Source organism: Acartia tonsa, chromosome 11 (assembly GCF_053477335.1).
Source record: "Acartia tonsa isolate MP-2025a chromosome 11, ASM5347733v1, whole genome shotgun sequence".
NCBI lineage: Eukaryota > Metazoa > Arthropoda > Copepoda > Calanoida > Acartiidae > Acartia > Acartia tonsa.
The window spans coordinates 23,755,797-24,044,154 of NC_137270.1; the positions used below are offsets into that span (position 1 = coordinate 23,755,797).

The 288,358-nt window shown below is 33.0% G+C and overlaps 18 protein-coding genes across 40 annotated transcripts; 7 read left to right on the forward strand and 11 right to left on the reverse strand.

Annotated features, from left to right (window-relative positions):
- Positions 1 to 1,173: 1,173 nt before the first annotated feature.
- LOC145331606 (uncharacterized) lies at positions 1,174 to 8,618 on the reverse strand. Its single transcript, XM_080176367.1, has 6 exons — positions 8,536 to 8,618; positions 7,579 to 7,721; positions 6,079 to 6,199; positions 5,225 to 5,303; positions 4,076 to 4,549; positions 1,174 to 3,616 (listed from the first exon to the last, which is right to left on the reverse strand). The coding sequence occupies exons 2-6, from the start codon at positions 7,710 to 7,712 to the stop codon at positions 2,559 to 2,561; spliced, it is 1,866 nt and encodes a 621-aa protein (XP_080032493.1). The 5' UTR covers positions 7,713 to 7,721; positions 8,536 to 8,618; the 3' UTR covers positions 1,174 to 2,558.
- On the reverse strand, positions 8,609 to 29,318 carry LOC145331602 (uncharacterized). 6 transcript variants are annotated; one of them, XM_080176358.1, is made up of 8 exons: positions 24,642 to 24,719; positions 15,305 to 15,447; positions 14,403 to 14,526; positions 12,502 to 12,790; positions 11,899 to 12,074; positions 11,297 to 11,417; positions 10,505 to 10,798; positions 8,609 to 10,046 (listed from the first exon to the last, which is right to left on the reverse strand). In XM_080176358.1, the coding sequence occupies exons 1-8, from the start codon at positions 24,645 to 24,647 to the stop codon at positions 9,247 to 9,249; spliced, it is 1,953 nt and encodes a 650-aa protein (XP_080032484.1). In that variant the 5' UTR covers positions 24,648 to 24,719; the 3' UTR covers positions 8,609 to 9,246. The 6 variants fall into 6 exon arrangements, with proteins under 6 accessions (XP_080032484.1, XP_080032480.1, XP_080032479.1 ...); XM_080176354.1 differs by lacking the exons at positions 8,609 to 10,046; positions 10,505 to 10,798; positions 11,297 to 11,417; ... (3 more) ...; positions 15,305 to 15,447; positions 24,642 to 24,719 and adding exons at positions 15,909 to 18,707; positions 18,799 to 18,898; positions 19,108 to 19,228; positions 19,496 to 19,623; positions 29,215 to 29,269; XM_080176353.1 differs by lacking the exons at positions 8,609 to 10,046; positions 10,505 to 10,798; positions 11,297 to 11,417; ... (3 more) ...; positions 15,305 to 15,447; positions 24,642 to 24,719 and adding exons at positions 15,909 to 18,707; positions 18,799 to 18,898; positions 19,108 to 19,228; positions 19,496 to 19,623; positions 20,234 to 21,818.
- LOC145331609 (uncharacterized) lies at positions 29,267 to 35,276 on the reverse strand. Its single transcript, XM_080176375.1, has 5 exons — positions 35,216 to 35,276; positions 34,653 to 34,771; positions 33,819 to 33,939; positions 33,480 to 33,579; positions 29,267 to 33,390 (listed from the first exon to the last, which is right to left on the reverse strand). The coding sequence occupies exons 2-5, from the start codon at positions 34,760 to 34,762 to the stop codon at positions 32,417 to 32,419; spliced, it is 1,305 nt and encodes a 434-aa protein (XP_080032501.1). The 5' UTR covers positions 34,763 to 34,771; positions 35,216 to 35,276; the 3' UTR covers positions 29,267 to 32,416.
- On the reverse strand, positions 35,271 to 175,834 carry LOC145331603 (uncharacterized). 4 transcript variants are annotated; one of them, XM_080176361.1, is made up of 7 exons: positions 175,809 to 175,834; positions 47,788 to 47,842; positions 43,169 to 43,296; positions 42,550 to 42,670; positions 41,028 to 41,127; positions 38,212 to 40,907; positions 35,271 to 37,069 (listed from the first exon to the last, which is right to left on the reverse strand). In XM_080176361.1, the coding sequence occupies exons 3-6, from the start codon at positions 43,285 to 43,287 to the stop codon at positions 38,233 to 38,235; spliced, it is 3,015 nt and encodes a 1,004-aa protein (XP_080032487.1). In that variant the 5' UTR covers positions 43,288 to 43,296; positions 47,788 to 47,842; positions 175,809 to 175,834; the 3' UTR covers positions 35,271 to 37,069; positions 38,212 to 38,232. The 4 variants fall into 4 exon arrangements, with proteins under 4 accessions (XP_080032487.1, XP_080032486.1, XP_080032485.1 ...); XM_080176360.1 differs by having other exon boundaries at positions 38,205 to 40,907; XM_080176359.1 differs by having other exon boundaries at positions 35,271 to 40,907.
- On the reverse strand, positions 49,040 to 53,774 carry LOC145331605 (uncharacterized). The gene is made up of 5 exons (XM_080176366.1): positions 53,713 to 53,774; positions 53,139 to 53,257; positions 52,303 to 52,423; positions 51,963 to 52,062; positions 49,040 to 51,873 (listed from the first exon to the last, which is right to left on the reverse strand). Exons 2-5 carry the CDS (start codon positions 53,246 to 53,248, stop codon positions 50,090 to 50,092), a joined length of 2,115 nt encoding a protein of 704 aa, XP_080032492.1. The 5' UTR covers positions 53,249 to 53,257; positions 53,713 to 53,774; the 3' UTR covers positions 49,040 to 50,089.
- Positions 53,777 to 69,822, reverse strand: LOC145331201 (uncharacterized). Its single transcript, XM_080175821.1, has 8 exons — positions 69,674 to 69,822; positions 69,217 to 69,340; positions 68,336 to 68,414; positions 66,385 to 67,862; positions 62,137 to 62,255; positions 61,729 to 61,849; positions 61,422 to 61,521; positions 53,777 to 59,299 (listed from the first exon to the last, which is right to left on the reverse strand). Exons 1-8 carry the CDS (start codon positions 69,787 to 69,789, stop codon positions 57,138 to 57,140), a joined length of 4,299 nt encoding a protein of 1,432 aa, XP_080031947.1. The 5' UTR covers positions 69,790 to 69,822; the 3' UTR covers positions 53,777 to 57,137.
- Positions 70,331 to 74,088, reverse strand: LOC145331604 (uncharacterized). 2 transcript variants are annotated; one of them, XM_080176364.1, is made up of 5 exons: positions 73,929 to 74,088; positions 73,466 to 73,596; positions 73,017 to 73,140; positions 72,613 to 72,691; positions 70,331 to 72,347 (listed from the first exon to the last, which is right to left on the reverse strand). In XM_080176364.1, exons 2-5 carry the CDS (start codon positions 73,585 to 73,587, stop codon positions 70,336 to 70,338), a joined length of 2,337 nt encoding a protein of 778 aa, XP_080032490.1. In that variant the 5' UTR covers positions 73,588 to 73,596; positions 73,929 to 74,088; the 3' UTR covers positions 70,331 to 70,335. The 2 variants fall into 2 exon arrangements, with proteins under 2 accessions (XP_080032490.1, XP_080032491.1); XM_080176365.1 differs by having other exon boundaries at positions 74,060 to 74,079.
- LOC145331708 (uncharacterized) lies at positions 77,127 to 79,520 on the forward strand. Its single transcript, XM_080176520.1, has 3 exons — positions 77,127 to 78,549; positions 78,820 to 79,136; positions 79,395 to 79,520. Exons 1-3 carry the CDS (start codon positions 77,632 to 77,634, stop codon positions 79,447 to 79,449), a joined length of 1,290 nt encoding a protein of 429 aa, XP_080032646.1. The 5' UTR covers positions 77,127 to 77,631; the 3' UTR covers positions 79,450 to 79,520.
- LOC145331709 (uncharacterized) lies at positions 79,190 to 81,955 on the forward strand. Its single transcript, XM_080176521.1, has 2 exons — positions 79,190 to 80,275; positions 81,249 to 81,955. Exons 1-2 carry the CDS (start codon positions 79,879 to 79,881, stop codon positions 81,332 to 81,334), a joined length of 483 nt encoding a protein of 160 aa, XP_080032647.1. The 5' UTR covers positions 79,190 to 79,878; the 3' UTR covers positions 81,335 to 81,955.
- On the reverse strand, positions 87,445 to 175,840 carry slmb (beta-transducin repeat containing E3 ubiquitin protein ligase slmb). Of its 12 annotated transcripts, none has more exons than XR_013883802.1 (20): positions 175,808 to 175,840; positions 105,953 to 106,024; positions 105,583 to 105,747; positions 103,589 to 103,680; positions 101,564 to 101,659; positions 100,987 to 101,050; positions 100,456 to 100,558; positions 98,310 to 98,482; positions 97,881 to 97,970; positions 97,497 to 97,590; positions 96,970 to 97,117; positions 96,331 to 96,432; positions 95,103 to 95,190; positions 94,439 to 94,521; positions 93,371 to 93,478; positions 92,887 to 92,950; positions 90,668 to 90,744; positions 90,131 to 90,220; positions 88,735 to 89,518; positions 87,445 to 87,831 (listed from the first exon to the last, which is right to left on the reverse strand). XR_013883802.1 is itself a non-coding variant. In XM_080176368.1 (19 exons), exons 3-19 carry the CDS (start codon positions 105,739 to 105,741, stop codon positions 89,467 to 89,469), a joined length of 1,683 nt encoding a protein of 560 aa, XP_080032494.1. In that variant the 5' UTR covers positions 105,742 to 105,747; positions 105,953 to 106,024; positions 175,808 to 175,840; the 3' UTR covers positions 87,445 to 89,466. The 12 variants fall into 12 exon arrangements, 6 of the variants coding, with proteins under 6 accessions (XP_080032494.1, XP_080032495.1, XP_080032496.1 ...); XR_013883798.1 differs by having other exon boundaries at positions 87,445 to 88,067; XR_013883801.1 differs by having other exon boundaries at positions 87,445 to 87,599; positions 87,720 to 89,518.
- On the forward strand, positions 152,824 to 157,653 carry Rab6 (RAS oncogene family member Rab6). Its single transcript, XM_080177565.1, has 8 exons — positions 152,824 to 153,017; positions 153,329 to 153,362; positions 153,866 to 153,963; positions 155,599 to 155,680; positions 156,067 to 156,189; positions 156,683 to 156,751; positions 157,039 to 157,116; positions 157,543 to 157,653. Exons 1-8 carry the CDS (start codon positions 152,923 to 152,925, stop codon positions 157,588 to 157,590), a joined length of 627 nt encoding a protein of 208 aa, XP_080033691.1. The 5' UTR covers positions 152,824 to 152,922; the 3' UTR covers positions 157,591 to 157,653.
- Positions 160,516 to 170,444, forward strand: Sbds (SBDS ribosome maturation factor). The gene is made up of 8 exons (XM_080177564.1): positions 160,516 to 160,619; positions 161,881 to 161,965; positions 162,780 to 162,853; positions 163,237 to 163,288; positions 167,773 to 167,904; positions 168,325 to 168,465; positions 169,292 to 169,392; positions 170,279 to 170,444. Exons 1-8 carry the CDS (start codon positions 160,546 to 160,548, stop codon positions 170,376 to 170,378), a joined length of 759 nt encoding a protein of 252 aa, XP_080033690.1. The 5' UTR covers positions 160,516 to 160,545; the 3' UTR covers positions 170,379 to 170,444.
- On the forward strand, positions 175,263 to 207,899 carry LOC145331202 (uncharacterized). Its single transcript, XM_080175822.1, has 21 exons — positions 175,263 to 175,275; positions 176,434 to 176,445; positions 176,800 to 176,875; positions 177,230 to 177,333; positions 177,617 to 177,811; positions 178,100 to 179,528; positions 180,664 to 180,801; positions 181,932 to 182,051; positions 182,455 to 182,539; positions 182,890 to 183,166; positions 184,116 to 184,241; positions 184,740 to 184,875; positions 185,907 to 185,999; positions 186,692 to 186,776; positions 190,337 to 190,399; positions 191,479 to 191,544; positions 192,377 to 192,481; positions 192,863 to 192,944; positions 193,350 to 193,414; positions 206,063 to 206,151; positions 206,492 to 207,899. Exons 1-21 carry the CDS (start codon positions 175,263 to 175,265, stop codon positions 206,529 to 206,531), a joined length of 3,399 nt encoding a protein of 1,132 aa, XP_080031948.1. The 3' UTR covers positions 206,532 to 207,899.
- On the reverse strand, positions 186,896 to 189,134 carry LOC145332383 (uncharacterized). The gene is made up of 4 exons (XM_080177382.1): positions 188,211 to 189,134; positions 187,758 to 187,930; positions 187,284 to 187,380; positions 186,896 to 187,011 (listed from the first exon to the last, which is right to left on the reverse strand). The coding sequence occupies exons 1-4, from the start codon at positions 188,977 to 188,979 to the stop codon at positions 186,896 to 186,898; spliced, it is 1,155 nt and encodes a 384-aa protein (XP_080033508.1). The 5' UTR covers positions 188,980 to 189,134.
- Positions 194,076 to 197,143, reverse strand: LOC145332545 (uncharacterized). Its single transcript, XM_080177546.1, has 2 exons — positions 194,476 to 197,143; positions 194,076 to 194,330 (listed from the first exon to the last, which is right to left on the reverse strand). Exon 1 carries the CDS (start codon positions 196,896 to 196,898, stop codon positions 195,612 to 195,614), a length of 1,287 nt encoding a protein of 428 aa, XP_080033672.1. The 5' UTR covers positions 196,899 to 197,143; the 3' UTR covers positions 194,076 to 194,330; positions 194,476 to 195,611.
- Positions 196,763 to 206,026, reverse strand: LOC145332546 (uncharacterized). Its single transcript, XM_080177547.1, has 3 exons — positions 205,825 to 206,026; positions 205,520 to 205,679; positions 196,763 to 196,899 (listed from the first exon to the last, which is right to left on the reverse strand). The coding sequence occupies exons 1-2, from the start codon at positions 206,001 to 206,003 to the stop codon at positions 205,544 to 205,546; spliced, it is 315 nt and encodes a 104-aa protein (XP_080033673.1). The 5' UTR covers positions 206,004 to 206,026; the 3' UTR covers positions 196,763 to 196,899; positions 205,520 to 205,543.
- On the forward strand, positions 207,890 to 222,823 carry Mettl4 (Methyltransferase like 4). Its single transcript, XM_080177491.1, has 12 exons — positions 207,890 to 207,989; positions 211,952 to 212,026; positions 212,555 to 212,652; positions 213,126 to 213,201; positions 218,140 to 218,195; positions 218,594 to 218,713; positions 218,996 to 219,111; positions 219,654 to 219,717; positions 220,114 to 220,178; positions 220,724 to 220,804; positions 221,144 to 221,189; positions 221,524 to 222,823. Exons 1-12 carry the CDS (start codon positions 207,909 to 207,911, stop codon positions 221,636 to 221,638), a joined length of 993 nt encoding a protein of 330 aa, XP_080033617.1. The 5' UTR covers positions 207,890 to 207,908; the 3' UTR covers positions 221,639 to 222,823.
- Positions 222,824 to 222,829: 6 nt separating this feature from the next.
- LOC145332489 (uncharacterized) lies at positions 222,830 to 240,463 on the forward strand. 3 transcript variants are annotated; one of them, XR_013884187.1, is made up of 25 exons: positions 222,830 to 222,968; positions 223,269 to 223,375; positions 223,919 to 224,013; positions 224,342 to 224,441; positions 224,902 to 224,986; positions 225,494 to 225,601; positions 226,102 to 226,214; positions 226,332 to 226,447; positions 227,109 to 227,181; positions 227,542 to 227,651; positions 228,460 to 228,536; positions 228,973 to 229,079; positions 229,409 to 229,512; positions 230,099 to 230,202; positions 230,749 to 230,821; positions 231,730 to 231,916; positions 232,990 to 233,194; positions 233,612 to 233,878; positions 234,319 to 234,552; positions 235,243 to 235,312; positions 235,684 to 235,901; positions 236,875 to 237,014; positions 238,739 to 238,800; positions 239,427 to 239,795; positions 240,320 to 240,463. XR_013884187.1 is itself a non-coding variant. In XM_080177490.1 (24 exons), the coding sequence occupies exons 1-24, from the start codon at positions 222,830 to 222,832 to the stop codon at positions 239,617 to 239,619; spliced, it is 3,087 nt and encodes a 1,028-aa protein (XP_080033616.1). In that variant the 3' UTR covers positions 239,620 to 240,279. The 3 variants fall into 3 exon arrangements, 1 of the variants encoding a protein (XP_080033616.1); XR_013884188.1 differs by having other exon boundaries at positions 240,371 to 240,463; XM_080177490.1 differs by lacking the exon at positions 240,320 to 240,463 and having other exon boundaries at positions 239,427 to 240,279.
- Positions 240,464 to 288,358: the final 47,895 nt, after the last annotated feature.

Genomic DNA, 288,358 nt, shown 5'->3' on the forward strand with positions numbered 1-288,358 from the left:
GAAATAAAATTATTAAAATTGTACATTTTCCACTTGTTGATCCTATAAAATAAAGTAGTACGGATTATTGTATTAAAGCTTAGGAGCGAAGCAACTAGTTATCATTATAATATGATACTTACTATTTTTTTCAAACTTAGGAATATAAAGTCAAATGAAAACCTCCAGTTCATGGGAGTGCATTTATTGAGTCCTGTTGGAATATGCCTCATGAAGAAGGGAGTATCAACAAGAAAAAACAGACGTTTTAAACCAAATATCAAGGTAATTTCACTACAGAGATAAACATGTTTTTATAAGGCTGTACAAACAATATGTGAGACCACATCTAGAGTTTTCTTCATCTGTCTGGAACCCCTGGAACCTTACAGACATTAAAAACATCGAAGCTGTCCAAATCAAAGCAGTTAAAATGGTCTCTGGTCTGAAATCACAAGATTACCATGAACGTTTAAAAGAGCTTGATTTATGGACTCTTGAAAAAAGGAGAAATTTTGCTGATCTTGTCCAGTGCTACAAAATTCTTCATAACATTGGAAATGTTAAATGTGGACTTGAAACTGTAAATGTTTCTCAAAACAGAGTCACAACAAGACAAACCTCTGATATTCTTAACCTAAAGAAAGGAAGGGCTAATTCTGACATCAGACTAAACTTCTTTTCCTTCAGAATTGTCGACCCATGGAATAGTTTACCAAGTGATATCAAACATGCCACATCAGTGGCCAGCTTTAGATCAAAACTGAAAAAATATATGAATTAGCAAAAGATAAAAAAATTATCAGTACCAACATCTTCAACTCGCTACACCAGTAGAAAATGAAGATTAACAAGTATCAAGTAAGTATCAAGTATTAGCTAAAACACTAATCCGGATGACATCTTCTAGTTACAAAGAAGTTTCACAGCTAAAATTACATAATAGTTATATTTCGCTTCGTATTATAGACAGCCTTCCGAGGATATTAAAATAAAAAACATCCCAAAACCAGTCTAGTAAGCCCAAAAGAGCTAAATTTTGGCTGAGAACCGGTTAAAATCTAGCGGATATTAATTGGTTTCGAAGCCATACAGGAAAAGATATTACCTAACAAAGCATGTATATTTTCCAAAAACTTTTCATCTCTTTTTAGCAAATTTCAGCATTTTTATATAATACTTAAAGTATCTGAAATATACCAAATAAACAACAAATTTTACAATATTAAAAATAACTAAATGAAAAACTATTATGTATCTGATATTTGTAGGTAAAAGTTTCAAAAATACTAAAGACAATAATAAATATAAAAGACTAACTAATTTACATAAAGTAAACTGAAATAATTTTTGTCTCATCAACATTAATAATATTTACATAAATAATAGCTACCTAGGTAACTATTAAAATAAGTGATTCATAAAAAGGGATAGTCCAATTAAGTTCATTTGAATTGTTTAAACACTTAGATGAGTGCTTCTTACATTGTTCAATTAGATTGAATCAAGAAATTTTTTTTTTTAAACAAAAAAGTCTATTCAATGTGTTAAAGTTACCAATTAAAAAAAGGAATGTTGGCATACATAACAAGAATACAGTAGAATACTTTTTATATAACATTAATTTTATATTGCAAAATATAATTCATAATAGTGCAATGCTAAATTTAATTGCTCATTATCATTAGAGTAGGTATAATTTTCAATGTTTGATATTTTTAAAACTACACAGTGTAAAATTGAATTCTATAAATCTAAGAAAAATGAAGAAACCTAATAACTGTAAACCAAAAAGCCAACGTACCTTCTAATACATAATAAAAGATATAATAATGTTGAGAAAAGTTTCTAAAATACAAATACAATAATATCATGATTTAAATACAGATATATCATAGGTGCTAATATTTCATTTGAATTACATTAGTCATTAAAGTTGAAAATTATAGTTTATGAAAATAATTTACCTCAAGTGAAAATAAAATTAAAATAACATTGTTGTCATTATTATTAGAGCTATGTACAATACAAGCATTATAGAATATCTCAAAAGAAATATTATTTTTAGCTTAACATACTAATAAAAAATATTCTTTAACTACCTAGGTATTTTTTATAAGAAAAAAAGTTTTGTAGCAAAATTTTTCATGAGTGAATTGCGAGAAATTATGTTTATTGTTGATCTACTTAAAGGCAATATACATAGGTACCTAGCGGATACAACCCTAAAGGTCTCTAGGGATACTTCAGGGAATGGGGGTTGAGGGATTAGACCCTTTTTTAGGTTTTTTAGGTTTTTTAGGGGGGGGGGGAGGAGGGGAAAGTGGCAATTTTTTCTAGGGGCTATTTCTCTTGGGATAGTCGAGATTCCCTCTCCAAATAACTATAAACCTTCCCTGGACCTATAACAAGTTTCACTTTAAAGAGGAACCTTATCGGTTTAATAGTTAAAGAGATCTTTTGCTACAGACAAAAAAGCTTACTACTTTATACAATAACATGATGAAGGATGAGTTGTTGTAGGTAAGTGAGTGGAATGTAGATAATCTTTTCTTTTTAAGATTTTAAAAATAAACTTTCTAATTCATAGGTTCACTGTCTTCATCAATCTTTGGTGTTTTTATCATATTCAAATGTGAACACGTTTTCTTGTGTTTTGTTAGTTCAGAGCTTGAGTAGAAGGATTTTTCACACAACTCACAAGAGAATGGTTTCTCGCCGGTGTGAGTTCTTTTGTGTATTGTCAAGTCAGATCTTTGTTTGTAGGAATTGCCGCAAGTTTCACATGAAAATGGCCTCTCCCCAGTGTGGCTTCGCATGTGGTTTATCATAACCTGTTTCATTCTAAATCTTTTGCTGCATATCTCACATGCATATGGCTTTTCGCCGGTGTGGATCATCTCATGCAATTTCAATTTGCCACTAGATTTAAACCCAATACCACAAATAAGACACAAGTAGGGTCTCTTGTCGCTGTGCACCATCGTTATGTGCTCTTTTAATATTCCAGTTGTTGCGAATTTCTTACCACATACCTCGCAAGGCAATATCTTTTCCAGAATTGGTTTCTCTTTGTGTGTTTGCCTGTGCTTCCATATAACCTTTCTTTGATCAAACTCTTTGCCGCAGATATCACAAGAAGGTCTCATTTGATGGAACTCATAATTATGCGCATCAAATTCTGTGTACCTGCCAAATATCAAGCCACAAACAGTACAAGGCAGCTCTTTTCCTTTCTTTCTTCCGTTACATTTCGGTTTGTGAGCACTTATAACTCTGCGGTTCTTAAACGACTTGCCGCAGCCGTTACATTGTGGCGTCATCTGGTGAACCTCCCAATTATGATCGTCAAAATCTTTGTATGTAAAGAAAAATGTACCACAAATGTTGCAAGGAATTTCCCTCTTATTTCCTTTGCACTTCTTTTTGTGTGTAGACAAATCTCTTCTATTCTTAAAAGATTTCCCACATTTATCACATTGTGGACTTATATTATGTTCTTCCCACTTATGGCTGTCCAGATCTTTGTATGTGTTGAAAATTGCGCCGCAAACGTTGCAAGGACATTCTCTTGTTGTAGGAGTTTCAGATGTTTCTTTCTCCTCTTTCTTCACAGGACTTACTTCTCCAAAAACGTCTAAAATAATTATAAATTTCCATTTTACTTTGTGATTTGTTAATACTTATAATTGTAAGCTTATTAGTACTTATCTTTGAACATAAATTGCCGGTAAATTGCATTTATTGTACCTTGTAAAAATCAAGGTATACTTATTCATAAAGTGGATTGAATTTTGACTTGAATAACTTTTTTTACCCTCCTCCCTTTATTAACATTGCTTTATTATAAAATTTTAATGTTATTTATAAAAAAATAATTAAAGAGATTAGAAGGATAAAAAAAACTAGCTCTTTAGTTTATGTACTTAAAACAAAATTTATTTGCGTCAAATGGTTCTCATGCTTTTACCCCTAATCTTACTTATAAGTTCCAGTCCCAGTAGCAATCTTCTATTAGACAACTAGCAGAAAAATTGTTCTTATGAGCGTATTTTGAAGATTAGATAAACAACAAGACTGTATTAAATTTTTTTACCTGGCACAACTGTTAAATACTCCTCCAGGTCTCCAGCTTCATGATCAGTTTTAATCTTTGCTTCTTCAATTGTCTCATCATGAGCATCATTATCATCCATTTCATCATCATTGCTTTCATTAAATCTCTTACCAACAGCAGCCTCATTATTTTCCTTAAATATCTTTTTAGCCGCCTCATTCATAGCATCAACCTCTTCTCTTGTATATCCTTCCAGCTTTACATTCGCTTTCACCCTGGGATCTTTCTCCTTCTTAACCTCATGACTTCTCTTTTTGTGTATCCAAATGTCTCGTCTATTCTTGTATGACTTGCCACATAAATCACAAGAAGGTGTTTTCTGATGGATTTCCCAATTGTGAATATCAAACTTGGTAAACTTATCAAAGCCAATCCCGCAAATGGTGCAAATAATCTCCTTTGCATTGTTCTTGTTCTTGGTGTTTTTCTTCTTGGGCTTTGGTTTGTCAGCGCCTAGAAATTTAATATGAAAACTTATTTATTTATCATGCACTGTTAAATTACTAAAGCTGACTTTCAATTGGTCTTTTTAAAAAATCAGCCAATAGCATCGGAAATATAAAAGTAGCAGAAAGAAATTTAATTGCAGACGAAAAAAGTCCCCGACACTGAAACCAGGTAGTTGCTGGGTTATAAATCTATACTTATACATTTAATATAAATAAATAGAAGTTTGTAAAAAACATGGCAGTTCAGAAATGGAGGTTGCTTTTCCTCAAAAAAAAATTCTTTGCCACAGAACCCCAATACCTTGTTTTGCTTTTAAATCAATTGAAAATGATAAAATTAACAAAAAAGGGAACTGGGGTGCTTTCTATTTACATTCACTTGAAAGTTCAGACAATCCTATGGGGCCTATAAACCTTCAAGGTCCTAATCCTGATGTAAACTAACCTTAATTATGGAAAACACTAATGCGAATAATTATACCAAAAACTATCCCCCCCCCTTTTTATATTTAAAAATAAGGGGGGGGGGGATATTGTGGACGCTTGGCACATTGAAAGAAACCAACACTATCTACCTAGGGTACTACTTGTTAAGAAAACATATAAATCTAAAGTTTACGGAATGAATATTTTTATGAATATTCTTAGTGTATATTAATCTAAATTATTGTTTAGGTACCTTGCTGCAGTATGAACTGATGAAAATTGGTGGTAGAGAATGAAAACAGATCTATAATTTTCACCAAGGGATCAACAATCTGAAAATTATTTCATAAGTCAAATTGGTAAATAGTATTTTTTATTAAGTAAAGCTTAGATAGCATTATTTTGAAATGTCTAACTTACAAGTACAAAAGGAAAGAAATAAAGAAATATTCTTAAGATATCAAGAAAGCCAAACATATGAACGAACAAATAAACACAGTGAGGTACAGAGAAAATGCTTGAAGGTCTAGGAAACTCTTTAAAGAATTTCAAAATCACATGATAACTTTTATACTAGCTGAGTAAGAGAAAGCACTGAAAAAAAATTTCAGAACACTATCTCATATTGATTGATTAATTCATTATAGTTTCACAGTGCTTGGACCTTAGTCGTCATGGTGTAGAAGGGTGAAACATTTTTTTATACCCACAAAGGGCTAGCTTAAGTTCCACGTTCCTTCTATCCTCATTCTTACCACTCCTTCGACCCAAATAAAGTCACAGTAATGATATAAACACGGTCAGACAGACAGATGGGCAAATTTTAATGAGTGAGGGGACATTGGGCTGTTAATTACACTAGTCCCCAAAGTTTTACATTAACGTTTTCTTATTCGTTGGATCATAACTTTGGGGACTTTTATCGAATTTTGATTGGTTGGTTAATAAAGTTGAGTGTACAAATGTTTCAACCACTAATTGTAATCTAAGGTGTAATTTTGTGAATCATCATCATGTAAATCAATTTATCATTCATTGTCTTATCCCGTTGGATCCATAGACAAATTTAGTTAATGAGTTACTCTGCTTTAAATAATGTAAACCTACCTTGTCGAACCAGCCTCTTTTTTCCAAATCAAAACTTGCATTACTGAAATATAGAGCCTGGATAAGTTGAGCCACTTCTTCTGTCACATCTTTAGCAAGCTCAAGCTTCTGGGTCAACTCACTAGAATAAGAATTTAAAATTATAATTGTGTACTTTATTATATCTAATAGCGGCTCCGCCACTACCTTCTAGAGGGGCTCTGTATTCAACGGGGTAGTAAAAAAGGACATAAAAAATTCTTGACTATCTAAAGACTTAAATCCAAAAATAAAACAGACTAAAACTATTCCGGGATCTAAGTGAAGCTTACCTAATAAAATAGAGAACCCATAAGGTTAATTATATCTTAGGACATAAAACTTTTTACCATATTAGTAAAGTTGCTTCACCAAGCCTCTATAGTAGTTCAGAAAAATATCATAAAACAACCCTAAGCTTCCCTGAAAAGAACAACCTATTCGGATCAGGAATTTCCAAGATCTTAATCTTCAGACAAAATAATGTTACTACTTTACATTATATGATAGAGATGTCTTGCATCCTACAAAATGTCATTATGTTACTGCCCTTCTCTAATATTTGTTATCATTAAAATTAATAAATAATAATTTTTCAAACATGTATTATAAAATTTTTCATTCTTAAATTTAAACTTAAAATGTTAGGTAGTTTTTAGAATTAAAATACTAAAAGAAATTTTTTTTTTTGCAAAAACAAATAAATAATTTGTCATAAAAAAATTCAAGAGTAATAATGATAAAAGTAAATAAAAGATACGGACATCTAGTGGCTAAATTCTGTACTACATAATAAGAATGTTTATATCTTACCTTCCATTAGATCTAGAGGGTTAAAAATAATGATGAAGAATTACCGACTATAACAATTTAAGAGTTGTACCACCACCATCCCAAGAGATATTACCTCAAGATAAAATTACCTTAGTCCCCCCCCCCCCATAAAAAGTATTAGGTACTAAACTTTAGGGGCGTATACGAAAATAGACCTACCAAGGATTATTCAATACTCATGCAAAATTTCAGATCAAAATTCGAATTCTAAGTGCCATTTGCTCACTGATTACGTAATGGTTGCATTAACCCCCCTCCCTTCTTTAGCTATTATCATTTTCCGTTGCTTAAACCCGATACTTTGCATGAAACTCTTTAATTCTACAAACCAAATAAAAACGTTTATGATGCACTTTGACAATCTTGGGGTAAAAAGGCAGGGAGGAAAAGGACATTGAGCTGTTTATTACCCTAGTCCTCAAAGTTTTTAATAACTTTTTCTTATTTTTTGGCTTAACAATTTTAGAGACCTTTCTTGAATTTTGATTAGTTGGGTCATCAAGTTGATGTTGTCCTAATATTTCAACCACCAATTGCAATCTACAGAAGGGGAAATTTGTAAATCATCATTGGGGGTGTGGATCAATTTATTGACCATTGTCTTATCCCTGGTAAAAGTTCAAAATCCATTGTTGATCATGATCATACCTGAAATTGGACTGTGGTGGATCATTCAAGTAATCAGTGAAAAACTCATCCTCATTATCCAACTCAGAAGCTTCTACTTTGATTTGATTCTGAGACTCTTCAATGAACTCGGTCTTCACAAATTCAGAAGCCATCTTTCAAATCTTAACAAAAAATACAAGATATATGAGAGTGGAAAATCTATAGATAGGGTATGTCTAAATCCTAACACTGGTTTTAGTTAAGCAGTAATAGATACAGGGTTGGCATATCGGGCGGGCGGTTTTGGGCCGCACTTTATAGGTTCTTTTGGGTAGATTTGGGGACACCCCGTTTTGGGGGGTGAAAAAAAGGGGAGGAGGTGAAAAAAGAGGGGAAAGGGCGGGCCTATTTTTTGGGTGATATTAACTATTATAACCGCTGAACCAATATGGTTCTCCTTTCCAGCAGGGCTTTATAGGTCCAGAGATGGTTTTAGACTATTTTATTTCTAATAATAAGTCTAGGTATGGTTTTAAGCTATTGTATAACCTTTTTATATGCTATTTACGACATTTGCCCAAAGGGGTGCCCAAAACCCCTTTTGGGCACTTAAAACCCTTTTGGGCAATCGGGCGTTTCGATATGCCAACCCTGAATAGGAACCAAAATTCTTTTGTTAATAATAAATTCGCGGTTTTTTCGTCAACTTATTTAAAAAAAAGAGGGGGTTCAGTGCTCAATAGCCACTTTGAGGGAAAGATGCTATGAATTTTATTAAACTTTAAGGGGTAGGCCGGAAACTAGTAATAAACTGCGACGTAACCGTAGCTGCCGCCATTTTTCGATAGAAGATTAAGTAAAAATTGGTGCAATTCTACAATGATGTTGGTACAACATCAAAGCAACTGCAAAGCATAATCCTAGTGCATTAAATCTTTATTTTGGCTAATTTTCTATATGTTGGTTTGTGAACTTGATTATGAAAAAAAAACTTACTTTTCTGAACTATACTGAAGAAATGGCCGTTTGTTCTTTACATTTTATAATATATAGATATCAACTTCAATAATCTGAAAACTTACAAATTATACATAGCACAAGTAGGAAAAACAATTTATAACAATTTACAAGATTTTCAACTGACATTCTAGACACCTTTCAAATATGCTTTTGCGTCATGTAACAAGGTTGTATTTAAATAGAGAACAAAAATTACCACACTACCATAGATTAAAAAAGGATTTTAAAAGGCTATACTTGAAGTTTGTATGAAAAAAACTTGACAAAACCAAAATAGATAAAAGAAAAGTCAGAAAAAAGAAAGGTACAGACAAAATACCAGGGGTGAATATTCTGCAAGTCAATAAAAGTCTTCTTATTTTCTGATTAAATACATTACAAAAAAAATATGGCTCAATTTACTTTTTATTTTTTCCCCTACTGAGGTGGAGGAAAAAAAATATAAATAAGTAGGTAGGGGGTGGAAAAAAATGAAAAAAATAAAAAGTAAATTGAGCCATATTTGTAATGTATTTAATCAGAAAATAGAAGACTTTTATAAACCGAATGCATTTATTTCTCATATTTTCCCTTTTCTTCTCTTTTGGGAAAAAAGTGTGGGGGGGGGGGGGGGGGTAAAGATTTTCTAGCAGGGGAAAAAGGAATCTCATGCAGAATATACACCCTTGAAAAATACTTTAATATAAATTATTCATTGAGCTCCTCTTTATCAATCTTTGGTGTTTTTATCATTTTTAAATGGCCAGGTCTTCTTTTGTGCCGGGACAGTTGAGAACTTGAATAGAAAGTTTTCTGACACAATTCACATGAATATGGTTTATCTCCTGTGTGCTTCCTTTTGTGTATAGTCAGATCACCCTTGTTTTTATACGTATTGCCGCATACATCACATGAATGTGGCCTCTCATCAGCATTAAGTTTAGTTGATTTGTCCTCTGTGTGCAGTTTCATGTGTTTATTCAGGTAAACTTGCAGTTTAAAATGTTTACCACAAACCTCGCATGGAAATGGATTCTCTGGGTTGTGGGTCAATTCGTGCTTTCTCAAAATACTGAGATTGTAGAATTCTCTGCCACAACTATTACACAAGTATGGATTCTCCTTGGTATGAGATAATTCATGGTTGACCAGCCCCTGCTTGGAAGTATATATTTTCTCGCAGACTTTACAAGAAAATATTATTTCCTCATCAGGCTTGGGATGCTTTATTCTGATATGCTTCCGCAGAGATGGCCTTTCAGTAAAAGCTTTACCACATTCTTGACACTGGAACGGCTTGAGGCCGGCATGTATTTTTCTGTGCGTCTTCATTCTGCTCGTATTTTTGAACAATTTCCCACAAATATCGCAAGATGGTCGTATTTGATGAAAGCCCCAGTTGTGCATGTCCCAAGTTGTATAGGATTCAAACTCCAGCTGACAAATATTACATAACAGTGTCTTCTTATTTGCTTTCTCCAGATTTGGTTCTTTTTTGTCTGATTCATCTGAAAGAAAATTATTTAGATACAGCATAAAAGAACAACAGTTTTGTCAATGAGAGGGACAACAATAATTTTAAAACCCGTCAATAAACTAAGAATCACAATAAATTAACACAGTTTTAGAGCCATTGGGATAAAAAAAAACTACTAGAATAAAGTAAGTGTCTGTCTGTCTGTCTGTAACGAAGGATCTCGCTAACAGCTGAACCGATATAGTTCTCCTTTACAGGGTATCTTCTCATAGGTCCTGGGAAGGCTTATATCTATTTTAAGGGAGGGTACCACCAACCTCCCAAGAGAAATCGTGAAAAATACGAAAAATTTTGAAATATCCCTGCAGGGCGGTGCCAGTATCGTAAAACATGAATAAAAAAACATTTCAAGACCCACTAGAGGCCTCTAGAGGCGTAGCCGCTAGTTGATATATAAAGTTGTATACATGCTAAAATTTAAAAAGTTACCTAAATAATTGTTTTCATGACTATCTTGAATGTGTTTAACCAGAGTATTTCTTCTTATGAAAGATTTCCCACATTCCTTGCATTTATATGGCCGCAATTGAAAGTGCAACTTTTTGTGTTTCAACATATTTCTTCTCAACTTGAAAAACTTTCCACAGACGTCACAAGATGGTTGCAATTGGTGAATTTCTAGATTGTGGTCATCATAAGTTGCATAGGAGACAAACTGAATCTGACAAATATTACAGGACAGCATTTTGTTTTCTCCGTCCATAATGACATCCCTGTTATCACCTAAAATATGAAAGTTAATTAAAAAATAAAATTAATAGGGTGTATTTTCGTTAATTACCCACTAACCCCTATGCCAAATGAGTTATTATAATTGGGTTAGTTTTTTACCTATTTTGTGAGAAAGTAAATCAATCGCACACATGGAAATAAAGAAAAATTAATAGAACTCCATTTTCATAGAAGACAAAATGTTTTCGAAAAATCAGAAGCCTATCTGGTATAGTAGCAAAAATAAATAACTTCTTCTAAACTTATTAAGGACGGATAGATAATGACATATTTAGGGACGTGGTAAGCTACAGAGTAGTTTTAATGCCAGGGGTGTATATTCTGCACAAGATTTACCCCATCCCCCCCCCCCCTCAATTTTTTTGCCAAGGAATAATGTTTTTCAGCACTATTTATTTTTATTTTTACCCCTTTCACAAATTTTGATACCACTCCTCACCTTTAGGAGGAAATCCCATGCAGAATATACACCCCTGAATTGTCATTTACCTCCTTTTCCATGCTTAACACGAATATGCTTCCTCAGGATTGATTTTTCAGAGAAAGCTTTTCCACATTCTTCACATTTGAACTGTTTGACATTGTGCAACTTTTTGTGGCTCCACATAATTTTCCTAGTCATTTCATAGGTTGGCAATCCAAAATTTGTACAATTTTTGGACAATTTTTGAACTCAGAATTCGAATCCGCAATTTAAATAACGGATTCGGATTGTTAATTTTTGTGACTTTTGTAGTACTTAAATTTTTTTATTTAGAATCTGTCAGACAAAAACCAAAAAAGTATTTTATTGTTTCTTAACAAGTAAAACGGTGGGTAGCATCCCAAGTTTTTTTTTTATATTTTATTTTTACAGTACAGCTAACTTTTCATGCTTAGTTTAGGTTAGGTGAGGTTAAGGGTTAGAAAATATCAGCTGTAAAGGTTAGAATTATTTTAATTATAAAAGACCTTTTAAATATAGCTGCAATCCGGAATCCGAAAATCCGCAAAAAAAAAGAATCTACAATCCACGGATTAATCCGCTTTATTTTTTGGCGGATTTTTGTAAGAATCCGAATCCGACCCAAAATTTCGGCGGATTGTCAACCCTTCCTAGTCATATAAAACTTGCCGCAGATATCGCAAGTGGGTCGGATCTTGTGAACATTCCAGTTGTGAGAATCATATTTGCTAAAGTATTCAAACTCTATATCACAAATTTCGCACACAAGATCTTTCTTGCGGATTTTCTTGTTATTTTCTTTATTGTCAGCTGTGTCATCATCTGTAACAATATTTTTAAGTTGAAATTTTTACTGAAGAAGTTTAATGTATGTGCTTGCTCAGAAATATCTCGCAAACTGCAAGACCTATTTTCCCAAAAATGTTAAAAAGCTGTGTAGAGGGGTTTTATTTTCGAACAAACATAGAACATATGTGGGATTGCAACACAGTAAAAATCAAAATCTATAGAAAAATTATGAAAACTAAAATGTGTAAGTGAATCATCAAGACTAGACATAAAAACGGCATAACAATATAGATATAAATACCCTTGTATTATAGTTATAAACCTTTCCGGGACCTATGAGAAGTAACCCTACCCTGTTAAGGTGAACTCGATTGGTTCAGCAGTTAACGAGATCAATCGGTACAAACAAACAAACAGACAGACATCGTTCTAGTTTGCATTATAGATAAAAACAAATTACCTAAATTATCTTGTTCTTGTTTCAATGCCTTGTCTTTTTTAGTAACATTCTTATTATTATTTTCTTTTTTTATTTTTATAACTTTCTTTGGTCTTGAATATTCTTCTTCGTAGAAATTGGAATCATCATCATAAATATTTTCTTCTTGTTTCTCTGTGTCAGAAAGTTCTTCTTTGTTAACAAGCTTGCAAATATATCCATCCTCATTTTCTTGAATTTTTAACACATGTTGCAGGGAATTAATTGAAGTTGAGAAGAGGTCAATTATTTTCACTAATGGGTCAATTACCTAAATAATATAAATATTACATGAAAACAAAATTGCAAAAATTTTGTAGAAAATTGACTATAAACTAAACCCTGAACCACTTCATTATGCAATCTACATTTTCCTAGATATTTTGTCTATGGTAGTCCATAAGTGTACAGCTTTACAGTACATTGTTTCTATTTGTTAACGCACCACGTATGATAAAAGAAAAAGATTCTTTTTAAAGTAAAATGCTTACATATCAATCAAAATAAATTTTTTGATTTTTTAATGATCCACTTCATTATGCAAATCAAAAGAAAATCAATTGGAAAACGTTTGTTTTGCACTTTTTCCACTTTTAAAAATAGATTCTGATAAAATAACAATTTTTTAAGGGATTTATGCATTATTTTTAATGAAAAACAGTTTAAGGTAGATTTTAATGATTTTTCTATTTAAGAAATAATTGAAAAAAAAGAAATTCTATCCCTATCACTTTAGAAGATAGCTGCTGACCCCCAGTCTTGATTTTGAGGTTTATGGCCTTCAAGATGCTCTTACTAGTGGTGATGGTGAGCTAAATGTTATCAAAGTGCATGCCCATGATGCAAACTTATATATTGAACTATGATCCAATTTTTGTAGTCATAGCAGCCTCCAGCCAAGCAATATTAAAAAAAGAAAAAAATTGCAATTTTAATTACTAAAATTCATAAAGTAAATAATGTAGTTATTAAGATAATGGTTATATTTCATGTCGAGAGGCTCCATTGGAGGCTGCTATGACTACAAAAAATAGTACATAGGTTAATAGACAAGTTGTTGTAATGGTAATGTACTTAGATAACATTTAGCTCACCATCACCACCAGTAAGAGCATCTTAAAGGCCATCATCTTCAAAATCAAGATTTTAAAATGGATTTTTTAACACATCAAAAAACATTTTTGAATACATTTCAGGGTAATTTTTATCTTTAACATGTATTTAGGTTCATCCATAAGACTGGGGGTCAGCAGTTTTCCTCTAAAGTGATAGGGATAGCATTTCTTTTTTTCAATTATTTCTTATTTAGAAAAATTATTAAAATCTACCTTAAGCTGTTTTTCATTAAAAATAATGCATAAATCCCTTTAAAAATAGTTATTTTATCAGAATCAATTTTTAAAAGTGGAGAAAAGTGCAAAACAAACGTTTTCCCATTGATTTTCTTTTGATTTGCATAATGAAGTGGATCATTAAAAAATAAAAAAATTTAGATTTTGATTAATATATACCTAAGGATTTTACTTTAAAAAGAATATTTTTCTTTTATCATACGTGTTGCTTTAACAAATAGAAACAATGTACTGTTATACTGTACACTTATGGACTACCATAGACAAAATATCCAGGAAAATGTAGATTACATAATGAAGTGGTTCAGGGTTTATTATTGTAAAAGTATGTTTCAGAAAACAGAGAGGAGGGGATGGGTAATTTCACAAGAAACCAAAGTTTTTATATCACATAGTATATTTTTATTAAAATTTGATGGTTGGTTAATTTAATCTAAAGAAGTTTATCATTATTGGATATGTAAATCTATTTATCGGCCATTGTAATATCCCTTAAGATCCCAGAATTTTTCAAATAAGAAAAAAACTTACATTATCAAGGTGATGACTGGAGATTTTCTTCTCCAAATTATGTTTGTCAGTGAAGAGAAGCTGGCAGATTTGCACTGCTTCCTCAGTCAAGTCCTTTGCTAGTTCTATCTTCACAGATAACTCACTAAAATAAGAATATAATAATGGATATTTATAGCATCGTATTACAAACAGCTTTCCGCGATAACAAAAATGTAACATTATCAGATTAAAACCAGTTTTTAGCCCCGAGATGCCGAAGGCACGTACCATAAAAACTGGTTTTAATCTTAAGATTGTACATTTCTATACTCGTAGAAAACTGGATATAAAACGATGCTATACATAATCTTTCAGTATTTCACCGGATATTAAATTAATCGAAGCGATACTGGAAAAGCTTTTTCTGTAAGAAAAATCTAAAAATTATTACTCACTATAATTGCTAATGAGTTAAAAGACAAACTTCAATAGAATTAGATTAATGTAGAACAACTGCCATATACAAAACGAGGTAAGTTAGTAAAAGTGTAATATTCAGCTAGAAATATAATACCGATATATGTTTACTTTGCATTCTGGTGCTGTCCCTAAAAGTATCTAGCATGCTCAAACCCTCCCCCTTATTTAAAAAAAAAAATTTAAAAACGTGGAATTTTTTTTTTTATGCCTAACCCCTACGTTGGTCTCTAACCCTACTTGGCATATACCTGCGGGGCTACCCTGAACTCAATATAACCAAACCTGATATTAAGTAAATCACAAACAAACGAAAAATTATTAACCTCTTTGTTTTTAATTAAAATTATGCCATAGGCGTGGTGGGGGGGGGGGCGGGGGGTGTTGTTATTTCCTGTGTTATGAATCCAATCCCTCCAAATGAAACAAGATTATGAAGCACAAACCGTAAAAAATACTTTAACCTGTAATCCAACTGTTTATGAGCATCACTGTTACCAATAATATTGTGTTTAACATCTTTAATTTCTAAATCTTGGTCATCAGTAAATTCTGTCTTGAACAATATCTCAGCATTCAGAAAATCTGTGGCCGCCATCTTTGTCGACTGTAAAAAAATTACATTTAACAAGTTTTGGAACTTGGAGTAGTGAACCTTCTAATGTTTTTTTTTAGAATATGATAAATATCGGTTAGCTATTAAGAGAATTGAAATAAAAATAAACTTTTTCTTTGCGTATTTTTAAAAACGTCCAAAAATGTCAAATTTGTTTCGGTTTCATATAAAAGATTGCAAGCATTAGTTGCAAGAAAATCTGTAAAAGAATTTTGTATTAAAAAACCAATCACTTCACTTTATTCAATATAAACTCTACAATTTCGGTAAAGAATTTATAAAATAACCCAATTAATACTTAAAAAATGACAATGAAAAACAATATTGTATTTTGAATCTCACTCACCTCTCTAGAGTAACAGAGCACGAGACCTAGCCCCTGTGAAGACTTTGTCAAATCGTCTCACTTAAAGAAAATGATTTTCATAATTGTTACATCTTTTAATTCATACTTTCTGAAAATTGGTTAAGTGTATTAATGAAAAAATATTTTAAGCTTTATAGTTAATCAAGGCCATCAATATTCATTTCAAATAACATACTCAAATGTGTAGGTGTTTTGTTATGCTTTGATAATTCACTATTTGAATAGAATGCTTTCTGACATAAATCACAAGAATAAGGTCTCTCTCCAGTATGAATTCTTTGGTGAATTCTTAAATCACAATCTTGATTGAACGCTTTGCCGCATATATCACATGAATATGGTTTCTCACCAGTGTGTATCCTAATATGTTTGTCTAGGTTTTCTTTAGATTTAAATTTTTTTTCACATAATTCACAAGAATATGGTCTTTCATCCGTGTGACTCCTGGAATGTGATTTTAACAATCGTGGTGTAAAAAAACCCCTTCCACATATGTTGCACAAAAATGACTTTTCCCTTTTTATATGTGTCAATTTGTGCTGCTCAAAACCTTGTTTAGTAATCATATTTTTCCCACATATTTCACATGAATATTTTTCCTCATTCTCTCGCCTTTCATGCATAAGTCTTCTGTGATTCACTAGATTCGTCTTTCTGGCGAAAACTTCCCCACAGTCATGGCATTGAAATGGTTTAAGTTGTAGATGAATTTCTTTGTTGTGTTTTCTTTTATAGTCTCTATTCTTAAAAGTCTTGCCACAAATATCACATGACAGTTTTAATTGGTGAACATCTAAGTTATGTTTATCAAGATTCTTGAATGAGGTAAAATTTATATTACATTTGTCACAAGAAAACTTCTTATTTTTATTTTTATTATGTAACAATTTGTGCTTTTCAATATGTTCTCTAAATATAAATTGTTGACCACAAATATCACAAGAAGGTCTTATCTGGTGAGCTTCCCAATTGTGTTCATCCAATTTTTTAGAGCTTGGGAACTCCTCCTTACAAATATTGCAATTACAACATTTAGATGAGAGTCTACAATCATTTTCATGAACTTTCCAATTGTGGGAAAAAAATTCTATGAAAGAATTGAAAGAAACCTCTTCTAAGGCAGCCTCATCACATATTTTGCATCTGAATAGCTTCCATCCAATATGTCCATTATAATTTTGGTGTTGAATCACGGCATGTCTTTTCTTAAATGACTTGCCACATAAATCACAAAAAGGTCTCTTCTGGTGAATTTCCCAATTGTGATTATCATAAGTTCTGAAAGTTTTGAACTTTACTTTACAAATAATGCATTTTTTTGCCAAATTTTTATACTCAGATTCAATGTTTTGTTCCTTCTTAATACAATCTTCATCTATATCTAAATTGTCTTCAAATTTGCATTCATTAACATCATTTGAATCTGAATCATATGTAGCTGTTTCAGGGATCTGATTGCTATTGCTAAGTTTGCGATCAAAATCATCAGTCCAATTGTTAGATTCATTTTCAACTGATTTGATATTGTTACAATCATTTTTATGAACATCCCAATTGTGGGAACAAAATTCTATGTAAGAATTGAAAGAAACTTTTTCCAAGGAGGACTCATCACATATTTCACATTCAAATGGCTTCCATCCAATAGGTATCTTCTTATGTCCCTTTAACTTTTGGTGTTCTAACACACCATTTCTAAACGTATAGGACTTGCCACATAAATCACAAAAAGGTCTCTTTTGGTGAATTTCCCAATTGTGATTGTCATAATCTTTGAAAGATTTGAACTTTAATTTACAAATGAAGCAATTTTTTGTCAAATTTTCAAAGTCGTTTTCACTGGCTTGTTCATTTTTAACATAATCTTCATCAATATTTAGATTATGTTTATAATTGCTGTCAATAAAATCACCTTCAAAGTCATTTAATTCTGATTCAATTGTATCTTTTTCAAAGACCTGATTGCTGTTGATAGCTTTGCAATTAAAATCATCAGTACAATTAAGAGGTTTATTTTTAATTGATTTGCTATTGGTACAATCATTTTGGTGAACTTCCCAGTTGTGAAAACAAAATTCTATGAAAGAATTAAAAGAAACATTTTCCAAAGAGGACTCATCACATACTTCACATTTAAATGGCTTCCATTTAAGAGGTATCTTCTTATGTCCCTTTAGATCTTGGTGATTAAACACACCTTTTCTAAAGGTATAGGACTTGCCACATAAATCACAAAAAGGTCTCTTTTGATGAATTTCCCAATTGTGTTGATCATAATATTTGAAAGATTTAAACTCTACTTTACAAATGATGCATTTTTTTGCCAAGTTTTTGTAGTCAGATTCAGTGACTTGTTCATCAATATCTGGATTGTCATCAATTTGGTGAACATCCCAATTGTGGGAACAAAATTCTATGAAAGTATTGAAAGAAACCTTTTCCAAGGAGGACTCATCACAGATTTCGCATTTAAATGGCTTCCATCCAATAGGTATCTTCTTATGACCCTTTAAATCTTGGTGATTAGACAAACCATTTCTAAACTTAAATGACTTGCCACATAAATCACAAAAAGGTCTCTTCTGATGTATTTCCCAATTGTGATTATCATAATCTTTGAAAGATTTAAACTCTACTTTACAAATGATACAATTTTTTGCCAAGGTTTTATAATCACTTTCACTGGCTTGTTCAAAATTGCTGTCAACTAAATCATTGTATTCATTAGAATCTGATTCAAATGAATCTTTTACAAAAACCTCAGAACTGTTATATCTGCAATTAAAATCACCAGTCCAATTGAGTGATTCATTTTTAATTGATTTGATATTATAAAGTAATACTTGACAATTTTTACTTTCTGCTTTTGTTTCAGTATCAACACCTAAAAAATAGATGTAATTAATAGTTAATAGTTTTGTTGACCAAGATTCTATTATAATGATTAATAAATGGAATTAATAAATATTTCATACCTTCATGGATGATATGATTTTTTTGAGACTTCATAAAGCTTTGATAATTGTTTATAGAAGAGGAAAATAAATCCAGAATTTGTACCAAAGGTTCAACAATCTAAATAACAAATTAATATCAAGTTATTGTTATATGAATTGAAATAATTTAACAAAAGACAAAATCTCAGACACAGAAGATTTTAGAATTTTAAAATTAGAAAAAATAGAAATTTCTAATGCTTTGACACTTTTCAGCTAAGGATTTTGTGTTTTATGTTTTAATTGAAAGTAATAATTTTGGGAAAAGAGAACAAAAAAAATACTTTCATTTTCAAACCATTGGTCTCCATTTTCTACTTTCCCATTATTTTCCAAGAACATGGTTTGACAAACTTGAACAGCTTCTTTGGTAATACTTTTGGCTTGGTCAAGTTTTTCCATCAACTCACTAAATTAAATAACTTTAAAAGGGGTAATGAGTAAGATATTCAGAAAAAAATTCATATAAAAGGACTGGCACTTGAATTTTCTTAATTGCTATTAAAACCACAAGAATAAACTGCCAGGAAATTGTCTGTATGAAGTTAATGTAGTCATATAAGTCAGGAAAGGAAATAACTGGGAGGGATGTAATAATATCTAAAAATACCTATTTGTAAGAAAAAGAATGCTAAATAAAAGAGCAGCAGGAAGTTCATAAAGTAAATATCTTAACCTGTAATCAATGTCTTTATGTTCATCAGTATTGCCACTAATTTTGTGTTTAATATCTTCTATTTCTAAATCTTGATCATCAGTGTACTCAGTCTTGAAATATATCTCTGTAGCCGCCATCTTGCTTTCCTAGAATAAATTTGTAAATATAAAAATAAAAAATATTATCATTTACAAAAAAAAGACTTTTATGTTACAATGTTGCAGTGCTGAAACAAAAAACCTATAATTTTTTTTTCCATATTCCCATTGACTGTTTCTGAATAAAGGAAAATACATTTTTTTTTAATCACCCTTTTTGAAAATAACAGTAAAATATTGTCCTTCAGCAAGTGACTGTCAGGCACAAAGATATGTCCTATATATGATTTAGCTTCTTAAATAAAAAGGAAAATCATATGATAGGGGTGTATATTCTGCAAAATTGACCCTGCAAAATTTGGGGGGGGGGGGGGAGCAAAACAACTAAAAAATGTTGTTGGGGGAAAAAATAATAAATGAAGAGAATTGAAAACATTTTTTCCCATTTTTCTCCCCTCCTTGGTGAAAAAAATAAAATAATGTGTGTGAGGGGGATACTATAAATAAGATAAAGAGTTCTGAAATTATTTTTCCATTATTTCCCCTTCCTTGCTTGAAAAAAACCAGGAGAGGAAAAAAAATTTCTCATGTGCAAAATATGCACCCCAGTAAGTTTGATAAAAATAATTGTAAAAGTAAAATTCTTCAATCAACATACTTAGGTATTTATTATTTCTTCATGAAATGTAACATAGGGTAAATCAACTTAATTTTCTGAAAAAAATATAAAAAAATATTTGAACAATTAAAAACTTGAAAAAAAGAAGGGGGAGGGGTAAGTTTATTGTAAGGTAGACATTTTGCATTCCAAAAGGCCTTAAAAATTACAAAGGAGCATTTAAAAAGATTAATTTGTGAAAAAAGTAAAAACATAAAAATAGCACAATGACAATTATTCTTGAAGACGTATAAGACCAAGATCATGAAAAGCAAGCATTATAAAAACATCAACAATAAGTGTGTTATATAATTAAATGTATTGATGCGTTAAAACATGATTTTTTTTCAATTTAATGATCTAAATATCCGTTTTAATTTGGTTATATATGATTTTAAAGCTATCTAAAGTGTTTCTAATTGTTTTTGATACTTCTATTACATGATCTACATAGTACTCATCATAACCTTATTATCTAGCAACGTTTTGGTTTCCTTTTTTATAAAATTTAAGTGCTAGTAAACACATAATTATAATGTTCATTTTAGGTGTTGATTGTCATAACAAAAATAAAATATACATTTATAAATATACAGGGTGTTTAAAAAAACTGCGTTTTCCGGTTTTGGGAAACAGCCAGTAAGAGTATGAAAAAAATAATTAAATGTCCATATTCTCTATAAAAATATGCATTTAGCTTATAAAAGTGTTTTTTAGTATCTCTTAAAACAACACCGCTTTTTAAATCCCCAAAGAATTCAAATAGTGTGTGCGTTACTGTATTCTGGGAATTTTATGATATAACTTTGAATTAAAATCTTCTTTTTACTTGAAAACAATATTATAGCATGCATAACAAAATATTCTAATAGTTACATTTATTATTTAATTTAAAATACATTTTTTTAAAAACAAAAATCAATTTTCTTATTGATTGAATTTTGATTCTTAGTATTAAAAACTCTCATGTTCGTTCATCTCCCCTCCCCCTGTAATCTCTTAATTTTGATTGACAGATCATAACAGATTAACTCATAAAACTTAATTAAAGAAAGAGCACTTTTAGCGTCAATTTCAAACCAAGATAACTTGCTTATTTATTAAGATATTAAAATGAAATAAAAAGTGACTTGTTTTATATATCAATGCACACAGTGTTAAAAGAGATCTTTTATGAAAAATGACTTTTCAAGAGAGAAATGGAAAAAACAATACACTGAATTTCCTAAAAAGCTGTTTTCATGGACCAAAGAAGGAAAATATGTAATAAATCTCAAATGGGGACATTGATTTAACCTTTTACTACTTTAATTTTGTACTTTTCAACCAATATGTTACAAAATAAATAAGTTAATTACATCTAATAGTTATCACAGTTTTAGCATCAGGCATTTTTACCCTACATGTACTTATCAGTAACGCCACATTTTAATAGATATAAAAAAACACCTTAAGAAAATGTAAAGTACATTCGTACAGAGAATATGGACACATAATTATTTTTTTCGTACTCCTTCGGGTTGTTTCCTAAAACCAGAAAACGCAGTTTTTTTTTAAACACTGTGTACAAAGATAATATATTTAAAGATCTAGAGTTCATCAAGGCCATCAATATCAATCATAGATATCATATTCAAATGTTCAGATGTTTTGTTATGCTTAGTCAATTCACTATTTGAATAGAATGCTTTCTGACATAATTCACAAGAATATGGTTTCTCTCCTGTGTGTATTCTTTTGTGAACTATTAAATCCCCCACCTGCCTAAATGTTTTGCTGCAAACATCACATGAATATGGTCTTTCACCTGTGTGTATTATCATGTGCCTTTTCAGATCACATTTAACTTTAAAACTTATACCACAGATTGAACAAGGATATGGTCTTTCATCTGTGTGGTACCTTAAATGTTTTTTTAACAAATATTGTGTAAAAAAACTCTTTCCACATATGTTGCACAAAATTGACTTCTCCCTCATTATATGTGTCAATTTATGTTGCTTAAGAATCCCTTTAGTAGAAAGTCCTTTACCACATATTTCACATGAATATCTTTTCTCCTTCTCTTGACCTGCATGCTTTATTCTCCTGTGATACACTAGAGCATGCTTACTTTTGAAAAATTCCCCACAGTCATGGCATTGAATGGGATCATGTTCTGGATGTATTTCTTTGTTGTTTTTATTTTTGATATAATCATTTTTATGAACATCCCAATTGTGGGAACAAAATTCTATGTAAGAATTAAAAGAAACCTTTTCCAAGGCAGCCTCATCACATATTTCGCATTCAAATGGCTTCCATCCAATAGGTATCTTCTTATGTCCCTTTAACTTTTGATGTTCTAACATTCCACCTCTATAATTAAATGACTTACCACACAAATCACAAAAAGGTCTCCTCTGGTGAATTTCTAGATTGTGATTATCATAATCTTTGAAATGATTAAACTCTACTTTACAAATGATACATTTTTTTGCTAAGTTTTTATAATCACCTTCACGGGATTGTTTATTGTCAACGCAACCTTTACCAATTTCTGGATTATCTTCAAAAATACTGTCATTAAAATCACCAACATTGATATTGATACAATCATTTTTATGAACATCCCAATTGTGGGAACAAAATTCTATGTAAGAATTAAAAGAAATCTTTTCCAATGCAGACTCATCACATCTTTTGCATTTAACTGGCTTCCATCCATTAGGTACCTCCTTATGTCCCTTTAACCTTTGATGTTCTAACAAACCATCTCTATACTTAAATGACTTGCCACATAAATCACAAAAAGGTCTCTTCTGATGAATTTCCCAATTGTGTTGATCATAATCTGTGAAAAATTTAAACTTAACTTTACAAATGATGCATTTTTTTGTTAAGTTTTTATTGTCTGATTCAGTGTTTTGTTCATTGTTAACATAATCATTATCAGATTCACTGGTTTGTTTATTGTCAACATAATCTTCATCAATATCTGAATTATCTTCAAAATTGCAGTCATTAATATCATTGTAATCATTTGAATCTGATTCATATGTAGCTGTTTCAGGGATCTGATTGCTGTTGATAAGTTTGCAACTATAATCATCAGTCCAATTGAGAGATTCATCTTTAATTGATTTGATATTATGAAGTAATACTTGACATTCTTTACTTGATGTTTTTGTCAAATTTTCAAAGTCACATTCACTGGCTTGTTCAATGTCAACACAACCTTTAGCAATTTCTGGATTATCTTCAAAATTGCTGTCATTAAAATCACCATCATAGTCATTTAATTCTAATTTATTTGTATCTTTATCAAAGACCTCATTGCTGTTGATAGCTTTGAAGTTAAAATTATCAGTACAATTGAGAGAATTAATTTTTAAACAATCATTTTGGTGAACATCCCATTTGTGGGAAAAAAATTCTTCGAAAGAATTGAAAGAAACATTTTCACATATTTCGCATTTAAATGGCTTCCATCCAATAGGTATCTTCTTATGTCCCTTCAACCTTTGATGTTCTAACAATCCGCCTCTATACTTGAAAGACTTGCCACATATCTCACAAAAAGGCCTCTTCTGATGAATTTCCCAATTATGATTATCATAATCTTTGAAAGTTTCAAACTTAACTTTACAAATGATACAATTTTTTGCCAGGTTTTTATAATCACATTCACTGGCTTGTTCATCAATTTCTGGATTAAAATCATCAATCCAATTGAGAGATTTGTTTTTGATACAATCCTTTTTATGAACATCCCAATTGTGGGAACAAAATTCTATGAAAGAATTGAAAGAAATCTTTTCCAAGGCAGACTCATCACATCTTTTGCATTTAACTGGCTTCCATCCATTAGGTATCTCCTTATGTCCCTTTAACCTTTGGTGTTCTAACATTCCGCCTCTATACCTAAAAGACTTGCCACATATCAAACAAAAAGGTCTCCTCTGATGAATTTCCCAATTGTGATTATCATAATCTTTGAAAGTTTCAAACTCTACTTTACAAATGATGCATTTTTTTGCCAAGTTTTTATATAAGTCATATTCAGTGTTTTGTTCATTGTCAACATGATATTCAACAATATCTGAATTGTCTTCAAAATTGCAGTCATTAACATAATTGTAATCATTGGAATCTGATTCATATGTAGCTGTTTCAGGGATCTGATTGCTGTTGATAAGCTTGCAATTAAAATCATCAGTCAAATTGAGAGATTTATCTTTAATTGAATTGATATTCTGAAGTAATTCTTGACAATCTTTACTTGATGTTTTTGTTTCAGTATCAAAACCTAAAATTAAAGGAAAAATCAATAGTTTTGTAAACCAAGAAAAATATGCAAACAAAAAAAATAAGTAGGTAAAAAAAACTTGATAAAGATTGATAAATGAAAATATCAAATATTTCATACCGTCATGGATGATATGATTTTCTTGAGACTTCAAAAAACTTCGATATTTGTTCATAGAAGAGGAAAATAAATCCAGAATTTGTACCAAAGGTTCAACAATCTTAATTAAACAAAGTTTTTATCAGATTATATTACAAATCTATTTTGAATTCAAACAAGAAAATTTATACTTATGCCCTCCAACCCCCTTTCCCTCATCTCATTGTAGAGGTGCATATTCTGCATGGAATCCCCGGTTAAAGGGGGGGGGGGGGGGGGGCGGCTATAAAAATATGTAAGGGTTAAAAAATCAATAAAGAATAATGGAAACATTTTTCTATTTTCCCCTCCTTGGGAGAAAAGACTAGGGGGGGGGGGGGGTTGTAATGCAATAATTTGCAGTCAAAGAAAAAAATAATATATTGTGCAGAATATACACCCCTTTTATATATTAATAAGTTTTGTAACACAGTTGAAGATTTAGTTAGTACAAAAAGTGTCCTATCTTTTTGATTTTAATTTAAAATAGCTAGTCGGTGTTTTTAGTAAGTAGTAGGTAGATGTAAATTTGCCTATAGATTTTAGATATGCAATCGTTTTTATGTAAACCTCTTATTTTTGAAGTAATTTAAGTTTTTTAAAAAATTAAGTAGGTTTTAAGGTACTAAAACGCTACAAAAAAAAGAAGAAAATTGCCATTATGAACAAGAATAGTAAGATCTTTAATTTGACACCTTACTTTTAGAATTCTGTTGAGTAATTATTGAAGAAATCCATTTTTTTAACCCAGGAGAATAAAAACTTTGAACTTAAATATATCATAACACAGGCCTAAGAAATAGTTGTTTATATATACCTTCAGAATGAGAAAAATATTACGAATCCATTCTAAGCAAAATTGAAATAAAAAGTTTACAAAATAAAAAAATAAACTACAATAAAAAAATTATATGAAAATAACTCCCCCCCCCCCCCCATTCCCTTTCACCATCTTAAATCCTTTTTTTTTGAGAGTAAAAATGTGAATGGGGGTAAAGTGTTGCCTGTATTATATAATATGTTTGGCCATTTTTCTAACATTTTTTTTTACTTTTTTTCAATTTTGCTTACAATGGATTTGTAATATTTTTCTGATTCTAAAGGTATATACGAACCAATATTTTTTATGCCTGTTTTAGGATATATTTAAGTTCAAAGTTTTGATTAAACCGAGGTTCAAAAGAATCGTTTTTTTCAATAATTACCCGACAGAATTCAAAAAGTAAGGTGTCAAATTAAAGATCTTACTTTTTTTGTTTGTAATGGCAATTTTCTTCTTTTTTGGTTGCGTTTTAGTAACTTAAAACCCACTTATTTTTTCTTATAAAAAAAAACTTAAATTACTTCAAAAATAAGAGGTCTACAAAAACCGATTGCATATCTAAATTCTATGGGCCATTTTACATCTACTACTTACTAAAAACACCGACTAGCTATTTCAAATAGGTAAAAATCAAAAAAGTTAAGACACCTTCTTTAAGAACATACTTACATTTTCAAACCATTGGTCTCCAATATCTACTTCCCTTGCATTTTCCAAAAATATGTTTTGACAAACTTGAACAGCTTCTTTGGTAATACTTTTGGCTTGGACAAGTTTTTGTGTCAATTCCCTGAAATTAAAATTTTTTATTAAAAAACAAATCTGAAACCAATATCTACTTCTTTTAAAATCTTCTCAAAGGGAGGGGGGGGGGGAAAGTGACACCTTTTGAAACCAAAACTAAAAGTCAAAGGAACTCAACTAAAAAAAGAGTTACAGGTCTGACATTTTGCATGGCAGTTGCTTTATAGGGGTACAATATGGAACTGTGAAGAAACGGCGTCGCAACCGCCGAAAACCACCGAGAAAAGGCAAAAAAAAATTCGGCGGGAAACGGCGGTTTTCGGCGGTTGCGCCGCCGTTTCTTCACAGTTCCATATTTTACCCCTATAAAGCAACTGCCATGCAAAATCTCAGACCTGTAACTCTTTTTTTAGTTGAGTTCCTTTGTTGACTTTAAGTTTTGGTTTCAAAAAGTGTCACTTTCGCCCCCCCCCCTTATAATTAAAAATAGATTAATGGCTCGTATAGATCATTACACTCTGAGTCCTTAAACTGTTTATAAAAAAAAATCTCTGGAAGTGGCCAGGAAAGAGGAGAATTCAGAGGCAAGGACGTCCAAGCTTTATTTTGTTTTGTTGGGAAAATCTCATGGGGGAGATGATTCCTATTTAGGGGGAATAAATATACCTTTCACCCCCCCCCCCCCCCCATCTTTAGACGTCTCTGAGCAGAGTGACAAAAAAGACCTTAGGGAATCAAGAAAAGGGTAATGGCAGTTTTTTTATTTGAAATAAAGAAGTGAAGGTTTTTCTAAAAAATATATTTACGTATGAGAAAATAATTTAAAACACTGTCAAATAATGAGAAATAGGGGGCTAAACAAGTCAAATGCTGACAGCCTAGAGTCTAATTAATTCTTTAACCTGTAATCAATGTGTTTATGTTCATCAGTATTGCCAATAATTCTGCCTTTAACATCTTCTATTTCTAAATCTTGATCATCAGTGTACTCTGTTTTGAAATATGTCTCTGTAGCCGCCATGTTGCTTTCCTAGAATAAATATGTAAATGTTAATTAGATATTATATTAATGAGGGGGGAGGGGGGGTAATGCAACCATCTCATAAATGGCACTTAAAATTCGAATTTCGATCTGAAATTTTCCATGAGTAATCCTTGTTACGTGTATTTTCCCTAAATCGAACAAAAGTTGGAAAAGTAACGGCTAACGGCTGGTGGCTCAGCCTTTTAGCCATTTTTTGTTGTTGATATTTTCATGGCAAATTCGTCACGAAACCTATCTCCACATAATACTCTTTCCCGCTCAAAAACGTTTTCAAACGTTTTAGCCGGCTGCTGGTACTAGAAATGTACAAAATGGTTTTTCGTATCATTTCACTTGATTTAAAGCAAAAATATGTTTCAAAAAGTTGATTCCTACGTTAGGGGGGGGGGGGGGGGGTTTAATGCAACCATCTCGTAATCAATGTATAAATGGCACTTAGAATTTGAATTTAGATCTGAAATTTTGCATGAGTAATCCTTAGTGGTCTATTTTCCCTAAATCGAAAAAAAGTTGGAAAAGTAACGGCTAACGGCTGGCGGCTCAGCCGTTTTGTCATTTTTTTGCTTTTTCCTATGCAAATTCATCACGAAACCTATCTCCATATAATACTCTTTAATGCTCCAAAATGTTTTCAAACGATTCTAGCCGCTAATTGCTGGTACTAGAAATCTAAAAAAATGTTTTTTGTATCATTTCACATGATTTAAAGCAAAAATATGTTTTAAAATGTTGATTTCTACGTAATTTACGTCAGATTTGCCCTAAAAATAGCTAAACGGCTGAGCCGTTAGCCGTTACTTTTTCAACTTTTTGTTCGATTTAGGGAAAATAGACCAACCAAGGATTACTCATGCAAAATTTCAGATCTATATTCGAATTCTAAGTGCCATTTATACATTGATTACGAATGGTTTCATTAACCCCCCCCCCCCCCCCCTTTATAATAGATTTGCCCTAAAATAGCCGAAAACCGGCTAAACAGCTGAGCCTTTAGCCTTTACTTTTCCAACTTTTTGTTCAATTTAGGGAAAATAGACCTACCAAGGATTACTCATGCAAAATTTCAGATCGAAATTCGAATTCTAAGTGCCATTTACTTATTGATTACGAGATAGTTGCATTAACCCCCCCCCCCCCCCCATTATTATTTACAAAACAAGGACTTTTATGTATCAATGTTGCAGTGCTGAAACAAAGAGGTAACAATTTAATTAAAGAAAAATTAGAAGATATACCGGGCGATTAAAAAAAATGCGTTTTCCGATTTTCTGACAAAATCAGAAGTAATAAAGAAAAATAAACAATAATATTTCATTGTTCTCTGTGAAAAAATAAATGGAATTCATAAAATATATACTTTTATTATCTCTAAAAATGAGGCCGCAATGATAGATATATTATATAGTATCAAAATGCTCTATGTGAAAGAAGTCGTGCAAAAAAAATTAAGATAACCCTTTTATTTTGTAAAGAACAAGGACCTATGACAGATTTTTTTTCATATTCCTATTGATTGTTTCTGAAAAAAGGAAAATACAGTTTTTATTGAATCACCCTGTATAAAAAATAAAGTAAAATAATGTTCTTCAGTTCAGCAAGTGACTGTCAGACATGTCCTATATATGCTTCACATTCTCAAATAAAAAGGTAAATCATATGTCAGGGGTGTATATTCTGCAAAATTGACCCTGCAAAAATGGGGGGGGGGGGGGGGAGCAAAACAACTAAAAAATGTTGTTTGGGGAAAAAAAATGAAGAGAAATGAAAACATTTTTTCCATTTTTCTCCCCTCCTTGGTGAAAAAACTAAATTATTGTGTGTGAGGGTGGATAATTATTAATTAAAATAAAGAGTTCTGAAAGGGGAAAAAAATTGTGCAAAATATGCACCCCTGTATGTTTGATAAAAATAATTGTGAAAGTAAAATTCTTCAATCAACATACCTAGGTTTTTATTATTTCTTCAAGAAATGTAACATATGGTAAATCATCTTAATTTTCTGAAAAAAATATAAATTTAAAAAAATATTTGAACAATTAAAAACTTGAAAAAAAAGGAGGGGGAGGGGTGAGATTATTGTGAGACTATTTTTGAGACTATTTTGACAGACATTTTGCAGGTCCAAAAGGCCTTAAAAATTATGAAATAGCATTGTAAAGATTAAAGAAGTAGTAGGTTGCGCTAAAAATCTGTAAAGGTTGTGAGTTTTAAGTTAAAAATAGTAGTAGAACAATAAAAATTTATGTTAACTTTAAAAAAAAATTTGTATATATTTCTTTTTAATAAGAAATACACATATTTAGTGAATATTATCGTTCTACTTCTATTTTTAAGCCATAAAACTAACACCTTTACGGAATTTTAGCACAACCTACCTCCACCTTTGTGAAAAAAGTAAAAACATAAAAATAGCATAATGACAATTATCCTTAAAAGGAAGGTACATATGACAGAGATCAGGAAAAGCAGGTATCAAGTGCTAGTAAACATATTATTATAATGTTCGTTTTAGGTGTTAATTGCAAAAACAAAAATAAAATATACTTCAGGGGTGTATATTTTCAAAATTGACCCTGCTCAGGGGGGGTGGGATAAAAAAAAAAGTGGTTGGAGGGAAAAAAATGTAAAAATTACGAAAACATTTTTTCCATACCCCCCCCCCCCCCCTCCTCGGTGTAAAAAAAAATAAAAAATGTGTGGTAGGAGGGATAAAATAAATAAAATATAGAGTTCTTTAAATATTTTTCCATTTTCCCTCCTACTTGGTGAGAAAAAACTACGGGGGAGAAAAAAACAAAAAAATTTTGTAGCCGGGGAAAAAAAATAATCTTGTGCAGAATATACACCCCTGATATACTTATATAAATATACAAAGATAAAATAATTAAAGATCTAGAGTTCATCAAGCCCATCAATATCAATCATAGATATCATATTCAAGTGTTCAGATGTTTTGTTATGCTTAGTCAATTCACTATTTGAATAGAATGCTTTCTGACATAATTCACAAGAATATGGTTTCTCTCCTGTGTGTATTCTTTTGTGTACTGTTAAATCTCCCACCTGCCTAAATGTTTTGCTGCAAACATCAAATGAATATGGTCTTTCACCTGTGTGTATTAACTTGTGCCTCTTCAGATCTGATTTATTTTTAAAAAATGTACCACAGATTACACAAGGATAAGGTTTGTCATCTGTGTGGCTCTTTGAATGTGATTTTAAATTTTTTGGTGTAAAAAATCCCTTTCCACATATGTTGCACAAAAATGACTTTTCCCTTTTTATATGTGTCAATTTATGCTGCTCAAGAATAGTTTTACCAGAAAGATCTTTCCCACATATTTCACATGAATATTTTTTCATACTTTCTCGTCTTTCATGCTTTAATCAATATCCATTTTAAATAACATACTCAAATGTGTAGATGTTTTGTTATGCTTAGATAATTCACTATTTGAATAGAATGCTTTCTGACATAAATCACAAGAATAAGGTCTCTCCCCAGTATGAATTCTTTGGTGAATTCGTAAATCACAATCTTGATTGAACGCTTTGCCGCATATATCACATGAATATGGTTTCTCACCAGTGTGTATCCTAATATGTTTGTCTAGGTTTTTTTTAGATTTAAAATTTTTTTCACATAATTCACAAGAATATGGTCTTTCATCAGTATGACTCCTGGAATGTGATTTTAACAATAGTGGTGTAAAAAAACCCTTTCCACATATGTTGCACAAAAATGACTTTTCCCTTTTTATATGTGTCAATTTGTGCTGCTCAAAACCTTGTTTAGTAATCATATTTTTCCCACATATTTCACATGAATATTTTTCCTCATTCTCTCGCCTTTCATGCATAAGTCTTCTGTGATTCACTAGAGTATTCTTCATGGTGAAAAATTTCCCACAGTCATGGCATTGATAGGGATCATGTTCTGAATGTAATTCTCTGTTGTGTTTATCTTTATAGCTTCTAGATGAAAAAGTCTTGCAACAAATATCACAAGAAGGTTTTAATTGGTGAACATCTAAGTTATGTTTATCAAGATTCTTGAATGAGGTAAAATTGACATTACATTTGTCACAAGAAAATTTCTTATATTTACTTTTATTATGTAACAATTTGTGCTTTTTAATATGCTTTCCATTTTTAAATTTCTGACCACAAATATCACAAGAAGGTCTTATCTGGTGAGCTTCCCATTTGTGTTCATCCAATTTTTTAGCACTTGGGAACTCCTTCTTACAAATATTGCAATTCAAACATTTAGTTGAGAGTCTACAATCATTTTGGTGAACTTTCCAATTGTGGGAAAAAAATTCTATGAAAGAATTGAAAGAAACCTTTTCCAAGACAGCCTCATCACATATTTCACATTTAAATGGCTTCCATCCAATAGGTATCTTCCTATGTCCCATAAACTTTTGATGTTGAAACACGGCTTGTCTTTTCTTAAATGACTTGCCACATAAATCACAAAAAGGTCTCTTCTGGTGAATTTCCCAATTGTGTTCATCATAAATTCTGAAAGATTTGAACTTTATTTTACAAATTAAGCATTTTTTTGCCAAGTTTTTATAGTCAGATTCACTGGCTTGCTCATTGTCAACATAATCATTATCAGATTCACTGGCTTGTTCATTGTCAACATAAGCATTATCAGATTCACTGGCTTGTTCATTGTCAACATAATCATTATCAGATTCACTGGCTTGCTCATTGTCAACATAATCATTATCAGATTCACTGGCTTGTTCATTGTCAACATAATCTTCTTCAATTTCTGAATTGTATTCAAAATTGCTGTCATCTAAATCATTACAATCATTTGAATCTGAATCATATGTAGCTGTTTCAGGGATCTGGTTGCAATTGTTAAGTTTGCAGTCAAAATCATCAGTCCAATTGTTAGATTCATTTTCAACTGATTTGATATTGTTACAATCATTTTTATGAACATCCCAATTGATATTATGAAGTGATACTTGACATTCTTTCCTTGATGTTTTTGTCAAATTTTCAAAGTCACATTCACTGGCTTGTTCATTGTCAACACAATCTTTATTAATTTCTTCATTAAAATCACCTTCATTGTCATTTGATTCTGATTTATTTGTATCTTTTTCAAAGACATGATTGCTGTTAATAGCTTTGTAATTTATTTAGAGATTTATTTTTGAAACAATCATTTTTATGAACATCCCAATTGTGAAAACAAAATTCTATGAAAGAATTGAAAGTAACCTTTTCCAAGGAGGACTCGTCACATATTTTGCATTTAAATGGCTTCCATCCAATAGGTATCTTCTTATGTCCCTTTAACTTTTGGTGTTGTAACACACCATTTCTTAACTTAAATGACTTGCCACATACACCACAAAAAGGTCTCTTCTGATGAATTTCCCAATTGTGATTATCATAATCTTTGAAAGATTTAAAATCTTCTTTGCAAATAATGCATTTTTTTGCCAAGTCAGATTCAGTGACTTGTTCATCAATTTCATTATTGTCATCAATTTGGTGAACATTCCAATTGTGGGAAAAAAATTCTATGAAAGAATTGAAAGAAACCTTTTCCAAGGAAGCCTCATCACATATTTCGCATTTAAATGGCTTCCATCCAATAGGTATCTTCCTATGTCCCATAAACTTTTGATGTTGAAACACGGCTTGTCTTTTCTTAAATGACTTGCCACATAAATCACAAAAAGGTCTCTTCTGGTGAATTTCCCAATTGTGTTCATCATAAATTCTGAAAGATTTGCATTCTTTTGCCAAGTTTTTATAGTCAGATTCACTGGCTTGCTCATTGTCAACATAATCATTATCAGATTCACTGGCTTGTTCATTGTCAACATAAGCATTATCAGATTCACTGGCTTGCTCATTGTCAACATAATCTTCATCAATTTCTGAATTGTATTCAAAATTGCTGTCATCCAAATCATTGCAATCATTTGAATCTGATTCAACTGAATCTTTTACAAAGACCCCAGACCTGTTAAATTTGCAACTATAATCATCAGTCCAATTAAGATATTCAATTTTAATTGATTTGATATTATGAAGTAATACTTGACAATTTTTACTTGCTGCTTTTGTTTCAGTTTCAACACCTAAAAATATAAATGTAGTTAACAGTTTTGCTTAAAGACAAAGAATTTATAATAATGATTGATAAATGGTAATTTTGAATATTTCATACCTTCATAGATAATATGTTTTTCTTGAGACTCCAAGAAACTTTGATAATTGTTGATAGAAGAGGAAAATAAATCCAGAATTTGTACCAAAGGTTCAACAATCTTAATAACAAAATAATATCAAGTTATAGTTAAGAGCTGCCTTGAATTGAACAATCCATATTAAGACAAAATCTCAGACACAGAAGATTTTCAGAAACATTTTTGTTGAGTGAAATTCAAATTAAAAAAACTTAATTTTTATATATCAGTGCTGTAACTCTTTTCAGCTAAGCATTTTTTTTAAATTTTTTTTTATAAAAGTAACAATTGTTGATAAAAATGAGCCAAATATTACTTACATTTTCAAACCATTGGTCTCCATTTTCTACTTCCCCTTTATTTTCAAAAAACATGGTTTGACAAATTTGAACAGCTTCTTTAGTAATACTTTTGGCTTGGTCAAGTTTTTCCATTAACTCACTGAAATTCAAAATTTATACCTGAAAGAATTACAAAATCCTTTCAAAATTTATTTAAAAATAGGCCTCAATAACCTTTCTATGAGTGCTCAAACTGTAAAAGACTAATGGCACATAATAAATTAGGCCATTGTCAGAAATATCTTTGAGAAAGAGAAGATTATGTTAAATGTTTATTTGGACTAAGACAGTCCGGAAAAATACAGCAAATAAAAAGGCTGACACTTGAATTTTCTTCAGTCAATAACAATTCAAAGCCATGGTAACCAACAGAATAAACTGACAGGAAATTTTTAGCATAAAGTTATATTATACTAGCGGCTTTGCCCCTAGCCTCTAGGGCCTTTGCCTTAAGAGGTGGTCAAAAGAAATTTTTGGCGAAATTCGTAAAAGGACCAAGGAAATCTTCAGCCAAAAAAACGGGGGGATTTTTGTTTTTGGGGAAGTTGAGGGTGTCCCACCCCCCAAGAAAATAGCCTAAAACCACCACAGGACCAGTAGGAATATTCCCTGAAGAGTAGAATCCGATCGGTTCAGTGGTTACCGAGATCTTAAGGGACGGACAAACAGACATCATTCTACTTTATATTATAAATAAAAGTTGTTATATTAGTCAGAAGAAAATGGGCCAGGGAGTGAGTACTAATCCTAGTCTGTAAGGAAAGAAAGCAAAATGAAGAAGCAAAAGGAAGTTCAGAAAATAAATATCTTAACCTGTAATCAATGTGTTTAGTATTGCCACTATTTTTGTGTTTGACACCTTCTATTTCTAAATCTTGATCATCAGTGTACTCAGTCTTGAAATATATCTCTGTAGCCGCCATCTTGCTTTCCTAGAATAAATATAGAAATGTTAATTAGATAGGTAAAAATAATTATTATTTAAAAAAAACAAGGATTTTAATGTATGGTGCAGTGCTGAAACAAAAATCTAACATTTTGATTGCAGGAAAATTCCAAGATATATAGGGTGATACAAATAAAACTGCGTTTTCCGATTTTCTATTACAAGCAGATAAAAGTAAGATAACTCTTTCATTTTGTAGAGAACAAGGACCTATAATCTATTTTTTCCCATATTCCCATTGATTGTTTCTGAAAATACAGTTTTTATTGAATCACACTCTATAAAAAATAACAGTAAAATATTGTCCTTTGGCAAGTGACCGTCAGGCACAAAGACATTTCCTATTTATGATTCAGATTCTTAAATAAAAAGGAAAATCATATGTTCAAAAAAAAAATTAAGAAAAAAATTCACCAATCAACATACCCACCTAGTTTTTTAAAAACTTCTTCATGGATTGTAACGTATGGTAAATCAAATTCTGAAAAAAAATGTAAATTGAAAAAAATAATATGAACAAAATTAGAAAAAAAAGAACGGGAGGAGGGGGGAGGTGACTATGGTCTTGAAAGGGGACTATGCACGAACGCGAGCAAGTGATTCTAAGCACCTTTCAGCAGTGATTCTAAATATTTTTGTGAATATACTAGGGTTATAACTTATGTTTGGTATAGTTATACTAAATAAAAAAAATGAGCTTCACCACGGTTTTCTTTGAATAAAACATTGAAATGTTACCTAAACATTTTTGATAAAATATCATCAAATGTTTTGTTGAGTTTAAAGTTTTAAATAAAATATCACGCCAAAACATAATCAAATGCAATGTAAATTACAAAAGTACACTAATAAAACTGTTTACATTAATACAAACTACCATCCCTTTCCATAAATTAACATTTTTCATTAAAAAAGTTTACTTTTGTGTCACAGCAGTTTGAACTCAACAAAATATTTGATGATATATAGCCCAAAAACGTCTAATATTTTGAAGTTTTTTTTTATAAAACCACGAAGAAACTTATTTTTTAAAATTGTTATAACGATATAATACATAAACATAGTATATTCACCAAAAAACATTTAGAATCACTGCTGGAAGGTGCTTAGAATCACTTGCTCTCGTTCGTACATACTTCTCTTTAATCAACAGAAAGCTGAAACAGGAATTATAAAGTAAATTAAAATGTGATTGCTATAGAAATACTATTGATAGACAATCCTTTTGCAGGTCCAAAAGGCCATATAAATTACGAGAAAGCATTTTAAAAGAGGGGGGGGGGGGCGTAATGACATCTGAACTTAAACAATAAGAAAAATGGTCCAAATATTGAGCTAGATTCTTGTAACTTGGTACATAAGCCAAGTGCAATAGGTACTACATCTTTTTAATTTTAGGTTAGGTAAGAAAACCCTGCGGAAATGGGATTTTTTTGCCTTTTTGGTCTATTTTGGACTATTTTGATGTAAAAACTTACTTTTATTGTTTTTCGTAAGTTTTTTCCTTGAATACACTATATCTATTCATAAACACATTATTCAAGATGATTCATAAAGTTGGGGACCGAAACTCAAAAAACTGATATTTTGGTATATAACAACACAAACTTTAGAAAAAATGCACTTAACCCCTGAAAGCACCCCCCAAGACCAATAAAGGTCGGTTCCCGACTTGCTGAATCGTCTTAAATAATGCCCTTGGGAATAGACACAGTGTATTCAAGAAAAAACCTAAAAAAAAAAACAATTAAAGGTAAGTTTCTATACCAAAATAGACCAAAAAATGCCCAAAAACCCCATTTCCGCCGGGTTTTTCTTGCCTAACCTAACCTAAAAATAAAAAATGTCATTATGCCCCCCTCCCCTTAATTTGTGAAAAAAGTAAAAACATAAAAATAGCACAATGACAATTATTCTTGAAGATGTATATGAGCAAGATCATGAAAAGCAAGCATTATAAAAATACCAACAATAAGTGTGTTATCTAATTCACTTCTACATATTAACATTAAACATATATATACTAATGCGTCAAAATATGAATTTTTTTCAATTTTATGTTCTAAATAACCATTTTAATTTGGTTATAAATGATTTTAAAGCAGTCTAAAGTGTTACTAATTGTTTTTGATACTTCTATTACATGATCTATATAGTACTCATCATAACCTTATTATCTAGCAACGTTTTGGTTTCCTTTTTTATAAAATTTAAGTGCTAGTAAACACATAATTATAATGTTCATTTTAGGTGTTGATTGTCATAACAAAAATAAAATATACATCTATAAATATACAGGGTGTTTAAAAAAACTGCGTTTTTCGGTTTTGGGAAACTTATAAAAGTGTTTTTTAGTATCTCTTAAAACAACACCGCTTTTTAAATCCCCAAAGAATTCAAATAGTGTGTGCGTTACTGTATTCTTGGAATTTTATGATATAACTTTCAATTAAAATCTTCTTTTTACTTGAAAACAATATTATAGCATGCACAACAAAATATTCTAATAGTTACATTTATTATTTAATTTAAAATACATTTTTTTAAAAACAAAAATCAATTTTCTTATTGATTGAATTTTGATTCTTATTATTAAAAACTCTCATGTTCGTTCATCTCCCCTCCCCCTGAAATCTCTTAATTTTGATTGACAGGTCATAACAGATTAACTCATAAAACTTAATTAAAGAAAGAGCACTTTTAGCGTCAATTTCAAACCAAGATAACTGGCTTATTTATTAAGATATTAAAATGAAATAAAATGTGACTTGTTTTATATATCAATGCACACAGTGTTAAAAGAGATCTTTTATGAAAAATGACTTTGCAAGAGAGAAATGGAAAAAACAATACTCTGAATTTCCTAAAAAGCTGTTTTCATGGGCCAAAGAAAGAAAATATGTAATAAATCTCAAATTGGGACATTGATTTAACCTTTAACTACTTTAATATTGTACTTTTAAACCAATATGTTACAAAATAAATAAGTTAATTATATCTAATAGTTATAACAGTTTTAGCATCAGGCATTTTTACCCTACATGTACTTGTACTTGTCAGTACAAGGGACGTCCAAGGTTTTTATTTTTTTTTCGGGGGGGGGGGAATTTTTTTAAGGGGGGGTAATTCGCTTTTTTGAGGGGGGGGTAAAATGGCGCGCGACGCCCCCTGAAATCTGTTGGCAGGGCCCTCAAAATTTACCCCCAGGATTAAATTTTTTTTTTTTGGGGGGGGGGGGAATCGCCACTTTACCCACCCCCCTTGGACGTCTATGATCAGTACAGCCACATAGATATATCAAAAAACACCTTAAGTAAATGTTATGTACATTTGTACAGAGAATATGGAAATAAAAATATTTTTGTTTACTCCTTCAGGTTGTTTCCCAAAACAGGAAAACGCAGTGTTTTTTGAAACACCGTGTACAAAGATAAAATATACAAAGATCTAGAGTTCATCAAGGCCATCAATATCAATTTTAGATATCATATTCAAGTGTTCAGATGTTTTGTTATGCTTAGTCAATTCACTATTTGAATAGAATGCTTTCTGACATAATTCACAAGAATATGGTTTCTCTCCTGTGTGTATTCTTTTGTGAACTATTAAATCCCCTACCTGCCTAAATGTTTTGCTGCAAACATCACATGAATATGGTCTTTCACCTGTGTGTATTATCATGTGCCTTTTCAGATCACATTTAACTTTAAAACTTATACCACAGATTGAACAAGGATATGGTCTTTCATCTGTGTGGTACCTTAAATGTTTTTTTAACAAATATTGTGTAAAAAAACGCTTTCCACATATGTTGCACAAAATTGACTTCTCCCTATTTATATGTGTCAATTTATGTTGCTTAAGAATCCCTTTAGTAGAAAGTCCTTTACCACATATTTCACATGAATATCTTTTCTCCTTCTTTTGACCTGCATGCTTTATTCTCCTGTGATACACTAGAGAAAGCTTACTTTTGAAAAATTCCCCACAGTCATGGCATTGAATTGGATCATGTTCTGAATGTATTTCTTTGTTGTTTTTATTTTTGATATAATCATTTTTATGAACATCCCAATTGTGGGAACAAAATTCTATGTAAGAATTAAAAGTAACATTTTCCATGGCAGCCTCATCACATATTTCGCATTTAAATGGCTTCCATCCAAAAGGTATCTTCTTATGTCCCTTTAACTTTTGATGTTCTAACATTCCACCTCTATAATTAAATGACTTACCACACAAATCACAAAAAGGTCTCCTCTGGTGAATTTCTAGATTGTGATTATCATAATCTTTGAAATGATTAAACTCTACTTTACAAATGATACATTTTTTTGCTAAGTTTTTATAATCACCTTCACGGGCTTGTTTATTGTCAACGCAACCTTTACCAATTTCTGGATTATCTTCAAAAATACTGTCATTAAAATCACCAACATTGATATTGATACAATCATTTTTATGAACATCCCAATTGTGGGAACAAAATTCTATGTAAGAATTAAAAGAAATCTTTTCCAATGCAGACTCATCACATCTTTTGCATTTAAATGGCTTCCATCCATTAGGTACCTCCTTATGTCCCTTTAACCTTTGATGTTCTAACAAACCATCTCTATACTTAAATGACTTGCCACATAAATCACAAAAAGGTCTCTTCTGATGAATTTCCCAATTGTGTTGATCATAATCTGTGAAAAATTTAAACTTAACTTTACAAATGATGCATTTTTTTGTTAAGTTTTTATTGTCTGATTCAGTGTTTTGTTCATTGTTAACATAATCATTATCAGATTCACTGGTTTGTTTATTGTCAACATAATCTTCATCAATATCTGAATTATCTTCAAAATTGCAGTCATTAATATCATTGTAATCATTTGAATCTGATTCATATGTAGCTGTTTCAGGGATCTGGTTGCTGTTGATAAGCTTGCAACTATAATCATCAGTCCAATTGAGAGATTCATCTTTAATTGATTTGATATTATCATGTAATACTTGACATTCTTTACTTGATGTTTTTGTCAAATTTTCAAAGTCACATTCACTGGCTTGTTCAATGTCAACACAACCTTTAGCAATTTCTGGATTATCTTCAAAATTGCTGTCATTAAAATCACCATCATTGTCATTTAATTCTAATTTATTTGTATCTTTATCAAAGACCTCATTGCTGTTGATAGCTTTGAACTTGAAATTATCAGTACAATTGAGAGAATTAATTTTTAAACAATCATTTTGGTGAACATCCCAATTGTGGGAAAAAAATTCTTCGAAAGAATTGAAAGAAACATTTTCACATATTTCGCATTTAAATGGCTTCCATCCAATAGGTTTCTTCGTATGTCCCTTCAACCTTTGATGTTCTAACAATCCGCCTCTATACTTGAAAGACTTGCCACATATCTCACAAAAAGGCCTCTTCTGATGAATTTCCCAATTATGATTATAAACTTTACAAATGATACAATTTTTTGCCAGGTTTTTATAATCACATTCACTGGCTTGTTCATCAATTTCTGGATTAAAATCATCAATCCAATTGAGAGATTTGTTTTTGATACAATCCTTTTTATGAACATCCCAATTGTGGGAACAAAATTCTATGAAAGAATTGAAAGAAATCTTTTCCAAGGCAGACTCATCACATCTTTTGCATTTAACTGGCTTCCATCCATTAGGTATCTCCTTATGTCCCTTTAACCTTTGGTGTTCTAACATTCCGCCTCTATACCTAAAAGACTTGCCACATATCAAACAAAAAGGTCTCCTCTGATGAATTTCCCAATTGTGATTATCATAATCTTTGAAAGTTTCAAACTCTACTTTACAAATGATGCATTTTTTTGCCAAGTTTTTATATAAGTCATATTCAGTGTTTTGTTCATTGTCAACATGATATTCAACAATATCTGAATTGTCTTCAAAATTGCAGTCATTAACATAATTGTAATCATTGGAATCTGATTCATATGTAGCTGTTTCAGGGATCTGATTGCTGTTGATAAGCTTGCAATTAAAATCATCAGTCAAATTGAGAGATTTATCTTTAATTGAATTGATATTCTGAAGTAATTCTTGACAATCTTTACTTGATGTTTTTGTTTCAGTATCAAAACCTAAAATTAAAGGAAAAATCAATAGTTTTGTAAACCAAGAAAAATATGCAAACAAAAAAAATAAGTAGGTAAAAAAAATTTGATAAAGATTGATAAATGAAAATATCAAATATTTCATACCTTCATGGATGATATGATTTTCTTGAGACTTCAAAAAACTTCGATATTTGTTGATAGAAGAGGAAAATAAATCCAGAATTTGTACCAAAGGTTCAACAATCTTTATTAAACAAAGTTTTTATCAGATTATATTACAAATCTATTTTGAATTCAAACAAAAAAATTTATACTTATGCCCTCCAACCCCCTATCCCTCATCTCATTGTAGAGGTGCATATTCTGCATGGAATCCCCGGTTAAAGGGGGGGGCGGCTATAAAAATATGTAAGGGTTAAAAAATCAATAAATAAAGAATAATGGAAACATTTTTCTATTTTCCCCTCCTTGGGAGAAAAGACTAGGGGGGGGGGGGGGGGGGGGGTTGTAATACAATAATTTGCAGTCAAAGAAAAAAATAATATATTGTGCAGAATATACACCCCTTTTATATATTAATAAGTTTTGTAACACAGTTGAAGATTTAGTTAGTACAAAAAGTGTCCTATCTTTTTGATTTTTATTTAAAATAGCTAGTCGATGTTTTTAGTAAGTAGTAGGTAGATGTAAATTTGCCTATAGATTTTAGATATGCAATCGTTTTTATGTAAACCTCTTATTTTTGAAGTAATTTAAGTTTTTTTAAAAATTAAGTAGGTTTTAAGGCACTAAAACGCTACAAAAAAAAGAAGAAAATTGCCATTATGAACAAGAATAGTAAGATCTTTAATTTGACACCTTACTTTTAGAATTCTGTTGAGTAATTATTGAAGAAATCCATTTTTTAACCCAGGAGAATAAAAACTTTGAACTTAAATATATCATAACACAGGCCTAAGAAATAGTTGTTTATATATACCTTCAGAATGAGAAAAATATTACGAATCCATTCTAAGCAAAATTGAAATAAAAAGTTTACAAAATAAAAAAATAAACTACAATAAAAGAAATTATATGAAAATAACTTCCCCCCCCCCCCCCCCCCCAATTCCCTTTCACCATCTTAAATCCTTTTTTTTGAGAGTAAAAATGGGAATGGGGGTAAAGTGTTGCCTGTATACCTAATATAATATGTTTGGCTATTTTTCTAAAATTTTTTTTTACTTTTTTTCAATTTTGCTTACAATGGATTTGTAATATTTTTCTGATTCTAAAGGTATATACGAACCAATATTTTTTATGCCTGTTTTAGGATATATTTAAGTTCACAGTTTTGATTAAACCGATGTTCAAAAGAATCGATTTTTTCAATAATTACCCGACAGAATTCAAAAAGTAAGGTGTCAAATTAAAGATCTTACTTTTTTTGTTTGTAATGGCAATTTTCTTCTTTTTTGGTTGCGTTTTAGTAACTTAAAACCCACTTATTTTTTCTTATAAAAAAAAACTTAAATTACTTCAAAAATAAGAGGTCTACAAAAAACCGATTGCATATCTAAATTCTATGGGCCATTTTACATCTACTACTTACTAAAAACACCGACTAGCTATTTCAAATAGGTAAAAATCAAAAAAGTTAAGACACCTTCTTTAAGAACATACTTACATTTTCAAACCATTGGTCTCCAATATCTACTTCCCTTGCATTTTCCAAAAATATGTTTTGACAAACTTGAACAGCTTCATTGGTAATACTTTTGGCTTGGACAAGTCTTTGTGTCAATTCCCTGAAATTAAAATTTTTTATTAAAAAATAAATCTGAAACCAATATCTACTTCTTTTAAAATCTTCTCAAATTATAATTAAAAATAGATTAATGGCTCGTATAGATCATTACACTTTGAGTCCTTAAACTGTTTATAAAAAAAAATCTCTGGAAGTGGTCAGGAAAGAGGAGAATTCAGAGGCAAGGACGTCCAAGCTTTATTTTGTTTTGTTGGGAAAATCTCATGGGGGAGATGATTCCTATTTAATTACGGGGAATAAATATACCTTTCAACCCCCCCCCCCCCCCATCAGTCGTCTCTGAGCAGAGTGACAAAAAAGACCTTAGGGAATCAAGAAAAGGGTAATGGCAGTTTTTTATTTGAAATAAAGAAGGGAAGGTTTTTTTAAATAAATATTTACGTATGAGAAAATAATTTAAAACACTGTCAAATAGTGAGAAATAGGAGGCTAAACAAGTCAAATGCTGACAGCCAAGAAGTCTAATCAATTCTATAACCTGTAATCAATGTGTTTATGTTCATCAGTATTGCCAATAATTCTGCCTTTAACATCTTCTATTTCTAAATCTTGATCATCAGTGTCCTCTGTTTTGAAATATATCTCTGTAGCCGCCATGTTGCTTTCCTAGAATAAATATGTAAATGTTAATTAGATATTATATTAATGAGGGGGGGGGGGGGGGGGGGTAATGCAACCATCTCATAATCAATGAGTAAATGGCACTTAAAATTCGAATTTCGATCTGAAATTTTCCATGAGTAATCCTTGGTAGGTGTATTTTCCCTAAATCGAACAAAAGTTGGAAAAGTAACGGCTAACGGCTGGTGGATCAGCCTTTTAGCCATTTTTTGTTGTTGATATTTTCATGGCAAATTCGTCACGAAACCTATCTCCACATGATACTCTTTGATTCCTACGTAAGGGGGGTTTTTTAATGCAACCATCTCGTAATCAATGTACTTAGAATTTGAATTTAGATCTGAAATTTTGCATGAGTAGATTTCCTAGATTTCCTCGTACGGGCGGGATTACAGTCCAGGACCTTTTCGACTTGGTGTACTGTCTAGGTCCTGGTCCAGCAATCCAGGAGAACTAAGGATGACTGTCACGCACCCTTTTCTGTCCAAACACCCAAGGATATTAGGCTAAGTAACATCCAACAGACAACCAACTCTCTGTGATGCACGACCTTTGTCTGAGAAGTCCCAACTGTGCATGGTAACGAGTTGCGCCTGTTTTGGGCCAAGGCATTCCCCCTACTCTAACTATTTATGTCGCACATCTGACATAGCAGCAGTAGGAACCATTTTTAACGTCTTTAGTTATGACGCGGTGTCGGCCCGAGATTCGAACCTATCACCTTCCCGACGACGGGCGGATGCGCTACGTGTTGAGCCACGGTCGTGGGTTTTTGCATGAGTAATCCTTAGTGGTCTATTTTCCCTAAATCGAAAAAAAAGTTAGAAAAGTAAAGGCTAACGGCTAGCGGCCGTTTTGTCATTTTTTTGCTTTTTCCTATGCAAATTCATCACGAAACCTATCTCCATATAATACTCTTTAATGCTCCAAAATGTTTTCAAACGATTCTAGCCGCTAGTTGCTGGTACTAGAAATCTAAAAAAATGTTTTTTGTATGTAACATTTCACATGATTTAAAGCAAAAATATATTTTAAAATGATGATTTCTACGTAATTTACGTCAGATTTGCCCTAAAAATAGCTAAACGGCTGAGCCGTTAGCCGTTACTTTTTCAACTTATTGTTCGATTTAGGGAAAATAGACCTACCAAGGATTACTCATGCAAAATTTCAGATCTAAATTCGAATTCTAAGTGCCATTTATACATTGATTACGAATGGTTTCATTAAACCCCCCCCCCCTTATAATAGATTTGCCCTAAAATAGCCGAAAACCGGTTAAACAGCTGAGCCTTTAGCCTTTACTTTTCCAACTTTTTGTTCGATTTAGGGAAAATAGACCTACCAAGGATTACTCATGCAAAATTTCAGATCGAAATTCGAATTCTAAGTGCCATTTACTTATTGATTACGAGGTAGTTGCATTACCCCCCCCCCCCCCCTAGATATACCACACTTTTCTGGGATCTTGCCAGATCAAGTATCAACTGTGGGGAATACCAAAGGATGACTCCATGCAAAATTTGAGCCGGATCCGTCCAAAACCGGCCGGGATTTTTATAAAAAACCGGTTTTTTTTTGAGGGGAAGGAGTCATCCAATCAATATAACTCTGAAATACTTTTCATTTGCAAATTAAATTGGCTACATTTCATGTGAAGTAAATTTTTTTGTGCGTCCAACCGTTTTTGTTCCAGTTGAAATTTAAAAAATATTACTTTTTAATTATAATTATTTTTTTCTTGTAATTTTAAAACTAATTAAACATTAATTGTTAGTACATCATAATTTTGATGATTAATTGCACATTTCAATCACTGATATTTACTACTTAATAATTTTTAATTTATCTTTTAATTATCTGATTAATCTCTAATGATTATTACTTTGTAAATCTGAATACTTATTATTCATCTCTAGCAATTATTTATAAACTAAAAAGTAATAAAAATTACTATAATATTACTATTTATTAGGTTAGGTAGTTCAATTGATAATCAAATAAAGTAATTTAGAAATGGTGATAGTTACTACAATATAAAAAAAAATCATAACAATATGAATAAGTATTGATCAATTAGTAATAGGATATTTTATATGATTAATAATGATAAAATCATAAATAATAAGTAATAAAAAGATAATGATAATTAATATGAGTTATTATTGATAGATTTAAAATAGGTTATGTAATATAATTTATTTATTGATTTGTAATAGGTTATATTATATGATAATTAATACTTATAATACTATAACTGAATAATAATAATAAGATAATCATAATTATTTTGCATAAATATGGTAAGATAATATAATTCATAATTAAAGTGTTATAATCAATAATGAGATAATTTGGAGCCTGCGTCTTAAGAAATTATTTCACCCAAACTTGTTTCTTGTGGGGGGGAAATACATTTCATGGGGTTGGTGTAATTAGTAATTGTTTTCCTTTTTTTAAAATTTCAACTGGAACAAAAACGGTTAGACGCACAAAAAATTTACTTCACATGAAATGTAGCCAATTTAATTTGCAAAATAAAAGTATTTCAGAGCTATCTTGATTGGATGACTCCTTCCCCTCAAAAATGGTCGTTGAAACCTCGTGAACGGCAAAATCGCCGAAAATTGCGATTTCGGCGACGAATAATGGCCAAATGGTCCGCCAGAGGTGAATGATACATAAGTAAAGAAATGTCCGCCTCAAAAAGTTGAACATTAATGAAGAAGTGTCCTAAGTCGCTAAATCGGCTTCGTCATCCCCTAAAGGGGCAAAAAACCAAGATTTTTGAAAAATCGTGCCTTTGGCGGCGCGTATCGGCCAAACGGTTCACCCGTGGCAGATAATGCGTATGTAAAGAAATGTCCGCCCCAAAAAGTTGTACAAACTTGCTTTTGTGTGTCAATCCCAAAAAACAACTCCCTGCATGAGTTTTGGCCAAAAAAACGAAAATCGCTACTTTTTACGGTTGATAACTATCAAATCCGGCTTTTAGTCGGCCACCTGTTAAAAGCTTTATGGCCAGCCGTACGGCCTTAATGATATATCCCTGGAACTGCCAGGGTATGTGGAATTTTGGTTCAGAAAAACATTTAGACCTTCTCATTGCAATTTTATTGTATATGGCGTGTCTTAAAGACCATAGTCAACCTAAATTCTAATGTATGTATAAATCCGTCAAATTTTTAAGATTTACCAACATTTTTCAAATTGACACAAGATTGTCAATTTTCAACCTTTTTTCACATTTTAAGTTGCTAAAATTATCTTCATTACCTAAGGTTTTTGGTTTTTGAAAAATTATTAATGCAAAATGTAATTTAAAGCATTTTTTTTTAAATTTTAGATGAAATTTTGATTTTTAAATTTTTTTTTTTGGGCCGGAAATGGCCGGAAACCGGCCAAAAGACCGGATTTTAACCATTTTTTTAACTCTAGGGGTCATATCCAGTGTTGAGGAATTCAGATCAGACCTTAAAGCAAAAATCATCATTGGGGCGTACCCAGGAGGGGGCTTGATTTACAGATACCCCCTAAAAACCGGAAAAAACCGTTTTTTTATAAAAATCCCGGCCGGTTTTGGCCGGATCCGGCTCAAATTTTGCATGGAGTCATCCTTTGGTATTCCCCACAGTTGATACTTGATCTGGCAAGATCCCAGAAAAGTGTGGTATATCTACCCCCCCCCCCCCCATTATTATTTACAAAACAAGGACTTTTATGAATCAATGTTGCAGTGCTGAAACAAAGAGGTTCAATTTAATTAAAGAAAAATTAGAAGATATACCGGGCGATTAAAAAAAATGCGTTTTCTGATTTTCTGACAAAAACAGAAGTAATAAAGAAAAATAAACAATAATATTTCATTGTTCTCTGTGAAAAAATAAATGGAATTCATAAAATATATTTTTATCATCTCTTAAAATGATAGGTTTATAGTATCAAAATGCTCAATGTGAAAGAAGTAGTGCAAGAAAAATTAAGATAACCCTTTCATTTTGTAGAGAACAAGGACCTATGACAGATTTTTTTTCATATTCGTATTGATTGTTTCTGAAAAAAAGGAAAATACAGTTTTTATTGAATCACCCTGTATAAAAAATAAAGTAAAATAATGTTCTTCAGTTCAGCAGGTGACTGTCAGACATGTCCTATTTATGCTTCAGATTTTCAAATAAAAAGGTAAATCATATGTCAGGGGTGTATATTCTGCAAAATTGACCCTGCAAAATTGGGGGGGGGGGGGGGGAGCAAAACAACTAAAAAATGTTGTTAGGGGAAAAAAAAATGAAGAGAAATGAAAGCTTTTTTTCCAAATTCTCCCCTCCTTGGTGAAAAAACTAAATTAATGTGTGTGAGGGTGGATAATATAATTAAAATAAAGAGTTCTGAAAGGGGAAAAAAATTGTGCAAAATATGCACCCCTGTAAGTTTAATAAAAATAATTGTGAAAGTAAAATTCTTCAATCAACATACCTAGGTGTTTATTATTTCTTCAAGAAATGTAACATATGGTAAATCATCTTAATTTTCTGAAAAAAATATAAATTTAAAAAAATATTTGAACAATTAAAAACTTGAAAAAAAAGAAGGGGGAGGGGTGAGATTATTGTGAGACTATTTTTGAGACTATTTTGACAGACATTTTGCAGGTCCAAAAGGCCTTAAAAATTATGAAATAGCATTGTAAAAGATTAAAGGAGTAGTAGGTTGCGCTAAAGTTTTAAGTTTTAAGCTAAAAATAGTAGTAGAACAATAAAAATTTATGTTAACTTTAAAAAAAAATTTGTATATATTTCTTTTTAATAAGAAATACACATATTTAGTGAATATTATCGTTCTACTTCTATTTTTAAGCCATAAAACTAACACCTTTACGGAATTTTAGCACAACCTACCTCCACCTTTGTGAAAAAAGTAAAAACATAAAAATAGCATAATGACAATTATCCTTAAAAGGAAGGTACATATGACAGAGATCAGGAAAAGCAGGTATCAAGTGCTAGTAAACATATTATTATAATGTTCGTTTTAGGTGTTAATTGCAAAAACAAAAATAAAATATACTTCAGGGGTGTATATTTTCAAAATTGACCCTGCTCAGGGGGAAAAATGTAAAAATTACGAAAACATTTTATCCATACCCCCCCCCCCTCCTCGGTGTAAAAAAAATAAAAAATGTGTGGTAGGAGGGATAAAATAAATAAAATATAGAGTTCTTTAAATATTTTTCCATTTTCCCTCCTACTTGGTGAGAAAAAACTACGGGGGAGAAAAAAACAAAAAAATTTTGTAGCCGGGGAAAAAAAATAATCTTGTGCAGAATATACACCCCTGATATACTTATATAAATATACAAAGATAAAATAATTAAAGATCTAGAGTTCATCCAGGCCCTCAATGTCAATCTTAGATATCATATTCAAGTGTTCAGATGTTTTGTTATGCTTAGTCAATTCGCTATTTGAATAGAATGCTTTCTGACATAATTCACAAGAATATGGTTTCTCTCCTGTGTGTATTCTTTTATGTACTGTTAAATCTCCCACCTGCCTAAATGTTTTGCTGCAAACATCACATGAATATGGTCTTTCACCTGTGTGTATTAACTTGTGCCTCTTCAGATCTGATTTATTTTTAAAAAATGTACCACAGATTACACAAGGATAAGGTTTGTCATCTGTGTGGCTCTTTGAATGTGATTTTAAATTTTTTGGTGTAAAAAATCCCTTTCCACATATGTTGCACAAAAATGACTTTTCCCTTTTTATATGTGTCAATTTATGCTGCTCAAGAATAGTTTTACCAGAAAGATCTTTCACACATATTTCACATGAATATTTTTTCGTACTTTCTCGTCTTTCATGCTTTAATCAATATCCATTTCAAATAACATACTCAAATGTGTAGATGTTTTGTTATGCTTAGATAATTCACTATTTGAATAGAATGCTTTCTGACATAAATCACAAGAATAAGGTCTCTCCCCAGTATGAATTCTTTGGTGAATTCGTAAATCACAATCTTGATTGAACGCTTTGCCGCATATATCACATGAATATGGTTTCTCACCAGTGTGTATCCTAATATGTTTGTCTAGGTTTTTTTTAGATTTAAAATTTTTTTCACATAATTCACAAGAATATGGTCTTTCATCAGTATGACTCCTGGAATGTGATTTTAACAATAGTGGTGTAAAAAAACCCTTTCCACATATGTTGCACAAAAATGACTTTTCCCTTTTTATATGTGTCAATTTGTGCTGCTCAAAACCTTGTTTAGTAATCATATTTTTCCCACATATTTCACATGAATATTTTTCCTCATTCTCTCGCCTTTCATGCATAAGTCTTCTGTGCTTCACTAGAGAATTCTTCATGGTGAAAAATTTCCCACAGTCATGGCATTGATAGGGATCATGTTCTGAATGTAATTCTCTGTTGTGTTTATCTTTATAGCTTCTAGATGAAAAAGTCTTGCAACAAATATCACAAGAAGGTTTTAATTGGTGAACATCTAAGTTATGTTTATCAAGATTCTTGAATGAGGTAAAATTGACATTACATTTGTCACAAGAAAATTTCTTATATTTACTTTTATTATGTAACAATTTGTGCTTTTTAATATGCTTTCCATTTTTAAATTTCTGACCACAAATATCACAAGAAGGTCTTATCTGGTGGGCTTCCCATTTGTGTTCATCCAATTTTTTAGAACTTGGGAACTCCTTCTTACAAATATTGCAATTACAACATTTAGTTGAGAGTCTACAATCATTTTAGTGAACTTTCCAATTGTGGGAAAAAAATTCTATGAAAGAATTGAAAGAAACCTTTTCCAAGACAGCCTCATCACATATTTCACATTTAAATGGCTTCCATCCAATAGGTATCTTCCTATGTCCCATAAACTTTTGATGTTGAAACACGGCTTGTCTTTTCTTAAATGACTTGCCACATAAATCACAAAAAGGTCTCTTCTGGTGAATTTCCCAATTGTGTTCATCATAAATTCTGAAAGATTTGAACTTTATTTTACAAATTAAGCATTCTTTTGCCAAGTTTTTATAGTCAGATTTACTGGCTTGCTCATTGTCAACATAATCATTATCAGATTCACCGGCTTGTTCATTGTCAACATAATCATTATCAGATTCACTGGCTTGTTCATTGTCAACATAATCTTCTTCAATTTCTGAATTGTATTCAAAATTGCTGTCATCTAAATCATTACAATCATTTGAATCTGAATCATATGTAGCTGTTTCAGGGATCTGGTTGCAATTGTTAAGTTTGCAGTCAAAATCATCAGTCCAATTGTTAGATTCATTTTCAACTGATTTGATATTGTTACAATCATTTTTATGAACATCCCAATTGATATTATGAAGTGATACTTGACATTCTTTCCTTGATGTTTTTGTCAAATTTTCAAAGTCACATTCACTGGCTTGTTCATTGTCAACACAATCTTTATTAATTTCTTCATTAAAATCACCTTCATTGTCATTTGATTCTGATTTATTTGTATCTTTTTCAAAGACATGATTGCTGTTGATAGCTTTGTAATTAAGATCATCAGTACAATTGAGAGATTTATTTTTGAAACAATCATTTTTATGAACATCCCAATTGTGAAAACAAAATTCTATGAAAGAATTGAAAGTAACCTTTTCCAAGGAGGACTCGTCACATATTTCACATTTAAATGGCTTCCATCCAATAGGTATTTTCTTATGTCCCTTTAACTTTTGGTGTTGTAACACACCATTTCTTAACTTAAATGACTTGCCACATACACCACAAAAAGGTCTCTTCTGATGAATTTCCCAATTGTGATTATCATAATCTTTGAAAGATTTAAAATCTTCTTTGCAAATAATGCATTTTTTTGCCAAGTCAGATTCAGTGACTTGTTCATCAATTTCATTATTGTCATCAATTTGGTGAACATTCCAATTGTGGGAAAAAAATTCTATGAAAGAATTGAAAGAAACCTTTTCCAAGGAAGCCTCATCACATATTTCGCATTTAAATGGCTTCCATCCAATAGGTATCTTCCTATGTCCCATAAACTTTTGATGTTGAAACACGGCTTGTCTTTTCTTAAATGACTTGCCACATAAATCACAAAAAGGTCTCTTCTGGTGAATTTCCCAATTGTGTTCATCATAAATTCTGAAAGATTTGAACTTTATTTTACAAATTAAGCATTTTTTTGCCAAGTTTTTATAGTCAGATTCACTGGCTTGCTCATTGTCAACATAATCATTATCAGATTCACTGGCTTGTTCATTGTCAACATAAGCATTATCAGATTCACTGGCTTGCTCATTGTCAACATAATCTTCATCAATTTCTGAATTGTATTCAAAATTGCTGTCATCCAAATCATTGCAATCATTTGAATCTGATTCAACTGAATCTTTTACAAAGACCCCAGACCTGTTAAATTTGCAACTATAATCATCAGTCCAATTAAGATATTCAATTTTAATTGATTTGATATTATGAAGTAATACTTGACAATTTTTACTTGCTGCTTTTGTTTCAGTTTCAACACCTAAAAATATAAATGTAGTTAACAGTTTTGCTTAAAGACAAAGAATTTATAATAATGATTAATAAATGGTAATTTTGAATATTTCATACCTTCATGGATAATATGTTTTTCTTGAGACTCCAAGAAACTTTGATAATTGTTGATAGAAGAGGAAAATAAATCCAGAATTTGTACCAAAGGTTCAACAATCTTAATAACAAAATAATATCAAGTTATAGTTAAGAGCTGCCTTGAATTGAACAATCCATATTAAGACAAAATCTCAGACACAGAAGATTTTCAGAAACATTTTTGTTGAGTGAAATTCAAATTAAAAAAACTTAATTTTTATATATCAGTGCTGTAACTCTTTTCAGCTAAGCATTTTTTTAAAATTTTTTTTTTGTAAAAGTAACAATTGTTGATAAAAATGAGCCAAATATTACTTACATTTTCAAACCATTGGTCTCCATTTTCTACTTCCCCTTTATTTTCAAAAAACATGGTTTGACAAATTTGAACAGCTTCTTTAGTAATACTTTTGGCTTGGTCAAGTTTTTCCATCAACTCACTGAAATTCAAAATTTATACCTGAAAGAATTACAAAATCCTTTCAAAATTTATTTAAAAATAGGCCTCAATAACCTTTCTATGTGTGCTCAAACTGTAAAAGACTAATGGCACATAATAAATTAGGCCATTGTCAGAAATATCTTTGAGAAAGAGAAGATTATGTTAAATGTTTATTTGGACTAAGACAGTCCGGAAAAATACAGCAAATAAAAAGGCTGACACTTGAATTTTCTTCAGTCAATAACAATTCAAAGCCATGGTAACCAACAGAATAAACTGACAGGAAATTTTTAGCATAAAGTTATATTATACTAGCGGCTTTGCCCCTAGCCTCTAGGGCCTTTGCCTTAAGAGGTGGTCAAAAGAAATTTTTGGCGAAATTCGTAAAAGGACCAAGGAAATCTTCAGCCAAAAAAACGGGGGTATTTTTTTGTTTTTGGGGAAGTTGAGGGTGTCCCACCCCCCAAGAAAATAGCCTAAAACCACCACAGGACCAGTAGGAATATTCCCTGAAGAGTAGAATCCGATCGGTTCAGTGGTTACCGAGATCTTAAGGGACGGACAAACAGACATCATTCTACTTTATATTATAAATAAAAGTTGTTATATTAGTCAGAAGAAAATGGGCCAGGGAGTGAGTACTAATCCTAGTCTGTAAGGAAAGAAAGCAAAATGAAGAAGCAAAAGGAAGTTCAGAAAATAAATATCTTAACCTGTAATCAATGTGTTCAGTATTGCCACTATTTTTGTGTTTGACACCTTCTATTTCTAAATCTTGATCATTAGTGTACTCAGTCTTGAAATATATCTCTGTAGCCGCCATCTTGCTTTCCTAGAATAAATATGTAAATGTTAACTAGATATAAATAATTATTTAAAAAAACAAGGATTTTTATGTAACAATGTTGTAGTGCTGAAACTAAAAACTAATATTTTCATTGCAGGAAAATTCGAAGATATACAGGGTGATACAAATAAAACTGCGTTTTCCGATTTTCTAATACAAACAGATACAACAAAGATAACTCTTTCATTTTGTAGAGAACAAGGACCTATAATTTTTTTTTTCCCCCATATTCCCATTGATCGTTTCTGAATAAAGGAAAATACAGTTTTTAATGAATCGCCCTCTATAAAAAATAACAGTAAAATATTGTCCTTCGGCGAATGACTGTCAGGTACAAAGACATTTCCTATTTATGATTCAGCTTCTTAAATAAAAAGGAAAATCATAGGTATGTTTAAAAAATAAATTTAAAGGTAAAATTCACCAATCAACATACCTACCTAGTTTTTTTTAAAAATATCTTCATGGACTGTAACGTATGGCAAATCAAAGTAAATTTTCTGAAAAAAAATATAAATTGAAAAAAATAATATGAACAAAACTAGAAAAAAAAGAACGGGAGGAGGGGGGAGGTGACTATGGTAGAGGTCTTGAAAGGGGACTATGCACGAACGCGAGCAAGTGATTCTAAGCACCTTTCAGCAGTAATTCTAAATATTTTTGTGAATATACTAGGGTTATAACTTATGTTTGGTATAGTTATACTAAATAAAAAAAATGAGCTTCACCACGGTTTTCTTTGAATAAAACATTGAAATGTTAAACATTTTTGATGAAAGATCATCAAATGTTTTGTTGAGTTTAAAGTTTCAAATAAAATAACACGCCAAAACATAATCAAATGCTGTAAATTACGAAAGTACACTAATAAAAAAGTTTACAATATTCAATTTACCATCCCTTTCTATAAATTAACATTTTTCATTAAAAAAGTTTACTTTTGTGTCACAGCAGTTTGAACTCAACAAAATATTTGATGATATATAGCCCCAAAACGTCTAATATTTTGAAGTCTTTTCTTATAAAACCACGAAGAAACTTATTTTTTTAAATTGTTATAACGATATAAAACATAAACATAGTAATTCACAAAAAAAAACATTTAGGATCACTGCTGGAAGGTGCTTAGAATCACTTGCTCTCGTTCGTACATACTTCTCTTTAATCAACAGAAAGCTGAAACAGGAATTATAAAGTAAATTAAAATGTGATTGCTATAGAAATACTATTGATAGACAATCCTTTTGCAGGTCCAAAAGGCCATATAAATTACGAGAAAGCATTTTAAAAGAGGGGGGGGGGGGCGTAATGACATCTGAACTTAAACAATAAGAAAAATGGTCCAAATATTGAGCTAGATTCTTGTAACTTGGTACATAAGCCAAGTGCAATAGGTACTACATCTTTTTAATTTTAGGTTAGGTAAGAAAACCCTGCGGAAATGGGATTTTTAGGCCTTTTTGGTCTATTTTGGACTATTTTGATGTAGAAACTTACTTTAATTGCTTTTCGTAAGTTTTTTTCCTTGAATACACTATATCTATTCATAAAGACATTATTCAAGATGATTCATAAAGTTGGGGACCGAAACTCAAAAAACTGATATTTTGGTATATAACAACACAAACTTTAGAAAAAATGCACTTAACCCCTGAAAGCACCCCCCAAGACCAACAAAGGTCGGTCCCCGACTTGCTGAATCATCTTAAATAATGCCCCTGGGAATAGACACAGTGTATTCAAGAAAAAACCTAAAAAAAAAACAATTAAAGGTAAGTTTCTATACCAAAATAGACCAAAAAAGGCCCAAAAACCCCATTTCCGCAGGGTTTTTCTTACCTAACCTAACCTAAAAATAAAAAATGTCATTATGCCCCCCTCCCTTTAATTTGTGAAAAAAGTAAAAACATAAAAATAGCACAATGACAATTATTTTTGAAGATGTATATGAGCAAGATCATGAAAAGCAAGCATTATAAAAATACCAACAATAAGTGTGTTATCTAATTCACTTCTACATATTAACATTAAACATATATATACTAATGCGTCAAAATATGAATTTTTTTCAATTTTATGTTCTAAATATCCATTTTAATTTGGTTATAAATGATTTTAAAGCAGTCTAAAGTGTTACTAATTGTTTATGATACTTCTATTACATGATCTACATAGTTTACATTACAACCTCGTTATTGAACAACATTTTGGTTTCTGTGTTTCTGTAGCTAATTCAAAACTTAACTGTGATTTAGAAGGGGTTAATATAAGCAGCATTTAAAAGCATTTTTTTAGTTTAGCATCTTATTTGATTTTTATGAAAAAAATTTAAAAGATTTTCTCGTATTCCTTCGAATCCGGTTGATAGGAACCGGTTCTCATCCATACGAAAAACTATGTCTATCATCGTATTATATCCAGCTTTCTACGAATAAAGAAATGTACAATCACAAGATTAAAACCAGTTTTTTTAGCCCGTGCCTTCGGCAACTCGGGGCTAAAAAAACTAGTTTTAATCTTATAATTGTACATTCTATATCCGCGGAAAGCGGTTTATAATACGATGAAAGAAATAACTATTATTACTATTTCTCTTTAATTGTTTTGTAAGTAAAATAATGGGAAAATTTAAGATTATAACTTTTAAACAAAAAATCAAGAAAACTTCTGTTGTAGATACCATTGGGTAAAATATGGGCTTTCTTTTGAAATTGAAATAATGTGATAACATTAAAATCTTGCAAAAGAGATAGTTTTTTTAGTGATTCTTTATTCCACTAAAAAAATATTTTATCTACTTAAAGAATTGTAACTAGCCAATCACAAATCACCAAAATATAACAAATAGGGAAGCTTATAATCAAAAGTTTAGAAAAACAGAGTGTTCATACAATATATACAATAGATACTACAATAAAATAATAATACTTACATAACATGTAAAGAACGAAAAATTATGAACAAATATGCTTCAGTCAGATTATAAACTACAAAACAATGCAGTTGAAAATACATTATTGTTTCTTGTGTTTAAAAAATATCTGTTACATTGCATTAACATTTTCTTACTTTTTTTTCAAGTTAACCCTTTAAAGCCAAAAATTATGTTTGGATAAAAATGATTTTTTGCATATAAAATCAACATAATAATAAATGAAACGAAATATATATTAAAAGGGGTTTAAAAGAAAATTGAAAAGCTTAATTTTTAACATCTATAAATGTAAAAAACAATATGATTACTGTTTTAATCATGAAGAAATCTCAAATATTATGTGAAACCTATTTTCTAAAAATATTTTTGGTTTCAATATTTTTCTATAAAACATTTCCCTGTTATGCCAAAAGTTACTATAGAAGCATATAACTGTAGACGTTTATATTGTGTATAGAATCTATAAAGAATTTTTTTTTCTTCCTGAAAGTGAGAAAATTATGTTTTAAAAAACGTCTATCAGTACCATAAGTCTATAACCAAAGTAAAAATATTAAAAATCAATCTCATATATATCTTATTAAGATTAAGATAACTGAATAGAAATTGCCCTGATAAATAGCAGTTATATTGCTGTACAGTTTCTATAACCTCGATTTTTAATTTTTATTGTAAATCAAGAAAAATTTTTGTTACACAACGCTTCTTAAAGCAACCATATTTTTTAATGACTAAAAAGAAAATCTATTAATTTTTCTATAAAAAAAAAACATAGAGGATTGCAAAAATATAAGTGGACATGTATTAAGCTAAAGCTTCTACAATCTACATGTATGCTACAAGATCGGTAGTAGCTTCCCATAACTTTAATTGCTATAACAAAACTAAAATATACATCTATAAATATACAAAGATAAAATATTCAAAGATCTAAAGTTCCTCAAGGGTTTTAATATCAATCTTAGATATCATATTCAAGTGTTCAGATGTTTTTTTATGCTTATTCAAATCGTTACTTGAATAGAATGCTTTCTGACATAATTCACAAGAAAATGGTTTCTCTCCTGTGTGTTTTCTTTTGTGAATTGTTAAATCTCCCACCTGCCTAAATGTTTTGCTGCAAACATCACATGAATATGGTCTTTCACCTGTGTGTATTATCATGTGCCTTTTTAGATCATATTTAACTTTAAAACTTATACCACAGTTTACACAAGAAAATGGTCTTTCATCCGTGTGGTACATTGAATGTTTCTTTAAATTATGTGGTGTAAAAAAACTCTTTCCACATATGTTGCACAAAAATGACTTCTCCCTACTCATATGGTTCAGTTTGTGCTGCTCAAAACCTGTTTTAGTGATCAAATTTTTCCCGCATATTTCACATGAATATTTGTTCTCAATCTTTTGCTTTTCATGCTTTATTCTCCTGTGATACACTAGAGCATGCTTACTTTTGAAAAATTCCCCACAGTCATGGCATTGAATGGGATCACGTTCTGGATTATGTAACAATTTGTGCTTTTTCATTTGTTTTCCTGTCTTAAATTTCTTACCACAAATATCACAACAAGGTCTTATCTGGTGAGCTTCCCAGTTGTGTACATCCAATTTTTTAGAACTTGAGAACTCCTCATTACATATATTGCAATTCAAACATTTAGTTGAGAGTCTACAATCATTTTGGTGAACTTTCCAATTATGGAAACAAAATTCTATGAAAGAATTGTAAGAAACCTTTTCCAAAGAGGACTCATCACATTTTTCGCATTTAAATGGCTTCCAACCAAAAGGTATCTTCTTATGTCCCTTTAACCTTTGATGTGATACAGCAACTTTTCTATTCTTAAATGACTTGCCACATAAACCACAAAAAGGTCTCTTCTTGTGAACTTCCCTGTTGTGTTGATCATAATCTTTGTAAATATTGAACTTAATATTACAAATGAAGCATTTTTTGGCCAAATTTCCAAAGTCACCTTCAATGGCCGGTTCATTTTTAACAAAATCTTCATCAATATTTAGATTATGATTAAAATTGCTGTCATTAAAATCACCTTCATAGTCATTTGATTCTGATTCCTTTGTATCTTTTTCAAAGACCTGATTGCTCTTGATAGCTTTGCAATCAAAATCATCAGTACTATTAAAAGAAGATTCATTTTCATCTGATTTGAGAGATTCATTTTTGAAACAATCATTTTTATGAACATTCCAATTGTGGGAACAAAATTCTATGTAAGAATTGAAAGAAACCTTTTCCAAGGCAGACTCATCACATATTCCGCATATAAATGGATTCCATCCATTAGGTATCTTCTTATGTCCCTCTAAATCTTGGTGATTATACACATGATTTCTAAACTTAAAAGACTTGCCACATAAATCACAAAAAGGTCTCTTTTGGTGATTTACCCAATTGTGTTGATCATATTCTTTGAAAGATTTAAACTTTTTTTTACAAATGATGCATTTTTTTGCCAAGTTTTTGTACTCAGATTCAGTGTTTTGTTCATTGTTAACACAATCTTCATCAAAATCTGGATTGTCATCATTTTTATGAACTTCCAAGTTATGGAGACAAAATTCTATAAAAGAAATAAAAGTAACATTTTCCAAGGCAGCCTCATCACATCTTTTGCATTTAAATAGCTTCCATCCAATAGGTATCTTCTTATGTCCCTTCAACTTTTGATGTTCTATCACTCCGCGTCTATACTTAAAAGATTTGCCACATAAATCACAAAAAGGTGTCTTCTGGTGAATTTCCCAATTGTGTTGATCATAATCTTTGAAAGAATTAAACTCAACTTTACAAATAATGCATTTTTTTGCCAAGTTTTTATAGAGAGAATCAGTGTTTTGTTCATTGTCAACATGATCTTCATCAATATATTCAAACTTGCATTCATTAACATCATTGTAATCATTTGGATCTAATTCATATGTAGCTGTTTCAGGGATCTGATTGCTGTTGATAAGTTTGCAATTATAATCATCAGTCCAATTAAGAGATTCATTTTTAAGTGATTTGATATTATCATGTAATACTTGACATTCTTTACTTGTTGTTTTTGTTTCAGTATCAAAACCTAAAAATAAAGTAAAAATGAATAGGTAGTTTTGCAAACCAAGAAAAATATGCAAACAAAATAATAATTAAAGAAAAGGGATAGTTGCACAAAGTGCATTTAAAAAAAATAGTGAACTGTAAGTTTTTTCTATTTTAAATAACGTAGTAATGCATAATATAAAGTTACTGTTTGAAATTAAGAGATTTGACCAGGAATTTTCCTCCAAAAATAAGTTTTTATTTTTATTTTTATTTTCAACTTCATTACATGTTATATATGGCGAAAACTTTTTTATCAAAAAAAAACTTTAGATAGCATTTACTAGTTAATAGAACAAAAACACATAACAAAGAATGACCAGTACTTAGAGTAGTGAACTTTTATAAGTCTTAGTAGAATAAATTATATGATTATGTGTTAAAGAATTTTAAACTTGAACTGACCGAACTTTTTATTTGACAATCTCTTAAAAAGTTAAAGTGATTTGCCACATAAATTACAGGAGAATGGTCTACTTTTTTTCCCTAATATGTATACCCAAAACACCAGTATTAGAGAATGATTTGCCGCATATTTCAGAAGAGTTATTTAAAAAATTAAACAGGGGTTACTTAAAAATCTTCTCCCAATTTACAAGGTGTTTCAAATAAATCTGCGTTTTCCGGTTTTGGGAAACAACCAGTAGGAGTATGAAAGAAATAATTATATATTCTTAATATCTATAAAAATATGGATCAATTTTATAAAAGGTGTTTTTTAATATCTCTTGAAACAATAGCGCTTTTTAGAGCTTAAAGAATTCAAAATGTATATGTGTTGCTTTATTCTTGTAGAATTTAGGGCTATAACGTCCAATTAAATATTTCTCTTTACTTTGAAACGACATTATAGCATGCTCAACCAAATATTCTAATAATTACATTTAAAATCTAATTCAATAATGCTTTTTAAAGAATAAATAACCAATTTTATTTTTGCTTTAATTACGATTCAATTATGATCATTAAATTATGCTCTCATAACCGTTCCTCCTACTCCTCCCCTTTTAATCTCTTAATCCCTTTTGATTTTACATTTGTGACATATTAACCAAATTAATATAATATAAATAAAAGCACTTTTAACGACATTTTCAAACAAAGATAGCTTGCTTATTTTTTAAGATATTGAAATGAATTAAAAAGTGACTTGTTTTATTTATCAATGCGCATGGAATTAAAAGAGATTTTTTTTTATAAAAAGTGCCTTTGCAATAGAGAAATAAAAACTAAATTCCGAGAAAACCAAAAAGCTCTGTGCATGTAGCCAAAAAAAAGAAAATATGTAAAAAATCTCAAATGCGGACATTGATTTAACCTTTTATTACTTTAATATTGAACTTTTTAGCCTATATGTTGCAAAAAAGATAAGTTAATTGAATCTCATTGTTGTTACAGATTTAGGATCAGGCATTTTTAACCTACATGTACCTATCAGTACAGCCACATTTTTAGAGATATCGAAAACCACCTTAAGTAAATGTTATGTGCATTTTTACAGAGAATATGGACCTATAATTATTTTTTCATGCTCCTTCTGGTTGATTCCCAAAACTTGAAAACGCATTTTTTTTCTGAAACACGTTGTATATATATACCTCTATATATATTGTATGGTTAGTTGATATTTCCGCGTGAGATAATGTGTATAGTATATCGTAAGTAAACCGGACGGTTTCCTTTATTTTTAAAAAGTTTCTATATAAAACCTGTTATATGAAGAACCGGACGTTATTTTTTATGTTTTTTAATTAACTTGCTCCAAGGAGAACCCCTGTTAAATTTTTCTATAAATCTTGTGAAATATGCGGCATATGTTTTGGGTATACATTGATATTAGGAAAAAAATTGACCATTCTCAATCTCATGTAATTTATGTGGCAAATCACTTTAAGTTCTTTAGATATTGTCAAATAAAAAAAGTTCGGTCAGGTCAATGTTAAAAATTCTTTAACACATAATCATATCTATCCAATGCCTAATATATTTTTCTAAGACATATCAAAGTTCACTACTCTAAGTACCTTAACTCTTTAAATACACTTCGTGCAACTATCCATTTGTTAAAGATTGATAAATGGAAAATATTGAATATTTCATACCTTCTTGGATGATATGTTTTTCTTGAGACTTCAAAAAACTTCGATATTTGTTCATAGAAGAGGAAAATAAATCCAGAATTTGTACCAAAGGTTCAACAATCTTAATTAAACAAAGTTATAAATATCAGGTTATATTACAAATTTAAGAGGGGGAAAAATATGTGGGAAGGTTACAAAAAGAATTTAAATTTTAATTTGCAGTCGGGGAAAAAAATAATATTGTACAGAATATACACCCATGTCACATAGTAATCAATTTTGTGACACAGTTGCAGATTTAGTTATTAATTTTTTTTTTAAACCTTACATTTTCGCACCATTGATCTCCATTTTCTACTTCCCCTCCATTTTCACGAAATATGTTTTGACAAACTTGAACAGCTTCTTTGGTAATACTTTTGGCTTGGACAAGTTTTTGTGTCAACTCACTGAAATTAAAAATTTTCATTAAAAAACAAATCTGAAACTAAAATTCAGATATTGCCAAAACTTCTGAGAATTTATTAAAAATAGGTTGATGGCTTTTTGCGAAATAACCTATCCTCTCACTCCTAAGACATTGCCTAAAATCACTGTTTACGCAAAAGTGTCAGAACTTCCCACCGGCCCCATATTCACAAATGAAGGTAGTGAGTTGAAACAAGTCAAATGCAGAGAGCCAAGAAGTCTAAGGTTATTGTAATCTTATCTAATGAAACAAAATAAATATCTTAACCTGTAATCAATGTGTTCAGTATTGCCACTAATTTTGTGTTTAACATCTTCTATTTCTAAATCTTGATCATCAGTGTACTCTGTCTTGAAATATATCTCAGTAGCCGCCATCTTGGTTTCCTAGAATAAATATGTACAGGGCGACCACTCCAAAACAAAAAAAATATAGTATTTTTATAGTATATTTTTTAATCCATATAGTATATATAGTATATTTTTTTAATCTCATATAGTATGATATAGTATCGGACTTAGAATAATTAAGTAATACATAGTATATACATCATCAATAATAACTCAAAGCATAGCTGTTATCAAAGCAATTTCACATATAAAGGGCTTACTCTGTGATTATTAGGCTAGGTATTAATGTGAGACTATAGGTTATTTAGGATAAAAGTTTACTTTTGGTTAGTATTTCACATATATTTAATCATTTTTTGGATAGGTCTCAGGTTCAGTTGCTGCAGGCTATCTGAAAGGTGGTTTCTGGACAAGTAAAAAATTTAAATTTCTGTTTGAAGAGTTAGAGATCAACTTATAAAACAAAATATGCATCTTTTTAAAATGTTATTAACATAAATGAAGAAAATTTTTAAATAGACCTCCAAGTTCTGGTCTTGCAGGCCTCCAGGTCCACTTTGGACAGGTTAGATATTTTTTTATTTGAAGAGTTAGAGGCCAACTGATAAAACAGAATATGCATCTTTTTGAATGCTATTAACATATCTGAAGAAAAAATTTAAATTGGCTTCTAAGTTCTGGTCCTGTAGGCCTCCATGTCCACTCTGGACAGGTAAAAAATTCTTATTTGAAGAGTTAGAGGTCAACTTATAAATAAGAATATGCAGCTTTTTGGATTAACATAAAGGGTGTTAAAAAAAAACCGATCGCTTCACTCTTTTTGATATAAACCCTACAGTTTTGGTCAAAAACTAACAAAAAATGACCCAAATCATGTCCAAGCCATGACAATTAGAAAACATTATTGATTTTGATTTCTACTTACCTCTCCTGAGCACTACAGCTCAAGTCCTAGCACTTGTGGAGAATTTTTCCTTACATGGAGATTAAAAATCAACAAATCGTCTTAAATACTATAAATTGTGTAGATAGACCCCATTATGTTCAGAGTTTATGATGGAGCATGTAAAGACCTTTCTATTGACACCTTAACCAGGTTTCTAACTCAATCCTAGCCAATTTGGCATAAAAAAGACAGACCCTTCAAACATTGAGACATGAAAGGTCTCTCTAGTCCTTGATGTTTGGCAGATTTTTCTTTTTGGTGCCAAAATGGCTAAGGTTGTGTTAGAAACCTGGTTAAGGTGTTTATAGAAAGATCTTGAAGATCTTGACATGCCCCATCAAAAATTCTAAACATTATGGGGTCTATCTACAAGATTTTAAGTACTTAAGGCGGTTTGTTCTTTTTTTTTTAAAGACAGAGCCTTCATGTCTCAAAGTGTGATGGTTCTGTCTAATTGATGCCAAATTGACAAGGATTGAGCTAGAAATCTGGTTAAGGCGTCTATAGAAAGGTCTTTATATGCCTCATCAAAAACTCTGAACATTATGGGGTCTATCTACAAGATTTCAAGTACTTTAGACAATTAATTCTTTTTTTAAAAAGACAAAACTGTAAAAATTTGTAATAAAATATGCACTCTCCATGTAAGGAAAAATTTTCCACAAGGGCTAGGATTCGAGCTGTAGTGCTCAGGAAAGGTGAGTATCAATCAAAGTTCAATAGTGTTTTCTCATTGTCATTGCTTGGACATGAATTGGGTCATTTTTTGTTAGTTTTTGACCAAAATTGTAGGGTTTATATTGAAAAGAGTGAAGCGATCGGTTTTTTTTTTAACACCCTTTATCATAACTGAAGAAAAAAAAATTAAATCGACCTCTATGTTCTGGTCCTGCAGACTCTGGACAGGTAAAAATCAAACTTCCCTCAATTGAACAGTTAATGGTATATTTGTTAACAAAATGAGCTTATATTTGGATGTTCTTTATATATTTGAAGGAAAAAATAAAATTGGCCTTCAGGTTTAGGAGCTGCAGGCCTCCAGGTGGACTCTGTACACGAATAAAATAAAAATTTTAAATTTAAGGAGTTAGAGGTTTATTAAACAACATAAGCATCTTTATAGATGCTATTTATATGTTTAAAGAAAAAATGACAATCGACCTCCAGGTTTTGATGCTGCAGGCCTCCAGGTGGACTCTTGACAGGTAAAAATCAAAATTTCTTATTTATGTAGTTAGAGGTTAGTTTATAAAACACCTTCTTTTTAGATGTTATTTACATATCTAAAGAAAAAATACAATTTACCTCCAGGTTCAGGTGCTGCAGGCCTCCATGTAGACTGACTCTGTCCAGAGAAAACCTGGAGGCCTGAACTTGAACTCTTCAAATAAGAAATTTGAGTCTTTTGCCTGTTCTGAATGAACCTGAACTTGGATCCCGATATGTTAATATTATCCAAGTAAATGCATATTCTGTTAAATAAATAGACCTCTAACCAGGGTGTCGGAGCCGTATAATTTTGATGCGGCTCCGGCGAGCCGTATTTGGAAATACGGCTCCGGCTCCTACCTTAAAATTAGTATATCAATTTTTTTTCATTATTGAATTTGATAAAATAAAATAAATAATATAAAATATTTTGCTACTATTTGATTAAAGCTATATAAAAGTAGAAGGATGTGTGTCTATTTGTTAAGTAACAATAGTTTTTCAGTTTATTATATGCCTTTATTATCACCTCTTGTTAGGGCGGTGCGCGAAACGCTCCTAGAAAATTTTACACCCCCTTTAAACAAAAATATTGGTGTCTTTTAGTTAAGGAAGTATACACAAAAAAATGAAAAACTTTACTGAACATCATGTGATATATATTTATATGCTCAGGGGCGTCCAAGCTTAATCATTTGAGGGGGGGGGGTAAAAAAATTTAAGGGGGGAAAATTTGGTTTTGGAGGGATAAAATGGCGCGCGAAGCGCGCCGCAATTTTTTTTACCCCCCTTATTGGTCATAATTGGCAATTTCGTAATATGGTAAGATTAATGGAAGCTTCATCATATCAAAGTAGCTTTTGATAGGTTAGGTTAGGTAAGATAAAGGTTAATGATTGCCCCGCAGGGGCTAGAAATAGGAGAAAACCTACTGTGAAAATAAGACAAAACACTAAAGAGGTGTTGTCACAAAATCCGTTTTTTGTTATAAAAATATAATATTATATAGTATATATAGTAAATTTTGGTCAAATAAAGGTAATAATATATAGTATATATAGTAAATTTTTGTCATATAGTATGATATAGTATCCAAATTCATCCTATATAGTATATATAGTATGCAGTGGTCGCCCTGTATGTAAATAACAATAAATTATACACAGTAAGATCATATATTCATGATGGTATTGTGGAGTGCTGAAAAAAAGTCAAAATTTTAAAACAAGAAAATGAAATGAGAATGAAAGTAATTGAAAATTGAAGACTGAAAACATGGAAAAATTAATTTATATATTTTGCAACTGGGAAAAAAAAAGAATCTTATTCAGATAATACATCTCTGATCAAACATTAGTTCAAAATGATGCAATATGTAAATTATCCACATACCTATCAGGATCTTCTTGCTGAAAGTTAACTTATTTTCATCTTCAGTGCATTCAATTTCATTATATTTTCTGAAAAAGATATTAATTTAAAATTAAATAAATAATAAAATGAGATAAAGCATTGATCGAAAACAAGGTTTGAAAATGTGATTATGGTAGAAATCTCAAAATGCAGCTATTTTTTGCTTAAAAAACACCAATTATAGGTGATCTTGTTTATTTCAGTATATGTATATTGTATAACCATTAAAGGTATTGTTGCTTCAAAACATAATGTTTTAATATATAAAAACCATTTTTAAGTTTTAATTGCCAAAAAGAAAGGATACATATATTAGGTATTAAAGATATTTAAAGTTCACCAAGGCTATCAATATTAATCTTATATTTCATAAACAAATGTGTAGATATACTTTTGTTAGTGGTGTCTTATAGGTTTATACCAGACAATAATTTAGTTAAAGCGAAGATTTGTTGTTTTAGAGTGGAACAATATAAAAATACTTTATAAAAAACTAAATACAACATTTTTTGCCCAATTTGAAAAAATGTTACTAATACCCTTTTTTTGGTTATTATGAACTAAAATTAACTACAACACAGGTAACAATCATCAAGTCATTTTTTTACTATCCTCGTCAACTTTTGGCGTCTTCATCATGTTTAAATGAGACGAAGTTTTGTTATGCTTAGATAGTTCAGAGCTAGAATAAAAAGATTTTCGGCACAGCTCACATGAATATGGTTTTTCACCCGTATGAGTTCTCTTGTGTACAGTTAAATCACATCTCTGCCGGAATGAGCTTCCACAATCTTCACATGAAAATGGTTTCTCACCTGTATGACTTCTCATGTGATTATTCAATATCACCTTTAGTCTAAATTGTTTGTTGCATACATCACAAGAATATGGCTTTTCTCCTGTGTGTATTGTTTCATGTGATTTTAATTTAGCAATAGTTCCAAAGGCCTTGCCACAATTGTTGCACAAGAATGATTTCTCCCCAGTGTGGACAAGTTGGTGTTCTTTAAGGTTTCCGGAATTTTGAAACTTTTTCCCGCAAATCTCACATGGAAATGACTTTTCTATTTTTCTTTCTTTGTGTACCCTGTTATGAGACCAAAGATCCTTTCTTGATTTAAAAACTTTATGGCATATATTACAAGATGGTTTTATTTGGTGCACTTCTATATTATGAACATCATAATTTTTGTAAGAATAAAAAACCTGTTGACAAATTTCACAGATTAAGTTCACTCGTGAGTTTCCTTTGTTGTGCAACTTTTTATGTGTTTCCATGACATATCTATCTGTAAAGGATTTATCGCAGACCTCACAAGTTGGTTTTAATTGATGAACTTCAAAGTTGTGCTTATCAAACTCTGTATAGGTATAAAAATTAATATCGCAAGAGTCACAGAAAAGTATTTTTGGAACTGCATTTTTTTCATGTACACATTTCATGTGGGATTTCAGGGAGAATTTGCATGCAAAATCTCGACCACAATTTTCACATTTGTAAGGCTTTTTACCAGAATGTTTCTTTTTATGTCGACCTATATCATTTCTGTTGTTAAAAGACTTGCCACATAAATCACAAGAAGGTTTAATTTCGTGGATTTTTAAGTTATGTGCATCAAACTTAATATAAGTATCAAAATTAATATTGCATTTGTTACAGGCGATTTGTTTAATCTTCCCTTGATTATGTGACTGTTTGTGTCTTCCCATATCTCCTCTGTTCTTAAAAGTCCTGCCACAAATACCACAAGATGGTTTAATCTGGTGAATTTCCAAATTATGTTGGTCAAACTCTGTATACTTCAAAAAATACTTTTTACAAGATTTACAATTAAGTTTTTTCTTTAGTCTTGATCTCTTTTTATCACTGTCATTTTTGGGATAATTCTTAATTCTTCCATTTTCTGTTGTCCTTGAACTTGTCATGTCATTATCTTCCAAATCAGAAGCACCAGCGTCAAAAAAATCTTCTAAATTATCATTTTTCTCGAAATCTTCTATGCCGTGAATAGATTCGTCTTTTATAGTTGTCATATCTTCATATTTTAAAATTTCTTCACTTATCAAACACTTTTCTAAAGAAAATGAAAATAATAATTGATAAAGTACTTGCGGCTACAACCCTAGCCTTTAAGGGATCTTTATTTAAAAGAGTAAAAAGGGGACTGAAATATAACTTAAAACAACCATAGGTTTAAAATAAACATAGCATAAAACCATCTTTAGACCTTTGTGAAGCTTCCCTGTGTACAATCACTTCAGAAGGTATCGAAATCTTAAGCTTCAGATAAAAAAAGCTTGCTACTTTAATAGGAGGATAGGATTAGTTCAAGTTGTGATGAATTTATACTATTTGTTATTTCTTGGGTATAACAAGAAAAATTGTGTCTAAGCTGATATTTTCTGATAAACTGATCATTTCTTTACTTTTTAGGTATGCCGTTATATTAAGGTTGCAAATTCATAATTCAGTTTCATGGGCGGATTAACATACACATACAAGTTTAAGAGTAACTACCTAGGTAGGTTTTTAAATATTATCATTTTCCTTGCAGTTTTAAGAGTTCGTGGAAGGAATTGATTGAAGAAGAAAACAAGTCAATGATTTTCAACAACGGTTCAGTTACCTAGAAAATAGAGCAGGGGTGTATATTCTACAAATTTGACCCTGCTGAGGGGGGGGGGGGGGAGGGTGAAAAAAAAATATTGGGTTGGGGGGAAAAAATGTAAAAATTTAGAGAACGGAAAGCCTTTTTCCATTTTTCTTCCCTCTTTGGTGAAAAAAATAAAAGAATATGTGGCAGGGGGGATAATATAAATAAAATAAAGAGTTTTGAAATATTTTTCCATTTTATCCCCTTCCTTGCTGGAAAAAAAACTAAGAGGGGGAAAAAATAAAAAATTTTGCAGCAGGGGAAAAAATTAATCTTATGCTGAATACACACCCCTGAAATAGAGAAATATTAATTTGGTTCGGTTCAGTTTATTATTGTCATATACAGAATAAAAACAAGTACGAGTTCATCTGATTGCATCAAAAGTCTAATTAAAATAATTCCCTAAATAAAAAGAATGAAATCATCCAATAGAAGCCAAGCATAGATATATAAAACTATTGGGGAAAAATCAGGAAAAAACGAATTATAAAGTAATTTAAAAACAAAGATTTTTCCCTAAGAAATTTCAGAATCCGAAATATAAATCTTTACCAAAATGTTCAGCTGCATATCTTAAATAGAAGTCAAAATAATCAAGTTCTCACTGAAAAAAAAACACTTTGACCCTGAAAGCGCTTCTGACAAACCGAAGTTCTAACAATGCTTAGACTTGATGCGCAACTAGAGAGCATCGCTTTTATGGGTGTTGCCATCCTTGATGTTAACATTAATTTAGATTTTAGACCGTAGAAAAAAAAGAAATTTTACTTACATTATCAATCCATTTTTCTACACTTTCAACTTCCCAACAATCTTTGTCATTAAATATAACTTGACAAATTTGAACCGCGTCGGAGGTCATATCTTTGGCTAATTCCAGCTTTTGGGTCAACTCACTAAAATTTAATGCTTTTTAATAATATTTAACTAGTTATATTTATGCTTCAACTGTGAAAAAAAAATTAATAATAATAATGTATAGGCTAAATATGCGTAAATTATTTGTAGATTTTATAACATTTATTTAAAATGTGTTGGGATTTTATGAACCAAGAACAAGAACTCATATCCACATACAAATTTAGCTTTAAGAAGTAGTGAAATTATAGATAGGTTCAAGTGTCTTGTGATGCTGTAGATAAATGGACATTCAAATTCATGATGTGGTCGCCAGTAAAAAGTGGGTATTTAAACATATTATTCATAAATCTTAAATATATCAAAAGCACCTAAAATTTTCTTGATTGTCCTGTTTTGTATCAACAACCTCAACTTTTACTTCATTCTGTTCAAATTCCTCAATAAATTCAGTCTTTAGAAATCCACTGATTTCATCAGTGCTCATTTTATTTTCTGAAAATGTTAAAGTATTAATTATACCTACCTACAATTCTTAATGGATATATTATGCTTAGATTACATTAGGGCCGCGGGATATAGATTCTGCACAAGATTCATTTTTTCTTCTGCTGCAAAATATTTTAGTTTTTTTCCTCCCCAAGGAAGGGGGAAAAATTTGAAAATGTTTACAGTACTCTTATTTTTATCTATTTTCTAGTTTTTTTCCCCTAGGATGGGGAAAATAATGGGAAAAAAGTTTCGGATATCTTTTTTTTTCTTCCCCCCATCTCACACATCATTATTCACCCAGCCTTAACAGGCGATCTCGTGCAGAATATACACCCCTGCATTAAGGTTAAATGGACTGGCTTGATTGTTTGACTAGATAAGTAAAAGAAAAAAACTAGAATAAAGATATTATTATAGATCGAAAGCCCCAGCAGTTATAGACCATAATTTCTTAATTCAGCCGCTCTTATCATTGGTGGCTTTATTGACTAATTTTAATTCATATAAATTGGAGTCCATGTGAAAAAAGCAAACGAATTTTTTATTCCATAACATCACTTCCTGCATCCACCTTAGGAGTTTTAATCATATTCAAATGTGAAGAAGTTTTAATGTGCTTTGTTAGTTCAGAACTAGAATAGAAAGCTTTTTGGCACAGATCACATGAGTATGGCTTCTCGCCTGTATGTATTCTTTTATGAATTGTCAAATCACATCTTTGTTTAAAAGAGCTTCCACAGTCTTCACAAGAAAATGGTTTCTCTCCTGTGTGCATTCTCATGTGATTGTTTAAAATTTCTTTCAGTCTAAAACGTTTATTGCATAATTCACATGCATAAGGCTTTTCTCCGGTGTGAATTCTTTCATGTTGCTTTAGTTGGAATGCTGATCTAAATCCTTGTCCACAATTGTTACACAAAAACGGCCGCTCGTCAGTGTGTACCATGTGATGAACCTTTAGATGGGACATATTAAAAAATTTCTTCCCGCAGACTTCACACGGAAATGATTTCTCATTTTTCTTTTCTTTCTTGTGTTCTTTTCTTGAGTGACTCCATAATTCCTTTCTACTTTTAAAAAGTTGTTTACAAATATCACATGGTATTTCTATTTGATGAACTTCCCAATTATGTGCATCCAATTCTTTGTACGTAATAAATTTTATCTGACAATTGATACAAGTTTTTGACAAATCAACTGGTTCAATAGTTTTATTTTGTAAATTTTTTTCTTGTGATGGTTTCTCTGGTGATTCTTCTTCACTGTGTAATTCTTTGTGTTTATTTAAATTCATTCTTGTCTTGAAAACATTACCACAAATCTCACATGATGGTTTAATTTTATGAACTTCTAAGTTATGATCATCAAAATCTTTATAAGTTATAAAAACCATTTGACATAAATCACAAGGAATTTGCTTTTGGGCCTGTCCATTTACATGTAACTTTTTGTGTTTTGTTATAATCTTTCTAGTTGAAAAAAACTTGCCACATATCTCACATGAAGGTTTAGTTTGGTGTACATCCCAATTGTGTGCATCAAAGTCTTTGAAAGTGTCAAAAAACATGTGACAAGTGATACAAGGTATATTTTTTGGCTTTCTTGATCTTGAGTTCATTATAGTAGCACTTTCCCTACGTTTTATCTCCCCAACAATTTCTTTATTTTCTATTTTCTCATCTCTATGAAATCCATTTTTCTCAATGCTTATATTATCAGAATCAAAATAATCTAAGTTTGTATTTTCGGATATCTCTTTGCCATGAATCTTTTCTTGGTGTCTTTTCAAATAAAACATTTCATAAAAAGCCCTTCCACAATCTTGACATTTCAATATCTTTTTGACCCCAGTATGTTTTCTTCTATGTCTTCTAATATCACTCCTGTGGGAAAAAACTTTTCCACAAATTTCACAAGAGGGATTAAGCTGATGAATTTTTAGATTATGTGTGTCGAATGATGTGTAGGAGTTGAAATATATTTGACAGATATCACAGGAAAGGGACTTTTCTTGTTTGTGTTCCTGCTTGTGATTCCATAGTTCAATTCTTTGTTTGAAAACTTTCCCACAAATATCACAAGATGGTTGAATTTGATGAACTTCCAGATTGTGTTTGTCAAAAGTTTCAAAGTTCTCATAACCTGTTTGACAAATTTTACAATAAAGTTGTTGTAATAACTTTCCTGTCTTATGTAACTTTTTGTGCTTAATAATACTTATTCTCATCTTAAAAACTTTGCCACATATATTACAAAAAGGTTTCATTTTATGAAATTCCCAATTGTGAGAATCAAACTCCTTGTAAGTATCAAAAATTATGTCGCAGGGTTTACATGGAAGATTTTTAGGTGTCCTTGGTGCTGAATTTATATTTTCACCATAATCTTCTTGGTCAGAATAATTGTCAAAACTATCTTCACTATTTGCAACATCCAACTTTGAATCTAAGTCATTCAAGTATACAGATTCATCTTTTATAGATTTATTATTTTCTCTAGATTTACTTTCGGTGTCTTCACTTTTGAGATTTTCTGCCGTAATTGAACATTTTTCTATTTTTCAAAAGATAACTTTAGCTGAACTCAAATATTTCTAAAATCACACCCACACATTAATAAAGATCTTTACGCAAATTAGATTATATAATTTAAAAATATTTATTACCCTAGATAAAATATCATAAGTTTGCTTTTTTAGAATTGTATTTCCTTTTTCTTAAATCTAAAATATTGTTACTTCGTCTGCACTACTTATGAACATAATTGTCCTTCATTTTACAAAGAAGGACAAATAGATAGTAGCTATGTTATCTTTTTCCTTCAAGTTTGAAATAATTTTGGAAAGAGTTTATTGAAGAGGAAAACAGTTCAATTATTTGTACTAATGGATCAACAACCTTAAAAAATACAATAAAAAATTAAGAATAATACTTAAATAATTCAAATAATAAAGCTTAGGCTTGTTCTTACTTTAATTTTATGGTAAAGGATATAGGTATAAACTATAAATACTATATATTAGAAATCCTAAACTCAAATAAAAGTTAAAATTTATTCGATGAGGATTTAATAAAAATTGCTTATCCTACTTTAAACAAAACAATAAATAAACTATTGTTAAAAGTTTTACATCTATAAATACTCGATCCTAATAGCTAAATTGATATGAAATAACTCACAATTTAAATTCTTCCACATTAGCATATGATCTTTAATACTTACATTATGAAACCATTGTTCTTTACTGTCTAATTTCCCCTCTTGGCTATCCAAACACATTAATTGACAAATTTGAACAGCTTCTTTGGTCAAGTCTTGGGCAAGCTCAAGCTTCTCAGTCAATCCACTAAAGAAAAAGAGGTGGTTTCCCTTAAAGATATCAAACACTAGACTGAATTAAAGAAGATGGGGGGGTTGCCTTTCTTTCTTAATAAATTGAAATTACCTGACCTAAAGTAATAAACAAAAACGAAAACTTATTAATCTACTTCAAAACTAAAGGGTTGGTCTGTGCTCAACAAGGCACTTGAGGGAAAACACCTAATAAAGGTATCTAATTGTTTCACGTATAGTGAAAAAATACAAGGATTATTGTAAATTGGATCTTAGGGGTTAATAAATTGGACGATAAATTGATGATAATAACTGAAGTATTATAACCTTTTGACTACCTGAAATTTTCAATTGCTTCGACTTTCACTTCACTTTGATCGAAATCTTTGAAGGAAAAGTCCTCCTCATGTTCCTCATTTAACTCTGTCTTCAATATTACACTTGCTGATTCAGAACTCATTATTCTGCACTAATATAAAAAAATTAAAGTTTCTTTAGCGTTTTACCTCAGAGTGTCACTTTAGCAAAGGAACCCTTAACATTAACTTTGATATAAATAATGTGGAAAAGTTGCATTTTTGGTGAATTTTTATTTTTTACTTATTATAGAGCATATTTAAGCATATATAACATCCATCTGCTTTTAACTTACTAACTTCTACGTATCTTTGGTGTTTATGAGCCGATTTTTAAACTTTTAGTGAGTAGTAATAGTATCAAAATTAGATTTCCGTCGATTTAAGGCACAGGAAAAAGAACTTATTAGAACATCTTTTTGGGATTATCTAGCTATTCATCTATCTGCGATTTTCGTAGTTTCTTTCAAAAATTCATGTAATATTGCTCTTTCCCATATTCTTTTTTTTGTCTTTTGTTTTAAAAATTCAATGATTTCTTTCTTGTGGACAGAGCCTGGCTTTATTACATCATACCTCATTCTCTAAGTTGACTTACCATTGTAATTTCTGAAATTTTATTTACACAAAAAATATATTTTTATTATTGGATTAAGAAATCTTTACAGCAAAACATAATTTCCTAAACAAAATTTATAAATCATATATGTATATGTGGACTAAACTGTGGATAACAAAAAAAGTTTGCGGTAAATTAAAAATGTACAAAAATATGACTTTTCTATATCAATTTCCATAAAAAAATATAAAAATTTCACTTTTATTGGTAAATATATGTTTGTAAACAACCTAGGCGAGGATGCCGCAAATTCTTCTTCATAAAAATTAAATGCTATAAATTTTCCCTAAAAGAAACCATTTTTTCATAATCTTTACTTTTAAAAATAGTCATAACACTTTTTGAATTAAAATGAAAATAAAAATGACGTGTTTTTAGAAATAAAACTTTTAGAATAACTAAGCAAATTACAAAAATATGTTTATAAAAGAGTGGGGAAAATTGACAGAGAAGTAAATATCCAACATAAAGACGACATTTCTAAAAATCTTGGTATTTGTTGTGCAATATGGTGGAATTTCAAAAAATACATTAAACGTGTCTCTAGGAGCATTTTGGCAAGCGGCCCAGGTCGTTCGGAATAAAACGTGGAAAGACAAGGATAAAAAGTTAATATGAGAAGTCTAAAGTGACACAGTTTGAGAGATCTTAAGCGAATTATGTGAAAAAATTCGCTCGTAGTATTAAATAAAAAGTAAAAGGGCTGATGTAGAAAGCCTGGAGAGTTAGCAGACAGAAAAAATTAAATTAACCTTAGTTGTCAGCTACGGCCGTTAGATGGCGGTAGAGAGACGTAGTATAGAGGGAGTACCTCTTGCGGCGTATTCGTGCATTATAAATGATATACAGGCTATATGAAGCGGCAGGGGCCGACAATGATGTACAGGCACGTTTATATACTCTTAACTGAGTGGTAGTAGAGGAGGACTCTACGTATGGCGGTACAGGCCAGATAAGTTTCTCAATTGCGGTAGGCAGATTGTGAGACGGAACGGTACAAGTTTAGATTAAAACCACGAGGGGTGGTTGTTGTCAAGCTGAGCGCGAAAGCAAGTAGTCATACACACACACACGCACACACACACTTACACTCGGACTACAGGGGCCGAGAGAAAGCTCGCTGTTTTACTTCATTCTTTATCTGACCATTGAACGAACAACATCTAAATACAAAAGTGAAAGAATAAAGAATAAAGGATAGTTGAAACATAGATTTATGCTACAAAGTCGCTTGTGATATTAATCGTTTAAGTTTTTTCTAAAAATTTATTTTTTGTAGCATTAGTTTCGCAATCCTTTATGAAACGATAATATTAATTGTATATGTAAAGTGAATTAATCTTTTTAAATGAGAAAGTAGATTTAAGTTTCGAGAATGGTTTTTTATAAGGATAAAATATTTCAGTTTAGATAGTGGTATGTAAATCAGAATTACCTAAGATTCAAAATTAAGCACGTTTTCGTAAAAAATCGACAAACGAACGTTTCAATTGTACGAATAAGCGTTCAACTGTGAATTTTTATCGAAAATTTTCTATCGAAAATGTGCTTATTTAAGATTGATGAACGAAAATTTGTTAAACGATTTCGAATGAAGCACATAAGACAAAGAACTTATTCTGTTCCTATAAATCCTTTAAATTTACCATTCTCGAAACTTCTGGGTTACTTTAGATGGAACAGATTTACTCGTTCCGAGTCTTTCCGCGTTTTATTTCGATCGAGCTTCGGACAATATGACAAAATTGAGTAGGTACACGTTCCAAACGGATTTTTCTGGAATTCAAGCTATGAAATAATAATGTGAGGTTTTCATTGAAGTATTAAAACGAAAAAGAAAATTGGTATTTGTTGTGCAATATGGTGGAATTTCAAAAAATACATTAAACGTGTCTCTAGGAGCATTTTGGCAAGCGGCCCAGGTCGTTCGGAATAAAACGTGGAAAGACAAGGATAAAAAGTTAATATGAGAAGTCTAAAGTGACACAGTTTGAGAGATCTTAAGCGAATTATGTGAAAAAATTCGCTCGTAGTATTAAATAAAAAGTAAAAGGGCTGATGTAGAAAGCCTGGAGAGTTAGCAGACAGAAAAAATTAAATTAACCTTAGTTGTCAGCTACGGCCGTTAGATGGCGGTAGAGAGACGTAGTATAGAGGGAGTACCTCTTGCGGCGTATTCGTGCATTATAAATGATATACAGGCTATATGAAGCGGCAGGGGCCGACAATGATGTACAGGCACGTTTATATACTCTTAACTGAGTGGTAGTAGAGGAGGACTCTACGTATGGCGGTACAGGCCAGATAAGTTTCTCAATTGCGGTAGGCAGATTGTGAGACGGAACGGTACAAGTTTAGATTAAAACCACGAGGGGTGGTTGTTGTCAAGCTGAGCGCGAAAGCAAGTAGTCATACACACACACACGCACACACACACTTACACTCGGACTACAGGGGCCGAGAGAAAGCTCGCTGTTTTACTTCATTCTTTATCTGACCATTGAACGAACAACATCTAAATACAAAAGTGAAAGAATAAAGAATAAAGGATAGTTGAAACATAGATTTATGCTACAAAGTCGCTTGTGATATTAATCGTTTAAGTTTTTTCTAAAAATTTATTTTTCCCTCCCTCCCACTCCCTTAAATTTTTTCATCAGTATGTTTTAATTTTATAGCATTTTCTTTATATATTTTTCCTTTTCATAAATCGTCGGTTTTTTACGCACGTGGTTTGTGATAGGGCAATAATAGATAGTTTTATGATTCAAATTTCAAATTTTATGTTATAAGACTTAATCTAAAAATTTTTACAGGGGTCAATTTTAATGCCGATTCGATTTATTTCCTTTAAACAATAGTTTTTTATTCATAATGCTTTGTTTATTTTTATATGATTTCATTCTAGATTTTTTGACTTATATTATATATAATTTTTCAGATTTTTTATCATAAGCCTTTGTTTCTATCTCGTACGGCACATATTCACGCATAAGATGGCCGACGGTGAGGATGAGATGCAGCTGCCACATTTGGGTGACATAGCCCAAGAATTGCCGGCATTTGAGGACGAAAACGGTTTCGAACCTGTATCTCCAGGTATTATTTTAATTAACAGATTATTGGCTATTAAGTATAGAGTTTTTCTTGTAATCACGTATCTTGATATAGACCTATGGTTATATACGTTACATCAATGCTTGTTTTTAAAAAAAAAAAAAAAAATTCATTCGACTCGTGCATACACTTGTTTAAGACACAGTAATATATAAATTTACTTTAGCTGAATTGCAAATCTGTCGACTACATTCATGGTTTTTTCATTTCGGACATGTTTTGTTTAGTTTTAACCGTTCGAAATAGCTTTTTTGCAATGTATAAATGAAAATCGATAATGGAAATAGTTTTTTAATTTTTAGCAGCGGACGTAGATGATGATCCTGCCGTAGATAGTGACGAAAGTGTCCATGATCAAGAGGATCAGATTGACGCTGCTCATGCGCAGTTCCATGAATCACAACCAGCTCCTATGATGGATGAAATTGCGGAGGCGGATCGAATGAATGATGGAAACGGAAGAGATCCAGCGGAATTGTTGGCCATGCTAGGTGATGATGCACCAATGGGTGCCAGACCGTTTCGTGCTTCCACACCTCTCATTCCAGCACCTCAATCGTACATTCAGCAAGAAAGGGCCAGATATGGTCAACATGATCATGTTAATAGAGTAGCACAGCATCACCCTCAGCATTTACCACAGTGTCGGCCTGGCCCAGTTCATTATCCATCTCAGAATCAGGCAATGAATTTTAGTAATGTTAACATAAATGCGGCACCATACATGGCAGGAGGCGCGGCAGCTAGGCCACAACCGCAGCAAAACGGCGAACGCATACGCCATAGGTCGGAGGAACTACCCAGAGTGCCGACAAAATCAGCTCAGTCTGTCATGCCTCCACGCGGTACATGTCATGACCGAGGATCAGCGGCTGACAGGCCATTGTCTGTCGATAATTCGGGTCAGGTACCAAACAGTGCTCTTATCGACGTGATTCGCATGCTAGTCAGCGACAGAAATCAGAAAAACCAGCAGAGCACCAGTGCTTCCCAACCATCGACCAGCAATGGTGTTGGCGGTGTCCAGCAACAGCAAGTTCAACAGCAGCAGAGGGCTGGCATGCAAGCGCCTCAAGCAGCCAATTTTCAACAGGCTACGCCGTTTCCCCAAGGTTGGCAGATGGTCGCGTTACCAAGCAGAAGACTTGTCGCAGGCGTGCCTACAAAAACGAAGCCGCCCGGTTTTTGCCTAGTACATTATGCTGTTACGCAACAAACCAGACTGGGAAAAATAACTGAGGTCAATGCGCAGAATTGCCGTGACTCCAGTTATTTGAGGTTGATGCAGAAGACTGGCCTCGATCTATTGTCTGTTCAGAATTATATCGAGGTAACATTATTACAACTATTCGACAAAGAGTATCGTTCACAGTCCTAGTCTTCTCTCCTTTTTTACAGTTTTTTCGAATAATTTTTTAATTTCACAAGTTATGTGGCAGTGGGACTTGTGGTTATCTTTAATACTATAGATCTTAATAAGCACTAGAGCAGTTTATCTAAACAATGTAATATTTGAGGTTGTTGTGGTATACCACCATATTTGATTTAAGTACCGTTTAAGTGTTATAAGAATTTGTTACGATTTTAAACTATAATTTAGGATGCAGTTCGCGAGCTTTACAATTTGTATTTGCCCCCTGAGGCCCACGCCACCGTCCATCGCAGTATGGAGTTCTCGCTTATGGCCATCGAGCTGCTCAAGTTCATGAGTCTTTACATGAGCTTGACGTTTACAAACAGCCCCTCGGTGGTTGTCAAGTTTGCCTGCAACGATAATCGTGAAGTTCTGCAGGGTGAGAGGCTCACCAGATTAAATACTTTGCGCAAGGAGCATGAAGAAAGTGAGAAGCGCAGACGGGACAGAGAGCGAGAGGCCAGGCCATCTGCGAAACGCTTCACTGGCACGTGCCACAATTGGTAAGCGTTTAAATTTTTTAACATATTTTTTCTTTTTTGCTGCCAGTTTGAATGAGTTTGTAATGATAATTGGATCTCGATTTTGCGCGGGCAATCAATGGATATGCCAATAGATAATCAAAGAAGTTTTTCTTTTCGAAAAATACATAGTTTAGTTTTTTAAAAAAAATATATATATATTCGCAATTTAACTTACTATTTAGCACAGGGTTTTTTAGTTGTTAAACTCAGCCGGTTTAATGATAATTATATTTTCAGCCAGAAACAAGGCCATAGAGCCTCCCAGTGCACAGCTCCTAAGAAGAAGGATTGAAGCGAGGCTTCGAGTTCCCCGGCCATAGCGGTACTTCCATCTACCAAAGCCGAGGAGCTCCTCATTGACGATGTTATCGCTCCACTCGATAACGATAATTTACCTGACACAAAAACTATTGACTTTAACTCCAATGGTAACATTGAAATCGACGACAATACTTCTGTTAAAATTGTTACCAGTGACTTAGTCGTAAATTCTTTAAGTGACATATCTGACCAAGAATTTGCGGCTTTTATTGACAAAGAAATTGACCGGTTGCAAGACCTGGGTTTCGGTCCAGTTGCAGGAGGGATCCATGATCCAAAGGCCCAGTTATTTTATAAACAGATTTTAAACGCCAGTGATTCCGTTTTAGAATTATTAAGAAACGGTTATAAACCGGACATAGTTACTCCTCTTCCTGAGGCGACAGACCTTAGGAACAACATGAGCGCGTTGCAAAACATTCAATTCGTTCAGGCAAAGACAGACAAATGGGTTAAGGAGAACATTGTTAGGAAAGTCGATTATAAACCATATTTTGTCAACCCTTTGACGGTGGCGTCAAAGTTGGATAGTGAGGGTAACGTGAAATTACGTCAGTGTTTAGATTTGTCACGTACACTGAACGACTGTTTAAGAAAAGTTTCTATGAAAATGGAGGATATTTCCATGGTTCTTCCCAGAGTCACGCCCGGCTGCTGGATGTCCGTGTTGGACATCTCAGCGATGTATTGCCATTTGGCATTACATCCAGAGTTCCGTGGTTTATTCGGCTTCGCGGTTGTCAACGCCTCTGGCACGCGGGAGTTCTATGAGTTTTTAACACTGCCATTCGGCACAGGTTAGTTTTTGTTTTATTTCCTAATTCAATCAATGGCATTATTTCGATGCGCAAGCGTTAAAACGCCTAAGGATAGCGATGTTTGTTGTCCTAATCAGTACAATATGAAATGTATTTGACAACCTTATGCATACCAAAAACCAAAAAACGAGTGTATAGTTTTTGTTTTTTACGTTTTGGTAGTGTTTTTCTTAAGAAATGATCGAGCGTCGAATTTAAATTGTACATATTTTTTTTTTTTAAAAATTTGATCCATAAGAATGCAATATTTTTTGTCAGGACCAGCCACATACATAATGAATTCTCTGATAGTCCCCATACGAAGATTCTGCCACGCTCGAGGCATAGACTTGTCAACATTTGTTGATGACTCGTTCAATTCAGCCTTGTCTAAAATTAAAGGATTGGCTAGCCTTAAGTTCATAAAATTTGTGTTCGAAAGCACAGGCTGGACATTAAATTTATCGAAATGTGTCGGGCCTACTACTTCTTTGTGTTACCTGGGCTTTAATTTAGACTCAATTTCTATGAGAATCAGTGCCCCCCTAATGAAGATAATAATTCTCACAAATGACATTAACGCTGCCATTTCAAAGGCTGACAAGGTTGGCGTAATATACGCCAAAGAATTGGCGCATATCCTTGGCGTATGTTGTCACCTTCTCCATTCTCATGGGAGTATAATGAGAGTGGTGACTAGAGCATGCCAGCAGACACTCGGATTGACTGTTCAGGAGCATGGATGGTCCGGGTCTTTAGCTATAAACGATAGAATGTTACAAGAATTCGAAATGTTGAAGGTTTATCTAATAAGGTGTGTACATTCGAGTTTTTAGTTTTCGAAACATTTTTAAGATTTTTTATGTCTTATTTTTCCCCTGGCATTTTACGAATGTTTTGTTTAATTTCGGTTGCATTTTGACGTTTAGTTAAATATGAATATACACTTAAATATTCTTTGTTTTTATTTCAGTTTCAACGGACAACCTGTCAACAAGTGTAATGTTGTCATCAACATTATCCAACCTGCGAAGCAGGCAGTTTTGCTGGAAGCTGTAGATCCTTTAGACATCTCACAGATAGAATCCATCATGGTCTCTGATTCAAGCGAATCCAGAGCTTATGTATTTGAAGCGGAGCAACTTCGTTTCATTAAAGAGTTTCCATTTGAATACGACGAAATGCAGCAGTCTAGTACACTGCGAGAGTTGTTGGCAGTTGTGAAAATGTTTGAACAGGAATCATTTCTCCAGCAAAACAGACACAAAACAGTGGTTTGGTGTACGGACAATCGCGGTTTAGTTAGTATTTTGAACCGCGGCTCTAGAGTAGAAATTCTGCAGCGTCATGTGATAAATATCAAGTTAGTCCAGCTACAATTTGACATTATCCTTTTGCCAGTATGGCAAAGGAGGAGCACGTTGTTGCTAAAAATCGCTGACGAGGGATCTAAAGTAAGTAACACCGACGAGTGGTCGGTAGCCCTCGAGGATTATAATCTAATATGTGAAAAATTTATGGTTATGCCGGAAATCGATCTCATGGCCAGCGCGGCCAATACAAAATGTTCGGCGTTTTATTCAAAGTTGCCGGATAAAACGGCATTAGGCACTGACTTTTTTATACAAGAATTGGATAATAGGCGTGTCATGTACATATGTCCTCCAGTTAAAGTTATAGTCCCAGCATTACATAAGATCTTGAGTATACCGTCCGCCACTATCGTTTTTGTTATTCCCTTTTGGCAGTCTGCCTGTTTTTGGTCGCAGTTTATTGAAGCTGGAAAATTTAAGTCTTTCATAAAAAGAATTTTTGTGTTTAAGACCTTTTTTACATCAGAAGCAGCAGATTGTATGTTTAAAGGGAATTGTAATTTTTCTATGATAGCTTTATTAATTAAGACCTGAGTTGTGTATTTTCAGCTAATAGAAATGTTTCATTTATTGGGCCACGATATTTCCTTGAAAAAATTTGAGTAAATATACAGATAAGACTGTATTAGATCATAAGGGGAGGTTAAATTCTATTTTCGCCATGACGGAAAGATGTAGTAGGACTCAAAGATATTTTTCATTCGTACCCAATAAAATGATATCATTTCCTTGCAGATACAATTATTTTAATTTATGTATTAATCTGATTTGTAAATCTAGAATTCTGTAATAACCATACAAGTCCAAAAAAGCGCAGGAACATGAAAAGCATTTTTTATTTTATTTTAGACACATTATTCTAAATTCAGCTAGTTTGTTTGAGCAAATTAGATTATGTATACCTATTAGAGAAATCCTGCTTGTTTTGGACTTTTTGGTTTGTTATAAATATTTTTATATCCATCCCTATCTTGTTAACGTTCGGTCTTTCCATGAAAGTGCAATCTGAAAATTATTCTAGTCTGTGATACGCTCTGAAAATTTAATATATATTTGTGGCTGTTTCAAGAAATGGGTTTACAATTTCAATATTTGGCCTTTTTTAATTGATTCCGAATGGATTCATATTTGTGTATATTGATGTTTTACAAATTAAACTAGTCTTTCGGAGATTTGTTATTTGATTTCTCATATTTGTATACCCATTTCAGACTTTTTATTAGAGGGATCTGCGGCAATCAGTTTAAAATGGGTCGCGCCGGATTTGATCCAGCTTATCGGGCCAGAGGGCAACAGAGACCTATGAGAGGCAAGTATTTTGTTCATATGATACAAAATCGGGTAGCAAGACAGGAATCAAATGTTTTTTCGGCTTTAGGATTGATAGCTTTTAATCTCAGATCTATGATACAACAAACAAAAAATTTTTTGTTAACATACAATGATCGGTTTCGACGCAGGTTTTTTCTTTGCATTCAATTGGATAAATAACTTTTTCCATAAGAGGTGTTTAACGTGTAAGAAGTTCGTTTTTTACTTACATCTATAGTTAATTTAATCTATATTTTTAGTCGGAGAGGGTCTTCCTGCTCGGATTTCACAAAGGCCAGCTCTGAGAATCATGAGGGCAGCGCGAGGCCTGAACTTATCGCCGACAAAGAGTCGAGATGCCAAACTATACACGTCGTCCCGCGCCCAGTCTACCACGAGTGTACATTCACAGGTAGTGGAGGTGTTTCTCGCCTACCTGCGCAAGAGGAATCTACCGGCAACCACGTTTCGGGAAAGGGTGTTGCAGGACTTCATCCATTATCTTGAGGATATAAGGAAGCCTTACTCTTTTCTCAAACAAGTTTGTGGAAGTTTGAAGGCATGGTCATATATAATAGATCAGCCGGTTTCGGAGTTTTCACAACGTGTGTCGCGGCTGTTGGAAGGAGCAGTGAGAAGAGCAGCAACGGAACGCGCCCCCGTCAGAAAAGCCACGCCCATTCCTAAGGGTGTTCTCACAGCAATCATGCGCAAGATAGTTTACGACTATGACTCCATCTGGGACATTCCTCTGCCTTTTTTCCGAGCGACGGTGGCAATAATTTTGCAGTTCCACACATTTACTCGCCTCGCCGATCTTGATCAAGTAAGGGCTTGTCATATAAGCCAAGATCAAATAGGCGGGGTGGAAGTTCTGCGAGTGATCTATCCAAAGAGGAAGAATGATCAAGAGCATGAAGGATGTACAAACCTGTTGGCTTCAGAGGGCGGAGATTTGTGTCCCGTGGTACTGATTAAGAAGTATTACCGCAGATGTGGATTCCAGTTTATGGGAGAAGGGATCCTGGATGAAAATTTCTTGTTCTGTAGAACTTCTACCATGTGGCTGCCAGGTGGTAGACAAATTGTGGCTGACGGCAGGTATCAACTTTCGCCACAGACTCTTTTGAACGATATTACGCAATTGTGCCGTCAAGTAGGATATTTCGGCCCTGTGGGCAGAAAATCCTGCAAAATGTCTGGGGTTTCCGCAGCGTGCGAAGCCGGCTTGTCGGACGAGGCGTTGAGGGATAAGGGGAAGTGGCGGTCGATTGAAATGTCCCGTATGTACCGACAGATGACGGAGCCATATCAAATGGCTTTGTCGCGGTGCATTACAATGCAGGACGACCCACAAATAACGGATTTTGCGCGGAACTCCGGTCAACCAATTTATCGCGGGGCGCAAAACTCTAGGTCGGCTTCCCATCCCCAAGTCTCGCGGCGTCCGTCCCCAAGCAGGCATGAGGACATTATAACACAGCGGCCCCAAGACATGCCTACGTCGGCAGCACAAAGATTATTCCCATGCCAGCCGGTGATAAACGGCCACACAAATAGAGCTGGGCTTTTTCACAATATTGTGATAAATTCTCCGTTCACAGGAGGACAGCGAACGGCGAGATTCGTCGACGACGGAATCGTCAACACACGTTTCACAAGAAACACCGACGCTTTTCGTTCTTGGTTTTAGCCAAATTAATGATTTTTTCATTGAGTTTTTAATTATTATTTTATGTAAATATTCGACCTTATAGGTTAAGTCCTTTGTGTTTTATCATGACTTTTCAAGGGTAGAATAGTAAGTTTTATTTAAAAAAAAAAAAAAAAAATTTTGGCGGCAAATAAGGATATAATTCCGTTTTGAATGATATTTTCGACCCATTCGGATCACGACATGTATCGACGGATATTTTCGTCGACAAGTTGTCGGTTTTTTCTATTTTAAATTAATGATATTACCATGAAAGAAACAAAGGACCTTAGCCATTGAAAATTCATACTGTGTTAAATCTAGTACCTGTTTTATCAGTTATGTCAGAAATCTGGAAACTTATTATATTCAAATCATGTACATTTTGGATCCTTGTTAATAATCTATATCTTAATGATAATAGGTTTTTACGAAAATTTCTTGTGATATAACGTTCAATCCAGTATAAAAGCATTATTTTCAATCAGTAAGCGTTTTTTAAACAAGTTTTTATACCAGTGCAAAAACAATACAGTCATCACAGCCTTTTTATATATGTCATAGTCATCCCAATACTTGTAATAACTTATTATGTTCGAGAAAATTAATATAAGTGAAACACAAGAATGAGTTAGTCATTTATTTTATGAAAATTTTTCATAGTAAAATTTATAGATTTTTTCGAGAAATAATTCGATGTTTTTCATGACCAGTTTTCCGCGGTTTCGGTATCAATTTCAGCAATATTTTGGAAAGTACATTCTGGAAGTGAAGTGCTGTCTTAGACTAGCTACTTCAGCAGCAACCTTGATATGTTTCTCGTTCGCAAACGACTGTGGTGTGATCCGTTCACACATCCAATGACACATCCTAAAAATTCATGTTATAACGGCAGTTTTTTAAATCATTACATTTATATTTCATCGGATTAATTAAGATATTACTTCCTCCCCGGCCGTTATAGTTTTCTGTTCAGATAATTTATTTATCTCTTTTTCCCTGTAACTAAACGTGGTCTTTAGAAGATAATTATATGGTTGAATAGTTAAGCCGTGTTTGCCCGTGTGGCTTGACTGTTTGTTCGCCACACCTAGTTGAGGAAACTAGTTTTACCTGCCAAGTAGGGAGTTACATATATACTGCTCACTAGTACACAGTTAAAATGTCATTCACCGCTAACGAGGAGTTATACAATGCCTTGCAAAGTCGTTTGGATCTTATAAAGGAGGAAATGATCAGTAGGGCTACAAATACTGACAATATCGAGTTAAAGAGGGCACTGACCAGGTGCTTATACCACCATGGTTGGGTGGAGGGTAACCTGCGTCACTGTCGCCCCGTTGCTGAAAGGCCAGCTGCCGCACAGGCTGCCGAGCTGTCCACCATGCTTCAAGATATCAATCGACATGAGGAGGATTATCGTGCCATCTAGACGTGGCACTACGCGAATTATTAACTAGTATCAAAAAATATTTGATTACATTCCTAGTTTAATAAAGTTGTGAACCAGCCTACCTAAATAAATTGTTTATTTCTGTATTCAGAGTAGTTGAATGTGTGTCTGAAGATCTTAAAATTATAATGTTTGTAGCCGTGTGTGATTTTCTAAAGAGTATTTTTTCATTTCAATTCGGAGATTTGTTCACATAGGCAAATAAAATATATTAGTTTTTGTCAATTGGTTTTACACCAAGCAAGGTGATGATGTTTGGTTATTCAAGATCATAATAATTCGACGTCCGCATATAAGTTGCGTTTTTTCGTATGATTGTTAAAATCCATGAAAAACAAGACATCTTGGAGGTTGGTGGTTTCGTTTGAACACTCTGTTGTGAAGGTTACGATACGATTCAGCCATTTTTTCCGAAGTTTTAAAGTTAGCAAATTTTGCGAATTTCTAGAATCAGAATGGAAAAGACAATATAGAATATAAGAATTCGTCCGGTATGTAAATCAGAATTACCTAAGATTCAAAATTAAGCACGTTTTCGTAAAAAATCGACAAACGAACGTTTCAATTGTACGAATAAGCGTTCAACTGTGAATTTTTATCGAAAATTTTCTATCGAAAATGTGCTTATTTAAGATTGATGAACGAAAATTTGTTAAACGATTTCGAATGAAGCACATAAGACAAAGAACTTATTCTGTTCCTATAAATCCTTTAAATTTACCATTCTCGAAACTTCTGGGTTACTTTAGATGGAACAGATTTACTCGTTCCGAGTCTTTCCGCGTTTTATTTCGATCGAGCTTCGGACAATATGACAAAATTGAGTAGGTACACGTTCCAAACGGATTTTTCTGGAATTCAAGCTATGAAATAATAATGTGAGGTTTTCATTGAAGTATTAAAACGAAAAAGAAAACTGTAATATTATAAGAACGTAGATTCATAGAATACGTGGATATTATGAAAAGGGACAAAATTGACGTCAATTTAGCGTGCTAACATGGAACTCGTTTATTAGTCAGTTCGTTCATCCATTAGGAGAGGAGAATAGAAAGATAATTATTTTAGCCAGGTGTCTCACTTTCTTGGAGAGCATGAGCATCTGGTGTAAGAAGATAAATCCATTAAATTTGCATTACCCAATAAAGTAAATTTGGAAAAGATTTTCTTCCAATCTTCTATATTTGTTTATGTTTGATGATAAAACTCCTGTTGTGATTCGCTTTAAAGAATGTTTTTATCCTTGATGAAACTATTGTCGCATCTAAATTCATAAGCAGACATAAAACCTGCTTCAGTTGAAGAGGAGCGAAGCTACTTTCCAAATAAGACATTCAACTGACATTTCAAATATATTTCAATGAAATCTAAAGTTGTCAAGCACAATTGAAATTTAACTATTAAACAAAAATAAATTTTTATAATTCCACAGAGAACCGAGGTTTAAGGACTATATTATACTTTTATATGGTTTAATTTCTTATTTAACTTAAACTTTTACAATTTACATGTTACAACTAAAAGAACACTTTATTTTTGAAAATATTTTTAAAAATCTTATACTTAATTTAAACTTTCAAAAAATTAGTGTTACTTTTAGATAAAATCACAAACCAAGTCGTAATTTTACACAATTTGGCAATATAAGCAAAGTTAAGTCTTTCAAATAAGTCTATAGCTATTATGAGAGAGAAAAAGAACACATAAAACACAAGAATATTAATTACTGAGAATGAAAATGAATTTAATAGTTAAATCGTATCAAACGATTAGTTGCCAAAAAAAAAATAAAGAAATTAGTCGTCAAAACCAAATAAGTTAATTAAGTATTAATGAAATAAAAAATCAGGATGAATCATTTTAAATAATATATCTACAATAATCACTCGAACCTTTGACAATCTATTTAATTGGAAAAAAATTCCATTACGGTTTCGAAACCGTACTGAAAAACAGGTATAGCTTCAAATTACAGATGATTTTCCACGGATATTAAAAAAAATTTAATAGTTATTTCTCGCATCGGATATAGAATGTACAATTATAAGATTAAAACCAGTTTTTTTTAGCCCCGAGGTGCCGAAGGCACAAGCTAAAAAAACTGTCTTTAATCTTATGATTGTACATTTTCATGTTTGTAGAAAGCTGGATATAATACAATGCTAGACATAGTTTTTTCGTATGGATGAGAACCGGTTCTTGTCCACCGGATTCGAATGAATACGAGAAAATCATTACCAGTTTTGTTAAAAAGGGCCATCTGTCCCTTTCAATATAACAAAACTGATTTTAGTCTTATAAATTTTATTTTAATATCCACGGAAAGCTGTCTATACTACGATGCAAAAAGTAACTACTAAATGGGTCGTTTTAAGTCAATGTTTGATCAGGAATAAGACAATGAACGTGAAATTAATCTTCTCCTTAATCATTGGTATATGAAAGTTATAGTTAAGAATTAGAAGTAGATTAATCTGAATGCCATTGTTCTTACATAAATTACTTACATTTAATGTTCTACAACATTAACCTATGAAAATCTTTCTAATAAAAAAAACGAAAAGAATGAATTTTTCTATTATATTTCTTTTTATGAAAATATATTTTTTTTGCAGAAAATACTATTTACCCAATTTTACATCTAATACTATCATTTTCAATATTAAGATAGACATAAGGATTTTATATCAAATTAGTCAATTAAAAGATGCAGTTATATTACATTTGCATTTAAATAACTACATACATGAAAAAAATAGTTACATATTACATCACAAATTATTACAATTTACTAATAAATTAGAAGATTTTTACTAAAACATTCTCTACACAGAACTCAAACATTAAGACATCTTGAGCGATTTAGAAAAGAAATCTTTTTAATTATTAATTTGGACAGTTTGGTATTTTATTTAAGCTTTTCATTCTTTTCTCATTTTTAATTTAAATTACAAATGGTTAGGACGACATAAACAAACGATGATGATGAGAAATGAATATCAATAGTTTGGCGCGTTTTTTAGCTTCGCGCGCTTTTATATTCCACATTACGCGGCACTGTCGTACATATTATGCGCACTGGGAGGGAGGGCTAATGCCGCACTATATTTAAATCACTGTAGGCGCATTTTTTTTCTGGCTTTTGAATCACTGTGCGATACAAATGAAGATTTTTTAACTATTATATTTTATCTTATTATACACAAGCTTTTATACGCAGCATTCCATATTCTAATCAATCACTTTTCTGCGCTAGTTTCAATATTCATCAAGTTTTTCAGATTCGTGTCACATATCAAAATATTTGGGGATCATAGACGGTTGAAGAAAAAAAAATGGAAAAAATTGTGATTTTTTGTCACTAGAAGTTGCTGACATAGGTGTAGGTTCTTGATCCTGAGGGGCTCTTAAGTCTGAAACACGGGAAGTCGCCTTCAATTAGCATTAGTCTGTTCTTTGGTTAGCTCTTAAATATTAAATCTTTCTTATAAAATAAAAGAGAAACAAAATGAAAGTAAATAAAGGAAAAAAATCTAAACTTTTTGAACTTAAGAAAATAAGTAAAAATGTTATTAGAGGGAAATTTCATTTTAATACAAAAGGGGTAGTTGCACAAAATGCATTTAAACTTAAATTTAGTGAACTGCACATTTTTTTCTGTTCAATAGTTTAAACTAAATCTGTAGGACATATATTTGAGAGACTTTAAATTTTCTACCAGGTAGTTTTAAAAATATAAAGACTTGAAAATCATGTTTTTTGGAAATACGCAACTTATACGACTGTCCTGTTTTCCCCAAAAAAATGTGAGATAATAAACTTATTGTCAACCGTTTTATTTTAAAGAAGATAAGTTACAACCTAGTTAAATCCTATTACCTAAGTAACTAAAAATATAATGAAAAAAAGATTTATAAAAATAGGTAAAATTAACTTATTTTCTTAATTATTTTTAATTTTATTAAATAAATACCTAATAACTAATAATAAACAAAATAAAAAAATATCAGCTAAAGAAAGACTACCTTTCGGGCGGGGAGCAGTTTAAGAAATCCCAAATAAGAATTGTGTCGTCGTGCGATGACGATACAATCTGGAACTCGTCAAATTGTAACCTAAATAAGAAAGTTCACATTAAAGGAGTTTTGAGACTTTCAAGTGAGTTAAATGGTGCGACATTAAAAGCGCCAAGATTCTACGCAGCAAGACACAAAATGCGAAAATTAAAATAAATCAAAATATGGCTTAAACACATTTTCATGTATAAATCTCTTGATTTTGTAAAAGTCGTAAAAATATTGACGATCTTTAAATTTGATTAGTTATTTATCGTTTTCACGGATATTAAAATTAAAAACCATTAGAATAAATAAAACCAGTGATGATTGCCCAGAGGGGCTGATGGCCCGGACTAACAAAGCTGGTATAAATTTTATGATTTTTTATTTTAATATTTGTGGAAAATTGTCTATATTTCGATGCTATAATGCTTTTTGGCTGAGAAACGGTACTAATCTACGGGATATTTATCGGTTTCAAGGCGATACTGGAAAAGTTCATACCTGAAAACTCTGCCTGAATGTTCCACCAATGTCCTAGTACACAAGGTGCCTGCAGGGATGCGGGGATCAAGGGCAGCCTACAAAAAAATAAAATCAATATTCCCGTCATTTTCTATGAAAACTATTTAAGGTTCATTTGTTTCTAAATTAAAACACGCTTCAACTAAGGCATTTAATTTTTTTCCACCATCTGGTATGCAAGGCTATGTTAAACTCAGCATTGCTTTTAGGACAGGACTTAAATCAAATATTTTAGCAATAAATTGATTTATTTTTAGATGCCTGGATGCTCACGTAGGCCGACTCAAGAAGCAAAATTTTTTGGCGCGCTATTCTAACCCATTCTATTCATAAATATAAGACTATTGATACCTTTAAAAGTGTTCTCAGACTATTTTTTCAGCAATATGTCAAAATCGACTTTTTTGAATTTTTTACCATTTTAGCAAAAAATCGGCGAATTTCTAAAAACAGTAACAAATGCTAAAATTGTTGAAAAAAATGTATTCATTATACTAAACACATAATGCATTTATAATATAAAGGCATTTAGGCATTTTTGAGCTCCTCTTTGTTCATAAGTTGGGTTATTTTCTTGCGGTTGTTCCTTGCAACTAACATAAGGTTTTGTTTCATATCCTCTTGACTTGAAACCACTAACAAAATCCTGAATCAACCTTATGTTTCTTTCGCTGCAGTCATTTACACATGTTAAACCTTTTATGAAATCCACAAATGAGAGGAATGACCTCACTGTCAGGTCAGCAGGCCAGATTTAAACATATACCTGATTGACCTCGGCTACCTGGAGCAACAGCCAGCTCTCACCTGACACCAAATCCACCAGCTCTGTTGATGGTCCAACCTCTGGCATCTTAGGTTTACCTTTGCAAAAGTTAGCTGGAATTTCAAATGTCAACAGTTTTTTTAACATTTGCTGTTTGACGTCATCAGAAACATCACCATGTCCATCTCCAAGAGCTCAGAAATGTACATTTTTCTCGCACTCCTTTGGTCAATCAAAAATTCAATGTTTTCAGCCTTTGCTTCTACTGTCTTACAACTGTTGCCTTGTATTTGTTTTTCAATGTTACCTTGAGCTATATCAAAAAGCTTTGCTGTTTCATCAATATAGTTTTCAGTCAAAGCATCAAATGTGATTTCATGTTTTTGAAGTTTAACTTATTTAACCTTTGAACTTTGCAATATTTTTGTTGGATTTTCTCTATCTTGTCTCTAATAGCAGTAGCACTTATCATATTATTGGTGAAGCCAGCAATGTGCCAAACATCAACAACGGCAGCTGTAGCACATCTCTTGCCTTTTAATCCATCACAAACATCTTTTTCAGTACAAATAAGATCTCTAGAACCTCTATTCTGAGGGCAAGCAATAAAGAATTTGTGTGGCCTAGATAGATAAAGTACAAGTTTTATACATATTTTAAGTAACAAATTGAGCTGCTCTTACTAAATAATTATTTTCAATATATATTTCAGGGCTTGGCAGTCTTGCCTTAGCGGCACTTAAGCCTCAATTTTAAACATACTTGTGTGGAAAAAAAAGATTTGGAAAGATGGATTGTCTATTTAGGAAAATGTTTAGACATCTTGCTAAATTTTAAGTTATTATATGACAATTTCACTAAGGTTTAAACGCAGCTGACGCACGGCTGCCGAGCCCTGATATATCTTTCTTTATTTTTCAATAATTCATATAATATTTTAATTATAAATCATACAGAACCATTTAAAATTTGTTTCAATGCTTTATACCAGCAATAGAAGTCATAACAGAAGGGTATCCTAGAAAAAGCAGTTTTTCTCGTATTTTCGAAAAATCTTGAGTTTGACATATTGCTGAAAAAAAGCTACTAGAACACTTTTTTTGGTATCAATAGTCATTATATCATAAAAGTAATGGGTTAAAATAGCGCGCCCATTAAATTTCCAAAAAAGTGGTAATTTTGAGTCGGTGTAAATTGCTCAGGGATCTTAAGGGATAAGACAATGGGTTATAAATTGATTTACAATACATCCTATTCCCTAATGATGATTGACGATAAAGAAAATACCCCTGTAGATAAAATTAATTGGTCGAAAAGATTGGAACCAACCAATCAAAATTCAATAAGCGCACACTACGTATAAGATAAATGGTTAAAAAAAGTTTTGGCCCCACGTCCCCTAATAGGCCTAAATTGGCAATGTTTACAATACCTGCAAGTCCCAGACTTTAATTTTTCCATCATATGCTCCTGATACTATTCTCTTGGAATCAAATCTAAAATAGGCAAAATATTTAATTGGTTTTAAATAAGTTATAGTTCCTATCAATTAATGATTCTTTTAAATATTTTGTAAAAAAAGTGGCTATTATCATTAAACAAACAAACAGGGTATTTCAAAGATTTTATCTACATTTTACATTCCTTTCTATTAATATATTTTGGAAAACTTTCTAAAAGTCTTGAAGAGGCAGTATGATATTTTAAACCAAAATTACAGCATAATGTTAATTGGGAAACTGTGGCATCTCAATAAGATGCACATTAGTAATATTGAAAATTTAAAGTATCCGCGATAAACGGGAAATGCGCCAACCCTCCTCCAAAAATCATTGATATTGAATATTTTGCGCAACATCAGGCATTTCGCCCCCCCCCCCCCCACCCTCCCAAATAAATGATGATATTGATCATACCTGATGCATCTGACAAGTTCTTCATGTCCCTCCAGAACACGGATACACTGGCCTCCTTCAATATCCCAGATACGGATAGTGTTGTCAGAGCTACCAGATACTACTAGCCTAGATAGATAGATAGTCAGTTGTACACTAGCCTAGATAGATAGATAGTCAGTTGTACACTAGTCTAGATAGATAGATAGTCAGGTATACACTAGTCTAGATAGATAGATAGTCAGGTATACACTAGCCTCCTTCAATATCCCAGATACGGATAGTGTTGTCAGAGCTACCAGATACTACTAGCCTAGATAGATATATTATTATAGTCAGTTGTACACTAGTCTAGATAGATAGATAGTCAGGTATACACTAGCCTAGATAGATAGATAGATAGTCAGGTATACACTAGCCTAGATAGACAGATAGTCAGGTATAAAATACACAAGCCTAGATATATAGAAGATAGTCACTGTATAATAGAAATGGAAAGAAAAGTAGAAATACTAGTATCGCTTCCAAATCGATTAATATCCGCTGGATTAGAACCAGTTCTCAGCTATACTGAAAAATTATGTCTTGCATAGTATTGCAGGCAATTTTCGACGAATATTAATATAAAAATCATAAAATTTAAAACAGTTTTGTTAGACCGTGCCGTCGACCCCTCGAGGTTAACAAAACTGGTTTTCATTTTAATATCCGCGGTAAGCTGTCTAAAATACAATGCGATAAACTACTATTAGGATGAGAATCAATATAAAAACAGATACTTGGGCAAAAAGGTTCCTACCTTAACAACTTTTACTCCCAAATACACAATAATACACTTACTTAAATTAATAATGTAAATAAAAATTAGAAAGATTATCTATACAAGTCTTGTTTTCAATTAAATAATATAAAAATGTTGTTTTGTATTTACATTCCAACCATTTCTCATGTTAATCGCCAAGAACGTCCAAGATTTTTTTTGAGGGAAGTAAAATGATGGGTTTCAAAGGTTTGAGGGGGTAAACACCCCTTTACCCTCACACTTGGGCGTCTATGTTAACAGCTTTAAATCCTTATTAGTATACTTACTTGTTTTGGTATTGTAGACAGGCAATTCCACGTTTATGTCCATTTAGTGTTCGCACAAACTCACAAGAATTTGTTGACCAAACCTGAAAAAGAAAACAAAATGAATTACATAATGAAAAAAAAATACTTTTTAAGACAACTTAAATTAAAATCCGAGGAAGAAACATTTGATAAGGGAAAGGAAAGGGTAGTACAACTTACCAATTGAAATATTTTTAACCTTTAAATCTACTGCTTTTTCTATAGATTAATGTCCCTAAAATCTTAACACAACTTGTAAAAATAGCATCTACTGCTGCTTTGGCAGATACATGTCAATTATAGTATTTTGACAATAGTAGGGGGAATGCCTTGACGCCCCATTAGTACAACAGGTAGGCTTTTCCGACTCAAAGGATTGGGGTAGACTGTAGGAAATTGAGTAAATAAATATACTCATGTTTGAACTAAATCTGGTATAGAAACATCAAAATAACCGAAAATTTACAAGAAACATTTAGAACTAGAAAATCACAAAACCTAGCTTGTCACTAAGATTTAAAAAATCAAGTTTGTCTAAAACGGTAGAATTTGTCGGGGAAAAAATATCAAACAGACTTCAGTTTTTTAAAAGTTTAAAATTAAAAACAAAATATAGATTACAAAGAATTAACAAGAAATGTACCTTGATAGTTCTATCTCCACTGGCGGAGACAATATATTTGTCATCAAAATCTACAACATTCACAGCTGCTCTGTGACCAACTAACACTCTGTACAACAACAATATTCATTCGTCATTTAATAAAGTGGAAAATGCCAGGGATCAAAAGGAAAAAGACAATGGCCGAGGAATTGATGTACATCCCCAAAATAAATACACAAAATTACCCCTTCTGTATTTTACAATTATTTTACATTTAATGGTTGAAACGTTTGGAAACTCAACTTAATAAAGCATCAAAATTCATTAAAATTCCCCAAAGTTGTTACGAAAACGAATAAGAAAACGTTATCATAAAACTGTGGGGTCTAGTGTTATAAAGCATGTTGTCCACTTTCCCTCTCGAGAAAATGCGGTTCCCTTAATTTACAATCATTTTGTCCACCGAAAAATATCTACTACCAAAGAAAACCAGAATATATAAGTTTTTCTCCCATTGATTATAGAGTCAAATATTAGTAAAAGAAATTTTAAAGTGAAAAAAAAGATATCGAAATTTAAATCCCCACCTGAACAAAACCCTGACTAGTAAAAATGTCAGACTCAGGGACGTCCAAGACTTTTATTTTGATGGGTGTAAAATGAGGGGCTTCCAAAGTTTTAGGAGGGTAAAATATTTTTATAGGGTTTCAAAGATTAAGAGGAGTAAACAATCCTTTACCCCCACCATTTGAAGTCTATTGTCAGGCGACCTACATAAAGTATTACAAAAAGGGGGGGGGGGGGGGCGAAAGTGACACTTTTTGAAACCAAAACTAAAAGTAAAAGGAACTCAACTAAAAAAAGAGTTACAGGTCTGTCATTTTGCATGGCAGTTGCTTTATAGGGGTACAATATGGAACTGTGAAGAAACGGCGGCGCAACCGCCGAAAACCGCCGAGAAAAGGCAAAAAAAAATTTAGCGGGAAACGGCGGTTTTCGGCTGTTGCGCCGCCGTTTCTTCACAATTCCATATTTTACCCCTATAAAGCAACTGCCATGCAAAATCTCAGACCTGTAACTCTTTTTTTAGTTGAGTTCCTTAGTTGACTTTTAGTTTTGGTTTCAAAAAGTGTCACTTTCGCCCCCCCCCCTTCAATGAATCAATTTTTAAAATTTGCTAGGTAGTGGAAAATGAATTAAAAGTAGCTCTAAATGATCTTTTTATACTAATACAATATAATGGTATAATGATGAATGAATAGTTTTCCTGCGAAGATTAATTTCTGTTGGACTGACCATGTCCCAGACAGCTATACTCCTGTCCTTGGAACAGGTCACCATCATGCCATTGAATGCCCGGAATTTAAAGCTGAAAATAAAAACAAAATTAGTATTTTAATCAAACGAAAAGGCATCTTTTCAATGCTAAATTAGTTTTCATTTCTTCGTCCGATATTTAAATAAAATGAAAGCAATCAAGGGTTTTCATAAGTCTAATTAAGAAAAACAAATTACCCTTTCGGAAATTTTATTAAAGCTAATAGTTAAAAATTTTAAAACAAGTACTCAAAGTCTGAAGGCAATACGATAATAGCATGTTTGTAAAACCTTAGGTACCAGTATAATTAAGAGATCAATGATCCTTCAATCCCTGTTTCAAAACTACAGTCAATATTTAAAGGGATAAGACAATGACCGATAAATTAATGTACATCCCAAATAATAATACACAAAATTGCGTCTTCTATAGATTAAAATTAGTGGTTGAAACGATTGGACACTCAGCTTAATGAACCAACCAATCAAACATTAACAAAAGTCCCTAAAAGTTGCTAACAGCCATTGTTCCCTCCCTTCCTTTCTAGTTATACAGATGGAAGTTTTTTGGGGTTGGAAGATTGCGTACCTGAGATGAAGAACTGCTTCACAGTGATGAATGAGTGTATTAACCATCTCTCCTGACTCCACATCCCATACTCGTACTGTACTATCACTAGACCCACTGATGATCACCTTCTCGTCGTACTGTAAACACAATACGGAACCTGTGTGACCTGAACGAAATAAATCAATTTCAATGTTATACACAAATATTTAAAGAAAACTTCGATTGAAACAATATATAAAAATATTTAATTTACTAAAGCCATTAAAAATATACAAACTAACGTTATTCTACTAAATTTAGATAGTATTAAAAACATTTTTTTTAGATGGAAAGATCTTTAGGTATAAATTGAGGTCCAACCCTAATGACTTTACAACTAACTAGTGTAACTAACACCTTCTGAAGATTAATACTATTGGTTAAAAGATTGAATACTGTATGTTTGAACCTACAAGTAAAGATTTAATAATAGTATTCAAAGTTGTTAAGGCAGTGGATGGGACATCGTGCTTTTAAAACTTTGGGTACCAGTGTAATTTGGGTACCTGTAAGAACTTTCTGATGTTGTTGCAATGTTTGCCTGTCCCACATCTTAATTGTGTTGTCTCGCAACCCAGATACGATCTTGTGGTCATCGTACTAAAACATTTTAAAATTAGGATCACATTTTCTGTTCTAGTATGGCTTCGAAACAGATTAAAATTCGCTGAATTATAGAACGGTTGAACCAAAATGTTCTTTACAGTGTACCTTCTCATAGGTCCTGGGAAGGTTTATAAATATCTAAAATAACCTCAATATTTTTTTAACTTTTTCTTTTTTAAACTAAAAATAAAAGTGGGTTTTGGGGTCAACTTCACATTCCTCACATCACTAGAGGCCTCTAGAGGCTAGGCGTAGCCGCTAGTTAATAATATTCTGCTACTAACCTGTAAGCAATAAACTCCTTTACTATTTTCACTCCTACAGTTTATCCTCTGTAGATTGTGCTTCCCACCTCTCCAATTATCTTCAATATTCTGAATTACAACAAGAATTATGTTTCATTAAAATCTCTGCATTTGCTGTAAAATGTAAAAATTTATAAAAAAGATTTAGACATATAAATCAATAAACCAAAAAAAACCTATTAAACTAGATTTTAAATGTAAGATACTAAATTAGTCCAAACTATTTCGCCTATCAAATTTTTAACTGTTTTTTAGCAAGTTGAATAGGTATTAGTTTTCAGCAAATACAGGGCTAGGTAACTGCAGGTCTATATGGGATAGACATAGAAAAAAATGCCCCCCCACCCCTTTTACATATAAATGTAGAAAACTTTTGGCAGATTTTATCACCTTCCATACTAGTATTACCTCAATATCTTTAATAATAGATGGATAGAGCATCCTGTAGAAAGAATGGTCTCTGTGTGATTCTCCAGGTTTAGGTTTAAACAGAAACTGGATCCATTCCCGCCGTTCTGCCAGGCCCCGCCACAGGCTGTCAGTGTTCACCTTGCGTTCTATCAGCTTTTTCCATAACATACCTAGAGAAAATGAACATCAAATAAAAATATTGAACTTTTATAGTTATCAATTCACAAAAAAACAAAAGTTAATAAACTAAAAATCCACACCTTCCCAAAATTTTTGATTGACTATGACTAAATTTTAAGGAAAAGATAGGGGCATGGATTAATTTATGATCAATTGTCCTATGCGCATGTAAATGAGTTGCACCTGTTTTTTGCACATTAACAATAACAATATGTAAATATAAGAAGTCCATTATTGCAGAAGTACGATATTTTATTAAGTTTAAACAAATATATTTAATTTTGTATTAGTACATAAAATGGAGAAAAAAGTTAATTTAAACTATCAATCTTATATAACCTTAAAACAAGGATTACAACATCCATAAAAGCGGGGCTTTAAAATTAGACGATAAAACAAAATTCAGAGGTTTAAACAAAATTCTATAAAAAGTTGAAAATTGGGTAAATACGGTATACTCTTTAAGGGCAAACTTAAATTTTTAGGATTATTTGTTATAGAGATGATTCGCTTAAATATTGTACCTTCTTGTCCTAGGAATCATTGTTCCAAAAATAAGATTTAATTTTTTATCAAAAAAGTTTAATATCTACATGATTTTAATCTAATTAGGACTTACTGATAAAGATTACAGAGTTGCTACGATTTGTAAGTTGAACCTAACTTTACCAGGAATCATCATGCAAAGTTTGAAATTGATAAGACAATTCTAACATGATAAGTTAACGATAAGAGAAATCCGGTACGCACGGATGAAATTGCAAAACTAATTGTGGAAAAGCTTCGCCTACAAAAATGCGTAAAAGAGTATATATGTGTACTTGTAATTAATGCAAGGAAAAACAAGACGAAAAAAATAAAGGCTTGCCAAATTTTTTAGCAACGTAGCTTTTCTACATTTAGGTTGCGTTCTTTCAATTTCAAACTAGCCAGATGATTCCTTTAACAATACGTTATAACTTTGAAAGCATAGCAACAATTAAAGAAAGTCAGTTAAACATGGTTATCTTTCTGGCGGTTACTAAGACGATACGGCATGTGATAACTATGATGTCTTAACTATGATGTCTCAATTTAACAATATTGATCTATTTCTTGAGTTAGTTGATACACATTTTCGTGTTTTTTTTTTCTGGGTGTTGTCATACTTGTTTCTCTCAGCATATATATGCAATACAAGTGTTGCACATCGTGTTTTAGTACTTTTTATAAACAAACTAAGGACGTAATTAAAAGAACAATGTGTGTTTAAGAATACAAAGAAAATTAGATTAAAACTATTTTAGTTATTGACAACCTAATTAAAGATTCATTTAAAGGCAAAATTTTGTTGAATATTTTAGTAGGCAGCAAAGTTGAAACAAACCACACTTTTGTAAGAGTTAAAAGAACAGTAAACAGTCATACAGATATAAAAAAAATATATTGTTATCGTGTGAACAAAAATTGGGCAAATGTACCGAAAATACCGAAGCCTCTCGTGTAGTGTAGCTACAATATATTTGGATTATAATAGGTATTATTGGATTTCAACCCAGGTCCCAAACCTGATTAAGCCCAAGATCCAAGCCCCTGCAAAGGTAGCAAAAAATATATTTCAAGGTTACAAGGATAACTTATATAAGTTTTGAAATGATAGGACAATTCTAACAAGTCTAAATTAAGACCTTATTCATAGAAAATCTTTGAATTATAATGTTTTTTTCTCGCTTCGTATTATAAACAGCTTTCCGCGGATGTAGAATGTACAATTATAAGATTAAAACCAGTTTTTTAGCCTCGAGATGCTGAAGGAACAGGCTAACAAACTGGTTTTAACCTTATGATTGCACATTTTTATATTCGTAAAAAACTGGGTATAATACGATGATAGACATCATTTTTTCGTATGGATGAGAACCGGTTCTAATCCACTGGACATTAATCGGTTTTGAATGAATATGAGAAACATATTTCAAATTACCTTCAGAAATAACTCTGTTCCATTCTTTACTGACAAGTTCAGCTGCACACAGGGAGCGAGCGTCAAGGAAAGACAAAATGTTCTCTGCTACGTGATCAAGACCCTGCAAAATATACCACAATTAAAATATTCATAACACATATTATATTTTACAATTGTAAGAATGTTTTATTTTACTTCATAGAGACATCTAGGGTAATTTAGGGAAAAGAAGGGGAGAGTCAACCTTCAACTTTACATCACAGCTTTAGGTATGTAGTTTTTTTTAGAGGGTATTATTTTTTTCTATCCCTAAAATAGTTATAAACCTTCCCAGGAGCTATGAAAAGCTTCACTGTAAAGGAGAACCATATCGGTCCAGTGATTAGTCAGATCCTAATCTACAGACATACACAGAAAGAAACACACACAGAGATATAGACATCCTGTTACTTTTATATATGAGGAGAATGATTCTTTGTATCTTTACTTTGTGAAAGAGTAACTCTTTGCATTATTATTAATTCAAACTCTTTGTACGTTTTATCTTACCTTATTAGGCAGTAAGGAAATAAAGTCTCTTTGTAACATTGGTTTCAAGAAGGCGTTCACAGCTCTGAAATTAACAGAAAAATTTAATAATTTTAAAAATTTGATTTAGAAAATTCATACGGGAAATAATGTCCAAACATGATTAAGAAATAGCACTTTTTGTCAATATTTTTTGGTGTCTTCGCGAAAAACACATCTTCAGAAAATCTTAAATAGCAGCCAAAAATTATAATTTCCCCATAGTATCTTTAGCGTAACGGACAGACAAAAATTTAGAGTAACTGCAATACAAAAAATGGTTTGACATAAAATGGCTGCGTTATCCAAAGGGGCAGAATAGTTGTTTATCGCATCATATTAGACAGGTTTCCACGGATATTAAAATGGAAAATTATTGGACTAAAACCAGTTTCGTTGGTCCCCAGGATCCGAAGGCCCGGTCATACGTAACTGGCATTAATCTTATGATTTTTATTTCAATATTCGTGGGTATGTAATACGATAGTATGCACGATTTTTTCAGTAAGCCTGAGAACTGGTTCTAATCCAGCGGATATTAATCAGTTGAAAGCTTTACCCGTGTTGATGATGATGCATGGTGAGTATGAGTTCTTTGACAAAGTTTATTTGTTCCTGCTCCGTCCAACCTGAGAAATTATCCAGGCACACGTCCCTGAAAAAAAATACATATTTGTATAAATCAGCGTTGTGTAGCCGAAGCTGGGAGCCGCCATATTTTGCTGGAGCAGTTTTATCGTTAAAAAACGCCTCCGGCGCCAGGTTAGCTAAAATAAGAGATTTTTATCAATTATAATTTGGTAACTCTGTTTTGTCGTGTGCAAATGCCCCTTTTAAGTTTTTCCAGTCCATTTGTATCAAAAATTGAACGTTTAAAACCTTCAAAAGTCAAAATTAGACTTGCCAAAAAAAATATGTTGAGTTTTACTTGATTTTAGATCGGAGCCGGAGCTAAATCCGCACCAAATTCATACGGCTCCGTAACGCTGAAACTTAAAATGGATATAGAATCATGGAGGGTGGGACAATGGTATGTTTATTAACCAGTCCTCAAAATTTTATAATAACATTCTATTATTCTTTGGCTTATCAACTTTGTGGACTTGTATTGAATTTTGATTGGTTGGTTGATTGGGGTGAGTGTCCTAACATTCCAGCCGCGAATTTTAAGGTACAGAAGGGCTAATTTTGTGTATCATCATTGGGGATGTTGTCAATGAATTTAATCTTTTATCCCTTTTGATCACTGATATAGAATACATGGATATATTTACAGGAAAAAATTTGTCGTCAATTTAGGTTGCTAATATTGACCTCATTTATTGGTCAGTTAGTTCATCCAGTAGGAGAGGAGGGCATGGGGTGAATCAGAATAGGTTGGATTAGGGTTATCGTTTTTTAGCCAGCTGTGAGTAATACTTTAATAGAGTACATGAAAATCTGGTGCAACATCCAAGAATCTTTAGTTCCCAAACAGGATGATGATAACCTGAAGGGCGAACCCAAACGCAATTTTTAGCTCCTTTTGGACGTAAACACCCTAAGCTTCCAAGCCGCCGAAATAACTAGGTTTTAAAAAGTGTCCTGATTATAAAATAAACACAAGGAAAAAGCTTTTTGTAACAAAAAACTTTTTAGATTTAAGTAAACCAAACTTGTAAAAGAAAACTGTACAGAAACTTAATATTTGGTGATTTCCCACATAGCACAGGTTAAGCACCGATACAGCCACCCTTATTTTTTAAATAAAATGAAAATAAGGGGGAGAGGGGAACTTTTTTTAACCCCTATGCCTAGCTATTGTGGATTTCCCTGCGTGGTTACCCCTAAATTATTATGTTATTTTCAAATAAGAAGGAAGGGATGGGTTGTAAGACAGTGCTCAAGAGGGTACTTTGTGTGATAGTGCCTAATATCTCTTTGGAACATTAAACCAACCAAACAACCGACAGTTAAAACACCTCCCTACTTAGTTTTAACCAGTTTATAACAAGGACAATTAATTCAATTTGTAGCGAATCTTATCATGTCTGTCTCTCCGTCTGAAGCTTAAGATCTTGGTATCCACTAAACCGATTGGTCTCTACTCTTCAGGGAATATCGTTACTCGTCATGTGGTGGTTTTAAGCTATTTTCTTGGGGGATGGGACAACATTCTCTAGAAAAAGTAAAAATATCCAAATAAACTCCCATATTAATTTTAGTACCTAACCCTCCAATTTTTTTAATGCATGAAAATTTGAGTGATTTTTTTTGCAAAATTCAGACAAGAAAAAGCACATTAATTAACATGAGTAAGTGAGTGCAAAAAAAGTATTCCAGGCTTGCAGCATAAATATCATATTTCATAAATAAACAAACCTTTATGTGCTGTGTGCATATGTAAGTTTAAATGTTATTCATTCATGTTTTTATTAAGAGGAAAATACGATTTTCACGCTGGTCATTAATAATGGAACTTTTTGGGCTCTATCAAGCTAGATTTCATTTTTATACTTAAATGTTCTTGCCTTACCTTTCTTTAAGATTCTTAGGACTTTGATTTACTTGGATAGATAGATAGAAAGATAGCTAGATGCCTTACCTTTCTTTGAGATACTTAGGACTTGGCTCGAAGGTGTCTCTTTCCATTTCTGTTGAGGTGTTTAAACTTGTCTTCTCTAATTTCAAAAAATCCTAAAAAAATTAAAATTATTAAAGCAAAATTAAACCTAGGGATCTAAAGGGATAAGACAATGGTCGATAAATTGATACACTCTTTATCATACAAAATTATCCGATTACTATTATTGGTTGAAACGTTTGGAAACTGAACATAATAAACCAACCAATCAGAATTAAATTAAAGTCCCCAAAGTTGCTAAACCAACGAATAAGAAAACGCTATTATAAAACTTAGGGAACGAGTATAATAAGCAGCCTTAAATCCCTCACAGTGCATCTTGAAATCCTTCCCCCCCCCCCTAGAGAAATATGAGTTCATTCCCTATGCCTAATTTCTGTATAAATCAATAAGGTACTGTTTGTGAAAAAGCGCTGCCTTTTCCTAACAGGTTATTTACCTGTATTGACTTAGTAGGACTGTGTAGCTGTGTGGGGGACCTAGTGATGGTATCCTGGGGGGACTCTGTAGTTACCTGTATTGACTTAATAGGACTATTTAGCTGTGTGTGGGACCTAGTGATGGTGTCCTGGGGGGGACTCTGTATTTACCTGTATTGACTTAGTAGGACTGTATAGCTGTGTGGGGGACCTAGTGATGGTATCCTGGGGGGACTCTGTAGTTACCTGTATTGACTTAATAGGACTATTTAGCTGTGTGTGGGACCTAGTGATGGTGTCCTGGGGGGGACTCTGTAGTTACCTGTATTGACTTAGTAGGACTGTATAGCTGTGTGGGGGACCTAGTGATGGTATCCTGGGGGGGACTCTGTAGTTACCTGTATTGACTTAGTAGGACTGTATAGCTGTGTGGGGGACCTAGTGATGGTATCCTGGGGGGACTCTGTAGTTACCTGTATTGACTTAATAGGACTGTATAGCTGTGTGGGGGACCTAGTGATGGTATCCTGCGGGGGACTCTGTAGTTACCTGTATTGACTTAATAGGACTGTATAGCTGTGTGGGGGACCTAGTGATGGTATCCTGCGGGGGACTCTGTAGTTACCTGTATTGACTTAATAGGACTGTATAGCTGTGTGGGGGACCTAGTGATGGTATCCTGCGGGGGACTCTGTAGTTACCTGTATTGACTTAGTAGGACTGTATAGCTGTGTGGGGGACCTAGTGATGGTGTCCTGGGGGGGACTCTGTAGTTACCTGTATTGACTTAGTAGGACTGTATAGCTGTGTGGGGGACCTAGTGATGGTATCCTGGGGGGACTCTGTAGTTACCTGTATTGACTTAATAGGACTGTATAGCTGTGTGGGGGACCTAGTGATGGTATCCTGCGGGGGACTCTGTAGTTACCTGTATTGACTTAATAGGACTGTATAGCTGTGTGGGGGACCTAGTGATGGTATCCTGCGGGGGACTCTGTAGTTACCTGTATTGACTTAGTAGGACTGTATAGCTGTGTGGGGGACCTAGTGATGGTGTCCTGGGGGGGACTCTGTAGTTACCTGTATTGACTTAGTAGGACTGTATAGCTGTGTGGGGGACCTAGTGATGGTGTCCTGCGGGGGACTCTGTAGTTACCTGTATTGACTTAGTAGGACTGTATAGCTGTGTGGGGGACCTAGTGATGGTGTCCTGCGGGGGACTCTGTAGTTACCTGTATTGACTTAGTAGGACTGTATAGCTGTGTGGGGGACCTAGTGATGGTTTCCTGGGGGGGACTCTGTAGTTACCTGTATTGACTTAGTAGGACTGTATAGCTGTGTGGGGGACCTAGTGATGGTTTCCTGGGGGGGACTCTGTAGTTACCTGTATTGACTTAATAGGACTGTATAGCTGTGTGGGGGACCTAGTGATGGTGTCCTGGGGGGGACTCTGTAGTTGCCTGTATTGACTTAGTAGGACTGTATAGCTGTGTGGGGGACCTAGTGATGGTGTCCTGCGGGGGACTCTGTAGTTACCTGTATTGACTTAGTAGGACTGTATAGCTGTGTGGGGGACCTAGTGATGGTGTCCTGCGGAGACTCTGCCTGCATTTCCTCAGATGAGTCTGGTGGTGACTGCTGGACAGGTAGACCTGCCACTACCACACTGTCGTGGGATACGTCCATATCATCCATTTTTAACTAACAACACACAAATACATTTAGGTTTCTGATGGGATCTTTAGGCTTAATGAACCAACCAATCAAAATTCAAAAAGAACACTTATAATTCACTAGGTATTAAGTTGTGAATTTAAACTGGGAGAAAAATTGCAGGAGAAATAGTACTTTTTAAAAATATCCTCTGTTAAAAAAAATAGTTGAATTTTTTGGCTGCAGTTGTAACCTGTGTGTATGTGTGTGTTATTTGCGTAGGCAGGACACAATATGTGTGTCAAACCCACAAAAGAAAAACAATATCTGAAAAAAAGAAAATATAAATTAATGATTGTTTAATTATTGATATAAAAAAAATGTGTGAAGTAATGGAATTAAAACCATCTTAGTCAAAATTATCAATGTGATTTAGAAATACACTTTCCAGTATGGCTTCACAACCGATTAATATCCGCTGGACTAGAACTGGTTTTCACAGCAGACCATTTTTCACAAATATTTAAAAAAATCATAAAACTAGTAACCGTTAACAGTTTCATTAGCCCGGGCATTCGGCACCTCAGGGATAAGATTTCAACTGGCTATATTATTGTTCATAATATATAAAATTTTTACCAAAAACATTTAAATAATCACTACTTTAATTCTTTGCATGTTCTATTATAAATGTATCCCTTTAAATTATATCACTGAAAAAACATAAATACAATACAATAACACAATAAATAATATTCTATCAATAAACTTTCAAGCAATCCTAATGCATATAAAATTTTCTGGGAAAACCAAAAGTTAAAAACATTAATATAAACTTTCAATATTTAATTTTTGCATTAAGATAAGTATCATAAATAGTATTTTTTGGTTGTTATAATATCAACTTATTGACTTTTGTTTTAGAATATAAATATTGATTGGTTAATTAAGAAAATCACTTCACTTGTTAATAAAGTAAATTCATATCTTGATGAAAGTTAACTGTAAAGAAAAACAAAAGTGAACATAAAATAACTTCCTCTCCTCCTTACCCTCACCCCTTCAAGACTCCATACATAGTGAACTGTCATGTTTACACTTTGTAATAAAAAAGAACAATAGCTAAACTTAACAATCAAAGGCCATCAAACCCAGGGTGGGGGGGGGGGGGGGGGGGGTCATTGGAATTTTTATTACATTAGTTCCTAATGTTTTATAATTACGTTTTCTTCGTTGGTTTATCAACTTTTTAAGTATTTTGATTGATTGTTTCATAAAGTTGAGTGTTCAAACATTAATTGTAATCTACACAAGGGGCAATGTTGTGTATCATCATTGGGGATGTACAACAATTTATCGGCCATTGTCTTATCCCTCTAGATCCCTGATCAAACCTGGAATTAATCTTAAATTATATTGTAATGTGTAAAATAATTCCTCCTTTGTTAGGTGAATCATAGTTATAAGCATTCTCTAATGCTTATCAACTAATAAAATATTACAACTATTAGAAAGAAAATATTAGTAAGGATTGCAGGGATCTAAAGGGAGAGGACAATGGCCGATAAATTGATGTTCATCCCCAATGATGATGCATAAAATTCTGTAGAATACAAATAGTGGTAGAAACGTTTGAACACTCAACTTAATGACTCACCCAATCAAAATTAAAGTCCTGAAAATTGTTAAGACAACGTATAAGAGAACGTTGTTATAAAACGTTGGGAACTAGTGTAATAAACAGCCCAATGTCTCCTACAAGTCTGAATGATTTAAGAAAAGTTAGCAGAATAACAGTTAAAAATTAGCTATTTCAAAATTTTAAGTTGCAATGAGAGAGCACAGCTAACTTCCTCTTTTTCCACTATGAGTTTATAGTTTGATCGATTTATTAGCTTAGGATTCTCTTATTCTATGCGTCATGGAGTAAAAACCAGTGTTCATTTAAAACAGAAATACTTGCAGGGTGGGAGGGGGCATTGAATTGTAAATCGAACTGGTACCCAAAGTTTTACTCAAAATATTAGTCGGTTTCAACCTAGTTTAAAACATCATTTGTAATGTGCATTGTTTACTCATAAAATTGATTTATTTAAAATTCACACATCCTGAAATATAATTTTGCTAAAATACATTTTATTCTAGAATAAAAAAAAACATAAAAAACTGCAACTTATCACCTGTTAAATAAAAATATAATAAAACCATTTAAAAATGAGACGTAACTTTTGATTCTTGGAAAAAATGTAAGGGTTTTAATCATCTTTTAATGCTTCATAATAATTTCACAAAATTATTTAACATATCTATCCTAAACACATTACAACTTTATTAAAACTTATTCCTGGGATAAAAAGTATTTCACCAATCCAAACCCATAATTTTCATCTGATCCGGGTAAGTTATTTATCGCATTGTATTATAGACAGCTTTCCGCGGATAATAAAATGAAATATTAAAGGTTAATCCCAGTTTTGATTGCTATGATAGGACGAAGGTCGGGTCCAACAAAACTAGTATTATATTTAGAATTTTTATTTTATTATTAGTAGAAAATTTTCTGTAATACGAAACATGACTTAAGAAGGACTCAAAACCGGGTTTGAAGCCTTTCTGGAAATAACTTTGAAGCCTAGCCATATATCACAAAAAGACAATTTTCAAGTCTTGATATTTTCAAAACTACGTGGTAGAAAATTGAAATTCTTTTTAATATATGTCATATAAATATAGTTAAACCCATTAACTAGCAAAAAATATGCGGTTCACTAAATTAAGTTCAAATGCATTTCGTGAAACTACCCCTTTAGAATTTTTTTTTAGTAGAAAATTTTCTGTAACACGATACAGGATTTTTCAGAATGAATCAACCCGTTCTAATCCAGAGAATATTAATCGATTTGGAAGCTATACTGGAAAGAACCTTGAAAACTTTCTCTCCTATCTCTTTATCTCTGACTCAAGTCAGATTAATGTGAATTGATCTCATCTTATTAAAACAATTAAGATCTTGAATTTCATGTTATTTGATAGCAGTAGCTGCACAGCTTCAACAATGGATTTATTAGTAAATGGATGTTACGTCAGAATATCATGTAAAACTTGTAGCTGCCAAAAAATAATGATCCACCCTCTTTACCCTATCCACTACTCTCTTACTGGATGAACAAACTAACCAATAAGTTATATTCATGTTAGTAACCTAAATTGACGACATTTTTCCCCCTGTCATAACATTCACGTATATTCTATATCCATTGCTTCAACTAAAATGACATGAATTGATAAAATATTTGCATGAAATCGCAAATATTTGCAACCCTAAGGTTTGAATAATCCTGAGAAAAATATTTAAACAAGCTAGGTAACTAAAACTTCATAGGTTTTATATATCCTATTAAGTTGTTCTGTAACTTACCTAAGATTTCGGTAGTTAATGATCCAATTGAACCTACATTTTAGGAAAGCTTCATAAGTGTCAGGGAAAGCATTAGGTTGCTTTTTACTAATTGAATCTTGAGATGGTTTAATGCTATTTTCTACCCCGAATGCCTTACAAGAAGAAAAATTAAGGTATCTAATATTTTTTACTTACAAATTAACAAAAAATTTAGATCATATTTAATTTCACTTATAATTAAATTAAGCTTTTCCTTAAAATTAGTTTTAATTGTCTAATTTACCTAATGAAGAAAATTCTATAAATAAACAACTATTCATGAACTAAGAATTATCTATTTTTAAAACTACAAAAACTTGTATTAAAAGGTTTGTGCGAATTCAAATCAACAAATGTTTTCTTTAGCAAAAAGTATGTTATATTTTAAAACTTTGCCTTGAAAGATCTGAAATATTGGTTCCTACAATGTAATGGGCAAAACAAAATAAAATTATCCCACGTGGGATTCCAAACAACAACTGAACTGAAGCCCTAATGGGTGAGGGGATAACGTAACTAATTCAAGCGTGCCTAATGTAGATTATAACTAATATGCTGAGGGAAAAAATATTTAATATTTAGACGTCCAAAGGTGGAAGTAAAGAAATATTTACACAACTCAACATCTTAAAAAAATATATTGGATTTATCCACTCTAACCTTTAAAACCTCTCAAAATAAAAAACTTAGACGTCCCTTATTGAATACATAATCCTGAATTATTTCATTTGTACTTGCATGGTCAGCTGTTATGTGTGCCCACTCGCTTTGATAAGGTTGCAAGTTAGCGGTGCGTGGTGTTAACTCAACAGCATCCAGAGAGATGGACATATTTTATATTGAACTGTTGGGCACGCTCCTAGAGACCAGTAGGAGAATTTAAATGATATTGGTTAATGGACCTCTCAATTTTGGGTGATTTTTCTCCAGGGGCGATTTTTATTTATAAATTGAAAGAAACATGTGGTTTTCCTGTAAATGTTTTTTGTTGCTAAGGTTAGGCTCAAAAAGGATCTCGAGTCCCGCAAAAGTACCCCGTAAGGATAGGGCCTGTATAGTGATTGAAATTTGAAGATAAGTAAAGAAAAGTTTCAGAAAGTTATTCTGAAAAGAGGCTAAGGGGATAATACAATGGCTGATAAACTGAAGTACATCTTCAATGATGATAAACAAATTTCCATTTCTGTAGATAACAATTAGGGGTTGAAACGTTTGGACACTCAACCTAATAAACCAAACAATCAAAGTTCAATAAAAGTCCCCAAAGTTATTGAGCCAATTAACAAGCAAACGTTCTACAACTTATGAGCCTTGTGTCACTTCCTTCCTACTTTTTTTTTAGATATAACAAGAACATTTTAGAAGTTGACTTAATTTTATAGAATATTTATTCATGTTCTTGAATAACAACAAAAAATCCACAATCTTAGAATCTAAATTTGATAATTTCATGACTAGTTTTTACAACTTTGCAGTGATTCATTCTCAACTGATAAATATCTAATATTAATTACTTGTTGTAATTTGATCTTTATTAGAAAAAAAATGCTGTAGTTACTGATACAGGTACAATACTAAATCAAATTGACAAATCTTTAAAGATTTAGGTATATGTTGTTTTGTCCTAATAAAAAAATATTTGAATTTGAGATTGTATGTATAGATTTTAAAATTATTTTACATTTTAGGTAGGTAAGCTTCATATTGATTATGAACAATAAGCTAAAAAAATTTATTTAGATTATTTTTTTGTGAAATTAAAAAATCAGCTATTACTAATAGATTAGCCTTGAATAATATTAAACCTAGGATTTGTGATTATCTTATTAAAATGATTCCCAAAAACAATTGAATTACTTTTGTTTGCTTATTTGTAGCACCACAATTTGATTGCACAATCGGAAAGAATTTAGCAGATATTATTTTTTTTATATAATTTCCGTCATCATAACAGCTGAGAGTCTACTACAGTTAGCACTCAAGGGAAAGGGAAATATAATGGAGAAAAAATATTAGGTATTTTTTTGGGAGGTTTGATATGTGACAAGATAGAGCTCAAATAACTTATATGTTTTTGATGTCATTGAACATTCACAATAGAACTGAAAGATGATTGCCTTTTACCCTTTTAAGACAACTATCGAAGTAGACATAATTAAAACATTTATTTTCTGTGCCTTATTGAACAATGAAAAATATACTATTCTTATAACTATTATGGGGGAGGTTGCCACAATTGACAAAATCCCCAACCCCCCCAAAAAATAATATTTTAAATTTCCTTTTTAATCTAAGATAAAAATTCAACCCCCCTTCCCAACTCAAGTGCCTCTAGAGGCCTCCAAGGGCGTGATCGCTAATAACTGATAATAGTAAAATAATATTAAGAAACTGATAGGTTCCAAATAGGTTTTCGTTGGTTTCAATATCCCTATTAATACATTAAATTGTGGTATTAGTCATCCAATGTTTTTCAGTAGGTACGTAATAACAAGTATTATTACATTATAATATTCCAGGAAGGGGTATATTTCAAATAGTTATGCAACCTTACTTACTTGGCTTTGTTGCAAAAATGAATTATAATTGCAACAATGCCATGTTATGCTTGGTCACTTGGAGTTCAAGCATTCCTGTGAGAAAAAAATATGCAAGTTTTCAGAATAAAAATCCAGGAAATCCTACCATATTAAGTAGTAATGTTTTTTGTCTGATACTTAATATCTCGATGAATACTGAACAGATTGGGTTCTCTATTTTAGGTAAGCTTCAAATAGTACCTATGATGGTTTAATTAAAGCTATTTTATTTTCAGAGTGAAGCTTTGTGCTGGTTCTGAGCTATTTATCTAATCCGGTTTCTGCCCCTTTGAATACAAAGTCCCTGCTAGTTAAAATCAAAGAACTACTAAATTTATCACAGAGATTTAAAAGGGTTTATCATAATAATAATTTAAACACCCTATAAATGATTTTTCCGAGGGTGCAAAAATGGATAAATATCTATTAGTTGCATTGTAAAACCATTATGGTCAAACATTGCTGAAAGCAATAGAGACTTCTTTTGTTGAGGTAAGAAGATAATGTCTATCAATCTAAGCAAAAAAACATCAATTTTACAGTTTTTATCTTTCATAGAAAAATAGAATAAAAAGAGAATAATCATGTCCATGAGTAGCGTCTCGACTCACAAGCCAGCAAAATTTGATAAATGCAGGTATTGCCCAGGGAAATGATATTCTCACAAACTACAAAGGAAAATTTCCCAACAACCCCCTTCCCCTTTTCCTCCCCTTCTTTTCCACCCCTCTTCACTTACATGACAAAATATACCACCAGATACCCCATAAGGTTTCGTGATTTTTTGTAGAATTGTTGGTTAGACTGGCTACCCCTGGGTTTTGCCAAAAAACACTAACACTTCTTAATATACAACAATAAATTAAGAAGAATGAATTAAAAAAAAGGAACATGGGACTTGACTAGTGATAGGGTAATGGACAATAAATAATCTTCCCAAAAAATCTTAAAGTGACTTGTAAATGTTAAGGAAAGTTTAATGAGGGTAGAAGAATCTAACTTTGATTTCTCAACCGTGTTTCCTGATTATAATACCTAGTGGATATAGAATGTACGTAGATAAGACGGGAAAAATTGTCTTCAATTTAGGTTGCTTATATGGATATCACTTATTGGTCAGTTTGTTCATCCATTAGGAGAGAGAATGGGATAAAAGGGAGTAGATGGGGGTCATTATTTTAGCCAGCTACAAGTTTCATTTGATTACAATCTGGTGCAAGATCCAAGTAAAAATAAATTCGTTATTATAACTTAAACTATGTAGTAATCATTATGTAAATATTGGTTCTTAAATAAAACCATTAACAGAGTTACTAATGTAAATTTTCCAATAATTCTATGAATAACAATAATGTTGCATAATACACAATAAGAAAACAAAACAATATTTCAGTAAACCATTATTAGTGACAAACTAAATGATATTTTAGTTCATAAGTAGCGCAGCAATAAGATATTCAGGGGCGTCCAATCTTTTGAATTTTTGGAGGGTAAAATGATGGGTTTGCGGGGGGGGGGGGGTATAATCTAATCTATTAAAGTTTTAAACAGAAGGAACTTTTTTAATTCTATATAATTTTTCTGCCTAATTGTGTAACTTATTATAAGTAAAAAGATTACGCAAAACGTAAAACAAAAGTAAAAAACTCTTTGATCTAAGAATGACTTTAACCAAAATTCTTTATGTTAATATTTAAAAAATGTTAAGATCAGATTCTTAAACTTTAATTAGAATCTAAATTCAGCCAAAAGACCAGGGAGGGAGGGTAGACTGTTAATTACACAAGTCTCCAATATTTTAAATTTGGGTTTCATCATTGAGGATGTAAATCAAATTACTGGTCATTGTCTTATCCCTTTAGATCCCTGCAAAAGACAGTAATTAAAAAATATAAGTACAGAGTAGCTGTGCTATAAAAAATTGTAAGAAAACAGTACATAGTTAGCCAATGGTTGCTAATAAGAAATCCTTACTTCATAGTGTTAACCAAATGTATACAATATTTCAATATAGCAAAAATAATACTATTTTTATTCAACAGAAGAATAATATTTTATTTAAAGCTCATTAAAGCCAGCGATGTGACATTGGGCTCTTTATTCCACAAGTCCCCTAAGTTTTGTACTAACTAACGTTTTCTTAATCATTGCTTCAACAACTTTGAGGACTAATATTGAATTTTGATTGCTTGGTTCAAAAGGTTGAGTGACTGAATATTTCAACCATTGGTGTTAATCTTCAGAAAGAGTAATTTTGTGTATAATCACTGGGGAAATGCATCAATTTATACTCTTAAATTCCTGCATTAACGATGTCCTGGTATCAAGTAATGAGCCATTTATTTTGCTGTTAGATTTTTTGCAACTTTGTATGTTCGCTCCCTTACTCTTTTTATCAGTGAAGCGTGAACCTTTTCCTTCAAAATCACAGGTAATTGGCAAAGCAAGACACCATAATTACACCAGGGATAAATATCACATTATTTTGATGCAAACTTGGCACTAATTTTTGGCAGGTTTTAGTCCATATTCCATTAAAGGGGAAGTAGCAGACTTCTATCTTCCAAGGACATTCAAGCTTTTTAATATTTTTGGAGGTAAAATGAGTTTCCAGAATTTAATATTCCTTTGATTATAGAATTGTAAGCTAATAATCTTAAAATGTAGAGTTCTTATTATAATATCAACTTACCTACGTTTTCTCTTTAAAGCACAAAAATTAAGTCAGTCAAGTGAAAAAAAAATGGTGATCCCACAAAACAACCATATTATCATTATTTTTTATGTTTGTTCAATAAGATGATTTATTTTATCATCCAAAAAGTATAAAATTGATAAGTAAATTAGCTTTATAGCTTTAACAATACTATTACAATATTCAAAAGCTTCAATTTATCTAATGGCACAAATTCTGGTTACATAATCATAAAAATTGTTTACTGCTGTTACAAAACAATAAAATTTTTCAACCAAATAAAAAGAATGTTTTTACTTGTGTAAAAATTTCTTATCTTACTAAGTACACAGTAAGATGCTCAAGGCTGTAACAGAAAAGTGTTTATTTAAAGCACCAAAAAAATCAATCTGTAGGTAAAAGGTTTGATAAGGTTATCGATTATTTGGACTATTAGTGCTACTTTAAAAAAGTAAATATTAGATTTTTCGATGATTGACCTGAGCAACTTTTGCTTTTTTAAGCTCTAATTTTAAGCTTAATTACAGCATAGAAGAGAATCAATGGAGGGGTGGATTTTGAGCTGTTTATTACAATAATCCCCAAAGTTTATAATAACGTTTTTTTATTGGTTTGCTTAAAAACTTAGGGGACTTATTAAAATTTTATTGGTTGATTCATTAAGTTGAAACCTTGAAGAAGTGTTATCTAAAGAAGGGATAATTTTGTGTTTCACCATTGGAGATGTATATCCATTTTTCGGCCATTGTCTTATCCCTTTATATCAATGGGAGAGAATAGAACTATATACTATTTGCCTCTGTATTACAAGCGCAGCAACAGCAAGATATTAACAGATACGTCCATATTTAATAATAGTATTAAAAGAAAAAAATATTGGCCAACTAGTCAAATACAATATAAGATTTTCAATACAATAGGTATTATTTGATTGTTATACATCCATAATGATACACAAAATTACCCCTTCTTTTTGTTAAAATTAGTAGTTAAACCGTTTGAACACTCAACTGAATAAAAGTTCCCCAAAATTTCCCCTCTATCTGTTTAAAACGCTTTTGCTGCACTTCTTATGTCTATAACTGTCCTCGTTATCAAAAAGATTGACTACATTGTAGGGCCACCCTATTTATGGAATAATATATGTCATACACCCCTTCCAACAATAAAAAGGAAATCGCACTTGGGAGGGGGTTAAGTACGATTGTACGATTTCTAATGACAGGATCTATATAAGTTCTAATATGTATATAAAATTGTCAAGGCTACTCTATATCGGTGACACGTACGTCCGTCTATATATCCTATAATATAAAGCAGTAAGGTTTTCTTGTCTGTGGCTCAAGATTTCGATAATTACTAGATCTATTAAGTTATCTATTTTATGGAAGCTTCTTAAAGGTCACTGGAAAGTTTTAGGCTATTTAATTCTTATATCTAATCTCTGTTTGGTTTTAGGCTTTTTTCCTACTTTCCTTACTCCTTTAAATACAGAGCTCCAAGCCGCTAGTATGTAACATATATTACTAGATTATCTATTCTTTTCTTGAAAACTTATAAAAATATGTTGCTTAAGATTAAATGAGCTAATACAAGGATTTAATTTTTGATACTAAATTGTTTCTGTTTATTCTTATTGTTTAATTTTGTCGTTTTAACTTTAAATTGTTATTGTTTTCCTCCTTTGGACAGATATGTTATTGTTAACAATAGCTCGTAATTAAATTGTTATATAATAAATATAAAACAGATTAAATAACTTCTCAAATTTCCAATTTTAGATTAATTATCAAAATAACAGTTATAAAATATTGTCTGAAGTAGATTATATAAAATATTCATTTAATTATAAAATATTTTTAATTGATAATTAAAAGGTTTTATAATAATCTATGAAATAAAGAGAAAAATTAAAAGATTCATTCAAATAAAAACTTTAGAATTGATTAGGTATGAATAAAAGATTGTTTGAAATAACATAAAATTGAATTTTTAAACTGTAAGTTTTATATTTTATAAGGATTTTAATTTAAATGTCTAGAATATCTAACGAAAACCTGCTTTAGTAAATTTTTGTAGAATAAAACATTGTTTTTTTAAACCAAGAAAAGATTATCTGTTAAATATTTTAATTAATTGGAAATGAAAAAAAACCTTTTTCAACGTGTAGGCGACAAAAAAGGTTACCTTACCCTTATTTGACTAATTAGAAATTTCCAATTAGAATTAGATTGCTAAAATTAAGCTTTAAAAAGAATTTTTATTCACATTTTAACTAAGATTTAATTTAATTAGAAAAATAAAAAAATCTACTAAAATTTTGTATGCAGTAGCGCAACTTCTCTGTAACTAGCACACACATAAACAGAAACTCTAGTAACAGCATAGCAATTAAACTCTCTCACACTATCTTGTGTATTTATGATAATTTCATTAACATTAAACTCAATTATTTTTAAAATATTTCTATTAGCTAAAACACTGTTCCAATATTGCTCTATAAAATCACTTTTTTTTAACATAACTAGATTTTTTTCAACACTAGTTAAGACAAATCACCACTTTAATGCTTTGTCTGGCACTGAATAATATGGTAGAGCACCACACACTGTTGTACTATGTCACACAGTGTGTGTGTGTGAGTCTATACCATGAAAGCCTAGAGCTGGCTTTAGTGAGTGAGTAAGCGTTCGAGTTGGTTTAAAATCAGCTGTTTTAACACACACACACAGAGAGAAAAGGTGTATATGCAAGCACGCTCCCCTATATTGCTATCCAGGGAGGAGGGTAACTTTAATCTTCTCATATACTTTCCCTCAACCAACATTTGCCAGTTCTCAAGAGACAGGATGTTACACATTATAATTTTTTGGAAGATTTACTATTCGTATATTGACCTAGCCCTGAATCCCTGAATGCTACCACTATACTAAGCTGCAACCAATATACGTACGTAGCGCGCCTTGTACCACAACTAGAAAGGGCGAAACAGAAAAAAGTTATAAAAGGGCAATGGACTGAACCCCTTTTCGGGGGAAGGGTTGAGGGGGGATTTAGGGTAGATGCCCTCTAAATCAGCTGATTATGGTGTTTGTACTAAAAGTTGCTAAAAAAATTTCTGCAAGCTGATGTATGGTATTAAGAACTATATTTGGGCTCTAAAAAAGGCACATATAAACCAAAACGTCATAGGTAGCATTCTAAAAAAAAGTGAGATTTTAGCAAATTTTTGTTGGTTTTTAAGAACATATTTGGCTCAAGTACAAAGAAGATACTTGGTTGTTCATGTAAAGGAGCAAAAATAAGAATAATCTTAAGAAGTCTGTTTATAAAAGAAAGGGGTTGAAGATTATAATCTTTCATTTATTTCTACCCATCTATCTCTTTAAATAAACCTTTAAACTTATTTCAATAGGAAATTAATTTTACCAGTTTTATGTGAACTTCCAACCATTTCAAAATATTCAAAGTACTTAAACTTATACGTTATATTAGTTACTAAGTGTATTTATTTACATATATATTTGCATGATTATGCTAGACAAGTACAGTTAGATCAATACGAAGCGCAGCATTAGTTAGATTATCAAATATTAAATACTTAATCCTTTAAAAAAAAGATTGCTTTCATGTGAGGACAGAAAAAAATCCAAAAATATTAAAAATAATCTAATTCGAAGAAAAAAGGTCGACAAACAACCACACAAATAAGACAAACTTTTTGAAACTATTGACTTATTGAGCCATGCAGTAAATTTTAGGGCATAATATGTATTGACGTACGGACATCTTGAGTAGTAAGCTGTAGCTACGCTTCTAATAAAATAGAACCTTAAAAGTAGCATTTAAATGACCTTTCTAACTCTTAATCCAGTTTTAAGTGTAAATAATTTAAATAAACTGTTAGTACACTGACAAATAAGGATTTGGTTTGTAATCAAAGAAGGTTTAAATCAAGTTGTAAACAATAAAAGTTGGCAAAACTACACCCTTTTACCAAATTCAAAATTTTAAATAATGAATATTAAAGATATTTTTACAATAAAATGAGGAAAATATATAATATATAATTCAAAGACTAGATTTTTATGAACTTTAAATACTTGAATCAAAAAGGAAAATAATAATAAGATTTTTATAAACTTTAAGTACTTGAATCAAAAAGAAATATAACATAATATACAAGACAAAAAGTGATTTTTTTTAGCTACAAGTATTGAAATTACCAAAGACACATAATATTTAAAAATAAATATAGTGGAAGGGTTGATTGATTGATCCTCAATTGTCTTAACCCTATATCCATAAAAAATATATCTTCGATCTATTATTTAGCATAATATACACCCCTAACTTTTAGAATCAGGGATCTAAATGGACAAGACAAAGGCCAATAAATTGATGTACATTACCAATGATGTCACACAAAATTACCCATCTTTAGATTACAATTAGTATTTGAAACGTTTGAACAACCCACTTAATGAATCAACCAATCAAAATTAAAAGCCCTCATAGTTGTAAAGCAACTAATAAGGAAACGTTATTATAAACTTTTGGGGACTAGTGTAATAATCAGTCCATTGTCCCCTCTCTCTCTGAAAATATTCATCCCTAACCTTTAGAAAACAGGATTATTCATTAAACAAAAGTAAAACTTTGGAGAAAAGAAAGGAGATTGACAGAAAGTATATTAAAAAGAAAGAAATATAAAAGGTTGTTTTTAAAACGAGCTAAAAATTATAGTAGCAAAATCATAACAAGTGATTTTTTTGTGGTGGCATTTCTTTCTAGCTGTGATTTCTCTTCGAAGGGTAGTGGTAACCTCCTAGAAAATAGTTATAAACCATCCCAGGACACAAGAGAAGCTACATTGTAAAGAAAAACCATATTGGTTGAGCAGTAAGTGAGATCCTTAAATACAGATAGACAGACGGACATCCTGTTACTTCATTATATACATATAAATAAATTTTAAAAACCTTAAAAATTGTCTTAGCAGATTTTCAAAACTGATTTTCGAAGATTTTTAAAATGAAATACTTCAACTGTTTGAAATGCACAAGAGAAAAAGGTTAATGACACTAGTTGATGCTTATGATAAAGTTAACATCTAAATGGTGTAAGCAACAGAATAACTGTTAAATTGCAGCTTGAATTGACTGATTATATGCTGTGACAAAACCATGATTAAGCAAGAAAACCAGCTTAAAAATAAAGGTTTTTCTATATACAGTTATATACGCGACATCTTTATATAAAATGGATAAACCACATATAAACTCTACACACACACACACACATACACACACACACACACACACACACACACACACAATGTGGTTTATATTTATCTTTAAATATTCAAGTTTTATTGTTTATATGTTTTGTCCGTCTGTCATTAAAAAACTAGTCTAAAAAGGCTAAAAAATGCTTTTAAAGAGATTTATAGGTACCTATAAGCTATAAACGTTAAAAAGAATTGTTTTTTAAAGCATTTCACAGTTTTCTATAATCTATATCTTTGTCGTGGCAATAAAAATATAAGGATTTCCAATATAAAAAATAAATGGGCCTAAAAATAATGTATCTATAAATACTAGCAGCCGCATAGCATCTAGGGTCTAGGAAAATAGCTTATAGCCATCCCAAGGCTTCAATCTGAAAATGAAATTTCTGTTAAGTAGTTATTGAGATCTTAAGCTTCAGACAAAAATACTTATTACTTTACACGATGGGATATTAAATGTCATATATTTAAGATAAGTCTAATCTAAAAACTAAAAAAGAAATCAATATATTGAGACCTTTAGAAGACAAAGAGATTACGAAAACAATGGAACAAAAAAGATTACTAAAAGGCGGACCCTTCATTTTTAAATAAAGAGAAAAATTTATAATGATATATTTAATTAGGTTCTGATATAATGTTTTTGTTTGAATTAGCCGGATACATTTCATTATTTTAATATAAAAAAGAAATAAGGGAGAGGTCATTTTCTAGTAAATCCCGTAAAGGTGTGTGTTATAAGGCCTAAAAATAGTAGTAGAACGATAAGGTGCTCTAGATATATGTATTCCCTATTGAATAGAACAATAGGGAAATTTTTTTTTTTTTTTGATAACCGTACCTGGATTATCTAAAAAAAATACGAAATTTCTATCAAACGCTTTGTTTGGCTCAAACTGACAAAAATAAAAAATAAATATAATTATAATAATAATGTTTTCTATAGGTACAAGGTAAAGGTTAAGAACAATCTATACCATTAAACAAAGGAAGAAGTCATTCTTTACAGGTTGATTTATTATAATTATATTTTTTTTTATTTGTGTCAGTTTGAGCCAAACAAAGCGTTTGATAGAAATTTCAGATATTCCAGGTACGGTTATCAAAAAAAAAAAAAAAAAATTTCTTCCCTATTGTTCTATTCAATAGGAAATACAAATATATAGAGCACCTTATCGTTCTACTACTATTTTTAGGCCTTATAACACACACCTTTACGGGATTTACTAGAAAATGACCTCTCCCTTTATATTATTTCTTTTAGTTATCGGAAGCCTACAGAAGGGGGTAGTGTAGAGGGTTTTGGCGATGTTAAACAATTGGGGGGTGTCACTGTCACCCCCCTGAAAAAAAACCTTTCTTATTGTCTGTATTACACCCCACCTCTTTAGTTTACGGGGGATTACAAAACCCTGTGCACACCACTGGTTAGCAAATTTAGACACTTAAGACGACCAAAGGGCTCCTAACATATGTTTTATCTTTAAGAATTATGACATTACAAAATGTTCCTAATTAAGAAGTTAAGGGGGGGGGGAAGTTCTGACACATTTGCGTAAACGGTGAGTATAGGCTTTATCTTTGGACTGAGAGGATAGGTTATTAGGGATAAAATCATTCTTATATGATGAATTTCCCCCAGATTTAAGATTTTTTGGATAGGCCTCCAGGTGGTCTCTGTACAGGTAAAAATTAAAAAAAAACATTTTTTTTTAAGTTACAGGTCAACTTATAAAACAAAATATGCATCTTTTTTAATATTATTCACATAATTGAAGAAAAAATATGCATCATATTTTGTTTTATAAGTTGATTTTTAACTTAAAATATTTTTTTTTTTAATTTTTACCTGTACAGAGACCACCTGGAGGCCTGGAGCTCCGGAACCTGGAGGCCTATCCAAAAAATCTTAAATCTGGGGGAAATTCATCATATAAGAATGATTTTATCCCTAATAACCTATCCTCTCAGTCCAAAGATAAACCTATACTCACCGTTTACGCAAATTTGTCAGAACTTCCCCCCCTCTTAGTTAGGATTAATTAACAAGGACAATTTCATCTAGAAGAAGCACAGCTTCAATCTGTCAATTGTAGTTTGAAAGAACAATAATCAGAAATACAGTAAAAAAAATCGTACAAATAAGCAAGTTTACTTGAGTCATTGTTTAGACATATATCCAACAATGAGAACAAAATAGAGAATATCAAAACATTAGTGACCACTTTACTAATATGGACCTCATTATTTAGTTAGCTCGTTTATCAAGTAGGAGGCGAGGGGATAGGGTAAAGGGAGTATATGGAGGGTATCATCATTTTAGCCAGCTTAGAGTATCACTTTATTTGAGTACATGAAAATCTGGTGAAACATCCAAGAAAAAGTATATCGATTCTATTATGGGAGTAGCTGCGCTTTTTATTACACAATTTATAATGAAATTGTGGTAACTTCTATAACGCTTAATTAAGATAACATATAATACTAAGAGATGGATGGATTTTGAAACTTAGAAATTTTAACTTATTGTAACTTACAAGCGGCTACGCCCCCCTAGAGGCCTGGGGGGGGAACTTGAGGAGGGGAGAGTCGATTTTTTTTTTTGGGGGGGGGGGTGCCCCCCATTCTTCATTTTAGTTTAAACAATTTTAAAAAAAACTTTTTTTTTTTGGGGGGGGGGGTTAATTTTTTTTCTAGGGGCGATTTATCTTAGGAGGGTGGTGGTACCCTCCCCAAAAATAGTTATAAACCTTCCCGGGACCTATGACAGACATTCTGTTACTTTAGTATAAGGATTATTTAACTTATTAAGCTACTTTACTTAAATCCTTTTATGGGATATACATATTAAGATTAGGTTAGATTTGAAATTAAAAGTAATATTTAGGAAAAAGTTAATATTCTTATAATAAAGTAACAGGATCATTGTGTGTTACGAAGGATCTCGCTTTCCACTGAACCAATATGGTTCTCCTTAACAGGATAGCTTCTCATAGGTCCTGGGAAGGTTTATAACTATTTTGGGGGAGGAAACAACCAATGTCTTAAGAGAAATCGCCCCTAGGAAAAAATAACCCCCATAATTTTTTTTTTTTTTAACTTTAAACTTTTTAAAACTAATGCGTTGGTATTAAAAATTGGGTTGTTAAAAGTTAAAAGTTCCTTTAAAAGTGTCAACATTACTTTATAAAAACTTTTAATTCAAAAAACTTTTTTTTTAATAAAAAAATTAAAAGTGTATAGTAATAAATAAAATACTTCAAATCTAAAGAATGAATGCTGTGTTTTTTTTAACCTAGAGTAAAATTACTTCAATTACTAAAATCACGCGAAGCCAAGAGTTAGAAAATTGTCAAAATTAAACAAGAACATCTTTCTACAATATACCTAAGCAAAAATTGATAAATCATGTTATTGCCTAGGTGTTCTACAAAGACTTTGTTGACTCATAGAAAATTATTTAGCTGAGCTCATTGGCTGGTTTTAGGCTATTTTATTTCTAATTTTCAGTCTTTATGCATCCCTTGTATGAATAAAAAGCCCTAGATTCTAGAAGTGAAGCCACTACGATTGCAAAATAAGCTTACTAGCATTATTTTATAACGAAACTGTTATCTATAATACAAAATAGCTTGATGTCTCTCCGTCTGAAGCTTAAGATCTTGGTAACCAAAGAACCGATTGGATTCTACTCTTCAGGGAATATATCTACTTAAAACCACCACAGGACCAGTACTGTTCCTGTGGTGGTCTTAAGCTAGGGGCGAAGCCACTAGTACTTTCTATAGTAAAATCTTTACAATAGTTATCAATCTTAAATTAGATGAACAACAAAACTGTTGATATACGGACTGGCCAGCATTATGAAGTAGTTTTGCTACTAGAAAAATGTCCTCATGTCATCACATATGAAACTGCACTAAGAAAAGTAAAAGTAGGACAACTATATTTACTAGGTATCTCTCTTTCTACTTCAAACTTGGGAAAATAAACAATATCCCTTTTAATGTCCAGTTTAAAAATTAATCTTAGGATTCTTTTTTATTGATTATAGAGCACAGAAGGGAAATATCTTAGCCAAAAACAGGCCTAAATTTTAACAATGCATAGTTAAGACTTACAGACAAAGGACTTTCAATGAAAGGAATGGTTGTCTGAAATATTTTGGATGTACTTAGGACCTTATTTTAATAGAGGTCTATAAATGGTACGCTAATCAAGTGAGGGGATATTGCCAGAAAATATTTGAAAACATAAATAACTCTTAAGTCAGGGGTAATTGAAAAATAAAAAAAAATAAAAAAAATAAAATAATCGATATTCATTGCATCGTATTATAGATAGCTTTCCTTGGATTCTAAAATGGCCCTTCAGAGCTAAAAAAAACTGGCTTTAATCTTATAAATTTCTTTAAATATTCGTATAAAATTTTCGGTACGACGATGCTATACATGATTTTTTAGTATGGCGAAAAATCGGTTCTAATCAGTTTCAAAGCCAATAATAATAATTTGTATGTCCTTTAAACTCTGAACTATCTACACGTTAAAACAATAAAAAATTACATGAATATAATTATAGCTGAACACGGCAATATCGAAAAATACTCGAGGCGAAAAAATCAATGTTTTCTCTTCGTTTTTTTTACGATCCTTTGTATTTTTTATATGAATGGCTGAACAATTTTTGTGTGTTTCTAGATGAATATTTTTAAAATCTTTATTTACTTGTCCTATTTAGTTCCCAAAGTTTTAATAACTTATACTTATTTGTTGGAATAACAACTTTGGGGACTTTTCACGAATTTTTCATTAAGTTGGGTTTTAAAATGTTTTAACGGCTAATTTTATTCTACAATAAGGGTGATTATGTGTACCATCATTGGGGATGTACATAAATTTATCGGCCATTGTCTTAAACCTTTAGATCCCTGTGAAAAAGAACTTTTTAACATCAGTTTGAAAACTCAATTTTACAAATCTATCAAACGGTATTAGCTTGTACTTTTTTTTGTTTCGATTTGATTATTATGGAACGTAATTTAATACAAAATTTATAATGTGTTTTTCAGTAATTAACCTATTTTCATGGATATATATTATATTAATATTTAAATATTGTTTTCAAAATGTCATTGATACATCAGATTTAGTTATACAAGTGCAGCTGTTATTATTTATAATTTGCAGGGATCTTAAGGGATAAGACATTGTCGATAAATTGATGAACATCACCAATGATTATTCACAAAAATAGTGGTTGAAACGTAAGGACACTTAACTTTATGAACCAACCAATTGAATGGTCAAATCAAAAGTCCCCAAAGTGGTTAAGCCAACGTATAAAAAAACGTAATTGTAAAACTTTGGGGACTAGTGTAATAAACCGCCTAAAGTCCCCGTCCTCTCGGGTAATTTGTCAGTTTGCCGCTAACTTATCCTTCAGTAGGTACTTCATTCTTTTCCAGTAAGGCTTTGAAACCGATCAATGTCCGCTGCATTAAAACATGTTCTTAGTCCGGACCTTCGCCCCCTCGGGTGTAATAAAACTTTTTTTAATCTTATGATTTTTCATTATAATATCCGTGAAAAGCTGTTTATAATACGATGCGATAAATAAATTCTTGTTATTTATCTATATACTCTTCTAACAAGGATGACATCATCCATAAAAGCAGAACTCTGAAACTGTAGGACAAACGAACATTAACAATTGTTAATCAGAACATAAATGTATAAAAGTCGAAATAAAACTGTTAAGAAACAGAATAAATACAGGTAATGTCAAGGACATACTTACATTTTTAGGACTGGGTTATAGAGGAATCACACTGCAATGTTTGAAATCGATAGGACAATTCTAACATGCCTAGATTACCGAAAAAAGCTATCCGACCCTAATTATAGAAAAGCAACGCCTTTAAAAATGCATATAGCAATAATTTACGATAAAAGCAATGTTGTACCAGCTAAATGAAGCGTTCAAAAAATGACAAGAACTAATATGTCAAAAAGAGGCATGGCTTTAAAAATCTGGAGGATTTTTGTGTGTCCATTAAGATCAAAAGAATGAAGAGATAAGACAGTTTTAGGCCAGTTTGGTATTAGATATGAGCAGAATTTGGGCAATTTTTTTCGATAGTACAGTATCTAGGTACACTTATATAGAAAAGCATTGCTGCTAGCAATTTGACCCATATAAAGATATATTGTTGTAAGAAAAAATAAAATACTTTCACTATAAACATATGGAAAATGTCAAAAACTAAAAGAAAATCTGGGAAAAGATAAAGATCGTCGAAATATACATTATTAGATTGTATCTAATGACAATTTAGCTTGCCTACATATTTTCTGCTAGTCATTTTAATGTTCTAATATATTAATAATGGTTTAGTTATTTCTCGCATCGTATTATAACAGCTTTCCGCAGATATAGAATGTACAATTAAAACTGGTTTTAATCTTATGATTGTACATTTTTAATTTTTTTATTAACAGAAAGCTGGATATAATACGATGCTAGACATAGTTTTTTCGTATGGATGAGAACCGGAGTAAAATTAAAGATTAAGAAAACTTTTAAATATACTAAAACCTATCCTTGGAAGAAGAACTTTTCCTTTCCTTTGAATTTGACATGTTTGATTTATCATTGTCAGTGATTGATTGACACTTCATCTTGGTAGCGTTTTCATTTAATGAAAGGGAAAGTAGGAAAAATTATGAAGTAGAAAATTAATAATTTTATCTCATTTACAAGTTTTCAATTATTTGTAGTTAACATACTTTTTTCCCCAGTTATCCTTATATAAAAAAAGAGGGTGTCTAAATGTCTCTGTGTAACTTAAGATCTCACTAACCGCTAGACCGATTTATTTTTCTTCTTTATTCTGAAGCTTTTGATAGCTTCTAATCTAGGGTCAGATCCACTAGATGATAGTGGCGCTGCAACTACTTTATGATTAAGGAAACTTAAAAATAAGTTCATTTTTTTAAAGGTCTCATTTTTGTCAATATCTAATTAAATTACAGAGTAATTCAATGCCAATTAAGATCCTAGAACGGCTTATCAATAAATCTGAGCATCTTTCTTGCAATGAAAAAAATACATAAGCACAGCAAGGACAATTATATCCAAATACAACCTATCTAAAATAAGACCAATAAGAGAGTATAAGTTCAAATGCTGAATCTATTTCATCTTTCTATTTCATTATCTATTTTTGAGGAATCTTATCCAAGAAAAAAAACTTTATTTTTAATTTGTCTGAACTTTGCATTAATCATAATATGCAGAAAATGAGACAAAAACAAAATAAGGAGTCACACAGAAAACTAGTATTAACAACAAGCCAATAAAAAAGGGAGATTCCTACAATAAAGCTACAAATTTCTTAGAATAGATTTTTGAGGATTACGTTTACGAAGGATTTAAAGGGATAAGACAATGGCCGATAAATTGATGTACATCAACAATGATGATACACAAAATTTCACCTTCTGTAGATTACTAGTGGTTCAAGAAAACATTATTAAAAACTTTGGAGACTAGTGTAATAAACAACCCAATTCCCCCCCCCCCCTCCCAAACGTTTTCGTTTGAATCAGTTAGAATAAGTTTACTAACTGACAAACCCCAATCATAGTTTATTATTTTATTTACATTTTATGGACATTCTTTTCTTATGTGATTTTATTGACTTTAATGTTGTGTAGTTTGAGCACTTTAAATTTTCAAGTTCATTAAGGCACACAAGACTATCAAGGATTATGTACTATAAGATTAGTTTTTATTCATGTATAGGTAAGAAACGAATCTTGTAACTGCTTTAAAATTGGCTATCAACAATTTTTAAGAATCGATAATATTTAAGTAGCAATTAAGATATGCAAATTTAGAAATAATCTCATAAGACAAAAAAATTAAACAAACTTTTTACGGTGCCAACGTCTAACGTACAACAAAATTTGTAACAGACAGCATAAATTGTTCCTACTGCTGCAATATCAGACAAGTGACATTAATATTAAAACGGGGGGGGGGGGGATTGTTTTTGTCTTAAGACCAAAGAATCTTTATTGCTATTTAATAATACAGACAACTTTGTAACACTATATGAAAACTGTCCTATTCTATTAAAATGCTTGAGACAATTTTTGTTCAAAGGCCTAAGTGGGGTGTGCGTTAAAACCTGTTTATTTGGAAATCTTAAGGTTTTGTGTAGTGTGTATAGTCGTGTCTATAAATACTTATAATGCATATTTTATAACGGAAAAAAATCATTATATAAAAACACTTCTCTATCTTTCTAATATAAAATCTTTAACATTAAAAAAGAAAGGGAAGGAGAAAGCAGAGAGAGGGGACATTTGGCTGTTTATTATATAGTCCCCAAAGTTCTATAATAACGATTTCTTATTCGTTGGCTCAACAACTTCGGGGACTTTAATTGAATTTTGATTGGTTGGTTCATTAAGGTGAGTGTCGTCCGTCCAAACGCCTAACCAATCATTGTAATCCAAAAAAGGGGTTATTTTGTATATTATCATTGGGGATGTATATCAATGTCTTATCCCTTTAGATCCCTGAGGAGAAACAGTTTTTAAATTGATTGTCAATAATAGGATGAAAAGCAGAAACATATAATTATCAAATAATATATTCTCACAAAATAAAATCAACCTTTACAATTTTCTACATTTTACCCCTGCTATTACAGCATGGCTTAATTCGAAACCGAGAAATATACGCTGGATTATAACCTATTCTGAGCCATACTGAAACATTACGTATAGCATCGTATTGTAGACAATTTTCCACGAACATTTAAATGAAAAATCAAAATATCAATAAAAATTTTGTTAGAAGGCCCATCGGGGATAACAAAACTGGTTTTAATGTTTTTATTTTACACTTTGATATCTGTGGAAAGCTGTCTAGAATACGATGCGTTAAATAACAATCAACAATCTTCTTGCAATAACATTGTAAATGAGGGGGTTCAAAAGAAATTTTAGTGGATTTTTTTGTCAATAAATCGTAAAGCACAAACGCAGGGTGTTTGCTATTAGTTGAAGTACAAGTTTTATTAAAATCAAATGATTTTCAAATTAGTCTCCTTTCCCTATAAGCTTAAGCTATCCAAAAACAAGATATCTAAACTTTGGGCATGGGGATTGGGGGAGGGGTTTAATTCATCTATAATTAAAGTATTATTGGTTTCAAGGTTTACGATAGGGCTCTCACAAACCTTAATTTGCAAAAGCTAAAACACATCAAAAATGAATGAAGATTATTATAAATTTATAATTGATTAAAGGATTTTCCCCCTACAAATAAGTTTTTTTACTTCTACTAGTGATTTTTAGAAAGCATGTCTCTAGTCCAAGCTATTATTAGTTAAGTCTGAAACATATTATTATTATTATACGACTCTTGACAATTTCAAGGGCGAAAGGTTATTGAAAAGAGCATAGCTACTATTTAGGGTATGTTTGTAGTTAGTGTTTGATAAACCTAGATCATTTGTTGGACTAAAACTTTGAGTACTTTAGTAAAATCCTAATTCCTTCAAAATTAGCAGTGTCCAAACTTGTTCACCAATAATTCTATTCTACAAAAGGGGTAATTTAGTTTAATCATTACAGGGTAGGTACATCAATTTTTTGTTCATTATACTATCTCTGTCAAACCCTAGTCAGGACATACACAATAGGCTGTTCCAAAGATCTTATTGTACAGGAAATTAAGAGTATTTAAATATCAAGTAAAATAATTAATTTTAAACTAGGCCTATCTTCCTTATTTACCAAATAGCTTTTGTTGCGTAAACTATTTGTATTTATAACAAGAATAATTTTGTTCATATTTAGCGCAGCAATGATAAGCTAAACAATTTATTCAGCTATTGCTCAAAAAATCACTGCATATGTCAAGGTTGTCGTTTGCTAGCTTATCCTAATATATAAAGTAGTAAGCTTTTTTGTATGTAGCGAAGGATCTCACCAACCGCTGATCCAATATTACAATTTACAGTGAAGCTTCTAAAAGGTCCAAGGAAGGTTTTTAACTATTTTGAGGGAGAGTATCTCAACCCTCCCAATAAAAAAGGAACCCCCTTCAATAAAAAATATTTTACTTTTCTTTTTTAAACTAAAAGTGCCCCTAGAGGCTTCTAGGGCCGTGGCCGCTAGTAAACTTATAAAGGATTGACATAGCCTAATTTTAAAGTAGCTACGGATCATATTTAACAATAGCAATTATAGCATTTGTAAGAAATTAACATGAATACATACGTACAATAACAAATTCCTCCATAATATCTGAATTTTCATTATAATGTAAATCACTTCATTATAAACATTGTTTTATTCTGAAAATAAAATTAATATTAAAAATATTTTTTAAATACAAGAACGATTCCATTAAAATTAGGTCAAAATCCAAAAAAGGTAAAATCCCAAAACTCTTTTACTTATTAAAAGATAAAAGTTAGCATCAATTAACGTAAGGGTATGTGTTTCAAGACTTTAAACAGAATTGTTTTGGTAGTTTCTTGAAATTATTATTATACACCAAACGTACTTAGCAACAAGTAACATAAATATTCAAGATATTTGATGACCCTTATTGGTACCCCCCCCCCCTAACCCTTCAAAACCACATTTCACATTATTTGTTGCTGTCAATTAAAACCACCAAAAATTTTTTATCTGAAAATAAAATGGAGAATTTAATGGGTTCAGTAGTCATTGAGATCTTAAGCTTCAGACAATGGTTATAGAGAAATCGTTAAAAGTATTCTTCTATTTATGTATTGTTAGTGTCTCTCTGTGTGTGTGTGTGTGTGTATGTGTGTGTGTGTAATGTGTATGTAGGTGTGTGTGTTTGTGTGTAAGTGTATTTATGTTTGTGTGTGTGTATTTGTTAGTTTACTTGTAATTCGTATGTCATGAATCCTAACTTTAAATCTAAATTCCAACGACAACTATAACACAAGTATGACAACACATAAGCAGGCCAACCCTTACTAAAAATACTATTACACAATTTTATTTGAAGTCTTTCGACCTGCCATTGAAATATATTCTTCAGCTATTGAAGGTCATCTTTAAAGTAAAGATTTCTAGCAAAACTGCAAATATACATAAAATCTTTAAAAATCGAAGTATTCTGAGCAAATAATTTTGTACAATAAAGGGGGGGGGGGGGGGCGAAAGTGACACTTTTTGAAACCAAAACTAAAAGTCAAAGGAACTCAACTAAAAAAAGAGTTACAGGTCTGACATTTTGCATGGCAGTTGCTTTATAGGGGTACAATATGGAACTGTGAAGAAACGGCGGCGCAACCGCCGAAAACCGCCGAGAAAAGGCAACAAAAATTACGGCGGGAAACGGCGGTTGCGCCGCCGTTTCTTCACAGTTCCATATTGTACCCCTATAAAGCAACTGCTATGCAAAATCTCAGACCTGTAACCCTTTTTTTAGTTGAGTTCCTTTGTTGACTCTTAGTTTTGGTTTCAAAAAGTGTCACTTTCGCCCCCCCCCCTTTTAACTGGTAGAAAATTTGCATTAAAATAGTTTTATGTTCAGTTGAAACTGCTGGAATTTTCTTGTACCCAATATAACCCAACCTAACCTGACCTAAAATAAAAACAAAACAAAAAATTACCCCTCCCCCCCCTTACTTTAATATTTACTTTACTATTATTATTTTTTTTAAATGGGGTTCTATGCTCGGTTAAGCAATTAAAGGTAAGCCTACAAAGGTTTAAAAATGTTGCTATTTTAGTGAAAACTAAAATTGGTGTAAAGTATAAAAACTAAGTACATTTGTAGTCTTACAAGATAAGGGTGAGGTAAGGGAAGAATAACAATGCTTTCAACCAGGGAAAGGACATTGGAAGATTAATAAATATTTTACAAAAATACATTTTTTTTGGAAGCTTGTTTATATCTGATCCAAGTATTTTTTTAAAAGGGATGAATATATAAGGGAGACAAGGATCTAAAGTGATAAGACAATAACTGATAATTTGAAATACATCCACAATTTGATACACAAAATTACCCCTTCTGTAGATTAAAGGTAGTGGTTGAAACGTTTAAACACTCAACTTAATGAACAACCAATTAAATTTCACTGAAGTCCCAAAAGTTTTGAAGCCAACGAATAAGAAAACGTAATGAAGAGAGGACTAATGTAATAAACAGCCCTTTGTCCCCTCTCTCTTTAAGGGAGGACATTTGAACAATTGGGTTGTAATAAAAGGGAAGTGGGTTGGACAATTATTCATTTTATTTTTAAATCAAACCAAGTCATTTACCCTCCCTAATTATACCACTCACGATTAACTTCATAGGGTGGTAGGTTTGTAGGGATAGGTCAATTAACGATATCTTCTCACCAATAGAGAAAATATAATACGATATATCAATCAAAATAAATCTAAAATTCGTGAAATTCTTCCATTGGTAGTCAGTATATGCTTGGACACTAATTGAATTATGATTGGTTGGTTCATCAAGTCGAGTGTCAAAATGTTTTTAACATTAATTGTAATCTACAGAAGAGATAATTTTGTGTATCATCATTGGAATGTACATCCATTTATCTGCCATTGTCTCATCCCTATAGATCCCTTGCTCGTATTCCTTATTTCTTGATCCTTGCTTTAGACTTTTAAGGGCATACTTAGAATTTCAATAGTGTTGGGGACAGGGGTCATTTAGTTGTAAGGATCAATAGACGATAAATTTAATTTTGCTTTTGGATGCATGAGAAGAAAGGGTGGTATATTAATTTGAGCGCCATAAAATCTCCCTCCCAGGGTCATCTAAGAACCAATCTTAGTGTAATGATTTGTCAATAATTAACCATTTATCATCAAAATATGCTATAAAATAATGAAAAATATTAATAATTTTTTATTGTTCATGGGTTTTATAATAACTAGCTTTTAAATAAATACAGTTAGACTAAGACCTATAAAGTGTTCTTTCGATAAAGCAATAAAAATCATCAAAAAAGATTTGGAAAATCTTCGAAACAAAAGTTTATAACAAGAATCAGATAAGCAAAGAACATCATTTTAAACAAGGACATATATAACCTAATTCTATAGCAGCTGCGCTACTTATAAACCATAGATTGGCTATAAATTCAAATTAGCGCCAATGTATGTGCACCGATTAAGGGTGGGAGTATAAGAAACCACTATTTATGGATATTAATTGTTATCGTTAAACCGATCAAATTACACAAGAAATATTACTAATAAAATATTATTCTCAATAATACTTCAGTTTTATTTTTATGTAAAAGCTGCGCCCTTAGCATTTAGGCTCTTCAGATTTGAAATTAAAGGAAGGTGAAAGAAAAATAGCTCAAAACTGACAAACTTTAAGAAATAAATTAGCCTAAAAATATGATATGTGAAGTTTTTCTAAAATGGATATCTTAATCTGTTAAGTTGGTACCTAGATTTTAACGAACAAACAAAAAATCTGACTGTATTCTAAAATAGGATATGTTTAAAACTTATTAAACTTTTTGTTAATTTTATAAGCCTACCTAGTCTTTTTGTCTAAAAAGATTCATATTTGCTTCGCTTATGAAAAAAGCGTAATTTCAGAAAACAATGATAAAATAAAAAAAAACTGTTATCTAGTCCTAAATTTTTTACTTAATTTGGTAAACAAATATTTCTTTTAAGAATAATATTGCTAAAATTCAAACACCTACACCCCCCCCCCCCCACTCCTTCCTAAGATGTACCTAATTGTAACAGGAATCATCTTTGTCATTGATAAGACCTTTCTAATTTTCTCAAATATGTGTATGTGTGTGAGTGGGGGGGGGGGGAGGGTATGGATAGTTCACTGGCATTATCATATATTTTGTGAGTGATTTCCTTAACAAAACTGAAAACATTTCCTTAGAAACATGTAAGAAATTAGTCAATAATTTGATAACATTTTTAAAATATAGGAAAAACGATTAAAAATATATCTATTATAAATTTTCGTTAAGTATATCCAATAAAGTAGTACAGGAAAAAGAAAAAAAGGAACAATTAAATGCAATACAGCAATATTATAAAAATCTTGTAAAATATAGGAAATCATCTAATTTTAAGCATACAATTCTTGTCTGAGATAAAACTTGAAAACATTATTTTAACATCAACAAATATTTTAGATGTTTACCTATGTAACTAAAAATATTTTCATATCCTATAGGTACATTAATCAAACTTATGTAACGTATAAAATATTCAATACAGCTATGACATAGAAACTAATACCTACATAGAAAAGCTAGGAATTTAATTTTAAGATTTACAGAATTATAACGAGCCAGCTAGGTTGAGCTCGAGTCTTGTTTTTTGTCCAAAAAAACAGTTATAAAAAATCTTAAGGACCATTATACAATGGTCGTGTACTAAAATTTTTTATTTAAATACTATTTCTCTTTCAATGTGTAGCAACGACTCTAAATTATTCTATGGGATTAATTCGTATCTCCGTAATATTAGCCTAAGACCAAGTTATAAAAGCGGCTTATTTGTTGTATATTTTAGATTATGAAATAAACAAAAAATAAGGATGACAACATTCATTAAAACAAAGCTCTAAAATTGAAAAGAACAAACGAAGAATGTCAAAACTTAATGAGCAGAGTATTAATTTGTAAGTCCAAACAAAATTAAATAAAAAAAGAAGCAATGCTGCTCTATACATCCGAGAGGGAGGGGACTGTTACACTAGTCCCTTAAAGTTTTCTAATAACGTTTTCTTATTCGTTTGCTTAACAACTTAGGGACTTAAGTGAAGTTTGAATCATAGGGGATGTACATCAATTCATCGGACATCATCTTATTCCTTTAGATCCCTAGTTTCTTTAAAAACATCTTATGAATCTTGGTATCTTGTTATTGCTGTGCTAAATTGAACATAATTGTCCTTGTTTAAATATATAAAATCCTTTCTGAATACGAACACATAATTTTTGTTTTTCCCTAATGGTCCCATAATTATGGACGCAGGGATAGAGGGGACATTGAGCTGTTTATTAGTCCCCAAAGTTTTATAATAAAGTTTTCTTATTAGTTGGCTTCATAACCTTGGGGACTTTAAATAAATTCTAATTGGCTAGTTTATTTAGATGAGTACCCAAACGTTTCAACCACTAATCTAATTTTGTGTATCATTATTGAAGAGGTACATTAATTTATCGGCCATTATCTTTAAATCCCTTTAGATCCCTGTTAAGGAGGACGTCTATATGACATATTACACATGTAGACATTATAGTAGACAATGACAAAAAATTGCCCTAGGACTTGTAGGAAGGTTTTTTTCATTTACAGAGAAAATATGTTAATTTTTCAATAATTTCCATCCTATTTCAATATTTCTTTTTAAAATTCTAAAATCATTAAACGAAACCCTTTTTTTTATCATACATTGACTAATAAAATAATTTTGTTATTAGTTGGATCTTACACCAGATTATCATTTACACTAATAAAATGAAACTTGAAGATTGCTAAAATTACTACCCCCCTCCTCATCCCCTTTCCTACTACTAAATGAACGAACTGGCCAATAAATGATGTCCATCATAGCAACCTAGATTGACGACAATTTTCCCCCTGCCATAATATCCAAGTATATTCTACACCCATTGCTGATAGCCATTTTATGTATATATTAGAGGCAATACTTTAACGTCCATTGTCAAATCCTCAAATCCCAAGCGGAGTTTATGTCAAAATGGTTGATACCAAAATGATTTGAATGACAAGATATTAATTTTCTTGCATCCGTTTCCCCTTACATATCATACCTTTATTTAAAGGGAGGCTACACTACTTTGTTTTACGAATTCAAAATAGCCTAAATCCACCCCAAAAATTTAAAGTCATCTTTCATTTAAAGGGAGGCTACGCTACTTTGTTTTCCGAATTTGAAAATAGCCTAAACCCATTCCAGATGGCAGTTGGCTCTTCTAAAAAAGAAAAAAAAATCAGTAAAAGGGAATAAATGTCATAAACCCTTTGAAAATAAAAAAGTCTAAAACCATCCTAATATACATTTTAAAAAATTCAAAAGCACGTATCAAAAGCTTCCACTAACAAAATTCTTTTTTATACTGTTAATATACCTAAGAAAACTCGGTATAATAAAATATCCTAATACCAAAGATAGGATAATTAATGATGAATACTTCTCCTAGTTATTACTAAGGTGAAAACGGGATAGAAGGCACATTTTTTCTCTTTAATAGGTAGGTATCAGATAAATATATTCATATTTTTATTGTATAAAGCAAAAGAAAACGTAAATACAACTTTCATTGAATTATGAATATCTAATAATTTTTATATTGGTCCGATTCATATTAACAAGAAAAAAAATATGTAAAATGTATTCATAAATGAATAAATAACAAGTATAAGGGGGGGTTTAATACAACCATCTCGTAATCAATATATAAATGGCACTTAGAATTCGAATTTCGATTAAAAATTTTGCATGAGTAATCCTTGGTAGGTCTATTTTCTCTAAATCGAACATAAAGATGGAAAAGTAACGGCTAACGGCTGGCAGCTTAGACGTTTAGCCATTTTTGACTTTTTTTCTATGGAAATAAATCACGAAACCTATCTCCACATAATACTTTTTGCTGCTCCAAAACGTTTTCAAACGATTCTAGCCGGTAGTTGCTGGTACTAGAAATCTAAAAAAAATATTTTTTGTATCATTTCACATGATTTAAAGCAAAAATATGTTTTGCAATGTTGATTTCTGCGTAATTTATGACAGATTTGCCCTAAAAATAGCCAAAAAACGGCTAAACGGCTGAGCCGTTAGCCATTACTTCTTCAACTTTTTGTTCGATTAAGGGAAAATAGACCTACCAAGGATTACTCATGCAAAATTTCAGATCGGAATTCGAATTCTAAGTGCCATTTATACATTGATTACGCGATGGTTACATTAACCCCCCCCCCCTTGTGTAAATAAGCATCGTGTGGCTATAAAGAGAATCATTTTATACATAGATCTAAAGGGATAAGACAATGGCCGATAAATTGATGTACATCCCCAATGATGATATACAAAATCACCCCTTCTTTAGAATAAAATTTATGGTTGAAACGTTTGGACATAAACTTAATGAACCAAAATTCAATCAGTCCCTAAAGATGTTTAGCCAACGAATAAAGCGCTATTACAAAACATTGGGAACTAGTAAAATGACATCCAAATGTACCCTCTCTCCATAATTTAATTTCATGCATAAAATCAATGTTAATGATAAAACGCATTTCGGATGGACCTTATTTTAAGAGTAGCTGCGCTACTTAAAATATTGTGTATATCTGAAAAAACAAAAAAAATTGAGGAATATTTGAATTAATTAAAATGGTTGAAGGTTTGCAAGTCAATGTTTAAAAAAAGTAAAGTCAGGTTCTAGCATATTTTTATCCAATAATGTGACACAACTAATATAGAACCATTAAAGTTATACTTCATGTGATTTATTTACAAACATGGTATTGAAAATTTTGTTTAAATCTTTATTGGTTAATTCAAACCTACAATTTCAATATACAGATGGGGTAATTTTGTTTATCTTTATTGAGGATAAATTACATATATTGTCAAATGTCTCATCTTATTGCTGTAACATTCCGACAAAGGCTGTGCAATGAAAGGGTTCGTTTGTTACACTATGATAAACTACTATGGACACATAATGAATATTGCTCCCCTTAGTTAGCTGCCATTGGGTCTGTAGTGTCATTGAAAGTAGCTAAGGTTTTACTAGGTAATACTTTTGGTAAAACTGGTAAAAATAGGACTATAAATCCAGTTTTAAAGTGAAGAAGTATTGCATCAATCTTACTCCGTCATGGTACATTTTTACCAGGGATCTAAAGGGATAAGACAATGGCCGGTAAGTTGATTTAAATCACCATTTATGATACACAGAATTACCCCTACTGTAGATTACAATTAGTAGTTGAAAGACACTCAACCTAAAAACCAACCAATGAAAACTCACTAAAGTTGTTAAGCCAACGAATGAGAAGACGTTGTTATAAAACTTTGGGGACTAGTGTGATCATCAGCCCAATGTCTCCTCCCTCCCTGATTTTTGGCAGGACAATGAGTAATCAACACATATATCCATTAGAAAAAAATTAAGATTGGGTGACAATATAAATTATTTTTCAATAACCTATCTTTGATCTTCATTTTAATTATAAAAATTACCAATCCCTGTAAGTCCCTGAAATGTTACCCTAAAACATGCGCAAAATCACCGGAATTGGATTTGTCAATTTCCGTGATAGAATTGCCCTTTACCCCCCACAAACCCCTTCTTATACCATTGTGAACATCAAAAACATCAAAAATATACTAATATAATATTTTTATTAAAATTGACAGAAACATACTTTGGTAAAATGTTTAGAAAATCATCTGCTTATTTTGTTATGGGCATTACCTAGGGTACATATAAAATATCTTTTATTTAGAGTAAGTTATGCTGTTATGTTTTAACACTTAATTCTAACCCTTTCCTAAACCACGTTTTTAGAATTCCTTCAACGATCCTTCTGAACCACTTTAAAACCATGACTTAAGCAAATCTAAAGTGTAATAAAATAAAAATATATGAAGCAAATAACAGATAGATAATCATAAAAAAATGAAAGACATACGATATGTCACCTTTTTTTGTTTAGATTTCATTTTTTGTCGATAGCATATTGTTATAGAATAATTAAGTTTTTTTATGATCTACAAGAGTAAGCCAATTGACTTTAAACTAATCTTTACAAATTCATATTTTTGGATATATAGGTAACAGTAAGAAATAAATATTCTGGATACAACCTTTTAACTAGCCAGGGAGGGTACCCCAATATTTCCCAAAGACAGAATTTTGGGAGTAAGAATCACGGGGTGTCTGGATTATTTTATTGTCAATTGTCATATCCCTGTATCATACATATATATTTGCAGTAAAAGTTGTTATATACCATAAACTGTACTATATCCAAGATCAATACATTTGAACAGAAAATCAAAATCATGGTAGAAAAAGTCTGCCAATCTTTTCTTAGGCTAAATACCATAAAATTAAGATAACAAACCTCTTTGTAATTTTTAATATCAAAATGTCAATTATATTAATTTTCTGTTTGAACGCATGTCTCTTGTCATTGGATAATATTTTACCCCTTTCTCGTGATAAGAACCCAATATTTCCTGACACTCCCAAACTTTTGTGGTTGTAAACAAACCCCTCACCCCCCCCCCCCCAACAAATCCAAGAATGCATATTATTCTTTTAAATGGGGCGTTTTAAGACAAACGACAGCCCAAGGCATAGACTTGTAAACCTAACCTAAACTTTATTATATTATTCGCAGGAAAATTATGCACTTGTTTTCATTTATTTCAGTTGGAATCATTGATTTATTAATGCATAGGATCAAAAACATTTGAATGGCCGTTTGACACTATAAATATGCAAAACATCCCGCCCTTTAATTACTAGGTCTTTATCTGGAACCCTTGCTTTGCCTGGAATGTTTTACCGATTTTGAAGCTAAAATTTCCATGTCCTAGGGAATCATGTGCAAAAAATGTCCCCCTATCTTTGCAAATCTTTACAGCACATACAATTCAGGATTTATGGGATGGTTAATAGAGGGCGAAAAAAAATTGACAAATTCATTAAGATTAGAAATCGTTTAATATACATTGTTTCATGATTATACAAAAAGCGTTGTTTTGAAGAAGAAAAATCCTCTAATTTTTTTAAACATTAAGTCCATTTTTTTATATTGCAACAACTGCATTTTTTCATGATTTTCCAATAACAACCACTTTTGCAAATTATTTTGTTTCAAGCTTAATTTACTTTCTATTGGCTTGGCAACTTTATAACATTGGTAAATTAGAAGAGGGGCTATAATTAGTCATGACGGTACCAGGTTTGATATACTCTAAAATACTACCAAACTACTAGTGTGTACCAAACTAATCAATGAACCGATATGGTTCTCCTTACAGGGTAGCTTCTCATAGGTCAAGGATTGTTTATAACTATTTTGGGGGAGGGTACCACCACCTTCCCAAGAGAAATCACTCTTAATTTTTTATTTTCTTTTTAAAACTACAATTGAAAGTAAGGGATTGACTTCTCACCCCCCCCCCCCCCCAAGGGCCCCTAGAGGCCTCTAGGGGCGTTAGCCGCTAGTATATATAGAAATCATTGTTTAAGTTCATCATTAATGTTGAAACTAAATACTTACCTATCAAATGTACTCAATGTAATGTAAAGAAGAATATGTAATAATTTCTTAGAATATTTACTTAAAACTTTTCAACCCATCAGTTTTGCAGTTAAAAAGGAAACACTAAAAAAAAATCAATAATTCATGAACAAGTTATATGAAAATTGACATTTTTAATTCATAGATTTTCTTTTCAGATAACTAATGGCAATCAATAATATACCTAACAAAATAAAAAAATAATATAAAAAGAAAAAAAAGTGTTTATTCTTTAAGAGTGGAATAAGATGATATGTGTCAACCCACTGCACCCATCATATCTATCTATCTATCTATCTATTGACACGGTTTCTATATTCATTTATATTATAGTATTTCAGTAGGATCTTGACTATGGCCAATCTGTTATGGTATGATCCTTCCCTAAGAAATTGACTTTAGCAACTATAATCCATCACTGAAGTCTGCTGCATAATATCATGTTGTGGTTATGTGCTATCAAAACAAAGAAAAAAATAATTAGCGAGCTCCACTAATAATCGTATAGTTAATTATTCCATTATTTTAGCCATTATCATTACATTAGAAGGATAGGACAATGGGCAAAAAAACAAAGTATATTGGTATTACAGAAAGTTTGAATTATATTTGTTTCATCATCTCATAAAGTTTATTTGCTGCTTTGAATGGAACATTTAGGTTGTGGCATATTTTAATTGAATATTATTACATACAATCTTTTGTGTATAAGTTTTTGGTAATCTTTAACTGCTTTTGTGGAGCGAAGCTGTACTATAATTTAAATTTCCATCCAGGGTTACCTTTTCTTAAAAGAATGTATGATTTTCTTTGCTTCTGTAAAAGATAGCTGTCTTAGATTAACCATAGATATGACTATAATGTTAGATCTTTCGTCTGAAGGTAAAGCTATAAATTTGGGCCGTAAGTTACTAAATAGATTCTTTTTTTTTCAGAGAGAGGGTGGTATAAGAGCAGTAAATATTCATTGAAAGAGCTAGGCTAAAATCTGTTCAACAAAGATTTCCTGAAAATTTATGTCTAGCAGTTTTATGATCTTAAGGAATAAAAAAAATAATTGAATTATAAAACAATGGCCAATAAATTAATGTACATTCCCAATGATAATATACAAAGTTACCCCTTCTTAGACTACAATCAGTGATTGAAACTTTTAAGGACACTCAACCTAATAAACCAACCAATCAACATTTAATAAAGGCTCCAAAGTGGTTAAGCCATCTAATAAGAAAACATTTTTATAAAGCTTTGGGACAAGCCAAAGAAACAGCCCAATGTCCCCTCCCTCCCTGAGTATAAATACATGTATTTGAGAGATTGTTTGAAGAAAATTAAAAGAACAAGTTTGCATCAAATGATGATTCTACTCAGACAAAGATAAATGAATTAGGTTAACGAAGTGTCTGGGAGTTAAATAGGAAAGGGACAAGGCTACTTAATAAATAGTAACATATTATATTGTCCATCTTATGACCTAACCAAATAGATAATTTTAACATAATAGTGAATGATCTCATTACCAGGGATTTAAGGGATAAGACAATGGATGAAAATTTATGTAAATTCTCAATGATGACACACAAAATTACCACTGTAGATTACAATTAGTGATTGAAACGTTTGGTCACTCCACTTTATGAACCAAACAATCAAAAAAAATTAAAAAGAGCCTAATGTTGTTAAGCTAACGAATAAGAAAACATTGTAAGACTCTGGAGACTAGTGAAAAAACAAACCATTGTCCCCTCCCTCCCTGTTTTAGTGTCCTCTTCTTATTATTAACTTCAAAACTATTTTTCTGTTTGTTTAGATATCAGGTTAATTGTCTTAGCTCCGTGATTTAAGGCGCAGTGGTTAATTAGATTTAACATAGACAACAAATTAGAGGGTTAGATACTACAAGAGAAAAGACATAAGAAGATCGCCTAAAAATTTGAGGTGTATTTTATATAAACAAAACATATCAAGGGGAGATTTCTATGAGAATACTTGAAGGCAGCTTTTAATATTCCGAAGTTTTATACAAAATGATATAAAAATACATAACATATAAATCTAATCTATACTGTAACTAATCTGTAAATAACCTAGAATAAAGTTATATGATCTGGTTTATTTTGTATTCTATTTACCCATCCCTTTATACAGTAAAGTTGAGAAATAAACAACAACAATGTGTAACTCAAGGGCGTGTGAATTAAAAAATCAAATACAAGTTTAATCAATACAAACAACTTAATAAATGATTTGTTAAAAAAATTATCCATTTAGACGTCCAAGCGTGGGGTTAAAACGAGTGTTTCCTTTACACTGAAACTTTTAAACCCCTAATTTTAATCTTCTTTAAATTATCTATAATACAAAGATCTCGGTAACCACTGAACCGATCGGATTCTTCTTTAAAGGGAATATACCTACTGGTCCTGTGGTGGGTTTAGGTTATTTTCTTGGGGTGTGGGACACCACCAACCCCCCCGAAAAATAAAAAATCCTCCCAATTTTTTTTAGGCAGTTAATTTAAAATGTGGTGGCAGCACCAGAGGAACTTATCTTTTTTTTATTACCTCTTGGGGAACAGCCCCTAGAGGCTAGGGACGAAGCCGTTCATAAAAAAATATATCAGATTACCCTCCTCATACCTTAGAAGCTAAGCCCCTGATTTTACCCCACATAAAAAAAAGCTTGGACGTCCCTGGTATTTTAGATATACAAATTATGATTTAGAACAAACTTTTTTTCCAGAACATAATCCCTGGATAGAAATAAATTATTCTGATTTCAAACACTTCTGCAGACAATTAATTAGCTTGAGCTAATTAGGCAAGGGAAGGGCATGCAAAAGAAAAAGAAAATAAGGAAAAAGGATTTTATATAATAAGCTTTATTGCATCTGTATAACTAACGAAGGAGCCACGCAGTTACTGGAAAGAAGTTTTTTTCAAGAATAAGGGGGGCAAAAAGTACATTTTAGAAAAAGCAAGCCTCGACTATAAAGAAAAAAGGGTTTCAGTGTTTTTTTTTTAAGTAAAACCTAATAAAGTAGAATATTTTGGTCTACAAAGTTTTCAGATAAGCTTTGTATTAGGTTTGATTTGGCCAATTTTTGACCTCAAAAGCCAGACTACGACCTCCATACCCTTATAAAAAGCATTTCCTTTTTTTAAATATATTTTTTGTTTTGGTTATCAATTAAACTCCAAGTTTTACATCATATATTATTTAACAATTTAACATAAAGAATTTGATAAAATGGTAATTTGATCCAATTTTAGTTATAAAAAGAATAACCATAGAAACAGAGTCTTTTATATAAAAAAAAAATCAATAAAACTGTTTGTTAAATAAATATGTATGTATGTCTGTACATATGAATCAAAATTTTTGTGTTTGATTTCTAATAAAACTGCAAAAAAAAGTTGGGATGGGACATACCCAATTTGTAAGTACCTATGACACGATTTTTTAATTATAATGATGTAAAATATGACCTATTTGTCAAGAAATTTGCAAGAAGCTTTTTTGAAGTAAATAAATATTCTGACGAGTCTAAATTATTATTGCTATCTTGTGATTTATGTCTTTTTGCTAGATCGTATTGACGACGGCAAGTTCTTTGAGGTATTCAAGGAATCCCATTTCCATTTATTATTCATTGCTTGTGATTGGCTTAATATTAAAAAAAGACCCGTATAAGAAACACTTTTAAATGGCTCGAATCAGATTTTTTATCAAGTAATAGGAAGACTATCTATTAGGCTTCTTAAAGATTACATAAAGAAAATCATTTTTGGGCGGTTGCTACCTCAACCCTTCAAAGAGATATAGACCACTAAAAATTTCCCCATTCAATATTTTTTTTCAATTTTATTGCCAGGAAGATTAAAGGGGGTTGACAGGATAAACTTAGACTGACGATTTCTAAGATGATTGGGCAATATTTAACACCAAGGGCATTGCCTAATATTTTAGTTCACTCAAAGAACTCTTTTCTTGTTCTTAAACTAAATTCGTGACTTTAAATTAAAAGCCTTATTCAAAGTAGACAAAAAATCCATTTCTGCAAAAGTTCAACGTTTTAAGCAATTTGCATTTAGTGTTTAAGGGCAAGTATACTATTCAAATGAATTATAAGAATAACGTGACAAAGATTACATTTCAATAAAAAGCGATAAGATAATGGGCGATAAAATGTAAAATGTACATCCCCAATGATGACACACAAAATTACCCCTTCTGTAGATTAAAATTAGTGGTTGAAACGTTTGAACACTAACTTAATAAACCAATCAATCAAAATTCACTAATTTCCTCAAGATTGTTAAGCAAACGCATAAGAAAACGTTATTATAAAACTTTGGGGACTAGTGTAATAAACAGCCCATAGTTTTCACCTCTCTTTCTGAAAAAAAAGATACTTTTATTAATACAATCTATTACTTTATATGCCAAGTTCCTGTGTTTTCTTTTAATATACTAGGAATATAGAAATATTGAAAATATTTATAATTAGACCTTTAATAAACCAATAAATCTATATAATGGGAACAGGGAGACTTATTAATACTTTTGAACTTTTTTTCTTATTTAACTAATCAAAAATGATACTTCCTGCGACAAAATGCATTGTTTTTCTGTAGTTGTTAACATTATTTAAATGAAACAATATTTTTATGTAACTTATAGGTATGTTTTATTTGAAAGAGTTACTTTTTAAGAAGCAATATTCCTATAACAAAAATTTTTATCAATAGATAAAACATATATAAACCAATTCTTTGGCATAGCAAGGCAGTCAATGACATTTTAAACCTAGCAAAGCGAATGTAAAGGTGATAGAAAAATTAAATAAAATCACAATGCTATTGATTAGAACAAAAATTTTGTTAGTTTGTTAAAGCTTTGTAATATGCTTGGGTTCATTAATAGACAAATATAAAGCAGCTTATACAAACATAGAAATTAATTCCAAAAAAGTAACGAAACTTACAGGTGTTTTTCAGCTGTCGTTGGGAGGGGGAGGGGGGGACACATAGTAAAATTGACCACCTCTCCATCTGCCACCCTAATATAATTTTAGATTTATTTTTCTTGTTGGTTATACCTATTCCTGAACATAAAGTCTTTGCAAAAATAGGACATTTTAAATACAATCAAATAGATTAAAAAATTTCAAAAAAATTACATGTTATTGATACTAAAACATAAATCCAAGAGATATCCTACTGAGGCGATTAATAACTTTCACTTCCGCCATGGGAGAAAAGTGATTAATAAAAATATATAAAAGTGAAATCTGTATTAAGTGTGTGTGTGAGCTATTAATATTAAACTAAAACCTTGGATGACTGTGTGAATGTCAGTGAATTATCTTTTAAATGGTGTTTCTAAATTATAAACTTAAAATAAAATATAGCAATAATTCCACCAAGCCATTTATAACAGGAATAAGGTATATCCAACAAGCGAAATAAATCTAAAATAATACTGAAGGGGGCAGATAAAAAGGTCATCTTTACTACGATGTGTTAACTCCCAAAATCACGATACCTATACGAATATTTGATTCGAATTATTTTAGTTGTTGGTTACAGCTGCATTTATAAAATATCTTTTATTAAAGCGTCTAACTATTTTTATTGCCAAGTTTATTTACTTAAAGTTAAATATCCCTTAAACTGACATGGCTTTAATTAACCAATGTTAACCAAGAAACATTTGATTAATAATATATTAATGCATGGGTTAGAGTAATATTTAGGTACTATAATTTGAATATTTCTTAATTTGAAATATTTGACAATGAACTAAATGTTAAATTGACCAGAGGTGGATTCTTTTTTAAAAATTTGCTCGCTCTTCGCTGAGAATTGTTTTTGTGAAAAATCCTAAAAAATCACATAAAAAATCAATCTACAATAATCAAATAAAATCTTATGTTCTGTGATTTTATTAACTTTGTAGATTTTTAATGCGACTTCGGAGGATTTTTCACAAAAACAATTCTCAGCGAAGAGCGAGCAATTTTTTTTAAAGAATCCATCTAAGAGTTATTAAACATGGAAAAATCTTCCAAAAATGTATTTCCAATGTATGAACACCTGGCTAAAGGCGGAAGATGTGAGAATTCATTTTAATCCTTGGAAAGGTGCTGTTATGTGCAACTTTAGTTTCACAGGGATTAGTTATTAGATAAAAAAAAACTTCTCATCTAAAACAGTATCATATATCAAAGTCGAAGAGTAACAAAAGCTTTAAAATGAAAAGTCCAATTTATCTTCTTTTCACCTATACCTGGAGCCCTAATACAACATAGACTTTTAAAAAGGTAAGGTCATTCACTTAACTTTACAAAAACGGATTCAAATGTCTTTCAATCGAAGATATAGGGATAGAACCATAGGAGTAAATTAATGTTTAACCCATTATTCAAGTGTAAACTTAATGTTTCTCTACAGGAACAAAAATAATCTTCAATTTGATGGGTAAAATATTTTTCTCTTTATCTGTAGCAAAAGATTTCTAAAACATCTTCACAGTAAATTGGCTTTTATATTTAGGGAAGTAAGAAGACATCCACTGACAACAGACAACCATGTCATTGGTTTGCATACAAGAATTTAATTTATGCCTCTGTGTGTGTGTGTGTGTGTATGTTCATGTGGGTTTGCTTGCATTAGGCGCGGTATCTATAAAGTCTATTATCACTCTTTTGAACTCCCCCCCCCCCCCCTCCCAACAAATATATGGAACTGAACAAATTGATTTTACCCTTTTAAGGCAAATACATATATTATCTCTGTAAGATATCTGCATGTATTAAATCTATATAAAAAGAACTCATAATAAAAAGATAACTAAATTGAAATGAAAGAAAATATGTACCTAAACATATCCAGGCTACACATGTTATGGTAGTTTTGACTAAAATTTTATTGTAAGCTATCTACTTTAGAGTTCATTTTGGAGAAGGTAAAAAAGGTTCTAGGACAAACGCAGTAGTCCCAAACGTCGAAGTGGACACTTAACCTAACCTAAACTAATCTATTTTAGACAATCTTATGGTTTTTTTACAGGGTGTCGGAGCCGTATAATTTTGATGCGGCTCCGGCTCCTACCTTAAAATTAATATATCAATTTTTGTTCATTATTGAATTTGATAAAATAAAATAAATAATATAAAATATTTTGCTTTTATTTGATTAAAGCTATATAAAAGTAGAAGGATGTGTGTCTATTTGTTAAGTAACAATAGTTTTTCAGTTAATTATATGGAAATAGACCGTTGCCAAATTATAATATTACTTTATAAAAAATTATTTTTAGCTAATCTTGAGCCGGAGCCGATTTTAACGAAAAGCTCCGGCTCCACCAAAAATGTTGCTGCTCCCGGCTCCGGCTCCGAAACACTGGTTTTTTAAATGCCTAACAACTCTGGGGGGGCTTATTTGTACATTCATACCTTAAACTAACCTAAATTTTTTATAAAAGTATATATTATTAAATCAATATTTTAACACTCCTGCGTTTGTCCACTCCGACGTTTGGGACTCCTGCGTTTGTCCTGAATCCGTAAAATAAAATCATAATATATTCAGTCTTGTTGTATGGGTAGACTAGAACCTTCTAACCAAGAACTGCAATTGTAAGCAATCGTCTTAGAAGTTTTTTAGCAGGGTGTCGGAGCCGTATAATTTTGATGCGGCTCCGGCTCCTACCTTAAAATTAATATATGAATTTTTTTTCATTATTGAATTTGATAAAATAAAATAAATAATATAAAATATTTTGCTTTTATTTGATAAGTATAATAGTTATTTCTCGAATCGTATTATAAACAGCTTTCCGCGGATATAGAATGTACAATTATAAGATTAAAACCAGTATTTTTAGCCCCGAGGTGCCGAAAGCACAGGCTAAACAACTGGTTTTAATTTTATGATTGTACATTTTTATATTTGTAGAAAGCTGGATATAATACGATGCTAGATATAGTTTTTTCGTATGGATGAGAACCGGTTCCTATCCACCGGATTCGAATGAATACGAGAAATAATATACTCATGTTTCTAAGCAGTACCTAAGCATTTAATAAACTCATCAATGTTAGTTCATTCTAAGATAGTGTCAATTTTGATCTCTGATGCATATACTGACGGCTGCTTCCCCCAGATCTAAGGACTTTGTATTTGGAAGAGTAGGAAGTGTATATGAATTGCCTAAAACCATCCCAAGACCTACGTAAAATTTCCTTGAAGGAGAAAAAACAAACGGAAAAGAAGTTATAAACATTAAAACTAGAGGATAATTTCTTTTTTTGACTACTTCATACAATAAGATATCACATGGCATGCATATTATTAGATGAAAGATTCAGATCGCATTCTAGGACTCGACGGTAGGTACCTAGGAATTAAATAACACCCTCCCCCCCCCCCCCCACAAAAAAATCCCCAACAAATAGTTTATGGAACAAATAACTATGTACGACGTACGTGTATACTGAATGAAAACATTATAAATGTCGAGGTTATCGTAAAATTTACTAAGTCGTCAAGTTACTTTTTGTAGTTGTAGGTATAGAATATTGAATAAGTTTAGTGATTATTTAGTGAGGGGCCTTTTTAGTAGATTAAACCCAACCCAAAACTACGTGGACACTAGACACGTAAAATGGTTATAGTTAAAGTTTAACAGCGCAACTTCTCTATAAATAAGGCGTGTTTGTTTAAATAAGATATACTTTCTAAGAAATTAACAAGGGTGACCTAAAGCTTACTGAAGAATTATTTTAAAATAGGTAAAAAGAAACATGAGGTAGGTAGCTTCATAATTTAAAAAGAATTTTTAGAGTGCACATTAATAAATTACATCTCAATGTTCAATAAAAAGTTAAAATCAAAGAAATAAAGAATAAACCATACATAATAACAAAAGTACGTTAATTAGGTATCTATATATCTATTATCTATTATGCCAAAAATTTAATAAAATTAACAATAAAATGTTTGATAATACACTATAACTTATTATTACATCATAGATTATATAAAATGCATAGGATTTTTAAAAGCTGATTTAAAATATAACAAGTTCGACAGGTAGATTAACTTAACGGTCCCAAAAATGAAAATTTGTCTATTTTTAGAGGAAGTTTAGTTTCAATAGGTATCAATTTTGATTCAGAACACACAAAAAAATTATAACATAATGATAAAATGTGCATGATTCAAATTAAAAATAATAAAAGAGGACTATCCACGAACGAGAGCACATGATTCTAAGTACCTTCCAGCATTGATCCTAAGTATTTTCTTTCAGAATATAATAGGACACCATATATTATCAATAAATTGACGAGAAAATTTATGTTTCACCATGTTTTTTAGGTATTTTAATTGATTTTGACAAATTTTATGAAGCTAATTCTTTTAATAAAATGGATATTTGATGATACATATGCGAATACTCGTTTTATATAAATTGTAAATTAATCCATATTAGCATTAATTTAAACATACATATGAGATATAGTAAATGTGCTTTTGACTTTTTTATTTTTATTATTTGACAACATGGACAATTTAAGGCACCCCGAACTCAACAAAACGTTTGATAGAATTTTAACGAAAATTGGTGGACATTTTTTTACTTTTCTTCAACTTGAAGTGGTGAAACATAAATTTTCTCGTCAATATATTATTTATTGATAGTGACCTATTATATTCTCAAAGAAAATACTCAGGATCAATGCTGGAAGGTACTTAGAATCACGTGCTCTTGTTCGTGGATAGTCCTCTTTAAGGAAAATACTTTTTTTATAATTCGTCATAAACAAAAATCCTGACAGACCTAAAAACGATTTGAATTTCATATATATAACTATAAAAAAGCATAATATTTAAACAAAAAAAAAACATCACTTTTAATTTTGTTATCACTTTCTATTTTAACTTCATTGCTTTTTCGCTCCCTCTTTATATTCTTTTTCTATCCCTCTCTTTTCGACTAAAGTAAAGTGTGTGTGTGTGTGGGTGGTGTGTGTGTGTGCAAGTGGCAGTGGAGTGTGACGTCACATGAACAGTGTTGGCGCATTTTTTCCAAAATATTTGGAAGATTTTTTTAATGAATAAAACTAGAAAAATAAGTGTTTTCTTGCAAAGCGACTAACGAGCAAAGCAATTTGTCCTCTTAAGGGGTGTGTATGAGTTTTTCATTGCTCAATTTAACCCTCGCGGGGGCCCAAAACCTACGAGTTATTTTGTAAACATTTACTTAATATTATGCTACGAAATATAAATCAAAAAGAAAAACTATTTAAATAATAAACCCTGTAAATGTTTCCCTGGCAACGTTGTCCAAGGTAGCCATTCTCATAAATAAGGGGTTGGAGGATCAAGGAGAGAAAACAAGGAAGGGGTGACTAAATTTTTAGGGTGCCTCTAAAAAGTTTTTACAGTTGTCATTTTTAATTTATTTCCTATTTTGTAAAATCGAGGGATAATGAAACACCTCTTTGTATATTTATAATTAAATATGGAATTCATTTGATTTTCTGATTAATTTTTAGCGACAATATGTGAGTTTTGAGATATTTTTGAAGCCCTAAATTCTCTAAAATATTTGAGGCACCATTTGTAAACAAAGTTGCCAAAACTGATGAAATCCTCACTTTTATTTTTTTTTATAAATCTTGTTATTTAAAAGAAAACCTAATAAGATATTGTTTATTTGAATAAATTCCATAAGAAATACGTGTTAAATGTTTTATAACGTATCTTTTCTTCTACAATATGTTATTTGAAGATTATAAAAATACAAAATTTGGGAGCTATGTTGCGCAAATGCCCCGTTTTTAAGGACTTTACGTGGTCCCTTTCCTTTTTTAGCCGACACCGCCTTACTAATAATATGCAATAGTAATAATAAATTTTTAGTTACAACAAGTTTTGGATGATTTGTGAAGCGAAAAAAGGCATGAGTCACTTTTCATCATCTTATGGGTGATTTAATCTGAATGTTTTACGTTATGTAAAGTCTGTAATAACCTTTTGAGGTAGTTTTGTGATAAAAAATGATAATATTTAGGGATCATATATATAAGGAAATGTTAAAAATTAAAATTCAATCTTGTTATTTGGAGTTGATTCTCAATCTTTCTTTTTCTCTCACATTTCAAAGTTTAGATAACAAACCTCCTCTGTTTTTCATAAATCTCTTTTCAGAGACTTGCGGCTGGGTCCCTATCTTCTTGGTGATCTGTATATTAGTGAACTTGAGCTTCAGATTTAAACCTTGCTAAGTACTCTTCGACCATATAAATATAACAGGATCTAAAAGTTATATTTACACATTAATGTTTAAAGGTTTGCTTTGCACGGACTTCTACCTTAGACAATATACAGGGTGCGCCACATAAATCCGGACTTTTTTCAAACGGCCATAGCACCAAAACTACTTGACCAATCATGACGTTTGACCACACTATAAAAAGCTTGGGTAGTTATCTTTTTGCCTATAAAAATTTTTAGACGATGGAGGACATGTTCTCCAAGCTGGCAGCGCTTATGTTCAACATGGCAGAATCGAAACGCGCTGAAAGTTTACCCTGGATTCTTGACTAGGGCCCACTAAATCTGACCTCAGCCCATCTGTAGGTGAGGTAGAGTTATACAACTTGCTGGGGATACTGTTAGATACATAAGTAAGACACTAAAAAAGACTAGAGCTCTCTATCTGAAATGGCTTGGCCGTAGTACTCCATCAAAGTGAAACGTGGCAGATTTTGAGAGGTCAAAAACGTCAAAAATCGTGAAAATTCGTGAAAATTTCTCGGTTCTCGACTACATGGGCCCATTTGTAACCTTAAAACTCCTTTTAGACTATGTGTTGCGATGAGAACCCTAGCTTAATCTTCATGCCATTTCCAAAAAGGTATTGCACGTTGTTCTAGCTTAATTGTGGCCCAAATGAGAGCCGCCGTGTCGAAGGGTAGCTTGAAAGATGGGTGAATTTGGATCCTGCAGTTATTCACGTCCCTAAGGAGATATGGCCTCCCAGCAGCCCCGATCTTCATCCAATTGACTTATGGGCCTAGAGCGCAATTAAAGCATGAACCAATAGACGCGCCAATACCACAAAGACCTCCCTCATTGCCACTATGAAGGAGAACTTCGCCAGCTTGGACAGGGACATGGTGACCAGGGTCTGGGGGCGGTTCAGGGGGCGGGTAGAGGCGGTGATTGAGGCTGGCGGCGATTTTATTGAATAATCTAATAGTCATATAGCTAGTTTGCTTCCCAGTTTTTAAAATTCAATAAAATCTTTGAAATTGACGATTTTATGTTCATTTTTTTAAAAATAAGAAAAAGTCCGGATTTATGTGGCGCACCCTGTATTAGTTAAACAGACACTTATATTCTAATTTGAGTTTTTTTTAATATCCCCGGCCCTCTTCTACATATTATTAAATTTACAGCAGCCACGATGGGGCTACTTAAGTTGGTGGGGTTTAAATTCTCCACCCCCCCCCCCCCTTCCCCTCTTGTTTTAAGGTTATAAAAGAGTAAGTAAAATAGTTATAAAGATTCCTAGGACCTACGAGAAGCCACATTGTAAAGGAGAACCATATTGTTTCAGTTCTTAGCAAGATTCTTTGGTTCAGAACTTCAGACATATTAAGATCCTGTTCCTTTTATATTAATGCATCATAAAATAAGAAAATACATGTAAATCAAGATATTTTATGTACGATCGATTTGATTTTATCTTCTTACCATTTTCAGATAAAAATCATCTCTTTCCAAGAGGACGGGAGTTTGAAAAACAAATAAAATTCCACACAACACCTCGCTAAAATGGCCAGTTCCGGAGATTTTGGAAATCCACTGAGAAAATTTAAATTAGTTTTTCTGGGGGAACAGAGCGTCGGCAAAACTTCTCTAATTACAAGGTATTAAGTTTAATTATTGCAGCATTAGCTAGCTAATGTATAACACTTATATATAATGTAATTGTGTGTTCGTTTGTTATGTTTTTGAACCTTTAAGATATTAATGACTTGAAACAGATATAAAAAGTTTACTTTGTCATTTCATAACTTTCTAATGTATTACTCTTTTTTAGTGTATGTCAAATCAAAACTTTTACATATTGTAAATTCTATTTTTATTGAATTCCCTGTTCTAATATTTAAGGCGTTAAGTTCTTCTTAGTACCTTTTTCATTGTTCATCAAATGGTAATATTATTTCTCTTTTTTTAGGTTTATGTATGACAGTTTTGATAATACTTACCAGGTAAGTTTTTAGTTCAATTTCAAAGCTTTGCTCGCTTATTATTATTATTGCAAATGTCCTGGTTCTTCATGATTAAACACTAAACAGGGTATTTGTTAGATTGGATATTTTAGTGTTAGGATTCTCTAAATATCTACTTATTCAAACTCCTGATTAAAAATTTTAAAAAATGGGGTGGGTAATATTAGAGATTTCATGAGGGCTGAAAATACCTATTTTACAAACATCCTTTGTTGCATTGTTAGATTACTAATTTTTATTATCATGTACTCTAATAAAGTGGAACTTGTAGCTAGCTAAAAAACAAGCCCCCCCCATCCCCATTGACTCATTTTACCAATCCCCTTAGCTCCCCTTCTACTGGATGGACTAACTGACCAATAAATGATGTCTTTTATAGCAACCTTAATTGACGACAATTTTCCCCCCGTCATTATATCCACACGTTATTCTATATTTATTATTGTAAGACTTTTTAAAATTTTAATCGTTCTTTATTTCAGGCAACTATTGGTATTGATTTCTTGTCAAAGACAATGTACCTGGAGGATAGAACGGTCAGGCTTCAGCTTTGGGATACAGCTGGCCAGGAGAGATTCAGGTAATTTGGGACACCCGTGAAAGTTCTTACAGTCCTTTGATTGCTTAATCTTTGTCTAAAAGTGTCGACTGTTACTTTGCTCTTGATATTAACATTACGTGCCTGATATGAAATGATATAGCAGCAGAAAGTCTAATATTTGTGTTTTCATATTATACGACTTGGACTGGGAATTAAATCAACCACCTCAACTTATCTTGTGGATGCTTTAAACTTATTTGGTTATAATATTCTCAGGATAATCAGGACAGAATCATAGCCAGATTAAACCATTTTGTCTCTACACAATGAGATCCCTTTATCTAAAACGTTCCTGTGTGTAGGTGTTGGTGGAATTTTATTTTATTTGAAATAATAAGTATGGATACGTAGTTATAGCATTTTGGTAAAAAACAAACAAATAATAAAAAAAATCTGTTTTTTGATTATTTGTGATTATGCTGAACTCTTAAACAAATAAAGCAGTTTGCTAAAAGCACCCCTTCTAAGAACACACTTAGAAATGAAGCTATTTCAGAAAAATAACAAAATACTAGATTACATTAGGTTTGTAGTGCTCTGTATATGGTGTTTTTGTTGTTGAAATATCAACCTTACCCTAATTGCAAAATTTTATATTTCTTAAAACCTTTCCGGATTCCGACCATTTTAAATTTTTCAAGAACTGTACATCCACAATATTATTTTCATTTGTATGTCTATATTGAGACTCTATCTCCTAAGATTAGACCAGTAAATTCAGGGAAGAGGTAGGGATCAATGAGGTGAAAACTTAGTAAAATATGGAACATTTTCTCCAAACTAATGTTTGGAATCTACTATGGGCATAATTAAATATTGAGAATTTGGGGTGAAGATATTTTATCATTCATTATGCTATCCCTGTATTCTTGAGTATAGAAATATAGATATTTATGCATCTGATAAAAATAGAAACACAACTTTGGTGTAGCTCACAGTTTTAGTTATGTGCATTTTTCTTTCCTTCTATCATACCAGCAACTGCGCCCCTAGCATCTATAGGAGTGAGTGCAGTAAAATAGCCGAAAATCATCTGAATTAGAAAATAAAATAGTACCAACCTTTATCCATCCGGGGATCTATGTAAAGCTTCCCTAAAATAAAGAACTCAATTAGCGAAAAACAAACAAAAAACCAACTTATTTAAATAATAGAAATTGAAATATATATCTTACAGGCGCCACCTTAGCTTCTAGGTATATTCCTCTAGAAGGGGAGCGAGCGAGGGGACTACCAAGTGAATTTTTTAAAAGAATTGATTGGGAAGGGATTTCTTATACATCTGTTCTTTATTCTAGAATATAAGGCTACTATTAAAATTATTGAAATATCTTTGATTTGTTTCTGATATCTTACTAGAAATACAAACATTCAGCTACTTATAAATTCAATTAGCGACTGCGCTCCTAGAATCTAGGAGACAGACAAATAGCCTAGAACCATTTTAAGGCCTAAATAAAAAATTAAATAAAATAGCTAAAATCTAGAACTCAATCAGTTCAGTATTAATCCAAACCTTAAGCTTCAGACAAAAATAACCCTACTACTGTAGGTATATAAAAAGATATAATTATCATTTTAGAGGCACATCCACTGTATAATTGTATATTTCAGGTCACTAATACCCTCATATATCCGTGACAGTACTGTAGCCGTTGTAGTTTATGATATTACAAATGCAAATTCTTTTCATCAGGTTGGTTCTATTTAGTAGAAAAGCTTCTGTATATCTAGTGTATGTCTGTATGTATTTCTTGCCCATTGGACGGACTAAAGTTGTCTGCTATATGTATATACAAGCGGTTTTGCCTCGAGCGGTTTGATAAAATTAAATGACATGACATTGATCTCATTCCTAAATAGTCTAAAACCTTCCTGTTTCAATAGAAAACTGTTCTACAAATTGTGATACGATCGGTCAAGCTGTTTGCGAGATCTTTGAGGTCATACAACATATAGACATCCAGTTACTTTTGATTTAGGACACGTAAATAGAATTATTAGAAATAGCAACTACAAATATTTACCAAAACAATGCTTCTTTCGATTTTAAACTTAAAATAAAATCAAGTACTGTTTTAGACATCTAAATGGATCGATGACGTGAGAACGGAACGAGGCTCCGACGTGATTATTATGTTGGTCGGCAATAAAACTGATCTGTCAGAGAAAAGACAGGTTTCTATAGAGGAGGGAGAGAGGAAGGTGAGTTTTACAGTCATATTGTGGAATATCCCATTTTAAATAATACAAAACTGATCTGTCAGAGAAAAGACAGGTTTCTGTAGAGGAGGGAGAGAGGAAGGTGAGTTTTTTAACAAAATTTTCTTGGAATATTCCATTTTAAATAATATGAAACTGTTCTGTCAGGGAAAAGACAGGTTTCTATAGAGGAGGGATAGAGGAAGGTGAGTTTTAATAATAATATTGTGGAATATCCCATTTTAAATGATATAAAATCGAACCTGTCATAGTAAGACGGGCTTCTTCTATAAAGGAGGGAGGAAGGTAAGTTTGAAACTATGGCTACACACACGCACACCCAAGACAATCTGACTATTTTAGGGAGGGGGGTGTTGAAATCGTATTGATCTCCCCTTCAACACATTGTAAATATGCCCAAAAAAAACAGTTCAAACTATTGAATCTCTTTTAGTGGATGTTCCTCTTAATTTAATTATATTTTTATTTATTTCAGGCAAAAGAGTTGAACGTGATGTTTATTGAGACAAGCGCTAAAGCGGGTTACAACGTTAAACAACTCTTTAGGAACAAATCATATTTTTACAATTTACTCTTTAAGCTTATGAAATATAGAGGAATTTTGGAGAATATATTGGTTGTATATAATATTGACTAAATTTTGTTTAGAAAGGTTGAATTAGGATTAGAATTTAATCAAATTTAAGAAATACTTAAAACTTTGAAATACATATTTATCGAATTTATTTCGCATCACTTTATGTATAACTAGGCCCAACGACCAGTCATATACATATCAACCGTGACCGCAGCCGACTTAAGATAGATTTTAAATAAAAATATGATTTATGCAGACGGGTGGCTGCAGCCCTGCCGGGCCTCGAGTCCGCGGAACCAAAGAAAGAGGACATGCACGAAGTGATATTGAAGGTTATTATCATTTTTATTGTGTAGTGCATGCAGTTACTATAAAACTAGACAAGGAGCTGCGCCCCTGACATCTAGGAACTCTATTCTCGGAATCGAAGAGTAGAAGAGGCAGAAAAAAAGCCTAAAAACATTAAAGGACATAATCTAAACATTGAATAGTCTAAAACCATCCTTACTCTTGAAAACTAAATTTAAGAACAAAATCTACAACAATTTTTCAAACTTGTATTAAAAATGATCGTTTTTGTGCTGACACTTTTCGTTTAAACATGTTTTAGTAAATACTTTAAGGATGGATATAATATTTGAACAGTGTATTTTTTCTTAGTTTAAAAGAATTGCAATAAAGATCACCTTCAATAAATAAAACTTTTTGTCTCAATAATGATAATTTTCGGTTGGATAAATCCTTTTTGTTTGTTGCAGGACACCCCAGTGCCCACCCAAACCATGGAGTCTGGCTGCACATGTTGAGAGATATGCTTCTGCCCTGCCAGCAGCAGCCCAGCCTGTATGTATGTATGCCTCATCCCTCAACCCCCCCTCTCCAACACCACCCCCAGTAAAATCATCACAACAACAACAACCCCCGTCAACCCACCAATCTTTATTTTACCCTCCTCCTGCAAATAGCAATTTCATTTTAAGGGAATTATAAACAAAATAGTCTTATATCTATACAGTTGACACAATAAAAATAATTAGGAATCAATTTTAAGCCAAAATACTGTTGTAGATATTTTCATTCAAAAAATCTATCAAAATTCTTTTGATGGATTTTTGCGAATATATTAAAATATTTGCAACATATTAACTAAACCAGTTAACCAGTTAGGAAAAAATATTTATAAACTAAAGAGTTAGCAGCTTAGTAAGATGAAATGTTAGTTTTATGCCTAGATGTTTAGAGAGATATTTGCTGTAAGTAAAATCATATCTTGGTTAGTATTTAATATTTATTCATTTAATCTAATTAAGGAATTTAATTAATATTATATTATAAAATAAGATTGTTATTTTAGATTTAGGGTTATGGTACTGAAAAAATAATAAATTATTTTCAAAAATAATATTAATTCTTAAAAAACAAAAGTTATTACCTAATGGTAAAAAAAGATAGGTTAAATTTTAACATTCCTACAGCTTTTTATAAAAATTATTCATTTGCAAACTTTTAATTTAAATTTTTAGCTCCTGACATTTTATTGTCTCGAACGTTTGTGCTTTTTATAACCTTTTTTAATCGTAATTGAATCATTAAATATTGAAAATGTTTGCGCAAAATTAAAATTGCCTTTCATAGATGTTTTCAGTTGTCATAAAATTGTTTAAAAATTAGGAAACTTTTGTAATGAAATTTTTGTCTGTTGCTAGTTTTGATGAGACAAAATTTCGCTGTCAAATTTTTCCTGTACTTAAAATTTCTATCTATTAATCAACTCTCAGTAATTGTAAAAAGAACAATGAATTTTATTTATTTATATTACTCTAAAAGTAATAAAATTACTTACTACTACTAATCATAATGCAAAGAATATTTTTCTAATATCATTATAGAGAAATCATAATTTCATCTATTGATAGATTTTATATAATGAAAAAATCAGCCATTTATTAAAATCAAATGAAGCAAGCAAATTAATGGAATTAAATTTGAACCAGTAGTTTTAGATGACTATAATGATAATAGAAAAAACTACCCAGTGATTGAAAGGAAATATCATGAAAATAAGAAATAAAATCTAGTAATGTAAGTTTTACAAAACAAAATGTCGCCAGAAAATTCTACTGCCGTTTAACATATCAGGGAGAAAAACATGTACTATGAAAAATAAATAGAACTGGGTTGATATAGGTTTAGTTGATACCTAATTTTATGTTCCACCAAGTACATTATTTGCTAACTAGATGTAACTCTCCTACTGTTTGTTTTTCAGAGTAATGTTTCTGCCCCTGAAGTATATTCAAAGATTTTTTACATAAATGGTTACATTTGCACCGATTCTTTGGCTAAAAGTTTATATTATAATATTTAGGACATTTGTACTAAAAGCACCTTAACATAAAATGCGTTTGATATTAAAATAAAATAACGGCGAAATTGTTTTATGCATTTAATTTTTATTATGCTTCTACCTTGTAGAATTGAAATAGTGAATTGATTTTCCTAACCCAGCTTTTTTCTCTCAAAATATTAAGATATTGATGCCAAAAAAATAGTTAAATTTTTTCAGCCATTGAGCGTTTTATTTGCTTCGTTGATTGACGATCTTTTATAGGTTTTGAAACATTTATAGAAAAAATGTCTTTTCTGTTTTAAATATTAATGCTATTCTCAAGCTGAATTTTATTTATACTTAAAAAATTGAATTTTTTTTGCTAGAATTTCTGATTTTTTTTTCATATACAGTTAACAATGTGATTTTTTTTAGTGATGCTCCAACTTGTAGTATTTCAATATACTTTTTATATTAGAGTCTGTTTTGGTTTGTTTTTATTTTAGAGTTTTTATGAATCTTAGTAGTATTTTTTAGTTTATTATGCAATACTAATGTCTAGTTGAGTGGTTAGAATTATTTAGAAAGCCAAAGCTAAAAAAAAATCATTGAAAAAAATTTGATAAATCTTCCAAAATTAAAATAAAATCTTTGAGCATATTTTAAGATGAAAAAAGCCTTTGGTTTTATTTGCCATAAAAAGTATAAAAGTAAATTTATGTGGCTAAAATTTTTATGAACTACTAACACCTTTAAAATGATATTCAAATTGCTCAACATTGATAAAAATCTAAGTTGTGTTTTTTCAGTTTTTTTTTCTATTTAATAATATATGACTTCTTATATAATAAATATTATAATTAATAAGCTTGGTATAGAATTTGTATGTAAAATAATTCTGTTGTTTTTATTTAAGTTTTATTTAATTGAAAATATATGATTCTTAGTACAAGATAAAGAATTTTTTCATATTTTCGTCAATAAATGTGTTAATTCTCAGTCGATTTAAAGAAGTTTTAGGCCAGAGCAGATATTTTAATTTTCAGTATGGCTTCGAAACCGATTAATATCCGCTAGATTAGATCCAATTCTCAGTCATACTGAAAAATCATGTATGGCATCGTATTACAGACAGTTTCCCACGAATATTATATTTAATTCAGTTTGTTAGCCTCGAGGTTTTAATCTTTTAATTTGCCATTTTAATAACTGCGGAAAGCTGTCCGTAATAAGATACGATAAACCACTATTATACCATGCTAATATTTTGCCTTAAATCATTACCTGCTCTGGTCTTATGTTTTCTTTTTAAACCAATTTAAGATTGTTCAGCTTTGAAATTGCTATCATTGAATGCTAGCTCTTGAGATTGCTTTATGCTAAATTATCTTTTTAATTATTTCAGATTTATAATATTTTATAGATAGAAAAAATGATTAAAACTCCGACCAACCAGAAGTTGTTGACAAATGTTGCTGTGGTCCGCATGAAGAAATGTGGAAAAAGGTGTGTAGATTAAGAGATATAAGTTTTCCGGAATTGTAATGTAGGGAGTAGATTTGAAATCTGCATCAAATTTTAAGGATTTTTTATAAAATTCGTTTTTTGTATAATTCTTTATCTAAAAGCGGAAATACAAATTAAGTTAATTAATTTTGGCATCCGTGATTGGTGGATTTAAAAAATCTGCGCTCTGATTGGATGTCTACATCATTCAACCAATTAGAGCGCAGGTAGTTTAAAATCCACCTATCCTATTGGTCAAAATTAATTAACTTAAAATGTATTTCCGCTTTTAGATAAAGAATTTTACAAAAAACGAATTTTATAAAAAATCCTTAAAATTTGATGCAGATTTCAAATCTACTCCCTACATTAAAATTTCGGAAAACTTATATCTCTTAGTGTAGATTGCGAAAATAAATATATTATATGTATATTGTATAGTTGTATATTTCAGACTCAAGTGGTGGAGACCCATTTCGTCCATTAGTATATTGCTTTCTGTTCTTTAGTAGTGACTTGGCTGTGTTTGTACTTCCGACGGTATTGGCTGAATTTTATTCTTTACTTAATATTGCGGAAAAAAGTGCCTGTCGTGCAGTGAAGACAAGGTAGGGAGGGGACATTTGGCTGTTAATTAGTTACACTAGTCTTGATAATAACGTTTTCTTATTCGTTGACTAAACAACTTTGGGGGCTTTTTGAATTTTAATTGGTTCATGATTCATTAAGTTTAATGTTCAACGTTTCAAAATGGAGGTGTTTTTTGTGTCATCATTGGGGATAAACTAAATAAGGTCAATCTTTGTTGGCTCACATTTTGTTTTATGGTTGCAGCTTATTACAATATTATAGTTATGTCATTGAGTAAAGGAGTGTACATTTATTTATCTACAATTGTCCTGTCCTTGAAAACAACATAATTCAGGGGTGTATTGTATATTCTGCAAATTTGACCCGGCTGAGGGGGAGGGGGTAAAAAAGAATGAAAAATATGTCGTTGGGGGGAAAAAAACGTAAAAATTAAGAGGACTGAAAGCATTTTTTCTATTTTTCTCCCCTCTTTTGTGAAAAAAAACGAAAAAATATGTGTAAGGGGGCATAATACCTATGAATAGAATAAAAGAGTTCTGAAAATATTTTTCCATTTTATCCCCTTCCTTGCTGGAAAAAACTAGGAGGGAAGAAAAAAAAATTGCAGCAGGGGAAAAAAATGAATTTTGTGCAGAATATACACAACTGAAAAATTCTTATTAAAATTTAGGTTTGAGATAGCTTGTTACAAGAACAAAGTGTTATCATGGAGGGAAGGTGTGGAAAAAGACCTGGATGAAGTTTTACAATCGCATACAGGAAAGTTATGTACATATTTTTTTATATTTATGCTTAATATTTTCAACAAAAAAGCCCTTAAAATTCTTGGATCAACTGCAGTTCACGGTAAAATATTCCAGGTAACAAATATTTCCAAAAATATATGAATTTTAAAGGCTGATAGCTGCCAACGGCTGAACGTACAGATAATGCCCGTACACTGTTTTAAGAGGCATAAGAAGGCCTACAAATAATCTAGAATAGCTATAAATCAATAATGCATAATTTTCTCGCAGTGCAGAGAAATGAGCGAAAAAGACATATTTTACGCGTTTTTTTCTTCAGTGAAGATTTCCCTGTGCATCATTGGATCTTGGCTATTCCAGATTATTTGTAGGCCTTCTTATGCCGCTTAAAATGGTGTTCGGGTAAGATCTGTACGTTCAGCCGTTTGGCAGCTAGCAGCCTTTTTAAATTCATAGGTTTTTGGAAATATTCGTTTCCATGAATATTGACTCTAACTGCGTTGTTTTTAAAGACCCTTCCTACATATTTCTTTCAACATTTTTTGTCACTAATTTTTTTGCTCACTCAACACTTGAAAAAAGCTGAAAGCATTAACAGAAAAGTGACCCCCTAACCCTTTTAATTTTAAACAAAACTGAAAAGATTGGGGAATATTTTTACCCCCGTCATCCCAAATTTTATACAAAACTTTAAATAATAGGGGGGTGGGGTGTAGTTCTTTTTAAACAAAAAAAGAGTCTGGTTAAGGCAATGTAAGTCAAGTCTAATTCCATATTCAGGGGAGTTGACCGCAATTGACAAAAATATTAATATACAACTATAACAGTGTTTACAAATGTAAGCAAAGGAGAAGTTGCCAAGAAAGCAGATTTAACAAAATGTTTTGAAGAAACAAAAGGAATAATAGAGTTGGATTTAATAATGATTATTAATTTATCTAACATCAGTTAATTATAAATCCTTATATTAAAGTAACATGATGTTTGTTTTTCTTTGTGCCTGAAGTTTAAGATTACGCTTTGCGCTTGACTGATATGGTTCTTCTTTACAGAGAAGAAACAGGTTTAGGGAATGGATTAACTATTTTGTTGGAGGTTTATAGTGGAGGATCGACCTACCCCCTCTTTCCTTCCCTCAAGTGGCCTTAGTGGCCTCTAGGGGCGCAACCACTAATTGAAAATAAAATAATCATCAATTTTAAAACATGAATTATCTCAATATGGCAGATGTCCCATTTGTAATAAAGCATCCAAAAGTAACAACTATATTACTGTCAAACAGGAGATCAAACTGAAATATGTAAGATTATCTTGGCTAAAGGAGATTTACAGGTTTCAATACTTTCTTTTCAATAGTGCAGTCACTCTTTAATACAGATATGACTGTAAGATATTGGATTTCAAAATAAAATACTAAAATAAAATGATATGTAGACAATTCCATTCGAACTGTTCTTTGTTTTTTTATAATCCCTTATTGCTAGCCATGATTCTTCAAATCTTTGTTAAGCTATCAAATAAAAAATTTTAGGTTCCTAGGTACCAGGGAAAAGATAATGTGATTCTGACCAACAATTTAAAGGAAAATTTCCCCATAACCCCCTTCACCTTTCCCTCCCCATCTTACCCACCCATCTTCAGTTACATTTAAAAACAATATATACCCCCCATCTTACTTCCAAAGGTTTCGTGATTTTTTGTAGAATTGATTGTAAGAATAGCTAGGCCTGGGTAGGTAGGTACTATTGTTTTTTTTAGATAACGCAGATTGTTTCGTATGAATACACGCTTTTCCTCAACAGTTTAGCGGATTTAAAACCGACACGCAACAAGCGGCCAATGGATCCTATAAATAGACACATTTGCTGAATCAAAACTGGTTTTACCTAAATTGTATCTGTTCCTTCTTCGCGATTAGAGAATTTCAAAGATTTTAAAAAAAAATGTGTGATGATTTGACTTTAAAATGGACTTTGATGTAAAATATATATGCTGTATATTACCCTTTACACATGAAAGCAGTAGTTGTTTTAAAAACCTTTTTTTGTAGATTAATTATAACTTATAAAATTGTCGACGGGGGTAACTTCTGACTTTAATTAATGCTTGTTTTTCTTCAAATTACCTTGAAATTTTAAACTTAGAAAGTAAAAACAGTAATAAAAAATAAACATATCATTTAACTAAAAATACTGGCACAATTGATTTACAACATATACTTTTTTAAAAATTGAAGCTTTTCTACAATTGGGGTCGGTTAGTCTGTCCTTCCGTCAGTAACAGTTAGCTTTTTAGGTGGAACAATTACCTTTTCATTAACTTGGACATGTTAGAATTTTCCAATCGATTTCAAACTTTGCAAGGTTATTCCTGTACTAATTAGATACGGTTTAGAAAGCGTATCAATTCTATAATCATTACCAGAATGTCCATACGCCCATTTTTAATATGTTGATTTTAACTTTTTTTAACAACAAATTTTTTGTGTAAAAATTATCTAATTGATCTGATTTTTGGAATACTGATTCCTAGGACAACAAAGTTCAATGTTTAAAGCAAAGCATCTTTATAATCAAGTCCTAAAATGTATTTATGTCCTTTAACATTATCCAGTTTTTTTAATTACAAACAATTAAACAAATTTACTTACACATTTGTTCCGACTTTTATAACTTTATATTCTAATTATTCACTTCTTAAACTGCACAATGATAATGTCAGTTTGTCCTACGGTTTCATAGCTTCGCTTTTATAGATGTTGTCATCCTTGTTTATATAGAAACAATTAGCATTGACACTCGAATTTTGTATGTAAAAAAGACACGATAGTATTAAGTTATCAACCACATAAACAATAGATTGTTAAAGACATTAGGCCTTTAATTGATTATATCAAAGGACTGTTATAAATAAGTATACCTAGTCAAATTAGTTAACAACTTAATAGTTCATTATACATTAAATAACAAGGATGACAATTTCCATAAAAGTTAATCTTTGAAAGGGTAGGACAAAAAAACATTAACAATTGTAGAGTGTCATAACTGAATAAGCAAATATACATATATGTATATGTATAAGTCTAAAAAAATGTAAGTAAATTTGTTGCAAAATATAGGATACTGTTTAAGGACATTCCTACATTTTTGATATGCTTTGTTTATAACATTCTACCTTTTTGTAGTAGGAATATAAAAAATGTTTCAAATCAACTTTTTGTAAATAAACAACGATTGTAGAATTGCTATGCTTTCTAAATCGTACCTTACTACTACTACAGAAATAACCAACCATGCCAAGTATAAAATCAATAGGACAATTATAAAATGCCTAAATTAACGATAAGATCTATCCTTTATGGACAGACAGACGAACAATAAATATAGAAAACCTTTACATCTCATTTCTGCTGCTTGATTTTAAAAGAAATTAAAATCAAGCAGCAGAAATGAGATGTAAAGGTTTTCTAATCTAACCTAAAGACTAACCTTTATTAGTTTGTTAACGTAAAATCCTGCATTATTAAAGATACTTGTTGTATGTATATGCTTCTATCCTTTATCCTTTATTTAGAAAGAGTCTTGTTTTAAAAAAATATAATTATAGATCAACAAGGACTAAAATCTTTGACCTATTTAGATTATGATCACATTTTGAAAAAGGTTTTGCCATGTCTTAAATAAGATACAAAATTAATGTGTAATGCCGTGTATTATTCCATACAAAATTAAATAATAATTGTTTTCAATTGCTAAATAATCTTAAATACACAAGACAATAATTTGGTGTTTAATTAAGATATACTAGCTCAATATAAAAAATAGCGATTGTGCCTATCGATTTCAAACTTTGCATGGTCATTCCTGTAGTAGTTTGGTACGATTATAAAGCGTAGCAACTCTATAATCATTGCCAGAATGTCCGTACGTTCATTTAAAACATGTTGATAACTTAACAACTTTTTAAAAGCGAAGCTTTTCTATAAGTAGGGTCGGTCCGTCCGTACGTCTGTACGTCCGTCCGTCCGTAACGGATAGCTTTTTTCATTAATTTAGGCATGTTAGAATTGTCCTATCGATTTCAAATTTTGCATGGTGATTCCTTTAGTAGTTTGGTACGATTTAGAAAGCGTAGCAACTCTATAATCATTATCAAAATGTCCGTACGTCCATTTTAAACATGTTGATTTTTTTTTACTTTTTTAACAAATTTTTATGTGAACTAATCATCTGATTGATCTGATTTTTGGTATATTAATTCCTGGGACAACAAAGTATATTGTAATAAGCGAAGCAACTCTATAATTAAGTCCTAAAAATGTAAGTATGTCCATAAACGTTATCCTGAATCAAGCAGTTTTTTAACAAATTTACTCACAATTTTGCTTTCACCCTTATGAATTTATATTATGATTATTCAGTTCTGACACTATTCAAGTGTTAATGTCCGTTTGTCCTACCGTTTCAGTGCCTCACTTTTATGGATGTTGTCATCCTTGTTTAACAACAAATTTTTATGTGATCTAATTCTCCGTTTGATCTGATTTTTGGTATATAGATTCCTGGGACAACAAAGTACAATATTATAAGCGATGCAACTCTATAATCAAGTCCTACAAATGTAAGTATGTCCATAAACATTATCCTGTATCAAGCAGTTTTTTAAAACAAATTTACTTACAATTTTGCTTCGACTCTTGTACTTTTTAAGTACAATATTATAAGCGATGCAACTCTAAAATCAAGTCCTACAAATGTAAGTATGTCCATAAACATTATCCTGTATCAAGCAGTTTTTTTTAACAAATTTACTTACAATTTTGCTTCGACTCTTGTACTTTTATATTCTGATTATTGAGATCTGACACTATACAAGTGTTTATGTCCGTTGTCCTACGGTTTCATTGCTTCGCTTTTATGGATGTTGTCATCCTTGTTCATTATATCAATTATTTTATCCATATAAAATTCAAAATGGTTTAGAACAAAAATATTTACTTTTGTGTAATAAACGGCAAAGTATCTAAACAATTAGAATTAATATATCAAAAGTACTCTTGATATGACTTTTTATATCACTCATAATGCATAAAATAACCATTGTTATAAATCCTAGATATGCAGTGTTGAATTGTCTAAAGAAATATTGTTTTAAAACCTCAACAAATATGACAAACTTATATTAATAAGCCATGAACATTAAGGTTAAATGCTATTTTAAAGTCAAATCATCGCACATTTTTGGTTAAAATCTTTGAAATTCTATTATCCTGAAGAAGGAACAGATACAATTTAGGTAAAACCAGTTTTGATTCAGCAAATATGTCTATTTATAGGATCCATTGACCGCTTGTTGCGTGTTGGTTTTAAATCCGCTAAACTGTTGAGGAAAAGTGTGAATATCTTTATTTTGTCTCTTACTGGCGACTACGCCCCAAGCATCTAGGGGTTCTGATTCAAATGGGTAAAGAGGGCCTTGAAAATTAGATTAAAAACACCTGAAGCCTTAAATCTGAAAATAAAATAGCCTTAAACCATATAAGGACAAATTTGAAGCCTAGAGAACCCAATTGTTTCATTAGTTATTGAAATTAGACTTCAAACAAAAAAACTTACTACTTTATTTAATAGAACTAGTTACTTCGCCTCTGGACTCTTGGGTAGGTTGTAGGGGGACAGAAAAATAGCCTAAAACCACTCAAACACATTTATAAAGCTTTTCTGAAAAGGACAATCTATTCAGGCCACAAGTTTCCTAGATATTTAGCTTCAGACAAAAACCTTTACTACTTTGTTTAAAAACGATATTTTATTTAGGTATCCGACAAAGAAAGACAGGCTCAATCCGAGGCAATGTTCAAAGATATTGCGACCATAGTTTCTGATAAATGTGTTGACGCGGAAACGAAAAGACCCATTCCTGTTTCTCTTATTGAAAAGGCAATGAAAGTAAGTCATTTTTGGAAATAGGAGATTTTTAAAAATATATTGATAATTTTACCTACCCATATATTTTAAGTGTTACCACCTTTTCTTTATATCAAAATTCAATAGGTACTTACTTAGTTTTTCAAATCTTTCTTTTCTTTGTACTTTATATTTTTTAGCTATAAAATTTTTTTATTTATACCTACTATAATTTGACTAAAATGTTCTTGAAATGTCTATTAGTTGATTTATAATGACAATCAAAAAGAAAAATTAGGTAGGTACTCAATTACTCCTTATAAGTCAAAATAGATTGGATACTAGTGGGGAAAAAAGGTATATATATAATAAAATGTGGGTTTTTTTAGTTGCAAACGATTATAAAAATGCACACTTTATAGATCAATAAATAAAGTAATTTATTTTTTAATCTATTTACAGGAATGTCACATTGCTGTGAAGCCGAACAAGAATTCTAAGCAGCAAGCCTTGACAACAATTGAAAAGCTGAAAGAAGTTATTTCCCTGCAGAGAGCACAAATGAGAATCAAAGTGACAACTCCTGTTAGAACTTTAAATAAGGTAGGTACCTACTTAAACACAAAGGGGTGTATATTCTGCAAAATTGATCCTGCTAAAAAGGGGGGAAGGTAAAAAAAAATATGTGGTTAGGGGGAAGAAATATAAAAATTACCTAAGAAAAATGAAATCATTTTTCCATATCCCCCCCCCTTTCCTTGGAGAAAAAAAAACAAAAAATATGTGTTGTAGGGGGGATAAAATTAATAAAATATAGAGTTCTTTAAATATTTTTCCATTTTCCCCACTCCTTGGTGAAAAAACTAGGGTGGGGGGGAAATTAAAAATTTGTAGCAGGGAAAAAAATCTTGTGCAGATATAAAACCCCTGTAATCACATGTACCATATTTTTTCTTATTTTATGTTCAATTAGAATAGATCTTTTGCCTAAAGGTCACATAAAATTGCTTCTTTTTTCTAGTTTTAAGTGTATTTTTCTTAAGTGATTCGAAAGGCCCGCATGTCCATCTGAAATGTTTTGGTAGAAACAGGATTTTCTCAGCTCCTTTAAAAGATAGACGATTTAAACTTCTTGTCAACATTTCCATCAATAAGGAGCAAAATTAAATATAAAACATATATGGTGGTCGGACTGCTTTTATGCCACTTTTACTTTTGCTATTGATTTTCTCAGCTCCAACATAAAATTGACGACTGAAATACAACATTTACATCATTATGGAGCATAATTAAGTACCTATAAAAACATGAATGACGGTCAGACTGCTTTTAAGCACCTTTTTTAGCCGCTTTTAGTTGATCTCATTTGTTAATATCTTAACATGTTTGTGCTTCGCTACTTTAAAAAGTTGTATTCTTGTTTTTTAAGATAAAGAAATTGTTGACAAAGCTTGAGGTTACAACAGAAAGTGAAGAGGAAAATGATGGAGAGGCTAATCTTATTATTCTCATGGATCCAGGACAATATAGGTAAGATATTGTGGCTGTAGGATGGGTTGACATGGGACACACCTGCCACAATACTGTCAGTTTGTTGTTTTGGATAATCATATCATAATTATGCTTCTGTTAGGACTGATGTCTGGTGTTGATTTTTCTCACTGGAGGCCTCTTGGGGCACTTGAGGGAAGGGGAAAGGGGGGGGGGGTAAGTCGACTATAGTTTTTTAAACAGTCCAGGGGTTAGCTAGATCTTAAGCCAGAGATATACAAACATCCTGCTACTTAGTATCAGACAAATTGCTTATTCCATTCCCTGTCATATTTCAATAGGTTTATGGAATATAAAAAAAATTTCTAGTGTATTATTTTGTTTATTTTCCTTACGATACATACGAATTGTATTGTTAAGTAGGACACCTGTCATACTTGGGCCAGGTTTCAGTAATAATCAGTAGGCTCCAATTGAGAATAAGGGTTTGATATTTTTTTTCTATTTCTCAATTATACTTGATTCATGGCTTTTAATAAATTAATATATATTAGGGTTGGCAATCCGTCCAATTTTTGGGTCGGATTCGGATTCTTACAAAAACCCGCCGTTTAAAAAAGCGGATTAATCCGTGGATTGCGGATTCTTGGTATTTTGCGGAATGTGGATTTTTGGATTGTGGATCGCAGATCCTAGCAATATAGGTATTTAGATACCAGATTAGAATCGGTTTCGAATAAATACGCGAAAATATTTTTTGGTTTTTGTCTGCTATATATTACATAAAATTTTAGGTGCTACAAAAGTAATAAAAATTAACAATCCGAATCCGCAATTCTAATTGTGGATTCGGATTCTGGGTAAAAAAATTGGTCGGATTCCGGATTCGGATTGCCAACCCTAATATTTATGATTATTATTTTAGGAATATTGAAGAGCTTGTGAAATCAGAAACCCAAGGAGCCGCCTCTGTTCAAGTTCTTAATCTTAAAGAAGTCAATGATGAAGAAGAAAAATTAAAATAAATTTTTTCTTATACTTTGCGCATTTTTCATTTCATTTTATTTTCAAATTTAAATTTTTTTTACAGATTAAAATGTTCTTGAAAAATGTAAGAGATAGAATAACAGGTATGTTTTTTTTACGAAATCTAAAGTGAAGCAACACTATAAGTCTGATCAACTGTAGGTTAGTTTGTTATTTTGAACTAAAGTAAGATAAAAAATATAAAGCTAATTCAGAAACGTTTTCATATAGGTGATTGTCGTTTGACGCAGACATAATGGCATATAGTAACTGTGTTGATAGAATACTATTTTATATAGTATTAAGGGTTTTTATGTCTGAAGATTATGATCTCAACAACCACTGAACTGATTGGGTTATCTATTTTCAGTAAGCATCACATGGGCCCTGGGATGGTTTTAGGCTATTTATTTTTTAAGTCTTTGATTGGTTTTATTTTTCTAGCCCCTTTCTGCTTGCTTGAATATATAGTCCCTAGATGCTATGGTTGGCATCGGCTAGTTATTATATAAACTGAATTAAAGACTCCACAGAAGTTTGTTCCAGATGTCAACAGTTAAGATTTGGCTCAATCACCTTAGTTTTACAATTATCTACAGCTTTTAACAATTTAGGTGAATAACCAACAGCCCAAAAATGAATATTGGAAACCTGTCACCTACCCACCCCCCTGCTCCACCTACTACCCCATCTTCAAGTCTATTAGCAGGAAGGAGTTGATTTTTAGCTAAATTAATAAAGTATTAAAAAGCGAGGCTTTTCTATAAATAGGTTTGGTCCGTCTTACTTGTTTACTTGTATGTGTTTTCTTCGGTAAGCTCGTAAAGCCATGATGAAGAATTCAGTCTCTGCTGGTTAATTTTTTCTCGCTCATCCACTGAACTAGTCTTTTTTTAAATGTTGTCACTTGTCTGATACTTTTTATGTCACTTGGTAATGAGTTCCAAATATCTGCCGTTCTCACTGTGAAAAAGTTTTTTCTAATTTCTAGGTTAGATCTCTCTTTTATTAAATTTAAAGAGTCTGTTTGTGATCTTGTGACTGTTCTTTCTGGGTTCATTTCAGGGTGCCTATAATTACACTTGACATGTCCAATATTTGTGATTAACTTGTGCATCTGAATAAGATCGAACATAAGTCTCCTTTTTTCTAGACTCCAAAGACCAAGCTCTTTCAGTTTTTCAACATAATCTTTACCTTGAAGTCCAGAAATCGTTTTGACAGCTTTAACTTGTACTTCTTCTAAAACAGATATATCATTGACCTGCCAGGGGGACCAGGCTACACTTGAAAATTCCATGTGCGGCCGGACATATTGTTTATACAACCTCAAGAACACTACTTTGTCTCTGTAATGAAAACATCGAGAAATTTGGCCTAATACAACTCTTGCTCTGTTTGCAGCTTCTTGACAATGCTTTGATGGTTTTAGATCAGATGATATTTTAACGCCAATGTCTCTCTCATATTCATCTTCTTCCAATTCTTCTCCATTTATGAAATATTTAGTTTTGGGGTTGTTTCTTCCAAAATGCATAACTTTACATTTTTTAATGTTAAAAGCCATAGACCACTTTTCACTCCATTCATAAAGTTTATTTAATCCATCTTGAAGTTCCTGGGTATTTTTTTGATTTTTGATACATTTACCAGCCTTTGTGTCATCAGCGAATTTTTTTATCAAATCAATAATCAGTTTAACACAATCATCCAGGTCATTTATAAAAATGACAAATAACAATGGTCCCAGTACTGATCCTTGTGGTACACTTGAGCCTACCTCTGTTTCTTTTGAATTAGAGCCATTAACACAGACCCATTGTGATCGATTTGTTAACCAGTCTGTTATCCAGCTTAACAGCTTACCACGTATGCCATGAGCTTTGAGTTTCAGTGCCAACTTGGAGTGGGAAATTTTGTCAAAAGCTTTGCTGAAGTCCAGATAAATGACATCTACTGGGTCCCCTTGATCTATACATTTTGTGATAAAATCCATGAATTCAAGCAGATTAGTTTGACAGGACCTGTTCTTTGTAAATCCATGTTGAGAAGTGTTGATAAGTTTGTTTCTTATAAGATGTTCAGTTATTTTATCTCTGATGATACTTTCCAGCAGTTTACAGGCCACACTTGTTAACGAAACTGGTCTATAGTTCGAAGCCTTGCCTTTTGATCCTTTTTTGAAAATAGGTATCACCTTTGCCTTTTTCCATTCTGTGGGAACACATCCTTTACTGAGAGATTCCTGAAAAAGGATTTGTAGAGGTATACTTATCACAAATTTAAGTTTAATCAACAAGGTTGTTGATATTCCATCTGGTCCAGGAGCTTTACCAGGTTTCAGTATGTCAATTTTATCTTCTATATCCTGTTTAGTTATTATCAGATCCTCAATAGGAGAATCAAACACTAGATCCTCAATATTATTAACATTAACATTGTCTTTACTAAAAACGCTGCTAAAATGTTCATTTAAAATATCAGCCATCTTTTTTCCATCACTAGTCACTGTGTTGTGTTCATCTAAAAGTGGACCAATACCAGTCTGCTTGCCAAGCCTAGACTTGACATATTTATTAAAGCTATTTTTACCTTCATTTCCATTTTTTTTAGATATTCGAACTTCAACTTTTTTCTTGGCATTTCTAATAGCTTTTTTGGTCACTTTCTCAGCATCTTTATAGTTTTTAGTATCACTTTCACTTTTTGTCAATTTCATTTTCTTGTACAATCTGGATTTTTTTCGTAGCATTCTTTTTATATAATTGTTCATCCATATAGGTTTAGAATTATCACTTGTTGTAGTTATTAAAGGCACATGCTTATAGATCACTGTATTTAACTTTTGTTTAAAATTCGCCCAATTTAAATTCACGTCATCATTGCTTAGAAGGTTAGGCCAATCAACATTTGCAATTTCATCTTTTAATTCACTATAATTAGCTCTAGACCAGTTTAATTTCACATCATTATTGTTAGTAGAGACAAAGTCAAAACATGTTCTAATTAAAATCATAACATGATCACTATTGGACAGAGGTCCCAGATTTTCAGCATTTAAAACACAGTCATTAGTGCAGAGAACTAGATCTAGGATATTATTTTTACTGTGTGTAGGAAAGTCAACGTATTGACTAATATTATTGTCAATACAAGAGTTCAAAAAATCACTGCTAAAAGTATCACTTGTTAAATTGTTCCAGTCTATTTTAGGAAAATTTATATCACCAATAATCAACGAGTCTTTTGGTGCATTTTTAATCAGGTTACATAACATTTCATTGTTAGCTTTGCTACTACTTGGAGGTCTGTAAATAAGAAAAATGTTCATATCACAAAGTGAAGTCGATATTTTAAAATGAGCATACTGGTTAAAATCACTAAGGTTGTCAATAGATAAAACTGCTAGTCCATTTTTAGCATAAACTAAAATTCCTCCTCCAATTCCATTTGTAGTATCAGTTCTGTCTTTTCTTAAATCCGAAATTAAATCATATCCAATTACTTTAAGAACATTATCACTTATAGTTTTGTTACACCAACTTTCTGTTATTAAAATAATATCAGGTTTAAAATTGTGAGCTGTAGCCTCTAAATCTGGAAGCTTACTAAGAATACTCTGGGCGTTGGTATAGAGTAATGTAAGCCCTCCACATTTTACTCCTTGTCCGTCTCCACCTGGTCCTCCTCCTCCTCTGGCTCCGTTCTGTTGTTCATCTCCTCTCCTCTCACTCCTCTCATTCTTTTTTCTCTTATTGTCTTTTCTGGTGTTCTGGCTCTTTTCATTGAAACACTTCTCTCCATATGTGTTTTTTGACTGGTTCCTCTCGATCCCCTGCCTCTGCTCCTTCCCCTTGGGCCGCCCCTTGCCCCTTGTCCGTCCTGTTTCTTGACTAGGATCATTCTTTTCTGTCCTTTCGGACCCACTAGCTTCCATTCCGAGTTTAAAGAAACCTCAGGATCAAGTTCAAGGTTTCTTTTTGTTACCTCCTTGGATAGGTAGTCCTCCTCTTTCCTCTGCTGTTTGGTAAGATCTGGAACAATATTTACTTCATAATAATCAGCTGAATCCTTTAATCTTTTAGCATGAGACAGAATATTTTCCTTCGTTGTTATTGCTTTAACACCAAGTTGTATAGGACGAATTTTGCCATCATCTGTTTTTTCTCCCAGTCTTCTTATAAATTTAATATCATCCTTGCCAAAAGTAACAGATATCTCCTCCATAATCTCCATAATACAATCAATATCATACTGTTTCCTGTCCAATCCAGATCCAGCTTCAGATGATTCAAGCAGGTTGTGTATAATAAGATTACATTTCTTCTCTTCTCGTTCTCTAATTTCACTAAAAATTGTTTGCTGTGTTGTCTCCACATTTTTAGCAATCATATCCCCGTTCTTCTTACTTTTTTCTTTCACTATTTTAACCTCCTCAGCCAGGGCATCTTGTGAAGTTTTGTTATCAGTGACATCCTTTCTAAGTTGTGTAAGATCTTTATTCAATTGTTTGATCTTTTTTTCGAAAATTACACCAACTTTTTTGCAATGATCACAGGTCCAGGACAGGGAATTTCCTTCTCTTGTTTCTTCTATCAAGTATTTCAGCAGATCTTTACTGATATTAGAACATTCTGGATGTGTGTATTCTTCACACACAGATCTCTTCAATGGCTGTTTGCAGGCTAGGCAGGTGTACTTTTTATTTCCCGACATCTCGACACGGCTAGTTTTGCTTGGTTCACTCCACAGACAATATTACATACAATAAAACAATATATTCAACTCTCCCCCTACCCTACCGAGATGTGGTACGTACGGGGGGGCCCTCGCGGAACCTGTGAGAGAGAATATATAAACAATCACAATCAAATTACAAGACAATGCAGAGCTTGGGTGTCTTTTTTCTTATCTTTTTTTAGGTAACTAATAACTTTTTTTTTTTTTAAATACCTTATCTTTTTTTTGGGGGGATGTTAGGTTTTCTTTTTTCTAGAACCTTTTATTTTTTTTTTGTTTTTTTTTGTAGATTTATTTTTTTTTAGAACCTTTTCTTTTTTTTATAGTTTTTTTTTGTTTTTTTTTATTAGGTATTAATAAAGCTATCTTTTCTTTTCTTTCTTATGAATATATTAAGACAATCTTTTTTTGCTACAATTAGCAAGGCTCTGTATTATCAGGGTTAAGGTGTTAGCAACAGGAACAAATATCCTGCAATGGTTATATAATTGTTAGTGTGTTAGGTTATATTCAAACAGTGACATAAATTATAATTTCCGATATATCATTTCACAATATATTCTTTATTATAATTTTCCTGGGTATTATAGTAGCACAGGAGGGTTATTTATTACGCCTCAACTGTTTCTCCAATTCTCAACAGAACATTTTTCCGGAACCCGCCGGGGAAGACATTTTTATATGAAAAATCTCTTGTAGAAGTGAATCAAGCAATACTAGCCCGGTCGTTTTAGCAGATAGCTCTTGTTGAATTGTCGGTTTAAAACAGTGATTCCTGTAGTGCCTAGTTAGGTACGAATTAGATTTTTTAAATTTAATTTTTGGAACACGAATTCCTATAACATCAAGGTGTCAGAGTTTTGGTTTCATGGATTTGGATATTGTCATCCTTGTTTTTTTTTACAAATTACGCATACAAGTGATTATTGGATTAATAGTGCTATAGAAACATAAAGCTGGTAAAAAATTTTGACAATAATGTTTTATTAGTTTAGGTAGCAGGATGATAAGTTTATAACTAAAAAGATTATTTCATATATGGAAGGGTGGGATTAGTTTTATATTATAGTATTATATATTAAGACATTATAAAGCTTCCTTGAAAAATACAGACCAGCAATCTAGAAGATCTTTAGCTTTAGACAAAAAAAAACTACTTTTTATATTACAGGATAAAAGCAATTGGTCATATAATAATGGGAAAAGAATAAGAAAATTTATGTTAATTTAAAGGGGCAATATGAGGAAATAATAGATCAAAAGCATATTTTTTTTCAAAATGATATAAATCTAACCTTTATATCTGGTAAATAGGAATAGTATCAGGTGATGAAATAGAGCTGGATCATACCCTGGAGACCCAGGCTAACAGAGGACATGATATTGTTCATAATACACTCAGGTAAATAGGAATAATACCAAGTGATTAATAGAGCTGGATCATACCCTGGAGACCCAGGCTAATAGAGAACATGATATAGTTCATGATACACTCAGGTAAATAGGAATAATACCACAGAGCTGGATCTTTAAATCATTTTATTGGTGAGCTAGATCGGGGTGAGCCGAATTTCAGCCAATCACAGCGCGGCATTTTATAAAATGCTGTTCTCTCATTGGTGGAAAGTTGGCTCACCCCGATCTGGCTCACCACTAAAATGATTTAAAGATCCAGCTCAGGTGATGAAATAGAGCTGGAACATACCCTGGAGACCCAGGCTAACAGAGGTCATGATATAGTTCATAATACACTCAGGTAAATAGGAATAGTACCCCATGTAATGAAATACAGCTGTCATAATTCTTTACCTGGTGACCATCATTAAATAAATATTTTTTTCAATATTTCATACTTGAGGCCTCTAGGGGTACTTGGGGTGGTGGAGGGTTGAATTTGACCACCATTTTTATTTTGGTTTAAAAAGGAAAAAGTAAATTCTATAATAGTTATAAATGTTCCCAGGACCTATGAGAAGCTTCAGTGTAAAGGAGAACTATATCGGTCCAGCGGTTAGCGAGATCCTTCGGTACACATAGACAGATATCCATTTACTTTTATATAAGGATATAAGTTTTTATGAAAATTCTAATTATAAAAATTCTATTACAGTGTATCCACATCAATACCAAGCCTGGATTTATCAGCCTGTGTTGGATCTCCAATCAGTGGACACATTGGTTCACCCACCCCACTCAGTTTTGGTTCTTCGTCAGGTATGCATGGATTAATTCTTTTTCTTCCATTTTGAATATTAGAGGCTTAGCCTCTAGTCCTAACCGTCGGCAAATTTAAATTAAATAAAATTTTTAATATTATCAAGAAAATTTCTAATATAAATGAGCTCATTTAAAAGTCCAAATTTTAGTATTTTGGACTTTTCCTGATATTTTAATATGATTTGCTTAATATCTCTAGGTATCTTAAAAATGTAAGAAATTTTGTAAGAATTTTTAACACATTGACTCAAAATATACATGTTTTTTTTAATAAAATCAGGATTGTTAGCTGAAGGCGGACTGGACAATGACAGCAGCCTGCTGGTTAATCAACCCACAAGAAGTCATCCTGGCTCTACAGTCACATTATCATCTGGCAACAGCCAGAGTTTTGTGTCCCTGGGTCCTATTCCTGTTACAAATACTGGGGGGAGGATAACCCCAAATCTTGCTATGAATACCACAAGCTCCATAGGTATGAATTCAAATCTGTATTTTTAAATAATCTGATATTTTTAAAAATTAGATAAACAACAGTTAAATACTCAAATGTGATCTAGCAACTAGAGAAAATTTTTTTTTCGTTTTCATTATCTTAGAATTATCAGTTGACTAGTAACATTTTTTTCTTGGCAAAACATACAAAATAAAATAATATTCAGCTATATATTTTGTCTTGTTACACCATTTATGAATGGCCATAAAAATGATGGCTAATTATTTTTTCCTAACCTCAATTTTTTTTTGATAAGTACTGTTTTAGGCGTTGGAATCAATTTTCTGCCAACATTAACTCGAGCTGAGGGTGATGCACTTAGCCACAGCTTTTTAACATCTGCAGTGAACCTGAACAGCAGCAGACTTGTGACGTCACCAGCCATTAATCCTGGCCTCATGACGTCATCCGTAAATTTAAACAACAGCAGACTAGTGACGTCACCAGCTATTAATCCAAGCCTCATGACGTCATCAGTAAACCTTAACAACAGTAGATTAGTGACGTCACCAGCTATTAATCCTGGACTCATGACGTCATCAGTGAACCTTAACAACAGCAGACAAGTGACGTCACCAGCCATTAATCCAAACATGATGACGTCATCAGTGAATCTGAATATCAGTAGATTAGTGACGTCACCAGCAATTAATCCTGGACTTTTGACGTTATCAGTGGTGAGCTCTAGTTTGATGACTCCGTCAGCTATTATTCCCAGTTTGGTGACATCATCAATACCAACAAACTCGCAATTAACATCTTCTGCGTCTATGGCACAATCATTGATTCCATCAACTGTTGCAGGGACAAGCACATTGAGTAGAAGAAACTCTGACATTACTTCACATCAGATAAATTCATCTTCTGTTAGTAGAAACAGTGGTTCTGAAGAGGGCATAGACCATGTTGACGGTCATACTCTCAGCACTGTGCCTCTCAGTAATGTTGGCTGTGCTGACTCAACTCTACTTTCAAATCTATTTCAGGATTCTGTTACAGAGGGTTTTATAGATTTTGCAGAAATGAATGGACAACAAGGGGTTCTGACTCCTGTTTCAACAGTATTTCCAAACAGCGTGTTTTCAAGTGCGTCCCCCCAGTACCCGAGTTCTGTGAGCAACACTAACTATGCTGTACTAAGGACTCCTGTCTATTGTAATGGAAGTGGGGACACAGCAAATATCTACACGGACTCAGATACCTCAACTGTATTTGCAGCTGGCAACACAATTGAATTTCCTGCTGGAGAGGAGTTTAATACCACGCCTAGTCATCATGTGTATACAGATATTGTTAGAGAATTAAGTGTTCAGGATTTGGAATGTATTAGTTTGCAACAAATTAAAGCAATTGAAATTCCAAGAAGTCAGAATACAATTGAATCAAATCGGCTAGAGTTAGTGTGGAGCTCGTGGGGCTCCCAGTTGAAAAAGGAACTGAAAAGCTCCACGTGGAAAGACATGACAATTTTAGCTAAAAGCAATGATGGTAATAGATTTGAGGGTGTAAGGTGTCATAAGATGATGCTTTCATTGATTAGTCCTGTTATTAACAATTGGATCAAAGAAACAGATAGTCAGGACGAAGAGGCCTGTATCTTTTTCCCAGATTTCAACAATCAAGAAATTCAAGAATTTTTGGATATTCTATATCTAAGAAAAACTGAACCTTCCCAAATATTTAAAAGTATAATAAAGTAAGTATTTATTTTACTAGATTGGTAATTACAAGGGGGGGGGAAGTTCTGACACATTTGCGTAAACCTGGTGTATAGGCTTTATCTTTGGACTGATAGGATAGGTTATTAGGGATAAAATCATTCTTATATGATGAATTTCCCCCAGATTTAAGATTTTTTGGATAGGGCTCCAGGTTCCGGAGCTCCAGGCCTCCAGGTGGTCTCTCTACAGGTAAAAATGAAAAAAAAAAATTTTTTTTAAGAGTTAGATTTCAGCTTAGGAGATAAAATATGTATGTTTTTTCTTCAAATATGTTAATAACAATAAAAAAGAAGCATATTTTGTTTAATAAGTTAACCTCTAACTCTTCAAAAAAAAAATCTTATTTTTCATTTTTACCTGTACAGAGACCACCTGGAGGCCTGGAGCTCCGGAACCTGGAGGCCTATCCAAAAAATCTTAAATCTGGGGGAAATTCATCATATAAGAATGATTTTATCCCTAATAACCTATCCTCTCAGTCCAAAGATAAAGCCTATACACCAGGTTTACGCAAATGTGTCAGAACTTCCCCCCCCCCCTTAGTAAGGTTTTTTTTAATGCAACCAAAACCTAACTAATCAATGCGCAAATGGCACTTAGAATCCGAATTTTGTTATGAAACTTGAGTAATCCTTGGTAGGTCTATTTTCCCAAAACAAACAAAAAGTTGGAAAAGTAACGGCTAGCGGCTCAGATATTCTTGGGATATTTTCAGAGCAAATCCGTCACAAGCCCTATCTACACATCATACTCTTTACAGCTCTCTGACGTTTTCAACCGGTAGCTGGTAGCCGCTGTTACTAGAAATCTAAAAAATAGTATCATTTCATCACTACGTAATTAATGATAGATTTGTCCTAAAAATAGCCAAAAAACGCCTAAACTGCTGAGTCGACCCTTAACCTTTGATTTTAGTTTTTTTATAGAAAGTAAATTTTGTTTCGGTGGGAGGGGCTTCTTTGGGTGATGGAGGATTTTGAAGGTCAATGAAAGTTAAATCAATCTCTTCTTGCATCAACTACCAAAGGCAGAATTATACGTGTAAAATTGTGTTAATTTATCATCCATTGTCACTTCCCATTCTTTAAATTATAGAATCTATCTATTTAGATGTTTATGCGGTGAAAATGGAATGTCAAAGTTCGAGTCTTCGGGTCAAAATTCTGAACAGAGGAAATGTTTGAATAATCTGGAGGAGAATTCTGGAAATAATAATCCTGGCATTGATCCCATGCTCATCATTAATAGGTAACTTTTTAAAAACGAAGCGTTTCTATAATTAGGGTAGGTCGGTCCGTTACGGATAGCTTTTTTCGTTAATTTAGGCATGTTTGAATTGTCTTATCGTTTTCAAACTTTGCATGATGATTCCTGTAGTAGTTAGGTACAATTTAGAAAGCGTAGAAACTCTATAATCTTTACTAGAATGTCCGTACGTTCATTTTAAACATGTTGATTTTTAACTTTTTTAACAAAAATGTTTTTTATAAAATCCTCCGATTGATCTGATTTTTGAATACTGGTTCCTAGGACAACAAAGTACAATGTTATAATCGAAGCATCTTTATAATCAAATCATAAAAACGTAAGTTACAGTAGGTATGTCCTTAAACAATATCCGGTATGAAATCAATTTTTAACTAAATTTACTTACAATTTTGCTTCGACTCTTATACATTTATATTCTGATTATTCAGTTCTGACACTGTACAAGTGTTAATGTTCGTTTGTCCTACCGTTTCCGAGCTTTTTTTATGGATGTTGTCATCCTTGTTTATATATCAATTAACATCAAAATTGCCTTTTAGAAATGGCATGAAACCTGCAAATTATTAACTTAAACTTCTCTAGAAATGAGAGATACCTATTTTAGATATAAAGCAATTTTGATAGATATTAGTTGATTCGCCTCTTGCTTCACGAGAGGAATGGTGGGGTGGGGGGTTAAGCAAAATAGCCTAAAAACACTAAAACATTTTTATGCTTCCCTTGGAATCACATTTCAATCTGACCTTCCTACTTTAGTTTTAGACCAAAAAAATGCTTGCTACTTTATATTTATACTGGCAGCTATGCCCCCAAAGGTCTCTTGGAACACTTACACTTGGGGTGGGAACGGGGAAAGTCGACTCCCTCCATTTGCCATATTGGTTAAAACAAGAAAAAGTAGGGGAAAAAATTTGCGGGAGGGACATTTTTTTCTTGATACCCTCCACCAAATTAGTTTAAACATTCCAAGGACCTATGAGAAGCTACATTGTAAAGGAGAACAATATCAGCAAGATCGTTCGGTACAGACACACACAAAGACATCTTGTTACTTTCATATAAGGATAATATTGAATGCCTATCTAGCTCATATAAAATATTTTGTTTAGAAAATCCTCCGATGCATCAGCAATGCTAGTAAAGCAAACTGATCTTATCCCCTCAACATCTGTTCTTGTTGACTCTGTTAAAGAAATGAAGGTCGAAGAAAAAGAAGATCTTTTCAAAAGGTTTTTTTTTGTTTAATTTTTTTTAAAGTAAATTTATTTTGTAAATTGGGTATAACGTTCTTCCAAATAACTGATTTACTGTTATTTTAAGTATTACTGTTGTTGACAGTTTAGAGTTCTTTATGCTTAGATATATTACTAGCTTGTTCTTATTGCTTGATTGTCTACTAGTGGATACGGCCCAATTTAAATTGCAGTTTTCGGAACTTTAGAATTTTTTTTTGTATTTCTTGCGATTTCTTTTGTGAGGGTGATGTTACCCTCCCCCAAATTAGCTATAAACCTTCTCAGAGAAGATTCACTGTAAAGAAGAAACATATCGGTAGTGCTGTTAGCGAGACAGACAGATTCACACACAGAGATCCTTTTACTTTTAGGATAAACATTTAATTATCTGTTTTAGATCTCAGGTTGAGATAAAAATGGAGGAATTTGTCAAGTTCGAACAGGAGGAGAAAATGTTGTGTGTTCAAATGAAAAATATCCAGGTAGGTAAAATCTTATGATCTAAAAGTATTAGGTTGAGTTTAATTCCATTTCTGTTTTAAAGTCTTGAAATTTTTCTGCTTGTCCCTTTCCATTAGAATACAAGCAATTAGATGCTAAGGTCGACTTAAAAAGGCGTGCTAAGTTAATAACCATTTACCTCTCTCTCTCGTTAGATGTTCTGTAGATTACAATCAATGGTGAAATGTCTGAACCAACCAATCAAAATTCAATAAAGTCCCCAAAGTTGAGAAGCTAATGAATAAGAAAACGTTAATATAAAACTTTGGGGAGTAGAGTAGTAAACAGCGCAATGCCCCTCCCTTTCTGCAATTAATCCTATCTTGTTTAGTGTGAGAGTAAATTTGATGTTGAAGATAGTTCAGACCAACCATTCTGTATCAAAGACTTTGACAATGAAGAAATCCTTAAAGATTTTGGCCAAGAAGATGATATCAATGATATCATTGTAAATACTCATGAAGTCCACAAGAGAAATAATTCTGAAGAAGAAAACGCGGGAAATAAGAGAGCTAAAACTAATGTAGACAATGAAAGTACAAATTGTGAAGAAAATTCGAATGTAGAGGATGTTTCAAATGAAACAATGGCCCAAGGTTCAAATTCAGGTAATTTAATTATTTTTTATTTAATTTTATTTCAATTTTAGTAGTGCAGTAGTACTTTTAAACTAGATTTTGTTATTATGCATATTGTTTCGTTATACTACTGTATTACCTGCTGGGAAACTAATTAGAAAGATATTTTTATCTGATGTAAAATATCTCTAAAATTGGACACTATTTTCTATAACGGGCCGCCCGATTGCCCTAAAGGGTTTTGGGCACCCTTTTGGGCAAATGTTGTAAAAAGCATAAAAAAAGGATATAAAATAGCCCAAAACCACACCGAGACTTATTATTAGAAATAAAATAGCCTGAAACCATCTCAGAACCTATAAATGCTTCACTGGAAAGGAGAACCATATCGGTTCGTTTAGCGGATAGCGAAATCCTTCTCTTGATACAAAAAGAGCTTACTAATTTATATGATAGTTAATATCACCCAAAAAAATAGCCCCCCCCCCTTTTTTTTCACCCCCTAAAATGGGGGGGGTGCCAAAATCTGCCCAAAAGGACCAATAAAGAACGACCCAAAACCGCCCGCCCGATATGCCAACCCTGCAAAGGGCGAAGATGCTAGGTAAATTATAATTTTATTTCTAGGCAACACTAAGAAGCTGCTAGTTGAATTATAATTTTATTTCTAGGCAACACTAAGAAGCTGCTAGTTAAATTATAATTTTATTTCTAGGCAATACTAAGAAGCTGCTAGTTGAATTATAATTTTATTTCTAGGTAACACTAGGAAGCTGCTAGTTGAATTATAATTTTATTTCTAGGCAACACTAAGAAGCCGCTAGTAGAATTATAATTTTATTTCTAGGTAACACTAAGAAGCTGCTAGTTGAATCATAATTTTATTTCTAGGCAACACTAAGAAGCTGCTAGTTAAATTATAATTTTATTTCTAGGCAATACTAAGAAGCTGCTAGTTGAATTATAATTTTATTTCTAGGTAACACTAGGAAGGCCTTAAACAGGGGAGTTCAATGTGAGGTCTGTCAGAAATGGTTAAAAAATAGAAACTGCTATAATCATCACAAGAAACTTCATGCAGAACCAAAATTTACTTGTGATATAAGTAAGTACTAAGTATAATATGGGTGAGGTTCAAGTCTTAAAAACAGTAGTAAAACGATAAGATTTATGTTAACTTAAAAGAATTTGTCTATAGTTCTTTTCAATGAGGAATATACATAATTTAGTGAATATTATTGTTCTACTACTGTTTTTAAGCCTTAAAACTCACACCTTTACGGAATTTTAGCACAACCTACCTCCCACTTTTTTATCAGTGCAGCTACTATATAATTACTGTTTGTCATAAGCTGATAAATTGATGCTCATCCTTATTGATGATGCACAAAAATACCCCTTCTGTAGATTACAATTATTGGTCAAAACGTTTGAACACTCATTTATGAACAAACCAATTAAAATTCAATTAAATCCCCCAAAGTTGTTAAGCAAACGAATAAAATATAAATTTATTATACAATTTTTGAGACTAGTGTAATAATTTAATAAACAACCCAATGTCCCTTCCTTCCCTTTATTTTACTACATTGTTTTTTTTTAGATTTTTGTGGGAAGCAATTTTATTCAAATTCGAACATGAAGGCTCATATTGACGTGGTGCATCTGAAGAAAAAAGATTTTCCTTGTGACGTTTGTGGGAAACATTTTGCAAGTGCAAGTATCTTGAGAGGACACAGGTAAACTATTTTTAGTACTAAAGCTACTTTATGATTTACTTTGTAAGTCAGTCTGTCAGTCCTTTGCGCATTTGAGTAAAACACTAGAGGGAGAAAGGGTTAAATAACTGTATCTTCCCATCGCAACCGCCTTGTGCAACCTTTCTATAGGGTCATTTAACCAATTTAATCCATGGTGTCTCTTATATTAACACAGCCAAGTAGCAGAAAATAATTTAGAAGCAGACGAAAGAGGTCTATACTATAGATCTGTTCTTTGCGCTATGGGGGAAATGTGATTTTCTCATCTAAATTTTAAGTGAAGATTCCTATGACATATGCGCATCTAATCTATACATTGCTTTGTTTGTTTGTATGTCTGTCTGTCAGGCTTCCAAAGATATAAACCTTATTTTTTTTTAAGTTTCGTGATTTTCTTTGAGTTTTTTTTCTTATGAGAACTGAACATGTGCTCTATATTTATAACTCACTTTGTCAATTGATTTTTTTATTCTTCCGAGCTAATGGATTTTATCATCCTTGTTTGATATCTATAATACAAAGTAGAACGATGTTTGTTTGTCTGTCTGTCTGTTTGTTTGTCTGTCTGTTTGTTTGAAGCGAAGGATCTCGCTAACCACTGAACCGATCGGGTTCTCCTTTACAGGGTAGCTTCTCATAGGTCTCGGGAAGGTTTATAACTATTTTCTTTCCAAAAAAAAAAATACCCCCCCCCAAAAAAAATAAAAAAATCTTTTTAAAACTAAAATTAAAATAGTGGGGTCGACTACCCCCCTCCCACAAAGAAAATTTTTTTTCCAGTTTTCTTTTAAATCTAAAATACGAAAAATTGGTTCGATCAACCCTTTTGGGGCAAAGCCCCTAGAGGCTAGGGGCGAAGCCGCTAGTTTTGTTATACAGTATTTAATTAGGAACTTTAAGACTTCGAATTTTCTAGAATCTACAATGACCAAAAACACACCCCTTTCTTTTGGACTTGACTGTCCATGTTTTTTATAATTAAATGTATTTTTTATACCCTTTTTCCTCAGGAATCACACGCATGTGTTCTCCAAGTTAGAGTGTACACAATGTGATAATGGAACTACCTTTAAAAACAAGAAAAATTTGAAAGCTCACATGAGGTAAGTCAGGTTTTAAGACAATGTTATGTTTCAAATAAGTTTTATTGGCGCAAATATTCTAATAATAGGGTGTGCATTTCAGTACGTACCGACCATTCTTCTGATAAAACACGTTTCATTAATTCTTTGATTATAAATTTTCAATAATTAGGGTAGGTCCGTCCGTAACAGTTAGCCCTTGTCGTTAATTTAGACATGTCCTATCGATTTCAAACTTTGTATGGTGATCCTATATCAGTAAGGTACGAATTAGGAAGCGTAGCAACTGTATAATAGTTATCAGAATATCCGTACGTCCATTTATAATATGTTGGTTTTTAACTTTTTTGACAAAAATTTTTCATGTGATGTAAATATCCTATTCAACTGATTTTTGGAAAACCGATCATTGGACAACAAAAGTACAATATTATAAGCGAAGCTTCTCTATAGTCAAATCCTAAAATGTAAGTATGTCCTTAACAGTATCCTGTATTTGTTATTTTGCAAAAAAAAATTACTTAGGTACAATTTTGTTTATTCTTAAACATTTATATTCTGCGAATTCAGTTCTGACACTATACAAGTGTTAATGTTCGTTTGTTCTTCCTTTTTATATTAGAGCTTTGCTCTTATGGATGTTGACATCCTTGTTCCTTTTTATGATTATATAATATTTTAACACAACGATAAAAAAATGTATTTTTATTTAGGATATTTCATAATGAAGAACAATCAATGTGCCCAATTTGTCAGAAAATTCTGGGCAATGATTTCAAACTAAAATTACATATCAAAAGGAAAAAAGTCAATTTGGTTATAAACAAAACTTGGCATATTTTAAAGATTCTGTTAAAAAATCTGCTAAGAGTAATACAAAAATCCGCAAATTTATATTTACAAAATTATTAATCTTGTTAACATATGCTTTCATCATTACTCTTTGCATGGTTAAAAAGTCTAAGACAGGCTCTCTTGGTAAACTCCTTGGATTGAATAATTCTGATCACTTCTATGATAAGGTCAACAACTCCTATATTGAAAGAATGCATTATTTGATGTGTTAACTGTGTGACTGACTTTGTCCATCAATCTGTCCTTGATTGATTATAACTCATGGGTAAATAATTTATGCTAAATAATATTTCATCATTCTATTCTCAAGGTTTCTACTAAAGAATTGAGAATATACTCAATAAATTTAAAATATTTTAGTTTCTTAAAACCAATCTTCTTTGGACTTTTGTGTTATCTGTGCTCTGCAACTGTACTAAATCAACATGATATTTAAAAATGCATTCATGCCTAAAGCAGAGATTCCAAGCCAAAGACCAAGACTGCTTCCAAGATCAATAACAAGATTGAATAGCCCATAACTTTTGATTTGGGTGTAAACAGTTACCTTAAAATAATTATAATAGGTATTAATTATATTATAGGTATCCTTTATTAATTTCAAATTACTATAATATTAAAGTCCTTACTTCAATGATTTAACTTAAGCATATATTTGTTTATTCAAATAAAAACTATATTTACTTACCACATAAGATTTAATTTCCTACATTGAAACTTTCTTTAAGACTAAAAAATCATTATTTTGTAGGACATTTATTTGATGATAATTAGACATAAATAATTCATTTTTATTATCTTTTTTTATGAATCTGACTAAATATAGACTTAAAAGGTCCCTCTTCGGCCCTAGGATGAACTTTTCAGTAGCTTCTATTGTAACTAGACCTTATAAATATATGAAGTTTAAATAAAGATAGGTACCTCTGGTTGAAAACTGATGGTGATCTGTCCATATTTCAAATAGCTGGACTTGTGGTAAATCTTCTTGTCCTTTAACTTCATAGTGACACAGGGTGGCTTGCAAGTGGAGTGATCCTGAAATTCTCTTAAGTACAGCTTTTGAACTAGGTCTTTATACCCTTCCTTCATTTCATCTAAACATAAATAGAAAATAGAAATTCAGGTTAGAAGGAAAATACATACTTGATCACTATGCTATTGCACAAAATATAAGTAAGTATAGTGGAATGTTAGAATTTCAGACAAAGGATTGGTTGTCTTTTAGATAATGGCAACATGATATTGGACTTGACAAAGCAGTAAGTAGGTACAGACTAAGTTTGGCACACACTCGAACTGATTGAAATATATATTTATTGTTTATCGTTAAATAATAAAAACTTATGAGTGAACTGGAAAGTAGTTTTAGCTTACCCGACATCAGGATATCTTCAGTACATTTCTTGTCATCTTTCATTTCTGGATTGAACCAAGCTGGCAAACATCCCAGGTATTTCTCCAACCTGCTTCTGATAACATTCTCCACACACTTTCCATAACTGGACTTATGCTTGGTGTAATCAGTGCATGTGTCTCCATTGTGTACCTTGTGATCATACAGCTCAACACTCAAGAGAAATCTTTTACCCTCATAAGTTCCCATTTCAGTTGGTCTTATCTCAACATTGTCCACCTCAGCATCTGTTATTTCAATCATCATATTGTTGGCTTTGTTTGCATCCACTATGTAAACTTTAAGGTTGTTATGAGATCTCAGAACCAAATCTTTATTCATTTTAAATCTATCAATCTTAAAGCATTCACCTTCTGGAAGAATAAAGACCCTTTTCTTGAGTCCATTCATGTTTGTAAAGTTTGTGTAGTCAGTAGAATATAACAATGAAACAGCATCCTTACTTAAACCATTCTTTCCTCTCCATGTTATATTTTCTGAGGACTTTACTATCCCCTGGATGAAATCTGTGTTTGTTTCATAGCCTAACTCTTTTCCTCTTGTATAGTTGTACTGGTCCTGGTTACAAACATATAAAACTGGAAACAGAATATTACTTAGTGGAGTTTCTTGTATTCTCTGAACAACAGGAGGATTCAGAAAATGGTTAAATGCTTCCCAAAGTTGAACTAAAAAGATGGCAAATGCAAATACTTGAAAAGTGATTCTGAATTTTTCAAGCAAGTTCATCCTGACCTTTTGCAAGTCGGCATTCAATTGCAAAGGATTCTCCTTGCACTCTAATAAAATAAAGCAAACATTGAATATTTGTTCAAATTATTCTTTTTTCAGCCTCTTAAATTATTTAGGTATTTGTTTTATTTGAGCAAACTTTGTCTCTGTTGCTAACTCAATGGTTTTTAGTCTAGTAGTGTAGCTAGGCAATATACTTAGTAGCACATCTACTTTGATATCAGATGAGTTTGTATAGCTGTGCAAGTATGTTATCAAGAAAGATATACTCAGCTTCTATGTGAGATTGTTTTCTACTTCTTACAAAGTATAATGATGTATGTCCGTTTGTGTGTCCCTTATGATCTCAATAACCACTGAACCGATTGGATTCTACTCTTTAGGGAATTTACCTACTGGTCCTGTGATGGTTTTAGGCTATTGTCTTGGGGGGTGGGACACCCCCAACCCCTCCAAAAACAAAAATAAACCCCCAATTTTTTTTTCAGAATTTTTTTTACATATATTTTGCAAATTCGCCATTTATTCAGATAAATTGGCGACCTATTCGCAAGTTTTTTTGCTGGGTAGGTAATAGAAGATGTAATGATTCCCATATTCACATCATTTTTTAAAATTTTCTCTTGGTGCAAACCCCTGGATGTTAGGGGCGAAGTCGCTAGTTCAAGTATAATTCAATTTGACCTCTCTTTGTTTATATAAACTAGCGGCTACGTTCCTAAAAGCCTCTAGGGACACTTAAATTGGGAGGGAGAACAGTCGAGGAACCCCCTCCTTTTCAATTGGAGTTTTAAAAAGAAAAAGTAAAAAATATATTTTTTCTGGGTGGTTCATATGATTAAAAACCTTCACTCGATGAATAAGAAGCTTCACTGTAAAGGAAAACCATATAGGTTTAGCGGTTTTTGAGATCCTTCGCAACAGACAAAAAAGCATACTATATGAAATAGGATAGTTATAAGATTGAATACTAATATTTTAATAGAGACATTTAATCAGCAAAATTAACAGGATGTATATATGTCTGTTTGTGTGTAAGTACAAATAAAAAGTACCTATTTTAATTAAAGCATTAAAAAAGATTAAGTTTTATAAAAACCAATACTATATTTATTTTGTATCATGAATGTGTTATATTTGTATAACAGAGGCAGACGTACTTTTCTATTGATTATCGTACTTTAGGTGTAAAACAAATAAAAATATTAATTATTTTCATTCCAATAATTTGCTGTTTGCTTAAGTGAGAAACATTAAGGGCAGCTCTGAATAAATTAATAAAATAGGCCAAATTTAATAAACTATTTCAAAAAAAAAAGTTATTACCACACAAATTGACTTTTGCTTGAAAATCAGAGTTCATGACAAAGAGAAAAAATTTATGTGTATACGTTGTGGCAAGAAATTTTTTGACAAGGTAAGATTTTATTTTCTAGCATGATTTTTTAGTAGCGAAGCTACTCTATAATTCACTTTGTCAGTCCGTTCGTCCGACAGTCCGTAACGCTTTGGGGGAAATGGGATTTAATCAGCTCCTATAAAAGATAGAATGCTGAAACTTCTTGACACCACTCCCATCATTAAGGAGCACAATTAACTATAAAACATTAATAACGGTCGGACTGTTTTTTAGCAGGTTTCAGGCTATTTTTATATTTTCCACATTTTTCCCCATATCTTTGGTGTTTATGGTCCGATTTTAAAATTTTTTCAGTTATAGATATCAATTTAAATTTCCCGTCGTTTAAAGAAAACAGCAATGGCAGTCAGACTGCCTTTTTGCAGGTTTTTGGCTATTTTTATATTTTTCACAGTTTTCCCCATGTCTTTGATGTTTATGGTCCGATTTTCAAAATTTCTTCAGATAAAGATATCAAAATTAAATTTCCCGTCGTTTGAAGAAAACAACAATGACGGTCAGACTGCCCTTTTGCAGGTTTTTGGCTATTTTTATATTTTCAACATTTTTCCCTATATCTATGGTGATAATGGTCCGATTTTCAAAATTTTTTCAGTTATAGATATTAAATTAAATTTCCTGGCGCATTAAGAAAATAAACAATGACTGCCTTTTAGCAGGTGTTTGGCTATTTTTATATGTATGTTTTACATATTTCCTCATATCTTTGGTATCTTTGGTCTGATTTTCAAACTATTTTGCAATGACAGTATTATACAAAATTAAACAAGGTTTCGTGTTTATTTTCTCCAATAAATCTATTCTTGATTTTAATAAATACACTTAAAATCTACTTGTACGTATTCCGATCTACGATTTTGTGCTTCGCTACTTATGGATGTTGTCATCCTTGTTCTATGTACATATTTCAATCAAAATGATTTTGCAAAAAGTACAGACATTTTCATAAAATGTGCAGAATTCTTATTATGGCTTTTTTACCCATTTAATTACTCCAACACAGCATCCCTTATACTCTATCCTTTCCTTCTTTGCTATTAATTATAAAAAAAAAGATACAAGAAAATTTTTTTCAGCAAGCCTTATTGAACCATGCAAAACTTCATGAACCAAGCAATGGCGAGGAAAGAATTCAATGTGAGGTGAGTTTTATCAGCTTTCTAGGATCTAAAAAAAATATTAAGTTAGCAAGAGATGTGGGTGACCCTTTAGAGCAGGTCAATATTGGGGTTTAAGACTGTATCTGACCCGCAGGCCTACATGTAATAATTAAGAATTTAAACCATTTATAGTACAGTAATCATTCTGACTATTTAAAAACTAGATATACAAGCTTTCCAACATTCTAACATATTCAGTATATTAAAAAGTCAGGGGTCTAAAACTGTATCTGACCCGCAGGCGGCCTACATGTAACAATTAAGAATTTAAACCAGTCATAGTACATAACTCATACTTACTATTTAAAAACTAGATATATAAGCTTTCCAACATTCTAACATATTAAGTATGACCCTTAAAAAGTCATCTATAATACTAAGTAGAACGATGTCTGTCTGTCCCTTAAGATCTCGATAACCACTAAACCGATCGGATTTACTCTTCAGGGTATATACCTATTGGTCCTGTGGTGGTTTTAAGCTATTTTCTTGGGGTTGGGACACAACCCCCCCCCAAAAAAAAAAAATTAAAATTCCCCCACCCAAAAAAAAAATTGTTTTTAGACAGTTAGTGTTACTTCAAAATAAATGGCAGCACCAGAAATACATAATTTTCTTTTTTTAATTTACCTCTTGGGGCAAAGCCCCTAGAGGTTAGGGGCGAAGCCGCTAGTAGTATATAAATAATACCTACTATTTAAAAACTATATATAATATATATAAGCTTTAATGATATTCTAACAAATATTTAAAACTTAAGTATATTTTTTAATGCATTTCTGCATAAATTTTGCATATTTTTTATCCCTTTTAGATTTGCAAAGTTGTATTGAAGCACTACAAGTCCTGGAAACATCATATGACAATGAAACATGGGGAAAATACAACAAGAAAACATGTCTGCCATCTTTGTGGAAAGGTAATAACTAAAAAATCTTTAAAAATTGATAGATAAATTCTGTTCTATAAAGTTTTTGATTCTCTGTGTGTAAATAGTTAAACCAATTTTAGTGGAGTTTATTTATGGTCCAAGAAGGGTTTTAGGCGTTTAAGCGGGAAATTACATTCTCAGCTCCCCTCCAAAAATATGGGAGATGGGGTAATGCTAAACATTTCTCAAATTTATGCAATAGAAAAAAACATGCTTAAAAAAGTAAATTAAGGACAGCAATTTTAGCGTTCTTTTTCAATCTTAATCATTTAACCAAAGACTGAATTGTCTATCCAGAAAATGTTTTAATTTGTAATTGCAATAAGAAGTTTCTTCTTTATTTAACGCGTGTCAATTTTTTGTTTTCAGGCATTTATGACAACGTACCATCTAAATCGCCACATGAAGCTACATACCAAAGGCGGATTTCTTTGTCCCATTTGTTGCAAAGGTAACCTCTTTTTGTATACGTTTTTCCATGATTTTTTTATTAGATATGAAATATGAAACCTGGATTTGTGTTACTTCTATAATAACTTATATTATAACTTTGAAATGAATATAATAAGGATTACGTGTACAAACATACAAAGCCCATAGAATACCTAGAAATTATTTTCTGATACTTAAAGCTACAGAAAAGGAGTATAATGTGCATTAGAATGGGCTGGGCAGGGTGGGGGGGGTGGGGGGGGGGACTCGAGAACCCTTTGACGAAAATTGAGCTAATTTCGGAAGGGGGTTGTGGGAAAATTTTCCTTTTTGATTTTTTGTCAGAATCACTTTCAATTTTCCCTGGGTTTTATAGGATAAATCTATATGACTTTTACAAATTGGCTTTATATTTAAATTTTAGGATTTCCGACACAAACGAAACTAGACACACATTACAGCGCAACCCATCCAAAGGCACCATCAGAGGTATTTTTAATTGATTATAACTTATAAACAACTTATTGTAAAACAATGTTAATATGTATGTGTTCTCCTCAGTTCTTCTAATAATTTTAAATCATTTGATACAAACTTACTTCATATTATTATCATTTCCCTTATATATTATATATATCTTAATACTTAAAATATTTCTAACTTGTCGAGAGCAAATATTAGGGAATTAAAAAAATTAAATTTGTCTCAAATTATTCAAGATCGTCTAACTTGGCGAGAAAAAGCAACAAAAAACGGTTCCGCTGCCCTTTCTTCACATTTCTACATTGTACCATAATAAGCCACTTTCAATGATGTAAATCTTTTTTTTGTTGAGTTCCTTCGAGTTTTTGGTGTGTCTCATGATGTAAATCTTTTTTTGGTTGAGTTCCTTCGAGTTTTTGGTGTGTCTCCCCCCCCCCCCCCCCTTTTAAAATGGTAAATATTCTAAATCGCAAATAGAACATACTTTGATTAAGGGATAAGACAATGTACATCCCCAATGATTATACACCAAATTACAACTTCTGTAAGTTAGAATTATTAGTGGTTGAAACTTAATGATTTAACCATTAAAAGTCCCCAAAGTTGGTAAGCCAACGAATGAGAAAACGTCAATATAAAACTTTAGGGACTAGTGTAATAAACATCCCAATGTCTCTGTGCGGGAAGGATGCTGTATCCCCCTTGAGGCTTAAGACTTACAGATTGGCTAGTTATAGAGCAGCTTTTGCAATAATAAACTACCTGGGTCTGTAATGCAGGGAAGGATCAAATTATCACAATCTCACCAGAGGTTATCCAAAGGGTGCAGGGGGCCAGGACGGGAGTACGGTTAGGGTCTCCAGGCGGGGCCTCAGGGCATTTAATGGAGTCTGGAATTATTGGAAGATCTTGATGTTTTGGCCTAAACAAATAGAGTTATATTTTGGGAAATTTGGTGGAAACCTAAACTTCACCCGGCCTAAGCTATTGTCCTATCCTCCCCCCAATTACATTATTTGTTAATAGGGAAGGTGGAAAGGTTAATGATTTGAAGAACTAAGCTGTACCTGGATGTTAATTCTGGACAGCTTAGTTTTCCAAAGAGCCGGCAGACATTATAATTAAGCGGTCTGAAAAATGAAAATCCGTAATTTGCTATTTGCAACCGCGAAATTATGATGTCTGCCGCAGTGAGCCGCAGGCAGCCTCTGTTCTTCTCCAAATTTGGTGGCCTGAAAGTGTACATACATTAGCGTACATGACACTCCCGGCAAGAAAAAGAAGAACATAGGGCTGTGGGCTGATCACTGCAATGTACAATATAAAGTGGAGAAAAAAGAATACATGACAATACACCCCCGAAGCCGTCACCGCTGGACCTTTAAAAAATGGAAGTGGCATTCGGAGTGGCTGGTCATCACATTTTTTTGTGGAATTATTATGTCTTTTCTGAAAGACATATTGGTTTTGGATTTGAATAAAAAATGGAAGAAAGGGAAAAGGAAAACACATTGGAAAAAATGAATTTACAATTTTAATTTTTGGAATTGGAGACAAAGGTCCATGGTCTCCAGTTCTTTTTTGGCGGCTGAGAGATCCGCGTTGGCCTCACGGGCTTGCTTCAGGGCACGCTGGGAGGCTTTTTTAAATTTTCTAACTTTGGTTAGAGAAATTTGGCGCCAGGGGGTTGTAGTTTTGGGGGGGCTCCAGACGGGGAAGAGGGCAAAATGCTGGGCTTCCACGGCCGGGCCCATTTTTGACGCAAGAAGCAGCACTTCATAGCGAAGGATGCTGACTTCGCGCCTGGCCAATTCTGGGGGCATACTAAATGCCCACATCCTCCACGAATCAATCTCTTCCTCGAGATACTCGATATGCCTGGCAAAACCGTCCAGGTAACGGCGGTTTACCACATCCTCCGGGAACAGCCGGGTGTGGTCATGAATACCACGCCGGATGGACTCTAACATACCTTTGATGTCTCTGACTTCATACAGGATGTATTTGTGGTGGTCATAGGGCTTGCCAATTTTAGCCAGCAAGTCGAATGGCAGACTCATTGTGGTTTGGGTTTTATCTGAAATTAGATAAAATTTGATAAAATTGATAAAACGAAACTTGTAGCGGCACAAACAGGATGAGAGAAAATAATAATTTTATTTATCGACACATTTTTTCTTTAATAGAAACTTTTGATAGAGATTTAATAGAGACGGTCTGTTACAGGTATATAGCCGTAACCGTCCTGGCGTGAGGGTTCATAGGTGTTATCATGATGACTCTCACTTTGGAAGTGACGAACGTATCTACCCTGTGGTGTGTTGATATGATTGTGTGCATATCTATCATCATAGTCTGCTGGTCGGCGGTAGTCTTGACGTACAGCAGGTGATGGTGACCGTTGTCGTGTAGGTGAACGTTGTCTCGGGGGAGAACGCCTTCTAGAATAAGAACGGCGTTTTGGGGAATAGTGTCGTGTAGAATAACGGCGCCTAGATGGCGAGCGCCGTTTTGTAGACGAGCGGGAGCGTGAGCGCTGTCTTGAGGTGGAGGGTTCCTGCTGTTTGACCTGGGAAACTTTTTGTTTTTTCCTTCTTGAACCAGAATTCTGGAGACCGTGGGTTTTCAAAGAAGGTTTGGTGGTGTGCTTACAGTCAGGGCAAGCTTGATTTCTACAGTAGAGCATTTTACTATTATGCTTTGGAATCTGGCTGATGGAATTTTGCATATTGTCAGAAGTCTTTTTTCTGTATTCGTAGAACTTCTGTTCACGGTGGAACTCTAAACGGGCGAGTGTGGTTTCCATCGCTGCTTCCTTGCCTCTGAGGTATTCCGCCTGTACGTAAAGGGAGTACATTTTTTGGAATCTGGGGGCGGATACATCATCCTTTCCAAGCAGCTCATGTATCAGATCAAGTTGGTGCCATCTGTCGAAGAAGGTGGGCATTGGGCTAGCATGGAATATTTGATAGAGATTATCAATACTCTTTGTCAATTCACTGTCCATGTTACACGGGGGGGGTTTAGGCTCCTCGGGAAATTTTTGTTTGTATAATATTTCGAGGCGGGCTCTCTTCTTAGCCTCTTCCCTAACCTGGCGGGTACTTGAACAGTGGGTGCCTTTTAGAGTCCAAGCCGGGATTTGAACGTATTCTTCCTCGTTAGGTAGGAAGTTTCCACCCTGGTTGTCAGTGACGTCTATCTTGTGCAGTTCCTGGTTAATTTTTTCTTCAAGAGTTTTGATATTTTCTTGAGCGCACAAGGTAGCTTCCAATAATGTATTTTCAGCTTCAAGCATCTCCCGTATATCCGGGTTGTTGACATTCTGGAACAGAGCGGGTTCAATTCGGGTAACGGAGCCTGGGTGTAGTCGATCTAGCAGCTCCTTTCTCTTCTCCTTTAGATCTTTTTCAACAACAGCTAGCGGTTTGGTTAGAGGGGCGCTGAGAACGGGGCCGTTGTTGGAGATGGCGGAAATGTTGGAATCCATCCTGGAATAAAAAAAAGATTTTGTTTATAAAAGAGAAAGAGAAGGCTTTTATGGGGTGTATTGTTTACAATGGTTTATAATATTCGTAAAGCTAAAGGAAGATTGGCAAATAATGATTATTATATAAGAACATTTAAATTTAATATTTGATAACACTAATCCAGATTTTCTTCGGCTGGAATCAATTTATCGGTTATTGATGTAGAACCATCATCCTCGTAGGTGGGTTAAACTTCTAGAGGCAATTCATCATTTAATAATAAGATTATTAAGGGCATTAATCATCATTTACTTGTTATAATTTAACATTTAATAATATGGTTATTAACGTTATTAACAGGTGTGTGAACCTGTAAGTAGGATTCTTCATTTGTTGTAATTTAATATTTAATAATAACATTATTAATATTAATTGTTGGTTTGTAAGGCAATTACAGCCGTATTCAGGGAGGTGGGCCAATTCAGCCTTTATTTAATAGGTAGGTTTTTTATGTCTTCGGCACTTACAGCCTTTATTTATTTGAATGAGAAATTTATCACAAATGCATATCATGGAAATGCGTGTCTGTGAGGTTAAAATTATTATCTTCGGCAACTACAGCCTTTATTAGTAGGTTTAAAATTGAAGCATGCAGATCATGGAAATGCGTGTCAATGAGGGTAAAATTACTATCTTCGGCAACTACAGCCTTTATTAGTAGGTTTAAAATTAGAAATGCAAATCTTGGAAATGCGTATCAAATGAAGTTAAAATTATTATCTTCGGCAATTTCAGCCAACGTTTAGCGGGTGTAACTCATGTGCAATGCATTGTGTTATCCCGTTACAGGAATGGTTTTAATGGGAGGTTTTTTGTTTGCGTTGCTCCGAAGTGTAAGACTCGTCACACTTGGAGGCCGCGGATCTGATCTGGTCAATTAGCGCGAGCTCGTCCTCGGAGAACAGGATGGCAATGTGCCGGACACTTCTTCTGGTTTCATGAAACTCTTCCTTCCAGTGTTTCCGCCAACGGATAATTACCTGACGGACGATACCATCATCAGAAGTGATGAGGTGTAGGACCTGGCCAAGGCGCCAGAGTTGATCGCCAATCAACTCATCTGGGGACCGGAGGAAAACAACGATATCCATTTCTTTTGGTTGTGGACCTGTTTTGCCAAATTTCTTTGGTCTTGGAATGTAATCTGGAAGGCGTTCATACAGCCAGATCTGCCACCATGATTGATAGAGGCGTTCCATCTGTTCCAATAGGCGGGATGGTTGCTCTACCCTCATTGGTCCAGTGGGTGCACGCCTGTTATTCCTGCCGTGTATCAGACGGTTAGGCGTGATAAGGTCTGCGTGACCTATATCCTCCGTTCTGGATACCGTGCAGATTGGCATGTTGTTTATTTCATTGGCAATGTATGAAAAGGCGGTCTCAAAAGACATGACGTCCAGCTTGAGACCGTTGAATGTTGCATGGAACAAAGTTTTGATCTCTTTGATTGAGCGTTCCACGCAACCTTGATAATTGTGGGCAGCAGTGGGACCGATCTCGTACTCTATGCTGCAGCTTTTTCCATTGAGCGTTTTAGTGATGTCAGCCATGGAAAACTCTGATTTTGCTACGCCCTTGATGAGCTGTGCACCTGGGTCGATGAAGACCTTTTTAGGGTAGCAATAACGATGAACGAATCGTTGGAAAGCTTGAAGAAAGGCGTCAGTGTTATACTTTGTCATAGCATAACAAGCCGTTGCGGATGAGGCTGGGTCTCTACAGACTAAACCCCAAACCTTGACTGTGGATCTGTGGTTATGTTCACAGTGAGCTAAGAACGGACCCATTAGGTCAAGTTGGCAGTAGTAGAACGGGGGAGCAATGGTCAGTCTGTTTTGATGGATTGGTCCCATTTCAGCTTCTAGAAGCTTGGCCTTGAACCTACGACAATGTGGGCAAGCCGCTCTGATCTCTTTGGAGAGATCTCTGCCATTAAGAATGTAGGCAATGTGCCTGGATTCTAAGAGTGTTGCGTTTACATTTCTGTGTAGTGCAAGCTCTTGATGGGCATATAGCATAACGGAGTATGCTATTAAGCTATACCGATCGACTATCGGTCTAACGAAGTGGAGGGGAGACAAATCAGGCATGATATTGTCAACGTCTTCTATGTTAGTGCCCTCGACAATACGACCATTGTATTTGATAATGCCATCGTCAGTGACGACATTGTTGCCGTGGGCCTTTGAGTTGGAGAACTTAAGCACTTCTTTAGTAGCGAGTCTAAAGTAGTAATTCTCCGCCTTGTGGATTTCTTCGTCCGAAAGTTGGACGACCTGAGGATTTGGATGAGGGGGGGCCTTCAAATTACGGTACGATTTGAAGTCGAAAAAGCAGAATTTTCGAACAATGGCCATGACACGGAGAGACTTGGGCCATGACCGTTTGCACGGGTCGTAGAGATAATTCGAGAACTTGGTTATCTCTGCCGTTCTTTCCTGAGGTGATTTTGTATCACCGTGGAGGATTCTGACCTCTTGGGCAGCGGCCTGCTTCGCTTCCATTGATAGTTTAAGATCTTGGAAGGATTGGGCTGGCATGTCCTGGTAATCAAGATACATCCAGGGTTTGCCGTTTTGCCATTCAGAATTAGCATCGATATCCTTGATAGTGGCGAGGAAACGAGTACCCAAGTCGGCTATGTTGTTTTCAGATTCAACATGTCGCCATTGGTCTGGGGAAGAGAATCGGCGAATTTCGATGACGCAGCTGCGTACGCCAAGAGAAAGAGGGCGTGCATCTTGATGAAGCCAAGACAACACAACGGAAGAGTCTGTGAAATAGGTGACTTTTTCTACCTTGTTTTTGAGATTTTTGGCAACGGTTGTTGCGAGAATGGTGCCTACAACAGCTGCCCTGAGCTCTGCTCGAGGAATTGTGCTACCAGTTACAATCTTTGATTTGGCAGCAGCTAGTCGGACAGTGACCTCGCCTGTGAGAGACCTTGACCTAACATGCACGCATACGATTGCCATGTTTTGACTAGCATCAACAGATACTAACAGATCAACTTTGGGCTCAGAATTTGCCGGAATTACGGACCGTGGGCACGAAACTGACGCAAGTTGTTGCATCGTTTCAATGTTAGTCACCCATGTGGGAAGCAACTTGGTTGGGAGACCGTCGTCCCAACCAGTGGCGTAAGAAAGGAGGTCGTGATAGTCTGCTTTGAATTTAGCAGTCACGGGGGTGCAGAGTCCGAGAAGGTCGAAGTTAGAGGCAACTTGCGACAAGATTGTTCTTTTTGTGAAATTGTGTAGAAGAGCCTCTTCAAGACTTCCTTCTACTGGTGGAGGTCTTTTACCTCGTTTTGTTTTACCGAACGAGAGAGGTTTGACGTCCAGACTGAGAGTGTCAGCAAGTGGAGCCCATCGATAGCCGAGGTAGCTAACATGTGTGCCATCATTCGACACAGTGTCTTCAGGTACAGCTGAAGATTTGACAAAGCTTTTGACGCTCATGCCTGCTAAGTCAAGAGTGAATTTGACTCCCGCAATGATTTTGTCTAGTTCAATTGCGGAGTCTGTTGAATCAGAAGTATCATCAACATAAGTTTTGGTTTTGAGAACCTGGGCACCTGCAGTATGTTCAGGATGGTTGTCCATGACATACTGAGCTACCTGTTCAAGACCTTCTGCCGTTTGGTTGCCAGAAGGTTTAACCCCATAAATGATGGTGCGCATGATGCGCGTTCTGATGGTGCCACCAGGGGCAAGGCTATCAACCCACAAGTACTTGTGCCAGCGGAAATCAGATGGGTCCAACTTAATCTGATTGTATGCCATCCGTATGTCGCATGCGAAAGCATGTGGGCCTGCTCTGAAATTGATGTCCAGAGCTAAGATTTTTTCAAGTCTGTTTGTGCCCTTTGCTAGGACGTCGTTCAGACTTTTACCTGACGAGGTTGTCGCAGAAGCGTCAAATACAACCCTGACTGGAGTGGAAAGAGAGTTTTCTTTAGTGACGAATCGCCAAGGGAGGTAGTATTCTCCTGGCAGATTGTCTACAAGGGCGCGTTCCTCAGGGGATAGGTCATCAATGTCACATGAATAGCCATTCAATGCTAGTTTGTCATGTGACGCCATAACTTGTAGTTTGGCCTCTGGATCCTTCTGCAATTTTCGCAGCTGGGACTCCAGAACTTTGAGGGCCCTATTTTTGTTTGGTTGTAACTCCTTAACCGGATCAGCAATGAAGGGAAGAGATGCTACGATCCGGCGTTCGTCAGGTAAGAACTTGACGGACTTTTTTATTAGGAGTTGTTCGGCCTCTTCTTTCAGAGAGGTTGCCTCCAGAATGTCTCCGTTTTTGCAGTCATTGCAGCCACGGCATGCTATGCAACGGTAAGGTGCTTGAGTGCCTATGTCTTCACTCTCAAGATACTTGCGTTCATGTCGTTTGACGTGTTGAATATTGGTGCTGTATGTATGAACATCCAGCGAAGCGTCCTCGTCTGTTGTTTCCTCAACAGTGATTGGACGGAGATACGGAAAGGTGTCGGTTTTGGAGTCATCCGCGCACCAATTCCTGCCACTGTTCAGAAGTGTTTCAGTGGTGTAGCGGTAGGCAGACAGCTCGTTGGTGAAGAAGAGAGCAGCACCAACAAAGTTTACAGTCTCGGCTGCTTTAGCCCAAGCCTTGTGGGGGCCACCAAGTACACCTGTGTGGCCGTCGATACCCTTAAGTGGGCTTCTGTATAAAGATAAGCCACAGGGCAATGAGCAGATGCGCATTGGGAACAAGTAATTGTACTTGATTCCCAGGATTATGTCGACTTGGCCTCCGCCAATGACATCTGGTACGGTAGGGAGGAGCTCGTGGCCTTTGTAATGATTTGCAAGGTCACCATAAGGCTCCTTGAGGTCCCAACGAGGAAATGGAGCCGTCAGCGTGTCCATTTTTGCAGCAATTATAGTTGCGGACATGGCACTGTCGACTAATGGCAGTGTGAACTTGTCACTGCCATAGGGAAGATGGACGACTTTACCACCTGCTACGTTCATGAGGGTGGGTCCAGGGCGGTGTTCTGTGGCATTTAGTCGAGCCGCTGCAGAGGCTGAAACTGCGGCTGTGCCACAACCGCTGTCGTAAAAGACAAACAGCGGATTGCCGGAAAGATCAGGGACGTTTTGGCACATGAAAATGCCAGGAGCAGCAACATCAGGGAAGGTGTTGGGGTCGGAAACGTCAGGTGTGGTGTCAGAGGTTTGGAGATTCATGGTTATGTTATCCATGAACAGAAGGTTGCCAGATGTTATAGGGACATCCTTGGGCAATGATTTGCGGAAATCGCCTAACCTCTTTTTATTCTGCTCCACATGAATTGAGCAGGCGAGGATGTGTTTTTGCACGCGGTGTGAGGATGCGTACTGGCAATTGTCAGCTTGGCAGTAAAAGGTGGTGCGACAATCGTTTTTGTGATTGTTCCACCATTCGTCAATATTGTCGAAATTGACGTTGGCGTCCATTCTGAGGCACCTATGACAGGCTTTTGTCTTGCCGTGGAGTTGGCGTTTCTCCTTGTGTGGTGTATTGATGTACACCTGGCATTGGAACAAATATGTGTGTTTGTTCTGACAAAGCGCGCAATCAGTCGATACAGGTTTAGAAGCAGCACCTGTGTATGCTAAGAGCGGAGTGGGCGTCTTAGTCGACTTGTCGGCTAACCTGCCTTTTTGGCGATGTTTTGGGTCCTCCGAGGCCGAAAAGGTGGAGGCTGTGTAGGTTTGGGAGGCTGGTTTACTCCGGTTCGAGTTTTTATGACCCGGGTTGTTACCAGCATGATTGGACTGTTTGTTACTGGAACTGCCGCTGTTTGTGTTGGCATTGTTGCCAATCGAAGTTGCGGTGCCAGTGTGGAGGGATGCCCCTTCATGTTGATTGAGCTGATACTGTAGCTGGCGGAGCTCAGAGTCAAGAAAGAGGAGAAGTTGTTCATAGCAATACTGGCCGTCTTCTTCCCCGTGCTCATCTGCACTCAACATGAATTTTCTAGACATCTCCTTAAAGTAGTCGCCTTTAAGAAGATTCAACACGGAGTTGGCAATATCTGTTTTGCCGTGATACAAGGTTTGCTCCGCGTCATTTTCTTTTGCAAATTCTTGGGTGTCAGCAAGCAGTGAACGGAGTTTTACCATCCATGTGATCTGCTGTTCCCAGTTGTATTTAGGGCATGGTCCAAGTTCCATGATTTTGGCCTTGCGTTTAGCTATGATGCTGGTTTTGCTGCCGTAGTGGAACGACAGCTGCTTCATACAGGCCTTAATGGATTTTTCGGCAGAGCACAACATCTGTGCATTGCCTTGGAGACATTTCTCTTTCAGTATCTCCAATGCTTCGACTTCTGCTATGGAAGGCATTGAGTCGATGTAAATCTGGAACTTCTTTTGGAATGTAAAGAGGTCAAGTTTATCTGTTTTGGCCCCAGAAAAGTGAGGGATAGGAATGTTGGAAGAACGCTGATTGAAAGAGTGTCCTGAGATAGGCACTCCGAAACGGTCCCTCAAGCGTTCAACGTATGATTCCACGCTGGATATTTCAGTTTCGAGCGTGGTGGACTGGGCATCCAATGCTGTCGCATCTTCCTCCATGTCCGTAAGCATCGCGTCCTCACAAAGCGTTTTGGCTTTATGTAAGGAACGCTGTGCCTTTTCGAGTAGCTCTTTGAATTGAGCATTAAGTTTATTGAACTGACCTAACTGCTTAACTTCGGTCGTTTTAAGGTCGCCGAACTTTTCGCAGAGATCGTCGAGCTCAACAAGCAAGGGGTCCCTTTTTTGTTTTACCCTTGCTTGTTTTACCGCATATGTCGTAGGATTTATGCGGTTGGGGATGGGAGCTGTTTGCTGGGGCATAGTTGCAGCAGGAACAGCTGTGGCCTGAGTCGTAACTGCTGGAGGCACAATTACTTGGCCATCACATGGTAAGGTACCTGCCTCGGATCCGACTGCTGAAGTGGTAGTCGAGTCGTCAGAGCAAGTAGAGAGAGGTACTGCTGGAGCAGCAGTCGTCGTAATCGGTTGAGCTTTCAAACGTGATGTACGATGTTCATGAATGAACTCGATTTTTGAGCGCATGGCTATACGTAGCTGTAACGCTTTGTTCATGTCAGCTTCGGTGACCCTTGGGTCTGGGCTGTTGCGAAAGAAAGCTATGATGTGGCGAATTGACGAGGCTTTTTCTTCCAACAATGATAGACTATTGTCTAGCTTTTCAATGCTAAACCTGTCAGGGTTATTTATGATGCTCTGACAGTCTTCGTCTATCATCATGCACACATCGCATTCGATGATGAGTTTGGTTGCCTCATCAGTCATGGTTGGGGTTTGTGCTGTATCAAGCGCAGATAGATCGACACTAATATTGTGTGTCGATGTGGAAGCGTTATAAGCGGAGCCTGGGAGGTGGTCGTGTAATGGGAACTGTTCAGGGTTATAAAAAACCTCGTCCTGAACCTCTTTCTGTAAATCTTCAGAATAGAGTTGTTCCAAAGCTTCTTCAAGAATTGAAGCTGATTTTTGGAAGGATGGTATGGGGGAATAATTATCCCAATCTAGTTGCTGTGGGGCTAGCTCAAACTCTTCAGTATCTGTAGGGGTTGTGGGGGTTTGTGGTGAAAGGCCGTTATACGGATGTGTAACGGGAAAAGTTACCAGTGGATCAACAGGTGAGGAGGGTAGGTGGGGGGCTGCAAGTAGTTGGGGAGCTGCAGGGGGTGTAGGGAATCCTCGGATAGGTGACGGGGATGGGCTACGGTGGTGGCTGTTTTGGCCTGGGGGGGTGCGACTAACGCTGGGCCTGCGTGAGGAAACGACGGGCCTAGAGTTGCGGTCAACCGGTTTTTGCCGTTGAAGTAGCGCTTTTTTTGTTTTAAGGAGTTTTTTGGCGCGTAATTCAAACGGGGTGTTGAGTTTATGTTTTTTGGCTAAAACTCTGACGGTTTTAGGCCGACGACTCGCAACGGTCGCAGAGTCGGATTGTGAACGTTTGGTGTGAGAAGGGGTGGGGTGTGAGTTAGATGGATGATAGAGGGTGTTATGCCTTGAGCGTGTAATTGCTCCGGGCGGTTTAGTGAGGAAAATCTCCTTCATTGACCACTGAATGCTATTGTTAATTTATTTATTTAAATTATAACCTCTCTTTAGCTTATATTTTTTTTTGGTGTTTTTATTTTTTTGTGTTTTTACAACAAATAAATGATGAGGGGAGAACCTTCACCGAATTTTTGTTGTCTTTAATATGGCGCAGTATGGGAGGGACCGCAAGCTATCAGGGAGATGAAAAGGGGTAGGGGGGAAAACAGGTTCAGATTATTTAACAGCTATATTGTTAAATAAGAGGACAAGGAGTTGTCCTATGGGTAGGGAGAAAAACAGGTTCAGATTACTTAACAGTTATTGTTAAATAAGAGGACAAGGAGTTGTCCTATGGGTGGGTGGCACTTAGTTGTAAAGCACCTCAGCAGCTGTACAGAATTAACAGTCTGTAAACATCAATGTGCGGGAAGGATGCTGTATCCCCCTTGAGGCTTAAGACTTACAGATTGGCTAGTTATAGAGCAGCTTTTGCAATAATAAACTACCTGGGTCTGTAATGCAGGGAAGGATCAAATTATCACAATCTCACCAGAGGTTATCCAAAGGGTGCAGGGGGCCAGGACGGGAGTACGGTTAGGGTCTCCAGGCGGGGCCTCAGGGCATTTAATGGAGTCTGGAATTATTGGAAGATCTTGATGTTTTGGCCTAAACAAATAGAGTTATATTTTGGGAAATTTGGTGGAAACCTAAACTTCACCCGGCCTAAGCTATTGTCCTATCCTCCCCCCAATTACATTATTTGTTAATAGGGAAGGTGGAAAGGTTAATGATTTGAAGAACTAAGCTGTACCTGGATGTTAATTCTGGACAGCTTAGTTTTCCAAAGAGCCGGCAGACATTATAATTAAGCGGTCTGAAAAATGAAAATCCGTAATTTGCTATTTGCAACCGCGAAATTATGATGTCTGCCGCAGTGAGCCGCAGGCAGCCTCTGTTCTTCTCCAAATTTGGTGGCCTGAAAGTGTACATACATTAGCGTACATGACAGTCTCCTCCCTCCATGCTTATGAAAAACTTGATAAATTTAGGTCGGTGAAAAAACTTTGCACAAATGTGAACACTGTGACAAAATTCTGGGGGAAAATCCTTTAGTCAGTCACATTCAAGAACATTACAGGTGGGAGTTTAAATTTCATTTCAGGGATCTTCAGATTTAAATCCGCCATAATGATAAACAAAATTTACTCTTAATTATGGGCTGAAATTTTGGTAACTGCTGCATGGTTTGAAGTGCCCAAAGTTTTTTAGCCTGCGAATGAGCGAGCATGACTATAAAAATTTGGGTACTATGATAATTTATAGTACCAGTCTTCCTTCTCTCCCTGTTTAAATTACATTTCATTTATTAAACTGCTACCCCCTTTTAAATGTAGTTTTAAAGATATTTTGGGACAGATACACATTTCTATTGATTTGAGCTTAACATTGCCCTAATTAACCTATTTTTTATTTTTCAGAACTTGTGAAGTAAGAAATTTTATGGTGGATGCAACATAAATCTTAAATACAATTTGATTAAGAAAATTTATGCTATTTTGTACCTGAACCTTCTTGTTCAAAAATCTGTTTTTTAATGTTTGATTCTCTAGTAGTATTTGAAAGAATTTGAAAACAAAAATAATATTAACTCTGAAATTCAATCTTACTCACTTAAAATTGTAAGCTAACCAATAGCAAATCGAGGTTTTGAAACTTTTGGTGAGAGATACATGTACTTGATACATTTCTGACAGACAGGCTAACAAATATATAACTTGTAAAGATTTTTTTACCTGACCTTGAAACTTGTTAAGCTACCTACTCTTATGATAAACAAGGATGACAACATCCATAAAAGCGAAGCTCTAAAACGGTATGACAAACTAACATTAAAACTTATAGAGTATCAAAACTGAATAATCAGAATATATAAATGTATGCAATTCGAAACAAAATTGTAAGTAAATTTGTTGAAAAACTGATTACATGCATGATAATGTTTAAGGACATAATTACATTTTTTGGAGTTGATTATAGAGATGATCCGTACATTTTTGTCCTATGAATCAGTATCCAAAAATCAGATCAATCGGATAATTATAATGCATAAAAATTTGTTGTTAAAAAAGTTGAAAATCAACATGTTTAAAATGGATGTACGGAAATTTTGGTAACGACTATAGAGTTGCTACGCTTTCTAAATCGTACATAACTACTACAGGAATCACCATATAAAGTTTGAAATCGATAGGATAATTCTAACCTGCCTAAATTAACGAAAAAAAGCTAGCCGTTACGGACGTACGAAAGGATGGATGGACTGACCCTAATTATAGAAAAGCTTCGCTTTTATAAATAAAGACAGATATAAAATTGTAATTCTTTGTTTAATTGTTAAATACTTGTTTTTAAAAATGCAAGTTTACATGTTTCAGACTAATTTATGCTTAAAGTAAACAAAAAAGTACTTTTCATATTATTTAATGCAGAATCATATGAATGTAAATTAAAAATAACCTTTTTCAATGTTTATTTTAGTTATTATTTTTCCAATAATTAATAAGTACATACCATACTTTCTTTGTTATTTCTTATATTGTTTGAATAATGCCTGGTCTTACAAAACTGGATTAATTTCATGATTTTTGTTTTGATATTTGTAGAAATTCGACTCTACACATTATTTTTTAGTATAGCCGAGAACCGAATCCAGCGAATATTATTTGGTTTCGAAGTCATACTGGAAATAAGTTACTTGTCAATTTCATACTTCATCAAATTTTTTCCTTGTTATTTATTGCTACGTTACTTATGAAAACGTCCATAGCATGCTTGTTATATCAAAGAAATATTAATTTAATAAATTCTTTGTTTTCAGATCAAAAATAATGTAAAATGTCTGTAATACATGCCAAGGATAGAATTGTGGTTCTATCTCACAAAGAGTATTTACTAAAAACTTATCCGGATGCCAATAAGGAAAATATTCAAAGATTTTATGTTAACTTCAAATATCTATCAAACATACTTAATGATGGTTTCAGGACAAACGTCGGAGTGGACAAACGCAGGAGTGTTAAAATATTGATTTAATTAAGTATTTCTATACAGGTTAGGTTAAGATATAAATTTACAAGTAAGCCCCCCCGCATGGGTTAGGCATTTAAAAACCCATAAGATAGTTTAAAATAGGTTAGGTTACGTTTCCACTCCGACGTTTGGGACTCCTGCGTTTGTCCTAGGACCTTAATGATGTTATATTCAGACCCCCAAAAAAAGAAGTTACTCTTTTATCACCAGGATTCTATATACAATTGATTTGATATACATCCCCAATGATATTGATAATAAATAGAATTATTCCTTCTGTAAATTAAAGTAAAAGTTTGAACTCAACTGTTTGGGACCAACTAAATCAGAGTTTAAACTTTGGGTACCAGTGTAATTTACAGTCCAATATCCCATTCCTCCTTGTTTATTCCACAGTAGGTATATAGTCAATATTTTCATTTAAATATTGATAATTTTAACAAATTAGGTATTAAGATATATAAGTTCGTTTTTTTGTATAATTCTTTATCTAAAAGCAAAAATACAATTTAAGTTAATTAATTTTGACATCTGTGATTGATGGATTGAAAACTATCTGCGCTCTTATTGGAGAAGCTTAAGTATCGTACATCATTCAACCAATTAGAGCGCATGTAGTTTTCAATCCACCTATCAAGGATGTCAAAATTAAGGGGGGGGGGAAGTTCTGACACTTTCGCGTAAACTGTGAGTATAGGCTTTATCTTTGGACTGAGAGGATAGGTTATTAGGGATTAAATCATTCTTATATGATGAATTTCCCCCAGATTTAAGATTTTTTGGATAGGCCTCCAGGTTCCGGAGCTCCAGGCCTCCAGGTGGTCTCTGGACAGGAAAAAAAATAAAAAAATTCTTATTTGAACAGTTAGAGGTAGGTTTATTAAACAACATAAGCTTCTTTTTATATATTATTCATATATTTGAAGAAAAAATTACAATCGGCCTCCAGGTTCAGGTGCTGCAGGCCTCCAGGTGGCCTCTGGACAGGTAAAAAATCAAAATTTCTTATTTGAACAGTTAGAGGTAAGTTTATTAAACAACATAAGCTTCTTTTTATATATTATTCATATATTTGAAGAAAAAATTACAATTGGCCTCCAGGTTCAGGTGCTGCAGGCCTCCAGGTGGCCTCTGGACAGGTAAAAAATCAAAATTTCTTATTTGAACAGTTAGAGGTAAGTTTATAAAACAACATAAGCTTCTTTTTATATATTATTCATATATTTGAAGAAAAAATTACAATCGGCCTCCAGGTTCAGGTGCTGCAGGCCTCCAGGTGGCCTCTGGACAGGTAAAAAATCAAAATTTCTTATTTGAACAGTTAGAGGTAAGTTTATTAAACAACATAAGCTTCTTTTTATATATTATTCATATATTTGAAGAAAAAATTACAATCGGCCTCCAGGTTCAGGTGCTGCAGGCCTCCAGGTGGCCTCTGGACAGGTAAAAAATCAAAATTTCTTATTTGAACAGTTAGAGGTAGGTTTATATAACAACATAAGCTTCATTTATATATTATTCACATATTTGAAGAAAAATTACAATCGGCCTCCAGGTTCAGGTGCTGCAGGCCTCCAGGTGGCCTCTGGACAGGTAAAAAATCAAAATTTCTTATTTGAACAGTTAGAGGTAAGTTTATTAAACAACATAAGCTTCTTTTTATATATTATTCATATATTTGAAGATAAAATTACAATCGGCCTCCAGGTTCAGGTGCTGCAGGCCTCCAGGTGGCCTCTGGACAGGTAAAAAATCAAATTTTTTTTATTTGAACAGTTAGAGGTAAGTTTATAAAACACCATAAGCTTCTTTTTTTATATTATTCATATATTTGAAGAAAAAATTACAATCGGCCTCCAGGTTCAGGTGCTGCAGGCCTCCAGGTGGCTTCTGGACAGGTAAAAAATCAAAATTTCTTATTTGAACAGTTAGAGGTAAGTTTATAAAACAACATAAGCTTCTTTTTATATATTATTCATAAATCTGAAGAAAAAATTACAATTGGCCTCCAGGTTCAGGTGCTGCAGGCCTCAAGGTGGCCTCTGGACAGGTAAAAAGTCAAAATTTCTTATTTGAACAGTTAGAGGTAAGTTTATAAAACAACATAAGCTTCTTTTTATATATTATTTAAATATTTAAAGAAAAACTTACTATCAGTCTCCAGGTTTGGGTGCTGCAGGCCTCCAGGTTGTCTCTGGACATGTAAAAAATCAATATTTCTTATTTGAACAGATAGAGGTATACTTGTAAAACAAAGTAAGCATATTTTCAATAAAATTTTCAATTTTTAATAAAAGCTGTTTTTATCACTGGATACCTTTCCTGAGTTCGCCTGGAATCCACAAAACTAGGAGCTGTAATTAATAACTGATGATAGTTTTACCTATTATTAAAATTGTTAATGACATTTGAAATTAATTTTATGTTTGTTTTTATTTATCTTCTAACTCTTAAGGTAAACTTTTATTTTCGAATACATGGCCTGATTCCCAATGGTCATTACAATAAAATATGGATGGTAGTTTAAATTTTTGGTTTCAATGAGGTAAGTAGGTAATATTTGAAAATATGCTTACTTTGTTTTACAAGTATACCTCTATCTGTTCAAATAAGAAATATTGATTTTTTACATGTCCAGAGACAACCTGGAGGCCTGCAGCACCCAAACCTGGAGACTGATAGTAAGTTTTTCTTTAAATATTTAAATAATATATAAAAAGAAGTTATAAACTTACCTCTAACTGTTCAAATAAGAAATTTTGATTTTTTACCTGTCCAGAGGCCACCTTGAGGCCTGCAGCACCTGAACCTGGAGGCCAATTGTAATTTTTTCTTCAGATTTATGAATAATATATAAAAAGAAGCTTATGTTGTTTTAAAACTTACCTCTAACTGTTCAAATAAGAAATTTTGATTTTTTACCTGTCCAGAAGCCACCTGGAGGCCTGCAGCACCTGAACCTGGAGGCCGATTGTAATTTTTTCTTCAAATATATGAATAATACAAAAAAAGAAGCTTATGGTGTTTTATAAACTTACCTCTAACTGTTCAAATAAGAAATTTTGATTTTTTACCTGTCCAGAGGCCACCTGGAGGCCTGCAGCAATTGAACCTGTAGGCCGATTGTAATTTTTTCTTCAAATATTTGAATAATATATAAAAAGAAGCTTATGTTGTTTTATAAACTTACCTCTAACTGTTCAAATAAGGAATTTTTTATTTTTTTACCTGTCCAGAGACCACCTGGAGGCCTGGAGCTCCGGAACCTGGAGGCCTATCCAAAAAATCTTAAATCTGGGGGAAATTCATCATATAAGAATGATTTAATCCCTAATAACCTATCCTCTCAGTCCAAAGATAAAGCCTATACTCACCGTTTATGCGAAAGTGTCAGAACTTCCCCCCCCCCTTAACTTAAATTGTATTTGCGCTTTAAATAAAGAATTATACAAAAAACGCATTAAAAAAAAAAAATCCTTAAAATTTGATGCAGATTTAAAGTCTACCTCTAACATAGAAAATTCTTTATAAAAACTTAAAAACTTTTATATCTTATTAGTTATCTTATTTAATTTGTCCAGAGAGGAGATACAGGGCTGTTTTGTTTATTAAACTAGTCCCTAAAGATTTATAGTAATGTTTTCTTATTCGTTGACTTAAAACTTTAATAGATTTTTAATGAAGTTTGATTGGTTGGTTTATTAAGTTGAGTGACCAAACGTTCCAACTTCTGATTGTAACCTAATTTTGTGTTTTAACATTAGGCATTTTTAAATCAATTTATCTTCCATTGTCTTATCCCTTTAGATCCCTGTATTTTGTTTTAATATCTTGATTGGAATATTTTAAAGGAAAGAGTATCGCAGCTCTTTGATATATGTACACCATTCAGAATGGATTTAGAGGCACTGGCTCTAGCTAAAAGGAAAGGATTTTTACATTAAACAATAATAATATAAGTATAGATAAATAATCCAGACAACTATCTGGCCCAAGTGAAGGAGACCCTTTCTGTCTGCCAGTATATTGGTTTCTGTTCTTTGAAGCAGCCGAGAAAATAACATTACCCCACAATCGTTACGGACGTACAGCCGAGACGAATTATAGTGCAGACTCGCTATTAAAAAGTGACCGTTAGACAAACGGACAAACTTGATTTTTTAGTTATTGAATAAAACATTTTATTAATTAATTTTTTTGGCTGGTTTAAAAAAGTAAAACAATTAAAATAATGTCCAAAAGTACCTATTTTTCTTAAAGCGAAGTTTTTTTTATAATTTGCATACGTCCGTCCGTCTGCTTTTTTCGTTATGTTTGACATGTTAGAATTGTCACATATGATATATCTATAACAGTTAGGAAGCGTAGCAACTCTTTTTTGGCTACCAGGAAGTTCGTTCGGTTATTTTATGTTGATAAATTGGTTGCTAAATAAATCCTCTAAAATAAACAGAATAGAAACAAACACAGAATCAAATAAAAAGAAGAAAAAGAGGAAAAGGGAAGCATTGGAGTTTTATCCATTCCAGCATGAAGTTGATTATCTAAGGTTAAAAACTATTATCATTAACTTACTTGGAAATAAAACAGGTAAAAATACAAAACAAGCGCAGCAAAAACAATTTAAAATTAAATTAGAGTAAGTTGACTTTTAATATAATAATGAGACCTTCTAAAATGATATTTGTTTACTTAATAATTTCTTTATCACTAACGCACTGAATTTCTCAAGTTAAAGAGAAGATGCGCTGCTAACAAGAAAAAAAACTAAAGATCCAGTATGACAACAAAACATTGGATTATAGAAATTATTTACACAAATATTTAGGTAAAAATCATTAGATTAATACCAGTTTTGTTAGTCCGGGCCTCGGCCCCTTGGGTCTAATGAAACTGGTTTTAATGTTATAACGTTTCATTTTGTTATCCGCGGAAAGCATTCTATGATACGATGCGATAAAAAATGCTAAAGAGAAGGATTGCTTGATTTAGATTGAAATTTAATTCTATTTAATCTTTTAGAAAAGTATATTCTGAATTTATACAAAATATTAAAGAAGATATTTTTCCTGGGAATCCTTCAATTGAAGAAATTAAGGTAAAAATTAAGTATTTGTAATCCCTATATAATAGGTAGTAATAGGATGTCCATGCGTGTGTGTGTGTGTAACAAAGGATCTTGCTTAACGCTTAACCGATATGGTTCTCCTTTAAAATGAAACATCATATATGTCCGAGGAAGATTCATACCTATTCTGGATGAGGAGTACTCTACCACCATTCCAAGATAAATAGCTTATATAAAAAAACTTATATCCCTCTCTCTCCCCCTCCCGAAAAAGAATTAAAGTGAAGGGTCGACACCCCCACCCTCAATAACTTGTAGCCGCTAATGGAGGGGGGGCGGGGGGGGGGCGTAATGACATCTAAACTTAAACAGTAAGCAAAATGCTCTAAATATTGAGCTAGATTCTTGAAACTTGGTTCATAAGCAATCCGTCGAATTTTTGAGGCGGATTCCGGATTCTTAAAGAATCCGTCAAAAAATAGTAGCGGATTCCGGATTCTTATTTTTGTCGGATTCTGGATTCGGATTCCGGATTCTAGCAATATTTGAAAAGGATTTTAAAAAAAAATAAAATTAAGTGCTACATATGTCCTAAAAATCAATGTTCTTGGTGTTCTCTATAATTCACTTCCGAGAATCGAACCAGATTTTAAAAGATATTATATATAATGATAAAAATCTTTGCCTTCAAAGAGGAGGAGTTGAAAGAAAAAACTCAAGACGCTAATTTTAGTCTACCAAATAAGAATCCGGAATCCGCTATTAAAAAACGGATTCCGGATTCGGATGCCAAAATTGGCCAAAAATTGGGCGGATTCCGGATCCGGATTGCCAACCCTAATAAATAATTTTTAGGTTAGGTTAGGAAATAAAATCCCTGCGGAAATGTTTTTTTTTTCATTTAGATGTAGTAACTATCGGACTTTCTTATGTACCAAGTTTCAAGAATCTAGCTCAATATTTAGACCATTTTGCTTACTGTTTAAGTTTAGATGTCATTACGCCACGCCACCTCCCCCCCCCCTAGATATACCACACTTTTCTGGGATCTTGCCAGATCAAGTATCAACTGTGGGGAATACCAAAGGATGAATCCATGCAAAATTTGAGCCGGATCCGGCCAAAACCGGCCGGGATTTTTATAAAAAACGGTTTTTTCCGGTTTTTAGGGGGTATCTGTAAATCAAGCGCCCTCCTGGGTACGCCCCAATGATGATTTTTGCTTTAAGGTCTGATCTGATTTCCTCAACACTGGATATGACCCCTAGAGTTGAAAAAATGGTTAAAATCCGGTCTTTTGACCGGTTTCCGGCCATTTCCGGCCAAACAAAAAAATTTAAAAATCAAAATTTCATCTAAAATTTTAAAAAATATGCTTAAAATTACATTTTTCATTAATAATTTTTCAAAAAACAAAAACCTTGAGTAATGAAGATAATTTTAGCAACTTAAAATGTGAAAAAAGGTTGAAAATTGACAAACTTATGTCAATTTGAAAAATGTTGGTAAATCCTAAAAATTTGACGGATTTATACATATGTTAGAATTTAGGTTGACTATGGTCTTTAAGACACGCCATATCCAATAAAATTGCAATGAGAAGGTCTAAATGTTTTTCTGAACCAAAATTCTACATACCCTGGCGGTTCTAGGGATATATCATTAAGGCCGTACGGCTGACCAGAAAGCTTTTAACAGGTGGCCGACTAAAAGCCGGATTTGATAGTTATCAACCGTAAAAAGTAGTGATTTTCGTTTTTTTGGCCAAAACTCATGCATGGAGTTGTTTTTTTGGGATTGACACACAAAAGCAAGTTTGTACAACTTTTTGGGGGCGGCCTTTTCTTTACTTACGCATTATCTGCCACGGGTGAACCGTTTGGCCGATACGCGTCGCCAAAGGCACGATTTTTGATGATTTTTCAAAAAATCTTGTTTTTTTTGCTTCCTTAGGGGATGACGGAGCCGATTTAGCGACTTAAAACACTTCTTCATTAATGTTCAACTTTTTGAGGCGGTCATTTCTTTGCTTATGTATCATTCACCTCTGGCGGACCGTTTGGCCGTTATTCGTCGCCAAAATTGCGATTTTCGGCGATTTTACAATTCGCGAGGTTTTAACGACCATTTTTGAGGGGAAGGAGTCATGGCCAGAAAGCTTTTAACAGGTGGCAGACTAAAAGCCGGATTTGATAGTTATCAACCGTAAAAAGTAGCAATTTTCGTTTTTTTGGCCAAAACTCATGCAGGGAGTTGTTTTTTGGGATTGACATACAAAAGCAAGTTTGTACAACTTTTTTGGGCAGACATTTCTTTACTTACGCATTATCCGCCACAGGTGAACAGGAGATTTTCGGCAATTTTGCCTTTCACGAGGTTTTAACGACCATTTTTGAGGGGAAGGAGTCATCCAATCAATATAACTCTGAAATACTTTTCATTTGCAAATTAAATTGGCTACATTTCATGTGAAGTAAATTTTTTGAGCGTCCAACCGTTTTTGTTCCAGTTGAAATTTAAAAATTATTACTTTTTAATTATAATTATTTTTTTCTTGTAATTTTAAAACTAATTAAACACTAATTGTTAGTAAATCATAATTTTGATAATTAATTCCACATTTCAATCACTGATATTTACTACTTGGTAATTTTTAATTTATCTTTTATTTTTATCTGATTAATCTCTAATGATTATTACTTTGTAAATCTGAATACTTATTATTCATCTCTAGCAATTATTTATAAACTAAAAAAGTAATAAAAATTACTAAAAGATATGTATTAGGTTAGGTAGTTCAATTGATAATCAAATAAAGTAATTTATAAATGGTGATAGTTACTACTAGGGTTGGGCCGGATACTTTTTTGGCCGGATACCGGATATCCGGCTGATTTCAATTGCCGGATATCCGGTAACCGGCCGGATATCCGGCCAACACCGGATATCCGGCAAATATCCGGTTATCCGGCCAAATTACCGGATATCCGGCCGGATAACCGGCCAAATTACCAAGTATTAAAGTAGTAAAAAAAAATTTCTCCATAAATCTTATATAAATTTACATAAAGTTAAACTTATTCAGAAAAAATGTTCTTATAGCTTCAATAATAAGAAAATTAGAGCCATTTAAGATTTTAAAAAGCAGAGATTTTTGGTGTAAAGTATAAAAAATTATAGAGCCGGATATCCGGCCGGATAGTTTCAATATCCGGTATCCGGCCGGATATTGAAAATGGCCGGATATCCGGCCAAACCGGATATCCGGCCCAACCCTAGTTACTACATTATAAAAAAAAATTATAACAATATGAATAAGTATTGATCAATTAGTAATAGGATATTTTATATGATTAATAATGATAAAATCATAAATAATAAGTAATAAAAAGATAATGATAATTAATATGAGTTATTATTGATAGATTTAAAATAGGTTATGTAATATAATTTATTGATTGATTTGTAATAGGTTATATATGATAATTAATACTATAACTGAATAATAATAATAAGATAATCATAATTATTATGCATAAATATGGTAAGATAATATAATTCATAATCATAGTGTTATAATCAATTATAAGATAATTTGGAGCCTGCTGCTTAAAAAATTATTTCACCCAAACTTGTTTCTTGTGGGGGGGTAAATACATTTCATGGGGTTGGTGTAATTAGTAATTGTTTTCCTTTTTTTAAAATTTCAACTGGAACAAAAACGGTTGGACGCACAAAAAAATTTACTTCACATGAAATGTGGCCAATTTAATTTGCAAATGAAAAGTATTTCAGAGCTATCTTGATTGGATGACTCCTTCCTCTCAAAAATGGTCGTTAAAACCTCGCGAACGGCAAAATCGCCGAAAATCGCGATTTCGGCGACAAATAACGGGCAAACGGTCCGCCAGAGGTGAATGATACATAAGTAAAGAAATGTCCGCCTCAAAAAGTTGAACATTAATGAAGAAGTGTTTTAAGTCGCTAAATCGGCTCCATCATCCCCTAAAGGGGCAAAAAACCAAGATTTTTTGAAAAATCGTCAAAAATCGTGCCTTTGGCGGCGCGTATCGGCCAAACGGTTCACCCGTGGCAGATAATGCGTAAGTAAAGTCCGGCTTTTAGTCGGCAACCTGTTAAAAGCTTTCTGGCCAGCTGTACGGCCTTAATGATATATCCCTGGAACCGCCAGGGTATGTAGAATTTTGGTTCAGAAAAACATTTAGACTCTCTCATTGCAATTTTGTTGGATATGGCGTGTCTTAAAGACCATAGTCAACCTAAATTCTAACATATGTATAAATCCGTCAAATTTTTAGGATTTACCAACATTTTTCAAATTGACACAAGTTTGTCAATTTTCAACCTTTTTTCACATTTTAAGTTGCTAAAATTATCTTCATTACCTAAGGTTTTTGGTTTTTGAAAAATTATTAATGAAAAATGTAATTTAAAGCATATTCTTTTAAATTTTAGATGAAATTTTGATTTTTAAAATTATTTTTTTGGGCCGGAAATGGTCGGAAACCGGTCAAAAGACCGGATTTTAACCATTTTTTCAACTCTAGGGGTCATATCCAGTGTTGAGGAATTCAGATCAGACCTTAAAGCAAAAATCATCATTGGGGCGTACCCAGGAGGGGGCTTGATTTACAGATACCCCCTAAAAACCGGAAAAAACCGGTTTTTTATAAAAATCCCGGCCGGTTTTGGCCGGATCCGGCTCAAATTTTGCATGGATTCATCCTTTGGTATTCCCCACAGTTGATACTTGATCTGGCAAGATCCCAGAAAAGTGTGGTATATCTACCCCCCCCCCCCCCCCCTCTTATTTATATAGAAGGTTAATATTTAGAAATGAAACTTTTGTTAATCAATTTTTCAAAAATTATAGGTAGATGTAAGGTTGTATGTCTCAAAATGAATCTTTTAGATGAATAAAAAATCCACATATAAAAAATATTTTAGGCCAACAATAAAGGTGTGAGAGATCATGTAAAAGAAGTTATGATGATTATGGACAGGTACCATTTGATTTTTGAAATATAATTGAATTTTCAAAATATGTAAAAAGCATATTTGTCTCAATAATGGATTTAGAATGCATGGATATTGTGACAGGGGAAATTTTGTCATAGATTTAGGTTGATACAATGGTCCTCACTTATTGTTCAGTTCGTTCCTCCAGTAGGAGGATAGGAGATGGGTTAAATGGGGTGGATGGAGATTATCATTAAATTAGCCAGCTGAAAATAGCTTATTAATGTACTCGAGAAACTTATCAGTTTAGTATCTACGTATTCTATATCCATTGTCTTAATTTATGTGCTTTACACTTGGTATCAACATCATCAACCATCCCTTTCTCTCTTTCGAAACATTTTCAATATTTAAGAACTAATTCACTTATACTGTAATTTAGAGATTTCCATAGAACCTGTAATGAGGATGAAGCGAGAAAAGAGAACTTTATAATACCGGAGAATTGTCAGCCAATTGTTTGTGATATACTTGATTTTGAAAGATATGTGACTCAAGATAGGTAATAGTTTTGAAAATATATTGAAATAGCAATTGATTATTTTACTTAGAGGTATACTTTTTTACCTTGAACTTTTTCGATTTTATAAAAATTATATCTGATCTAGGTATTTAACTAAGACTTTCGAAAAATATAAAATCTTACAAGTTATTGTATTATATGAAGCAGTAAGCTTTTTTTTTTGTCTTTATGAATTTATATGCGCATTTGACTAAACGCTAACACACTACATACGGAAAATAGGGAAAAAAATTAACCTCCCACCCACCCTCCTTTATCTAGAAAATACTTCTTAATCCTGATGGATCCACCCTGGGAGAACAAGCATGTGAAGAGAGCAAAGGGATCTGGCACTGATTATAAAATGATGGACAACCATTTTATCCAACAAATACCAGGTACAACTTTCCCGGTATGGCTTCCGATTTATATCCGCTGGATTAGAACCAGTTCTCAGCCACATTGAAAAATCATGTTAAGTATCGTATTACAGACGATTTTCCACGAATATTTAGATAAAAATCATAAAATTAATAGAAATTTATTTAGACTGGGCCTCTGGCCCATATGGCCTAACAAAACTGGTATGTTGATATAGTTTTTCATCCGCGGAAATCTGTCTATAGTACGATGCGATAAACATAACTATTTGAATTTATTCAATCAATGTTTAATGGTTGGAATCTCGAATGAAACCATGTTAACTTAGGACATAACGAATTGTACCTTCAGATGTTGTGATATAATTATGATATTTAACGGTTTGTTGTCTGTAAAAATTTGCATCAAATACAAAGGTCTGGCTCCAAGTTTATGTCATCATACATTTTCTGATGTATTGATCAGTATCATTATTTTAATTATTTTAAAGTAGCAGTTTTACATGGGCATGATTTTTTAAAAATATTGATTTGAAACTAAAACTTTATTTTTTTTTCAGTTCCAAATTTATTATCTGAAGAAGGCTTAGTTATGATATGGTGCTCTAACAACAAGCGGCATAGGTTACAGGATTTTTTTTATCAATGTTATTTTCATGATTGACAAAGCAAAAAGTCTCTTAAATAGATTCAAACACCTTTTTTGTAAGAAATCTAGTATTTTCTCCTTTAAGAGATAATAGATCCCAACTTTTGTTAACCATTTCTCAGGGATGTATATTTTTCAAAATTGACCCTGCTAATATTTTTTTTTCATTTTTCCCCGTTCCCTGCTGGAAACAAACCAGGAGGGGGAAAATTAAAATTTTGCAGCAGGGGAAAAAAATAAGTCTTGTGCAGAATATATACACCCCTGCCATAACTACTAGACTAACCTAACCAAACTATATCAATGACAATCTTTTTTTCCCATTTCAAAGATTTCCCTGCATTGTAAGTAATAATCCTTGTATTGTAAAGGTCTGCAGTGGAAAGTTGGCTTGAAGACTGGGGTCTCAAAAAAATAGTTAAATGGTATTGGCTCAAGGAATGTCTTTTTATTTCATAATTAAGAAAAAATTCAACACACCTGGTCATTATAAAAATCTTGTTCTGAAAGCACTAACATATTTGAGATCTCCATAATACACCGGTTTATGCATCCAATAGACAAATAAAAGAAATAAGCGCCATTCTGACTTTCTTTGACTTTCTCAAGGCATTTGATAGCCGTTGATTATCTATCTAAAACAAGAGAGTATTGATGATTTGTGTATATTTTAAAATTAGATAGTTTTCTAAAGTTCCTATTTTTTGGTAAAGATTCATAGATACATAACACATTTTCTGCAGTATAGCTTGATACCGATTAATATCTGCGTTTTAGAACTGATTAACAGCCATACTGAAAAATTATGTAAAGCTTCGCATTACAGACATCTTTCTACGAATATAAATAAAATGTCAGAAAATTAACTTCAGTTTTGTTAAACTTTAAATTTTCATTTTAATATCCGCAGAAAATTGTCTATAGTATGACGAGATAAATAACTATATTATGAAAGTGACATCCAAAGACATAGTTATTTTTAGATAACTAAATATGGTGAACTTATTTGTGAATTCTCTGGACATAAAAATCCGTACGAAGTTTTAATAATTGCGACAAACAAGGAAAGTGATTTTGAAAATCTAAATAAAAACAAGGATGACTTGTCCACATCCATAAGTAGCGAAGCACAAAAAAAGTTATTGATTGAATAGCCGAAAAAAATCACGAAACCTTAATAAAAGCTTTATTATTGCTAGACTGACGGACCAGGTAAATTACATACTGGATGCTCTTTGATACAGGGAGGGAACCTTCACAAAACTTGCACCAGTTTACCTTGATTAACAGCCGAGAAAATCACATTTTCCCCTGTCAATATATCCACATGCATATCCTATAACCATTAACGTAGGATTGAAATGTTGTAATTATCACCAATAATGAAATCACTTTTAAAACAGAATTGTGAAACTTGGAGAAATGTACCTGACAATAATGTTCTTATTAGGAAAATAATATATTTTCTGCAGTAGGTTTAGCTTCGAAACCGATTAATATCCGCTGGATTAGAACCGGTTCTCAGCCAAACAGAAAAATCATGTATAGCATTGAATTACAGACATTTTTCACGAATATTAAAATAAAATTATAAATTCCGAAATCGAAGGTTAACAAAAATGGTACATCTTAATTTTATGATTTTTATTTTAATATTTGTGGAAAATTGCCTGTTATTCAATGATATAAATGATTTAACCGTATAGCTGAGAACCGGTTCTAATCCACCGGATATCAATCTGTTTCGAAGCCATACTAGAAAAAAAATATTATTTGAACACTAGTGTACCAAGTGCTATACACTCCCACAAACCATCTCTACAACCAGTTATTGACAAATATATCCCTCATTTACCTAACAACAGGAATAATTTTATAAATAATGTCCTTGAATAAACGCAGGAGTGACAAACCTAACCTATTTTAAACTATCTTATGATTTTTTATATTTTGTTAATTCATATCTTAACCTAACCTAAATAAATTGTAATACTTAATTATGACACTCCTGCTTTTGTCCACATCGAAGTTTGTCACTCCACACACAGTAATGTTACATTAACATGTTTTCTTTAATATTCTCTGAAATTAATTTTTCAAGGTATGTGGAATTTTAGACTCTTGCTTGGTAGACTTTTTTCTCTTAAAGAGTAAAAGAAATAGATTTTTTCATCCTGTAGAGTGTAGATTAATACTCCAATAAATTCTGAACCATTTAAGTTCTTCATTTCATTATAATAGGTCCTTGGATAGTGTTAGGCTATTTTAAATGTATAATCAAGTATTGGGAAAGTTTTAGGCTATTCTTCCAAATGCTAGATGCTAGGGGCGCAGTCACTAGTAAACACAAAATATTTATAAATATATAGTTCCAGGTTAGAGTTGTTCTCCAGATATTTGCAGCCAGGATGGGTCTCTGTCGGCAATGAAGCTTTTAAACTTAATCATAAAACTTTTTTTCAAGAATAAAGCTGTCAGTTTTTGTAATAGAGTCATAAGAACTTGATTAAATAACAAATATTTTATCTATCCAGCGGCTAGAAGCTCTAATCCAGAGCAAAAAAAGTCTAAACAAAAACTAAAAAAGCGAAGAAAATTGTTTAGATATGCTTCAAATATCCACTCAAACCCAACTGAAGGCTATGAACTAAGACTGAGAAAAAAATGATGCACCAAAAGATCTTTTAAACTTTTATCCCAAACAACCCTTAGTCCAATGTTAAATCCTGTGACAGGGGATAAACATTACCTAATAGAATTTTGTTTTTAATTCTGATATGTTATTTCCAGAGAGAGAGAGGGGATAATGGGCTGTTTAATATACTAGTCTGTAAAGTTTTATAATAACGTTTTCTTATTCGTTGGCTTAACAACTTTGGGGACTTTAGTGAATTTATTTTGCTTAGTTGGGTGTTCAAACATTTCAACAATTAATTTCAATCTAAAGACGTCTTAATTTGGTGTATCATCATTAGGGATGTATTGTACATCAATTTATCGACTATTGTCTTATTCCTTTAGATCCCTGGGATAAACTTCTCCAGCTAGCAATTTTTTTTAATATGATGCTTTATTTCAGAATGTAAAATGTCGGCTGAACAGGGTAAACGAAAGTTCTATGATCTGCCAGCTCAGCCAATATTTCATCCAGAATCAGCTCCAAGTGAGGACAGATTACTGGAACAGAAAACAGAACTTGCACAATATATTAATCAGAATATTATAGGTGGGTTTTTAAAATACTTTGTAAAAATGGATATAGAATATACGTGGATATTATGCTAGGAAACCCACTCATGTTGCTATCACAACATGTTGTCTCAAATTCTCCAATCAATATGAATTCACGCAACCTCCCCTTAGTTGCGTTAGAAGTGAGATAGTTAGGTGTATAACACCAACACATCCCTTGAACGTGGAGCCCAGGTTGGAGCCAAGGTGACAATACAAAAGTGTCTCGTCATAGTCTAAAAATTTTAGGCCCACACTCTAAGAAAATTTGGCTAATCAATCAATCAATGTTCAGGAAGAGATGCCACATTTCTGAGTCCATATGGAAGAAGGAAAACAGTTTATTGTGACTACACTGCTTCCGGCAAAGCTTTGGAGTTCATTGAAGATTATATAAGAGAGGTAATTGTTTCTTTTGTTGCATTGCTTATTGGTATGATGGGATATGCAGTAGATCTTAAAGAATTAACTAGTAATTTTCTAGTATGGCTTCAAAACTGATTAGAACCGGTTTGCAGCCATACTGGAAAATTATGAATAGCATTGTATAACAGTCAATTTTGCACGAATATCAAAATAAAACTTGTAAGATTAATATCAGTTTTATTAGCCCAGGCCTTCGGCCCCTCGTGCTCCGCGGTAATCAAATCAATAAATATTATTGTTATGTGATCATTGTCCACATATTACAACTAATCATTTTTATCTACAGAAGGGATAATTCTGTTTATCATTAATTTATTGCCCAATGTCTTATCCCTTACAACCCCTGATTTTATATTTTTCCTTTCAAACTGATGGTAACAGAAATTTATATAATTTTCAATTAAATTCTTATCTAAAACTAATCATTTGTTTAAAATCAAACTTCTGATTTTATTTTTTATTTGTAGTTCATTTTCTTTATGTAAATTACTTCATATGATATTTATCTTTTCTTTATAGGAGGTATTACCCCTGTATGGTAACACTCACACAACAACCTCTGTGACATCCCTGCAGACAACCTTGTTCAGACATGAAGCTAGAGATGTTATCAGGTAAGAAGAAATGGACGATCACATCAATAGTAGGCTAAGTAGCAATTCAATATTGGCTGGTTTCCCTCAAAGTGACAGAAACAACCCTCTTCCCCCATCCCCACTCCTTGTTTTGAGATAAATTGAACATTATGGGGGGGGGGGAGAATATTTTTCTGATGTTGATATGTCAGGATATGTTAGGTTAGGTTATATTGGGTACAATGTAGCCCCGCAGTTTAATGTTATTTTATTCTAGTTATATCTTTTCTTATCCCCAAATTATGATTAGGTACAATTTTCCTTGTTCCAAACTCATTTGACCTTTTACAAGTTCAATCTTTTGTAGAAATGGAGTAAATGCTGGTGAAAGAGATTGTGTAATCTTCACAGGATCTGGATGTACAGGGGCTGTTAATAAACTTGTTAATGCCCTTGGCAACCTCCAGGTATAGTTGTGTCATCTTCACAGGATCTGGATGTACAGGAGCTGTTAATAAACTTGTTAATGCCCTTGGCAACCTCCAGGTATAGTTGTGTCATCTTTACAGGATCTGGATGTACAGGAGCTGTTAATAAACTTGTTAATGCCCTTGGCAACCTCCAGGTATCTTCACTGGGTTTGGATGTACAGGAGCTGTTAATAAAGTTTTTCTAGGGGCGATTTGTCTTTTGAGGGTGGTGGTACCCTCCACCGAAATAATAAAAACTTTTCCCGGTCCAAGAAGAAGCTACATTTTAAAGGAGAACCATTTCGAATCACGGGTTATTAAGATCCTTCAGAGCACACAGACAGACAGACAGACTCCCTGTTATCCCTATTTATCAAAATCTAATATCTGTTTCTTGTCTTCAAGTAAAAGCTAAAATCTTGACATCTTAAATGTATTGTTCTTATTTCTGTTTTAGGATGCGGTAGTATTTATAAGTGCCCATGAACATCATTCAAACATTCTTCCATTTAAAGAAGCTGGCGCCTCTATAGTTACTATTAGTAAGTTTAATTTCATACAATTTAGTAGTGCAGCTACTCTGCTGCAGGCAGGGTTTCGGATCCGCATTGATTGTATGCGGATCCGGATCCTCAAAATTTGGTCAGTGCGGATCCGGATCCTTGACAATAAGAATAAAATCACCAAATTTTTCAAAAAAATTTTATTCTTTAATTCGAAGTCAAAAATACTTTTAATTTTCAAGTCTGAACCTAAACCTTAAAGATTGGCTCTTATCAAGAGAATGTCTGAGATTTTATATAAATTTAGGTAGATTTTTCCATTTTTTCCGCATCCGGATCAAAAACCCTGGCTGCAGGTGTGTTATGTTTGAACGTCCGTTTGTCAATTGGATGAATAAAACTTTCTGTTTGTTGGTGGATTTGAAAACTTTTTATGAAATGTCTAAAATTTATAAATACTTAATCTTTTTTTTAGTCTATACCTACTGTGTTAATATATCAAATTGTTCAAAATTCGCGCACTTTAAAAAATCCTCTAACTTTTAGAAAGCACTTTGTCTGGATGTTTGGACACACAAGACCTGGAAACAAAATTAAAGACCTATCAGGACAAACAAATGATTGGTGCCTTCAGTATTTGCTCAAATGTTACAGGTAAGTGATTCAGGGAGGGAGGGGACATTGAGTTGTTTATTACACTAGTCCGCAATGTTTTTGATAACATTTTCTTGTTCGTTGGCTAAACAACTTTGAGGACTCTATTAAATTTGATTGGTTGGATCATTAGGTGTAGTGTCAAGATGTTTCAACAACTAAATGCAATCTACAAAAGATTTAATTTTGTATCATCTTTTTGGATGTAAATCACATTATCGGCCGATGTCTTATCCCTTTAGTTCCCTGCTGAAGTGATGTAAATACAATGTAGGAAGGGGGTGAACATTGTAGTAGGATTCTCTTAATCAATGCGTGAAGGATAATTAAAAGTGGTAAAATCAAACTAAATGTGAAATTTGAATTTTTTCAAATTTATCTTTGTTTACTTACCTATTGATTTTGTGTTTTCATTATTTAACATGATTTTTACATTATTAGATTAACTGTTTTTTAAGTATTCAGCAAAGTCAATCGTCACATTTTTATTTCGTGTTTAGGTATTTTGGAAGACGACCTTAACATAACAGCCCTGTTACATAAGCATGGCGCACTTTCCTTCTGGGATTATGCATCGGGAGCCCCGTATGTTAATATTGATGTTAATCCTAAGGTAAGGTTGCACAAGGTTGATGCGATGGAGATATACAGTTATTTAACCCTTTTTTATTGGTTTACTCTAATCGATAAATAACTATAAAATCCCTTTTTATTGAAATATATGCTCTAGGTTCCAGAAGATACAGCAGGATTATGCTACAAGGATGCAGTTTATTTCTCCATGCACAAGTTTGTTGGCGGCTGTCAGACCCCAGGAGTTCTGATTGCTAAGAAATATCTTTTCAGGTCATTTTTATATTTCTTGATATCATACATTTATTATCATAGATGGGCAATCAGACGCACTTAAATGTTCAACTTAAAAAGGAATTTCTGTTTATATTTAGTCCCATATCATTCAAACTATTCAACCATTCATAGCTGACTTATATTAAGCCAATAAAATAAAAAAAATAACTGACCTTTTCTTACCAAAATGTCACTTTATAATGAATAGGTAAAATGGTAGGATTGCTTCTACTTTTATGTTAAAAATAATATCTGTCTGTCTTATGCAACTTGTAATTAATAAACTTATCCTTAGGAAGGAACAGGTTGCACTGAATCTACAACCTTTCTTCCTCAGTATTCACCAGCTTCAAAAGGCAGAATTGCTGTTGAGCAATGCTTTAAATTTTATATATGAACCCAGGGGTGTATAATAAAAAAATAAAAAAAATATGTGGTGTGGGGGAAAAATGTAAAAATTAAGAGAACTGATAACATTTTTTTTTCAACTTTTCTCCCCTCCTTGGTGAAAGAGTTCTGAAATTATTTTACCATTTTTTCCCTTTGCTTGCTAGAAAATACTAGGAGGGAAAAAATATAAAAATTGTAGCAGGGAAAAAAATGAATCTAATACAGAATATACACCCCTGTATGAACCTGAAAATAAGTTTTATTTTAGGAATACTGTTCCCAATGGTCCAGGAGGAGGAACTGTATTCTTTGTATCTGAAAACCATGTCAGATATTTAAAGGTTAGTTATTTTCAATCAGTAAGAAATTTGTTATCATTATGTCTGTATGTTCGTTTGTTTATGTGTGTATGTACCGATAATGTTCTGCTTTACAGTGAAGCTTCTCATGGTTTATAACTATATTGGTGGATGGTACCTCAACACTCCCAATAGAAATCGCTCCAGAAAAAAAAACTAGTTTTTTCTTTAAAGTACAGTGTCCTACTACCCTTATTCATTAATAGCCCCTAAAAAGACGTTATTTCTTTTTCAGTGCGTGACAATTATTATAAATAAAGAATACCTTTTACTACCTACCAATTTATTTTTCCTCCAAAAACTTTAGTTCAATATGAGAAGATTTAATATTTACAATTTCAGGAAATAGAAATGAGAGAGGAAGGTGGGACCCCCCAAATTGTGGAGAGTATTAGAGCTGGATTAGTTATGAAGTTAAAACTTGATGCTAGCCCTCAATTTATCATGGCAAGGTAAACTTTAACTTTTTTAGTTATTTAAGAAGATTAACAGACATTATGGAATTTTATTAATCACTTATGTAAGCTTATAGTTTTAATTTCCCTTTGAAGAAAAAGGCATAAGGTTTTCAGTTCTTTGAAAAAAATTGTATTAATTTCGGGTTATTTCTATGTCCCTTGGAAACTCCAAACTAGAGACCTCCAAAAAGATTGTCTTTGTGTCCGTCACATTTTGGGGTGTTACAATGTTCTCTTCTTCGACCCGAAATAATGAAACAGATTTCTATGTTTATTGTTTGTATACTTATGACTGGTTTTTTTTCTTCAAAAAGGCATTAGATTTAATAAAATCTAATATTGCTAAACTTTTGATGTTAGATAATTTGCAATACAATGCTTCTCCCTTCTAGTTTAGTATTCATTGTCTGAGTTATTTAAGTCTATAAATGCTTGTAAAAGTATAAAACAGCAGGAAATTGTGTCAAATGCGTTTCTAAAGTCAAGGCTACAATAAATAAATACTACTTATTGTTAAGTACATATGCAAAAATACAATATAGCTACGTAGTTTCTATAGTTATATATAAAAAATTAATTTATTTATTAACTTCAAAGTCAAACGCCGTTTACAACCAAACAAAAATTAATCAAATTATGTTATTGACTGATGTTCCTAATACCTGTTTGTAGAAATTTTAGCCTTTTAGGGTAATGTAATAAACACTTTAAATTTTCCCTAAATTAGAATTCGTAGATGACACATAATCAGTAATAGCACTTGGAATTAAACTAACTAATTGAAATTTGAATTTTATTTTAGAGAGCATGAGATTCATAGCCGTGCATTGGAGAAATGGAAGGATTGTCCCAATCTTATAATTGTTGGTCCAAAAACAGGTAAATTCAATTAGAGATGAATAGTCCTGTATCTGATTCCTGATACCTTGTGGAGTTGGACCCCTCCCCTTGTTATTTAATTTAAAAAGCAAAAGTAAAAAAGATTTTTTTGTTGGTTTGGAGTTGACCAGTGCACATTTATAATTTTATTTTTAAAAGAAAGATTAAAATAAGTTTTTAGGGGTTGTTTTTTTTCCTGGGGGCGATTTATTTTGGTAGAGTTGTGGTACCCTTCCCCAAAATAGTTATAAACTTTCCCAGGACCTATTACAAGTTACATATTGGAGGAGAACTATATTGGTTCAGAGTTTAGCGAGATCCTTGGATACAGAGATCCTGTTACATTATTTAAAAGGATTTTAATGAATTATTTTTTGCTCGTTTTTTTTTCATTATAATATACTTATGGCCGTTTAATTTCTGCTAAATTATTTAGAATGTAGCCTGCCCATAGTATCCTTTCTGATCAGGCACCCAGAGACTGGCCTTTACCTTCATTTTAATTATGTTGTCGCGCTTCTCAATGATTTATTTGGTATACAGGTAAGGATTTTGTTCTAAAATGGTGAATTTTTTTTGACTAATTAGAGAATTTTTTGCCAGTATAATAGAATATTTTTTTTGGTTTTAGCAGCAAAGCTACTTAATAACTCACTTTTTCTGTTTATAACGTTATGGAACTTATTTTCTCAGCTGATAATCAAGTTAGACGGCAGATTTTTGTATTAATTTATTCTTGATTTAAACATCTGCAATTTATTATACCATATTTCTTATATCAGTTAAAAATATACTGTAAGTGTAGGAAGCAGAATTTAACTGCAAAGGCACAGGTTTTCATGTAAACTAATTCTTGTTAATTGATTGTTTAGGTTCGAGGTGGATGTCTGTGTGCAGGTCCTTACATGCAGTCAATTCTGGGGCTTTCCAGTGAACTCACTGATCAATATGAAAATATACTGTTAGAGGATTCCAGGTAAACTATGAATCTGATCATTCAAACAAGGATGACACCATACATAAGTATGCATCTGAGTCCTAACTTCAGAGAATCATGGCTACAACAACAACAACAACCATACATAAGTAGCAAAGAACAAAAATCATGGAATGAAATAACACCTTTATAAACTGGTCTATCATTTAAAGATACCTAGTTAGGTTAAAGTAAAAGTTTCAAATACTTATTTATCACCAAGCTTAGGTGTTATCTCCACACAAAGATCGTGCATTCAAAGGAGTTGTTATCTGATTTTTAATGTACCACGGGTATGTCTATAGAGTCCAGAGTCTATCCTTTTGTTGACGAGTTGCATGGATTTTTTAAATAGGTATTGGTCATGCACTAAAACTTAAATTGTACATCAAGAAAAGGCAATTTAGTGATTAATTAACCTTGTTCTGATATAAAACTACACAAGTCTAACTTGGCATAGCTAGAGAAGTTTTAGAAAAAGATAAATTGTTTTCCATTGTATGTATAATAGTAAAGTAAAGTATTTTTGTAGTGCTTCAGCAATAGATTTTTGTAAATATTTAAAGTATTTTTATGTCCTATTTAGGTTAGATAGAGTTGGTCTGCGAAGGGGTCATGAGGAGCACTCGCAATGGGAAGTTCTTAGACCTGGAGTCACAAGACTTAACCTGGCCTGGTTTTCATCTGATGAGGAATCATAGAATAATTACAATTAAAAGTATATAATTTGCTTGATATTCTGTTAAATTAATGGATATTTGTACATTTTAGTACCGCTTTATGGTTGCTGAATTCTAAGGGGGCTGGTAAATTGGCCACTTTTTGCAAGCAACACAAAGGAACTCAACCTGATAAAGAGATACATAGCATAGTGACGATGCCATGCAATTGCATTAATATACTGTAATCTAAAAACTATGAATAATGACGGCGTGACTGTCGCTGCCGCCGAAAACCGTCATATCTGGTTAAATCTGTTTAAGAAATTACAGTAGGTGCCTTTGTTCCCTTGTTTTGGTTTCAAAAATGGTGCATCCACCCCCATCCCTTTTTTTACGGCTGCTTGATAATCTTTTTATTAGTAGCCTCTGGGCTCTGAATAAAATAGAAGTGTAAAGACTATAGATTAAATGAGAAATATGTATACAAATCTGTTTTAATCTGCTTACTTCGTTTTAAACCTCTTGTCAAATATAAAGCATATATTATCTTCTTGTTTCATATATTCTGTTGATTAGGAAATAGACTTTGTAATCTCCGCTGTTAGTTTAGTGTCCCAACATGGATGGAAACTTTTACCTGCCTACAGGTATCAAGCAGGGATATTAAGGGATAAGAGAATGGTCGATAAATTAATGCACATCCCGAATGATAATACACAAAATTACTCTTTATGTAGATTCCAATTAGTAAGTGAAACGTTTGAACACTCAACTTAATTAACCAACAAAACAAAATTCAAATAAAAGAACCAAAAGTTGTTAGGCCAACGATTAAGAAAACGTTATTTTTATTATTGGGGACAAGTGTAATAAACAGCCCAATGTCCCCTCCCTCTCTTTGTATCATGTGTTATCTAGTATTCTAAAATATGTTTATTAAAGTTTATTTAGAGCTTATCTATACCAGTTTTTATCCCTATAATTTTTGTCCTTTACAATTTTCAATACTAGCGGCTACGCCCCTAGAGGCCTCTAGTGGCCCTTTAAATGTTTTTGTTTGTTAAAGTTTACGATAATTCTTTATGTTACGGATACCTCTTAATGTTACGTTGAAGTCTCCTAGATTTTAAGAAAATTTTCAATTTTTTTGTCATTTCTTTTGGGAGGGTGGTAGTACCCTTCCCCAAAATAGTTAAAAACCTTCCCAGGACATATGAGAATCTACCCTGTTAAGGAGCGGTTAGCGAGATCCTTCGGTACAGACACACAGACAGACAAACATCCTGTTACTTTAGTATAAGGATTATTACAAATACATAAAAGTAACAGGATCTCTGTATGTAGCTTATGATCTCTATATCTATCCTGGGAAGGTTTATAACTATTTTGAGGGACCTATTAGTTTTCTCTTTTTTTAAACTAAAGTTTAAAGTGGATTGTTGACTAACTCCCCCCCCCCCCACTCTTCAAGTTTCCCTATAGTCCCCTATGGGCGCAGTATTACAAAATAGAAGTAACCTGTTTTTCTGTATTTGGATTTTTAAAAAAACTTCAGGTTCAACAATGAAACAGGTGACTGGTACCACTCTGGAAATACTAAATTTAAAGACCGAAGATGGCTGGGTCACGTGACCTTCAAGAATGGGAAGATGGAGCTGCTGGGCGGTCAACCTTACCAGGACGTGGGAACAACTCCAGAATCATATGATCAAGTTTTAACCTTAGCTAAAGAAGCTTTTGAGGCATAGAAAACTGTAAAATGATGATGAAATTGTAATAGCCACTAGTACCAATATTTTTTAGTCACTGTTAATTTCTCCATTTTCTAAGTATTGTTACTTTATTTGCGCATTTTTTCTTCATTTGTAAATAGGGCTCGGCAGCCGTGCATAAGAATCAAATTTAAACCTACTTTTGTGCAAAAAATAAAATTATTATAAAGGGGATTGTCTGTTTAGAAACAGGTTTAGACATCCAGCTGAGTGAAAGTTTTAGTATGACGAATTTAATGAGGCTTACACACGGCTGCCGAGCCCTTAAAGAAAGGGTACACCGACAAACGTCCTACTGCGACAAACGTTCTAATGCGACAAACTTTCTAATACGACAAATTTTCTAATGCGACAAACTTTCTAATACGACAAATTTTCTAATGCGACAACCGTTCTAATGCGACATCTTTTAAGTAAAACCTCCTAAAAAATTTTAATTTTCAAATATTCCAAAAATTAGGTATGTATTTACAGTGAAAAAATGTAATATATTGGCGATTAAAACACACAGGGACGAAATTCAAAACCGAAATTTCTTTCTTGAATAACTTTGTCCACAGGGTGAAATTTCAAATCCGTCCGACAGTTTTCCCAAAGTCTGTGTTGGCTGCCCAACGACTTGGTTTCGAACCCTTACAACGTTGCATTAAAAAATCGACCCTTACCTCAAGTTTTAAATAGACGATTATTATAAAGCCAAGATTTTCTATGATAAGTGTCTGTATGTTCGTTCGTACGTCACAGTTAGCTCTTTTTGTTAATTTAGGCATGTTAGAATTTACATAGCGATTTTAAACTAGATGATTATTTCTGTAACAATTAGAAAGCATAGTAACTCTATAGTTAAAATGTAAGCATGTCCTGAAACAGAATACTGTATTTTACAATTATGTTTATGCTTTTAAATTAATATTCTGATTATTTAGTGTTCATGTTCTTTTGTTCTACCTTTCCGTTGTCATCCTTGTTTTTACTTATGTTCGATGAATTTTCCTGAATGATTTAATAACTACAAATTATTTAGTTTTCTATTACAAATACAGGCTGCCAAACATTCAGCTGTGAGAGAAAAAGTACCAGATCAGCTGCAAATATTTAATGAGGCAGCTAGACGGCTGCGCTGGTTTGTTACACCGTCAGAAGCCAGAATGTGTTTAATTGAACCGGAGAAGGTTGACAAAATTACACCCCCGTTTGTACCTCTTATGTATGAAAAGGATAGCAGGCAGATTTCTGGCTCTTTGATAGGTATAGAGATTATTTTCATTTGAAAGGATAAGATATTATACATTTACCTATAATTTCCAATTAGGTTTGTATCCCAGTATATACAAGCGTATGCGCCCCTAGAACCCCCTCCCCCTTTTTTATTTCAGTTTTAAAAAGAAAAAAAGGAAGGTAAATACTTTTTTGGGGAGGATAATATTTTTGTAGTACCCTCCCCGCAAATAGTTTTAACTTTCCTGTAACCTGTGAGAAATCTACATTGTAAAGGAGAACCACATCGGTTCATCGGTTAGCGAGATCCTGTTACCTTAATATAAGGATGTACTGTACATTTTTATATATAGTGACTTGAAAATTTCTGGTACCAAAATTAATTAGAGGTTTTATAGAGTTATAGAAAATAGTACATCTAAAAAACTCTAAAAAATAATCTCCTAGGAGGCATAGGCAGCTTATCTTCAAATTCCAGCCTGAACAAAATCTTAAATAACAGTTCCCCATTTGTTTTTGAAAATTGGCTACCAAAAACTCAATCCAAAGTTAATGACAGCAAAAAAGCCAAGGCAGAAACGAAAAATCCTCCAATAACAAATGGTATTCACGAGAAAGAAGTAGTTAAAAATGTAACAGAGGAACTTAACGACAAATGCTTGATAGATGATTCTGAATCTAATCCTTGTTCTGATGGTTCCTGTGTCCTTCCAGGTTGGGATATATTTGATTTTTTTACTGAATCTAAAGAAGATAAAGTATAGAATAGAATCCAGGTAGACGATTCTGCCTGGCTAGCCTGAAATAAAATTGGAACTTTTGAAAGTTTTAAAAGTCATTCTGGCTTTCAGTAAAATTGCATGATTTCAGAAATTATCGATATATATTATTAAAATTACCTAGTGTCTTTTTTAATAATTTACTGAAAGCCAGACCGACTGGCATTCGTCTATTCATAATTTTGGTTGCTAACAGGCTTCAGGAACACCACTTATTGGTCAGTTCGTTCATCCAGTAGCAGGGCAGGGGTAAAGTTGGATGGATGGGGTCGATATTTTTGCAAGCAACAAGTTTCACTTTATTACAGTACATGATAATCAGATCCAAGCAATAATAAATCCATTGTCTTAACCTTGTATCTATCACTATTCAAGGTGGAAAACGTGAAACAGAAATGCCGCAGCTAAAACCCAACACAGCAAAATGGAAGTCACCGCCCAAGGAAATATTCAAGCTGTTCCTGGAGGCTGTCACCGAGTTTGAAATGATCCAAGATGGCGACAAAGTATTGGTTGGAGTGTCGGGCGGCAAAGATTCTTTGTCTCTGTTGCATACACTTAAACAATATACATATTATGCAAAGAAGAGTGGCGTTAACTTTACTATAGGCAAGGATTATGTTAAATAGGCAAAACTCATGACTATATGTGGATTTTTATTAGTTCAAGTACTACTAATAACGTATGCCAAAATATATAATTTTTGAAATATTGTTTGATTGCAGTTGTTTAGGGATATAAAGGTAAAAAACTATGGCTGATAAATTGATTCCCAATTATGATACACAAAATTACCCCTTCTATACATTACTTTAAGTGGTTAAAACTTTTTGACATGTAACTTATTGAACCAACAAATTAAAATTCTAAAAAAGTCACCAAAGTTGTTATGTAAACGAACAAGAAAACGTTATTATAAAACTTTGGGGACTAGTGTAAACACCCCAATGTCCCCTTCCTGACTGCATTATTTAGAGACAAAATTAGCATGTTAAACTGATACTTTATGCATATATATGGAGCAAAGCAATTTTAGAGAGGGAGGGGACTTCGGGCTGTCTATTTCATTATTCGCCAATATTTTATAATAATATTTTATTTTTCGTTGGTTTACTAATTTTTGGGGACTTTTATAGTGTTTTGATTGGTAGGTGCATTAAGTTGATTGTCCAGACGTTTCAACCACTTATTGTAATCTGCGGAAGTGGTAATTTTGTGTATCAACATTGGGGATTGCCTTATCCCTTTAGATCCTTGAATTAAATGCCTATTTACTTATCCTCCAATCTTGTGGCGCAGGCGCAGTAACTGTGGACCCTATGAGCAGTGCCTATGATCCTAGACCTCTAATACCATACATGCAACAGCTAGGAATGTTTATACGTTACGTTAATGAAGTTAAATAATATAGGAATATAAAAGCTGTACTTACCCCCTCCGATGAAAAATGCAACGTCTTTGGTTCTAAGATTTGCCTTCTTACAGTCGAGTTTTTAAACTTTTTTTATGTTTGAAAATAAATTCAGCATTACACCATCCCTAGATCAAGGTACAACTTTTCTAAACTTGAAAATTCGATCGGGTCAGAAGTTTTAGAAAGTTTAAGCTTCAGAAAAAAACCTTACTTCTTTATATAATTGGATATATGATGGGACAAATACCTCCTGTTTCGTATTTTTATCATGTGAGACTATTAGTGTAACTTCATAATTGGGTTTACAGTATAAACAAATATTTGCCAGGTATTGAATATTTATACGAGGAGCAGGACATCATGAGTCAAGCCTTGAAAATCGACGCCTCATCCATTTGTGCCTTCTGCTCGAGGATGAAGCGGGGCCGACTGTACGCAGCCGCCAGGAGACACGGCTACAATGTGCTGGCACTGGGACAACATCTAGATGATATTTCAGAAAGCTTTCTTATGTCAATATTCCACAATGGAAGGTTGAGAACTATGAAGGAAATGATAACTATTTATATAAATCGGCTCAAAAGGGCAAAAGCCATAAATTAATGATTATGAGGACATTTTTCCGTTTTAGAAGCGAAGGTACTTTATAATTATGTTTTTCCTATGTGGGGAAATGTGATTTTCTTAGCTTTTTGGTGTTGATTCCTTGTAACGATGAGCATCCCTTATAAAATTGTCTTGTTCACTCGGTCATGCTTCTAAAGACATAAACACTTTTTTTTCTCAAAAGATCTTCTGACTTTTATGCTTTATCATAAAATTTCTCTCTCTATGTATTTTTTCATGGCAAATGAACTTACTTTTTCCGTTTGACCATTCAAGATTTTTGTGCTTCGCCACTTAAAGATATTTTCATCCTTGTTCTATTGTAATGACAAAACTTTAAACTAATTTCGATCTCGATTTAAAGAAAACTTAATCTTAATTTTGAAATACTTTATGTGAAAATCCTCTTCCTTTTTAGCTACCTCTGGAATAGTATTTATATCTATAATACAAAGTAGAATGATGTCTGTCTGTCTGTCCGTCAGTCCAAGTTTCCCTTAAGATCTCAGTAACTACTGAACCGATTGGATTGGATTGGGAATATACCTTCTGGTCCTGTGGTGGTTTTAGGCAATTTTCTTTAGGGGTGGGACACCTCCAAACCCCTCATAAAAATCCCCCAACCCAATTTTTTTTTTTTTTAATTTTTTCGCATATGTTTTGGGAATTCGCCATTTATTCGCGAAAATTGGTACCCATTCGCAATTTTTTCAGCTGGGTAGGTAATAGAAGATGTAATGATTCCCATACTCGCATAATTTTTTTTAAGTACGTACATATTTTTTGTTAGGCTAGGGGCGAAGCCGCTAGTACATTATAAACAACATGTCACGCAAACCAAAAGAAAAGAACGCCATACAATTTTCTCTTGAAAACATAATTCACATGTTTAATAATATAGTTATCTATTTTGAAGGCGTCTTATACAAACTCCGAGGGTGATATCAGAATAATCCGTCCATTTGTGTACGTTAGAGAAAATGCGTTGCGGCATTTCGCTGAGACAGAAAAATTGCCAATTATTGCAGAAAATTGTCCGGCCTGCTTTGAGGTAAAATAATCATTTTTCCAGTATGGCTTCGAAACCGATTAATATCCGGTGGATAAGAACCGGTTTTCTTCTTGTCCATTATATCTAGCATCGTATTATATCAAGTTTCCTACTAATATTAAAATACAAATTATTACCGGTTTTGGTAGTCCGTGCCTTTGGCCCTTAAGGGATAGCAAAACTGGTATCAATCTTATATTATTATAGATTATTTCGCTTGTTGGCTATACCCTTTTCAAAGAAGATAAAGTACAGAATTGAAAACCTCAATTTTTTCTTGGAAAATTGAAGAAAAGTCGCGCTTGCCGCTTGAGCAATTAAAAACTTATAACTAACTTGAATTGTACAATTTTTCCAGTTTGGACAAAGCTTAAATAATACTTTTTAAAAGAAAAAATAGCAAAAATGCCAATATCATAATTTTTGTCAAAATATTTCTTAGTAATTTTTTACTAAATTCACATTTACATCCAATTTTGTATATGGTTTTGCACATAATATAAAGTTTTAATCCATTGTGAGTGGCCGAATGCCAGTCGTTCTGGATTTTTAAATATAATAAAATTTCTAAATTTCTAAAATAGGCATTTATTTTAATAATACAGGGTGGGGCAAATAAGACCGGACAAACTTCAAACGGCCATAGCGCCAAAACTACTTGACCAATCAGGACGTTTGACCACACTATAAAAAGCTTAGGTACTGACCTTTTAGCACAAAATAATCTTTGGACGAAAATGGACGTGTACAACGAGCTGGCCGCGCATTTGTTCAACCAGGCAGATTCAAAATGCGCCGGTGGTTTAATCTGGATTCTTGACTAGGGCCCACTAAATCTGACCTCAGCCCATCTGAAGGTGAGGTAGAGTTATGCAACTTGCTGGGGATACTGTTAGATACATAAGTAAGACACTAGAAAAGACTAAAGCTCTCTATCTGAAATGGATTGGCCGTAGTATTCCAGCAAAGTGAAACGGGGCAGATTTTGAGATGTAAAAAATGTCAAAAACCTTGAAAATTCGTGAAAATTTCTCGGTTCTTGACTTCAGGGACCCATATTGAACTTTAAAACTCATTTTAGACTATGGGTTGCGCTCACAACCCTAGCTGAAACTTCATGCCATTTCTAAAAAGGTAAAGAACGTCGTTCTAGCTCGTCTGTGGTCCAAACAAGAGCCTCCGTGTATAAGGGTAGCTTGAAAGTTTGGGGAATTTGGATCCTGTGGTTACTCACGTTCCTAAGGAAATGTGGCCTCCCAGCAGCCCGATCTTAATTCATGGACTTTTGGGCCTGGGGCTACTTTGAAGCATGCACCAATTGACGTGCCAATATCACAAAGACCTCCCTCATTGCCACTATCAAGGAGAACTACGCCAGCTTGGACAGGTACATTTTGACCTGGACCTGCCGGCGGTTGAGGAGGCGGGTAGAGGCGGTGATTAAGGCTGGCGGCGATTTTATTGAATAATCTAATAGTCATATACCTATTTTGCTTGCCAGTTTTTAAAATTCAATAAAATCTTAAAAATTGACGATTTTATGTTCATTTGTTTAGAAGTTAGAATTTGTCCGGTCTTATTTGCCCCACCCTGTATATATGGATAATTTCTGAAATCATGCGATTTTACTAAAAGCCAGAATAACTTTTTCAGGCTAGCCAGGCAGAATCTTCTACCTGGTTTCTATTCTATTCTATCTGCTTTGACCTTATTCTTGACTTCAGGCACCCAAAGAAAGACAAAGAGTGAAGCAGTTATTGGCTCAACAAGAACTTTTATTTCCAAGGTAATAATATTGAGTTTTAAATTAAAAAAAGACAGTTAAGTACAGCCCATTCAAATCTAAAATTAATTTTTTTGAAAGTCAGAATTTAGAAATAGCACAAAAATGAAGTCATTCCATTTAATCAATTATAAGCTCTATTCTTTTAAATATAGTATTTGGTAATGAACTAAAAAATACCTCATAGAAAAAGTACATAATTCCGCCATGTTATTGTTTAGCCTTAAAATAAGGGAGAATTTTATAGGTTTTACAAACAGTTGACCGCTTGGTTTCATTACCGGATCTATCTCCCACCTCTCTTTATTTCTTCCCCCAATTCAAATAGTAAATTAAAATAAAGGGGAAGAGGTGGATTCTTTTTAAAAAATTAGGGTCACTTAGTGATGCAAAATTATTTTTGTGAAAAATTCTCCAAAATCGCATAAAAATTCTATTAAAATTGAATAAAATCAAAATAGGGTTATTAACATCAGATTTTGTCTAATTTTTGTAGATTTTTATGTGATTTTGGAGGATTTTTCACAAAGTGACCCTAATTTTTTTAAAGAATCCACCTCTGCACTGGTTGAATACCTGATCATTTTATTATTTTTTTTACAGTATTTGTAGCTTTTTATGTATCGTAGACTTTACTGGAACCTGAAAACCGCGCTGTACCCTGTAATGAAAGTAAACAAGACTGGCCTAGAAAGCTTGATATTTGGAAAACCCGCACAGCATTTATCAGCTGACTTGACCGTGCATTTATCAGCTGACTCGAAGGACAAAGTGAATGGCGATAATACAGAACAAGAGTTTGATATTGATGAAGATTTTTAAAGCTAAGGATAGGGCAATGTACGATTAATTAATTTTTCTCATATTCGTATGTTTGATTAATAGATTGGGGAAAAAAAGGTTGTAGAATTAATTAGCCTCCATGTCCCCATCCTTTCTCTTAAAAAAAAAGATTTTTAAAATACATATGAGATATGATAAAATTATAAACTTTTGAGGTAAAGCAACTTGCCTTCTAAAGGGGGGGGGGGGGGTTAATGCAACCATCTCGTAATCAATGATTAAATGGCACTTAGAATTCGAACTTCGATCTGAAATTTTGCATGAATAATCCTTGGTAGGTCTATTTCCCTAAATCGAACAAAAAGTTGGAAAAGTAACGGCTCAGCCGTTTTGCCACTTTTGGGCAAATTAGTCACGAAACCTATCTCCACATAATACTTTTTGTCGCTCAAAAACCTTATCAAACGGTTCTAGCCGGTAGCTGTTGGTACTAGAAATTTAAAAATGGTTATTGCTATCATATAACATGAATTAAATAAAAAAATATGTTTTAAAACGTTGATTCCTATGTAATTAATTATTCCTATATAGGCAAAAAACGGCTAAACGGCTGAGCCGCCAGCCATTACTTTTTCAACTTTTTGTTCGATTTAGGGAAAATAGACCTACCAAGGATTACTCATGCAAAATTTCAGATCGAAATTCGAATTCTAAGTGCCATTTAATCATTGATTACGAGATGGTTGCATTACCCCCCCCCCCCCTTTTCTATATGGGAGTTTTAATAAAGATTTTTTTATGTATTTATTATAGTTTTGCTGTTTATACAATGACATATATTATTTATGCATTTCGTTTTTTTAATAAATTTTTTTTGCAGAAATTGTTTTTTAAACTAATGTAATATCATAGAATATCTTAAAATGCTTGTTAAACAAATTGTAGATATCCTCCGAAATAGTTTTAAAAATCTTTTCAGGGCCATTAGAGAAAACACTAGAGGGAGAACGGTTAACTAACTGTATCCCCCCATCGCAACCGTATTGTGCAATGTGCAACCTTCCTATTGAGTCATTGAAAATCAACCAATAATGGTGTCGCTTATATCAACACAGCCAAGGAGCAGAAAATAATTTAGAAGGAGACGAAAGAGGTAGAAAAATGAAGAGGGGTAGTTGTCTGTGTAGAAGGTCCTTACACTATCGGTCCAGTGGTTACCGAGATTTTTCCTTACAGACACACAGACAAACGTTCTGTCTCTTTTTCCATAAGGATTATCTTCTTATTTTTTTAATTAGATTGGCTGCTTATAGTGACTTACTTAATATCCTTAATCAAGTAATTGTGATAGATATTGCATATATTTATTGAATTTAATTCAGCATGTTCATCGGTTTTACAATATCTTCGGAGAAAAGTATTTTTAACATCCACAAAAGCGTAGGACGGAAGGACAAACGAACATTTACACTAGTAGACAGAGTGTCATTACTTAATAAGCAAAATATAAATGTTAAGTCTAAACAAAATGGTAAGTAAATTTGTTGCAAAACTACTTAAATCAGGATTACTTTTTAAGGACATACTTACATTTTTAGGACTTGATCATAGATCAAATTAGATTATTTGATTAGATTCGGATTGTTAAATTTTATGACTTTTGTAGCACTTACTAAGAGAGAGGTAGGTTGTGCTGAAATTCCGTAAAGGTGTGAGTTTTAAGGCTTAAAAATAGAAGGTGAATGATAATATTAACTAAATATGTGTAATGTGTATTTCTTATTGAAAAGAACTAAGTACCTATAGACAATATAAAAAAATTTTAAAAGTTAACGATACCTGAAAATGGTTTTAAAAAACTGAAAATTTCACCGAAAGCTTTGCTAATGTCAAACAGACAAAAATTAAGATAATAGTCCCTTTAGGGGCTATTCATCGTATTTGGAAAATGGCTTTTGATACGTTATTTTAGGTTAGGTTAGGTTAGGTTATATTGGGTTAGGTGATTGCCCTGCAGGGTTAGGCAATTGGCCTCGAAGAAATAGGAGAAAATCTACTGTGAAAATACAAAGAATCACCCCTTAAGGTGCGTTGCCACAAAAGGGACTATACCCAAAATTAATTTTTAACATATAATACATAGAATTACCATGGACAATTAAATAATGTTTTAGAAATTAATATTTTTTAAAGAATCTGAATCCGTCCCAAAAATTCGGTGGATAGTTAAGACCAATACCAAGTATTAGTACATAATGAAGTACCTGGAAATCATAATATAAAAGATAAAACAAATAATGAAAATTTTAATCTTTATTTATACAAAAGAACATAAGAATTAGACATAAAAATTGAATTAAGTAAATAAAACCAAAAAAATATATTGCAATGATATAATTGAAAGTTAACTAATTTTGAATATATTTTGCATAAAACTTCTGGCTTCATATTCTTTCTTCTTTGTTATCAGTAATTGTGTTTCTTCCAGGTTTACCTAAAACATATAAACTATTGGCTCACAGTGCGTATGAAGGTGTTTTGACTTTAGTGTCAGAACCTAAATTGGGACATAGTGCATTTCATTTAAAATTTTGTACAAGTTTGCTTTTATAAAGTTCTTAATAAAACCACTCCTGAATTGAGTTGATTCAAGGCCATTTTTATCAGTTGCTTTGCTAAAGTCACGGAAATTCAGCCTTTAAAAAATCATATATAGAGAGGTTTATGACAGACTTTATAAAAGCAAAGTTGTTTAAAATTTTAAAGAAATAATCTTTGCTTTTCTTGTCATGGTTATGCGATAACTCCTAGTGGGTGAAAATTGAACTTGAAATTTTCAAATCTGCTTTTCTCAAAAATAGCTGCATTTTAGATTTTATTGAAAAGTGAAATAAAGTTACCTAACCTAGGGTAATGAAATGCACAATGTCCCAATTTAGGTTCTTAAATTGAAGTCAAAGCACCTTCATATGCACTGTGGGCTATGCTCTAGAGGCCTCTTGGGGCACTTGCGGAATGTGTGTGTGTGGGGGGGGGGGGGGTGTTAGTTGACCCTTATAATTTTTAAGAGAAGCTACTGTAAAGAAGAACCATGGTTTTTGAGATACTTTAGTGCAGACATACACACAGACATCCTGATATATCATATGGCACTATCAATTCAATTGGAACACTCAAAAAGATGCTATACAAATATTCAGCCGTGCATGAACAAGCTAAAATAAATAAAGCAAATAGCAGGGATATTCTTGTTTTGAATTTAGTTTCTTTTAAACTTTCAATGTCTGTGTTGCCGATATGCTTCGTCTGTATAAGCAGGAAATATTCAGCGGCATTCTTCGCCACTACCCAAAGAATTAAAAAGCAGCCAAAATAGGAAAAGTTGCGTTGTCTCTAGTACACAGAAGGCCAAGACAGACAAAAAAAATGAATATTTTATCCATTCTACCATCCTAGGTCTATTGGTTTTCAGTAATTCTAACAGATCAATATTGAAAATACAATTATAAAGTCCTCTTTCTTCAAGTGTTAAATTCTTCCTGTGGTAGCTAGTGAAATCCAGTAAAAGAATAGAATATATAGGATTTGAAGATTAGAAATAAATTATACCTTTATAGTATTGTGGAATATTGAACCCTGTCCTCGTTTTATGCATCCCTCCTGCCAAGCTCTCCAACAAGCTTTCTAGCTTTCTGCTCAACTACCTAAGGGCAGTTGTTACTTTGTTCTTGCTCTCGACGGTTTTATCCGCAGCAGGAATTCTTGCAGCCACCTCAGTGCATAGCTGCTCTACAGCTTGCATTCCTAGAGTACTGTAGCAGTGCCATCAAATAGTGTCTTACTTTATTATTATTTCTTTAATTAACATACCTATTTAATATGTAATACCTATTTTTTATATAGATAAATCATTGTTTTGCATAAAGACTATATCATTAATATTTAAGATCGGAGCTTCTCTATAAATGTAAATCTGACCGTCAAGTCTGATTATCTTACAGTATTGAATGTAGTAACATTCTAAGATTGCTAAAATTACAACAATACAAATATCATTTTATTTTTCCTTTGAAATCTTGCTATCCACTGAACAGATTGAGATCCCCACTTCGTGAAGCTTTATACTTATCCTGGGATGTTTTGGTATATTTTTCCTGATAACTCTGTCCCCTATAAAAAGGGATAAAGCCACTAGCATCTATAACCAAAAAAAGGAGAAAACTAATAGATTTATTGCTAGTTAAGTATATTCATTGTTCCTCCTGTCACTAAAAAAAAACATTTTTCTGATTTTGCTAATTTGAGTTTTAATTTTGAGATTTGTAGAAAGCTATTATTCTTGAAATAAACAACAAATAGATATTTAGTGATTGTTGCAGTAATCACTACAGTTCAAATACTAAATAGTCGATCCTCAAAAATATTTTTTTAAACCTTTTGCTTCATGTATCATCATTGAGGTAGTTTTAAAAGGAAAAACCCATTAATTTAATTAAAATATCAAATAAGTGATTGTGCCAGATATCACTTATTATTATTTAGTAAAACACAAAATAGTCCTCAAAAAGTTGTTCTTTTCCTTTGTAACCCTTTTTTCTTCATGTGTTATTAAGAAGTTTTAAAAGAAAAAATCTACTAATTTGATTAAACTCAAAGTAAATAATTTGTAGTGGTTTGGCAAGCAATTACTTATCATTATTTAGTTAATTACAAAGTAGTCCTAAAAACTTATGATTTTTTTGTAACCTCATTTCTTCATGATTATCAAGAAGGGAATTTTATAAGAAAAAATAAATATGAATTTCATTAAACACTAAATAAATAATCAGTGATTGGGCCAGCAATCAATTTTCATTATTTAGTCAAATACAAAAAAGGTATTCTTTTGTTAGTTACCTTTTTTCTTCATGTATTTTGATGGAGACAGTTTTACTATTAGAAAAAACCTATTAATTTAATAAAAAAAAAATTAAATGATCAGTGATTCCACTCATAATTCAGGTTAATATATCAAAAGTTGTTCTGTTGGTTTGGAACCTTTTTTCTTCATTCAAGGTGGGAGTTTTAAAAAAACTTATTAAACACCAAATAAATGTGTAGTGATTGGGCCAGCAATCACTACTCATTATTTATTCAAATATAGAATTGTCCTCAAAGTTGTTTGTAACCCCTTTCATCATCTACTATTAAGGTGCTGGAAGTTAATTTATCTGAAACCAAATTAATGCAAAGTAGTTGGGCCATCACTTTTCACTAGTAAAATATAAAATGGCACTTAAAAGTTATTTTATGTATTTGAAACCTAAAGTTCTAAAAAGTGGTTGTTTTGGTTTGTTACCCCTTTTTATCTATAAATTATTAGATACAAAAAAACAGCCCATTAATTAAATCAGAAATCAATTAAATGTTAAGTGATTGTGCCAGCAATCACTTAACATTTAATTAGACCTCTTTTTGGGCTAAAAAAGTAATTATGGCTTTAACCATTTCATATTTTTAAGGAAAAAATTTCATATATAACAATAGTATACAAAATAATATAAAATAATTTTGATATATACATTTTACATTATTAATTATATAAATAATATAAAATAAAACATTCTACATAAAAAATACTTATTAGTGATGTACAATAGATCTTTTCATGAAAATACACTTTTTCGAATTTTAGTCTTCTGCTAACCTAAAAAGTTACTTTAGGAGCCTAGAAATACATGTACAAAATTTCAGCTCTCTATCTCTACTGGCGACCTAGCGCCAGGCATGTGAAATATCAACAGATAACGGTAGCACGGCGGTTTTAACAATATCTCAGCAATGTGCAGGTTTTAAGCTCTTCTGCATATTTTAATTTAAACACATAAGGACAAAGATATATTATCCCAAAAATCTTTTGTCAAAGTCTACTCTACACCTAGCGCCAGTCAGTTTTCTAAAATCATGCATTTTATACCTGTGAAAATAGAAATCGCCAGCGCTAGGTGTAGAGTAGACTTTGACAAAAGATTTTTGGGGTATTATATCTTTGGCCTTATGTGTTTAAATTGAAATAAGCAGAACACCTAAATTCATCTTCCAAGCCATTCTCTAGGCATTTTAATTCTTTTTATGAAATAACGGGATTTCGAAACTGCCCTTTGAAAAGGCCTAAAAAATATCTTTTTTTGTCACTTTTTTCACTGCTTATAGTTACAACTTATTAAGATATTATGCTCAGTTAAAAAAAATCGGCGCCTCCAGCACCAAAACCGGCAAAAACTGGCAGTTAAACTTCTGTGCCCCTACTTGCCCCCCTCTTCTGTAAACAGTAGTTATCTCAAGAAGTAAAAGAGATATCAACACACAGAAAGAAAGCTTTTTAAATAAAACTGAACTAAATAACCATTACACATTTAATTTTGGGACTTTCCTTCTAGGGGCTTGTGGAGCAAAAGACCCACCAAAATACTAATAATATGAGTTCTGAGCTTATTTTTAAATATATCAACCTGATTTTTTTTTAAATCTTTTGTTACCATAATTGAACTCAGTAACTTTTACAGATTTCATTTTGGGACTTTTCTTCTAGGCGCTTGTTTTGCAAAAGACCCCCAAAAACTAAAAATTTAAGTTCTGGACTTATTTTTAAAGACATCAACCTAATTTTTTTTGAGAAAACTTTTTTCACATAACCAAACTCAGCAACCTATACAGATTTCATTTTGGGACTTTCCTTCCAGGTGCTAGTGGAGCAAAAGACCCCCCAAAACACAAAAAATATGAGTTCTGAACTTATTTTAAAAGATATCAACCTGATTTTTTTAAAGAAAATTTCTTAAATAAAACTGAACTCAGTAATGATTACACATATCAGTTTAAGACTTTCCTTTGAGGGGCTTGTGGAGCAAAAGACCCTCCAAAACACAAAAAATATTTTAAGATATCAAACTGATTTTTTTAAAGAAAACTTTTTTAACATAACCAAACTCAGCAGGGGCGTCCAAGCTTTTTTTTGGGGGGGGTAAAATTTGCTTTGAGGGGGGGGGGGTAATTACCCCCCTAAAACCTGTTGGCCGGGGCAAATTTTGTTTACCTTCCCAAAATTTACCCCCAATTTTTTAAAGAAAATTTTTAAAATAAAACTGAACTCAGTAATGATTACACATTTCATTTTGTTACTTTCCTTTGAGGGGCTTGTGGAGCAAAAGACCCCCCAAAACACAAAAAATATGAGTTCTGAGCTGATATTAAAAGATATTAACCTGATTTTTTTAAAGAAAACTTTTTTAACATAACCAAACTCTGCAGGGGCGTCCAAGCTTTTTTTTTTTTTTTTTGGGGGGGGGGGGTAATCCCCACTTTACCCCCCCTCTTGGACGTCTATGAAACTCAGTAATGTTTACAGATTTCATTTTAGGACTTTCCTTCTAGGGGCTAGATGGGCAAAAGACCCCCAAAACTAAAAATATGAGTTCTGAGCTTATTTTTGAAGATATCAACCTGACTTTTTTTTGAAAACTTTGTTAACATAACCAAACTCAGCAGGGGCGTCCAAGCTTTTTTTTTTTTGGGGGGGGGGTAATTCCCACTTTACCCCCCCTCTTGGACGTCTTTGAAACTCAGTAATGTTTACAGATTTCATTTTGGGACTTTCCTTCTAAAGGCTTGTTTGGCAAAAGACCCCCAAAAACTAAAAATATGAGTTCTGGAGTATCAACCATTTAGGAGGGGTAAACAATTTTGAATACCCCCCAAAAAAAAAAATCTCTAACAAAAAAAATACCAAATATTTAATAAAATTTAAATTATCCGGACTCCCCCCGAAAAAAAAAAATTTTACCCTGGGGGCAAATTTTGTTTACCAACAGATTTCAGGGGGAGTAATTACCCCCCCCCCCCTCCAAGCAAATTTTACCCCCTCAAAAAAAAAGCTTGGACGCCCCTGCTGAGTTTGGTTATGTTAAAAAGTTTTCTTTAAAAAAATCAGTTTGATATCTTTAAATATCAGCTCAGAACTCATATTTTTTGTGTTTTGGGGCGTCTTTTGCTCCACAAGCCCCTCAAAGGAAAATCCCAAACTGATATGTGTAATCATTACTGAGTTCAGTTTTATTTAAGAAATTTTCTTTAAAAAAATAAGGTTGATATCTTTAAAAATAAGCTCAGAACTCATATTTTTTGTGTTTTGGGGGGTCTTTTGCTCCACTAGCACCTGGAAGGCAAGTCCCAAAATGAAATCTGTATAGGTTGCTGAGTTTGGTTATGTGAAAAAAGTTTTCTCAAAAAAAATTAGGTTGATGTCTTTAAAAATAAGTCCAGAACACATATTTTTAGGTTTTGGGGGTCTTTTGCAAAACAAGCCCCTAGAAGGAAAGTCCCAAAATGAAATCTGTAAATGTTACTGAGTTCAATTATGGTAACAAAAGATTTAAAAAAAAATCAGGTTGATATATTTAAAAATAAGCTCAGAACTCATATTATTAGTATTTTGGTGGGTCTTTTGCTCCACAAGCCCCTAGAAGGAAAGTCCAAAAATTAAATGTGTAATAGTTACTTAGTTCAGTTTTATTTAAAAAGCTTTCTTTCTGTGTGTTGATATCTCTTTTACTTCTTGAGATAACTACTGTTTACCGAAGAGGGGGGCAAGTAGGGGCACAGAAGTTTAACTGCCAGTTTTTGCCGGTTTTGGTGCTGGAGGCACCGATTTTTTTAACTGAGCATAATATCTTAATAAGTTGTAACTACAAGCAGTGAAAAAAGTGACAAAAAAAGATATTTTTTAGGCCTTTTCAAAGGGCAATTTTGAAATCCCGTTATTTCATAAAAAAAAATTAAATGCCTAGAGAATGGCTTGGAAGATGAATTCAGGTGTTCTGCATATTTCAACTTAAACACATAAGGCCAAAGATATAATATCCCAAAAATCTTTTTTCAAAGTCTACTCTACACCTAGCGCTGGCGATTTCTATTTTCACAGGTATAAAATGCATGATTTTAGAAAACTGACTGGCGCTAGGTGTAGAGTAGACTTTGACAAAAGATTTTTGGGATAATTTATCTTTGTCCTTATGTGTTTAAATTGAAATATGCAGAAGAGCTTAAAACTTGCACATTGCTGAGATATTGTTAAAACCGCCGTGCTACCGTTATCTGTTGATATTTCACATGCCTGGCGCTAGGTCGCCAGTAGAGATAGAGAGCTGAAATTTTGTACATGTATTTCTAGGCTCCTAAAGTAACTTTTTAGGTTAGCAGAAGACTAAAATTCGAAAAAGTGTATTTTCATGAAAAGATCTAATGTACAATATGAATAAAATAGTAAACTTTCCTGCCCTGGAAAAATTTTGATAAAATTTTTGCCCCTAGCCAAAATGTAGTTGATTTATTCCAAAAAATGACCCATGAAAAATATTTTTTCTGTAATGCAAAAATTGCGACCACTTGAGGCCTTGAGGAGTGGAATCAGCAACTTTTGTCAGTTTCAAAATAACTCTTACCTAGCCTAAAAAATGACTAAGAACCACCATTTTTCAGGGTTTATTGGGAATTGTCCAATTTGTAGAGCTTTTTTGAGATTTTCTCAGGCTAGGAACAAAATGTTTTAAAACTTTAACTTTTAAAGTTTCATGGTTCTGATTCAATGAATTTTAACCTCCACAAATTGGGCCTTAAAATTTCAATGCGCTTGAGTGGTCACAATTTTTGCATTAGAGAAAAAATACCCGGTTATTTGGACGGATATTTGGTATCCGGCCAAAAATGAATCAGGCCCAACCTTATTATATATGTATGCAATTTTAATTTTGGAAGATTACTTGCTAAACCTTCATGTGTTATAATTTAGACTGCCCCCTAATTTTGGTGAATTTCATCCACACACTATAATTGAAATTTTGTAAAAATCTTTAAGATTGAGTTAAAAAAAAAGTTTTTAAAAAGCACTAAAAAAGGTCATTTTGCAGATTTATTGTATAGTAACAAATTTCATACCATAATAAATCTTGATAACTTGTATAACATGTCAGAACAAATTATGGATGTACTAAAAAGCCTTGTATACAGAGATAGGGAAATTGAGCCATATACTTTGGGAATGTATCAACGCAATAAGTCCCATTCTACTCCAAGAAACCCAAGATAATTTTTTAAAGCCTACCCTCCAGTGCTAGTCTCGGTTGAAGACATTGTGGTGCTAGTTTCGGTTGAAGACAATGTAGTGCTAGGTTCTGTTGAAGACATTGTAGTGCTATTTTCTGTTAAAGACATTGTCGGGCTAGTTTCGGTTGAAGACATTGTAGTGCTAGTTTCAGTTGAAGACATTGCCGTGCTAGTTTCGGTTGAAGACATTGTAGTGCTAGATTCAGTTGAAGACATTGTTGTGCTAGGTTCTGTTGAAGACATTGTAGTGCTAGGTTCTGTAGAAGACATTGTAGTACTAGTTTCTGTTGAAGACAATGTAGTGCTAGGTTCTGTTGAAGACATTGTAGTGCTAATTTCTGTTGAAGACATTGTCGTGCTAGTTTCGGTTGAAGACATTGTAGTGCTAGTTTCAGTTGAAGACATTGCCGTGCTAGTTTCGGTTGAAGACATTGTAGTGCTAGATTCAGTTGAAGACATTGTTGTGCTAGGTTCTGTTGAAGACATTGTAGTGCTAGGTTCTGTAGAAGACATTGTAGTACTAGTTTCTGTTGAAGACAATGTAGTGCTAGGTTCTGTTGAAGACATTGTAGTGCTAATTTCTGTTGAAGACATTGTCGTGCTAGTTTCGGTTGAAGACATTGTAGTGCTAGTTTCAGTTGAAAACATTGTGGTGCTAGGTTCTGTTGAAGACAATGTAGTGCTAGTTTCTGTTGAAGACATTGTGGTGCTATTTTCGGTTGAAGACATTGTAGTGCTAGTTTCTGTTGAAGACATTGTGGTGCTAGTTTCAGTTGAAGACAATGTAAGGCTAGGTTCTGTTGAAGACAATGTAGTGCTAGTTTCTTTTGAAGACATTGTGGTGCTAGTTTCAGTTGAAGACATTTTGATGCTAGTTTCGATTGAAGACAATGTAGTGCTAGGTTCTGTTGAAGACATTGTAGTGCTAGTTTCTGTTGAAGACATTGTCGTGCTAGTTTTGGTTGAAGACATTGTAGTGCTAGTTTCAGTTGAAGACATTGCGGTGCTAGGTTCTGTTGAAGACATTGTAGTGCTAGGTTCTGTTGAAGACATTGTAGTGCTAGTTTTGGTTGAAGACATTGTAGTGCTAGTTTCTGTTGAAGACATTGTGGTGCTAGTTTCGGTTGAAGACATTGTGGTGCTAGTTTTGGTTGAAGACAATGTAGTGCTAGGTTCTGTAGAAGACATTGAAGTACTAGTTTCTGTTGAAGACATTGTAGTGCTAGTCTTGGTTGAAGACAATGTAGTGCTAGGTTCTGTAGAAGACATTGTAGTGCTAGTTTCAGTTGAAGACATTGTAGTGCTAGGTTCTGTTGAAGACATTGTAGTGCTAGTTTTGGTTGAAGACAATGTAGTGCTAGGTTCTGTTGAAGACAATGTAGTGCTAATTTCTGTTGAAGACATTGTCGTGCTAGTTTCGGTTGAAGACATTGTAGTGCTAGTTTCAGTTGAAGACATTGCCGTGCTAGTTTCGGTTGAAGACATTGTAGTGCTAGATTCAGTTGAAGACATTGTTGTGCTAGGTTCTGTTGAAGACATTGTAGTGCTAGGTTCTGTAGAAGACATTGTAGTACTAGTTTCTGTTGAAGACAATGTAGTGCTAGGTTCTGTTGAAGACATTGTAGTGCTAATTTCTGTTGAAGACATTGTCGTGCTAGTTTCGGTTGAAGACATTGTAGTGCTAGTTTCAGTTGAAAACATTGTGGTGCTAGGTTCTGTTGAAGACAATGTAGTGCTAGTTTCTGTTGAAGACATTGTGGTGCTATTTTCGGTTGAAGACATTGTAGTGCTAGTTTCTGTTGAAGACATTGCCGTGCTAGTTTCGGTTGAAGACATTGTAGTGCTAGTTTTGGTTGAAGACATTGTAGTGCTAGTTTCTGTTGAAGACATTGTGGTGCTAGTTTCGGTTGAAGACATTGTGGTGCTAGTTTTGGTTGAAGACAATGTAGTGCTAGGTTCTGTAGAAGACATTGAAGTACTAGTTTCTTTTGAAGACATTGTAGTGCTAGTCTTGGTTGAAGACAATGTAGTGCTAGGTTCTGTAGAAGACATTGTAGTACTAGGTTCTGTTGAAGACATTGTAGTGCTAGTTTCGGTTGAAGACATTGTATTGCTAGGTTCTGTTGAAGACATTGTAGTGCTAGTTTTTGTTGAAGACAATGTAGTGCTAGGTTCTGTTGAAGACAATGTAGTGCTAGTTTCTGTTGAAGACATTGTGGTGCTAGTTTCTGTTGAAGACATTGTGGTGCTTGTTTCGGTTGAAGACAATGTAGTGCTAGGTTCTGTAGAAGACATTGAAGTACTAGTTTCTGTTGAAGACATAGTAGTGCTAGGTTCTGTTGAAGACATTGTAGTGCTAGTTTCTGTTGAAGACATTGTAGTGCTAGGTTCTGTTGAAGACATTGTAGTGCTAGTTTCTGTTGAAGACATTGTAGTGCTAGTTTCGAATGAAGACAATGTAGTGCTAGTTTCTGTTGAAGACATTGTAGTGCTAAGTTCTGTTGAAGACATTGAGGTGCTAGTTTTGGTTGATGACGTTGTAGTGCTAGGTTCTGTTGAAGACATTGTAGTGCTAGTTCCGGTTGAAGACAATGTAGTGCTAGGTTCTGTTGAAGACATTGTGGTGCTAGTTTTGGTTGAAGACAATGTAGTGCTAGGTTCTGTAGAAGACAATGTAGTACTAGTTTCTGTTGAAGACATTGTAGTGCTAGTTTCTGTTGAAGACATTGTAGTGCTAGGTTCTGTTGATGACATCGTGGTGCTAGTTTTGGTTGAAGACATTGTAGTGCTAGGTTCTGTTGAAGACATTGTAGTGCTAGATTCTGTTGAAGACATTGTGGTGCTAGTTTCAGTTGAAGACATTGTAGTGCTAGTTTCAGTTGAAGACATTGTGGTGCTAGTTTGGAATAAAGACAATGTAGTGCTAGGTTCTGTTGAAGACATTGTAGTGCTAGGTTCTGTTGAAGACATTGTAGTGCTAGTTTCGGTTGAAGACATTGTAGTGCTAGTTTCTGTTGAACACATTGTGGTGCTAGTTTCGGTTGAAGACATTGTGGTGCTAGTTTCAGTTGAAGACAATGTAGTGCTAGGTTCTGTAGAAGACATTGAAGTACTAGTTTCTGTTGAAGACATTGTAGTGCTAGTTTTGGTTGAAGACAATGTAGTGCTAGGTTCTATAGAAGACATTGAAGTACTAGTTTCTGTTGAAGACATTGTAGTGCTAGTTTTGGTTGAAGACAATGTAGTGCTAGGTTCTGTAGAAGACAATGTAGTACTAGTTTCTGTTGAAGACATTGTAGTGCTAGGTTCTGTTGAAGACATTGTGGTGCTAGTTTCGGTTGAAGACATTGTGGTGCTAGGTTCTGTTGAAGACATTGTTGTGCTAGTTTCAGTTGAAGACATTGTAGTGCTAGGTTCTGTTGAAGACATTGTTGTGCTAGTTTCAGTTGAAGACATTGTAGTGCTAGGTTCTGTTGAAGACATTGTGGTGCTAGTTTTGGTTGAAGACATTGTAGTGCTAGGTTCTGTTGAAGACATTGTAGTGCTAGTTTTGGTTGAAGACAATGTAGTGCTAGGTTCTGTTGAAGACAATGTAGTGCTAGGTTCTGTAGAAGTCATTGAAGTACTAGTTTCTGTTGAAGACATTGTAGTGCTAGTTTTGGTTGAAGACAATGTAGTGCTAGGTTCTGTAGAAGACATTGTAGTACTAGGTTCTGTTGAAGACATTGTAGTGCTAGTTTCGGTTGAAGACATTGTAGTGCTAGGTTCTGTTGAAGACATTGTAGTGCTAGTTTTGGTTGAAGACAATGTAGTGCTAGGTTCTGTTGAAGACAATGTAGTGCTTGTTTCTGTTAAAGACATTGTGGTGCTAGTTTCGGTTGAAGACATTGTGGTGCTAGTTTCGGTTGAAGACAATGTAGTGCTAGGTTCTGTAGAAGACATTGAAGTACTAGTTTCTGTTGAAGACATTGTAGTGCTAGTTTTGGTTGAAGACAATGTAGTGCTAGGTTCTATAGAAGACATTGAAGTACTAGTTTCTGTTGAAGACATTGTAGTGCTAGTTTTGGTTGAAGACAATGTAGTGTTAGGTTCTGTAGAAGACGATGTAGTACTAGTTTCTGTTGAAGACATTGTAGTGCTAGGTTCTGTTGAAGACATTGTGGTGCTAGTTTCGGTTGAAGACATTGTGGTGCTAGGTTCTGTTGAAGACATTGTTGTGCTAGTTTCAGTTGAAGACATTGTAGTGCTAGGTTCTGTTGAAGACATTGTTGTGCTAGTTTCAGTTGAAGACATTGTAGTGCTAGGTTCTGTTGAAGACATTGTGGTGCTAGTTTCGGTTGAAGACATTGTAGTGCTAGGTTCTGTTGAAGACATTGTAGTGCTAGTTTTGGTTGAAGACAATGTAGTGCTAGGTTCTGTTGAAGACAATGTAGTGCTAGGTTCTGTAGAAGACATTGAAGTACTAGTTTCTGTTGAAGACATTGTAGTGCTAGTTTTGGTTGAAGACAATGTAGTGCTAGGTTCTGTAGAAGACATTGTAGTACTAGGTTCTGTTGAAGACATTGTAGTGCTAGTTTCGGTTGAAGACATTGTAGTGCTAGGTTCTGTTGAAGACATTGTAGTGCTAGTTTTGGTTGAAGACAATGTAGTGCTAGGTTCTGTTGAAGACAATGTAGTGCTTGTTTCTGTTAAAGACATTGTGGTGCTAGTTTCGGTTGAAGACATTGTGGTGCTAGTTTCGGTTGAAGACAATGTAGTGCTAGGTTCTGTAGAAGACATTGAAGTACTAGTTTCTGTTGAAGATATAGTAGTGCTAGGTTCTGTTGAAGACATTGTAGTGCTAGTTTCTGTTGAAGACATTGTAGTGCTAGTTTGGAATAAAGACAATGTAGTGCTAGGTTCTGTTGAAGACATTGTAGTGCTAGGTTCTGTAGAAGACATTATAGTACTAGTTTTGGTTGAAGACATTGTAGTGCTAGGTTCTGTTGAAGACATTGTAGTGCTAGATTCTGTTGAAGACATTGTGGTGCTAGTTTCGGTTGAAGACATTGTAGTGCTAGTTTCAGTTGAAGACATTTTGGTGCTAGTTTCGGTTGAAGACATTGTGGTGCTAGTTTCGGTTGAAGACAATGTAGTGCTAGGTACTGTAGAAGACATTGTAGTGCTAGGTTCTGTTGAAGACATTGTAGTGCTAGTTTCTGTTGAAGACATTGTAGTGCTAAGTTCTGTTGAAGACATTGTAGTGCTAGTTTCGGTTGAAGACATTGTAGTGCTAGGTTCTGTTGAAGACATTGTAGTGCTAGTTTTGGTTGAAGACGTTGTAGTGCTAGTTTCTGTTGAAGACATTGTAGTGCTAGTTCCGGTTGAAGACAATGTAGTGCTAGGTTCTGTTGAAGACATTGTAGTGCTAGTTTCGGTTGAAGACATTGTAGTGCTAGGTTCTGTTGAAGACATTGTGGTGCTAGTTTTGGTTGAAGACATTGTAGTGCTAGGTTCTGTTGAAGACATTGTAGTACTAGTTTCTGTTGAAGACATTGTAGTGCTAGGTTCTGTTGAAGACATTGTAGTGCTAGTTTCTGTTGAAGACAATGTAGTGCTAGGTTCTGTTGAAGACATTGTGGTGCTAGTTTCTGTTGAAGACATTGTGGTGCTAGTTTCAGTTGAAGACATTGTAGTACTAGGTTCTGTTGAAGACATTGTAGTGCTAGGTTCTGTTGAAGACATTGTGTTGCTAGTTTTGGTTGAAGACATTGTAGTGCTAGGTTCTGTTAAAGACATTGTGGTGCTAGGTTCTGTTGAAGACATTGTAGTGCTAGTTTCAGTTGAAGACATTGTAATGCTAGTTTCAGTTGAAGACATTGTAGTGCTAGTTTCTGTTGAAGATATTGTAGTGCTAGGTAATGTTGAAGACATTGTGTTGCTAGTTTCGGTTGAAGACTTTGTCGTGCTAGGTTCTGTTGAAGATATTGTAGTGCTAGTTTTGGTTGAAGACGTTGTAGTGCTAGGTTCTGTTGAAGACATTGTGGTGCTAGTTTTGGTTGAAGACATTGTAGTGCTAGGTTCTGTTGAAGACATTGTGGTGCTAGTTTCAGTTGAAGACAATGTAGTGCTAGGTTCTGTTGAAGACATTGTAGTGCTAGTTTCTGATAAAGACATTGTTGTGCTAGGTTCTGTTGTAGACATTGTAGTGCTAGGTTCTGTTGAAGACATTGTGGTGCTAGTTTCTGTTGATGACATTGTGGTGCTAGGTTCTGTTGAAGACATTGTAGTACTAGTTTTGGTTGAAGACAATGTTGTGCTAGTTTCAGTTGAAGACATTGTAGTGCTAGGTTCTGTTGAAGACATTGTGGTGCTAGTTTCTGTTGAAGACATTGTGGTGCTAGTTTCAGTTGAAGACATTGTAGTACTAGGTTCTGTTGAAGATATTGTAGTGCTAGTTTTGGTTGAAGACGTTGTAGTGCTAGGTTCTGTTGAAGACATTGTGGTGCTAGTTTTGGTTGAAGACATTGTAGTGCTAGGTTCTGTTGAAGACATTGTGGTGCTAGTTTTGGTTGAAGACATTGTAGTGCTTGGTTCTGTTGAAGACATTGTGGTGCTAGTTTCTGTTGAAGACATTGTAGTGCTAGTTTCTGTTGAAGACATTGTAGTGCTAGTTTCTGTTGAAGACAGAGTTGTTATTGTTGTGGTTTGTATAGATGCCAGCTGTTCAAAAAAGTATTGTTGAGATTCTGCAAAAGCAGTAGATAATTCTATTTCACCAGATTCAAGAACCTCATTATATGTATTCATCTCTGATGTAGCTGATTCTAAGTCTGCATCATTACAATCTGAGCCACTGCTACAAGACTCTAGAAGTGCATGTGACTTAATAAGTACAATAATTATGTTTTGCTCAGTTTCAGACATGCTTTCAAAGTTTGCTGGTAGACTCAAGCTAGCTCTGTTACTGCTTGTTAAGCTTGTAATTGTACCTTGTAAGGTTTGAAGTGAAGACCAAAGGTTACACATTGATTCCTTGGCATAAGGGCATCTTTTTATGGTAGTTGTAGTACTTGTTGTTGTAGTTGTAGTTTCTGTAGTACTAGGTTCTGTTGAAGCCATTGTAGTAATAGGTTCTATTGAAGACATTGTAGTGCTAGGTTCTGAAGTGCTTGAAATGCTTGTTACTGTAGTTGGTGATGTTGTTGCTGTTATGATACTAGTTTTAGTAGTTGTGGCAGTTGTAGAAGTAGTAGTAGTTGTTGTTGTTAATGATTCAAGGGAGTTAAAGAAGCTTTCTTGTGCTGATTTGAATGCAGTAGATAAAACAACACTTCCAGAGGAGAGTTCAGTATTATAAGAATACATTTCAGATGTTACTGAAGCCATTTCAGTTTCATTACATCCTGAGCCGCTACTACAATCACTTATTAGAGTGTATGATTTGATTAGGGCAGAAATTATTCCTTGCTCAGTAGATGACATGTTTTCATATGTTGATGGGGTTGTTAAAATTGCTCTGCTCCGTGCTGTTAAACCTGAGATTGTACTTTCTAATGTTTCTATTGAACACCAAAGTGAACAAGAAGCTGTGTTTCCATATGGACATTCAGAGCATGAAGCTGTTGTAGTAGTTATTGTAGTGGTAGTTAAAGATATTGTAGTACTAGGTTCTGTTGAAGACATTGTAGTGCTAGTTTCTGTTGAAGACATTGTAGTGCTAGGTTCTGTAGAAGACATTGTAGTACTAGTTTCTGTTGAAGACATTGTAGTGCTAGTTTGGAATAAAGACAATGTAGTGCTAGGTTCTGTTGAAGACATTGTAGTGCTAGGTTCTGTAGAAGACATTATAGTACTAGTTTTGGTTGAAGACATTGTAGTGCTAGGTTCTGTTGAAGACATTGTAGTGCTAGATTCTGTTGAAGACATTGTGGTGCTAGTTTCGGTTGAAGACATTGTAGTGCTAGTTTCAGTTGAAGACATTGTGGTGCTAGTTTCGGTTGAAGACATTGTGGTGCTAGTTTCGGTTGAAGACAATGTAGTGCTAGGTACTGTAGAAGACATTGTAGTGCTAGGTTCTGTTGAAGACATTGTAGTGCTAGTTTCTGTTGAAGACATTGTAGTGCTAAGTTCTGTTGAAGACATTGTAGTGCTAGTTTCGGTTGAAGACATTGTAGTGCTAGGTTCTGTTGAAGACATTGTAGTGCTAGTTTTGGTTGAAGACGTTGTAGTGCTAGTTTCTGTTGAAGACATTGTAGTGCTAGTTCCGGTTGAAGACAATGTAGTGCTAGGTTCTGTTGAAGACATTGTAGTGCTAGTTTCGGTTGAAGACATTGTAGTGCTAGGTTCTGTTGAAGACATTGTGGTGCTAGTTTTGGTTGAAGACATTGTAGTGCTAGGTTCTGTTGAAGACATTGTAGTACTAGTTTCTGTTGAAGACATTGTAGTGCTAGGTTCTGTTGAAGACATTGTAGTGCTAGTTTCCGTTGAAGACAATGTAGTGCTAGGTTCTGTTGAAGACATTGTGGTGCTAGTTTCTGTTGAAGACATTGTGGTGCTAGTTTCAGTTGAAGACATTGTAGTACTAGGTTCTGTTGAAGACATTGTAGTGCTAGGTTCTGTTGAAGACATTGTGTTGCTAGTTTTGGTTGAAGACATTGTAGTGCTAGGTTCTGTTAAAGACATTGTGGTGCTAGGTTCTGTTGAAGACATTGTAGTGCTAGTTTCAGTTGAAGACATTGTAATGCTAGTTTCAGTTGAAGACATTGTAGTGCTAGTTTCTGTTGAAGATATTGTAGTGCTAGGTAATGTTGAAGACATTGTGTTGCTAGTTTCGGTTGAAGACTTTGTCGTGCTAGGTTCTGTTGAAGATATTGTAGTGCTAGTTTTGGTTGAAGACGTTGTAGTGCTAGGTTCTGTTGAAGACATTGTGGTGCTAGTTTTGGTTGAAGACATTGTAGTGCTAGGTTCTGTTGAAGACATTGTGGTGCTAGTTTCAGTTGAAGACAATGTAGTGCTAGGTTCTGTTGAAGACATTGTAGTGCTAGTTTCTGATAAAGACATTGTTGTGCTAGGTTCTGTTGTAGACATTGTAGTGCTAGGTTCTGTTGAAGACATTGTGGTGCTAGTTTCTGTTGATGACATTGTGGTGCTAGGTTCTGTTGAAGACATTGTAGTACTAGTTTTGGTTGAAGACAATGTTGTGCTAGTTTCAGTTGAAGACATTGTAGTGCTAGGTTCTGTTGAAGACATTGTGGTGCTAGTTTCTGTTGAAGACATTGTGGTGCTAGTTTCAGTTGAAGACATTGTAGTACTAGGTTCTGTTGAAGATATTGTAGTGCTAGTTTTGGTTGAAGACGTTGTAGTGCTAGGTTCTGTTGAAGACATTGTAGTGCTAGGTTCTGTTGAAGACATTAGCCCAGTTCACAAAAGACTTTGGAGGTTGACTGATTTTTTTTATGTCAACCTAAACAAGTACAACTGAAAAAAAGTATAACCTATTTTTTTTCATTTTTAGTCTGATTAGGTGTATAATTACTAAATATTTTAAAATTATTTCTTATTTTATCAAGTAATCTTTAATTCTAGTATAACTTATTGAATTTATTAAAAAAAAATTTTCAACGAATTTGGAATCATAATTATTCTGTCAAGTGGGTTTATATACTTATGAATATATGTGAATTATTTCAAATTGTAGCTATTCTATGACTCTATGCATGTCTTACTCTGCTTTTCATTAAAACAACCAAATGAAATCTTAAAAATTTGTAACATTTGCGAACAACAATATTCATTTCCAAAACTAAATACATTAAAGGACGCCTGCAAGAAATAACACGCTTTAACTGCTGAAAGACTGCCACAAGAAGACCCAATACCCCAAATTTAAAGCCTTCAGCTTCAATAACAAAAAAGTTCTAGGCATTTCAAAATAGCATTTTATGTACAATGGAATTTTTGAAAGATTTCCAATGCTCATAAAAGAAAAAACAATATTAAATTACGTCGCCTAGACACAAAATTATAACCTTATCTTTGTCAGAAACTTAGATTGCCTGTAACTGATTACATTTTTACAATAAAAACACCACATTTCATAGTCAAAATCTATGAAAAAAATTCGATTTAGATTGCATTTTAAAACGAAAATCATAGCGGAAACAAAGGGGTAAACTAATACAAGCTTAGCTGTGATTGGTTGTTAAGCTGATTCAGCCTTCTGATTGGCTACAGTACATTCAGTACAACGCAAGTAAAACTTAATTTTTTATAATGATTTTGACTATAAAAATGGGTATTTTTATTGTAAAAATATAATTAGTTACTGGAAACCTAAATTTATGACAAAAATGAGCTTATAATTTTGTTTCTAGGCCACGTAGTTTAATTTCAAAGTTTTCAACATGAGAATTGCAATTCTTTCAAAAATTTTATGTACATAAAATGTCATTTTAAAATGCCTAGAACTTTTTTGTTATAGAAGCTGAAGGCTTCAAATTTGGGGTATTTGGTCTACTTGTGGCAGTCTTTCAGCAGTTAAAGCGTGTTATTTCTTGCAGGCTTCCTTTAAATAGACTGTTTTTTTTCTAGACATATTTGTTAAACTGTTTTTAACCTATTTTAAAACGTATATAAACAAGGATGACAACATCCATAAGTAGCGAAGCACAAAAAATCGTAGATGGGAATACGTACAGGTAGATTTAAAAGGTTTTTACTAAAATCAAGAATAGATTTATTGGATAAAATAAATATGAAACCTTGTTTTATTTTGTATGATGACGATGGTCAAAGTAAATTATATTAAAGATGCTCATAACAATGGGAAAAATTATTTTGATACTGATATCCCATAAAAGTTTGAAAATTGGATCAAAATAAACAAAGATCTTGGGAAATATGTATAACATATAAAAATAGCCAAAAACCTGATAAAAGGCAGTCTGGCCGCCATGGTTGTTTTCTTAAAACGACAAAAAAATTAATTTTTAAATCCTTAAAAACGTTAAAAATTTGGAAAATCGGACCATATACACTGAAGATATGGAAAAAAGTGTAAAATATATTTATAAATAGCCTAAAACCTGCCAAAAAGGCAGTCTAGCCGTCATGGTTATTTCCTTTAAAGACGGGAAATTTAATTTTGATATCTACATCTGAAAAAATTTTGAAAATTGGACTATAAACACTGAAGATATGGAGAATATGTTAAAAATATAAAAAAAAACAGCCTAAAACCTGCTGAAAAGGCAGTCTGGCCGTCATGGTTGTCTTCTTTCAAAGACGGGAAATTTATTTTTGATATCTATAACTGAAAAAATTTTGAAAATCGGACCATACACTGAAGATATGGAGAAAAATGTGAAAAATATAAAAATAGCCTAAAACCTGCTAAAAAGGCAGTCTGGCCTTCATGATTGTTTCTTTAAACGACAGGAAATTTAATTTTGATATCTGTAATTGAAAAAATTTTGAAAATCGGACCATAAACACTGAAGATATGGAGAAAAATGTGAAAAATATAAAAATAGCCTAAAACCTGCTAAAAATCGGTCCGACCGCAAATGATGTTTTATAGTCAATTGTGGTCCTTAATAATGGAAATGTTGTCAAAAAATTTCAGCATTCTATCTTTTATAGGAGCTGAGTAAATCCCATTTCCCCCATAGCGTTACGGACTGACTGACGGACTGACTGACGGACTGACTGACGGACGGACGGACGGACAAAGTGAATTATAGAGTAGCTTCGCTACTAAAAATATACTATGACACCAGTAGAATGAGACTGCAGAGCCTAAATTTGAATTAAGTCCCCAATAAACTTTTTTGGGGGGATTTAAATATTAATTTTTACTGTTGCCGTGATCATTTTGACCAAAGCAAAAGGTCTTTTTTTTTATTTGGGTTAAATTCGTAGCTTTTAGAGTGTTTTGCTTCATAAATATTGTATTCTGGTATAGAGTAAAATTAGGCCTTATGATTTTACTATAAAAATTCACTAAAAAGTTAATTCTTTATAATATATCAACGAATTAACATTAACATGTTTGTGTTCTCTCACTTATATTAAAACTTAAAAAATGGCTGTAAAGGGTTAAATATCAACAAATGTTTATGCAATACAACAAATATATTTTTGTCACATATACAAATGTGTTATAAAATAAGATTATTCAAACTTATCTTTTAAAATAATTTTAAAATGTATGTATCTTTTATGTGTATGGTTTTCATTCTTTTCATTTTAATTAAATAAAAAATATTTAACTACATTGGAAATACGTCACTTTGTGAAAACACTCTTTTTTTGAATTGTAAAGAATTATATAAAACAAGACTTCTTATTGGTTAGATTTCAGAATTATTTGTTTTATTGTAAATGTTAGATTTTTCAATGAAATTAATTGGGATCTACTGCAGTTCATGGTAAAATATTGCTGGTAACGAATGCTTCCTGACCCTGTTTCCTGGCAATATTAGAAGCTTCCTGGATCTAGCATAACAAGAAATATTGCTGGAGCTACCAATGTTTAACTTTCCTGGTTGCTGGCAATTTATGCATATTCCTGGCCACTGGCATGTTTGAAATATTCCTGTTAAAAAGCAATATTCCCTTTTTAATTCCCGTTTCTCTTTTATTACACTTACCCCACAATTAGAGGTTGATAAGATTCACTTTACTCGAAGTGGCTTTTTTGGCATGTTTGTCTGATGTGGAAGGGAGGGTAGTGGTGTTTCTCTGTACTAATTGGGGGAGTTAGGATAAGGTATAAATTTTGCTCTGTTCTACAACAATTTATAGTAAATTAAAAACCTTAAACTAATCAAATTCATATAATGAATTAAAGAGAGGGGGGGGGGGTGAGACAAGACAAATATGATAAATATTCCATATTTCTGATTAATATCTACAGTTAATAATACAATGTTTACGTAGGCGTAAAAAGTAACATTAAAAAAGTAGTTAGGAAAAACTTTAAGGGTAATAGGACCTGGGAAGGTTTTTAACTATTTTAGTTGATTGGAAAGTCTAAAAAGGGTAGGAAATAAAATTATTTGAAATAAAAATCTCCTGCCATAATCTAGTTACCTTCATGGTTTCACTCAAATCAATATCTACCAATGAATTATTAAGAGTGAAGCTTTTCTTATCATGGTCTGTATGTCACAGTTACGCCACTAGAATTTTTTTTTAATTTTGAAAATTTTGGTCACCACCCTCCCCCCCCCCCCCCCCAACTAAACCATCAAACCTGGCCGTGGCACTTTTTTATAATTAGGTTATTTTAGGTTACAGGGGCTAGTATTAAGTTTTGCATTCTATAGGCGTTCAAAATAGTTGGTTTTACTGTTTGATTTCAGAGCCTCACTTAATTAATATGATTAAAATTACGAATGTATCTCCCCTTCCCCCTTTTAATATATTATGAAAATAAAGAGGACCGCCCAAATTTTGGCACGAAAGTGGATATAAAGATAGAAACAGTTAAATTTAAAGGTAAAGTTCCCACTCTCTTTAATCCTTCCCCCACCTCTATTAGGAATGCACATAAAATAATTGAAATTACTGTCCATTATTAATTGTTGCTGTTTACCCCCTAAGAAATTGTGAAAAAGGGTATGGGGTAAAAACTCCTGTAAGCCAGTAATCTTCTGTCATTGCTGGTAACTTGGAAAATTTGTAGATTGCCAGCTAACAGGAACCTAGGATTAGGGGAATTTGCGTGCTGCTGGATCCAGGAATCTTGTAATATTGCCAGGAACCAGGAAGCATTCGTTACCAGCAATATTTTACCATGAACTGCAGTAGATCCATTAATTGTTTTGGAAAAAAAAATTATTTCCAATGAACAGAGTAATGTTTTTTTATTGTGTCAATATAAAGTGAATTATATAAAAATGTTCTGTAAGCCACAATATTACCCAAAGTAAAAAAAGAGCTTTTGCTTCGGTCAAAATGATTACAGCAACACTAAAAATTAATTTTTAAATCCCCCAAAAAAAGTTTATTGGGGACTTAATTCAAATTTGGGCTCTGCAGTCTGATTTCATAGGTGTCCTAGTATATTTTTGACCCCCCATTCAAAAATAGGCTAAAAACAGTTTAAATGTTGCTTGCCTGCATATTATCACTCTTGTTAGAATGTACTATGCATAATATTTTATGGAAATGCTTTTTAAGCTTATAGCTTTGAAGAAAAAAACGTGTATATTCTGTTAAGATTACTGAAACCTATAATTTATTTATCTATTGTTATCTCTAAATGGAATATACAAATAAAATAACTCTAAACAAACACATATAAAACACGTTTAGCATACAAAATACAGATAAATTTATGGATCCACTCTTGAAAAGATAGCTTTGATTTTAACTAGTAATACTTACCAAAAACTAAGCAAAATTTTTTTTTTGTTATTGATAGCAATATCTTATTCCTTTACTCTCATTTATACATAGTTTTACCCTAAAATATTTTGATTTAATTGTTATTAAATTCAAATTTTAACTAAGAAGATGGCTTAAGAAATGTCTTATATGTAATAAAATAGGTTAGCCTTTTGATAATTTATGAGTGTTCATACAATAATTATATTTATAATAGCAAATAATTTAAAATAAAATAAGATTATTCAATGTGTAATGTAAGTTAAAGTCAATTATAAATCAAGGAATCACATTGATGTTTTTCATTATTTTGCTGAAAATCTAGAAATATTAATACATTGTGAGTTTACTTTTGGAATAAGTTGGATGAAAAATAATCAATTGATCAAGGGGTAATTCTATAGAGATTGACCTCTGCATATGGTTGACCTAAAATTTTTTATCAGTGGACCTTTTTGCTTCTGTGAACTGGGCTTAAGTAATACTAGGTTCTGTTGAGGACATTGTAGTGCTAGGTTCTGTTGAAGACATTGTAGTACTAGGTTCTGTTGAAGACATTGTGGTGCTAGTTTCAGTTGAAGACATTGTAGTGCTAGGTTCTGTTGAAGACATTGTGGTGCTAGTTTTGGTTGAAGACATTGTAGTGCTAGGTTCTGTTGAAGACATTGTGGTGCTAGTTTCGGTTGAAGACATTGTAGTACTAGGTTCTGTTGAATACATTGTGGTGCTAGTTTTGGTTGAAGTCATTGTAGTGCTAGGTTCTGTTGAAGACATTTTGGTGCTAGTTTCGGTTGAAAACATTGTAGTGCTAGGTTCTGTTGAAGACATTGTGGTGCTAGTTTCGGTTGAAGACATTGTAGTGCTAGGTTCTGTTGAAGACATTGTGGTGCTAGTTTCCGTTGAAGACATTGTAGTACTAGGTTCTGTTGAAGACATTGTGGTGCTAGTTTTGGTTGAAGTCATTGTAGTGCTAGGTTCTGTTGAAGACATTGTACTGCTAGGTTCTGTTGAAGACATTGTGGTGCTAGTTTCCGTTGAAGTCATTGTGGTGCTGGGTTCTGTTGAAGACATTGTGGTGCTAGTTTCGGTTGAAGACATTTTAATGCTAGGTTCTGTTGAAGACATTGTGGTGCTAGTTACGGTTGAAGACATTGTAGTGATAGGTTCTGTTGAAGACATTGTGGTGCTAGTTTCAGTTGAAGACATTGTGGTGCTAGGTTCTGTTGAAAAAATTGTGGTGCTAGTTTCAGTTGAAGACATTGTAGTACTAGGTTCTGTTGAAGACATTGTGGTGCTAGTTACGGTTGAAGACAATGTAGTGCTAGGTTCTGTTGAAGACATTGTGGTGCTAGTTTCAGTTGAAGACATTGTGGTGCTAGTTTCTGTTGAAGACATTGTAGTGCTAGGTTCTGTTGAAGACATTGTAGTACTAGGTTCTGTTGAAGACATTGTGGTGCTAGTTTCAGTTAAAGACATTGTAGTTGTAGGTTCTGTTGAAGACATTGTGGTGCTAGTTTTGGTTGAAGACATTGTAGTGCTAGGTTCTGTTGAAGACATTGTGGTGCTAGTTTCGGTTGAAGACATTGTAGTACTAGGTTCTGTTGAAGACATTGTGGTGCTAGTTTTGGTTGAAGTCATTGTAGTGCTAGGTTCTGTTAAAGACATTGTGGTGCTAGTTTCGGTTGAAAACATTGTAATGCTAGGTTCTGTTGAAGACATTGTGGTGCTAGTTTCGGTTGAAGACATTGTAGTGCTAGGTTCTGTTGAAGACATTGTGGTGCTAGTTTCGGTTGAAGACATTGTGTTGCTAGGTTCTGTTGAAGACATTGTGGTGCTAGTTTCAGTTGAACACATTGTAGTGCTAGGTTCTGTTGTAGACATTGTGGTGCTAGTTTTGGTTGAAGACATTGTAGTGCTAGGTTCTGTTGAAGACATTGTAGTACTAGGTTCTGTTGAAGACATTGTGGTGCTAGTTTCAATTGAAGACATTGTAGTGCTAGGTTCTGTTGAAGACATTGTGGTGCTAGTTTTGGTTGAAGACATTGTAGTGCTAGGTTCTGTTGAAGACATTGTGGTGCTAGTTTCGGTTGAAGACATTGTAGTACTAGGTTCTGTTGAATACATTGTGGTGCTAGTTTTGGTTGAAGTCATTGTAGTGCTAGGTTCTGTTGAAGACATTTTGGTGCTAGTTTCGGTTGAAAACATTGTAATGCTAGGTTCTGTTGAAGACATTGTGGTGCTAGTTTCGGTTGAAGACATTGTAGTGCTAGGTTCTGTTGAAGACATTGTGGTGCTAGTTTCCGTTGAAGACATTGTAGTACTAGGTTCTGTTGAAGACATTGTGGTGCTAGTTTTGGTTGAAGTCATTGTAGTGCTAGGTTCTGTTGAAGACATTGTACTGCTAGGTTCTGTTGAAGACATTGTGGTGCTAGTTTCCGTTGAAGTCATTGTGGTGCTGGGTTCTGTTGAAGACATTGTGGTGCTAGTTTCGGTTGAAGACATTGTAATGCTAGGTTCTGTTGAAGACATTGTGGTGCTAGTTACGGTTGAAGACATTGTAGTGATAGGTTCTGTTGAAGACATTGTGGTGCTAGTTTCAGTTGAAGACATTGTGGTGCTAGGTTCTGTTGAAAAAATTGTGGTGCTAGTTTCAGTTGAAGACATTGTAGTACTAGGTTCTGTTGAAGACATTGTGGTGCTAGTTACGGTTGAAGACAATGTAGTGCTAGGTTCTGTTGAAGACATTGTGGTGCTAGTTTCAATTGAAGACATTGTGGTGCTAGTTTCTGTTGAAGACATTGTAGTGCTAGGTTCTGTTGAAGACATTGTAGTACTAGGTTCTGTTGAAGACATTGTGGTGCTAGTTTCAGTTAAAGACATTGTAGTTGTAGGTTCTGTTGAAGACATTGTGGTGCTAGTTTTGGTTGAAGACATTGTAGTGCTAGGTTCTGTTGAAGACATTGTGGTGCTAGTTTCGGTTGAAGACATTGTAGTACTAGGTTCTGTTGAAGACATTGTGGTGCTAGTTTTGGTTGAAGTCATTGTAGTGCTAGGTTCTGTTAAAGACATTGTGGTGCTAGTTTCGGTTGAAAACATTGTAATGCTAGGTTCTGTTGAAGACATTGTGGTGCTAGTTTCGGTTGAAGACATTGTAGTGCTAGGTTCTGTTGAAGACATTGTGGTGCTAGTTTCGGTTGAAGACATTGTGTTGCTAGGTTCTGTTGAAGACATTGTGGTGCTAGTTTCAGTTGAACACATTGTAGTGCTAGGTTCTGTTGCAGACATTGTGGTGCTAGTTTTGGTTGAAGACATTGTAGTGCTAGGTTCGGATGAAGACATTGTAGTGCTAGGTTCTGTTGAAGACATTGTGGTGCTAGTTTCAGTTGAAGACATTGTAGTGCTAGGTTTTGTTGAAGACATTGTGGTGCTAGTTTTCGATGAAGACATTGTGGTGCTGGGTTCTGTTGAAGACATTGTGGTGCTATTTTCGGTTGAAGACATTAAAGTGCTAGGTTCTGTTGAAGACATTGTGGTGCTAGTTTTGGTTGAAGACATTGTAGTGCTAGGTTCTGTTGAAGACATTGTGGTGCTAGTTTCGGTTGAAGACATTGTGGTGCTAGTTTTGGTTGAAGACATTGTAGTGCTAGGTTCTGTTGAAGACATTGTGGTGCTAGTTTCAGTTGAAAACATTGTAGTGCTAGATTCTGTTGAAGACATTGTGGTGCTAGTTTTGGTTGAAGACATTGTAGTGCTAGGTTCTGTTGAAGACATTGTGGTGCTAGTTTTGGTTGAAGACATTGTAGTGCTAGGTTCTGTTGAAGACATTGTGGTGCTAGTTTTGGTTGAAGACATTGTAGTGCTAGGTTCTGTTGAAGACATTGTGGTACTAGTTTTAGTTGAAGACATTGTAGTGCTAGGTTCTGTTGAAGACATTGTGGTGCTAGTTTTGGTTGAAGACATTGTAGTGCTAGGTTCTGTTGAAGACATTGTGGTGCTAGTTTTGGTTGAATACATTGTAGTGCTAGGTTCTGTTGAAGACATTGTGGTGCTAGTTTCCGTTGAAGACATTGTAGTACAAGGTTCTGTTGAAGACATTGTGGTGCTAGTTTTGGTTGAAGTCATTGTAGTGCTAGGTTCTGTTGAAGACATTGTAGTGCTAGGTTCTGTTGAAGACATTGTTGTGCTAGTTTCCGTTGAAGTCATTGTGGTGCTGGGTTCTGTTGAAGACATTGTGGTGCTAGTTTCGGTTGAAGACATTGTAATGCTAGGTTCTGTTAAAGACATTGTGGTGCTAGTTACGGTTGAAGACATTGTAGTGCTAGGTTCTGTTGAAGACATTGTGGTGCTAGTTTCAGTTGAAGGCATTGTGGTGCTAGGTTCTGTTGAAGACATTGTGGTGCTAGTTTCAGTTGAAGACATTGTAGTGCTAGGTTCTGTTGAAGACATTGTGGTGCTAGTTTCAGTTGAAGACATTGTAGTGCTAGGTTCAGATGAAGACATTGTAGTGCTTGGTTCTGTTGAAGACATTGTGGTGCTAGTTTCGGTTGAAAACATTGTAATGCTAGGTTCTGTTGAAGACATTGTGGTGCTAGTTTCTGTTGAAGACATTGTAGTGCAAGGTTCTGTTGAAGACATTGTGGTGCTAGTTTCCGTTGAAGACATTGTGGTGCTGGGTTCTATTGAAGACATTGTGGTGCTAGTTTCCGTTGAAGACATTGTGGTGATGGGTTCTATTGAAGACATTGTGGTGCTAGTTTCTGTTGAAGACATTGTAGTGCTAGGTTCTGTTGATGACATTGTGGTACTAGTTTCGGTTGAAGACATTGTGGTGCTAGTTTTAGTTGAAGACATTGTAGTGCTAGGTTCTGTTGAAGACATTGTGGTGCTAGTTTCGGTTGAAGATATTGTAGTGCTAGGTTCTGTTGAAGACATTGTGGTGCTAGTTTCCGTTGAAGACATTGTGGTGCTGGGTTCTGTTGAAAACATTGTGGTGCTAGTTTCGGTTGAAGACATTGTGGTGCTAGTTTCGGTTGAAGACATTGTGGTGCTAAGTTCTGTTGAAGACATTGTGGTGCTAGTTTCTGTTGAAGACATTGTGGTGCTAGTTTCAGTTAAAGACATTGTGGTGCTAGGTTCTGATGAAGACATTGTGGTGCTAGTTTCGGTTGAAGACATTGTAGTGCTAGTAGGTTCTGTTGAAGACATTGTGGTGCTAGTTTTGGTTGAAGACATTGTAGTACTAGGTTCTGTTGAAGACATTGTAGTGCTAGGTTCTGTTGAAGAGATTTTGGTGCTAGTTTCTGTTGAAGACATTGTAGTGCTAGTATCAGTTGAAGACATTGTAGTGCTAGGTTCTGTTGAAGACATTGTGGTGCTAGTTTTGGTTGAAGACATTGTAGTGCTAGGTTCTGTTGAAGACATTGTGGTGCTAGTTTCGGTTGAAGACATTGTAGTACTAGGTTCTGTTGAAGACATTGTGGTGCTAGTTTTGGTTGAAGTCATTGTAGTGCTAGGTTCTGTTGAAGACATTGTGGTGCTAGTTTCGGTTGAAGACATTGTAGTGCTAGGTTCTGTTAAAGACATTGTGGTGCTAGTTTCGGTTGAAGACATTATCATGCTAGGTTCTGTTGAAGACATTGTGGTGCTAGGTTCTGTTGAAGACATTGTAGTGCTAGTTTCAGTTGAAGACATTATAATGCTAGTTTCAGTTGAAGACATTGTAGTGCTAGTTTCTGTTGAAGACATTGTAGTGCTAGTTTCTGTTGAAGACATTGTGTTGCTAGTTTCGGTTGAAGACTTTGTCGTGCTAGGTTCTGTTGAAGATATTGTAGTGCTAGTTTTGGTTAAAGACGTTGTATTGCTAGTTTCAGTTGAAGACAATGTAGTGCTAGTTTTGGTTGAAGACGTTGTAGTGCCAGTTTCAGTTGAAGACAATGTAGTGCTATGTTCTGTTGAAGACATTGTAGTACTAGTTTCAGTTGAAGACATTGTAGTGCTAGGTTCTGTTGAAGACATTGTGGTGCTAGTTTGTGTTGAAGACATTGTAGTGCTAGTTTCTGTTGAAGACATTGTGGTGCTAGGTTCTGTTGAAGACATTGTAGTGCTAGGTTCTGTTGAAGACAGAGTTGTTGTTGTTGTGGTTTGTATAGATGCCAGCTGTTCAAAAAAGTATTGTTGAGATTCTGCAAAAGCAGTAGATAATTCTATTTCACCAGATTCAAGAACCTCATTATATGTATTCATCTCTGATGTAGCTGATTCTAAGTCTGCATCATTACAATCTGAGCCACTGCTACAAGACTCTAGAAGTGCATGTGACTTAATAAGTACAATAATTATGTTTTGCTCAGTTTCAGACATGCTTTCAAAGTTTGCTGGTAGACTCAAGCTAGCTCTGTTACTGCTTGTTAAGCTTGTAATTGTACCTTGTAAGGTTTGAAGTGAAGACCAAAGGTTACACATTGATTCCTTGGCATAAGGGCATCTTTTTATGGTAGTTGTAGTACTTGTTGTTGTTGTAGTTGTAGTTTCTGTAGTACTAGGTTCTGTTGAAGCCATTGTAGTAATAGGTTCTATTAAAGACATTGTAGTGCTAGGTTCTGAAGTGCTTGAAATGCTTGTTACTGTAGTTGGTGATGTTGTTGCTGTTATGATAGTAGTTTTAGTAGTTGTGGCAGTTGTAGAAGTAGTAGTAGTTGTTGTTGTTAATGATTCAAGGGAGTTAAAGAAGCTTTCTTGTGCTGATTTGAATGCAGTAGATAAAACAACACTTCCAGAAGAGAGTTCAGTATTATAAGAATACATTTCAGATGTTACTGAAGCCATTTCAGTTTCATTACATCCTGAGCCGCTACTACAATCACTTATTAAAGTGTATGATTTGATTAGGGCAGAAATTATTCCTTGCTCAGTAGATGACATGTTTTCATATGTTGATGGGGTTGTTAAAATTGCTCTGCTCCGTGCTGTTAAACCTGAGATTGTACTTTCTAATGTTTCTATTGAACACCAAAGTGAACAAGAAGCTGTGTTTCCATATGGACAATCAGAGCATGAAGCTGTTGTAGTAGTTATTGTAGTGGTAGTTGAAGACATTGTAGTGCTAGTTTCTGTTGAAGACATTGTAGTGCTAGGTTCTGTAGAAGACATTGTAGTACTAGTTTCTGTGGAAGACATTGTAGTGCTAGATTCTGTTGAAGACATTGTGGTGCTAGTTTCCGTTGAAGACATTGTAGTACTAGGTTCTGTTGAAGACATTGTGGTGCTAGTTTTGGTTGAAGTCATTGTAGTGCTAGGTTCTGTTGAAGACATTGTAGTGCTAGGTTCTGTTTTAGACATTGTGGTGCTAGTTTCCGTTGAAGACATTGTGGTGCTGGGTTCTATTGAAGACATTGTTGTGCTAGTTTCGGTTGAAGACATTGTAATGCTAGGTTCTCTTGAAGACATTGTGGTGCTAGTTTCAGTTGAAGACATTGTGGTGCTAGGTTCTGTTGAAGACATTGTGGTGCTAGTTTCAGTTGAAAACATTGTAGTGCTAGGTTCTGTTGAAGACATTGTGGTGCTAGTTTCGGTTGAAGACATTGTAGTGCTAGGTTCAGATGAGAACATTGTAGTGCTTGGTTCTGTTGAAGACATTGTGGTGTTAGTTTCTGTTGAAGACATTGTAGTGCTAGGTTCTGTTGAAGACATTGTGGTGCTAGTTTCTGTTGAAGACATTGTAGTGCTAGGTTCTGTTGAAGACATTGTGGTGCTAGTTTTGGTTGAAGATATTGTAGTGCTAGGTTCTGTTGAAGACATTGTGGTGCTAGTTTCCGTTGAAGACATTGTGGTGCTGGGTTCTGTTGAAGACATTGTGGTGCTAGTTTTGGTTGAAGACATTGTAGTGCTAGGTTCTGTTAAAGACATTGTGGTGCTAGTTTCGGTTGAAGACATTGTGGTGCTAGGTTCTGTTGAAGACATTGTGATGCTAGTTTCGGTTGAAGACATTGTGGTGCTAGTTTCGGTTAAAGACATTGTGGTGCTAGGTTCTGTTGAAGACCTTGTGGTGCTAGTTTCGGTTGAAGACATTGTAGTGCTAGGTTCTGTTGAAGACATTGTGGTGCTTGTTTTGGTTGAAGACATTGTAGTACTAGGTTCTGTTGAAGACATTTTGGTGCTAGTTTCTGTTGAAGACATTGTAGTGCTAGTTTCGGTTGAAGACATTGTAGTGCTAGGTTCTGTTGAAGACATTGTGGTGCTAGTTTTGGTTGAAGACATTGTAGTGCTAGGTTTTGTTGAAGACATTGTAGTGCTAGTTTCGGTTGAAGACATTGTAGTGCTAGGTTCTGTTGAAGACATTGTGGTGCTAGTTTCGGTTGAAGACATTGTAGTGCTAGGTTCTGTTGAAGACATTGTAGTGCTAGTTTCGGTTGAAGACATTGTAGTGCTAGGTTCTGTTGAAGACATTGTGGTGCTAGTTTCGGTTGAAGACATTGTAGTGCTAGTTTCTGTTGAAGACATTGTGGTGCTAGTTTTGGTTGAAGACATTGTAGTGCTAGGTTCTGTTGAAGACATTGTAGTGCTAGGTTCTGTTTTAGACATTGTGGTGCTAGTTTCCGTTGAAGACATTGTGGTGCTGGGTTCTATTGAAGACATTGTTGTGCTAGTTTCGGTTGAAGACATTGTAATGCTAGGTTCTCTTGAAGACATTGTGGTGCTAGTTTCGGTTGAAGACATTGTGGTGCTAGGTTCTGTTGAAGACATTGTGGTGCTAGTTTCAGTTGAAGACATTGTAGTGCTAGGTTCTGTTGAAGACATTATGGTGCTAGTTTTGGTTGAAGACATTGTAGTGCTAGGTTCAGATGAGAACATTGTAGTGCTTGGTTCTGTTGAAGACATTGTGGTGTTAGTTTCTGTTGAAGACATTGTAGTGCTAGGTTCTGTTGAAGACATTGTGGTGCTAGTTTCTGTTGAAGACATTGTAGTGCTAGGTTCTGTTGAAGACATTGTGGTGCTAGTTTTGGTTGAAGATATTGTAGTGCTAGGTTCTGTTGAAGACATTGTGGTGCTAGTTTCCGTTGAAGACATTGTGGTGCTGGGTTCTGTTGAAGACATTGTGATGCTAGTTTTGGTTGAAGACATTGTAGTGCTAGGTTCTGTTAAAGACATTGTGGTGCTAGTTTCGGTTGAAGACATTGTGGTGCTAGGTTCTGTTGAAGACATTGTGATGCTAGTTTCGGTTGAAGACATTGTGGTGCTAGTTTCGGTTAAAGACATTGTGGTGCTAGGTTCTGTTGAAGACCTTGTGGTGCTAGTTTCGGTTGAAGACATTGTAGTGCTAGGTTCTGTTGAAGACATTGTGGTGCTTGTTTTGGTTGAAGACATTGTAGTACTAGGTTCTGTTGAAGACATTTTGGTGCTAGTTTCTGTTGAAGACATTGTAGTGCTAGTTTCGGTTGAAGACATTGTAGTGCTAGGTTCTGTTGAAGACATTGTGGTGCTAGTTTTGGTTGAAGACATTGTAGTGCTAGGTTCTGTTGAAGACATTGTAGTGCTAGTTTCGGTTGAAGACATTGTAGTGCTAGGTTCTGTTGAAGACATTGTGGTGCTAGTTTCGGTTGAAGACATTGTAGTGCTAGGTTCTGTTGAAGACATTGAGGTGCTAGTTTTCGTTGAAGACATTGTAGTGCTAGGTTCTGTTGAAGACATTGTAGTGCTAGTTTCGGTTGAAGACATTGTAGTGCTAGGTTCTGTTGAAGACATTGTGGTGCTAGTTTCGGTTGAAGACATTGTAGTGCTAGGTTCTGTTGAAGACATTGTGGTGCTAGTTTTGGTTGAAGACATTGTAGTGCTAGGTTCTGTTGAAGACATTGTGGTGCTAGTTTCGGTTGAAGACATTGTAGTACTAGGTTCTGTTGAAGACATTGTGGTGCTAGTTTCTGTTGAAGACATTGTAGTGCTAGGTTCTGTTGAAGACATTGTGGTGCTTGTTTTGGTTGAAGACATCGTAGTGCTAGTTTCTGTTGAAGACATTGTAGTACTCGTTTCTGTTGAAGATATTGTAGTGCTAGTATCTGTTGAAGACATTGTAGTGCTAGTTTTGGTTGAAGACATTGTAGTGCTAGGTTCTGTTGAAGACATTGTGGTGCTAGTTTCGGTTGAAGACATTGTAGTACTAGGTTCTGTTGAAGACATTGTGGTGCTAGTTTTGGTTGAAGTCATTGTAGTGCTAGGCTCTGTTGAAGACATTGTGGTGCTAGTTTCGGTTGAAGACATTGTAGTGCTAGGTTCTGTTGAAGACATTGTGGTGCTAGTTTCTGTTGAAGACATTGTAGTGCTAGGTTCTGTTGAAGACATTGTAGTGCTAGTTTCGGTTGAAGACATTGTAGTGCTAGGTTCTGTTGAAGACATTGTGGTGCTAGTTTCGGTTGAAGACATTGTGGTGCTAGGTTCTGTTGAAGACATTGTGGTGCTAGTTTCGGTTGAAGACATTGTAGTGCTAGGTTCTGTGGAAGACATTGTAGTGCTAGGTTCTGTTGAAGACATTGTGGTGCTAGTTTTGGTTGAAGACATTGTAGTGCTAGGTTCTGTTGAAGACATTGTGGTGCTAGTTTTCGTTGAAGACATTGTGGTGCTGGGTTCTGTTGAAGACATTGTGGTGCTAGTTTGGGTTGAAGACATTGTAGTGCTAGGTTCTGTTGAAGACATTGTGGTGCTAGTTTCGGTTGAAGACATTGTATTGCTAGGTTCTGTTGAAGACATTGTGGTGCTAGTTTTGGTTGAAGACATTGAAGTACAAGTTTCTGTTGTAGACATTGTAGTGCTAGTTTTGGTTGAATACAATGTAGTGCTAGGTTCTGTAGAAGACATTGTAGTACTAGGTTCTGTTGAAGACATTGTAGTTCTAGGTTCTGTTGAATACATTGTAGTGCTAGGTTCTGTTGAAGACATTGTAGTGCTAGTTTTGGTTGAAGACAATGTAGTGCTAGGTTCTGTTGAAGACAATGTAGTGCTAGTTTCTGTTGAAGACATTGTGGTGCTAGTTTCAGTTGAAGACATTGTAGTGCTAGGTTCTGTTGAAGACATTGCAGTGCTAGTTTCGGTTGAAGACATTGTAGTGCTAGGTTCTGTTGAAGACATTGTGGTGCTAGTTTCGGTTGAAGACATTGTGGTGCTAGTTTCTGTTAAAGACATTGTAGTGCTAGGTTCTGTTGAAGACATTGTAGTACTAGGTTCTGTTGAAGACATTGTGGTGCTAGTTTCAGTTGAAGACATTGTAGTGCTAGGTTCTGTTGAAGACATTGTGGCGCTAGTTTCGGTTGAAGACATCGTAGTGCTAGGTTCTGTTGAAGACATTGTGGTGCTAGTTTTGGTTGAAGTCATTGTAGTGCTAGGTTCTGTTGAAAACATTGTGGTGCTAGTTTCAGTTAAAGACATTGTAGTGCTAGTTTCTGTTGAAGACATTGTGGTGCTAGTTTTGGTTGAATACATTGTAGTGCTAGGTTCTGTTGAAGACATTGTGGTGCTAGTTTTGGTTGAAGACATTGTAGTGCTAGGTTCTGTTGAAGACATTGTGGTACTAGTTTTAGTTGAAGACATTGTAGTGCTAGGTTCTGTTGAAGACATTGTGGTGCTAGTTTCGGTTGAAGACATTGAAGTGCTAGGTTCTGTTGAAGACATTGCGGTGCTAGTTTCGGTTAAAGACATTGTAGTGCTAGGTTCTGTTGAAGACATTGTGGTGATAGTTTCGGTTGAAGACATTGTAGTGCTAGGTTCTGTTGAAGACATTGTGGTGCTAGTTTTGGTTGAAGTCATTGTAGTGCTAGGTTCTGTTGAAGACATTGTGGTGCTAGTTTCGGTTGAAGACATTGTAATGCTAGGTTCTGTTGAAGACATTGTGGTGGTAGTTTCGGTTGAAGACATTGTAGTGCTAGATTCTGTTGAAGACATTGTGGTGCTAGTTTCGGTTGAAGACATTGTGGTGCTAGGTTCTGTTGAAGACATTGTGTTGCTAGTTTCGGTTGAAGACACTGTAGTGTTAGGTTCGGATGAAGACATTGTAGTGCTAGGGTCTGTTGAAGACACCGTAGTGCTAGTTTCGGTTGAAGATATTGTAGTGCTAGGTTCTGTTGAAGACATTGTGTTGCTAGTTTCGGTTGAAGACACAGTAGTGCTAGGTTCGGATGAAGACATTGTAGTGCTAGGTTCTGTTGAAGACATTGTGGTGCTAGTTTTGGTTAAAGATATTGTTGTGCTAGGTTCTGTTGAAGACATTGTGGTGCTAGTTTCCGTTGAAGACATTGTGGTGCTGGGTTCTGTTGAAGACATTGTGGTGCTAGTTTCGGTTGAAGACATTGTAGTGCTAGGTTCTGTGGAAGACATTGTAGTGCTAGGTTCTGTTGAAGACATTTTGTTGCTAGTTTCGGTTGAAGACATTGTAGTGCTAGGTTCTGTTGAAGACATTGTAGTGCTAAGTTCTGTTGAAGACATTGTAGTGCTAGTTTCTGTTGAAGACATTGTAGTGCTATGTTCTGAAGTGCTTGTTACTGTAGTTGGTGATGTTGTTGCTGTTATGATAGTAGTTTCAGTAGTTGTGGCAGTTGTAGAAGTAGTAGTAGTTGTTGTTGTTAATGATTCAAGGGAGTTAAAGAAGCTTTCTTGTGCTGATTTGAATGCAGTAGATAAAACAACACTTCCAGAGGAGAGTTCAGTATTATAAGAATTCATTTCAGATGTTACTGAAGCCATTTCAGTTTCATTACATCCTGAGCCGCTACTACAATCACTTATTAGAGTGTATGATTTGATTAGGGCAGAAATAATTCCCTGTTCAGTAGATGACATGTTTTCATATGTTGATGGGGTTGTTAAAATTGCTCTGCTCCGTGATGTTAAACCTGAGATTGTACTTTCTAATGTTTCTATTGAACACCAAAGTGAACAAGCAGCTGTGTTACCATATGGACAATCAGAGCATGAAGCTGTTGTAGTAGTTATTGTAGTGGTAGTTGAAGATATTGTAGTACTAGGTTCTGTTGAAGACATTGTATTAGTAGATTCTGTGGAAGACATTGTAGTGCTAGTTTCGGTTGAAGACATTGTAGCGCTAGGTTCCCTTGAAGACATTGTGGTGCTAGTTTCGGTTGAAGACATTGTAGTGCTAGGTTCTGTTGAAGACATGGTGGTGCTAGTTTCGGTTGAAGACATTGTAGTGCTAGGTTCTGTTAAAGACATTGTGGTGCTAGTTTTGGTTGAAGACATTGTAGTGCTAGGTTCTGTTGAAGACATTGTGGTGCTAGTTTCGGTTGAAGACAATGTAGTGCTAGGTTCTATTGAAGACATTGTGGTGATAGGTTCTGTTGAAGACATTGTGGTGCTAGTTTCGGTTGAAGACATTGTAGTGCTAGGTTCTGTTGAAGACATTGTGGTGCTAGTTTTGGTTGAAGACATTGTTGTGCTAGGTTCTGTTGAAGACATTGTAGTGCTAGTTTCGGTTGAAGACATTGTAGTGCTAGGTTCTGTTGAAGACATTGTGGTGCTAGTTTCGGTTGAAGACATTGTAGTGCTAGGTTCTGTTAAAGACATTGTGGTGCTAGTTTTGGTTGAAGACATTGTAGTGCTAGGTTCTGTTGAAGACATTGTGGTGCTAGTTTTGGTTGAAGACATCGTAGTGCTAGGTTCTGTTGAAGACATTGTGGTGCTAGTTTTGGTTGAAGACATCGTAGTGCTAGTTTCTGTTGAAGACATTGTAGTACTCGTTTCTGTTGAAGATATTGTAGTGCTAGTATCTGTTGAAGACATTGTAGTGCTAGTTTCTGTTGAAGACATTGTATTGCTAGTTTCTGTTGAAGACATTGTAGTGCTAGGTTCTGTTGAAGACATTGTAGTGCTAGTTTCTGTTGAAGACATTGTAGTGCTAGGTTTTGTTGAAGATATTGTAGTGCTAGATTCTGTTGAAGAAATTGTAGTACTAGGTTCTGTTGAAGACATTTTAGTACTTGGTTCTGTTGAAGACATTATAGTGCTAAGTTCTGTAGAAGACATTGTAGTGCTAGGTTCTGAAGTGCTTGAAATGCTTGTAACTGTAGTTGGAGATGTTGTTACGGTTAATATAGTTGTTTTAGTATTTGTGGAGGTTGAAGAAGTAGTAGTTATAGTAGTGGTTGTAGATGTAGTAGTTGTGGTTGTAGTAGTTGTATTTGTGGTTGTTGTGGTAGTTGTGGTTGTTGTAGTTGTAGTTGTAGTAGTTGTAGTTGTAGTTGTGGTTGTTGTGGTAGTTGTTGTAGTTGTTGTAGTTGTAGTAGTTGTGGTTGTAGTAGTTGTAGTTGTTGTAGTTGTAGTTGTTGTAGTAGTTGTGGTTGTTGTAGTAGTTGTGGTTGTAGTAGTTGTGGTTGTAGTAGTTGTAGTTGTTGTGGTTGTTGTAGTTGTAGTTGTTGTTGTAGGTTCAAGACATTCTATTGTACAGAAGATTGGTTCATTTGTCTTGACTGAATCTAAATAATTATAAAATACAATCTGGATGTATAAGTTATTGATTAAAAATCTGAATATTTTTAGATTTGATTACTCAAGTTCTGATACTCTCATACAATTGTTTTATTTATGATTTTAGTTAAATTTTTTACCTGTTTCTAAAATTATAAAAAAGTTTTCTGCAATATCCAGGTTAGGTTTTCTTGCTTTACAAAATCTAAATTATGATTCGGAGATATTTGTGATTTTTATACATTGTGTAAATTGTAAATAAAAAAGGTAGTAAAAAAAGATAAATGTTTGAAATTGTGAAATACAGCAAATTTATGGCATGTGCTATATCACACAAATTTATTTTTAATAGAGTGCATTTTAAATCAGGGAGTTAAATGGATAAGACAATGGCTGATACATGGATGTACATCCTCAATGATGAAACACAAAATTACCCCTTGTTTTATAATTAATTAAAAGTTAAAACGTAGTCTATATACTGCCAGAAAAATAATTTGTTGATGAAAATTAAGATTGTCTTACTTTTGAGTAGATGAAGATGTTATTACGGAGAGACTATCTCCAGTAGCACATTCACCACTTTCCAATGTTGATACAAGGAAAAATTCTGGGCATTCAAAGTGGGCCAATAAACATTTGTCCATCTATTGAAATAAAATAATTATGAAAAATCTTGTTTTTAAAATAAAAATGGACAAAATGGGTTATAGAGCAAATGTTCAGTTTTCATGATAAAGAAAAATATCCGATAATTTTATGAAATCTTTAAAAATAACGTTTACATCTTTGAAGTATGACTGACAGACAGATGAACAAAATAATGTAAAGGAATCTTCACTAAATATTAAAGCTGTCTATCTTTAACAGCAGCCAAGAAAAACACATATTCCTCATAGCCATATTGACTGACTGACGGACCAACAGACAAAGTAAATCATATAGTAGCTTGGGTACCTAAAAGTACCAAAAACTATGCCTTACCTTATAATGAGCAGTGCAGTGCATATCATTTTGATATTCTTTTCCAACCTCTCTACCTCTTGTCCAAAAAGTATATCTCTTATCTACCTCCAAAGTGATTTCATCATATGAAGCACCAGTCTGACACTTAACATCTAAATTGTTCAATAATAAGTTTTATTAAAATAACAATAACTTACTTTTATCCTTATATAAAAGTAACAGGATGTCTTTTTTTCTGTGTGTTCCAAGGATCTCTCTAGAGAAATTACCCTAGAAAAATCACCCTCCCAAAAAACTTTTCTTTCACCTTTAGTTTATTAAAAGTAAAAATAGAAATGGGGGGGGGAGGTAGTGTAGCTGCTACTTTGTTGATATTAAAGTACAACAAGGATGAAAAAATCCATTAAAGCGAAGCTCTGAAACGGTAGGACAAACGGACTGAATAATCAGAATATAAATGAATAATAGTCGAAGTAAATTTGTTGAAAAACTGCTTGATGCAGGAAAATGTTTATGGGCATACTTACATGTTTATTTCTTGATTATAGAGTTTCTTCGCTTATAATATTGTACTTTGTTGTCCCGGGAATCAGTATACCAACAATCAGATCAATTAGATAATTAGATCACATGAAAATTTTTTGTTAAAAAAGTAAAAAAAGCAACATGTTTAAAATGGATGTAGGGACATTCTGGTAACGATTATAGAGTTGCTACGCTTTCTAAACCACACCCAACTAATACATGAATCATAATGCAAAGTTTGAAGTCGATAAGACAATTCTAACATGCCTAAATTCACAAAAAAAGCTATCTATTACGTACGGACGGATGTACGGACCGACCCTAATTATAGAAAATCTTCGCTTTAAAGATGGGGGGGGGGGAGTAGTGCAGCTGCTACTTTGTTAATATTATAGTACAATATTGGATGAAAAGAATATAAACAAGGATGACAACATCCATAAGTAGCGAAGCTCAAAAATTATGAATGGATTTTGGGGGAAAAAGTATTATAGAGCAGTGTCATACAATAAACATTTAACATGAAAAAATAGGAAAAACGGGAAAACTTTAAAATCATGCAACCTTGAAAATGACAAAAACTTAAAAATCTAGGAATCGATCTAGCACCTCAATCAATAGACAAATCCTAATTAAACTTGATGTAAATATGTATAATATAAGCACATTCAATCCTTGATAATTTCAGCCGACAATCCTGAATAATTCGTGAAAAAAAGTATCTTGAAAAGAAATAGAGAAAATCATGAAAACTTGAAAATCTAGTAATCGATCTAGCACCCCAAATAACAGACAGATAAAAAACAATGTATAGATTAGATGGGCATATGTCATAGGAATCTTCATTAAAAATTTCAGCTGTCTATCTTGCATAGGAGCCGAGAAAATCACGTTTCCCTTATATAGTTACGGACTGACTGATGGGCTGACGGACAAAGTGAATTATAGAGTAGCTTCGCTACTTAAAATACTAACTTACTTCTACCCTCCTGAACCTGTGGAGTTTCAGTACAACCAATTGTGCAATCAACACCCAGATCTCTACCCTTCTCATCTACAAAGAAACAACAATTTAGTATTTTGATGCTTTCGAAAGTGCTATTGTGTCCATCCAAAGGGTACGGCTCTAAGGACACCATGGAATCTGTCCCGATTTTGTATAACTTTTGCGGAACATGTTCCAGTTACGTCATATTTTTCTTTCCCGAAAAAGGGAAGGGGGGAAGAAAATCTCTTCAAAAGAGATGGGGAAAACCCCCTTTTCTCCCATCTCTTTTTTCTTCCCCCCTTCCCTTTTTTTTCTTTCCACCTTCCCTTTTTCGGGAAAGAAAAATATGACGTAACTGGAACATGTTCCGCAAAAGTTATACAAAATCGGGACAGATTTCATGGTGTCGGCTCTAAGGTTTTTATAACCCATCTCTCAGAGGTATACATATGCTTCAAAGTTTTGTTTCATCTTTTAAAATAAATAATCCTTTATATATAAAAGTAACAGGATGCATTTATGTATTGTATGCGTGTCTGTCTGTACCTAAGCATGGACGTCCAGGTTTTTTTTGGAGGGGGATATATTTAGGTGGTTTTTATTTTTTTTTTTTTGGGGGGGGGGTAATCTAATGTTTTTATTTTTATTTTGCGGATTTAAATGAGAGATTTCTAAAATTAAGGTAGGGTAAACAACATCCCTTTCATCCACCTTCACCTTGGACGTCCATATTACTAAGGATCTCTAACTAACTAGCTAACCACTGAACTAAAAAGGGTTCTCCTTTACAATGTAGCTTCACATAGGTCCTGGCAAAGTTCATAACCTTTTCAGATTAGGGTACTACCACCATCTCAAGAGAAATACACCCTAGAAAAAAATTAACCCCCCCCCCCAAAAAAAAAAAAACACACACTTTATTTCACCTACATTGCCCCTAGACGCCTCTAGGGGCGTAGTTGCTAATTGTAAACAAGAATATTTGAATATGATACCTGCAAAGAAAAACATTGCAAATGATGAAGACAATGATTGTCCATTTGGAGAATTCTTTTGACAATAGCTGAAAGAAATAATTTTGAAAAATATTGTTATATACACAACTTTTTAACAATTTAATAACACAATTGCTGTGGATTGATTCCTAAGACCTTTTTTAAAGTTTTAAAAGTCTGGACTGTAATGTTGTTGTTGTTGTTGTAGCCATGACTGGTTTCAACATAAGATGAAAGAGCTTTATCTTAAGCACTCTCAACAGTTATAAATCTATCTCAACCATGGCATTTAAAATAAGCTACTGCTGCTTTATTACAAAGAAAAAAAGCATTTATTATCAATTGCATCTGTAATAGAAAACTACAAAATAAACATATTGAAATAAAACATTAAGAATTAAACAAAAGTAGTCAAATTGTTAAAATATATTATAGATATTAGAATCACAGCTACTGTATACAGTAAAACTAGCTGTGTAAAAAGAGAGAGAAAGGGATGGGTGTACTATATATGTACAATAAACATTTTTGATTTTTTAAGTCTTTGTTTAATAGATAAAAAGGCAATTTGAGGGTTATTGCAATTTATAAAGAAAAGAAATTTATTGTTGTGAAAGTCCACTTCAAGGAAAATTGAATCAAATATTAAAATATCCGTTGATTAACCTGTTAAATCCTGTAGAATAACTGCCCACACTTAAATAATCGCCACTGCTACAATCAGGTTCTTCATTTTCAACAGAAAATTTTGAGCATTTTATTTCTGCCTTACCACAGCTTGGTCCTAACTAAACAGAAGTTATTAATATTAATGCAACATAATATAAGAACATATTATAATATTTGTTCTTATAACAGAGTAACAGGATCTGTTTGTGTGTGTGTCTATCTGTATCAAAGGATATGGGGACACAGTTATGGAATCTCGACCACAAAGATTTTTTTATCCAATCTTGACAAGTGAGGTATTTTTGGAAAGAGGAATATATATAGAAAACGCCTATGAAAATTAGAAAATCCGCAGAAATCATATTTGCAAGTTATTTGCAAAAATCTGCAATGCTAATTTGCAAAATTAATTTCATGCCTTAAATGACTTATTTAGAAAAAATCTTTTCATGAAATGTGTTTATTTATAAGTTTAGAACATACTTAGGGCAAAAAAAATATCTTTAGTGTTACTTTTTTCACCTTATATATGAAAAAAGCAGTTTCTCACATTTTATGATAAAAAAAGGTATAGGAACAAAAAATATGATTTTTCTTGATGTAAACACAATAATTGGCATAAAATCTATCATCCTAAATGTAAAAATCAGATATAGAATCCTTTTTAGAGCTAATATAGTGCAAAAAGTAACCAAGACATTTTTGCAAAGTATGAAAATTTGAAGAAAATAGTTCTTTTTGCTTTTGATATACATACCAGATAAATGTATATAAAATAAGTGATTAAAAACTATAAAACATGTTATAAGTTTTTTCAACACTGTCATTGATTAAATTGCACTTTTATGTATAAGAATTACAGAAGTAGTGCATAAAAACTCTTTTTATGATGTAATTAAACATAATAAATGCCAAAAAAACCAACTACAAAATGGTCTACTGCATTATAAAAAATGCCTAATTGTTGATTTGAATTTATTTTGTTTGATAACTTAATAAAAAGAGTTTTTATGTGCTACTTTGGTAATAAGTAAACCTAAAAGTTCATTTAAATCAATGATAGGGTTAAAAAAGATTTAACTTGTTTTATAGTTTTTGATCACTAATTTTATATACATTTATCTGATATGTATATCAAAATCAAAAAGAACTATTTTCTTCAGATTTTCATACTTCGCAAAAATGTCTTGGTTACTTTTTGCACTATTTTTGCTCTAAAAAGGATTCTATATCTGATTTTTACATTTAGGATGATAGATTTTATGCCAATTATTGTGTTTACATCAAGAAAAAACATATTTTTTGTTCCTATACCTTTTTTTTATCATAAAATGTGAGAAACTGCTTTTTTCATATATAAGGTGAAAGAAGTAACACTAAAGATATTTTTTTTGCCCTAAGTATGTTCTAAACTTATAAATAAACACAGTTCATAAAAAGATTTTTTCTAAATAAGACATTTAAGGCATGAAATTAATTTTGCAAATTAACATTGCAGATTTTTGCAAATAACTTGCAAATATGATTTCTGCGGATTTTCTAATTTTCATAGGCGTTTTCTATATATATTTCTCTTTCCAAAAATACCTCACTTGTCAAGATTGGATAAAAAAATCTTTTTCGTCGAGATTCCATAACTGTGGGGAAGGGTACCACCACTCTTCCAAGAGAAATTGCTCATAGAAAGAAAAAAAAATTGGGGATTGTAAAAAAAAATATCACCCATCATTTTTCTTTTTCTTTTAAAAAACTAAAATAAAAAATGGAAAAAAGGGCGAATTCACTCCCCCAACCTTAAGGCCTATAGAGGCGTAGCTGGTATTTTATATAAAGTGAATAACATCCAAATCTTTTACCTCATATTCAGCGGCACAATAGATGTTTGTCTGATACCTCTTTGGAACAGTCCTATATCTGACAGGAGTTGTAAACCTGTGGAGTATGGATTTAAAACTGCTTGATCCTTGCGCACATTGTACATCTAGAAATAAGAAAATTTAACGCAAGAGTAATTTTTTTCTAGTATTTATTCGAAACCATTTAATATCCAGTGGATTAGAACGGTTTCTCATCCATAAAAAAATATGTCTAGCATCATATTATATCCAGCTTACTATGAATATAAAAATGTGCAATCTTATCTCGGGCTAAAAAAATTTGTTTTAATCTTATAATCATAAATCTTACATCCGAGGAAAGTTGTTTATAATACGATGCTAGAAAAAACAATTCTGCTTTGTTAAAAAAGAAAACATGAAATTACCTGTAGTCAACTGAGCCTCTCCATCAGTACAACTAACAGTGCATTTAAATCCAGGTGAGTTTATTTGGGAGTCTAAATATTAAACAAGATTGTAGATATTTATTGCCACCAGAAAATACATACTTTTTTTGGGATTATTGGAAGGATTTCTTTAGAGTGGAGTATTCCAATCTCCAAGAAGAAAGCCTAAAACCTTGGTATAGCCTCTAGGGATATTCCCTAATTAGCAGAGACCCATCGGTCTATAGGTTTGCAAGATCTTAAGCTTTATACAGAAAGACAGAAATTGTTTCACCTTGTTTCATAAATAGGATTGTAATCAATTCATTATGTATTTAGATTTTAAACGTTTACTAGAAAGTAGCTCTTATTGGTGGAATCTGACAAAATAAAGCAAGAATTGATTGTCCAAAATCAGGGTTAAAGAGAATTAGGAATAAAAAGTTTTTATTTTTATCATTTGAACTTATTTAAAACAGAACAAAAATTACAAAACATATATAAATTTTTTTTCTAAAAGCAAACCTACTCATGAACAAAATTATTCTTGTAAATAAATTGAAATGAAAAGTTTTTAAGACTTTAATTAGAAGCTTAAATATAAAAGATTCCTCTAATTATAACTAATGTTTTCCCTTTTGTCTAATTATGACTAATCATTTACTTTTAAACAAGTGTGCTAAGATCAGATTGAAGATAATTCATAATTAAATAGAATATAATTATGAATCATGTTAGATTTATTAGAATACAAAATTATTTACCGATCATTATTAAGTTTATGAAATAATACACGGCACTAGTGTTGAAAAGAGACCTTCCATTGAAAAACACACTATACTATAGTCCTTGTACAAAAGCTTGTTTGGATACTAAGTTTTTTCACCTGAAATAAATTGCATACTAAAAGGTTCATTAATCTGCAAATCCGTTGGTCCTTCTTTTTTGCAATATCTAAAGAAAAAAAATATTCTTAGGTAATTATCAGGGCTCAGTAGCTGGACGCAACTGCAACTAAGTCATGCTTATAGTAATTGTTGATGAGGTTGGTCTAGGCTATTTGCCACTGTGGGGCTGTTTGTTCAGCTGAGACTATTAGAAGAAAACTGCATGGCAGAGCCTGAATGAGGCATAGAATGGCTCTCTTGTAATTTGGCTGTTGAGTGTTGATAGTGCCTGCGGCTTAATTATGTAAAGCCATATGGCTTTTGTTTAATATGTCTTATTATATTCTACAATTGACATTCAAGATTTATTTTGCTGAAGACAAAAAATGCTCACTTATAATCACTATCCTCGCCATTGATGGATAGAACATCTCCCTTTGTACATTTTGGATTGGCTTTTGTAAAAAACTCAGGACAGTCCACTGTTACTTGAGAACAGGTTGTGTCATACTAAGATAAAACAGTCAAATATAAATTTTAAACATTTTTATGCACAGATAAAGGGTGATTATACAGGAAATTATATAACTATGTTTTTTTATTCATTGAATAAAAAACTTTGGGTACTTTTATAAAATTTGATCGGTCGGTTCCAAACAAGAAGTGTTAGAACTTCTCTCAGATAATAATTCTAGTCTACAGAAGGGATAATTTAGATTATTATCATTTTGAATGTGTATGAAATAATCCATAAAATTTATGGAACTAATGCCTGACTTACCAGATAAGAAGCAGTACAGTCAATATCATGATCATATTTGTTGCCAGCTGTCTCGTAAATCAGCTGATCCCATCTCCTCATTGTAAAAACTTGCATACTTGTTCCGGTTGCACAAGAAGTTCCTGAAATGTTTCAATTATAAACCTAAATCAGAGCAAATTCAATGGCCATCCTTTCATATAGAATTGTATAGTTTTTGTCTATAGCGAAGGATCTCGCTAAAAGTTTAAACGGTATGGCTCTTCTTGACAGTATAGTTTCCCTTTGGTCCGGGGAAGGTTCCCCCATCCCCAAAAACATTTTCTCCCCTAAATTTTTATTACCTCTTCTTTTTAAACTTAAATCAAAGTCCCTTTACCTAAATTTGCCCTAGAGGCCTATAGGGGCGTAGCTGATAGTGAGCAGATAATTCAAGGACATCCAAACTCCAAAGAAAGGTAGGTGTTGAATAAAGTTTTTATGATATAGTACATTTACAAATTTACTCTAAAGTTGAGGACAATTAAAAGAGTTGTTACTTTGCACTAAAGTTTAAAGACCTTAGTTTTAAAAGTCAGGTGATGTTTTTGTCATTTTTTACCATTTCTCCCCCCCCCCACTCCAAAAAGCTTAGACATTTTTCCTTAAAAAAAAGTTTAAAATATTAAAAGTTTTACCTAATGCTGTAGAATGTGTTTCAGCTGTACAGGACACAGAGCAAACTATTCCTGTTGAGGTTTTCGTTTCATCTACATGAAAGAAAATAATTAATTTTCCAGTATGGATTCAAAATCGATTCTGGGGGCTAACAAAACTGGTTTTAATTTGATAATTTAACATTTAGCATTTTAACATTCACTGAAAAAGTTGTCTATATTATGATGCAATAAATAACTATTCCAAAATTGCTTTGGAACAGATTAATATCCGCTGGATTTGAACATTTTTTTTATAATTTTTAATTTTACTATCCGTGGAAATCTGTCTCTAATATGACGTAAAACATATCTATTATTTAATTTAACCATCAATTACTTATCACATTTTATTATAGCAGTATACCTGAAACAAATTGTAGAACAAAGTCTTCAAATAAGTTTACAGATGAAGGACCAACTTGATTGCAATATCTAAAATTGAAAAAGAATTCAAAATCAAAAAGAACTACATACATTTTATTGAACTTCAGCACCCCAGTATTATGCAGAACACCCCCAACCCCCCAAAAAAGAAAAATACCCCCCCCCCCAAAATTTTTTTAACTAAAAAATAAAGGTACTAAGAAAGAGAGGGAATGTCTGATTGAGCCAATAAGAGAATCGCATCGGTACATACATTTAATTTCATTGGTTGAAATTTTGTACACATCTTGTTACGAATGCATGTTTTTTTTCATTTCATACATAGATAAAAGTCAGCTGTAAACAGTATATTTTCTTAGTAGAAAGCTTTGCGGAATCAGAATTAATTGCCCAAAAATTTCATTTAAATTTGAAAGCTTCGAAACGAGGTGGATTCTTTAATAAAAAGTTAGGCTGGCTACTCGCTGGTGAGGCAAAATTATTTTTGTGAAAAATCTTCCAAAATCGAATAAAAAAATTTACAAAAATTAAATAAAATCTTAAAAGGGTTATTAACATATGATTTTGTTTAATTTTTGTAGATTTTTAATGTGCTTTTGGATGATTTTTCACAAAAATAATTTTGCCTCGCTATCAAGTAGCGAGTCTATCATTTTTAGGAATCCAC

Excerpts from the sequence above, each read along its gene's own strand:
- LOC145331709 (XM_080176521.1), top strand. The coding sequence starts at position 79,879 with ATGAGCGCGTTGCAAAACATTCAATTCGTTCAGGCAAAGACAGACAAA. Across the intron at positions 80,276-81,248 it reads AACACTGCCATTCGGCACAG|TTTCAACGGACAACCTGTCA; the intron begins GTTAGTTTTTGT and ends TTTTTATTTCAG.
- LOC145332383 (XM_080177382.1), bottom strand. The coding sequence starts at position 188,979 with ATGAACTTGCTTGAAAAATTCAGAATCACTTTTCAAGTATTTGCATTT. Across the intron at positions 187,931-188,210 it reads TGAAGATATCCTGATGTCGG|ATGAAATGAAGGAAGGGTAT; the intron begins GTAAGCTAAAAC and ends ATTTATGTTTAG. Across the intron at positions 187,381-187,757 it reads CCATCAGTTTTCAACCAGAG|GTAACTGTTTACACCCAAAT; the intron begins GTACCTATCTTT and ends AATTATTTTAAG.
- Rab6 (XM_080177565.1), top strand. The coding sequence starts at position 152,923 with ATGGCCAGTTCCGGAGATTTTGGAAATCCACTGAGAAAATTTAAATTA. Across the intron at positions 156,190-156,682 it reads TAGAGGAGGGAGAGAGGAAG|GCAAAAGAGTTGAACGTGAT; the intron begins GTGAGTTTTACA and ends TATTTATTTCAG. Across the intron at positions 156,752-157,038 it reads ACAACGTTAAACAACTCTTT|AGACGGGTGGCTGCAGCCCT; the intron begins AGGAACAAATCA and ends TATGATTTATGC.
- LOC145332489 (XM_080177490.1), top strand. The coding sequence starts at position 222,830 with ATGTCGGCTGAACAGGGTAAACGAAAGTTCTATGATCTGCCAGCTCAG. Across the intron at positions 227,652-228,459 it reads CCTCAATTTATCATGGCAAG|AGAGCATGAGATTCATAGCC; the intron begins GTAAACTTTAAC and ends ATTTTATTTTAG. Across the intron at positions 237,015-238,738 it reads ATTGTCCGGCCTGCTTTGAG|GCACCCAAAGAAAGACAAAG; the intron begins GTAAAATAATCA and ends TCTTGACTTCAG.
- Sbds (XM_080177564.1), top strand. The coding sequence starts at position 160,546 with ATGATTAAAACTCCGACCAACCAGAAGTTGTTGACAAATGTTGCTGTG. Across the intron at positions 161,966-162,779 it reads ATGAAGTTTTACAATCGCAT|ACAGTGTTTACAAATGTAAG; the intron begins ACAGGAAAGTTA and ends TATACAACTATA. Across the intron at positions 163,289-167,772 it reads TGGCTAAAGGAGATTTACAG|GTATCCGACAAAGAAAGACA; the intron begins GTTTCAATACTT and ends TATTTTATTTAG.
- LOC145331609 (XM_080176375.1), bottom strand. The coding sequence starts at position 34,762 with ATGGCGGCTACAGAGATATATTTCAAGACTGAGTACACTGATGATCAA. Across the intron at positions 33,940-34,652 it reads ACTAAACACATTGATTACAG|TGAGTTAATGGAAAAACTTG; the intron begins GTTAAGATATTT and ends TTTGAATTTCAG. Across the intron at positions 33,580-33,818 it reads GAGACCAATGGTTTGAAAAT|ATTGTTGAACCTTTGGTACA; the intron begins GTAAGTAATATT and ends TTTGTTATTAAG.
- LOC145331602 (XM_080176354.1), bottom strand. The coding sequence starts at position 19,614 with ATGGCGGCTACAGAGATATATTTCAAGACTGAGTACACTGATGATCAA. Across the intron at positions 19,229-19,495 it reads CATAAAGACATTGATTACAG|TGAGTTGATGGAAAAACTTG; the intron begins GTTAAGATATTT and ends TATTTAATTTAG. Across the intron at positions 18,899-19,107 it reads GAGACCAATGGTTTGAAAAT|ATTGTTGAACCTTTGGTACA; the intron begins GAAAGTATTTTT and ends TTTGTTATTTAG.
- LOC145332545 (XM_080177546.1), bottom strand. The coding sequence starts at position 196,898 with ATGGATTCCAACATTTCCGCCATCTCCAACAACGGCCCCGTTCTCAGC.
- Mettl4 (XM_080177491.1), top strand. The coding sequence starts at position 207,909 with ATGTCTGTAATACATGCCAAGGATAGAATTGTGGTTCTATCTCACAAA. Across the intron at positions 219,718-220,113 it reads TCTAACAACAAGCGGCATAG|GTCTGCAGTGGAAAGTTGGC; the intron begins GTTACAGGATTT and ends TGTATTGTAAAG. Across the intron at positions 220,179-220,723 it reads AGTTAAATGGTATTGGCTCA|AGATAACTAAATATGGTGAA; the intron begins AGGAATGTCTTT and ends ATAGTTATTTTT.
- LOC145331202 (XM_080175822.1), top strand. Across the intron at positions 177,812-178,099 it reads GAATACCACAAGCTCCATAG|GCGTTGGAATCAATTTTCTG; the intron begins GTATGAATTCAA and ends GTACTGTTTTAG. Across the intron at positions 182,540-182,889 it reads TTCAAATGAAAAATATCCAG|TGTGAGAGTAAATTTGATGT; the intron begins GTAGGTAAAATC and ends TATCTTGTTTAG.
- LOC145331604 (XM_080176364.1), bottom strand. The coding sequence starts at position 73,587 with ATGAGTTCTGAATCAGCAAGTGTAATATTGAAGACAGAGTTAAATGAG. Across the intron at positions 72,692-73,016 it reads AAGAACAATGGTTTCATAAT|GTTGTTGATCCATTAGTACA; the intron begins GTAAGTATTAAA and ends GTATTTTTTAAG. Across the intron at positions 72,348-72,612 it reads AAATTATTTCAAACTTGAAG|AAAAATGTTCAATTACGGCA; the intron begins GAAAAAGATAAC and ends TTTGAAAAATAG.
- LOC145331201 (XM_080175821.1), bottom strand. The coding sequence starts at position 69,789 with ATGAGCACTGATGAAATCAGTGGATTTCTAAAGACTGAATTTATTGAG. Across the intron at positions 61,522-61,728 it reads GAGATCAATGGTGCGAAAAT|ATTGTTGAACCTTTGGTACA; the intron begins GTAAGGTTTAAA and ends TGTTTAATTAAG. Across the intron at positions 59,300-61,421 it reads AAAACATATCATCCAAGAAG|GTTTTGATACTGAAACAAAA; the intron begins GTATGAAATATT and ends CTTTATTTTTAG.
- LOC145331603 (XM_080176361.1), bottom strand. The coding sequence starts at position 43,287 with ATGGCGGCTACAGAGATATATTTCAAAACAGAGGACACTGATGATCAA. Across the intron at positions 41,128-42,549 it reads GAGACCAATGGTTTGAAAAT|ATTGTTGAACCTTTGGTACA; the intron begins GTAAGTATGTTC and ends TGTTTAATAAAG. Across the intron at positions 40,908-41,027 it reads AAATCATATCATCCATGAAG|GTTTTGATACTGAAACAAAA; the intron begins GTATGAAATATT and ends CTTTAATTTTAG.
- LOC145331606 (XM_080176367.1), bottom strand. The coding sequence starts at position 7,712 with ATGGCTTCTGAATTTGTGAAGACCGAGTTCATTGAAGAGTCTCAGAAT. Across the intron at positions 6,200-7,578 it reads CCACCACAGTCCAATTTCAG|TGAGTTGACCCAGAAGCTTG; the intron begins GTATGATCATGA and ends TTCTTATTCTAG. Across the intron at positions 4,550-5,224 it reads TCAGTTCATACTGCAGCAAG|GCGCTGACAAACCAAAGCCC; the intron begins GTACCTAAACAA and ends TTAAATTTCTAG.
- LOC145332546 (XM_080177547.1), bottom strand. The coding sequence starts at position 206,003 with ATGTACACTTTCAGGCCACCAAATTTGGAGAAGAACAGAGGCTGCCTG. Across the intron at positions 205,680-205,824 it reads TGTCCAGAATTAACATCCAG|GCCAAAACATCAAGATCTTC; the intron begins GTACAGCTTAGT and ends CTATTTGTTTAG.
- LOC145331708 (XM_080176520.1), top strand. The coding sequence starts at position 77,632 with ATGATGGATGAAATTGCGGAGGCGGATCGAATGAATGATGGAAACGGA. Across the intron at positions 78,550-78,819 it reads CTGTTCAGAATTATATCGAG|GATGCAGTTCGCGAGCTTTA; the intron begins GTAACATTATTA and ends ACTATAATTTAG. Across the intron at positions 79,137-79,394 it reads ACTGGCACGTGCCACAATTG|CCAGAAACAAGGCCATAGAG; the intron begins GTAAGCGTTTAA and ends TTATATTTTCAG.
- LOC145331605 (XM_080176366.1), bottom strand. The coding sequence starts at position 53,248 with ATGGCGGCTACAGAGATATATTTCAAGACTGAGTACACTAATGATCAA. Across the intron at positions 52,424-53,138 it reads ACTGAACACATTGATTACAG|TGAGTTGATGGAAAAACTTG; the intron begins GTTAAGATATTT and ends TTTGAATTTCAG. Across the intron at positions 52,063-52,302 it reads GAGACCAATGGTTTGAAAAT|ATTGTTGAACCTTTGGTACA; the intron begins GTAAGTAATATT and ends TTTGTTATTAAG.
- slmb (XM_080176368.1), bottom strand. The coding sequence starts at position 105,741 with ATGGATGATATGGACGTATCCCACGACAGTGTGGTAGTGGCAGGTCTA. Across the intron at positions 96,433-96,969 it reads GAAGCAGTTCTTCATCTCAG|CTTTAAATTCCGGGCATTCA; the intron begins GTACGCAATCTT and ends TTTTATTTTCAG. Across the intron at positions 94,522-95,102 it reads GTGGAGATAGAACTATCAAG|GTTTGGTCAACAAATTCTTG; the intron begins GTACATTTCTTG and ends TTTCTTTTTCAG.